Source organism: Cloeon dipterum, chromosome X, assembly GCF_949628265.1.
Source record: "Cloeon dipterum chromosome X, ieCloDipt1.1, whole genome shotgun sequence".
In the NCBI taxonomy this organism is placed as follows: Eukaryota; Metazoa; Arthropoda; class Insecta; order Ephemeroptera; family Baetidae; genus Cloeon; species Cloeon dipterum.
The window spans coordinates 5,175,932-5,459,852 of record NC_088790.1 but is presented as its reverse complement, the minus strand read 5'-3'; the positions used below and the strand labels follow the sequence as shown (position 1 = coordinate 5,459,852).

The following is a 283,921-nucleotide window of genomic DNA, read 5'->3' as shown; positions in this document are numbered from 1 at the left end:
GTGCTTATTTTTTCCAACACAATGCAGCCCAGTCAGCGAACGATCTGCGGGTGGGTGGTGCATATAATATTCAAGTAGATGCATTCGCGGGGAAACTTGTAAAAGAGCTGGCGGCTGGGGGTGGTATAGCATATAGTTATTATTTCTCTTCGATATACTGGTCTTTTTCCTGACTGCGCCTCTCCCTTACTCAATATTTCAATAATTAATTTCCACTAATAATATTGTTCTTTCATATTTCAAGTGCGCTTTCGCTGAAAAATCAAGAACGAATCAAATTTTGTCGAGATGGGAAATTAAAAAATAGAATATGCAAAACCGATTGTCGTTCAATTTATTCTGTTGCCAAGAACAAGCTCTTTGACGTACATATTTTCTTGGCTATGTTTGCAAAATAATTAAATCGATAGTTGAAATTTGATTTAAGCTGAAGATATCAATGAAACACAAAATTTCACGACTTCACACGCTTTCTGACACGTGCCACGCCTTCTGTTATTTAATTTTCTGGGGCACCAAGCTCCCATGTCAAAATTCCCTCCTTCTATGGTCGCTTTTCACAAAGAATCTAGTGCACGTGTTTCTCGATATGAAAAATTACAAATTTATAAAAAATCAATCATTTTATCACCGGTAAACTAGTGGAAATCGATCATTCAACGTTTTAAGCGGAAAGAAAACAAGCGGCTATACTTTATTTATGGCAGCTCGCAAAATAAATACAATTTTAAATGTTTAGAAACCGAATGTTCACCTCAAATTTGATTATTATACAGATCAAGATAAGACACTGACAATTAAATTGCTGATTAAAAATTTAAAGGATTTTTCATTCTGCTGTCTTCTTTAGGAAGCTTTTTTTTAAACAGACAATAGTCATTTTGACAAAATATTAAAGACGCTTTTAGTCTCCCATCTATAATATAGCCATAGCAGATACACAAGTTTTGAATTAGCAGTACACCACGCATCAAACATTTAATTTTCATCATCCGCGTCCATCAATGCGCCCATCTTTCACAAGAGACGATTCCGACGTCACAAATACAAGCACACAAACAGCTAGTATTGAAATGTACACACAGGTAGACAAAACAAAACTGACTGCGCGCCGAGGCCTGTGCAAAATTAATTAGACCGCACTCGAACGGGAGCTTGGCATGGGAGTTGAGGCCGAAGCGTCTGTGTATTCCCTCTGTGCTCTCGCTCTCGCTTCGTGTTTGTAGTACGTTTATGCTCTGCTGCTGGCAGTAATTCCTGTTATTTTGTTTGTTAAGTGAATTGAGAGGTAATGGACAACACACGCCGTGCACAGCACAAACAGTCATTACAGGCGCGTTAATATTCCGACACAGCATTCAACAGGGCAGTGCGAAACTTTGGTTGAGTGCACTCTCGGGATTACTGACAATACATGTATATTTTCGAAATTTGAATAACTAATAAAAAATTATGATTTACTTGAGTTTTTCATTGTTCAATGAGTGCTTTAGTTGTTTTAAATAGGAATTAATTTTTTATTTTGTATTATATACACTGGAATTTGATTTTTGACGGTGTCAATCGATTGCTAAGAGTCGAATTAGGCTAGGTAACCATTAATCACTTGGCCGATTATTCGACACGACGTGCCGAAAATTGAGGGAAACGTATAATATACCGCTACTCTGGCGAATTTTGTCACTGTGGCGCTGCTGTCTCGATCTTGATAGACTATAGGTGCTACGTCAAAGAGTGATTCCTTTCTCTGATTATAGTAGCCAGCTTTCTTGTTGCTGGGTTTAAAAATACACAATATTAACGATTTTGCCGTTTTTGCACGTCCTGTCGAATTGTCAACCGTGTGATTCAACTGCCCAGCATAATTAAACCCTGAGGAATTGATTAACACTATCGAAAAATAAATTACAGAGATTCTCGATGAAAAATATTTATTTTTTCACTAAATGAGCTCCAAGTGTTAACATTCTTTGTGTTAACAAATTTTCAAATTTAATTGAATGTTTTCTTTAATAATTAATTATAATTGACGTAAATCCATGTAGGAAAACTGAAATTTATCAATGAAAAATGCTAAGCCCTGCATTGATTTACTAAGGGTGGGGAAATTTTGATTTAGGAACAATTAAATATGAGGCTTCGGATCAGCAGCAATTTATCTCCAAAACAAAATAATTCCGACTGTTGTGGTTGCTGAGCAATAACCGAAAAGAGAAAACGAAATGACGAAATCCTGTCAACCTCGCTTACTTGCCCTCCCTGGGATGTAATTCTCCCTCACAATAATTTACAAGCTCAAAATGTCATCCTTTGTAATGAAAAGCAATTTCAAAGAGGAAAATTCTGCTTACTTCTAAAATACGATCAAACTTTCAAATTTAAGTGTCATATTTTACATTTCCCTAAAGTTCGGACGTACCTATTCGGAGCACTTGTTTAAGTCTCACCGCGGTGAAAAGGAAGGGTTGCCGTTGGCCCCATTATGGTCATCCTCAGTGCGGCCAGCCGAGTCTGCATACTAATAATGACGATTTGACGGTCCTGATTCGACCACCAACACACATCGTTTGAATGCTTCTAATGTTGAGCTGCTTTGCAAATAAAAGCAATTTGCTTTGCGCAGTCCTCTACCGGGCTGCGAATGTTTGACAGACAGTACGAGGCAATCAGCATTTTGAATGACCAAAATCACACGCCCTTTGTCAGCTTGAAAACATATTTTTCGGTTATGGAGCATGATTTGCACACCTGTCTGGATATTTCTAGATAAATGTCAGTTTTTTTCTAAAATCCAAGACAAATATAAATGAAAAAAAATTACAGCTCAAGACTCAGAAGGGAAAAAATCAACAAACCTTTCCAAGATGACCGCACAATGATGATTTTTATTCCATTTTTATAGAAATGAAAATAAATCTCATTGGTCAAAGAAAAATTGAAGCGAAGATTTCAACTCAGTGAAACTTGTGTAAGAATAATATAATTAAAATTATTTGTATATAATTGCGCTATTTTAAATATTCAACAGTGAAAATCTTGAGCTGGAGAACTCTAATAATGACCAAAATAAAAACAAACAATAATATAGTTAAAATATGTGAAGCCTTTTTTAATTCTGCACTATATAAATATGCTAATTAAATATTTGGGAGACTCGTGTATTGCACAGGAGGCGTCTTAAAACAACTGAAGAAAATGAGGATTATTTCTGGAAATGTATGCGTAAAAACACAAATAAATACGTAGTCGCCCTTTTATCAAGCCCTGTTATAGAGACGCGTGCGATCCACACTTGAAATACGCACCTGATCAAAAAAACAACTCTGAAACCTCAAAACCGCATCAAAACAAACGCATCTGCGCCGGAGACCAGTTTGACATATAAAAACCAACACGCATTTCATTTCAACTCTTATTTTCGATTCGACATCTGGTCCATTTAAATAATTAACAAGAGTCAAACAGTGAGATTCAGAGAGAAAAAGTCAGCGTGGCGAATGCGAGGATTTTATACTATCAACCCCTTCAGGGTCAGCACTCGACTCTAACAATGCGCAGACACTTGTAGTGAATTTGGCACACCGATTATCAGCCCTGCATATACACGCGTGACGATTCACCATCTGCCAGCTGGGTGTAACGCACCCCTTTCCATATTTTACATTGCTAATGAAACATATTTATCGGTTGCTCTGTGTCAAATCAAGTGGCTATTTTTTATGATGCGCCCTCGAGTGCTTTAATTGCGAGAGAGAAAATAAATCCGGCGTGACGCGGCTCTTTTACCGACGAGTTTGCAGCGCTGCATCATGATCTCTCGGCGGCTGCATGAATCACTCTAATGATGACGAAACTGATCCCTTTGCCTTTTGAAACCTGATCACGGCGAGGAAAATAATGACCTATTCTTTCTTTTGATATCTCATGTTGATTGTGCCAAATAATAATATGAACAATTCTGCAAACTCATTTTTTTATATCAGTAAAAATTTTACTTTTAAACCACAAACATGTTAAGCTTTCTCATTCAGAATTTTCCCAATTTGTTGTTTGAGTTACAGGAATAAGACTATGTGCGCACTTCGTTGTCAAGGGTATCAGAAATTTCGACGAATTTAGTCCAGTTGTTGCCCCTAAGTGGGTCGCCCACCTGAATATTTTTGTTTGAATTCCCGAAAATTTCCCGTTTTACAGCAGGGAATAAGTTTTTTTAAGTAGATTTTCGAGCAAATTTTATAGTTTGTTAGGCTGGAGGAAATTTGAAAAAATGGTGTCTAAAATATTCTAAATTTAATGTCCAACAACTTCACTTTGCAGTCCATTAAAATCGTGTTGAATTATTTTTCAAAAAACCTGGGTATATCGAAGAGAATCGAATTTTTAAATTTAAATTTGCCGAAATGTGCCTAACTGAATGAAGTATAACATAATATAATAATAAAATTAATAATTTTTCCTATTTTTCGATTTAAAGGACACCCAAATTTGATTAAAATTTCTTGAATTCAAATTTGATTAATGCATTCCACAAATCGAACTCACTTGCAAATTCGCCGATTTCACATAGTTTTCAACCAGATTTTTTGTCAATTTCCCCGCACCATTTACTAATTTTGAGTTTTCAATAGAATTTTAAATAACTCCAACCACGAGAAGTGCGTTTTTTCAGAAATTAGAATTTGGCCGTTCTTGGTGTTGATTGCCATGTATTTTATTATCCCACATAAATAAAATTGAATTTGAAATTTGCATGTAATCATCCACCAAACTATATGAGCCAAATTCAATTATTAAAGTTATGTGGCTAACATTCGCTTCTCTATGTTACTTTAAACACAAAATATTAAACACTTCGAGTTATTAAATTTAAAATATCCCGAATATACCTAAGAAAGGGTGTATCAAATAAGGGATTTGCATAAGCCGATTTGATTCGATGATGTATGCGACGAAAGTCGAGAATTTTTTATCATTCTAATGCAGTTTTAAAATTGATTATTTTCGCAAATTATAACAAATCGATCAGTTGATCAGGATTTTAGCTTAAAATCGAAGAGAAAACGTTAATTTTACAATTTTCCCACAATTTGCGATACATGCCACGCCTTCTTTTTAATTGTCAGTGAATAAAGCATCCCTATTTAAAATTAACCACGACTTATAGCTGGGTGTTTTTCTTTTTGTTTGTAAAAACTGCCAAATTGTCCTAAAAATTCATCTGTGTTTTTTCAACAGTTAATAACTCGTGGAAATGGATTATTCATCGTTTTAAGTGGAAAATAAATACGCGGTTCTCTACTGTTAGCACTTGTCTAGCAAAATAAAATAACTTGATATTTATAAACCGACGCATAATTCTTGTAAATTTTGGAGTTGGCTAATAATATATCTATATAAATGGCAATTTGACATTTTGAAACTAGGAAAATCTTGACGCATCTATAATTATAAATTCACGAGCAAGAACGCAATCAGGGAGCGAAGGCAGAAACAGAAAAGGCAAAAAGCTCATCCCAATTAAATTGTGTTGTTTGTGTTTTGGCGTACGTCGGAGTTAATTAATTCTCGTTGGCGCGGCGCTCGACAGCGGTGGCGGTGCGCGCAGCTAGCATTTATTTGAATGCTATAATTCCACTCCAGTTACATCGTCGTCGTGAATTTGATCTGGCGTGCTATAATTAAGTTTGCCTGCCTCGGCAAAAACAATTACAGCGCTCGGCGAGGGTGCGCGCGCGTTGCCTACCCAGCCAGGGGCGGGGCGGGCGGCGGGTGTCGTATTGGCTGGCCGCTGCACGTGCTCGGCCCGCCCCTCGGCCACCCGCACCAGGGGTGTCTTCCGGCCGCCGCCGCTCGTTTAATTCAATCACTTTTAATCTGCATCACCACCGCACCCCGACTCGGTCAGCAACCCTCCAGACCTGCCTGCCACGAGACAGCAACCCAATTGTCCAGCAGGTGCTCTTTCAAGGTAGGTTTTTAACTGCATTTATTTCTATATTTCTATTTGAATTTGTGTAGGTCATCTAAACTTTTCTTGTAAAATTTGTAATTTTTCGCTTAAAAAGTATTTTCGTTTGGCGGTTTTTAAAATTTTCAAATTGTTGATTTCTTTTAAATTTTATGCTGAATATTAATTCTCTCTACAGTGTTAAAATTGAATCTAAAATTTCAATTTTTCTGGTGAGGGATTTTATGGAATGAATGCCTTACCGGTTTAATAATTTTGTAAAGCTGTTCAATTTACTTTCTTTTAGCACCTCAAAAATATTCAAGTAATTACGATTAAAAAACAAGGCAATGACGAGATATTTTCGATACTAATCAAAGTTCGAAAAAAACCAGAATATTACCGGAAGAATTCGCACTGGAGGAAAAATTCGGTCATTCATCCGTGCTTGTTTTATGCATACTATAGTTTCGGCTGCAGTTGACACTAACAAAGGAATGTCATAATTTTTCTTCTATGAATGAACCCCGATTGCGATCTTCAATGACTGCATCGTATAAGCGTTTTTTAATGTTCGCTATTTTGCCCTTAATTTTTAAAGATTGGCGCCATTTTTATGTCAAAGTTGTAAAATTCTCAAAATAATACCTGTTTTTTTATATAATATGTAGAGGTTTTAAACGTTGATAGAGTTTTCATACACTGGCGCAAAATATGATTTATGTGAGGCAAACGATTACCCTGTAATTTTATCGTTATTTTTTTTATATTTTACTAGCTCTGTTTGCAATTTCTTTTCAAATTTGCTTCTATTATTTACTAATGACTGCAAGAATAAACAGAAAGATACACATATTATAAGGATCAAATTAAAACAAAAAAGTAGAAACAACTCTTAATTGAATTTTTATAAAATTCAATGTTTTTTCGCTTGTCAACTCATCACAAGTTTGTTTCAGCTTTTAAATATTTACTTAATTTATGTTGAATATAATTAAAATATTAATTAATATTTAATTAATTGTTAGTGGTCGCATTTTTAATTTATGTTCTTGGCAAAGAAGTAAGCATAAATTGAAAAATTGAATATTCGAAAGATTTTTACCGAAAATTTATTAGCTGAATTTATATCGTAGGTATATACTTTTTTCTAATAAAAAAATCAGAAATGCTGACAAATCGAATGACTGTATGATTATCTCTACACCAAAATAGTAATTCAATGCGTGGATTCACTATAAGCAAATCCTGAAAAAAATGATAAATATGACTCAATTGTTTGGTTTAAAAATGGTCAGGAAAGCTTTTATTCATGACTCTGGGTGAAGAAAAAGTCCCTGTTTTCACAGGCACACCTAAAAATTAAAAATTTTGTGCCTCTAACTTAGACAATCAATGGGTTAATATTACGTCACTTCCTCACTCTGCCAAAAAATTAAATGTTTGTGGTGCGATGTTACCTACAAAATTCAAATTTCAAACAAAAGTTTTAAATTAATTAATTATTGAATTATTTTATAGTAATTAATAAAGACAAAATGGCTTTTTCTTTTGCAATTCCATTCCTTAGTTTGTGAATGGGAGTAGCCATTAATCTATTTTATTATTTATTATTCGATTTATGTGATATGCATGCATTTTTTTCTAAATTAATACTCATTATTAAATGACAAGCATTCAACTAAACCAAAACATCAGCAGAGTGCATTGAAATAAAGTCCTTTGAATTGTTATTTTTTCCTCATTGGCATTTAAAAAAATCAGCTGAAAGATTTTGCTTACTGCAAAATTGAGTTTAGTATTCACTAAAAAAACACATAACTAACAGTAGAATTCCCCGAATACCAATAAATAAATGGAATCCGTTTCGCAGTGCGCGGGTAATCCGTTTCGGTGGCAATTTGTCAGCAAATCATCGAAACACACACAAAGACCCTTTTGGCGTCGCGAAAATCCAGCTGCTGAAAGGTTATTTATCCACGGAGCATAACTCATAACTATCCGGCTCATCCCCGGGGTGGGTTGAGCGGCCGCGCGAGGGGGGTGCATCTATTTTCGCTCAAGTGCAGAGATAAAAAGCGCGGAAGATGCCGACCGAGATAAATAAAAGCGGCCGAATAATCCGCTCGGTTTGTAATTGGAAACGTGTCGGTCGGCCTGAACAGTCCTTAAGCGCCTCTTTGAGCGCTGTAACCCTTAATGAAGTCGTCGCTAAAGAAGCAAGGGAGCCGCCGAGGAAACAACCCCTTCTCGCCGCAATTAATATGGATTGCCAACTAATCTGGCCGATAATTAGACACACCTCGCCAAAAACCTGTCTAATTGCGTTGCAGCCAGCGCACACGCGCTGGTTTCGAGGGGTGACCGAGGGTTTGAGTTGCCGATTGTTTTATTGTTTTATGGCCCATGTTGAACATATGGAGTCAAATAGAGGTTAAACCGAACACGCTATTTGGCTAAATGCTTAGTAAATACAATTCAAATCAAAATATCGTTTGAGTTCAAGATTTTCTTTTTTGCAAAATTCTTGCTTCATAAAAATTATTAGATCAATCTAAATCGATTTAATTGTAACTCACTCACGCTAAGACACTTAAAGGAAAATAATTAGTTTGATAGCAGGATATAGGGTTTGATGTTTTCAATATGTTTTTTTAAATTTAAACTGCGAACCCTTTCCTTGTCTGCAGCGTTTAGAAAATATTTCATTAATAACTTTTGGCATTCAATTACCGTAATTTCCACGCAAACAGAGGGGGAGGGAAACAATAGGCAATCCGGCAATAGCAAGTTTGCTTAACACATCGCCCTCCTTTTCGCGGTGTAAAATTGAGTTATCTTTCCTCTAGAGACCCTGTGCAGTTTGCAAAGCGCCGGGTCCTTCTTCCGATCCAATTAAAATTGACCTGCAACAATGTCACCCAAGCCCTCCAACGCAATGTCAGAATTTCATTCCAAGAAAATTACAAATAATACGGGATTTATGCATTGCTCTAAGCTAAAAAATGTTTCAGGAAAGCAATAAAATGGCCAAACATTTTCCCCGTCATTTTAGGATGGCTTTGAACACGGAAAACAATTTTATTTATTGATCTTTAAGGACTTGCTGACGTAAAAACCTTTTAATTGGCAAGCAAATACAAAAGCTGCACGAAATACCCAGCAGGTAAATCCTTTCCTCTTTTTGTTCTGTAGCAGATGAAAAACACAAAATGTATGTGTGCTTTTCCTGTAGTTTTTCAATACCGCGGTTTAACTACACTCTGTCACAGTGCAGAGGGACTTTCACAACACAGCCGTCCTTTGAAGTGTTCGGTCTAATGCCTATCGATTATTTACTTTTATTTATTATATCGGTCCGCGCAGAGCAGAGACTCGTTACACAATCCATCAGTGGAATGAATGGGGCCCACGCGCAAAAGTTTCACAGAAAAAGCTGCAAGAGTAAATAGAAATGCGGTAAATCCTGCAAAATAAAATAAATCCAGCTGCGGCAAAACTTTTGCGAATAATCCGTCGTTTTGCAGGCCGACGCTGGTAAATAATTTTGCTGCGCGTGCAACACATTATTTATTATTCAAAATGAGGGCGATATTTCCATCGAAACGCGTATATTTATCGCAAAACTGGCCCTCCAGACGAATTCAAAGCCTGTGTAATTGAATGATACAATTTCACATTATAGTCATCATCAGCAGCGATTCTTTCCGGCACAAGTGTGTGCATAATAAGAGTGTTTTCTCCGGCGTTTCTATAGCTACCGACTCAGCGCCCGAGAACAAACATACAAAACAAAATTGCTGTTTCTCGTCTTCATTCTGTCGCACGCAGAGTCAGCCCTCGACTGGCTTTATTATTATTCCTGCCGCTTCTGCCTTTTATTTCCATTGTTATTCGCCTTTTGCGAGCAGGTATTTTATTTAATAGTTTTTTCCTGCCTCCGGTCCCAAATGAAATGTGTTTCACGCGACTCACCCCGCCTCATACCAAATTCCATCCACTCGCTGATGATTTTTCCTTCCAGCACGTACACACGGCGCGCGCGTTATTAGATTTTGCCATTACAGTGCGCGACGCTGGAAATATACTTACTCCGCGCGCGCGGGCCGGGCCCGCCCATCTCTTGATGCGAAATCTCTTCTTTTCTTTACGCTGCCGTGATGTTTTCATTATCTGCGCTCGCTGAAAAGTCAATTGAATCAACGGTACCGCGCGCAAGAGAATTGGCGTTGAATAAATTGTGCAGGGGCGCAGACTTATTTAGAAGAAGAGGAAAGGCGAGAGGCGAGGAGGAAACTTTTAAATAGAAAACTTTTGTGTTCACGCGCTCACGTCTTTTTCTCTGAAAAGGTGTTTCTCTAAACTAACGGAATTTTTAATTTAATAATCAGATATTCAAACAGCAGTCTATTCCTTTGCATGATTACTGCGACGTAAATAATCATGATTTGAAATTAAATTTAGCTGAACCGTAAAATTAAGAAAAGCAACTGAAAAACTCATTAAAACGGTCAAATATTTCCATTTTCCGTGACAAGTTATTTTCTAATTTTCCAGGCAACCTCACTCCATTTCAATATTCCAGCGAGTTTTGCTCTCTTTCAGTGATCGCTTTCCATAGTGGGCGTTATTTAAAATTGCAAAATTAAATAAAATTAGTAGTATTTCCAATGGTATAACTCGTGGAAATCGTATTTTATGGTTTTAAGTGGAAATAAAGTAACCTTTTTTAATTAAGGTGCTTTACAAAATAAATAAAATACAGTTAACGTTAAAGAAACGATTATTCTCCTCAAAATCTAGTATCAAACAGATAAATTAGTACTAAAAGACAAAGATTCAAATAATTTACGATCGCAACAAATTTATTATTTTTTACACCCCTCACGATTGGTAACCAATCTAATATCAAAACTTCAACAAAAATACATTTAATCTATAAATCTTTCCAATGACAATTTAAGCAAGGGATTTTAATGATCGCAAACGAATGCAGGTATGGAAGTTGGCGTTCCGTGCGCAGCAATGACCCTCTCCTCGCACCATATGGCCGACGCGAACAGAGCAACCCCCGAGCACAAAATCAACATCGCACCTGCGGGCAAATCTAATCAGGTGGGTCATTAGTCGGCGAGCGTGATTAACAGGTCGCATGCATTGCACTGACTCGACGGTGAGTGCGTTGATTAATCTCGCTCGCGAAACTTTTCGAACATCTGTTTCAATGTGAAAGGTCAGACAATTTGGTCAAGCAAATCAATATACAGCAGACGAAATACTGTCACGGCTTGGAGGACCAAATTGGCATACAATCGATTAAATTTACACCAAACCTCTCCTAGTTCATTACGTGTTCATTTTTACAGGTTTTACAGGACAAAATATATTATTTTAAAACCTCAATTTCTCATCTTGTGCTGAGAGATGAGATATTGAGGTCTCAAAGTCTCCCAGAATTGTCCTATAAAACCCTCAAAATATAAATTTTATCAAAAAATTACCATATAATCTAATATAAGGTTTTATATTTCTATATTAGCCAATTTTACCACTTATCCGTGACATATATCGTACCAACACGCATATTTTTTTTAAATCTCCCAATCGATTAAAGTCGGGGACCAAAATTCTCTCTCCTCTGTTGGGACAGTGCGCGAACAAGTTCGACGAGCATAACGGTGGCGTGTCCCAGGTGAGTCAGGTGCTGCTCTACGGCGTGCCGATCGTCTCGCTGGTGATCGACAACCACGAGCGCCTCTGCCTCGCGCAGATCTCCAACACGCTGCTCAAGGAGTTCAGCTACAACGAAATCCACAACCGACGCGTCGCCCTCGGCATCACCTGCGTCCAGTGCACGCCGGTGCAGCTGGAGATCCTGAGGCGGGCCGGCGCCATGCCCATTTCGTCTAGGCGGTGCGGCATGATCACCAAAAGAGAGGCTGAGAGGCTCTGCAAGAGCTTCTTGGGAGACAACTCGCCGCCCAAGCTGCCCGACCACTTTGCGTTCGAGGTTTTCCACGAATGCGCCTGGGGCTGCAGAGGCAGCTTTGTTCCTTCCAGGTAACTAGATCATTCTTGTTTGAACATGTTTGGTTATGATGTTTTCTTTTTTTTCAAAAATTGCTGTACATTTTTTAAGGGGTTTTAAAATATTTTTTTTAAACAAATTCCAATCCGATTTAGAAGGGCCAGGCAGCTTTTGATAAAAAAAAATTGTGGCGTTTTTCACTCCCACTCAATTTACAATTAGTGTTCGATAAAAGGGGACATTTTCCAAAGGAATAGTTCCCCTTGTTTATGGTTCGTTAGATCAACATATCCGTAATTTGTACTTCAAATTTTTAAAAAATTCCAAACAATTTCTAGAAAGATACTCGGATTTCAATTAACTTTATTATTGCAATCTTCTCAGTAAGGTAATTAGCATTCTTTATAAAAATGTCGTTACATTTTCAAATTTTTCCAATAGAAAAATCCCTTGCAGAAATTGAACGGCTTGTAAGAGATATTTTAATCATTCTAATTAAATAAATATCAAGCTTTTATTGTGGATTTTTCAAACCTCTAGGTTTAAAATAAATACAAGGCAATCTAGTTAAAATTATTTGATTTTCACCTCCTCCGTCTGTTTTTAATTGATTAACAGATACAACTCATCCCGAGCTAAATGCATCAAATGCACGTACTGCAACCTGTTCTTTTCCCCGAACAAATTTATTTTCCACTCGCACCGACTGCCCGACTCCAAGTACGTCCAACCCGACGCTGCCAACTTCAACTCGTGGCGGCGCCACATGCGTCTGGCCGGCTGTCCTCCGGAGGACATTGTGCATGCGTGGGAGGACGTGAAGGCCATGTTCAACGGTGGCACCAGGAAGAGGATGCTGTCGTCCACTCCGTCCTCCGAGTCGGCTCCACCGGCTCCAAAGCAGCCGAAAAGCAGCGAATCTCGGTCGTCAAAAAAGAACAGCCATAATGCGCCACCGGCCGTCCACCCTATTGTCCCGACGAGACCTGCGGATATGACACCGTTTCAACCAAATGTGAGCACGAATACTTATTTTTTATTTAACTTTAAATCCAATTTTTGCACGACAAGGTGTTTGGAATTTTATAGCCTCTAAAATATTTCATTAAGGAATAAATTCAGGATGTTTGAACGGGGCGGGATTTAAAATAAAATACCATTGGATGATTTTGAAGACATTATAAACGGCTTTCAGACGGGTTTGAACCTATTTTCGAGTGATTTTCAGGCAAAAATAAAACATCACATTTTCAGGCGCTGTCAATTTTTGCGCCCTTTGTTTTTCAAAAGCTATTATGAATTCAGAATTGGATTCTTCCATCAAATTTCGATCAAATCCGATGAACTGATAAAATAGCCCCTTCAAAGAAATAATTAAAAACATACACATGGTCAAAAAACGTAGTTTTCATTCCAGTTTATTTTGATTGTTTCATTCTGAGGAGCATTGCACGTTTCAATTTTTATTATTTATTTTTAGCCACTGACTCCTGTTCCGCCGGCCCCGATGGCCCCGCGCGTGCCACCGACGGCCGTTTACCCCGAAAAACCGCCGGGCTACCCTTACGAACTGCACCGCAGCTTCGTGGACTACGTGTGGGGCCACCACCAGGCGCCGCACGCGCCCATCCAGCACCACAAGCCCTTCCAGTTCGCCCCCTACTCATTCCCTTGGCTGAAACGGCCCTCGCTGCTGGCCTTCGGCCCGGCGGCCGTGGCTGCGGCGGTGGCCGGGGAGACCTCCCTTCCGGAACACCCCCAGCCGCTCACTCCACCCGGTCCGACGGCCGGCTCAGCGGCCGCGGCGGCCGTGGCCGCCCTCTCGCACCACATCTACTCAAGCGCCTTCCGGCCGGTGGTGAAGACCAGCACCCCTCTGCCGGAAAAGGGCAACGACAGCGAGGAGGAGGAGGAGACAGTGGACATCGAGACCACTGAGGACCCTCTGCCGGCGCCGCTGTGGATCACCAGGCCCAAGTCTACGTCTCCCACGTCGGACAAAGCGGCCTCGCCTGATCTCCAGGACGAAAAGGTAAGATCCATGTTCACTTTTCGCGTTTTCATTAAATATACAAGAGTAGATCGCATTCGAACTTTAAAAAAGAGGAAATTAGTCGGGCTTAGAAGGATACTATAGCTTTTCAGGTTAGCTGATTTGAGTATTTTAAATTAATTGCGTTTAAGTTAGTCAATCTCTGAAAATTATTTCAAAATTGCAAACGCACGATTATATTGATGTTTCAGAGGTTTTCCTGAGTGTGAGTGGGACCCATTTTTTTAACACAAACGAAATGATCACCATTTTTTATATAAAAACTGAGCTGCAAAACAGTGTTCCCGTGTGAAACGCACCTTCATTTTACCAGTATTTTCCTTAACTGGAATCTAGGTATTTAAAAAATACAAACTTATATGTACAAAAAAACCAATAATTATCTCAATGCAAAAGTTTAATTCTTAGAACCTTGAGAACCTAAGCTCTTATTTTATTCAATCCAACAAATTGGAATGCCAGCTGACAACTCCGTCTCATTTCATGGCGCAGAGTTTATTTGCTCAGATCAAACGTTATTCCACTCAGCAACGGATGAGTAAACTAATGTGTCTCCTCTGATTGTGAACACGGGAGTCGAATTTAGAATAATCCGCAGCCAGGAGTAACCAGAGGGTTTAGCCTTCTGAAGCAAGGGATTGGCTTTGCGCCGCCACCGTCGTCTCATAATCCTAATTGAATTCGGAATTGTTATTTTTTAGTCGTCTGGTGTGCGGTCGGAACAAAGCTACGTAGACACATCTACACATGCAGAATAATTTGGCAAAAGTTGCCCGCGGCGAGATGAGCGCGCTGGCACGCCACTCTATAGGAGACAATTTTGAATTATTAACTCTTTTGTGCGCGCTCTCGCTGCTCTCGCCGCCACAGACAAAGAGGATTGCCTCGTTATTTAGCTCTAGGCCAATTTAATTAAAGGCGAATACTTAAAAATTAAACCATCCTCGCCGGTAGACAATCAGCTAATTTGCCGCTCACAAGGTAATTCTTAGGATTTTATGGCTTTCATGATGTGAATTTGACGGAAATCTTTCAATTTCACGGTTTTAGCGATTTATGGGACTTTAAGAAAATGACAACAAATATAAAAAATTTATCTTAAAATGTAGTTTTTGCTTAGTTTTGATTAAATTTGTTTTGAAAACTTAAATTTTATGAGACAAATCGATCGGTTAAATAATTCTAATCATTTTTAACCATAGCACTGGCTTCAAAATTCGTTTTTTTTTATTAATTCCTAAAAGAATTTTGAAACTAAAAGAAACTGAGCAAATAATTTAGTAAAAAGCACACAGTTTCTTCCGAGTTGAGTTTTTCCTTCCCCGTAAAACTTCAACAACCACTAACTTAATTATGCATGCGCGATTTGGCCCTCTTAAGGAGGTGATTAGTATTCCAACGAGCTGGAAAAGCGGAAAATAACGGCGCGCAGGATCACTCTCCGAGGAGTAATAATAGGCCGAAAACTTTCTTTTCCGGAGGAAAGTGCGCCAATTTCGCGGACCACGCAGCCACCAGAGGAGGCCTTCTGGCTTAATTAAATGCATTTAGAGTGATTATATTTAACGTGTAGGGTGTGTCCCTCTGTTGCTCACTGCATTTGTGATGGATGACGAAACCTGAAACCGAGCACACGACTTTTCAAACACACACAGACGCCGCTCGGCATGATCAGAGGGCGCGTAATGTTTCTCTTTCATAGTAAATTCTAGGCTATTGTGTCATCACAAAATTGGATTAAATTACAATTTAATTGAATTTAATATTTTTTATGAGTATGAGACAATTTCCGAGTTAATTGAAAAATGACCAAAGTTTTACCGAAATTTACTAGCTGCGGAAGTTCCGCAGTGTTTTAGGTCTCAGTCCTATGCTATCTAAGCTTAAAATGATTTCTTTTGATGTGAAGAAAACACAAACCAATCCATCCAACAATCGTAGAACGAGAGCGAGATTTTTTTATTTGCCATTTTACGTTTCTAAGGCATTTGGCAACACCGATTTTAGTTTTATGTACATCGAAATAAATTATTTTTAGAGCGGAATGCACAGTAGTAGGATTTACAATTAGTCTTAAATGAGTTAAATTATTAAGAATAGGGTGGCGCCATCGGTTTGCGGCTTCGAACACTAAAAGAGATTCTTTGAAATAAATTTTTTCATTCATTATTTGATATTTTTCTTTATAGCAACCTAAGTACTAAAAATCACTTCCCTGGTGATCTTAAAATTTTTGCAATTTTTAGTCCAGTGTCCATTTTGCTCTGGTTTCTTAATCAGCAAGTGAACTTTGGTCGTCCTGCTTTATGAGTTTATTAATTAAAAAGCTGTCGCGTTCCACCTAAAACTAAGCGTGTATGACCTTTGCCGACAGCACTCTAATAATCACCCTTTACTTATTTACTGTCGCCGGCCGCCGCTTTGATCGTCGCTCGGAGAAAAGGGCAGCGCTTAATTGCCTTTTGACGCACCACTGGTCAATAACTCTGCCAATATTACCTCGAGCCAAGTTGTATAGTTCAAGTTTAACACGACGTTTGTATTTCTAAATGAAAAAAATGAGTAATTATTTACTGGACATATATTTTTGTTGGTAAATAATGTAGCTATTTCCCTGATAGATTTCGTCCGACCTCGATATTCGCACCGAGTTCGTTCCAACTTGCGCAATAGGAAATGTAAATAAATTTGGATTCACTTTGCATGATTACTTTTGTAGCGGCGCTCGACTCGGATGGCCTAATATCAATTAACATGTTGTTTACACATAGAACGTGTCACCTTATTTGAAAAAGAGTCGGTGGGCGCCTCCAGCATTACGCAGCGTTTTATTTGTGCCGGCAGCAACATTCGGTGACAGGTGCAAACATGCCTTGGTAAATACAGAGAAAATCAATTTAATTAAATTTCACACACCCTGAAAATGCGTCTTCCTAAATTAAATTTCAGCAACGTTGCTTGTGAAATTAATTTTCAATGACAATAACGCCATTGCACAATGTTTACTTGAATTAAAGTTCTTAGAATTATACGTTGTTAAAAGTTGAAATACATTTGTGTCCTACAATTTTGATTAATGTTTTATGCTTTAGGTCAGTGGCAACTGCAAAGTAAATTACAGGCGAGGTACGAGGCCTCTGCATTTCGCATTGTGCACTGGCACATTTTTCGCTGCTTAAATGGCAGCTCGCTCGCGGGTGGTGTGCTGTGGCATTTGACATTTTGGCGAGCAGACCGACCGACCAGCAACTCCATAAACCGCATTATTAAAAGCCGAAAGGGAGACTGTGTTTCCGGGGGACTTGCCGTTAAACCTCGAAATGGGGAATAGGAATAGAAGAACAGGGAAAAAACTATTGTTTTTGCTCCTGATTAATATTTTTTCTATCGAAATGAAGGACTATTATTCTTCAGGGAATTGAGAAATTCTGATAATTTTTATTGAATTTATAAAATTATGAGCAACAAATACATTATCTTTGGTTAAAATAGTCGATCATTTTAATATGGTGTCTTACAAGCTCAAAATATTCTGTTTACTTATCAATTTCCACGAGTTCATAATCCGTTGAAAATTTCGAAACTTTTGTATCAAAAAACACGCCAACCAGACTTTTTTGTGAAATGCGACCACTGGAAGAGGGTGTGACTCGCGGGAATTTTGAAATAGGGGCGTGGTTCCCCGGAAAATTATAAAAGAAGGCGTAGCACGTGTATAGCAAACCGCGGGAAAATCATAAAATTTCTACAATTTTACCAAGATTAAGAGCTAAAAATCTTAATTAAACTATTCTATTTTAGAAAATAATAAAAAAATCACAGATAATCGGTTTTGCACATCAATTTGAAAAGATCTTCTAAATCAATTTTAAGATTCGCGTTTTGAACAAGCTCTTTCCCCGGACTTTGCATTAACTTGCGCGCCCTCGAAGACCACCCGCACCGTGCTGCTGTTTACCTCAGGAAATTAAGCGAGTAGTAGCAGGTTGTTAGCGAAAAGTGTGTCTACCCCGCAGCAGGAATATCTGTTTGCCATGAAATTGGCAGTTGTTTAAGCGCGTCGGCGGCGCACAGGAAGCGCTGAAAAATCCTGCACCCCTGCGCGCGCTCAGCCCGCCGTCATTCTCTCTCGCTAATGTCACTATTATTCGAATAATCCACGAGGGACGGGTGACAGCAGCGAGCAGTCAAAAGTAGCAGCGCCTTATGTTGTTAACTCTCCGCAGCAATCACTATAATTATATCTGCGTACACATACACACGGCTGCGAGGGTGAGCACTCGCCCCCACGCGACGCGCTATTAATATCATTATTTTAATCTCTACACACGTATCGAGCGATGTGATCAATATTCTTCAGATTTCTGATTTCAATTTCACGAAATGAGTACTGAATTTCGATTTCACCGCAAAAACTTATAAATGAAATAAAAACAACAATATTTAATCTGGTTATAACATCTCAAAGTTGAAAAAATAATTAATATTACATTAATAATTATAAAATTCTAAGAAATTTGTCTCTATTAGCACAGTAATATTTGTCAGAATAAAAAAATTGGGCAAGCTTACTCTCATTTTTCCTTAATTTATATAGCAAGACAGTAAATATTGACTGTATTTAAAATTATGTAACTCGCCACACAAACCTAAAATGCTCATTTTGCAGAAAATTATTCTATTCCTTTTTGTTAACCTAAAGCAATAAAGTGTGTGTTTTTAACGTAAAAGGTGACTTAAGGAAAAATTCTCATAAAACTCAGAATGTAATAATTTAAAATATGAAATTGTCAGCCGCAAATGTTACATAAACATAAAAATCCTCTATGGCAAATATTTTAGCGTTGTGTGTGAATGTGTCTTTTAGTGAACGTACGACTCGACTATATCTATTTGCCGACGTTTTAGCGACTAGATCGCTTTTACGTTGTGCCTTTTTCACTAAATTAATTGGGTGTTAAAAGGTTGACGGAGCAGTCCCTGAGCACAGGAATAAAAATCTAACAGGTTTTAAAATTAAGATGAGTCTTTCCCTCAGGCTTCAAGAGCAGTACTTAAAACAGAAAGGGTGGAAGTTCACGCCACATCGCCTCAGTGTCGTTAGCTGAAGACAAGCAAACTTTGAAACTGGTTGTTGCTAACGATCGAATGCACTCATTGCTGCTGAAGCACCCAACGGACGAAATTCTTTGCCACCCCGCCACCCGAATCATTTAATGCGACACAAACTCTTTTCTTGAAAAATGTTCTCTATATCTTTTATCCGAAAAGCACAAAAAATCTGTGCTTCTTCATGAAAGATCTATGGAACTGCTGCTCAATTAAAATTGATTTTGCTGCATTTTCCATCGAAAATGTCAATGCTTAAATAATTTAAAGAGAAAACTTTCATTTTTCTGTTTAATTTATCAAGATTTCAATACTCCCTCATTTTTCTATGCGGAAATAATTCATAAGACTCTCGCCAAAAGAAAAAAAATGGCAAACCAAAAGCATTTAAATTGATATATCAGAATTAATCCAAAGGATTAGTATATTTGCAAACGTTAATCATGCCATTTTGTAGAGAAAAAAATCCGCTGTAAATCATCATTTCAGTCCACTTGTCACGAGTAGTTAACATGAGGCAGGGTTGCTTTGAGCTTAAATATTCGTCATCGCGCGGGTTGGTCCAACACGAACAACAGCCAGCTAGCGATGAGAGAGGAGTGCGTTCTTTTATATTCCGGCTCTCTAGGGGATTCGCCTGTTTTTTTTCGCACGCCAAGACAAGACTGCGTCCCGTCCACCCCCTTCGGCTGCAAACAAACAAACAATGGGCACTCGTCTCAGTCGGGCGTGAATATATATGCAACCCGGCGTGCGTGCCGCGGCGCTGAAAGGTCACGCGCTGGCATTTGACGGGCCGCCGCGAATCCGCCGCCGCGCCGCACGAAAAGAATAATATACATTTAATGAGATACACACTTAACTTTTGTGTCGCCGCGAAAATGGTGCAGAGCAGTTTCAATATAATGACTTTGGTGCGGCTGATTACCAATCCGCTGGGGAGCTGATTGTCAGATTTTAAAGATGAAGCCGCGACACGCCATTAACATTTCATTTTCTCATTTATTATGGCTGCCCGGGGAGTTTTCGCCGAGGAAAAAAAATGAAAAATTGCGGCACTGATGCGCATTTTTAAATTACCATCAAAGAAGATTAAACCCGCGGCGCGGCAGCAGCGGAGGAAAAACTTCCGCACAAACGACGGGGGGACGCTAATAGGCCGGCGCTCTGCTGGTAAATAAGTTTGCACCGTCCGTGATTTCCACCGAGATTGCGCCGGAAAAGCGGACAAAATGTCAGAGTGACCGCAGAATTTGCCCAATGTGGTTTTAAAATCAATCCAGACACTGTGCATTAGAGGATAGTTTCATATTACTGCAATTATAATCACATAAATTTAAATAGAAATTCTTATTTAAAGAAGCCGACAGTTAATTTTGCATTGTTGACTATAGCAAGTAGTTCATCGAGTTAATTGTTTGTGAAATTAAGCTAAAGTTTATCTCTACCATGTGCAATAATGAAATCAGGACTGAGACAGTTTAACTTTAGGTTTTGTCAAATTAATCGAAAAATTAAATGATTATTTGCCTGATTTCAATCGCTCTAATCGAAATCTATCCTAATTTTAAAAATGTTTATCAAGTAATAATTGCATGAGACAATTTAAAAATATAAATTGCATGGGTGGCTTTGTGTTTTATCATATTAAAGAGGCAAATCATTTAGAATGACCGTTTGCTGTCTGATGTAATTTATCAGGGGTAAAGAGTAATCAGCAGCAGTGCAGTAATTGAATGCGGAAACCTCGAAAGTTCTTTTAAACATTCGAAATAATAGCACCGCGAGATAATGGAGCATGCGATGTTTTATTTCAAACACACAAGTGCCGACTGCCTTCCTCTCATTCTCTCGTCGAAATCTCACCGCTCCTCCGATATAATAAGTTTGGCAAAGCTTTGCTTAATCCTTTCTAAAACTCATAGCCGCAGCGCTCGCGTCTCTATTGTCTCCCCTTTGTGAAAGGACGAAATTCCGGCAAAGAACGGCGCTGCAGAGCAGATGATTCACAACTGACTCTTTACCATTAATTATAGCCGCAGGCAGGCAGAAACTGTGCCGGCGCAACACACAAAAAGTCATCAATAATTCGGCACGTTTGCATAATACGTGGAGAGAGCGCGCGGAATTGACTCTCGCTTGGTTTTATTCCCACCGGTGTTTTCGCTGCCGGCGAAAATTATTTAAAACAACCGACATTAATCTACAATTGAATTCAATCCGATTTAAGTTGCCGATCCTGTTACCGATGGCAAAGCTTCAATGTTGTTGGAAATTTATTAAATAAAAAAATTGGCTGATACAAATAAATTTAAACGAAAAATCTAAATAAAAACGTCGTGCCAACCCCTTCTTTATTTAAACTAACGGGTAACCTTGTCCATATTTAAAAATTTCCTCTTCTATATAGTGATAACCTTTCACAGAGAATCTGGTGGACGCGCTTTCCGACATAAATATAAGAAATTTTCAAAACATACTGCCTTATTTCTATCGGTCATCTCGTGGAAATCGATTGTTTTTGTTTTAAGTGGAATAGAAACACTGAAGGCATTTACTTGGCATATTAAGATAATGTTGAACGTTTCTAGAACCAGATTATAACTATTAAAATCGATTAGTATAAATATAATTTTGTGACGAGACACCAATTAAAATTCAAGCAAAAATCTGTTACTATATCCCTATGAATTCTTAGCGAGTCTAAAAAAATCTCAGCAGCTTCAATAAAGCAACGTATGCGAGATGAGAGTCCCGTGGGAGTCGTCGTTTGAGATTCGCCTTGCGGGATGCGAGAGGGTGGGAGGAGCACCCTTCACTTTTACGCAACGAGTGAAAAATAAAGTGGCGTGCATGCAGATAGATGGGGAGGGGGCTGGAACGCTCGCTGGTAATCTGATGAGTATTATCAAGAACAATAATCGCGAGCGTTGCCATTGAAACGCACACACGCGCGCCCGCTCTATCCATCTATAATTCAGGCGGGGCAAATTCATTAACAATTGCGCCTTGTGTCGAGCTAGACGCTCCAGGCGGGGAGATGCGTTTCATCGACTAGCTCCTGCACTTGGAATGTAATCACTAACATCTATTCAGAACAACCATATATATAATCCTTTTGCCCCTGCAAGCTGTTTTGCTGATTGTTTCTAAGCTATGGGGATTTTAATGCACTCTTAATTATCAAACATTTTTCTTACAATAAACAGTTGATTTGATTCCAATGCGACCAAAGAATCAAAATAAGGTAAATTTAGATTAGAAAATAGTAAAATTTAACGTTTTATAGGGTTCAAAAAGGGAGTTGGGGGGTTGGCACTTTTATACTACTTTGGCTGTCTAGAGGAGGTTGAGACTATAGTCAAGTGGTGTCCGGTTTTTGAAAATCCGACCATTAGAAGCTGAGATTTGGGCAAAACAACATTTTCAAATATCCGAAAAAGTATCATTTATGTAGTTTTTATTTTCTTTAGTAAAAATGAAGGAAAGAGTGATGTTAAAAATATATAACTTAATTTTTTACGTTCTACAAGATGACACAATATCAAACCAAAAGTAAAATTAAAAAAAAAACATTTCCAAATTAGAGTTTTATTCCGGAAATTTGATTTAGTGACCTAGACCTTTAACCTACTACTTTGAGGTCAACAGGAAAGTATAAACGAACGAAATTTCCGTAGATTTCGATGAGAAAATTAATGCGGGAGATTTAATTTCTTTGCCATTTCAAATTAAATGCTCCGCTTACACAATTACGTTTTGAAACTTTGGATATTATTTTAAATAATAATAGAATCCGATAAAAAGAATATATATTTATATGATGGTTAAATAATCCACTTAACCACTGCTTGCCTGCTGGTGGAAAAAATTGCAAAGAGCAGCGGTCGAGCATGGTAAACACACTTTCCGTAATATTGCTCTCTGCTCTTTTTTATTTATATGTTATTGCATGGCAAAAGCTGATGAATTTTTGATGAGTATCGCCAGGGAAAACGCGTTTTCGCCATAGTTTGAGAGCGGCGCCGTCGCGGACAGACGCCGCATATCATTTATCAAACGAGTGACAGCGCCGGTTGCTGACCTTTTCTCGGAAAGTGCTCTTGATTACAATATATATCACGGAATTGTGCCGTGCGTTTATGCGTTTTGCCTGACAGTGTGGCATTAAATATTATTTATTCACCAGCCAGCGACCCTTGTTGTGGTCATTTTTATTTATTTTCCACTTGATAGTTGCCACGCGTTGCCCCTGTTGGAAATAATTACCATTTGTCAAACGGAAAGGTATTTCAAGGACTCAATGTTGTTTCTTTTGATTGATAAATTGAATGCTTCGATAAAAACCATGGAAATTATGTAAATATTACTATTTTGCTAGAGTTAAAAAACGTTACTCTTTTGGAAGTGCTTAGTAAGTCGAAGCTAATTATGTGCGATTTTTATACATTTGCAAGAGTTCATGATTTTCCAATAGAAAAGTGCTCTGGGAAATTCACGTGCAGAAATGCAGCGGCTTTTAGTTGAGTTTTAATTTTTTCTGGGATAGTTTTTATAAAATCCAGCTTTATTTTGGTTATTTGAGATTTTTTGCGAGTTACATGACATGCCTTTAAAGACAAAAGTCAATTTTTATAATGGTTTTTCCAGAAAATTAAGGAAATAAACCATTTTCTTTAGAATATGTTCAAAAAATCAAATTTCATAGGCTTTCTGAGTTTGCCAAGCACTCATAGCCGCTGAATTATAAAGCCAAAATCGCATCTCTAACATAAATATTTGACATTTTAAATATATTTTGTTTACTTAAGACAATTTTTTATCAATTCAGCTTTAATTTTTTAAATTTTAAACAGCTGAGATAAAATTCGAGATTTTAACTTCCTTTATTCGAAATCCGCGAATAACATAAAATTTTCCAGGCCAATTTAATCTTCTGTAGAATATTATAGCAAAAAATATATATTCTAGCAATTTCAGATTAATTGGTGCGTTCTCTTTGTCAATAAACTAATCAATTAAAAATTCAGAGAGCAGAATTGAAAATATATAAAGGACGCACCCCAATGCCTCCATTCAATCGGGCCAATTAAAAAGCAAAAGTTTGAATGTGTGTGTTTTATTGCACGCTACGTATAAATCGGCTCATGAAACAGTACTGTAGGTGGAGCGAGCGTGCCGGATAAAAAAGTAAATGTTTGATGTTTAATTTAAAATTCAATTTGACGAACCTTAAATCTTTTTCATTATTCAATCCCATTGTGTCGCAAAAATATAAAACATCAGCAGCGAGCGCTGCGCGCATTTAACGATTTTTTACGAAATGACATTCAAATAACTCATCTCTCTGCGTTCGTTCGCTTTTTCGACACAATTGATGGTCCGTGCTTCGTTTCAAAAAGAGTGAGTAGTGCGGAGGGCGGAGATTTACAACGAAGCCGTATTTTTATGCACAGCAAAATTCATATTAAAAAGCGCTCCTATTTTATTCTCGGGAAAACAAACACAGAGGAAAATTTTGAACTTTGTAGAATTCCTCTGCTGTCTTTTCCTTTTCTCTCTCTGCAGTTAGTTTTTTCGTCCTGTTTTCAATTGGCGTTGCTGCTGCTGCCGGCGTGTTTTTTTTTATTAGGGCATTGTCGTGCGTTAAAAACAATTGTGCTCGTCCCTTTGCCGCTCTCGACTCGCTTTCTGCTTTCGCAAAGTTTTTTATATTCCAATTCTCTTTACATAATCACATACAATAACTCTGGAGCGCTCTGCTGCCGGGCGTGGCGTGTAATAACAATAAAAAAGGCAATTGTACACACATAGAAAGGTTATTTTTGAGGCTTAAAAATATATCTCGGGAAGAACTTTGCCAAATGCGTCCCGAGAGCTCTTTAGTGCTTCTTCGCACGTGCGACGCATTCAATAAAACACAGCACACGCGAGGAAAAGAGAGAAACGAGGCGTCCTTCTCTTGCTCATTCAATACGTGAGCTGCAGCAAATAAATAAGAGAGACAAACGAGAGAAGAACAAAACAGCAGCCTTATTTATCGTCTCTTCTGGCGCGCGCACGGAAAAGTTGCGAGGGAAACGGATTTAATGGCTCCGGATTGAGCAAAGCGAATTTTCTCGCGCCACTGCCTTTCAATTTGGTTTCAATGGCCGCCGCCCTTTTTTCCGCTGTGTTGCAGGCCAAAGCGGAGGAGCCGGGGGAGCAGGCCGCCGGTTCACCCCTCCAGCAGGCCAAGCCCTCGCCCAGTCCCACGCTGGAGCGGCCGTGGGCCCTGACGGCCCACGAGAAACGCCTCTACCGACCCCACGATATGGCCAGACACCTCAGCATGATCAGAGGTAAAAAAATAAAACACGGATTTAGAGCGTATGCAACGCTCGTGTCCGGCCAACCGCGCAGGTTGCATAAGAGCTTTGTAAAAATGCGGCAGGGCGTAGAATGAATAAAGCGCGCGGCACACACATTCAATTAGAGGCTCGTTAGGGCTGGGAAATTTAGACTTTTTCCTTCGAACCACGACCTAGGTCTAGACAAAATATTAGATCTGAGGGGAAACTGATTTAAGGGGGTATCTGTGGAAGAATATTTACGTCTTTTAATTTAAAAAATTATTGATCACTTTAATTTTTCATTATTCAGCTCCGGAGCAGAAATCGTTGTTGAGTTCAGGGCTAATCAGGGTAGCCTTACAGACCAATCGAACGCCATATTTTTCACCATCAACTAGCTTTTTTAATATTTTCCATATTTTCAGACTCAACGAATGTCACAAATTGTGCATTTGTGCCAATATTTTAGCCTCTAAATCTCTGATTCTAACAGTCAGAATTGCAAAAACTGCACACCGTTCGACTCGTCTCAACCTCCTCTAGATAGCCAAAGGGTTTTGAAGGCGATCAACCCTCATCCCCCTTCTACCCGATGAATTGCAGTAATGATAAAAATCGTGTCTCTTTACTGACCACAACTCTCTTAAATAAATAAAAATCTGCCACAAACTACCACCTACCGTTTGCAAGGGTGGAAAGATTAAAAGTAATATTGCCAATTTTCAGGATTTTAAGCTTGACATTAAAATTTTTAATTTGTTTTACATACTTTGTTCTTTAAGGAACGACACATTACTTCATGTCTTGAACTATGAACAAAAACGTAGGATTCACAGCCCTAACCATGACGAATGATTCACGCGAGGCAACTGGAATATAAATAACAAGAACGTTATCGATATCCCTGGTACATATGCAAAGCGAACCTGAATACTCGCAGACAGACTTCTTAGAAATCACCATCGTTATTACGATATAGAAGCAATACTACAAAATAAGACACAATAAAGTGGGCGTGCAAGTTGGTCAGTTCCAGCTTGAATGGCAAAGCGGCTTGGAGTCGAATCCTCGTCGGCTACAAAGATGTTCCGACGCACAACTTTTGCATAACCATGGTAACTGGAGGAAATGTAGTGAATTAAATTTACTTACACCTGCCATTCTGCTGAATCCAGCCATGATGCCTGATGCCACTTGGCATTTAATTGGCGGCATTACGAATTTTAAGCACACTATTCAAAGCGCGCGCACGGCCAAACCGCGATAATTATCGACAGCGGCAATAATTGGCTGCTCCTCTCGCTTCAAGGGACTCGAGCAGTCATTATAGGGCTTTGATACAATTATTAAGTGTAGCGGCGACCACAGCAAAGCCTTCTTTTCATGCCAGCCGCCGGCAGCGCGGTCCCTCGACGAAAATAATTAAGCCTCTGTGTGTGTGCTCCCTGCCTTTTCGGTTTTTATACCTTGCGAACTTTACGGAGGGACTTTTGAATAATCACGACCGTCTTTTTGCTGCAGAATTGGCCTCCTCGCCAGACCCAAACTCTGGATCTGCGATGCAAAGTCAGACTTTGCTAAGAGACGTGGAGAGAAGAGCTCGGCTTTCAGTCCAAGGAAGAATTAAAGGTTTGATCATTTATTCCTGACTATTGAACACTTTTAAATAAATGGGTAAACGGAAAAGCCATGAGGGTATAGACGCAAAAAATTATTTTTCCGGAGTACAATTTCCTGAGTTAAAATTTGTGTTTATTTATTGCCTATTCCTAATCCATGTGGTAACAAAATTTGCGATTTTAATAAATTTGCCAATTTTACCACCGGTTAAATGCCAGTCACAACTAAGCTAATTAAATTTAAAGTTTTTTCCCACGTGCTATTAAATTTTCCAGCATCCACCTCTTTTCCAGAATAATCATATACGTTTTAAACAATTTTCTCGCTGATTATTGATGATGAGTTCGCTTAAATTAATCATAGCTCATTTGTAGCGTTTCTAGAAAAAGCTTTTTCGCAAGCCATATATGGTTTTTATGCACTTGATTTTCCAAGTGTCCCTCAGCCAAAACCAAACAATTTCTTTTTTTCAAGCTGATTCTGATAGTGTTATTGTGTATTCGAAATTTGAAAATTGTCGCAAAGCTAGTGAGTTTTGAATTCATTTTTAAAAGTTGTGTGATTTTTCCTGTCTTCAATTACTGCCTGTCATTATGAAAAGCAAATTAATTCTAAAAATTACGTTACTTTTGTTCCAGAAGCTCAGAATGCCCTTCACCATTTGCAGCATAAAATTGGTCTTGATTGCACGAATTACCCACACGCATTTCAAGAAGCAAGCAACATCTCCCCCTAGACTCTTGTAAATCATCCTATAATTGTTTAATTGTTAAGCACCCTATAGAATATTCCATCCTGATATTAGGTAACTAAATTCTCGATCTATATAAATTCATAAAATTGATGTTCCACGTTGGTGTTAAATATGTACCAAGAACTGTTTATATACATCTAGTCGATGGCTAAACCAAAGCTGTAAATAATGCCTAGTCCTATGTTGTGATACGCTCTGTACTTTTAACCTGAATTTGAACAAGTAAGGCATCCAAAACTACTGATATTACTGTGTACTTCAATCAAATAAAATGGATTAAACAAGCTTCAGAATTTTAATATCGGTGCAATGGCATCGGGATGCTGGGTCTCTTTTTGCGCGATTTCGGCGAGAGGACCCACGGATTGTGTTCCTGCGGAGGCGTGGCGAACTTCTCATTGAACATATTGCACCGCTCCAGCCGCTCGGCGGCCCTAATCAGCTTGAGTTGCTCCGAGTGGAGCCAAGTGTCGTCGGAGCGCTTGTTGTAGCGTTCGCGGGCACACCGCAAACGGGCGCCGAATTTGTTGTCTTTGGACCTGAAATTTAATGAATTCAGAATAAATCAGATTTTCATTTATTGATGTGATTAATTGAGAGCGAATTCTGGAAAATTTTCTGGGAAAGTCACCAGCAAGCTACGCAACTCGCAAAAAAATTAAAAAGCTAAGATAAAGCTTCAAAGGAGAGTCGAATTTTAAATTCCAAAATAGAAAAAATTGCGGCTTTTTTACTCATGGAGATGAAATAGGGGCCAAAAGGGGTTGGAGAGTTGTGCATCCCCCAAAAACCATTTAGCTCACCAGGGGAAGTCAAGAAAAGTCGAACGGTATGCAGTTTTTGCGTTATTAACGTTTAAAAACCGAGATTTGGCGTTCGCAATATTAGCAACAACTGAAAAATTTGTGTTTTCCGATATTCAAAATTGAATTTCTTGATTTTTAAATAATGGAGCTGATTTTAAAATTAAAAAAACACCCGGATTTTTTAAAATGACCCCTGATGACCTTAGATCTTGACCGATGACCTCAAAATGGGCTTTACAAGAGAATTTCAATGCAAACCTAACCTTTTAAATCGCTCCAACTTTAAATGAATTATTGCATTCTCAAAATTTGCCAAAAATATCCCATAAAACCCGCAAAAATGTAAAATTTGACAAAATTGTATGGTTAATCTATGAGTTAAGACTGATCGATGATGTGAATTACATCAGATTATCAATACACCATAGCAAAACCGTCCTGCGACCCTTGATTTTCGCTTTATGCAACCTGCGTGACACTTGGTTTGTGCGGATTGCATACCAGCTCGCACAGCAAACCACAATGCTACAACTGACCTAGTGCTGACGTACAAGGCAGGCATGGGCGGATGCTCGGTGGGTCTCTTCTTAATTCCGAAGCTCTGTCTCGGGTCGCAGCGCTGCGGAGGCTCGGTCAGGTCCTTGACGCAGCCCCGGCGCCGCTGCAGCACTTGGGCCTTCATCCGCTGGGCCCTTTCGTAGTTGATGATGTGCCTGGCCTCGGACACGATCATCCTGTTGTCCCGCCTGGTCATCTCGCACAGGTACTCGCGGGATCGCATGCGGGCCCGCTGCATGGCTTGACGAATGAGCGGTTGTTCACGTTTCAAAACCGCCTTTTGTGCGATTGCAAACTAAATTAAACATTTTGACATTATTTGGAAATAAATTACACGCCTTTTCCCATTCTGGTATTTCCACTACTTTCTTCAGGGTTGGCAGGAAGAGTTTAAAGGTGGTGTTTGTATTGACCACCTCAAATTTTAAATTGGAGGCCGACTCGAGGAACTCCTTGATTTGGTACTTTGGCTTTGAAACAGAGCCCTTCGCATGGTCACCGTCCACTTCAAGTTCGGAAAATCGTTTTTCAAGACTACGAAGCTCGATTTTCGGGTCCTTTGATTCCTCTGTGATCCCAACTACATTTTTACAATAGTTTTAAAAAGGTATAAAATTATAGACGCTGTTACACCTTCAGCATTTTCGTCTTCCTCGAACAATTCATCTCCAATCGTGGTCTCAGCGTCCAAAAGCAATTGTTCTAGATCCAAATCCTCGCTGGCTCCTGGCTCCGAAATAGACGCTTCGTCCTTTGCACTCTCAAACAATGCATTTTCCTCCACCTCACAATCAGCACTGGCCTCATCGTCTGGGTCTGGAACCACTTCTTGCTCAACTGCATCGGCTGTAATTTCGGCTGGAACCTCCTCAGGAATGTCTTCTGTCACCAGATTCTCATCGTTTTCATTGTCAGAATTTTCCACATTTTCACGGCCAGAATTTTCAGACTGGTCGTCCATTTTCAAAAGCAGTGTCTAAAATTTTAGTGAACTGTGTAAGAATGAGAATTGTCGGTTTTTATTTTTTGATTGTTAAGTAATTAAAATTTCTTTATTGCTATATTGACTACAGCAAAAATAAACAATATAAAAATTATTTTATTGTTACAGAGATTTAATAATAATTACATATTCATTAAACCGAAAATCCTGGAATTTTTGTTATGAATATACATTTTTGTCAAGAAATTCCAAATTTTGAAATAATTTTGCTTTTTAACTTTAATTTTAAATAAAGACAATTTTCAGACAACCCAGTTTATAACCGTTTAAATTTTGCTTTTTGAACTTGGTTTCTTTTGCGTTATTTTGCTTAAATGCCCTCTGTGACGAACTATTGTCGGCATTTGGAAGTTTTAAAACGATTTTCAGCATTCAAAACAGACGGTAATCAATTCCGACAAGCAGTTTTTACAAAATGGAGAAAAAAATTTTAAGGAGCTTTTAATGTAATATTGCGGTGTAATTACCAGTAAATTTACAAAAATCTCATTTTAATTTTGTTTTTGGTAGTTTATTTTCTACACTGCAAAATAATAAATTGACGTGATTTATCATTTGACTGATTATTTGTAAAATGTTTAGTACAGTTCAATCTACACTAGCAATACATTGAAGTAGAATCCCGCCTTTATATATCTGCAAAGTGACACACTCTACCGCCGCACAACTCAATCTGCTCAAGGGGTGCAGCGAGGGGTGTCTACAGGCAAACGCCATCTGCGTGCTGCTTGCAGCATACGGTATCGATCGTTGATAACTTCAGTTGCAGCCACCAGCCGCCTGCACAGGGGAGGCTGTCAACCACTGTAGTATTCAAATTGAAACATAGATGGCTACTGCTTCGGAAAATCGCTTTTCCAAACCTCCAGTCACTCTAAATCTTTTCAAGCAATTTTTTAACTTTTAATGCTCTCTTCCAATGGTAAAAAAATTATTTCTTATCAAAGATGATATTTTCAAAAATTTTCTAAACCAGCCTATTTTGTCACTAACAAAAATCTATTAAAATTCAGATTTTACTGATTTTTTTTAAATTGAAATATTGTTCAAGAAAATGTCGGTTAGTTAGTAAATAGGACATTTTCCAACTCTCGGGATAACGTTATTTAATGTATTTTTTGTTCATTAAAAACTTTTATAAGTACAGAAAAAATACACTAAAAAATTTATGTTTTTCTCAGTGACAAAAATGAATTTTTAAATCAATTTGGAAAATGTAGCCATATTTGTCAGTGTTAAATCACTAAATTAATTAAACATCAAATTCTAAGAGTTTTCTTTAGAGTGAGAAATAAATATTATAAAAAATAAAAACCGCAGAAACATGTACCTGGAAATGCCTATTTGAAATGCAGACGAGGTGCTTCAATCTTGAAGGCGTTCAAACTCTCTTTACAGAGTCATATATTATATCATTACGAAAAATCGGTACTTGTCGGGAAGAAGAAACTCGAGTGCATGCGGCTGGAATCGAGACAGGGAGAGAAAAATGTAAGTTACGAGTCAACTTGTGCAGCACATGTACAAACAATGTTCCTACACGTGTATATTTTGCTTTATTGCCTCTCAACGCTGCGCATTCACTCCATCAAGTGCAAATGTAAATGATGAAATGCCGATTTTAAGTTTACCCAGGTTAGATAAAAAAAACGCTTGGCTATGTGCGTAACGACGGAATCCGTTGCTTTTCAACAAAAACGCCCATTCTTGTGCATAAATTAAACAGCAATCGAGAAAGAGAGAGAGGTTATGGAAAATAAAATTATTCTGTTTGTCATAACAGGATGCTAAATCACTGGCTTGCTGGCGTTTCCAAGAAACCTTTTAACGAGAGGCTCTTTATATAATATCGCAGGTTGCGTGTAAAATACAAAAAGATCCTCGCTCTTTACCTTAGCCTTTGTGTGTGATGTTTTTCTTTTGACAAAAGCAGTTTTTTAGTCACGACGCGACGAAGCGTTTTGAAGGAAAATAACACCCAAATGAATAAATCTTGGCCGGCCGTAGTGCGCGCGATTGCGTGGGACTCAATTATTATTATATTACGTGTTATACAGTGAGATTACTTCCTCTCGTTTTTCTATACGCACGGAACTTCACTTTCTGGAGCCATTCACGCTGGCCAGAGAATGGTTTCTTGGTAGTAATTTTTTTTATCATCTGGCCTATTTTGTCGACCGCAAAGGGGCTCAATAAAACGACGACCGTTGGCTTGCTTCATCGCTACTTAACGTTGCCATTGAAGAGAGGAAATCCGAACAAAACGCTTCCTAAATATTTCTTCTTCAGGGCTTGAATGGTTCATTTTATCGCTCATTTTATGAATGGAATCTTTTTGAGTAACTTTTAAACCCGAACAAAAATGGTATGGGATTTATTTCCTTTTGTGAATTCAGGATTTTTGTGGAAACAGTATTTTTAACTCCGCATTACAAAAGAAGGCACTCGAGAATGTTGAAAGAAAAAAAGAGGCTATGTCGTTAAAAAGTTGATACAAAATTAAAATAAATAATTTGCCGATTAGAAACTAACGTTGTTTTTGCATTTGCAAACCAAATTTCTTGTCTGGTGTGAGAAATATATGAAAGTGAATCATATTTCTTTTAATAGACTATTAAAATTTGGTTTCTAATTAAATCTCTGCCAGACGGGTAACGAAGCTCATTAATTAGAACTGCTGACATTATATAGTTGAACCAGAACAAAAAAATATAACCTTAGCAAACTTAAGTTTATAATAATCTGAGACCCTTCTTTTTCTTATTTTTGCCGTCAGTTAAATTTTATTTTGAAGAAAATATTCCTTAGAGACCCCAACTGTAATTTATCATATTTATTACGACCACAATGAATTGTGAAAATTGGCGATTTTTATAGTTTAGTTTTGAGTTTAGTTTTTAACTTTTATTTTGATTAAGTAAATAGTAAGATATATTATTAATTATATAATAAATAATATAGTAATAAATAATACAATAATAAATAAAATGATTTAAAAAAATGATTGTAATAATTAAAAAATAGTATTATGCTATAAGTAAAAACACATAAATTAAAGTTTAATGTTCACTCCCGGATACAATTCCAGGTCATAAATTTTCTCAAACTATGATTTAGCTCGATGAATTAAGCAAATAATCTGTGTTTTGATTGCACGCACATAACGATTGCTCATTTGAAAGGCACGGCTGCGGCGATGTCCACCTCTCTACTCTCGAGAACATCTATCCCACTCACCGCTCTCCCTTTCTCTCCTTTTTTCTATATCGCAAAGGACACTCGAGTCAATCAAAGCGGACTGAATGAAAAACACGTCGCGACCGATGGTGTTTTTCTTTCGGCGCGCCTCTTTCACTTCCACACAGTCGCGTCTCAATCAAAACAGCCGGGATGGCGGCATTTTGAAAATATTTAAGAGCGATTATAATATTATTTTTATTATTTCAGCAGCGCGTTGTGTGTTTATTCAAGACCCGCGCGAGAGTGTGAATTTCGTACTTAATCACGCTGATGGGTTGATCGCAATGAAAATATTTTCAGATACACAATGAAAATGCTTCGAGAGAGGTGAGTGTGAGAGACGGGCTCGAGTGCTGCTGCCACAAAAAGGCTGAATGTAATGTTTTCCAGGATGATGCCACATGAATAGTAATAATAAAGCAATATTTAAATCGTAAGAGGGACCGTCTACGTCAGACGGGCCTTGTAAACAAATTTTATTGGAAAGCAAAAGATTTTAAATACCGAAAGAAGAGTATTTTAAATTAATTATAAGGATAAAAATTGACATGAGGTCAAGCAAAATCAATGAAATATTTACTAATTTCAAGACGATGAGGATAAGCATCCCCTAGACCATTTAGCTGATAAGAGCCTAACGTTAATTAGTTTTTGCAATTCTGATGGTTAAAACCCGATATTTAGAGTTGACAATATTTTCAAAACACGGAAAATTGTGAAAAATTTATGTTTTTCGAGTTTTGAAGTGCGATTTTTTGAAAACTTTACAGAACACCATTTTGGGACTTTCACGCATGTCATGGAACAACTTTTATACATAGTTTCAAAATTCAGAGCTCATTTACAAAATTTTAATTGAACTAAAATTAACAGAAATTACTTTTGACCTCGATCTGGGACATTGTAATTTCTGGTGTAAATTTCGTAGAGTTTGCATTTCTGTACCTGAAGCCAGAGTTTAGTTGTTCCTGGGCTGAAAAAAACAGACGTCTCTTTTATTAATTTAGCCTCCATCTGCCTGATATATTCAGGTTTTTATCCTCTTTGTTTTTGTTGGCTGGCGCGCACAATATTTATGTATTGATATGACGCGAGCGAGCGGCCTCGTCACTTTACATTTTGTTAAACACATACACACACTCGCATTGCAGCTAATTTGCCAGCGATAATACATACACACACACACACACACACACACACACACACACACATCAACACTCACAAATGCGCTGGTTGTGTGCTGATGGAAAAGCGCACATCATCGTTGTCAGCGCATGTTGGGATTTATTTGCATACGAGTGTAGCAAAGATAAATATAAATAAGCTCACATCATGGGCAGCAAATATTAAAAAGCGCAAATGAAATAACAACTGTGGGCAAACGTGGGTTATTAATTATTGCCGCATTGTCCAGTCGTCAGTCAGCAAAAAGCAGCAGGCAGCGATTGCGATATATATAGACGTGAAATAACATTTTATGTGCGCCTCTGCACTGTTTGATTAAATTGCAGGAATGTATAGTCAAATATTTAGATTTTTAAATGAGTTAAATAAAGGTTTTGTGTTCTTTATAAATTGCATGAAATCTAAATATTCGTTGAAAACGAGAGTAATTATCTTAATTTAGCTAACCAACCCCAAAAAACACCCCCTTGTTCCTCTTCATACTCGAAATCCTCATCGGCACAGCTTACAACAGTGTTCTTCTCTGAAAAAATCTGTGCAATTTATTTCGGAGGAAATTTACTTAATTTAAAATCGCGTTCAAGATAAATAACTGACTGTTATCTGCCATGATCGTCATCATTCCCATCAACCACTTTTATCCTTTTCCAATCCTCAATCACATCAAGGGGCAAATAGGGAAAGTTGTGAAGTGTATACACGTCGTGAGCGATATAGAACAATGCGTTTGTAATAAAAGGTAATGTTGTGAGCAGCTTCCAAAAATTTAAAGAGCAAAATCCTTGAAAACCCTTGTTGCCAATGCAGGAATTCATCCCTTAGGAATCAGTTGAAGCCAAAATTTACTTATATGGCACGGCAAATTTTTAAGAAAAGTGGCTGAGATCTGTAATAACTGTCTCCCTACTTGAAATCTGATATTATTTCACAACAAAGAGTTTCCCTGAAAGGTTTCATACGCTGTTGGACAGATCTCGACGAGAGGAGTCAAAATCTGCCAAGAAATTTGGTCAAGGGCTGACATTTTTACTATTACAAATTGTAGCACAAATTGTTTATCAACCAACTGCTTATTTCATCCAAAAATTTAAATAATTTTCAAATGTCGCCCTGCATTAATCCCCTTTTAAAGCAAAAATATAACAAAATTTCTTAAATTTTAATAAGGTCTTTGATAGGAAAATAAAAAATAAATAAGACTATTAACTTCTTCGTTCTGAATTATATCGACTATTTTCCCACGTAATTAAATTCACGATTATATCATTTTGCATGCGTATCAATTAATGCGGGGGTTGGTTGACGCACGGGCGACATGAATTTGCGAGAACAATAACAATGTGATTCATCCCAAATCAAAAACTCGGATCTCATCCTGACTGTTTTGTGCACGAGCGTCAGCCTGTAAAAAATCCAAAATGACATGATTACTGCGGCTGGTTGTATTGTTTCCGCACCCCCAGTTGACCTCGTGGCGCGGCCGCAACAACACAGATTGAGATGCATTTTTCGGGCTGGCTGAAAATAACTTTCCAGATAGAGGCAGGGGCATCAGTCTATTTTATCTGATCTGTTCCCCCGCCGCTTGATTCGCAGCATCTGCCTCTGTCTCTGCTGCATGCGCTGGGAATTTTTGCGGTGCGTGCGCCGCAATTTGTGAAGCCGAGCGCCCCGATTTAATTATTTCCGTCAATCAGACCGACGCTGCTCTCGCAACACTGCACAGCAAGCGCAAATACTTATTATAATGAGAGCGAGGAAAAGGTAAAACGCGCGCGTTGCTGGGTTGCTGCGCCGATCATGCAGCCAAGGAAGGATATGGATTGGAGAGCACGCGACGCACGGCCGCTGCTCATTCAAATCCTTTTATGCATTCACAAGCAAATGATGTGCGTGACATCCACTTTCATGGTAACGATCTCCCCATGTTGCATAAAACTTCTCGTTCCCAGTTTTCATGCTCTGCGCCCTGACAAAATGGTACCAATTAGGGTTTCTTAGATTTTACAGAAAAAACTAAATATTTTTTAATAAATATGTTACTACAGCCTTTGTGCAGCAAAGGTGCATAGTTCTGGCATGCAGGTAAAAGGTCAATTGAATTAAAATTTCAAAGTGGAACTAAAAAATGTGAAAAAATATCAAATAAATTTTTTATTTTTGATATAATATTGCTATCTTGTAGAGCTCAAAAATTTAGATGAACGTCAAAATCTGGAATGGTCAGCCCTTTTAAACCATTTTTAACCCTAAAAAAGTAAAGTTTAACAATTTTTATTGCTTGCGCTTTACTGCACAACAGCATTTAACATTTATAGCACCCTGAAACTACTTCATTACCTTATGGGACATTTACGCACAAGTGGAGCGGTGTCAGTATTTATAAAATGCGACTCATGGAAACCGAGGTTTATAGCTGTCACACTGTTTTTTATTGTGCCTTAGAAAAAAACAAAATTTTCACCAAATATTAGCTTTTTACCATCATATTTAAAAAATCTGCGCATCTTTCGACTCGTAACGATCTTCCCAAGATAGCTGAAGCAGTCAAATGGTGCCAACCCCTTTGGACTTTGGAACCCCCATCAAAAATGGAACATTATTTATTTGCATTATACAACAGCACAGCAAAAGAAGCTCCTCCATTCCTCTCCGCGCATTTACAAATTTAGTCAAATTACAAAATTCGAATAATTAACAAATAAAAGGAACATAGGGTATACATTTCGCAATGTTTGTGTTGCAAGCAAAGAGCCACACAAACAAACAAACAAACAAACAAAGCTCGTCATTGTCATTATCATAAAATTTGTTAGCATAAAAACAAAAGTTTTCAATCGAGCTAAATGATTTACACGAATCAACCGTTACAAATGACTGGATCTTTAGAATATTTTGCAGTTTTTGTATCGAACAACCACCTCCACTGGATTCTCTGTGAAGAGGGCGTAACTCGCGGGTATTTTGAAATTGGGGCGTTGCTCTCAAGTACTTAAAAGAAAAAGGCGTTGGCACGTGTCGAAAAGCACGGTAAGATTTGACGTTTCATTTATTTCCAGCTTAAATCCATGGTTAAATTATCGACGTACAGAAATGTTCTCACAATATAATGCATGATTAAAATTCGTCAGAAATCAAAATGCTTAAAAAGTCATGAACGTCATATAGTGGATATAGCAAAAAAATGATCGGTTTGCAAATCCTAATTATCAGCCAGCTCCCCTCTATTTATTTCTATATAGCGGTGTGAGATCTAAATTCCTATCTTGGGAGTTGCTGAGCAAAAAATAAGCAAAAATCTGGCAAAGCCGCGGTGCTGCATCTCAAAGCACTAGCACATAACACAAAGCTGCCGCGCTTGGATTGAATTTCGATCTGGGCAGCCATACATAAAAGTAATATTTTGATGCCAGAAGTTAATCTATTTTATATAGATATAAAGCAGCACGGTGGGCTGCACAGGAGAGGTTTCTTTTTGTATGTGTACGCCGCAAAAGTAAATCATCATCATGTTTCAATCTGTGCTGCCTCCTTTTTCTTCTGATCCGCCGCGCGCACACACACAGCGAGCAGCGAGCTAGAGCCGCTTTGCCCGCCAGTTTTATTAATATTCTCCGACGGCTCCCCAGAGATGCAAAAGCCCCGCCAACTTTTCTCATTCTTGCCGCAGAATAAAGATAATAATATGTGGCAATCCGCTTATGTGCATGACGCGCGCGCGCCCGTATATTATACGCAATTAATAATTGGAAATTCATTTCTCTGCAGTTTGCGCCAGCCGCCAACTTGCGTAAAAGGAGATCAAGCAGCATCAACGAGCGATTATCTGCTTCTGCGGTGATTACACCAGAGAGTTTTCCCGCCGCGCAGCAGCATCACTGGGAAATTAATTATTAATATATTACATAAGAGCACACAGCAACCAGTCCCTAGCTGTGCAAACTCTCAATTTCGCTAATTGTTTTAACCCTTCCTTAATTTCTCTTTTGGTTTAGTTTAATAAAATAATTGTATCAGCTGGCAAAGATTAAAAACAAATATTTGAATGAATAATGAAACACACGATAGAATGCGAAAGACGTTATACCAAATAGAGCGTCCATCGGGACCAGGAAATTTTCGGTTTCCCGGGAAATTCGGATCCCGATGATAACAAGAAAGGGATGGTTATTTTTAGTTTCAAATTAAATTTGACACTTTAACTTCAAAAGTCAAAAGAAAACATTTTAAGTGAAGAACCCACTGTAGCAGCATTGAGTCTAAAATCGCAGCGGTAGTACCTTAAAAATAAATTTTTAAGAAAGCAATGCTATTGGCTTAACTTTAATCTCGGCTTTTGAGGTAGCAATTTGAAAGTGGCGGTAAATTGTATTGTTTATTTTAAATATGATCGTATATTACACCCATGTGCTTTGATTTCTATAGTGCTGAATTCTTCGAAACTGAAACTTAAGGTTTATGAGAACTGGTGTGGACCAGATTTTCCCGATAGACATATCAACATGCCTTATTTTGCTCAAATTTAGTGCAAAAATATTTTTAAAAAAAAAATGAAGACCAGTTAATTCTAACTTCTTTTTCCATCTGACAATGAGACAGAGAATTGATCGTAAAAAAATAAAATCTGATGGTAAACTTTTGAAGATTTTAACCCGTTCTATGGATGGGTCGATCCATTATATCAGATAAGGTAATCTTGGCACGTCTTGAGATGAAATCTTGTGTGTTGATGTTATTGTGGCAGAATCAAAACTCAGCAGAAAAAAACATTTGTTGTTATCCAGTTTCCTATTTCCTGGAATTAGTTCACAAACGATTACAAATTTGTGTGGAAATAAATATAAAATGATCAGATGAATAGAGGCTGCATTCTCACCTGTCGATTGCTAAACATCTTGAATTGGGGAAACACATCCGTTTTTTTATAGCGAGAATAAAATGTCCATTCATACTTGACCTGAATGGACTTTCCGTCAGCTCTGCAAATCTTATTAAATAGGCCTATTTCCTTGAAAGCAAACAGAGAGGCGTAGCAAAGAAATATTTTAAAGTGCTACTGCATGGAGGTGCGAATAATCCGGGCCCGAGCTCGGCGATTTTCGTAGATAGTAAAGATGTTATCTGCGCACTCGAGGAGGAATTGTGTTCCGTACCACGAGATGCACTCGAGGCAAAAATAACAATCGCATGAATGTATTGCAGTCTGTGTATAGTATTTTGATAATCCACGACAAGAGAGGCAGAGCATTGGCACATTGATGCAGACTGCAGCAGTAATAGGAACGCGAACATTTATTGGATGACCATTCAACCAACGCTCTTTTCATCAGTTCCACAATAAAGCTGTAATAATACACGTGGTGACATTAATGATTTCGCTCGCGCTGTTAGGGGGGCAGCAGTCGACATGTCAATATTTGCCTATACCCTTTTAGATCGACACCATTCCCGAATTTATTTGTCTGTTTGTGCTGGCTGTTCGCTCTATAGTTTGGCAGCAAAAATGCAGCTCGCCAAATCATTATCGCGCGTGTGAAAAGAGTTGCTGCACCTTTTATGCACTTAATGGACCCACTATGTCGGTGTTGACAAAATATTGAATGATCATCGGCCATTCACTGCTTCCAGTAGCACACAAGCAGATTGAGCCTGCTGATGCGCTTTTATTGTTCAGAATGCGTTAACAGGAAATTCGAGACGACGGCTCAGCCTGAAATAAAGGTCTGCTGGAAATTCGACCAGTGCACCAGGTTGAGGAAATTCGAAATAGATTCTATGGGGATCAGTCAAGATAATTCAAATCCCACAAATTCTAGTACACAATGGCGTTTATTTGTTATACAATTGACCAGTTGCATAAACCCTAAGTGTTCGAAGCCGCCAACATACAGCGCAACCAATATAGACTTTTTTAAAAATTTAGTTTTAAGTTACTTCAGCTGTGATTTCAGACTCAATCTAGCTACCGTGCATTTTTAATTAAATTTGCTTTCGTTTGACGTGCTGAAAACCAAAATCGGTTAAGCCAATTGCCATAGAATCACAAAAAACTATTTTTTGAAATAAAAAAATCTTTTCCAACGTTTCTACGGCGAATGGCTGAACCGATTTTGGATTTCAGCACGTCAAAAAAAGCATATTAATTGAAGAATGCACAGTAGCTAGATTGAGTCTGAAATCGCAGCAGATATGCATTAAAACCGCTTAAAACCCAATTTTTTAATAAAGTCTGTGGTTGCGCCATCTGTTGGCGGCTTCGAACACTAAAGGTTTATGCAACTGGTCAATTGTCAAAAATGTTACATGTTAAAATATCAGTGGTTAAAATTAATTAAAATAATAAGTTAATACATTCATGCATAAACGTTAAAAATAGTAAAAGAAATAACGATATTGGGCTTACCCCTAAAAACTGTCGGTTAGGCAAAACAAACAAGGGTCGTTCGCTTAATTCAACTCACAAGGGTTCGTACTGAAATTCATGCAGAGTCAATAAATAAATTGTATCACGACACACTCAGTCAGAGCAATTGTTCACAGATGGGTCACTTAAGTGGGGGCTTTGGCTCTCGCCCCCACTTGTGTGTGTGACTGTTCACCCCCACTTAAGACGCTGCTGGAAATCTCCAGATGTTTCTACCCCCATATCCCTCTCTGGCAGTTATATTCTCTCAAAATGTACTTAAATTGACAATATTAATTAACTGACTAATTGTGTACTCAATTCATTGATATTAAAATCTACAATAAACTCTGACAATAAAGGCAAACCCAATTTCACCCTTATTAGTAATGAACAGCAATAAATATGATTCAAATAAAACTCTACTTCGCGACGCACTTTACGGCCGCAGCCGTTTAGGCCGGTCTCTGTTCGCTCAGTCTAATAAAATAAGTTAAAATACATATGTAGTCCAGTTAACTTGTCGTGTTTCATATCATCCGACGGTTGCTCCCACACATGATTACTATTTAATTTGCTAAAGGGTTAACGAACGCCTTGGTGTGCGGTCGAGAGAGAAAAACTTATTTGCTGCTACCAAACACATCAAATAATGTCTAGCTACATTCAGGTTTAGCCAAGGGAGGACAGGGGGCCACCCTGTCCACCCTGTGGCGGCCTCTCCATAATTAAATAAGAGTAAACCGTGTCATTTTTAGACACGATTTTACTCAAAGCTTTTCTATTGTTGATATTTGATTGAATTTTGCACGTTTATAGTTTTTATTAAAAAGTTAAGAAATTTCTATACAATTTCTATAAAAAATTGTACCTTTAATAAAAAATGGAACTGATGCAGGAGTTAAAAAATTGAAACGAAAAATTTATTAAGTTTTTGAATTTTTATATTTACTAAACAAATTTTAAAAAAGCGGATGTGCAAATCTTCCCTCTTTTTCGAGTATGAATCGTTTTTTTATAAATTGCAACGCTATATTTAAAAAATGATATCTGACTGGTTTTTTAGTACTTATTTTTGCTTTGGGATACCAATTCAAATCATAATTGTTAACTGTATGAAGATGTGTAATAATTTACGAAAGTTATTTGCTACTATTTTGCCCCAATTGGAAATGAATCTAAATCTTTTTTAACCAAAACGAAGAGAGTCATGTCTGTTTTTGAAAAAACTTATTTACGGATGGGAAAACTATGACCACAAAATAGTAAAAAAAAACGCAATAAAAATATCCTAAGCGATACATCCAAGATTTTAGATGGTTTAAAGTCTGGTTTGAATGGCTTGAAATCGCATAATTTAGGCCCATTTGATTGTAACGCAAAAAAGTCGGTGGTCTAAATTTCACAGCCCCACTCATGCCTAATAACATCTTCCAATTTTCTTATTTTGGAATGCTTTGATTTTGTTCATGGTTATTTAAATCAAAAGTATGGGTTCATGACGATTGGAAGCTCAGAAAATAAAACAGTCTCAAATTTCACAGTAACTCTTTTTGTGCACAAATTTGCAAAACGAACGCTCCCCAGCGATACATCAAGAGAGATAAGTCACTTTTGATATTCGTATAACGTAATTGATTTCATTTGGACTAATTGCTGGTTTGATGCACTTTATTGTGGGTCGATTTGCACGCATATTGCCGCTTTTCCAGGCCATCTGCTGTGCTGGCAAGGAGCAGAGCTGCGCCCCGAGGCTGATTAGCAGCTAACTCTCTCTCTCTCTCTCTCTCTCTCTCTCTTGTTCTTTTTGAAGCAAAAACAACGTGACACTCTGTTATTTGCAGCTCACGCATATTTTTGATATGCCGTCGATGTCGCCGGCAAACCACCCTCCGCCCGCGCCGCTGCAAAGGCACTGGGGAGCAATTTTCCGATTTGCATCTATTTGGCAACCTGATCGCGGCCAATCAACGCGCGGCTACGCTTCTAAAGGGGTTTGCTCCAAACACGACTGCAGAGAGCGGCGCAGCCAAGTCCGATACACCGAGCGGGGAGAAAGCCTGGCGGACGTTGCATGATGCGAAAGCTAGGGGGATTTGCAGGCACGAACAAGGGGATATATACATGTGAACACGCTGCGGCTATATCCCAGATTATCTTTTGTGGCTGGCTATTGAGTGTGATGAAAGGAGAGAATGATTGTGCACAGAGCTGGTGCGATTAATGTGTGTTATAAGAAGTAATACACTAATACACGTAGTCAGTCAAGTGAGAGTTTTATTACAGTTGAACGGCTAAGAAAACTTTTCATAAACCTCTGTCCAAAACGAGTAACTTCATTATTTATAGATTTTATAGGCAAATAATGCGAATAATTGTTAGGGATGTGATTTAAGTAAGGGAGTGGAAAGTTTTTACTCGAATAAGGATTAAAAAAATCGTTAAAATGTTAATTTATGCGGGTTTACTGGAAAATTATTGGTGAATTTTGAGAATTGTAATGATTCAATTAGAGTTGGTGCAATTTAAAAGTCAAGATATGCGTTGAACTCCTTTCGTTAAGTCCATTTTGAGGTCATCGGCCAAGGAAAAAGGTCACCAAGGATCATTTTAGAAAATTGTGGGGTATTTTTCGGGTTTTGAATATCAGCGCCGCACACTTTAAAAAACCACAACCCCCCTCAAAAGTGGTCTCAGAGTACTTGTGAACTTGTGTAAAAATTTCAAGGTGGTGTTCCGCTTCGCTTTTGAGAATTTCAATTTTTAATCTCGATAAAAACTTAATTTTTCAGTATTTGCAAATTTTGTAATTGCCAAATCTTGGTTTCTAACCGTCAGAAATGGAAAAACTGAACGACTTGGCTTGTCTTTCCCTAGTGAGCTAAATGGCTTTTGGGGGGTTGCTAACCCCCTAATCCCTATTTTATTCCTATCCTATTTTTAAAAATGAATATTTTAAATCATCCCTCGATTTTTTTATCCTTTTATATCTAGAATTGGGAAATTTAACACTCCTGTTTTGAAAACAGGTTGAGGATAATAATGCCAGATGGATAACCAAATTCGGAAAGTAAAATTATGGCCAGGCTGATGGGCAATAAGCCATTTTAATCATGTCTAAAAGCCCCTAAATCCGTGCAACTGCCCACGTGAAAGAATTATTCCTAAATATTTATTCTAAAATAAAATTTACTTTTATCACTCATTACTTTAAAACACCATTTTCTACCTAGGGTCACAACCGCAAGCTGGCAATTTTATGTCCAATACGCAAATCCTGCCCCGCTGAGTCCACAGAAGTCTTTAAATTAAAATTCGGAGCTTTCGGCAGAAAAAGTCTCGGACGGTTGGTTTAGGTCCAGCCACATGGCTGCTTTGAACAGCTATATTATGTATGCACACACATACAATACGGCCGAAAAGGGCGATGGATGTCATATGAAAAAAGACAGAAAGAGCATGCAGAGAGAACTCGGCGGTGGAAAAAGGCTGATGAAAATGCTGGTGGTGCGGTGTCGAGCGGGAATTAAGCAGGTCTGACCCGCTCTCTTTTATTAGTGCAGAGAGCAGCTCTCTTTTTAATTCCGCTAACCAATATCACATGCTTCAGCACCCTTTGATGCTCGCCTACTTGATATTTTATTTTATCAGCAGCAAGAGTCCTTTGCTCTGCTCTTTTTTTACCCACACACACACACACACACACACACACGCGCGCCCGCGCAGCTTATTATTATGTACTATGCTGATGCATATTGGCTGGCGCACAGTGGGTTCTATCTTTTTGTGTGTGATGTTTAATCCTTGGCCACGCCGAGAACAAAAAAGGCTGCATTACTGCTCTCTGAAAGGGGTTTCCAAAAGGATTACGCCAGACTAATTCTAAACACACACACTCAGCACAACCCGAGATATCTGCGGTAATATTTGATTTGATTTTTTTGTCCGTCACCGCGACTGCCTCTTGCCTCTATTTACGCACGTACTATCTTAATGATGACATTAATCTAGGGCTGCAAATTCTCTTCATGATGTTTTCCTTTGGCAAAGTAGTCGATTTTAGGCTTCAAATGGCAATTTTCTCTAAATTGCACTATTTTTAAGGTGCTTAATTGTCTAGGGCTTTTTTCATTAGAAATAGAAACTTTAAATTTAAATGTTAACGTAGAAGAACAATAATTATGTTGAATTCAATCTGTTATCAGTACTCTGCATGACTTTGAATTTTTAATTGTTGGCTTCAAAATCAAAATCAGTGTAAGACTTTCGTTTCTTTCTTTCAATCATTAAAAACTGGAAAAGTCATTTCATACAGAGCCAAACATGTCATTTATATTTTCTTGGCCCATTGGTTTCAAATTGTACAATTATAAATAAAAATTTCGTAACATGCAACTGAAATAAAAATCACCTCTATAGAGATTTAATTTTAGCAAATTGAAATTTTTGAATTAAACATACGTTAACTTAAAAAAAATCTAAAGGCTATAATTACATAATGCATTTTACATTTTTAAACACTTTAACGTTATTTAAAACAAATACGTCATATTTAAATTTGAAGCAATGCATTGTTGCAAAATAATTAAATTTAAACTGAAATTATTATTTTATTTTTAAACAATCCTTTAGGTTTTTTTTAATTAATTATATTTTGAATAGCGTTTTAAAGAATTTATAATTTTTTTAACGTAACGGTAACGTTATCGTATATTCCAAAATATTCAACAATTACTCAGTTGTGCAGTTCTCTCTCCACTCTTAAGAATGTATTGATAAAGTTTTTATCTTATAGTTTTCTATTGCCAATCAAATCGATACACCTCGGTGTTGTACACGCGCGTCTTTGCCACACGTTATTGTGTCGTTGGCCATTTGAGCCAATAAATTCGATCTGCGTTTCTTATCTTGCGACATTATCGATGGATTTCGTTGCGGTGGTCCAATACATCATCGTATTTCTGCAGCTTGTTATTATTGTTATGCAGCACGTTGACATAAAATACCATTTCGCGTTACTTAATATTGTCCGCAGTGATGGAAATACGCCTTCCATTCTCTGTAAAATATTTTAAAAGCAGAGAGGGAAATATTTTCGACGCACAAATTACACACGCCCTGCGTCAGTTGTGACATTTCATTGAGATTATTGTGACAATTTTATTGGATAATTTGGAGTTGTGTCATATTTTCCAAATCTCTGGTTTTCCTCGCAAAAAGGTGTCGTGTTTCAGACCTAATATAGGTGAGAATTGCGCTTCTCACGTGACAATTTGGGGAACGTTTAGTTCCAAGAGGATTTCATTGAAAGCGACAATAGCAAATTATCCCTCGCGGTTTTACACATTCCACTTTCCGTCACTGTCATTCTAGGATACGCCGTGGACCGTACAGAATAATGCAGAAATAAGTTTAGATTAGATTAAAATAATGATTAACACGTCTACGGTGTACAACATCATGTGATCATCTTTGAAATAATAAATAATAATTCTGAACACATAAATTTAAAATTCGGCAAGAGCTAAGATTTCCCAGGTTGCGCTCTTTAAATTTTAGAGAAGATCGTTTCCAAATTTTGTATGCTAATCAAACGGCGAGCACTTGTCTCCTCTTTGAAAATCATGATTTATCTCGCCAGAAGGGAATTCACCTCATAATTTGCATATCATTAGATTGATCACGACGAGAGGGATTGAGATCAAACAAAAAAAACATTGACAGCCCGTTTATTTGGCAAAATCTGAATTTTAACTATTACTTGGCTCTGATCTAGCTATAAACGCAAAACGTTCTTCATGGTTGCCCTGTAAGGATCCACTTAACTCTTTACCACGAAAGGGTTTATGCACTCTCTTCGTCGCATAATGCACCGACGCCCGCGATGAAAGCGTGCCAAAAGGGTTCACTAATATATTTATTTTCCGCTCTGTCGCTTACGCGTACAAAGTGCAGCCAAATGCTGCTGCGACGGCGGATAATTACAGCGGGACACTTGCAGATTCTGTTTGATGTAAGAGGAGCCGCACCATTTTTGACTCACCCAGCCCCTGCATAATATTTGTGTAGCCGGCCGAGCAGATGTGACTAAATGCACGCACGTATTATATAATCAGCAGGAGTAAAACATGTGGTGCTGTCGCGTAACGGGCAATCATTGCTGTCAGATACGCCGAGGTTTGCTATTTGACAACACGTCTAATATTTCGCGCCCGCTCCTCTCGGGACTTTAGATTTTTTATTGCCAACTGACGGTGAAAGAGAAAACGCCTTGATATTTGCATAAAGAGAGTACTGCACTGTGCGTATCTTATTGCCAGTTTTAAAAAAATACACGTGAAAAAATTAAAACGCCGATATGAAATTATTCTAAACGATTTTGTTCATCAGAAAATTGCAATAAGGGATGTCTGTGCAAGAGCGATTATATAGGTTATTTTTAGATTTTTTTTGTGTGGTTCGCTATAATTTTCTTGCCATCAAATGAGCACAAATCATGAAGTTTTTAACCAGCAAATCTGTGGTAAATTATAAAATCAGAATTTCACCTGAAAATCTAATAAAAAAAATGCCAAAAACTACAATTTTCCTGCGTTTTTTTTTTTAATTTTCCCGGGAGCCAAACCCCCATTTCAAAGTTCCTGCTAGTTTCGCTCTCTTTCAGAGTGGTTCCTGACATTTTTTATATAATTAACTACAGAATTTTCAAAAAATTCAGTCATTTTTCCAACGGTTCAGTGGAAAAGAAGCACGCGACTACTTTACTGAGGATTTTTGGCAAAATAAATAAAATATTGAACAAAAGAAACCGACATTTTACTGATTATTCTCTTCAAATTCGATTATAAATCAGATTTTTGAGCTAAGGCTCTGAAATAATTACACTTTTATTTTTCTAATTGTTGTCATTTTATTCCAGTACATGCTATTATGGACGGATAAAATAAAATGATCAGAAAAAATGATATTATTATTCTGCAATGTAATGATGACGCATTTATTAAGCATTGAAAAGTAAGAAGTAAAACTATAGATGTAAGTAATAATTAATTAGGTTTCATTTTTCATCTTGCTATAGCTACAATTAGACTAATAAATCTCTTTTCGCAATTTTAAGATACATAATATATACTATACTCTACTCTATATTTTTGTGCTATCAAACTCACTGGGAATATATTCCTTGCGTCACAAAATAAGCAACCGTACTCCAATCATCTGAAGTGGGGCACTTTCAAGTTTATAATATTTTTATTTCCTCCTATTCATGATGATGATGATGCTCTCAGCTGTGTCTCATTGCACCGCGAGTCCCCAATAAAGCGCAACAGTTTCTTTGTGGCCGCGCTCGCTGCTTCTTGACGAGGAAATAAAAACGTCAAGGAGAGCGAAAAGGCTCCTTTTTCGCTGTGCCGCCGTATCATTTTTATATCATTGCATCAAGATCCATCCACTCAAGAATTGTCAGAGCCGTGATATTTTCCAAAAGGTATGATGAGAGGCACTTCTTCCACCATCCGTGACGTGTGTAACTCGACACCTTACTCAGCTGCACTTAAAAAATACGTCGGGCAGGAAGAGGAGAGTGATAAAAAGCACAAAACAGCAGCTATCCCCGCTTCCACGGGAAAAAATATTCTGTGCGCCTCCCCAAAAAGTAAAACGGCTCCACCCAGCAATCCAAACATTTGTCATCACACGCAGGAAAAATATGCATATGAAAATATGCTTCGATTATTCCAATTTCTGAAAGGGAAACTCTTAGGATTCAACGTTTCAGTTTTTTTTGCTCTTTTTTATCCCTGTCCTTTCGGACCAGGAAGGGCGCACACTGCACTAGCACGAATGCTGAAACCCGGGTCCCAATAACACCGCGAACGGATAACATGGGCGCACCAGGCCGCACAGGGACCCAGCCCACTCAAGGGCCACTCGCCTCCGCACCGAGGACTGCAATGAAACGCTAGACATTCGTCCCGTGAAGCCAAATCACGCATGCTGGAAAGGTGCAAACCAGCAAGTAGCGAGTCGGCGCCGCTGCGCCTCCCAGCCCGTTGAGCAATTTGAGCATTTCGAGTCACTAGTTGAGAAATTTGCAATCTTTCTGCTACCAAGATGACAGACCTCACGCGCTCCGGCTGCCAGCAACTTCGCTTCCCAAATCAAGCAGAGAACGTTCCCTATATCATTTTGGTGATCCTCATTGGTCCGCTCGTCTTGGTGGTTGCGAGAATTCTTTTAATTTTGAATTGTGTCGCGTGTGTTTCTTTTGATCGTCAAATAATGTGATGTATGAGTGTTGTGTATTATAACTACTGTCATTGTTTGACGGAATGTAGTAGGCATCACCACAATTAAATTGGTGGGATTATTTCAATTAAACTATTGCAGCAATTTATGGAAATTTTAAGATTTATGAACATAATGATTGAAATGGATTTAAAAATACAGTTATTTGGCTTAATATGCAGATGAAATTTTGTTAATTGACAATGTTTGATGAGACACAAATCGATTGGTGGGTCATTTTGGAAACTTCTGAGGAAAACTGAATTTTTCTCAAATGTTTTTGTGCTGGGGGTTTTAATGGTTGACCTTACAATTAGAACATGACATTCTGAAAGCTGATACAATTTTCTAACTTTTATTTGCGTATACCGGATACCGAATTTTCCTTTTTTTTATTAAAAAAATTACTGAAAATCTGAAAATAAAATGAATTATTTTTTAAAAAAATTTCCAACCGTTAAAATGAAGCTACATGCATGACTTGGTATAAGCAGATCAGAAAGTTTGAAAATTTACTCTGATTCATATACAAGCTTTATTTAATCTTCCCAGCTTAAAGTAAAAAATTTAGTGACCTCCCCAGGATATCATTACCTTTGAGTATAGCGACCTTGATTTTCTATTGAAACGCACTAATGTTTTCATTTGAACTGGCAGAAACTAGCATAATTTCTCCTCCTGCGTCTGGCTCCTCCTCGCTTTCCACATCAAACCCCTTCCTGTGCCTGACATCAAATCGAGAGGTATAGTTTTGCCTCCCCTGAGAAAAGAAAAACATTATCCCCTAGCACCCCCCCCCCCGCATCCTTCAAGCGCCCCTGCCCTTGCATTTCACACTTCGATGCTCAGAAAAGAAGCAATCAGTTTCATATTGCGTCGCTCATCTAGTTTTACCTTAACATCTAGCAAATGTATACAGGTATGGGATTGGCCGTTTTTGTGTTCAATACTTTGTGTGTCTGAACCATAGTAAAGTCCGTATTTGTTATCCCATGGCGCCTCCCCGCAGCGCATCACAAACAAGAATAAACAAGCCGCAAACAAATTGAAAAAATTGGACCTTCAGCTCGAATGTCAATACGATTCTAAAAATTCAACCATGCTGAAAATTTCCATCCTTGAATTGAATCCATCGCACAGCAGAGATCAGAGTTGCAGGGTGGTCAATATTCGTTGCTAGTTTATCTTTTCATTTGCACAATGAAAGAAATTTCCGCAACAATCGCTCATGCATTCAAAAAACCCTTCAAGTACATATAGTTCTGTGGCCGCACCAAGCAATAATAGGAGTTGTTGTATACTGTATGTAGTGGTATGCGCCTATCATCCACTACAGATACCTGTTCAAAGGAACCGCTTTACATTTTTTCTTATAAGAGTCCAACAATTTACGTGTCACCTTAGGTTTTTAGCGGTCCCTTTTTGTTGGGAACCAAGAATTGTCGGTGTGGTTTGAATTATTGTCATTTTGCATATTATTGCTTCACAGCAGAATGAGAATAGGGTTTTCGCCTGTCAGCCACACTAAGGAGAGTAAAATGCTACTCTCCTTAAGCCACACAGGTCGTTTCATTGTGCAGAACCCGATTCAAAGGATCGTCAACTTTTTGGAGTTAACGGAAAATCCATAATTAAAAAATGAATTAAATTAGTAGTTCTTTTTTGGTATTTGTGAGAGGTTTCCCATTGAGTTAAACGACGTTCCGTGTAAATTTGGTACATGAGCGATTTCACGATGACGGGAAGAAAAAGCATTGCGAAAGCGGCCAAAGAATTACAACGACGACGGCGGCAAAATCTTCGCGAGCGGGGGAGATAAAAGCCCCTTTTAAGCCTGAAATTATCTTGCGTCGGCTGCTGCTGCTGATGTGGAGGCAAGAGATATAGAGTGCGTGAGGATTTCACTTTGTGCCATTGCGAAGAGCGCGCGCGAGAGAGCAAACGAGTTTTCGCATCAGCCGCTTTTCTGGCGCAAGAAAATGACGACGAGGAAAATTTAGCGAAAATAATTTCCTGCAAGCAAAGTGGTTGAAAACGCTTCTGCCTTTTATCTAAATTGTCTTGTGTGATATTTTATTACAAAGACTACGGGAGGAAGAGAAAAAACCACCCCAGCAGCAGCGCCCTGCTCTCTGCTCTTTTGTGAGAGCTAAAAGTCACCCCCGGCTGCTGACTTTTTGCCCTCTCGCGTCTTTCGCCAAAGCCGCTAACGACGGCGTATTCACGAGTATTTTATAAAGTTTATTCCGCGCACAATTATCATTTCCCTCGCTTGCTCGCTCTCTCTTTTTGCGCCCTAACGATTTCATTGAGATTTAATTGAGTGTTATGCAAATGCTGTGCTAGTTAGTTCTGTCTGCTGTGCAAAGTGAGGGATGAGCGCACATCCCTGATTTGTGTTTTATTGTCAGAGGCAACTCTGTCGTGCATGATGCTTTTTATCAAATCGGTCTTGTGCTCCCGCAACTTAATTAGAGACTCATCAAATTTACGCTGCTGTATACTGCAGAGCATGATGCAATATTCAATTATTTGGATTTGAATAGCAACTGTATATTGAAAAACATTATTTTTGCTACCTGACTTCGAATATCCGCGGTTTGATTGCTCTTAAAATATTTATCTTTTCTATAAAACGTGTGCTCTCTTTTATGATGTAAACAGTCTAGAATATTACTCAAAGAATTTTGGACAAAGCAAGGAGCGTGGGAATAAGTTTATATTTTTCCTTCTCATACTTTCGTTTCAGAATACCTTTATAGCTCACTGTATATATAAAGGGAATATTTTCTATCTTTTAATTTGTTGTTTTATTTGTAAGGGATAATCCCCCGGTAGGGTGTGAGCGACCACCGCAGGTATGGTGTTTTTGTCACTTGGTTTACTATTTTCGACAGTTGCTCAGAAATCGCTTATTGGTCGTCTGATGATGTTTTCAACACTCGCTGGCCCAGTTTTTCTATACATGCTTGTTTATTCTTGCATGTAAGAACAAACAATTAATTAATTAAAAGAAAATATAGCAAGAAAAGGAATACAATACCATAACAAAATATTGAGAAAAAAACGATTAATTACAATGTATTATCTCGCCGTATAGTATACTGAGCCGCAATCACTGATCGCTATATGAATTTGCCACATATGCTTTTTGCACAGAGGGTAAACTCGGTCGCAGTGCAATTCTTAAGTTAAGGTGGCAGGTCGTTCCACGGTTGTGGTGGAGGCGGTCGTCGCGTCCGTGAATAACGTTCAACTCACCCTTTTATCCATCTTGTTTATGTTGTTATGTGTGTATAGTTGGGTGTCCCATGAGGCCAACATTTTGGAGTTTGTTTTGAGAATATCATACAATGCTTTGACGCTATAATTGCACCGCACACCTGTGAACTATGCCGAGAACGAGGGATTTATTTCTTTTGAAAATACTCCATTCAAAAAAATTCTTCGCATAGCTGCTGAGCTATATCAAATATTTTTATAAATATAAAAATGGCGTGAATTATTCAACCTTTTTCTGATTTTTAAATCTTATATTTATTTATTTATACTAAACACACCAAACGTTCGGCTTCATCCCTAAAATTTTATACAAAATGTCTGTGCTTGACTCTTAACGAGGACTGCTCAATAATATACAGTCAATTTGTGAGTGAGAGTACAAGGGAGAAGGGTGCTATAAAAGTAGCGACCAATTTAAAACTATATCGAGAGAGTGATAGGGGAGAAGAGCATTTATCTGGAGCTGCTGATGAAATAATTGTGTTGCTAACTGCCTCTGTTCTCTCTATTTGCTGCAAATGCACCATGACAAGCAATAATTTGCGCGATAACTTTTTCGTTGCGCGCGGGGCGTGTGCATATTGCTCCCTCTCTGTGTCTCCGCGAGGGCGGCTAGCTCCCCAGCACACATCATGCGTTTTATTGTTAATTACCTCCCTGCCACATGGTCTCTCTCTCTCTCTCTCTCTCTCTCTCTCTCTCTCTCTCTCTCTCTCTCTCTCTCTCTCTCTCTCTCTCTCTCTCTCTCTCTCTCTCTCTCTCTCTCTCTCTCTCTCTCTCTCTCTCTCGCCACCAGACACACCGCGTGCATTTATATCAGCATCATCGTTTTACAGCGGAATATGATTGAACCATATACCCTATAGGAACCTATCTGACCAGAGCAAGCTATTTTTCAAATTGAGCCTGTTTTTATATGCACGTTCGTACCTTGTCAGAGGCCGATTATCCGAAAAACAATATTAAATTTTTCTTTATTTAATATATCTTCCACAGTCCAAGAGTCCAAACAAGTGAAATAGCTCAATCCAATTAAAAGTTGACCACAAAGTAATTTTTTATTCCGATGATTCTAGACTTGAAAATGATTCATTAAATTAACCCTTGAAATGTTTATGATTATTACCTCAAAATTGAGACTGTAAATTTTCATTAATTTTCCCATTTATTTTTTTTTAATTTAAAAAAACAGACCTAGAAAATTCCGGAGAAGTGCCAAAAAGTGATTTTAAAAGTTCTTCTTTTGAATCGACAGCAAATTTTAGAGAAGCCCTCTTATACCGAAGATTTCCAACTACAGATTTTCAAGACAGAAGCTGAATTTCATTTTTTGTAATTGCTTAAAATTAAACTTCCCTGAAATTGAGTAAAATCAAGAAATTAAACTTATATATATTGAGGAGTGTTGAGACTTTACTTAAATAATCCATTGAGTAAAGTCTTGAGTTATAAATAAATTATGAAATATTTCTGAGTTTTTTCAATGAAAACCGACATGCTTGCGTGTAATGGGGTGGAAATTGAAAGAGCGGCGTGTATATCCAATCAAAACAAAAAATGATTTAAAGAGGCATGAGGAAGCTATATAGAAATAATAGTGCGGTAAGACAAACAGCGGAGATTTGAGCTGAATGTAGAACGCACTTAATCAGGAACTTGAAATAGTGAACAGAAAGTTGTATTTTGAGCGGCCTCTTGGCCTCGCCGAGCCTTCTCGCTAACTGAATTTCCAACTTATTGAGAGGAGAAACTTTTAAACACACGAGAAGAGGTTGCGAAATGAAAATGATTCATTAAATTAACCCTTGAAATGTTTATGGTTATTACCTCAAAAATGAGACAGTAAATTTTCATTAATTTTCCCATTTATTTTTTTAATTGAAAAAAACAGACCTAGAAAATTCCGGAGAAATGCCAAAAAGCGATTTTAAAAGTTCTTCTTTTGAATCGACAGCAAATTTTAGAGAAGCCCTTCATCTTATAGGGGTACCGAAGATTTCCAACTACAGATTTTCAAGACAGAAGACGCTGAATTTCATTTTTTGTAAATGCTTAAAATTGTGGTGTTTCACAAGATTTGTCATTCATCACTATCTATAGGACTGTGAAATTTAGGTGATCGACAATTTTTTCATATATAGCTTCTGATCGTTGCGGAACTATCAAATGAGCATCACGAACTATGTAATTTGAACCATTAAAACCGTCTAAAAATATTCTAAACAATTTTAAACCGACTAAATTGGCTAAAGATCAAGGAAAAGTGTGCATAAAAATTTTTGTTTCACGCTTTTCCTCGTGGTTTCCATTTCTGGCGGATTATATTTGGGTTACAAATTTTTCATCAGTCAAAACAGATTTTTTAAATGTGCAAAAGTTTTTGTGGATCTGTTGAAAACCAGACAGAACGGACTTTGTTTTGATCCATTTTCTGCCGAAGATTTTGTATTATTTTCACATTAGTCACACAAATTCTGTTTTATTTATTTGTCTTTTAGCATGGTTGAATTCATTCAAAAGAAGATCTTCTTATGCACCCCAAACAACGCACTCAAAAAATACAATAATAGAAAATAACAAACAAAATACTAGCTTCTTAAGTGCGGCAAATAAAAGGATTATTCTTGCACCAAATATAGAATTTGTGTTTGTATACAAACAGTTTGTGTATATATACAAACAGGCTTTTAAGGACACCAATACCCTTTTGGATGCCGACCCAGGTAAAGCATTTGTGTGCATAGCATTTGCCACAAAATCAAAAGGGGGTTTTGCTTGTACATCTTTAATCGCTGGAAAAGTAAAAATCTTGTTTATTTTGGTGGTATATTGCAAAAAAACATATAAAGGTTATTAAGTATGTTTTAAAAAGCAGGGCTCATCTCACTGTTAAAAGAGGTATAGAAATTGATCTTTGTGTTATTTATGACAATTTTTGAGTTTAGATAGAAAATACAAATAACTCGACTTTAGTTTCAAAATGTTTTTTGTGCATTTACTATTACAGTTCTATTTAAAAACGACAAATATATCTTGACATTTGATTCAAATGTATACTAAAGATTCTTCAATTTTTCATACGGCCCAGAAACCGTTTAACTTGCACGGGAAAACATTCTTAAAATAGACAACTTTTTCCAAAAATAAAAACATCAATATTTTACTGCCCTAACCAAAATAAATAAACTCTTGTTAATTTTTACTTCTGCAGCTAGTTGATTGTTTTCAAAAGCCATAGTATAATGCAGAATCCATTACAGGATTAGAGCTTGAAGCTATATTATCATTAAAAAAAATCACACATCGCATTTAATATGTTTTTGTATATATTTTATTAATGTTATAAAGTCACTGTTTGACAAAGAACAACTCAAAGCCGCCATTGGCACATATGGAGCCTGGTCCTGTCAGCATATGCGAGCAGAAAATATATTTCTTTTCATTTGGTAAGCACAGCACGGAAATTTTGAAAAGGTGTTTTGTGGAGTGCTTTGCATACACAAGCAGAGAGAATTTTGAATGGCGCTCTCTCTTCTCTCTCTCTCTCGTGACGAGTTGGCGGCGCGGTCGGGGCATTAAAACGCCGTTTACATATAAATAAGTTTTGATCTCGCCATGCTGCGCTTCGCTCGCTGTGTGTGTATTATGGAAGTTGGTGTTGTCGCTGCTTGTGCCGCGCGCTCTAGTTTTGGATCCGCCCAATGCCAGTTGCAAAGTTTTGAACAACAGTCTATACAACCCTTGGCCGCAATGTGATTGCTCTGCCGCTGTGAGAGAGCAGAGATCGCGCGCGGTTTTGTTCTCGCGCCGCGCCGTTTCGCACGGCGAACTGCATAAAAGCGGCATTTAACAGAAGAGAAAGACACATCGCGCGCGCACTGAATGTAATGGATTGACAATTCGAATGGCTGCCGACAATGGGCTGCTTTTATTATCAACCGGGGTTGTGCATTCATGGCGCAGAAAACGGACGTTTATGTGCGCGAAGCAAAAGGCTGCAACCCTTATTTTAAAACGTTTCTGACGTGTTGCAAATTGTTTCATGTTATGGTTAATAGTTGCCATGCAGATGGAAAATATACGCGAGCACAATGCAAAATTTATCTGCTCTCATTCATTCATTTTAATCAATCCCTTTATACAAATCCAAGGAAGTGCAATATAAACATTTTTGATGAAAGGGTTATGAATAAACTCTTGAATTATCTTCTTTATATAATTTAAGTTGAACAATAGAGGACACTTGAACAAAACTAACAATAAAATCGAAATCAGAACCAAATTCTTAACAACAATTTCAAATTTGAACTCAAACAGATTTAAAATATTAGAGAAACGTGTAAAATTGACAAAACAATCTGGATTAAATTAGAACAAAAATTAAGCCGCTTGATCCGGGTCCGTCGCTCGGCTCTCTTTTAAGAAATTAATGCGACCTTACTGGTCGAAAGTTCGGCAAAATCCGATTAAAATCAAAATTAAATTTCTGTTGCATTAATGCATTTTCTAACAAGCAGCGCCAATAATAATTTATCATTGACTATATTATACATACCGTATCCTCTATATAACACAAATATTTTTTATTAAACAAATAAATCTCCACTTAAATTAAAACTGGTGATTTTGCAGGAACATTTTATTTATATCAGATTTTAAACACTTCAGGGGATGATGGAGGATTTGATTTAAAAGCGTTTGGAATTTTAAACAAAATAAAAAGCTAAATTTACCGAATTTCAGAACTAGTAGCGAAGAAAATATTTAGTAATTTTATATGTCTAAAAGAGGGATGTGTTTAATAATTGGGGGTTGGTTTATGGTGGTCATGGTTTTTAAATGTGTATATATAGAGATGCCTATAATGAGCAACAAAACTCTAATGATATATGTACATGAAAAAAGGTTTAAACTTTCCTGAAATTGAGTAAAATCAAGAAATTAAACTTATTATTATATATAGAGGGGTGTTGCGGCTTTACTTAAATAATCCATTGAGTAAAATCTTGAGCTATAAATAAATTATGAAATATTTCTGAGTTTTTTCAATGAAAACCGACGTGCTTTTGCGTGTAATGGGGTGGAAATTGAAATAGCGGCGTGTATATCCAATCAAAACAAAAAAAAAATGATTTAAAGAGCAGGCATATGAGGCAGCTACTATTTCTCGGAATTTTCCCAACATTTTTCACACAGTATAAACAGCCAGAAATCTGTTTAGTGTTGGCTAATGCTTTGGGAAACACAAAAAGGTATGAAGGAATTTAAAATCCCCCTCTTGTTAAGAAAGGGCGGATTTTTACTAAAAAAAATATAAATTTTATAACAAAGGGACATGAGTTATGTGGGCTTATAGTGACAGTGAGTTGACAGATTATGTTTTCATATTTCGTCAAAATCCTTCCTTGTTTGGATTGAGTTAAGGTAAATATTTTTAACCGTCACTATGAAATTCAAAGAATTTTTTGTCTGTCCTGATCAAAATGTATATTTAAAAACCAAATTTCTCCTTAATCGGAATTTGGAGCATTACTAGACGATAATATGCCTCTCGGAATCTGCAGGCGTAATCATTGCAACGGTTTAGCGCAGCATCCCTGATGCCACCCCAGCGAAGACGGGTTGCAGAGCCGAGAGAAAAGTTTTTGTGAAAAAACTGGTGCAGCAGCCGGCGAAGCGGAGGGGACCCTAGTTTTCCATCAACAGCGTGGTTGGCTCTGCGAAAAGGGGCTGGGCATGTTGGATGCGCGGCACGCAAACCGTGGCTCTGGCGGCGCCGGCCAATCACGGCCCCGAAAGCGGTTTCGCTTGATTTACAAAGAGCGAGAAACTCCCTCCTCTCGAGAAAGTAAGTGAGCTCTGTATGTAGAGAAAAAACCGAGTAGCACATCAGCGGGCAAATATTTCTGTAAATGTTTTGCCTCTTCGGCCAGGGGGGTGCGGCGGTGGGGGGAGGGGTTGGCCGCTCGCTCAGCGCTCACAAGCCAGGGAGACGATTCAGGTCGCGCCGCGCTGCTCATTCAGTGTTTCGCTTCTCCGTCATGAGCAGCAACGACCAGACACCGCTTCGACTGGTAGCCCCGAACGCGGTGTTTCCCATCGCGGCGGCCGGTCGGACGTCACCACCAACCTCCGTGCCGCCGCCGAGCCTTCTTGAGCAGTACCAACGCATGCATATGTACCAACACTACGCGCTGGTCGCCGCCGAGAGGCTCAGGTCCGCCGCCAACGCGCATCCTGCCCTCATTTCCGCCGCTGCTGCACATCACACTTACCCTAACTTTCAGGTGCGTTTTTAATTTTTTTTTTATAATTTCTTTCCATTCTAAATAATTATACAGAGGCCCTATCTTTGTCTTATTTACTTTGAGTCCTGAACGGGGATCAATTACATTTAAAAATTGCAATCCGATCTTTTTTAATATGAATAATTAATATAAAATCTGCGCACTAATCAAATTAGGGCCTTCTCGAAAAGTTTGTCAGTGATTTTTCACTTGATTCCCCCTCTAGTCACGATCTATCCAATGATGTGCGTTTTATAGGAAAATTACCCTTTTGTTGAAAAAATCCCGATTTTTAATAAGTGCTTGCGCCGCTTAGAAAATGTTTTAAACAATGATAAGTATGATTTTTTTACAATTGGTCAGTACGCTATAACCACTTTAATTTTATAATAATTCTATTTTTATATCTTGTAAGGTTGTAATTGCAAAAACTTCATGGAATTATTTGCTATTTTTTTATGAAATTTACTGCCATAAAATTGGGCCTGATATTTCAAGATTTATTTAAAAATAAACCTAACCACTTATATTTATAATTTGACAATTTTTAATCCTCCTCGAGAAAATAAGAATTTAGTGAACCTTATTAATATTCTCTGCGTATATGTGCTCCTGCTCTTGTACTCGTTTTGTGAAATTGATTTGTATTGAATTTAAATTGTCCTCGGGTTTTTTCTTTATATAAAGAGTGGTTTATAATATGTGGAATATATGAAGCTTCCGCTAAAACATTTAAAATTGCTTCAAGTTATATATTTATTTAAGTAACAATGCTCAATATAAAGAAAAAAAGCAAGGCAAAAAACATAAAATTTTAAATTCAATTTAAATTAGTTCCACATAAAAGGAGCACAAATCAAAGCCGACTAAAAGTCTTAATTTAATTACTCTCGGGGTATAGGATTATAAAATTGTCTAAATCTATGTTTATATGATAAAGGTTTTGTTTGTCAAAAATCATAAATGATATAAATTTATATCTTTGTCTAAAATATTGTCTTAAAAACATAGAACATGAAGCTTGAGCAATAAAAAGATAAACAATTGTTAAATCGCTGAAAATGAAAAAGCCTTCGGTAATTTTTAAGAAGATAAAAAATTGTTTAAAAATGTAAACCAAAATACTCCTTATTTATTAGCACCTAAATTATATGGGCGTATATAGGAGCTGGAGGTCACAGAAAAATTGCAGAGAAAATATTGAAAAATTTAATCTTTATACGTTTATCGAAATTAAGTGTAAAAATAGGGACCTTTTCCTATTTAAATTTATATTTAATTTGATCCTATATTCACCCTAAATTTAGGTTCAGATAGCTGAATTATTTAAGAAGCCTGAAAACATTAAGTAAAATCGATAAAGTAAAAAAGAGCACCAATATACGCCTAAAGTAACTATTTTATACTTTGTTTTTCACAGTTTTTCATTAAAAATAAATAAAATATTTGCAACTGGATCTCTATATACTGTACGATTCAGACGATTTAGAAAGGAAAGAAAACTCCAAATTGAGTTTGATTTCTTTCTGAATTAAAATTCCTCTTCAACAATAGGACGAAATAAGAAAAATAAGCAAGGTTTTTCCATAACCTGAATAAACAAATTTTAATCACGTTATTAGTAAGTTAGCTGAAATATTTTCAATTACCACTATAATATGATATATTTTACTGTTAATAGTCGCATTAACAAAAATTATAATTCAATTTTCTATTTGCTTATTTTTCTTTGAAAGGTTATCTGACCGCGTAAAAGCAAACGGACAGTTATTACTTCTGAATTAACCGAGGAATTAACCGAGGACACTTAAATGTCTCATTTTTCTCAATAATCAGACGCAAAAGAGGCATCATTCCATAAACTCCAATGATAACGGTCAAAATTTTAATTTTACACCGCCAGAATGTTTGTGGCATTTCTTTTAAAAATTGTAACAATATCTCTTAATTATGTTAACAGACCGCAATGGCAGCCGCAGCCGTCGCCGGAATGCGTCAACACGATTTGCCCGGTCTGTATGGCTACAAATTCGACCCGCGAATTTACCGCGCGGCGGAGGAGCCAAAGCCGCAGCACAGCTACATCGGGCTGATCGCGATGGCCATCCTGAGCTCGCCCGAGAAGAAGCTCGTGCTGTCGGACATCTACAACTACATCCTGGAGCACTATCCGTACTTCCAGACGCGCGGCCCCGGCTGGCGAAACAGCATCAGACACAATCTCTCTCTGAACGACTGCTTCGTCAAATCAGGGCGCAGCGCCAACGGTAAGGGCCACTACTGGGCCATCCACCCGGCCAACGTGGAGGACTTCAAGAAGGGCGACTTCCGGCGCAGGAAAGCACAACGCAAAGTGCGCAAACACATGGGTCTGGCCGTGGAGGAGGAGGACTCGCCGAGTCCGCCGCCGTCCACGTCCCCTCCCAGCTGGGGCGGCATGATGGCCACCAACCTGCCCTTCGGACAGTTCCCCGGCCTGCTCGAGGGCGCCACCAGCTGCACCCCCGTCGCCCGCAAGCGCCAGTTCGACGTCGCCAGCCTCTTGGCGCCAGAGCCAGAAATCAGGCAAACGGAAGACGATGAGGAGGACATTGACGTGGGCCGCGAGGAGCCGACACAGTCGCTGTTCCGCCTTGCCTCTCCCCTGGCACGCCAACCCTTCATTTTTCCCGCCACCACGGGATTTCCCTATTACTTTGATCAACTGATGAGGAGCAGAGAAGAGCCCAAGGCCGAGCCGCCGGCCAGTCCGGACGACCAGAGTGATCCAGAATTGAAGTAAATGTCAAAATTATCCTATATTAATTAATTTAAGTGTAATTAATATTGATTGATCTCTGTAAAAAATTGTTTTCTGTATGGACCGCAGAATTCACGAGGTTGTGACAGCGGTAAATGATACTTCAACCCTTCTTTGCCGCTGCATTTCAAACCGAATTTATTGATACTAGTCATTGTTAATATAGGGCTGTGAGTTTTGGACGATCGACTATTTATAGTCAAAATCCATCTAAATTGACTAAAAACCAAAAAAAGGCTTACATTTTACCTTTACCCACTCGGAAATATTTCTCATGGTTTCGTTTTAGTCAAATAATTATTATATTTTGTTTGGTCTAAACGGTTTCCCGTAAGGCTAAACCGATTTAATTGCTGCAAAAGACAGGCTAAAAATAGTCGACCTTATTGGTGAAAAAACCGTCTAAGAATAACAGCCCTGGCCATTTTATGTTTTTTAATATTAATGAGTAAATAGGTGTATAATATGGTAAATAAAATTGTTATATAAAAATTTGTGCTTCTTTTCTTGAAAGTCCAACCTAATTCAATTATCAAATTTGATCTCTATAAATTAAAATAATTCGCAATCTTACCAATGCAACAAAAAGTTCATGTAAATTATAAATCATTTTACTGAAAAAGGAATTAGTCAACATTAATCATCTTTTAGAACTCCCAGGTGCTAAAATTTTTGCCAAAGCTTTAATAAATTAATTTAGCGTTTTGGAAAGTATTGTGCTTTGGGAGAGATGCCAGTTAATTAATGTTTTCTGTCGAATAATTATTAATTATGCGCTGATGAAAGATATCTCTGAGCAGGAAAAGAAAGAGGAATTAGGAGAGCAATATTTAATATCGGAAAATCTTAAAGCCTCCTATTTCTATAGGAGTCAAGTTGAGAGGAGAATAGAAATACGAGAAATACTAAAAGATAAACACCCTTTCCCCTTCCAAGTCAAATATATTTTATGTTTCACGGTGGCATTGGATTAGCACCCTGAAAACAAAGCTCGCACAATTTTTCTATTCAAATAATTTCGCACGGTCGAGTTTTCTGTAAAAAAAAACAACAAAGCAAAAAAGAAATAAAATTACTGGATGCTAAAATTAAATCGTAAAGGTGTCGATTCGCTAGAATTTTTTGCTCAGGGTAAATTTTTTAATTTTTCTCTAATATATACTGTCCGAAGAATTCTTCACTCAATTGGAAAGCAGATAAAATAAAATTTCCGCCCAAGTTATCCGTTCGCGGTTTCAGCATTCGTGCTAGTGCAGTGCGCGCCCTTCCCGGTCCTCGAACAGGGATAAAAAGAGCAAAAAGAAAATAAATGAAGCAAATCTGCTGACTAATTTCTGGTGTAAATTTCGCTGAGTTTGCTTGGCCAAAACCCGTGACATTTCATCAATTATAAAATAGTGTGTTTCCTTATTTAATACGTCTCAAAAGCAATTTTAGAAAAAAAGAAAGCTCTGCAATTTTTTCAAACCCAGATAAACGCAAAGATTATATATGGTGCTTTTTGCTGATCTGTTTTTCATTTGAAGCGCGCAATCGATTTAGATATTAAGCTCGTTTATTTACAGACTGTCATGAAGCGAACAAATCCGCTGTCAATTAGCATCGTGCATAATAATAAGCGTAGAGCAGCGAGTCCGTCAACAAATTAGCGGTTATGCAGGCGCATCGGCAAAACACGTCGCGTTGCCTGCCGACCGACCGATGGGATGAGCGTCGATGAATGAATAAATCAAATTCATGTTTGCAGCGCGGCGGCGGCGGCGGCCTCGTTGTTCGCCATCCAGCGTCAGCTCGACTCCAACAATCAGCCATGTTGGATTGTGCTCTGTGTGTGTGTGTGTGTGTTGTAAATATTTATGTATGCAGGCGCGCGGTGATACTGATTAGGTATATCATGGTTGTCATCAGCAAACAGAGCAGAGGCGTGCATCCAGCGCGCGGCACAGCCCGACCAACCAACCACCACCTCGGCTCTAAGGGTTGCCCGATCAATAAACACCCCTTTCTGCTCTTCTGTTTGCGTGCTGGTTGCTGCATGGTGACTCGATTTGCTACTCCAGGGGGTGCCGTGCTGCGTGGTGCTCATTGTCAGCAGTTTCGCACGAGAGAGCCACCACCGAATTCAAACCTCGGATAATCGGGCCAATTTTCTATGTGGTGCGGCTTTCGTTTTGCCTGGCGGTCAACACAATACCAATACGCTCCATGAAAGGAGGGATGACACATAGAGAACTTCCAAATGGAGCCTTTTATTTCTTGAATAAAATCTTTTCCTGATCACTCTTGCTATGCGTTTATGATTATTATTTTTTTTAAATCTTCAAATAATCAAAAGATTTACTTTTAGCCCAATTAAAAGTTAGTATTTCACAGGAAATCTTAAGATTTCCTACAAATTTCAAGATGAAATTTGTCGTTTCCTTAAGGAGAGGGTTACCAAACGCATGATAATTATTAAATATTGATAACGAAAATAAATATTCTCCCTACTATACGCTAAGAAAAATTAAAGCGAAACACTGTTATGTGCCCAAAATCACGTTCCTGAGGACCCTGATGAAAAAGGGTCCGCCACTTTTGAAATGCGCAAAAATGCACCATTGGTTTTTTGCGCGAAAAAAACAGCTGGGAAAAACAACCAGTTTTGGGTTTTCCTTATTTTTCCAAAAAGGTCATATTTTGCGCCAAAATGTCAGAAGTTTTGGAAAATTACGATGAGAGTGAAATTTTTGGCCTGTTGCTAAAACAAGTGAATTTTATATTCTGATTTCGTAAAAATGCCTTTTTTGGTCATCCATTTAGAGAATTTTTTAGATCCGCAATAAAAATGCATGTGATTTGGAAAAATGCGCAAAATTGCATAAAATAACCCGTAAATAAAGTTTTTGGCAATGCAGTGGGTTTTTCTGGAAAATGCGCGTTTTTGCGAACCATGATTTCAAAGGATCAAAAAGAAAATGTTTCGAGAGCTCTTAACTTGGGGGTGGATTACGGCATCGCAACCTTGAAAGAAAATGTACAGTGTGTCAAGGTCAATCTAAAAAAGAGTGCCGTAATCCACCCCTTTGACGTGTTATATCGGTGTGCAGGTATATATATATATATATTATGCATATATCGAACCAATACAGAGCCCTCAGGGGGCTACACAAAGGGGCTACACATGGCATTATTTAATAATATTGATCGCTCGAGAGCTACCCTGACGTCAGGGTTCAATTTCTTACCTGAACTGATGGTATATATTATCTGCCCTCAAAGGGGTGACTACCATATGTAGCATGTATTGTTCTGAATCTACAAAGTGCAATTTTGTTTTCTTAAAAATTCACCCAAACTAAAATAATAACTGTTTTTAACCTTCGACCCTATTGATCTCGAACAGTAAAATAGAGGTTTTATAACCCTGAAATTTATAGGCGTGTTAATGCATACACTTAGGGCAGCATTTTTTATTGCATGCTAAAGGTGCGTAAACTTATTCCATATTGGAAAGGTAAATGATTTTTTTAAGTGTGCAAAAGTAATACGATTTTCATTATCTGAACGAATAACAATTATATAATAATATAATTTATTTGAACCAAAACAAAGATAGGTCTAAAAATAGCAACAAAATTAATCAATATCAGATGTGGAAAACTGACTGAAAAACTGACCTAAATGTAGTTTTTGGCTGAAAAACTGGACGAAATTTGAAATCTTGAGATTTTTAACACTTTTTATGTAATTATGGCTGTTTATTCTCACAAATTTTCATGTTATCACAGGTCAGTTTACAAATGGGGGAAAAGCATGTGAGAAAGGGTGACACTTCTGGAAAACAAGTTGCTTTTAAGACTCTGTCCAGTCGGACAAAGCCAAAGTGAGTAAGTGAAGTAAATCATAAAAGACATCACACATTAAAATCTTGCTGTTACATACGCCTTACAGAGGGAAGGAAACTGTGCCGCAGAGCAGTCATTTTTATGCTCTTTTTATCCCTGTCCTCAGACCGGGAAGGGCGCGCACTGCACTAGCACGAATGCTGAAACCCGGGTCCCAATAACATACCGCGAACGGATAACATGGACGCACCAGGCCGCACAGGGACCCAGCCTACTGAAGGGCCACTTGCCTCCGCACCGAGGACTGCATTGAAACGCTAGACATTCATCCCGTGAAGCCAAATCACGCATGCTGGAAAGGTGCAAAGCAGCAAGTAGCGAGTCGGCGCCGGTGCGCCTCCCAGCCCGTTGAGCAATTTGAGCATTTCGAGTCACTAAACTAACCACTTTTTGCCATCTCTGACTTTGGGTAGGCAGTATTAGATCTCCGAACTGCCCAAATACCTCCCATTGCTTTGACACTCCTGAGAATGCCTTAACCATGCGAGCCAATGAGTGCGGGTGGCATATATTTTTGTTCCACTCTGTTTCATGCATTATGCTGACTTGGTAAATTTAATTTTTATTTAAAGATTTTTCTTAGAATTGCGTCAAAACAAGACACTTTCAGCAATTATTACATAACACACCGTCGCTAATTTCTAGCAAAGAAAACTAATTAACTTTGTGTTGATACAAGCAAAGGAGCTTATTTGTGTGTGTCTCTTTCATCCTTTGTGATGTCAAGGCAGCAGCTCCAGCTTTTGATGTGTAGTGTCTCCTTATTAATAATAGAGCCGCGCGCTTGGCCTGGCTGCAATCATGTTTAGAGCCGATAATTTAGGGCTTCATCAGCTCTCGTCTGCTGCCGCCGCCGCTGTTGCTGATGCTGCGCTCAAATCACAATCAGCAGCTTCTGTGCCGTCGTCTCAGCGTCTGATGTTTTTACCAACACACTGAAAACTGCTTGGGCAAAAGAGGCCTCACTCTGGTGAGAGTACAAACGCAAAGGACTCGTCATACATATATACAAGAAATAATTACACCAGCTAGATACCGTACATTGGGCAAACGGCTAGTAAATCCGCACAAGCGGTTCTCTCGCGTAAAAAGATTTTGCACAATAATCGGCCAGGCTTTCACATAAAAAAAAATAAAAAAAGGAAGTGTGTAGTTTTTTTCCCAAACGTTAGCTAATTTATGAGATTTATTTTTAAAAATTATACCGAAACTTGCAAGCAAAGCGCTCAGAGGAGAATAAATCTTTACCAGAAGGGAAAAAAGTAAATTTTAATTCCTTTCAAACAGGAAATGACTGGTTTGAACCATTGAAAATTATATAACGATTGATTTTGAAAGTTGAACTTTGTTAGAATTAATTTAAATTTCTTAAATATAGTGAATTAAATATTAAAACTATAGAAAAATCTTTAGCTAGGAAGCTGCGGGAAGATCAATTCTTGTAAAAGACGAATTTATTAAGAAACAATGATGAAATAAACCGAGATCTTACGTTGCTCAATATTTGTTACAACGCAAGATAAATGTTTTTTAACATTAAAATATTTCCTTTATGCAATACTCGTGTTTTGACAAGTATTGTATACATTTAGTGTGTAATTTGGGGGAGAGTTATTCTTTTGAGGCAGTTGTTCAAACAAATGCGCTGAAAAACAAAGTGACAAATCGTCCGATTGCAAGGTGGCTTTTTGGGTTGGTTAAAAGCAAATAACTTATCCTTCTTCACACTTCAAACCACCTGCTTTAACACCTGGAAATAATATATATAAGTGTGCCATTTCACAACACTCCCTTTCAAATAAAAAGGTTCAAAACCAATAATATCGTATTTTTCTCTCGCGCTCAAAATAAATGTTTGCGGAGGTTCTATATTTGGCGACAGACATGGGTGGCCAGCGCAGTATCTGATAATGCTTGCAATATGTGACCACAAAGGCTTTTCAATGGCGGTTAACAAAAATAAAATCATGAATTCCTGCTGAAAAGAAAACCTTTTTTCCGGCACTTACAATAAACAAAGTGATTACAAAGTCACTATTGAAAGTGGGGAGCTATAAAACTTTTAAGTCATGTTGAAGCCCCTCTTAATATACACCTGTGCGTGTGAAATGGATCACGATTGTTTGTCGTGGGTGTTTACTTTTGTCATTCAGTTAATAGCATCCTTCCTGCTTGGACTCAAGCACCTGAAAATTATCCACACAAATTACAATGTGAAGAAGACAAACAGTGATTTTGTTGATTATTCGGCTTCACACAGGCTAAAAGGAAAGGGAAATCATTTGGAGAGTTAAAAATAAATTTTAAAGTGAACCTGTTTGGAAAAATCCCTTTCTTTCTCCAGAAGGTAAATGGTAAGGAGCTAAAATGTAATCATTATCGCCCTGTAAATTAGACATTTAAAATTATTTGTTAGTTATGGCTTTGAAAAATTGCAAAATTCTTTATAAATGTAATTTTCCCCCGCGAACATACTTCTTCCGCCAGTCGAGACCCAAAGGGCCACATGTGTATGTGTATCCTAATGCACAGCCGTCTGGCAAATTATTCATGGCGGTGGAAATGCTTTGTACTTCAAACACACACGAAACACCCTGAACACACAACATGCACGTGCGGTGGAGGCGAAGTTTTGAGTAATTAAATGCTAACGAGAAGAGCGCGGCAGCTATTTAGCGCAATACACAGAGAGTGTGTGTGTATATGGGCGCTGTAGCCGTGCTGCTGATGCAAAATTTATATACCAACTCCATCATAAACGTCTCTCTCCGTCGCTACACAGCTCGGCTTCAAAGCCGCAACGGAGAGAGAAGAGCTTATTTGTTTAGATGCCGTGCTAATTTAAGCTCCGCGCATTATTTCGGTAAAACAAGCCTAAACTTTTGGCTCAACACTGTAATTACAAGAAACTGGATCTAACTCTCGCTGGCTGTTTTTGTTCATCAAGCTGGAAAAGAGCATGATGCATAAAGAGCAAGTTGCTGAAAAGCAAAACATCATACCAAGGCTGTTTGCATAATTAAAACTGCCGTACATTCTACAAGGAGGATTTCCCTGATGAAGAATTTCCTGAAACTTCGGAATTTAAATATTACAAAAAAAAACTTTCCTTGAGGTTATTCAAATGATAAAACTGCGCTTATAGGATTTTACGTTTTAGTTTTTGGTGACATTATTAAATTCGTGGAGGCTTTATGATGTGAATTAGGTCGAAAATTTTGGATCTAAAAATTTTAGCGATCTACAGAACTTTAAAAAAATGATTAAATATGTATTAATCAATTTAAAGATACAGTTTTTACCCAATTTGGATTAAATTTGGTAAATGTTGATTAAACAAATTATCGCCGGTGGTTCATTTTTGTCATTCCAAGAAAATCTTAATTTTGGTCCCGGGCTTTCCAAGTTTTACCTGTTAGTCTTAGATTAAAAAATATACATATTTGAAATTTGATGAAATTTCCTATATATTTTCATATATTGAACACCATCTGCGCAAGACTTTATTACAATATTTTTTCTTATAAAGGCAGCTTGCGATAATGGTAAATTAAAAGGTTTTTCGATACCTTCAAATAAATAATACAATCGCTTTTAAGGGAAAACATTTATAAGATCAGATATAAAGAAATGATAGCCATAAAAGTAATATCATGTCAACACAGTCCTATCTGTACAATCTGGGTATTAGTCCAATCAGATTTAAACAGCGAGTGAGTATTTGGATTTCAGGTCATTCACAAAAAATTCGGTCTGGAGTAATTCAATAGACGAATCAAGATTTCATTCATTTGTCTACACAAAGGTCTTTTTTAAAGAATCTATATATGTATGTAGACTTGGACCATTCTAATTTTTTACTAAAATACTTTATTTGTGAAGCAAATTTAGATTGTTGATAATCCAAAATTTAAGAAAATTAATTTTTTTTTTCCTGATTGATTTAGGGATTGCTTTAAGAAATCGATTTTAATTCTTGAAATTCAAGAAGACTAAAATACAGGAGAAAAACCATACAAAAAATTATAGTTTAAAAAATAAATGAGGTGCAAGGGAAAATTAAAACTAACAGGTAATTTTAATCATAAAATTAAATTATGCTTGCCTTGATAAGATTATTTAGTTAATATGTTTCATAAAAATACAGTTTTCTAGCAGCTCTCCAGAGAAGGCGAGATTTGCAGCAGAAATTTCAATTGCTACAACATGTAGTCAATAATAATAACTTCTCGGTGCGCCAACAGAGGTGGAAAAATAATTTTCCTTGCTATCGACTCCATTGTGGAGGCACAGAGTTGTGTGTGTGTATTTGCTCTGATTCGTTACACTCGATTCTTGCTTGGCGCGTATTTGAACGCCACACCAAAGCACAGGGATGAACACTGCTCCAAGTCAAGAGAGAGAGAGAACGGAAGCAATTAAATGTTTGTGCTTGACTACAGCAGGCAACCCTTATTGCAGTGCACTCACCCTCTTTCACCCCGCCGCCGCCAGGGTTTTGATCCAACTGCGCCGCACTGCTCTCCCGCGCGCCCCTAATTGCTCGCAGCCAGACTTTTGAAATGGGTACCGCGCGCTCCATCGTCGCCACTTTTGCACAACAGGGAAGTGTAACATGCGATTAGATTCCAAAGGACAAGTGATTGAGATGAGAGCAGATTTTGAAATTCGTGTGAAAATTTAATTCAAAAGTAGCACTTTTTTGCTTCTTATATTATAGTATTTCAAATTGAATATGTGAAAAAACTTACGAAATAAAAGATATATTACTAACACCGATTTTTCTTTGATATGGTTAACAACAACTCTTAATTTCAAAAGCAATTATAACAGAGGATTAGTGTCAAAGGAAAAATCTTGTTGTTATAGTTTGCGTTATTTTAGTTGGTTCTTTAATTGACAACGAGGATGAAGCCTGGTTTTAATTATATTCAACATGAAAACAACCTCGAGTGGTCGCACTTTTCAAATATTAGTTGGTAAAGTTTAGGCAATTTCTGAATTTTATCAAGTAGTAAACGCTCAACTGCTACCATGCAGTGTTCCTTTCCACTTAAAACGTTAAATCGATATCCACAAGTTGCAAACCATTGGAACTTAATTTTGAAATTTTTAATCGCGGAAAACATGTTTCCATTGGGCTCTTTGTAAACTGCGAACGGTATATAGAATTGGACAAAAATTTCAAGAATTTAAAAATGGGGGCGTGGTTGCTCGGAAAATTGAAAAATCATGGCAAGTGTCACAAATCACGGGGAAATCGTAAAATATAACGATTTAACTAAGAAATAGCAAGATTTTTGAAATGGGGTGTGATTCCCCGGAAAATTAGTAAAATAAGGCGTAAGGCACACGTGTCGTAAAGCGCATTTTTACTGAGATTTTCAGCTAAAATCCTGATTGAGTAGTCGATTTTGCAGGAAAATTAGCAAATAAATGACTGCGTCAATATGCGATAAATAGGCTTCCTGATTTATGCTTATTTAATGGTCTGATCATAACAGTGATCACAAACTCAATTCAAAGCATTTTTGTCACTTCCCCGTTGGATATTTCTTTGCGACACAAAAGCATTCTGCGCACGAATGGACCGTTCTCACTGAGTGCACACACAAATCGTCACATTTGTTGTGTTTTTGTAAATGCATGTAGAAACGCTTTTACAAAATCACAAACTCGCGTCCACTGCTCCCTAGCGTCAGCACGCAGCATCCCGGCGTGAATTTGAAATGCGTGTGCCCCCTTTTTGTTTGTGCACTTGAGCGAACCACGTGCTGAATGCGCCGCTGGACGCCAATTTGAATAACCAAAACACACGCAAATGGTTTTCTAAAGCTGCTTCATTTGAAACCGTTCAACACTGGATTTTTTTTATAATTGCAAACATATGAAAAAAAATTTGACTTTTTTTAGCTATAAATAGCTTTGTTTAATACTTTTGCTTATGATATTTATTTCTCTAAGGTTGTGAAAGTAATTGTTCTTCATCGCATGATATCAATTAATTGTGCTGATCTTTTAAATATGCAACGAAGAGAGAAATCATTGAAAAAGATGCACTTGAATTTTCCTTTCCAAAAAAGTTATGTCTATATAATCAGAGCAAAAAATTCTCATTCATTGCGCAGGCTGAGAGCGTAAAACAAAAACCAAATTATTAGCTCAAATTTAGAACATCCGCAATTGGACAACCTTTTCACTATTACGAAGGGGTCTTGCCGCGACAGCTGCTATTATTTTCCTCCATTTGGTAATAAATTATGCTCTTCACTTTGAGGCCATTCCTAATATAACAACAAGGAGGAAACAATAATAATAAGTGACCGGCAATGATGCCCAAACTGACTTCCCTGAGTTTAAGCGTTTTTTATTAGCTAGAAGAATCAAAAGCCCAAGTCCGCTCTGTGGAAATTAAAGTGCACGCCGGCGTGGAGATTGTTACAGAGCATGAGAAGGCATACTCGTATTATTTTTGTCTTCCATAAATGTGAATGAAGACTCTCGAGTAACCAAAAACACACAGCTTGCTCTACATTTCTAACACTTACAATTCAAAAACGAGTGTCGATTTTCAACGAGTGAGATTTGAGCTGTCCCTGCGCGCGAAATAGCCACCTCTCCCTCTCGAGAATAATAGAATAAAGCACTTAATTTCCTCGGTTCATTCGTCTCTTGACAAATCCCACGCGAACCACTCAATTCGTCAACGCGCGCCTTATTATGCGTTATTGAATGCGCGCCCCGCGTGAATGAACAGCAGCTCGTATTCACGCGGGGCAGCTTCCCACTTGAATAACGTTTTTTCGATACACACACGTTCAATCAAAACATTATTTCTCGACGCAAATCTGCAGATTTCAACGCACGTGCTGACAGGAGATAATCCGCAATTATTGACGGTGAAATGACAGCAGATGTTATTTCACATAAAACAGAACGGATTTTGTTGTATATATTTCCTTTTGCATAAACAAACTCACTGACGTAATCCTTTGTGTCAATTCAAGTGCAAAAATATTGATATAGTTTTATGTCTACAGTACTGCAGATACGAGAGTAGTGTCTAGGGCTGTGAAGATTAGACGGTTGACTTTTTTCTGAGCTTCTAAACGTCGAGGACCGCATAATATCGAATGAGCACGAATAACACAGCGTAGTATATGTAGGATATTGTTATCACGGTTTCATTTTAACCGATATATTTGATCTACAATTATTATATCTTTTGATAATATTTTAGTAAAATAATATTTTTTCATATTATACCTTTAGACCTGTTAAAAACCAGGCACCGTTTTTGTTAAAAGATATATTTCGACCTATATTTTGACTGCTTCAATACCCAGGTAGGTAAAATTTCAACAAAGAATGCTATAGATTTCTACATATTTTCAGTATTTAAAAAGTCTAAATTAAGGTTCCAGTTTGATTTTTTAACAAGCCTTAAAATTTTAGAAGTGTTTAGAAGAGAGGGAAAATCGCGATCTATTTGACCAATAAAAGCGCCAAACACACTCGCGACACCACAGATTCGCACCGAGGGGCTATGTCTTAAAAATTAGCGGAGAGTAGTCATCGCAACTTTATCCGGAGAATGCGCCTCTTCTTTCAAGAAACCGGCATCTGCAATGACCATTGAGGGATCTCAGCTTGGGACGATCCAGAGTCGACTCCACCGTGCCGAACTCCACCGTTGCCGAACCTGAAAAAAACAGTCCACGCTGACGTCGAAGTTCCTGGTTCCTGGTCATCCTCCTGATCAGTCGTGGCTCCTGATGGGTGACTGTGCAGTAGAGACCGCGGTGCCCTGAACTCGCCTATACGGAGACGACTCCAGCTAATCTAATTTGTCCAGGCGCTATTTACCGACTTGGCCACATCTTGTAGGAAGGTTGTGTGTACAATTCTTTACAAAGAATAAATAACCAGCCAGTAATTTGAACAGAAAAAAGATTTCGTGCTGCATGTGTCAACTCTGAATGCAGCATTATTCTCATGATTGAAAGGTGCCGGCGGCGCGACAAAATGCGCGTGTTTTCGGTTCAGCGAGCTGCGAATCGCATCTGCCACACAGCAGCTAGCCGCTATTAATGCGACTGATGTATTTGCTTGTACAACAACTTGAATGGCCACTGAATAATCTCGGGTAAATGATTTCGAATTTATTGTTCCGCAGATATAAAAAAGGAAACAAATTGATATAATATGAAGTGCGATAGGAATTGTTGTGACCGTTGAATATGTATGTTTGCGCTAATGATTGTGAAATTCTTCTTCCCTCTCAAGGAGCTGACAGGAAGCTGTTAGTGTTATAACGTGACAAATAAAGAAATAGCAGGTAGTAAATTCCTGGCAGACCCATTGAAGAGGCGAATATGTCACAACGCCCAAAAAATAGCAACAGCCCCCAAGTCACTAAACAAGTATATGAAAACACAAAGATTGATTTTGGGCATGATAAGGAATATATTATTATATAACTTATGCTTTTATCATTCGCAGGCATGAGAAAATGTAGGAGAGACGGAACCCAAAACCTAAGATAACAAAATACACATCCATTGTCGGATTTCGACTCACGGTCAGCTAAAAATGTCAATCATAAAAATTGATCATTTTTGATAAGAATAATATTTATGAAATCCGCACAACAACTCTCAGCGGGAAGGTTGTTTACTTACAATCCGAAGAATTGAATGACTATTAGTTTTGAATGGCTTATTTTGCTTATTCTCTGTATACGAATGGAACTTTTATGAAAGTTTTAATTCAATTTATTTATTCAAATTAAATTGGACAGATACAGACCAACAATCGAATTAAATTTTAATTGTTGATGAATTGATTGAATGATATTCTGCAACGTGCAATAGCTAAATTTCAGATTTTAGGCTTATTTTTCGAAAAATGAATGAACAATTTTTCACTTGATTTAATTATTTTCCTCTTCTCGTGATTTATTGAATGGTGTGCGAATTATAAGCTAAATTTCTCTCCAAGTGAAATAAATTTGATTTTCTATCCGATTTTCTTAGAACTTTAATCTGCAAACCTATATTTTTATTATTTTTCATGATCTTCCAGAACAAAATATCCACCTTAATCTGCAACAATACAATAGGATTTACTCTCCAACCGCATTTCAATTAAAGTTTATTAATAAAACAGACTACTGACAAAATGTACCTGCATATTGCTGAAAAATTATGAAGAATGTAACAACTGGAGTTCCACTTCATTTGGTGCGAAAATAAAATAAAGATCAGCCACGTGTACTTTGTAAATTGCGTTATTTTGAAACTTAAGCCGTCGTATATTTTCTGCGTCGTCTGCGCTTGACACTATTTTTACTCCTCTCCTCCGCGTTTGATCAACCCGCCAGACGCATCCATTCATCCTGCAAGCGGCGGTGTTGGATTATGTTATTCCAACGCACCTTATATCAAATACCCTGGACGCGCAGACAGCGTGGGCTTTTTGTTTGCAGTTGAGCGACACGCATCAGGCATTAAAAGGTGTTTGGTTTCTTTATATGCGAATAGAAGCAAGTATTTAATTGTTTTTAAGTTCTCAAATGCAAAATTAAACTTTAGTGTTTATTTGCAGACAGATAAATGGACTCACGAAAGCTATACACCAAAGAAAACTTCACAATAATCAATTGTGTCCGAGAATGTAAATAATATGGAAAATAATTTGCACCCAAATAAATATTCTAGGAAAATTGGGAAAGAGTTAAAAGCTAAAATGTTTAAAATCAAATGGTGAGCACTGTCTGCTTTTAAAATCACGATTATTATGTCACCAAAATATAATTTACCTCACAATTCGCACACTATTGGACAGATCACAATGAGAGGAATAAAAATAGAGCAAAAAACTGTTTCATACACATCACGAAATTTGTTAAAATCTTCGCTGACCTTATTGCAATTCATCGAATTGTTCAAAGGCTTCAAATAAAAAAGCCAATTTACAAGTTACGATCTAGGAAACTGAAGTAAGAAGTGGCTATAATATGAATCTACTTGAAATATATATCAAAAATTGAATATAAAGTGCGTGCCTGGCGCCATGTTCTTCCTTTTCTATCCGAATTCGTGCTCAAAGTTGCCGCATCATAATTTTTAAGTTGCTGGCTTACTTGTTTTAAAAAGCGGGGGGATGCTGCTGCTTATTATCGCATTATACGTGTCTCTAGTAATTTCTGAAAGCGCGCCTCGCTCGATCTCTCTCCTCGGGCGCGTTGAGTGCTCCTATTGCTGTAATGACCCTCACTTTATTAAACAACTGCTGCTCTCCGCTGCCAGCTTTAATTTAGAAAACAAAAATGACGCCCTCGGTCATTATCTCACACACTGCGCCTAATTAGTTTAATCAGCGCCTACAGAATAACCAAACTAATCGAACCAAAATCCAGCAGGTGATAAATGAACGAAGTTTACAGCGCAGCGTATTAATTTGATTTCTATTAATTTGAGTACAAGGTAAATATTGTTAATCACTATCCAATGTCTAATCTAATGTGTCTCATGTGTCTAATCCTCTAAGTCATTATTTTTCGTCACAAATAATGGCAACACTGATTTCAAACACCATTGAATCAAGCCCAGATTGAGAGAGAGAGAGAGAGAGAGAGAGAGAGAGAGAGAGAGAGAGAACCTATGTAACAATCATATAAACGTTATCCAAATTTAATGGTTAAAAAATGTTATTGAGACTTTAATGAAGAGGGTTTATGCAAAATTAAATTTATATTTGATATCCAGGTCCTCGGACATGTACAAAAAGAGCAAAATAAAAAAATACATAGGAATTAATACCAAAGGATCGGAAAAATTCATTACATTTCTGACAAAACCTCACCCCCTGAAGGTGGGGGTTATTTCCTCTAAAACTAAAAAAATCAGTCAAGGGTATTCAAATTGATACAAAATGTGGTTGAAAACTTTTGTGAAATCGGTTAATTTGTAATTTTGTATTTCATTATGTATGTACAAAATTTTTTAAAGTTAAATCTGGTTGTAGATAGTGGCCTTGACCTTTGACCTACGAAGCTAGTCAGCGTAGGTAAGTTTTTGGACCCGAGATTTGAATTATTTTAGTATATTTTCGATTTTTCTTCATCATTTCTTACAAAATTATTGCATAGCAAATTGATCCCATAATGATCAATTTTTTAATTTTAAACTGAAAATTCCAGGTTGGCCGAAGGTTCATTAAGGCAACACACCCATCAAAAGGACCCACATATAGTCTGCCCCTGTCTATGATACCGTAGCTGCGTGCCAGCTTCGGTGAGAAAACTGTTGGCTAAATTCAAGTGTAAATAGATTCCCTACATCGGTTCACAGTTAAGTTAAATTAATTCATTTGTTTATCCCTTCAATTAATTGAATAAAAAACTATCATTTTGAAGCTTTCCAATTCGCAATAGAATGTGGAGCCGTTATGTTATCTCTCTATAATGCGCGACTAATGTCGTTTTCCTTGCGGTTAATCTGCTAACAAGTTGATTCAGAGCGATCCCCCTTCTCTATTATGGGATATTGCTGTACAGCTGAATGCTCCCTTGCCAGAAAAACGCGTTGGCAGAACAAGCTGCTGCTGCTGTGTTCATCCTCGTCAAATAATCATTTACTCTCATGGACCAACTATATATAGTTGCAGGGTTGAAAAGCTATGCAAGCGAGAGAGATTTGGTTATGGGAGAGAATATCCTATCTCCATGGGGTGTTACCCCTACCCTGATAACAGAACTTTGAATAAGAAAATGACCAAAAATATCAAAATTGTTTGAGAAATAAAGTTTTTGCTCTATTTAGATTAAATTGTATTTCTGTAAATATCATTATAATTGAATGATTTATTTGGCACTGCGCTTGCGTCCCTTTTCTGATTGAATGGCGGATTGCGAAGAATGACGCATGCGCAGTGCCGAAAAATGGTTCAAACGTTGCACGCGCCAAAGCCACGCTTCTATCTGCTTTATATGTGTCGTGGAAATCTTTTTATCGGAAAAACTGGTTACCACACCTTTTTCGACCCTTAGGGGATGGATTGGAATATACAGAATCAACGTGCCAGAGGGTTGTGTTGAAAAAATTGAAACCTAAAAGGGGTTCCTTGTAAGAATATAGTGATTTGACTTTTAACTAAATCCGTTCAGGTATTTAAGATATTTTTTTTTTGTTAACAAATTATAAAATTTTATAATCCGAGTGCGCCTTTTCAAGACCGTTGTGAAAGAGAGTGCCTTACTTGCTTGAATGAATTCTCGGAAATCATGGGACAAAAAACGCTGAGAACCGCAAGATCAGAACGCAATATGTATAAGTTGCTAATAAATTTTGCAATACGTGCAGTGCGGAGAGAGCAGAGCGAGAGCACACAATAGAGGAGCTACATTTCATCGCAGGAGCTGCAGCAGCACTTTGGGATACAATGAACGCAGGCGGAATATAATTGAAACCCGCGGCGTGACTCGGCAGAAACAATGGCCGCAGAACCGGCAGCAGCTTGTTTTTGTTAATATTCTTAGATGGCGGGCGGCAAAGAGAGCCGCGGCCGGCCGGCGAGTGAGCGGCACGAATAAAAGTGTAAATAATAGTGTTTGGCTGTGGTGCTTTCGCTATTTGGCTACTCGCTTGAGAGAGCCCGCGTGAGGCCATTAGACGAACATTTTAATAGCCGCGCCTGCTCTCTCATTAGCCGTCGTGCCGCCTTATTATATATTGTGTGCTTGGGCCGACCTGCGCGCTGTGTACAAAAATTTATTCACCACTGTTTCTCAATGCATTACTGATACCGATCAAACAAATATAATAACGCCGGACCAACTGAACGACCGCTCAAGCCGCACGCACCGCACGTCCATATGTCTGCTCCGGCCGGCCTTATTTATTTGCTGCTTTTACTCACGAGTAAGGCTGGGAAATTTAGACAATCGGCTGTTTTTTCCTTAGCTTCCAATCGTCAAATTAACACGAATAAATGTATACCAATAATAAACAATCTAAGAATGCTGAAAGAGCAAAAAAATATGAAAATAATCTAAAGGATCCTTTAGAGCGCACGAAACGCGGAATGAAATTTTAGTTTAATGATCCAATAGAGTGATATACGATGAAAATGGATTTATATTTGAATTTTTCGTGGCGAAAAATATATGAATTGACGTACACCAAGAACGCCCCATATATAACCGCAAAAGTTAATTTAATCCAAAAATGTCACCCCCAAGGACAAGGGGTTGGGTCTAAACTCTGGAGCATGATTTATAAAAGTCATAATTAGTCATTTTCAATTAAATTTGGGTCAAATTCGCTCGAAATCTGATCAAAAATCGCCATGGTTCCAAAGATCTCGATTTAAAAAAAAACGGGGTTTTCAACTTTGACTTTCTCAAAAAGGAGCAAAAAACTATTACAATTTTTGCTATTCTGAAGCACATGAAAAAATGGTTTGAACGACTCACATATTTAAAAATCAACATGCAGACTAAAAATAGTCCTGATCAAAATTCACACCACGAGCTCTTTGTCCATTTTTACATTGATCCTGCAAAGAATTCCTTTCAAGATTGAAAACAAATATTTCATGTATTCATTTCACGCCCGAAAAAGACAGAGCTTAGATAAAATCCATCTTAAATTATGTATTGGGAATACCAAAAAAACGCCAAAAACCAACTAGCGATATTTTCGTATGCGATTAGTGGCCATCGTAAATTTTGTTGCCTTCTCTTTGTTATCTTAGAGAATACACTATATTGAATTCCTGTTTGTACACCGGTAAAGAGGGAAATCGACAATCTATTTGTTTGCATACCAGGTACAATGCATCACGCGTTTAGTATAGCCCGCAAGTACCAAGGTCACACCAGACAATGTGCGACTCCTTAACTTCATTCAGAAAATTTTAACAAAAGAACATGTGGGGGGCAAGAGAAACGCATCCCCGAAAATCCTTTTTGTTTGGAGGCAGTTTTGCGCACCCATTATGAAAGTGGTGTTCGCTGTTCCCTTTTGTTAAAAAAGGGAATCCGTTCATAAAACTTTATAACGCGTCGCACACCTTTGAAGTGCCAGGAAATTGTCTCTTCCAGGTAAACATAACTCACATCTTAGAACTAGGGCATGAGGAAAATGAGCTCGTATAAAGTGAAAATGATTTGTTTGAAAACAGCGTAGTGGAATTTTTCATAAAACTGGTTGAACATGATTTAAAACACGTTCCTACAGAATTAAATGATGTTTTATTTAGTTTCAGGAACAACTTTCTCCTTTCTCCTTTCTTGAATAGACTTTGAAGAGATCTAGTCTTTGGCACGCGTCTTTATTGCAGTGTGGAAAGATAAAAATGTCAGGCTTATTAGACATTCCACACTACTTGTCCTTCTAAATTTGATATATTGGTCCAGAATACTTAAAAAGTCAGTATAATAATAACCTATAGAGCATCCAAAATATTAGGTTAATCACAAATTAGCCGATTAATAAAATTTTTTAGAAGATTAAATTGGTTTTGGCAGTTTGAGACGGTTTAAAATTGGCTAATTGCCGAATTCTTATCAGAACTCCAACTTTTCGATACCACTGCGGCTTGGTTCTTTGATTCATCGAGCGTTAATGACGACTAAAAGGTGCTGGCCGATTAATAATAGGTTTCGGACGAGAGGAATGCGCACTTTATTGGGCCTGATGCGCGCGCCGAGAACGGCAGCAAAAGCGACACGCGGGATTCGTTGCTTTGCTTCAATTCCCATGGATGCATAAGGAGCATTACTCACTAATTGCTAGGTTAGCCGAAAAGCTTGCGAGCGCCTTCTCATTTGCCCGTTGACTCAGCAGAAAGCCTCGACGGCAACAATATGATCTCTCACTCGAAAAAAGCACAATCGATGCAGGCATGCTCCATCACGCATTTTGCTTTTCAGTAGCCAAGCCACTCGAACACGAGCACATACAAATTAATAATTAAGAAGCCGCGGCAAACGCACTTTGTTTGATAAAGACCGCGTCGATGGAGGCTAAATCAGTTTGTTGTCGGAACTCATCGTGTATAGAGTGATTTACAGAGATAGGGAAAAATAGTGATAAAATAAATAAATTTAAATATAAAAACAAATACAAATACACAGGAAATTAAAAAATATCGTCTATAAAATCAGTTTTGACAAAATTTCATGAGAGGGAGGCCAAAATTGACAATTAACCCGCGTGCAAGAAGTGTAAACTATTAATGAGCTGGAACTTTTTGTTCTTATACGCCTTACATTTTAAAATTAATTAAAGAAGTATCTGCATTGGTAGTTAAGAGTGAGAGGTTTGGATGGTTTGAAATATTTAGTGCGTGTGAGAATGCTTCGTAGGGCGTTTTTGTTTTTAGTATTGTAGCAAGGGGCTTAAATGGGGTGGGGGTTAGCACCCTCTAAACCCATCTGCTGGTCAGAGGAGGTCGAGGCGAGTATGCAACGGTGTGCAATTTTTGCAATTCTGACAGTTAGAACCTGAGATTTCGAGTTGCAAAAATAACAAAATTTGAAAATTTTCATATTTTGAGCTCTTGGGTTCTTTGCACCTCCAAATCTCGGTTTCTAACCATCAGAACTGCAAAAACTACCCACCGTTCGGCTTGCCTCAATCTCCACTAAGCAGCTAAAGTATTTATGGGTGCTTACCTCCACCCCCTTTCAACCCCATTTTTACAATTTTGATAAAAAAAATTGTTTCTTGCTTGAAAACTCAAAAATCAACTACAAATATCAATAATTACATAAATTTAATCTGTTTCATCTACCATCGCATACTATCTCAAAGTTTTTGTGTTGTATAAGGAGACTCAAGTGTGAAATTTTGTGTTAGAGCTTTGAGAAATCGATGATGACGGCCGCCTTTTCGCGTAGCTATAGCTGCAAATAAAGCACGTTTGGGACGTGTTTCTGTTTGGATGTTGCCAGTGTCGGTCGGGCATGAGCATTTCTACTTGATGGGAGGAGCTGGCAAAATGCTGCAAACATTTTTCATACTTTGTGATTACCAGAGGGAAATAACGCCGACGGCAAAAGGGATGAGGCGGAACGTTTGCAGCTCGCGCATCTGAGACGCCGTGGAAAATTGAGCGATTCAAGGCATAAAAAGATGAAAAGGGTTATACAAAGGGGCGTCATTTTGATAAACTGCATTTTTTTCTTTTAGCCATAAAGGTGATTTTCAAGCATGTGTCTGGATATTACTAAAAGATAATACAAAATTTATGATCTTTTTGTGCCTTCAGACAAAAGTATCACATTTTATTTATATTTTGCCGTGGAACCCGTGGAATCAAGCCGCCATTGCAACTCTTGCAAATTAAATCCTCGATCTTCCATTCGCTTTTCTTATGGAATCCGGTGAAAATTGATTATTTATCGTTTTAACTGGGAAATAAACACATGCCATGGCATTTGGCAAAAAAAATAAAATGTTGAACATTCAGAAACCGATATATCAACTGTCCTTATACATCACATTATTTTGTTCTGAGACACCATGTCAGTTAAAACAATCAAATATTTTCCCTGAAAATCATTTGATGTAGAGTGTTGTTTATATCGTCCTGGTCTCGCAAATATTGCCCAACCTATTTTGGTCCACGCGTTAAAATTGCGCAAAACGTAAAACTAAAATTTTCAGGATGAACAAAAAACTATCTTATCACTAGCATTTTTAAAGCACAGAATAACTGTGAGCATTTTGCAACTTAAAGTGCTCTTTAATTTTAAGGTCGACATAACGTAACACCTAAAAGAGAAACCCTTATTTGATGGAGGATGGAGCCCCACATAATGCATGCATGTTTGGTATAAAGGATTTTTTTCTTAAGGACACCGGCTATACATTTTAGGGGTTAAATATGGCAACATGCTAGAGAATAGAATTATCCACTTATTATGAAATCATGTTACATCGTTTCTTGACCTCTACTATTTTTATACGTGGAATGTTAGTCAATTTTTACGGTATGAGCAAACAGATTGGTTTGAAGCAATTATTAGAATATCCAGAATGTAATAATTCCAATGTTATGGTTTAAATTATTTCAAAGTTTCGAAAGTTGTATTTGTATGTGGCAACCATATTAATACTATAAAAGGACCGCTGTGCAGGTTGCATACTTTGCACGGCGGTCCCCATAATACCCTTTCATGCTTTAAAACTTAAACACAATTAGAAAAAATGACATAATACGCATAAAAATATTCCAAACATTTTTAATATATCAAACTGACATTTATTCGACTTTAAGCTAAATTCTTTCGATTTTATAATATTTCTGCCACAGTGGGCAGGATGCAAGTGAATTTGACGCAACCAGAAGGGTCTGACGAGAATCGTGTCTCTAATGGTGTGAGAATTTGTAGTCTAAGCATGCCCGTGATGTTTCTGCAACCAACTTTATTCAAAATGGGAGAGTTGTTACTTTTATACAGAGAAAGCGGCGAGGAGAGTGAGCGAGCGATAGAGAGGAAGAGCGTCAGCACAGCATCCTAACCAGAGGCAGGCTCCTTTCAGCCCCAGCAGCCAGCCAGCGGTTTGGTTGTGTGTACGTCTGTGGATACACGCCATGGCTGGATGGAAATGTGTGTACCATCATCAATGCCGACCAAGCACAACTTCTGCCAACACCGCAAACCAATCCAAAAGTTTTATCAACATTTCTCAAGGAGTGTGATTGAGTTTTTATTCTTGAGAAAGAAAACCGGTCATATTATGTTAAAATGATTTATTGAAATAAGTGTCTCACTAAAAAGTATTATTTACATTTTCCTGTGACCACTTAGACGTTCTAACAATCAAATGAACACGGACCATGAGTTTTTAAGCATTCTGAAGAAATCAGGATTATACATCAAAATGTCACAAAAACGCTAAAATTTATCCCTTTCCCGCTCATTGCGATACTTATCACGCCTCTTTTCTAATGTCCCTTAGAATCGCACCCCCATTTCGAAATTCCCGTGAGCTACACCCTCTTTTAGTGGCCGCTATTCGCTCAGAATTATGGTAAACGTGTTTTTCGACATAAAAATTGCAAAATTGTCAAAAAAATCAGTCGTTTATCCTACGGCTAACCCGTAGAAATGGATTATTTGTCCATTATTGAATGAGAAAAAAACTCAGATATATTACTGATGGCATAATTGACAAAAGTTTAAAATTTTGAGTGTTACAAAACCAATTATTTTCTGAATGTCCTCCTCAAAATTAATTTATTATTCATAGGTAACTGTTTGCTAAAAACACCAGATTAAAAAGATTTTCTCTGCTTAGCAAAATAACATTAGTTTTGCACATCCTAAACGTTGAAAACCGCATCAATTTGTGAAATAAATAGCTATATACTCTGGAATTTAAATTTGTTATTTACTTTCGTTTTGCAACCCAAAATTAACTGTATCTTTAACAATATGTACAAATGCAAATGTTTCGAAAAAATGCAATGCTTTAATATTCTACCGTGAAAATGCGGATCAACGCATAAAAGAAGCGGATTTAGTTTGTTCTACAATTGCAAAATATGCATATATATTTGTACGAAGACGAACACCCTCATTTTCAGTTGAATGCATGAAATCATTTCCGCTAAAAATGGCAGAGAAAAGCATATTGATCATTTCGCAGAGAAAAGAGCAGGGGAATTTCCACGCGAGCAGTTCCGAGCCGATCTTTTTCGCATCAAAATCCAACACGAAGCTGACGAGGCTGCGGCAGTCTCTCTCTCTCTCTCTCTCTCTCTCTCTCTCTCTCTCTCTCTCTCTCTCTCTCTCTCTCTCTCTCTCTCTCTCTCTCTCTCTCTCTCTCTCTCTCTCTCTCTCTCTCGCTGTGCTGCAGGCAAAACATCATAAAGATAGCGAGAAATAAAGCATGCAAATGAACCGCACAACACGGCGGAGCAGCAGCAGCAGCAGCGGAGAAAATCTCCCAGGCGGCGGGCGACACTGTCTCTCTCTCGCTTTCACCCCCGCGCGCGCCGCTCCTCCCCCCGCACCTTGCGGCAAAATTCGCTCTCGTTCGCCATCCAACTGCGGCAACCCCCAAGAGATTTTTCCTCCCGAGCAAACCGTGTACAAAATACCACTGCCGCGATTACTCAGCTCAAATATAAGGAAGAGAAATTATTTAAATCCCGCGCGCCGCGCTCGCACAAACGTGCTGTTTTGCATCCACGATTAAATATTTATTATTCAAATTGGGGCGTTTTATTTCGTCTAAATATTCATCAACAGACTCCACGGAGCGAGATAATGTGAGTTAACGTGTATCAGCGCCTGCCTGCTTTGTTACTCAAACGTTGTCACAGTTTGGTTATGCAGCACGCAGTGCATCCACGCTCCGTTTGCTGCCTATACCATAGCTTTGGCAGGCACTTTCACGTTAGCAATGAAAATAAAATTAAAATGGAACTTCTGAGGTGGATTATTATGGTTGAGGGCTCGTGGGATATTTTTCAAGTTGTCCCTTAGCAATTTCATCCCTTACCTAACCATCCACAGTTAAAAATAAATAATTAAAATATTTATTCCTCCATTTTGTAAGAAAGCTATTATTAATTAAAAAAAATCAATATTTATTATTATTTAAAAAAAACAATCCGTTAGCACGGATTATTGAGCTCATGCTTTGCGTGCACTTGAAATGTGAGAATCTCATTGATGTTTTGGGTCGAGTGCGGGCTGATGTGCGCCTCTAATCAACTCTTTTGCATTGTAATGACGAGTCCATTTGGATTTGGGATAATTACGAAAGCTTTTCGACTCACTACTTGCTGTATTGCATAATATCCCAGCACGTGTGAATCAAATTTAAGGGACAAAAATGTATTGCGTTTCAATAAAAGACAAAAAAAGCATTTTGATTTTACAAACTGTTACATTTTTAATGAAATCAAAATTAATTTGAAAAAATGAAACCCCTTTTTTAAAATTTGCTGGTTAATTTGAGGAAATATGGAAAAATAAAGAAAATTAATACATTATGCTGTCGTTCATTTAGACAAAATTGTAAGTTTTTCAGAACACCTTACTGTGAATGAAAATAAGACTCGCACTATTTTTACGCTTACCAGATTTCAATTTTGCGGATTTAGAGCTTTCGCAAATTTTCAGTGTAACAGATTGTCAATTTAAAGACATATTTAGGTGCCAAAGTTTCGACAGATGTGACAGGCGCGCAAAGACGTGATTTTTTTAGAAACGTCAGATGCAAATTTGCGTACTCAAACAGTCGAACAGTACGTGAGAGTGGCCATCAGGAGATGGGCTGACGCGTCATTTGCCTGTCAAATTACGCTCGAAACTTTTGCTACGCTCAGAAATAAAAACGGAATAAAGGATCTCGACCGCTGCCGAATAATGTCCCTTTGCTGAATTTTTTCCTCATAAAGCGTCTATACCAGTGGGTTAAATTTAAGAAAAATGAAATTCATTCAAGTGGATTGATTCAAATTCAGTTTGGTTTTTCAATTGTTTTATTGCTTGATTTTTATTTTTCTCGTCAACTATGTGCAAATTAGGAGGTAAATTTACTGTAGTAAATAAATCATGGATTTTAAACAGGATAGACAGTGTTTGCCGCTTGATTGTCTTGCAAACTGTAGAACTCATTTTCTCAAAAATTTAACTGGGAAAAATTGAGTCCAATCCCAATTTACAGAGAATAGTTAAGAAGTAGGAAAGTATAATTTTCCGTATTTTTGCTTTCTGAAACATTTTAATTTTAAAATTAGGAAAATAGCTTAGTCTTAAAATCCATCAGCACTGTTTAATTAAAACTCAATAATTGTTAATTTCAAAGAACAAGCATAATGAAAATTTAGTATTTTGCATTCTTTGCTTCTGGTCATTATCTGACAAGAGTTAGTTGGCAGACAAAACTCTTCCCTTGGAATTTACAAGCATTTATTAGTTATTAGGGTTGCTCTTTTAACGCACACGCCTGCTTTCATCTCGAGTCTGCCCGCTCTGATTGGATTACGCCGCTCAAAGTGCCAAAAATTGATTCCTGCTTCCTGTTGACGCCATCAAATATGTATTTTATATAATATATATCACACGCACTCGGCGCAGTACTCGCTCTCGGACGGATAGCTGTGTATGTACTCTCCATTTATTATTTCGCACCCTCTAAAAGCACGTTGGCTCTCTCTCTATGTTGGCGTGTCCAAATATGATCAAATATGAAGCGGCGGCACGAGCGAAATTCGATTTTAACTCGAGCAGCGCATCACAAATTGTGTCAAAACGTCCTTTTTGCAGTGCCTGCTGATGTGAAAATATATACCTACCAACATAGACATATACAAAGAGAAAAGCGCCTCTCTTTTGCCTGCGCCTGCCAACCAGGGCTGAAAAATGGCCGATATTCGCAGGAAATCCATGTCAATTTTTAAAATATAGAAAGCACAAATCATTAAAAAATACGGTTCTAGTTCTGCAAAATAGAAAAGATCTTGTAATTGCTTTCAAATTAAATTATTTTTAAAGAATTTCACGATTGGCCCATTATTTAGGAAAGTGTTTTAAATGTCGACTAAATTTCCGCCATCAAAGTCGGAATAAAAATTACAGCGAAAAGAGCCGCACACTCCGGCGTGTATTTTTATTTTGTGTTGCTGCTGCGCTTGTAATATTTTTTATTCCCTTTTGAGCGACGGCAGCGTCAGTCGGTTGGTTTTTTTTATGGGAAAGAGCTTTTTCAGGTACAAATTGCACATGAAAGACTTCACTGCTTCAATTACGCGTCAATTACAACTTTATCGAGTCCATTTGGTAACATTTTTGTCATCTCCCATGTAGGATTGGCGCCGTCGACAGCGCAATTATTGTGTCTCTCGTCGTCGTTGCTGTGTGCGAGTGTGCGCGCACGACGTCCCGTTCAAACCGCACACACATCAAATTAGCAGTCAATGCGCTCTGAAGAATATAGCCATATTTTATTTCTAAAAGCCGACTTTTGTGGCTAGAAAGTTGACGTATCGTAATTGTTGGAGGATATTAGGTTTGAGAAACTGTACCGTGAGAGTACTGGTGATCAATCCAATAATAATTATTTTAGGGCTGTGCGAAACTAATTTTCGATTGAATCGGTTCCTTGGCATTTTTACGCATTTTGAAAATCGATTTTATCTGCACAATCAGATAAAATCAACCAGGATTATAATTGAAATAATCTCAAGAAAAAGGTTAAATTTATCGACTTGCACTTATTGATACGTGTCACGCCTCTTTTTAAATATTTCCCGGACCCCCATTTCAAAATTCCCACTAGTGTTGAGTAAAAACGTCACATTTTACGATTTCTCTGCACTGTCCTTCACCTTTAATTTTCCAGGGAATCAAGCCCCCAGTTTCAAAATTCCCACGAGTTATGCACTCTTCTAGTGGCACCTGTACACAGAGAATCCGGTTGACGTGTTATTTAACATTGCAAAATTTTCAACAAATTCAGCCAATTTTCCAATGATCAACTCATGAAAATCGACTGTTATATATCGTTTCAAGTTGAATTTCAAGTGGAAAATAAACAAACGGCTATTTCACTGATGACTTGGCAAAATAAATTAAAATTTTAAGCACTATTAACACCCGATTAAGATTTTTGCTCCCCTAATATTTAAAACCACCCCACAATCCGCAACTTTCAACACTATTCAATAGAGCAGCTCGTCCTATAGTTTCAAAACCCAGCACGAATTTATATTTTGCCAATTTCTTACGCATAGCAACCTGCGTTAAACGTGGAAGGGCGTCTCATCTAGTTGAAGTTTGGCCATCAGAAGCTTCTAAATTACCAATTTAGACAGGGTCAGTATAGTTAACCAACTGAGTCCATCCCTCGAGAATAGGCGCAGTAAATAATATTAAGAAAGTGAAGAGATTAACGGGAACGTGTGCGCGCTTTCAAAGAAAGATCAGGGGAAACCAATACGCAGCTTCTCATAAAAGAGGTCTGCACGGGTTTTATTTCTTTGCAGAGAAAATATATAAATTATTAGGGCCGTGAATTTTCGAGATTTTTTGCTATAAAAAAATTGTCGGAAGATTGCTGTTTTTTTTGCTGCAATTCGATAGTGTTTGATAAAAGATGATAATTTACCAGAGGAAACGTTCCTGATATTTATGGTTCGCTAAGTAACTCCACACCTCCAATAAGAAAGAATGAATTCTAGATTTTTTTTAAATCCAATGGAAATGCGTATTTTTGGCTATTTCAATTTTGTGGAGTGCAAAACTGGCTGGTAAAATTTGAATAAATTTCCAAACGGTTTTTCCATGGTAATTGAAGATAAAAATATATTTTTAAGTTACAAAAAAGAGTTTTCATGGCTGTCCTGTGCAGGTCTTTCCTGGAACTGGCTCTTTGCTCAGTCTGCACATATAGCGTGCCGGCGGATCATGTTGTGCGCGCGGTAAATGAGATTATCAGCAGCGCGGAGAGGCAGGCGAGTGAGTTGTAGAGTTGCAAAGCCAACCAAAGAAGCAAAAGCGGCACGAACAAATGTTGTGCGCAAAGTTGTGCGGGTTGCTGCTGCTCGCCCGCCCGCCCGCTGTTTCCAAGATACATCCCGCCATACCGACCAGCAGAGGGAAATAATCGGGCATGGCGGGCCGCCGGGCGAGGGATGGCTGGCTGTTGGCTAATTGCATTTGTCAGCCAATTACTCGCAGGCTGATTCGATAAAAGTGTGACAGAGTGGCACGCTAATTAGGTTCACTCTCGAGATGTTTAAAAATATTATCACAGCTTTTCTGCAGAGTCAATTTTGCAATTTGCTTTGTGCAACAGAGAAATTTTCTTTTGACGCCGGAATAATATAATTATTAGGGCTTTTAGCAGGAGAGGATACATCGTCCATTTGTGGAATTTAGCAACAATTCATTCATCAGTACCGAGTATAACAGTTAAATTTTAGATTTCTTGAAAATGTAAATGGTTTGTCAGTGATTGTTCGCTTGATTCCAATTAATTCCTCTATCTCTTGTCGTGATCTTTCAAATGGTGCGCAAATCATGAAGTAAATTTCCCTTTTGGGGAAATTAAACCTGATTTTCAATAAGGAAACGGAGCTCACCACCTGATTATAGCATGCAAACCTTTTGGAGTCGACTTTCTCAGACATTTAAACGGCAACCTGGTGAAATGTAAGCCCGGTTCTATTTTTTAGGCAAAGAATTTATCACAGATCCACTTTTCTAAAAAGCACGAAGCAAACAGCATCGAGGTGGAAAAAAGGAGCAGATTGTGATTCGAGATACGCGCCAGCTTTTGCTGATGAAATGATCCAGGGCTCATCCCCGATTCCGGGCACGCCGCACCGAGTGGACTTTGAGCTAGAGTTTGGAAAACCTGCTGAATGATTGCTCCAGACTGGCCGTTAAAGTTGATTTCGCACGAGTTGTCTTTTCTACCCTTGGGGGAGGGTTGATCGGTACAATGGATACTCTTGATATAGAGAATAACAAATCGTGCTCTCAACCCAACCGCACCAAGCAACCCGAAAAATAACTGACGCAACTATTGGATTACATACAAAAAATCCCTTAAAAAAGGGGTGAATGGCAGACTTTATTTTCCAAATGAAAATCTAAATGGGCTAAACACAAAGGTTAAATGTATGAAACGACTAAATTTACACGAAGAAAAATCCTGTCCAGTCCGATTATACTGGTTTATTTTTGTTTACCACGTAAATACTACAATGCCCAAAACTACTCCTGGAAAAACAAGTAAAAGACAGGATCCCTATTTCCCATTTAAAATTTCTGAGTAAATCTATTTAAATTTAATGCCACGTAAAAGGTAAATTAATTAATATCACAAAGTTTTAGAAGAATATCAAAATAAGGTGTATATTTCCACTTTTGCTACAAAATTAAAATCCATCATATCTCCGTCTCTTCTTCCCAACATTCGAATACTTAGAAAAGAGTTTCATCTTTAACACATCTTTGTCAGTGGCTGCTTCCTGGCCAATTTCCTCAGGTAACTGGCTACTCTCAACCAGATATTCTTCCTGACTGGCAGACACAAGATCTTGAGAAAATATTTGCGAGTCAAACTCGTCAACGTCTTGAGATTCTTGAGTCATTCTTCTTGGAGTTTCACAAGTGTGTGACGGATTAGCGGCCAGCCAATCAGAAACCAAATCGATTTTAGCTGTCGACTCCACCACGCCGCCCAAGGCTTCAACCTTCTTTGTTTCCCAGTCTTGCTGCGAGTAAATTCCCCATTGCTCCAGAATTTTTGAATTTAGTGGATTCTCCACTCCCTCAAAAAGGTCCAGCTGCTTCAGCATGAACGGCAACTCGGGCCTAACTCCTGGCTCTTCCGTTCCTTGAGACGCATAAGGTTGGCTTACGTTGCAAGTCGTCACTAAAAATCAATAATATTCAGAAATTAGAAAAAAAGATTCAAATAGTACGATAAAAACGTTTAAAAAGAAAGAAATCGGGTAAAAATGGTAAATTCCATGCATATTTCTGGCATACAGCTGCAAAAATATAGAAAATTGTGTTCTACAAAATTCTTCATATTTTTTTTGTAAAAAATTGAAAAGGATTATCGTGAAATGTCTATGTATATAGATTTTACTAAATAAAATTAAACTCATCGAAAACTACAGGTTTGGCCGTAATTTTAAGCTAAAAAAAGGTAAAAAATGTAACAAAGCCTGATATATTCAACTGATCATTATTGGAAGAACTCTTTTATTGGTACAGGTCCAGGAAAATCCTGAATAAGTCTTAAATTTCAGGTAAATAATAATAATAAAACTAGTAAGGAAATACAAACCTTTTTGAGCAAGATCTGATGGATCGACGACAGCATGGCTCTTGGATTTGCTCGATGGGACTTTCCAGTCTAACTTCTCCACAGCATCGCTCCAGGAACTCATGACATTCTTTAAGTCAATATTTGGCTTTGCAGCATCATGAATGCCGTCCAGACTTTGAAAGAAAACATCTCCACACGCGTTCACCGAAAACACAGTTGGCTTCTTTGAGTCGGTGCAGCAAATCCCGATGCGACTCGACTGCAGTCTATTTTTCAAATTTGGCTTCAAGCAGCACCCGAGTTTGTTGGCTTCCAACAAGGTGTTATTTGCGCTGGGCAGAAGGAATGGCTGCACCCTGGAATAAAGTTAATTTTAATGAATTCTACATTTTTTTTACGAGCAAAACAAATTGAATGATGTGCCATACTTTAGCTAAACTTATGAACTTAAAAAAAATAATCCAATAGAACAGTTTTGAGAAAATCATGCTTGTAGCAGTTTTAAATTTTTTCTAACATCGTTTTTCTATGAGTCAAGCCATATTGTTATTGTTATTTTTGAGGGTTGCATAACTTACTGGTAAATAGGAGTCAATTTTCAAATTCTGGGAAAATAGGGACAATCTACCAAGGTTTTCTAGATACTTCATAAAAAAATTACCTGCTGATAGGTTCTTCTCCAATTGAATTCCACTCATTAGTGATGCCGACAATTTCCTTTTGACAACTCGAACAGAGCAGCAGCAACTCTCGATTTTCGGCATAGCAGCTCTGGCTAATGAAAACTGGAGGTGAAGAGAGGCAGTGACTCCAGCACTGCGCTGGCTGGTTTGGCTTTCTCAGATCCACGCTGAATAGGTTGTGCGTTGTGGCCACGTAAAGCATTTGAGCGTCAACGACACTACTGCAGCTCAGGGTAATTGCTTCGCATGGCATCAAATCGTTGAATAAGCTGACGTTGTTTCGAATGTCGAGAACCACTGTCGGTTTAGACTGAAAATGTTATTTTTTATTAAAAGTTATTACAATAGAATAAAAAAATGAGCAAAAATCAAGAAATTTGAGCTTGGAAAAAAGTGGAAAATTGACATTAGTGAAGCAAGTTTTTTTAATTTTGCAGTTAAATAGTTTTTCACGCTTTTCCTGTAAAGCTAAAATTCAAATGATATGATTTGCCACCCAAGGTGTTTGCTTGAGGAAAACTTTCTTCATATTCCCAACTGTTTAATTAATTTTTTAATTTTAATAAGTCTAAAAAACAATTGTTGAACAGGCAGTTTTTTCCGGACCCCAAATGGACACTTTTTTGTCAATTCTCCATAATATCTTCATATCCTTTATTTTAATTTCAGGAAAAGAGAACAATAGACCGAATAAACCTATTTTATGATTCTAAAACGATTTAAAAAAAATAAGCTTTCCGAAATCAATTTTTTTTCGTTTGATAATGATTTTAGACCCTCATGTCAAGCAAAAGATGATAAAATTAAATTGTAAGAGTCAAGTTTCTCTCAGATATATGATCAAGGTAAACTTCACAGTCATTAAAGAAGAAAATACCTCAGTGCGACGGTCAATCAAAACTGCTGAAGATTCGTCTGTGAAGAAAATTTCATCTTGCGAGTTGAGGCTGAAATGTGATTTGTTCCACTGCCACAGACGCATGATTTGGCCCCAGTTCTCAGCGTCATTAGTGTATATGGCCATTTCAGGAAGCTCCTGTTTCTTCGGAGTTTTGATGTTCATCACGCTCCTGCAATAGAAAGTTAATATCTTTCCTAAAATTCGTTTGGGTTTTACTCCGAATTCACATCATAGAGATTGAGGACCCTGCTGTTTGTGCAAGTCATGTATTCTGCACAATTCCACGGATTGAGCTCCACGCTGGTGAAGGTGTCGTTGCACAAGGCGGGGCTTTCGTGCACACTTTCTATCTTCAGGCTACTTTGGCGAGAACATTTGAAGAACTGGCAACACCTCTGCTGTCTGGTGACAATGAATGCTGAAATTTGAAGAAAAACTTTACCGAAAATTTGTTAAAAAAATCCTTTTTACCTTTACATGAAATACTCTCTAAATATGAGGAAAAAGCCTACTGAATTAAACAGTGTGTGGAATTTGTTACTGTTTTCTAATAAAAAAACAGCGATGGAAAACCAGATGGAAAATTGTGTATTGCATCTCACTCACCTTCATCTCCAAACTCTAAACTCTTGATCTGATAAATCTGACCTCCCAAGGACCGGAATTCACATTTCTGGTCTTTTTGAACGGAAAATCTAATTGGCAACGACTTCTTCCTCTTTAAAGGTGTGGCAGCTGTAACATAAAATTTAATCAACATATATTTAAACTAAAATTCACAAACCTAAACTACTGAGATCACTTGAGCCAGGTGAGAACAAGACATTTCTGCCTGCAATGGATGAGATCGACAAGGCACCTCCAGTTACATACCAATTGTACTCCTGAAATTGAGAATCATTAATTAAGAATTCTTATTGCTTAAATTAAAAACCCACGGCACAAAATGACGGATCAGGATCCAACTCCACAGCCTCGGCAAGGTAAACCATTTCCTTTGGCACCCGCACCATTTTTTCAGGACAGCTTTTTGTTTTTCTCAAAAGATCCAAAGTAGCTCTGGCTCCTATAAACAATATCAAAGTGGATTGAAACCAATTTAAATAAAATTAGGACCAAATAGCAGTAAAATTTAAGAATAATCAAAATTTCAAAAATAAATAAATAAATAAAATAAAAAATAAACGGTCTATCAATGATTTTTAGCTTCATTTCGATTTCTTTCATCGCGATCAATTCAGAAGATGAGCTGAATTTCCCTTCTGGAGAATTACATAATTATAATTTTCAAAATGCACAGTGTGCTTAGGGTGCAATCTTTGGAGCTGATTTTCTCAGAAATTTCCATGGAAGGTATAGGAAAACGTTAACTTTCAGAAAATTTGACTCCACTTTACCTGAAACCACTTACCCTTTTCATAGGCGTATTTGATGCTGACAAAAGGCTTGTACTGGTTCAGTCTATGGTATGCATATTTCTTCTTTTCAAGAAGGTCAAAAGTGGGGTCTCCGCCTCTCAACACTAACATTCAGATATTAATTACATAAACATTTTACCAAGTATGTATGTATGAATTACCTGTCAGCGGAGTGGCAGCAGTTGGAGCAAGAATTGGAACAGGAAAATCCGACTTGAATGGGAAAACTCCGAATCGGTTCATGTAATCCTCGACAGATGCTCCTTCCTCGAAAAAGTCCCCTTCAGGTTCAGTTGTGCTGCGATTGAGTTTGCCATAGGCGTGGTGAGGGTCTTCATCAAATGTTTTGGACGAAATGTATTCAGCCAAGTTGAAAATTGGTGCATTAGCGACTAATCTGTTCCGAGGTGGACCAGTTTCCTCTGACTCTTCAGAAACTTTAACTTTCTTGGTGGCCTGAGCATTGCTCGCCTGAGAATGATTTAAGTCATCTTCTGATGGTGGATTATAATCAGACTCGTATTCAGAGTTGTAGTGGCATGTTTCGACAAACTGCGAGGGCCAGAACATTGTCTTAATAATTCCTGTAATAACACAAACATAAATGAATGTAAGTCATCCTAAAACCACTTGAAATGAAGAATAGTACTTTTATGAACATTAAATGTCAAACGCCAAGCATGTCTTCCGGAATTGAATTCATTTTCTCAACAACAACAGCAGCAAGAAAAGCGAAAACAAGCAACCACTGCGTGTGCGAGGAGCGCGGTGCAAAAGTGGGCAGGGTTTGTTTACATTTATTCCAGTGTGACGTCAGGAGACTCGAGAGCTTCGAGAGCAAAGGCGCGAGGGGAAATTCTTTATTTTTTAGTACAAAGTCCAGAACAGGGCAAGACAATAAGGATTTTTTGGATTTTCCTTATTTGCAGAGTTCAGAGCTCTAATTCTTGACACCTCTTTTAATATTTCGACTATTTCAAATAATTTTTGGTTAAAATATTCACAAAACATTGATAGATTTTTCCGATTTTTCCCATACTTATATTTTATCAAATGAAATTAAGCTCGCTACACACCGAGTAAGCTGCATTTGATTTATCGTGACAAACTTGAGTGCTTCTATGCCTTCATTATATTTGTGTTCGAAACCAAAAAGGGGTAAAACTTTGAGCAGATAAATTTGAGTTGAGTGTGAGTGAAATGTTTTCCAACAGGAAATCACACTGAACTGCACAACATCCTACTACTTCCACTCGTTCCACTAGCGATGTGCGTCACATTGTTTTGAAAAACACAAAAAAACCAAGAGCATATATAGATGGAATGAAACCTGGTGGAGGAAGGTTGCAGAATGAAACGCAGCGCTCTAATTGCTATTTTTCTCTTAACAGCAATTTATTTTTACGTATGTATTTTAAAATTGTTATTTTCGTTATTTTAAAAATAGTAAATGAATAAATTTGTAAGGCTCTGGATGCTCGCAAAGACAACAGAAGGCTCAAAACAGCTATTTCGAAGCTTCATTTGTTGCTGAAAAAATTGCGAAGCAACGCGGGAATAGGAGAGTGTAAAGGGAATCTCGCTTCAGAAGGACCACCTCAAGGTGTTTACTCTAATTTTTTTAGTTAATAGACGGAGGAATGAAATTATAAAAACAGGGCAAAGCTGTGAAAATGTTTTGACAAATTCACCGAATCAACCAAGCTACAAGCAGTGTGTTGCCAAATGTCTTTTTCATACAAAACGTCCTGAAATCCCGAAAAATTATCTGCCTGTTTTCGATGCAGACTTCCGAAAGGAGCCAATAAATTGTAATTTACGGGTGAGAATGAACAATTTTTGATTTATAAATTTACTAATGGGAAATAAAGAAAAAACGACTTTCGAAGGAGTGCAAGAATAGAAGTAAGGACGAGAAATAAGTTAATTATTCAGTATTTCATCTTAAATTTAATCTGAATTCAATAGTTTTTGTTAATTTGGAGTCGATGGGACCATTTTGGATTCATCTTCCAGCAGGAAGCAGAAAAGTATGCAGTTAGAGTAAATAATTTCAAATAAAAACTGTGTTTTGCAGTATTCATGGTTTGCAGCAGAAAAATTCTGCAGATCAAAAGGTCTTGTTCTACCTGCGTTCGATTCCAAACTGAAAATGACTCAGCTGCTGCTGTATGTGAACTTACTTGGTATATACACAATTTGCAAAGTTTTCATTTCTGAAGTTTTATATATGTAAAAGTCGCTTCAAATCGAATCATGATCATGACGGCAAATTCCCCTTTCCGCGTTTGGGCAGGAGGGATGAGTGTCAACGACAGCAGCTACTTTTGGATTGACACTGGCGAGCAGATTGACCGAGATTATTTTTCTGGTCTGAATGCAGCAACTGGAAACAACCAGAAATGCATTTTTATTGAAATCATAGGGTATCTGAAGCCATATATTTGCATATAATTACGTTTCATTGGTGCAAATTACTCAGGGAAAACAGCGAGAATAGCACAAATTATACGTGGATGAAAGGAAACTGCGATTCAACCAACAGTTTCCTCTGTGAAGTTCCCAAGTTGTGCTTCTTTGAAAAATGCAAGACAAAATCTCAAATGAGGACACTCATGAGCAAGGAGAGGTTTATGGCGCAGTGCGTACCTAAATCCTGTCCGGTTTGCACAAAAGTTAGTTAGAAAATATTTATCTTTTAATCCAATTAATCGACAATTATCGACAAGAAATCATCCTTGGTGGATAAAAAAAGTTGGTTTATCTGTTCAAATACAATATAAGCTAAATTAGATGTGTTTTAGAGGCCATAACAGACAATATTGGAAGATTTTTTAATTTAAATGGAACACTCTATTTTGTCAGCGACATAATTGTATGAATTTCCATATTATTTCGCCGTTTTGGTCCAGAAATTATATAATTTTTTTTAATCAGATGGCCAACGATGCTGCTTTTTCATATTGCTGTAAAATTCAAATGGATTTGTGGTCTTTGAACTCACCAGCAGATGGGAAAGTTATTGCGGCAATGCTTCCTTTGCTAGGTTGAACATAAAGAAATGGCGATTCGGCCGTATGTAATTTTATTGAATAACCAGGATCTTATCCTAACCGGACATACATCCTTGTGAACGCAAGGGATGAGAAGTGCGATGAAAACTTCGTCTGGTGTGATACAAAAAAACGAATACTAGGAGCGGAATATGGTTGGATGGAGGACGAACCTGTTGATATATCGGGAAATGAGGTTTGCGTCAAATTTTCAATCTTGGACGGTCAACCTGTTGGGTTCTTGGATACACAATGTTCTGATAAGCAATACTTCATTTGTGAGGTAGTTTATGACGCTTATTAGACCGTCCATTTCTAAATTTTACTTTTGGTTTAGAGCCAGGAACCAACCGATATTGCCAAGTAATCTTTAAATTGGTTACTAGACCTAATTAAATACGAGTTTAATTTTTATATAGCACTTACAAGAAAATACAACGGATACCTCCAGTGTTTCAGATGAAAATCGAATGCAGAGAAAATAAGCGATGTGTTAAGGTATCAGTTTTACAGTCTAAAATTAATCCTTATTCAACACTTCTATTTTCCAAATTTTCAGCCTAGTAAAAAAATGATTCCTGACTGTAATAAATAATAAAGATTTTGGTTGTTTAACTCTATAGTAATCAATTCCATGTATCGCCTTCAGTAAAAGCTGGATTCGTTTTTCAAGATTTCAACAGAACTTATTTTTTTAGCAGCTTTCCGGTAGGCCCACAACAGGCTGAATAATTAAATTCGATATTTAAGAGTGATTTGCAACTTTTAGAAAATGTACTGGGATGCTTTTGAGCACTGCTGCTCCATGGGGATGCACATGGTTACAATTGACACAAGGGAGGAACTGTTGAATATTGAAAGCATTCATTACAGAAGTAAAACATTTTATCTTCAAAGAGTAAAAACACTAATTTAATGCACATTTGCAGATATAACTTTCAAGGAATTTATCAATCATAGGATTATGTTCATATCAACATTCTACACCACAAAAAATGGCAGTTTTTGGTGTTCGAATGACAAGCCTATTGACTTGAACTCAATACCTCTGTGTTTGAACGAGCCAGACAATGCCTTTCCTCCAGAAACTGTGATGAGCTTTTTCAGTTTGCGTTATGACACATGTATTGGAGATAGCAATGCATTGACACCATGGCACTACGTCTGTCAATCACCGTGAAAAGCTCTTCTGATATTAAGAGAATGGAGAGTTAAGACGAACTACAATAATACCATTTTATACTATTTAATCATTCATCATGGAGGATGGATTTGACTGAATAATTATTGCTAAATTAAGTCACTACAATAACTTCTTAATACTCTGATTCCAGTTGAAACTCGTTTTACATAGCATACTTACCGCATATTCAGCTATTCAGAAAATTAAGTTGGATATATATATTATATACTTCAACATTCTGAAACATTCTTTAACTGTAAACCTGAAATATTTTCTAAAAATTAGGAACGCTCTCAAATTTTCCAGGTAACCGTTAACATGTCTGAGAAAATTAGCTGAAAATACCAATCAAGTGGTGAACACAGCCCACCTTATTCAAAATCATGTTTTATTTCGCCAGGAATTAATAATTTACTTCATATGTAATAAATAAGTCTCAACCGCGTGATTTTTGGCGGCGTCTGATTGCTCAGCCCCGTCAAAACCCGCCAAATTGGTGTTTTAATTTTCAAGGCAATATAGAAAATATTTTATAAACAGGAAAAACTGGAATTTTTTAGAGCAGGAAAATTAAAATATTTTTTCATTTAATTATGGGACAATCGAGGAAAATGTGTGTTTTTTATCAGTTGGGACAGGAATGAAAAATCCTTCCCTGAATTTGCTCTATTAAAAAAACATCTAAAGCAGAATTTCTTTTACTTCTTTTACCTTGAAATTCATCAGGAAAACCATTCATAATCGGGGCCTACTTGATTTCCAAAGTTTAAAATTTTCCCCTTATAGCTGATCATTTCCAAAATTGTTACAAAGTAAAACGAACATTGTGTTTCTACTCGTTGATAAGATCAATAATGTATTATTCCAGTTAAGTTTCGGTTTATACATATTTCATGGAAGCTGCTTGCTCTCTTTAAGAGAAACTATATTTTTGGAAATGTTTAGTTAAGAATTATACTGCGTTAAAAAATTTGCTGAGCAAAATAATTCATAAGATAAAGTGTTTAAAAATTGCTTGATTATTTTCAAGCTATATTTTCATTTTAAACAAACTGGGGAAAACTCGCGCAGATAGCTGGGAGTTGCGTGTGTCAATATTTTTCTGACAGGAAATAATACTGGTCACTCGTTCCACTAGCAACGCATCCGTCACGCTTTTTAAAAATTCAATATAATTTTTTAATGAAACCTAGTGGAGAAGGAGTCAGGATGAAATGCAGAGCTCTACTTGTTATCTTCCTCTTAACAGCAAATAATTTTAGAGTAGATATCTATTAAAAACTGCTATAGAGTTTTCGTTTCAATGTAATGTTTTAGGCTCTGGATGCTCAAAAAGACAATAGAAAACTCAAAACAGCTATTTCGAAGCTTAAATTATTTTTAACAAAGCTGCGCAGCAACGCGGGAATAGGACAGTGCAAAAAGAATGCCGCTTCAGAAGGAGCAACTCAAGGTATTTATTTGAAATTTTTGGCCATCCTGTTTAAAATTTATGGAGAAATGAAATTTAAAACAGGGCAAAGCTGTGAAAATCTTTTGACGAATTCACCGAATCAACCAAGCTACAAGCAATGTGTTGCCAAATGTCTTTTTAATAGGCTACGACCTGAAATCCCGAAAAATGACCTGCCAGTTTTCGATGCAGACTTCCGAAAAGAGGCAATAAATTGTAATATACGGGTATTAAGAATGCAAAATGTTTGTTTTTAAATTAACTGATGCAAATTAAAGAAAAAACGACTTTCGATGGAGTGCAAGAATAGAAGTGAGGAGATATAAGTTAATTATAAATGTATCTAAACTTCGATCTTAATTCTAGTTCTAGTTGATTTGGAGTTAATGGGACCTTTTTGGATTCTTCTCCCAGGAAGCAGAAAAGTAAGCAGTTAAGAGTAAAGAACGTCAAATAAAAACTGTTTTGCAGAACTCATGGTTTGAAGCAGAAAAATTCTGCAGATCAAAAGGTCTCGTTCTGCTTGCGCTCGATTCAAAACTGAAAATAACTCAGCTGCTGCTGTTTGTCGACTCACTTGGTAAACCTACAAAAATTGCAGTTTTATTTCTGAAATTTGATGATATATTTAAAAGTCGCTTCAAATCGAATCATGATCATGACAGCAAATTCCCCTTTCCGCGTTTGGGCTGGAGGGATGAGTGTCAACGACAACAGCTACTTTTGGACTGACACTGGCGAGCAGATTGACCGAGATTATTTTTCTGGTCTGAACGCAGCAACTGGAAACAACCAGAAATGCATTTTTATTGAAATCAAAGGGTAACTGAAGCCATATATTTGCATATAATTACGTTTCATTGGTGCATATTACTCAGGGAAAATAGCGAGAATATCACAAATTATACGTGGAAACAAGGAGACTGCGATTCAACCAACAGGTTCATTTGTGAGGTTCCCAATTTGTGCTACTTTGAAAAATGCAAGACAAAATCTCAAATGAGGAGACTCATGAACAAGGAGAGGTTTATAACGCAGTGCATACCTAAATCATGTCCGGTATGCACAAAAGTGAGTCCAAAAATGTTTCCCTTTTAATTCATTTAACACAAATTAATTACAGCAATCATCTTTGGTGCTTAAAAAAAGTCGGTTAATTTATTCATTTATAAATGTGAGCTAAATTCAATGTGTTTTAGAGGCCATAGAAGATAATATAGGAAGATTTTTTAATTTAAATGGAATACTTTACTTTGCAAGCAATTTAATTGTATGGATGTTAATGACACGCAGTTTGGTCCTGAAAATATTTCTCATTATAATCCAGATGACCATGGACGCTGCTTTTTCTTATTGCTGCAAAATTCAAATGAATTTGTGGACTTGGAAATCACCAACGGATGGCTCACAAATGGTCCAAATTCTTCAATCGATAGGTTGGATTGCGGCATAGCAAAAGAAATGACAATATACGTAGCCGTAATTTTTTGGAATCAGGATACAACACTAACCGAACATCTGTTTTTGTGAACGCAAAGGATGAGAAATGTGATGAAAATTATGTTTGGTGTGATAAACAGAAGCGAGTACTTGGAGCAGAATATGGTTGGATTGAGGACGAACCTGTTGATATTTTCGGTAACGAAGTTTGCATTAAATTTTTGATCTTGAACGGTCGACCTGCTGGATTCTCGGACATACAATGCACCGCTAAACAATACTTTATTTGTGAGGTATAGTCTTGATTTCTTATTTTCTAAGCTTATTTTCTTTAATTTATTACAAATTTTGCTTTTTAGAGCCAGGAACCCACCAATATAGTCAAGTAAACTATGTATTTTAGAATTCGACCTAATTTGATACGTTTTTAACTCTTAGCACTTACCTAAAAGTGCAGAGGGATCCACCAGTGTTTGAGTTAAAAATTGAATGCAGAGAAAACAAGCGATGCGTAAAAGTAACAGTTATATTGAGTAAAAAACTAACATCCTCATTTAACAAACTTTCCCAATTTTTAGCCAAGTACCAAGATGATTCCTGACTGTGCGTAAAAATTTGATTGTTCAAGTGTAGTAATCAAGTCCCTGTATCCCCTTCAGTAAAAGCTGGATTCGTTTTTCAAGATTTCAACAGAACCTATTTTTATAGTAGCGTTCCGGTAGGCCAACACATGTCAAGAAAATCAATTTCGGGTTTTAAGATTGATTTCTAACTCTTAGAAAATGTACTGGGATGCTTTTGCGCACTGCTGCTCCATGGGAATGCACATGGCTACAATTGACACAAGGGAGGAACTGTTGAATATTGAAAGCATTCAATACAGAAGTAAAATAATATCTTCGATCAAGTAAAACCATTAATTTAAAACGCATGCACAATTGCAGATTTAACCTTCAAGGAATTTATCAATCGAAGGATTATGTTCATATCAACATTCTACACGACAAAAAATGGCAGTTTTTGGTGTTCGAATGACAAGCCTATTGACTTGAACTCAATACCTCTGTGTGTGAACGATCCAGACAATGCCTTTCCCCCAGAAACAGTGATTAGTTATTTCAATTTGCGTTCAGACACATGTTTGGGAGATAGCAATGCATTGACACCATGGCACTACGTCTGTCAATCACCTTGAAAAGCTCTTCTGATATTAAGAGAATGGAGAGTTAAGATGAACTACTACTTTTATGCAATTAAATCATTCATCAAGGAGGATGGATTTGACTGAATCATTGATATAATATAAATAAAGCCACTACAATATCTTAATACTCTGATTGCAGTTGGAACCCGTCGTACATAGCATACTTTTCGCCTATTCAGCCAATAAAAAATTAAAGGTACTTCGATTGTACTGGAATGTTCTGAAAAAATAATCTTTAATTTTAAACTTTAATTATTTTCAAAAGATTTTAGGGTAGAGCTAAAATTTCCTAGGTATAACAGTAAAATTCCTGAAAGTTGGCTGCAAATGCTAATCAAGTGGTGAGCACTGTCTGCGTTATTGAAAATCATGTTTTACGTATATTTACTCGTTGCGAAGAGCGTCAGTTTATCATTCCAGCTAGTTTCAGTTAAACATCTGAAGCTATATATACATATTTCATGGAAGCTGCTTGCTCTCTTAAGAGCAAGACAAAATTTATTCTTAAAAATGCATCAGGAATTACGACTTTGTTGAAAAATTGATAGGCAAAAGAACTCATAAGTTTTATTGTGTTTAAATATTGATTAATAATTTTCAAGTAATATTTTCATTTTAATCAAAGAGGGGAAACTCGCGCAGATATTAGCTGTGAGCGTGTGTCAGACAGGAAATCATACTGGATACTCGTTCCACCAGTAACGTGCGTCACGTTTTCAGTAAATGAAATTTTATTATATAAATCAAACCTTGAGTGGAGAAGGTTCCAGGATGAAATGCAGCGCTCTACTTGTTATTTTTCTCTTAACAGCAAATAATTTTAATGTAGATTATATATAAATATTGCTTTGGAATTGTCGTTTTAATAATGTTTCAGGCTCTGGATGCTAAAAGAGAGAAAAGAAAACTCAAAACATCCCTTTCAAAGCTTAAAATACTTTTGAAAAAACTGCGTAGCAACGTGAGCATAGGAGAGTGCAAAAGCAGGAATCTCGCTTCAGAAGGAGCAACTCTAGGTATTATTTTAAATTTGGAACTATCCTATTTAAAATAGAAGTTGAAATTTAAAACAGGGAACTACTTTGAATATGTTTTAAAAAAGCCACCGAACCAACTAAGCTACAAGCAGTGTATTGCCAAATGTCTTTTTAATAGGCTACGACCTGAAATCCCGAAAAATTATCTGCCTGTTTTCGATGCAGACTTCCGAAAAGAGCCAATAAATTGTAATTTACGGGTAAGAATGCACAATTTTTGTTTATAAATTTTCTAATGGGAAATAAAGAAAAAACGACTTTCGATGGAGTGCAAAAATAGAAGTGAGGACGAGAAATATGTTAATAATTAATGCATCTTAACTTCGATCTTAATCCTAATATAGTTTTTGTTGATTTGGAGTCGATGGGACCATTTTGGATTCTTCTCCCAGGAAGCAGAAAAGTATGCAGTTAGAGTAAATAATTTCAAATAAAAACTGTGTTTTGCAGTATACATGGTTTGCAGCAGAAAAATTCTGCAGATCAAAAGGTCTCGTTCTACCTGCGTTCGATTCCAAACTGAAAATAACTCAGCTGCTGCTGTTTGTCAACTCACTTGGTATATACACAATTTGCAAAGTTTTTATTTCTAAAGTTTTTTAAATATTTAAAAGTTGCTTCAAGTCGAATCATGAGCATGACAGCAAATTCCCCTTTCCGCGTTTGGGCAGGAGGGATGAGTGTCAACGACAACAGCTACTCTTGGACTGACACTGGCGAGCAGATTGAAAGTGACATTTTTTCAGCTGTGAATACAACTACTGGAAGCAACCAGAAATGCATTTTTGTTGAAATCAAAGGGTAGCTGAAGCCAAATGTTGCATATATACATATTACCCTCACTGGTGCATATTACTCAGGGAAAATAGCGAGAATAACACAAATTATACGTGGAAAAAAGGAGACTGTGATTCCACCAACAGGTTCATTTGTGAGGTTCCAAAATTGTGCTTTTTTGAAAAATGCAAGACTAAATCTCAAATGAGGTCACTCATGAGCAAGGAGAAGTTTATTGTGAAGTGCGTACCTAATCCCTGTCCGGTTTGCACAAAAGTGAGTTAAAAAAGTTTATCTTTTAATCCAATCATTAACATTTATTTTTACGAAAAGAAAGCATCTTTGGTGGATAAAAAAAGTTGAAATTGATTGGTTCCATTTACAATGAGCTTACTCAAAGTGTTTTAGAAGCCATGGAGGACAATATAAGAAGATTTTTTAATTTAAATGGATTGCTTTACTTTGCAAGTGATGAAACTGTATGGATGTTAAAGAGGCGCCGTTTTGGTCCTGAAAATATTTCTCATTATAATCCAGATGACCATGGACGCTGCCTTTTCTTATTGCTGCAAAATTCAAATGAATTTGTGGACTTGGAAATCACCAACGGATGGCTCACAAATGGTCCAAATTCTTCAATCAATAGGTTGGTTTGCGGCATAGCAAAAGAAATGACAATATACGTAGCCGTAATTTTTTTGGAATCAGGATACAACACTAACCGAACATCTGTTTTTGTGAACGCAAGGGATGAGAAATGCGATGAGAATTTCGTCTGGTGTGATAAACAAAAGCGAGCATTTGGTGCGGAATATGGTTGGATTGAGGACGAACCTACTGATATTTTCGGTAATGAGGTTTGCGTCAAATTTGTGATCTTGGACGGTCGACCTGCTGGATTCTCGGACGAACGATGCAATGTTAAGCAATACTTTATTTGTGAGGTTTAGTGTTTTCTTCTTATTTTCTAAGCTTTTTTAGCTCATTAAAACTTTTGCTTTTGGGTTAGAGCCAGGAACCAACCGACTTAGTGAAGTAAACTCTATTTTAAAATTTGACAAATTTTGATACGATTTTAACTTTTAACTCTTAGCACTTATCAAAAGGTGCAGAAGGATCCACCAGTGTTTCAGTTGAAAATCGAATGCAAAGAAAAAAGTCGATGTGTTAAGGTATCATTAATATTGACTAAAATTAACATCCTCATTCAACGCACTTCCCAATTTTCAGCCTAGAGAACAGATGATTCCTGACTGTACGTAAAACTTTTATTGCTCTCAGGTGTAATAATCAATTCTGTGTATCCCCTGCAGTAAAAGCTGGATCCGTTTATCAAGATTTCAACAAAACTTATTTTTTTAGTAGCTTTCCGGTAACTTGCAAGAAAATTAAATTATATATTTAAGAATGACTTCTAACTCTTAGAAAGCGTACTGGGATGCTTTTGAGCACTGCTGCTCCATGGGGATGCACATGGCTACAATTGACACAAGGGAGGAACTGGTGAATGTTGAGAGCATGCACTACAGAAGTAAAATGCTTATATATTTAAGTAAAATTGCTAATTTAAAATGCACACATTTGCAGATTTAACCTTTAAGGAATTTATCAATCAAAGAATAATGCTTATATCATCATTCTACACCACAAAAAATGGTAGTTTTTGGTGTTCGAATGACAGGCCTATTGACTTGAACTCAATACCTATGTGTTTGAACGAGCCAGACAATGCCTTTCCCCCAGAAACTGTGTTGTGTTATTTCAATTTGCGTTCAGACATATGTTTGGGAGATTTCAATACTTTGACACCTTGGCACTACGTCTGTCAATCACCGTGAAAAGCTCGTCTGACAATGAGAGAATGGAGAGTTAAGACGAATTTCAATTATATATTTCTGAGAAAATCGGCTTTCAATGTTTGAATGCTATTAAAAGGGGCGAGCACTGTTTCATCCTTGAAATTCGTTATTTATTTTTGGTATATTTTTGAAACAATGTATCTTACAAATGGCATTCATAAAGTTAAGCAAAAAATTTAGGGTTAAACTGCAAAGGTTCACCTTAAGCTTTAAATAAAAATCTTTTAGAGTTTGATTCGAAAATTAAATTAAATCAATCGTGTTAAATCAAACCACCTCAGTCCCTGCTCATGGGACTGCATGGAATGTCCATGATTTCAAAACAGAAAGTGGTTGTTTCCACGGATTCCACATTTGCGTGGCGCGTTTCGATTTCATGCCAATTCTTATGAAATTGCAGCGCTCTACTGTTCATTTTTCTTCTTGCGGAAAATAATTGATTTTTATTGCATCGACTGTATCATGCTATTTCAATTAACAGCAGTTTCTAATTATGTTTACATTTTGCTAGGTCTTAAACGCTAAAAAGATTGCAAAATTCTAAAACCAGCTTAAACTGTTTTTCATAAATTTTCGCGGAATAAATGGAAGCTATAAGAGACTGCGAATCCACCTCAGTTTCAGAATTTAAATAAAACTATCTGTTAAAATTAAAATATTCTGCAGTGAAATACCCATCAGATATTTAACCCCAGCATAAGCAAAGCGCTGTGAAATGTCTTTTCAACTTGTCACAAGTGGAAATCCCAAAAGGTCATCAAGGATACAGACAGATTCTCCTCCTCGTACGCGCACTGACCTCGGATTGTATTCAAATTCTTTCCGAATCGCGCAACAGTGGAATTCTTTCCCATCCGCAATTAAATTGGTTCCCAGTTTCCCAAATATTGCAAAATGTATATGACATAAAATGCTGCATAGTATTTATTGTATAGGCTGTAGTGTGGCGAGTATTTGGAGTAGTGGTAAATTTTGCCCCTATTTTATTCACGAGTTTCAGCAGGTTGTTTGCTAATACCATTAATACCTGATTTGCTTGATTTTCAAATATTAATATAAGCATGATATGCTGACTTGTTTTTGAGAAATAAACCGAACTGAATTGAATTATAGTTTGGTTGGTTCTTATATCAAACATTAACTAACGATTGTTATTTTCTTCTTATGGTGTGAAACAGATTGATTAAATAATGTATTTAATGTAGAGTGTGATGCCTTTAATAAACATTCACTCTCCATAGTGTAAAAGATGATTATAATAAAATTTAATCGCAACAAATTGAAAATTTTGATTTCATTCAGCAAGTTCAAACCTAATCACTATTGCAGTGATCTTGATCTAATATCCGTACAAATATTTTCTACCTTTGCGGCTAATTTTCCAGACACAAAAGTTAACTGGAATTAAGGGCAGATTCCAATATTGGTCCTGAGTGGAAAAAATGAAGAGTTTAACCAAAGATGCGTTCCTATCACCACAATAAGAGTCCGCATTTACGATCAGTGCCGTGGACTGGAGCTTTCTTTTGCACCTTGTCCGCCGGCTTTAAGAAGGAAATATAATTTTTTCGCAAATATTCTATTTAAATTTTCTCTTTGTGGGCTACCGTTTTACCATCACAGCAGGAAGCAAAGAGCAAGGAGAAAATACTGCATTTTAAATAAAAAACTCACACAAATCAGTTTTTAAGAATTATACTTTTGAATCTGTATTTAATGGAGTAAATTTGGCATAAATATTTTATTTTATCCACAACTACCAGCCCGTTGGCTCGCATTGTTAAGGCATTCTCAGGAGTGTGAAAGCAATGGGAGGTATATTTGAGTAGGTCGGAGATCTAATACTGGCTACCCAATGTCAGAGATGGCAAAAAGTGGTAAGTTTAGTGACTCGAAATGCTCAAATTGCTCAACGGGCTGGGAGGCGCACCGGCGCCGACTCGCTACTTGCTGGTTTGCACCTTTCCAGCATGCGTGATTTGGCTTCACGGGACGAATGTCTAGCGTTTCAATGCAGTCCTCGGTGCGGAGGCAAGTGGCCCTTGAGTGGGCTGGGTCCCTGGTGCGGCCTGATGTTATCCGTTCGCGGTGTTATTGGGACCCGGGTTTCAGCATTCGTGCTAGTGCAGTGCGCGCCCTTCACGGTCCTCGGACAGGGATAAAAAGAGCAAAAAAAAGTGTTGGATAATGAAAATGTTGTTACGAGAGCACAGTTAACTTTGTTTAAAAAGAAATAATTATATGAATTTGCAAATTTTATCACAAGAAAAAATACCACATTCTAACGTTCAGCGATCTTTTATCGGTTCTCCAGCTCTGTCAGAAAACTGACAGAATTTAAAATGAAGCTTATGTTTCTAGTTGTTGTTGAACAAATAGGCCGATATTGGTCCATCAAGATTTTATTGCCCTGCGTTACCATGGTGATCAGGACTGAATCATAGGTATTTCGTAGAAATGTTCAGAGGAAGTACAAGCTGTGACAGCAAATATAACACTTTTGCCTGGTGTGGAATTGTTTCAGTTTTGTTTGATGTGTTTCCCATAAAATGCTTCTTTTTAAAAATTGGATCACCAAAGGCTTGTTAATTATCGTCATTTGTGCATATTTATGTTGGGCAAGTAGAGTGCATTTGATCTGGAAATTATTTTTTAGTTTTAACGTTCTGTTTACAATTTTAAATGTTTTTTAAACTTCGTCAGTTCGCAGAGGCTCAAAAACGCAGCAAATTACTCAAGTCAGCTATAGCAAAATTGAAGAAATGTGCTGCTAAAATTAAAAAAAGTTCGTGTCAACCGTTTAAAAATTCAAAGCAACGACCGAATAATCTTGATAATGGAAGTAAGTTTTTAGCTTTTAATTTAGTTTTTTGTTGACAATAAATTTTAGTTGACAGTTACGGAAGTCTACTTATCAACCTCAGAACTCTTCAGAATTATAAAAAATGCCTCCTTGATTGCTCATTCTCCACACGTCCGAAAGCCAAATTGCCTAAGAAGTTTGAGCCCGTCTTCAAAGCAGATATTTATGAAAAATCCATCAATTGCAATCTTCAAGTATTAAATTCGAGATTTTTATTCCAATAACTTATATTTATTTTGCACAGCTCAAGAGATTATCTACTGAGTGTAACAATTCTCGTAAATAAATTTTAATTTGATTTTATTGTCTGTTTTACCAAACATTTTATAGTTCCAATACCTGACCTGGAAAGGATGGGCATAGTGCATGTTTTGTTTTCTGGATACTGCAAAAGGGTAAAACTGCTATTTGATGGAATATTCAGAAAAATAAACGGGTGAAATAGATTTCCTGGTACGCCGCCGACAAATTTTGCCGCTCGAAAGGGCTGGTTTTGGCCAGAATGGACTCGAAAGTAAAAGTCGATCAACTTCTTTTTTACATTGGCTCGTTAGGTAATTATCTACATATACACTCCAAAGAATATTTTACCAACAAAAGTTTTAATTAAAGTGAACGCAAATAAGCTGCCAAAAATGAGTGCGAGAAATCCTCTGAATATTTGGGTTGGAGCAACCAGCGCAAGTCAAAATAATTTCTTTTGGGTGGACACTGGCCAACCAATAGACGCCGATTTTTTGTCTGCTCCTTTTGAGCCCGACACTGATCAGTCAGCAAAGTGTCTCTACGCGAATATGTGAGGACATTAGATATTTTTTTACTGTTTAGGAAACGCATATTTTCCTATAGCACCTCAAATCAGAATGTAACTTGGCGAGAGTCTAGCTGCAGTTCAACCTTCTCTTTCTTATGTGAAGTGCCCCAATTGTGCTACTTCGAGAAATGCAAATCGAAGTTACAGATAAAGGCAACGGACAAAAATGCCAAGTTGGTGGGCAATTGCATTTCCCAGAAGTGTCCAACGTGTGAAGTATGAGCATGAACTTTTTGAACTTTTTAGGAAATTTTACCTTTAATCTGTATAGGATCTTACAATAATTTCCAAAACCGAGAAGATCAAAAGTATAATTATAAAATATAAATAAAACATTGTCAGCTATTTTATAAAGCAGATGATTCCACCGGTAGATTCTTCACATTTAATGAAAGAAAGTTCTTCATCAGCGTAGTAAAAGTAATAAATATTTTGAGAGTTGAATTTATTTTAATCATTTACATTTACAGAGGTCATTTGACGATGCAGTTGCATTTTGCTGCAGTCTTCAGATGAGTCTCCTCGCTTTTAAATCACGAGATGAAGGAGTTGAAATGATGAGTGTTTTAAAATCAATTGGTACATGTTATTTTTCTTCAATAGACTCCGTCGATTTTAATCGTGCTTTGATTTCAAAGGTTTTGATTTGAGTTTCAGATTCGAAATGTATCTTTACGCAAAAGATGAAGCATGCAATGAAAATTTTGTGTGGTGCGATAAGCAAAGAAGAACCATTGGGGCAGAGTATTTCTGGGATGATAACGAGCCAAATGATTGCACGGGAAATGAAGTATGCGTTACCCTGGCGATGGTTAAGGATGTTCCAGTCATCAGAGACGTGGCCTGTTTCTTCAAATACCTATTCATTTGCGAAGTATACACATTTTTCGATTTTTTTTTGCTAATTTAAATGATTTTTAGAGCCAGGAATCTAGCAATGAGACAAAGTAACTGAAATTTAGCTAATATTTTTATTCAGTATGAGTATTAATAAAAATAAATTAGTACTTTCATCAAAATGACGGCAAGACCAATGTATTTGGAAAACAAATTGGAGTGTAGGGAAAAGGGCCGCTGCGTCTTTGTACGAATTTAAATTGGTATTATTAGTGAGCGACTTTAACAAAAATTTAATTTTATATAGCCCTATAAAGAAACTGCACCAGATGGTACAAATTTAAAATTGATTTTATGATTTCCAATTTTGTCTGTTTTCAGCAAAGGCAGGAATTGTTTTCAAAGCACTTGGAAGAACATATTTTGTTAGTAAAGAAAGGGTATGATTTTGAAAGAAAGGCCTTCTGTGTGTGTAATCTAAATTTTACCAACATAGAGAGACTATTGGAATGCGTTTAATCATTGCTGTTCTATGGGAATGCATTTGGCCACTTTCGATTCGTGGGAGGAAATTTTGGCAATCATCACCAACTACCAAGACAGTAAATTTTTTGAAATATTTATTGCGCAGCAGAAACTCCCTGAACCTTCTTTAGAAATTACATTTCGCGAATTCCAGAACGCCAGGATGATGTTCATTTCAACCTTTTACGTCAACAGTAACAAAGAGACGGTTTGGTGTTCTTCAGATCAAAAAATGAACGCGAGCGCCTTACCTTATGGATATAATGAACCAAATAACGTGTATCCTCCAGAAAATGTTCTGGCGCTTTTCTCTGCAGCAACAAACAGCTACGGTTTGGGAGACGCAAACTCGTTTATGCCGTGGCAGTACATTTGTCAATCACCAAATAATTAAGATTTGAGAAAAAAATCAAAAAATCAATTTCTTCCTATTCTACGAAGATACACAAACTTAATTGATCGTCTTAAAATACAATAAAAATGCATTATTATAATTGTACTTCCACGTTGCTCTATTTTATTCACAAATTAATTCATATTTGAGCGGTATAAAATTTATGTTGCGGCCTCCTTGAATGCTGTAAAAAATTGTTTATATTTGTTTTATGTATTGTTGCCTGAAGTAATGCATATAAAGTCAAACAAATTAAAACAGGTTTTTTATTATGTAGGCTCCTGATTTCTAAAGGAAAAATAATTAAAAATACATCTCAATGGTGTGATCGCTTTGAAACCAATATGGGTTTGTCGCTAAGTGATGGAGTGGAATCCACTGTCACGTCATGGCTGTGGCGCAACCTCCCTGTTTTATGTGACACCCTACCTTTTTAAGAGTAGAGATTTCGTCTTGTCAGTGCATGGCTCAGCAATACCACGATTACACCTCATTCTCAGTGGACAGCAGCTTGTTCTTCAATTTTCTGAGGTGTTTATTCTTTCAAACGGCGCCCAGGACGAATTATCCCTTCTCTTTGCCTCTAATCTAGCAATATTTTAACTATTTTACTTATTGTTAGTAAAGAGCAAAATTTTTATTTTTAAATTTCGATTGAAGCATAGGCAAAAGAAATAAACCTAGTTTTCGTGAAGCACTTGGATTTTTTTAAAGCATTTCTTTGTTCTTTGAGATTTTTTTGAAATTTCTTCGAATGCAAATCATCTGGTGTCACAATTCGCATTGTTGAGTGCATGCTTTGTGTGCACTTGCAGTGCTTATAATCGGAGCGATGTTTAGGGGTCGAGTGAGTGCTGATATGCGCCTACATGATTCTCTTCCATTGCAATGATAAGCCCGCTCGAAAGTGGGAGGTTTCACAAAAAATTGTCAATTTAAAATTCTGCAATGTTCAAGGTTTTGAAAGTCAATTGTTTTGCTTTGAACATGCCTTGTAACAATAATGACGTCAAAAAAATTTTGATCCGCTTTCCGGATGAATAATCGACTTTGCCGTATGTTTTGATAACCCTCTCGTGTTTTTATAGTATAGTGACGAGTTGCCCTTTCACCTTGTGATAAGCTTCGCTCAGTCCTGAAATGGCTGCTGCACGGACAGTTGCGTTACTTTTGTCCCTCTTCCATCTAGGCACGTGTTTATCCTTCAACGTAACAACCTGCGATTCAGGTAACCAATAAAACATTTCTAAAGAGGAATTATTCGGTCAAACGTAGGTCAAAAAACTAATTTAAAAACGCACTGTTGCTTTTCAGTGGTTAAATATTGATGTCAGGACTAGATATTAAAAGAAGATGTTAATTAGTAATAATATAAAATGTCTAGAGAGAGTGGTTGAGTCGGTTTGCTGATGAGCGATTGGCCGAAATTGCAATACAAACTATTGTGCTAATTCAGATCAATTTTGTTTTACTAATTTTCTCTATTATTTTGATGAAACGTCACGGGTCGGAGGACAAAATTGGCATGACGTCAAACACTCTCAGGGAAATAATTTTTTCTAGTAGATCAGCTGCATCTTAAAAAGTTTTTGACAAAATACTACTAATTTTCACAAGCTTGACGGGGCATTTTTGGAAACCTTTAAAATCTCGGTATCTCACACCGTGGTGAATTGTTTGAGAAAAAATAGGTATGCAGTGTGTAGTTTTCTCTCGCACCATTGAAATGACACTAAATTTGATGCCCTAGGTCAATTGCGAAGTTTAAATTCTTAATTTTGGATTCTACTTTAAATTTTGGATATCACCTCAGGATTTTTAAGTTTTCGAATGTACTCAACAGTATCCCATGCCATTTGAGAACTTGTGCGATAATTTCAGAGTGGTATTGTCTTTTTTGTTTTCGAGAAATTCCTCTTCAAAACTCGAAAAATACGAATTTCTAACCTTTTCGTGTTTTTTATAGTTTGTCACCTCCAGATCTCGGGTTCAAACCATCAGAATTGAAAAAAATTACCCCCCCCCCCAACAGACTCATCTCAATCTCATTTGGCCAGCTAAAGGGTTTAGGAATAGTTACCCTCCACCCCTCTCAACCTCCTAATTGTAATCACAAAAATGATTTATAGTCGAATAAAACGCAATCCACTCGATTAACAAAGATTTATTTCTAGCGTAAGTTTCGTTGAGTTGTCTCGACCTTAAAAATTAAATATTAATGTGTGAAAACCCGAATATATTTACAGGATGTGTGAGAGCGCGCAGGGAGGCTGAGGCTGCTGGCGAAAAAGACATAGCGTCGCAACTGCGCTCAATAGTGGAGCACTACAAAAATGAGGACCCAGTCGGCCTCCCTGGTGCCCCGATCCCTGACCCAGTCGACGTGCCTGAGTTCAAGTTCAAGGTTCTTACCATCACCCTGGAATGCAAAAAGGTAGGTGCAAATAAATCGAACCCTAAATTTTTGCTGCAATAACTGATCTCGTTTTCAGGTCAAATGTTATGGATTATCTAAGTTCCGTTTTCAACGCATCAAACTTGACTTGACTGCCCTGCAAGCAGAAGTTGGCGTGAAAATTGCCGCGCTGGTGATGAACGGCGATTACACCACCAAAGGGTTCTTGGCCAACAACCAAGGCCCCTTTACAGTCACGGTGAAAGGGGCGCAAGTCGAGGGCATTGCGTCCCTTGAGGTCGACCGCCAGGGCCACCTTGAAGCGCAAAATATTGATTTGAACATGAAATTTGACTCCATCAACATGAATTTCGAAAATCTCCGAGGGCCAGTCTTTTACGCTCAGGTATGTTGCAAACGGAGTTGTAAAATTTAGACGGTTTCGGAAATAGATAAAAAAATCTCATTATATTTTATTTTCTGGAGGAAAATAATACATTTATAAAACTTAGAAAAATATTCCTAAAAACCGTCAGAATTTCACAGCTCTATTATGTACATTTTTTTAGCAATTTTATTAAACTTGCAGGGAATTCTCAACATGATCAGTAACATGGTTTTTGAATCCGTGAAACCTTACATCTTTTCTGCAATGAAGGAGAAAATCCTAGCTGCGATCAATCAAAATATCGGAAAGCTCCCGCAGACATTCCCCAATTCGGTGCCTCCCTTGGACATTGCCATCGCGGAAGTGCGTCGGGAAATCCGGCTTCGCGGCCTTGACCCCTACATCGTGCAAAACCAAAGCTTGGATTATGGTGGAGCCGCTCTCGCCGTCACCCACTTGCAGCTCACAGGTCTTGCGTCCTTCTACAGGGTTGGCGATGTGTCCATTGAAGTTGTGAACCACACTGCCAACGCCACCCTCCAGGTAACAAATTAATAGACAAAAATCCACATTGAGCACAATTTCCTTCTGATTTTTTCCTCGGCCGGGGAAAAAATGGCAAGAAATGTCAGGTATTTTCCAGACGATTACAATTTTGTCTGAAAATCAAGAAAAAATCATAGAATAGTGCAGGTCAAACACTCAGTGGGGAACAAATCTTCCCAATTGATCACATTTTGAATTTTTATTTCTTCTTGACAGGAAAAATACTTATTTTTAATATTGAAAATTGAACGGTGCCTTATATTTTGGGTGAGACCTTTCAGAAGTAAATTAAATTTCTTATTTAGCTTCTTTAAATTTTCGATTATAATAAATCTTGATCTGGATATAGCACATTTTGCATCTATAAAAGCAATTTCTCAACGTTAATTAATTTAAAATAAAACCATTGAGTAAAATCAAAGCAAACATCTGGAGCGTTTTATTCCTTTGAATTCGGTATTTGCATGTGCTTAGTGGTTGTAAAGGGGGGTTTAATGGCCGGAATAAGAACAAATCTTGATTTTGAATCAAATGAACTAATTTCACGTTTAAAACTTAAATAAAAAGGAAATTCAATGAGGGGTGAAAGGTAAATTGAATTTTAATTTTATTACGGATATTACGCGCACTTATTTACACTTTATTCCTAATTTTTGTATAATTTGCAGGTTGCAACTCAGCGCCTAAAGGGTGAATGCAACTGGCAGGCGAGTCTGGGGTGGCTTTCTCGCACTGGTCGAGCCGAGTTCTGGATCGACTATCTTCAAGTCAGGGCGAGACTGCTGCAGCCGCTAAACGTGCAGCGCCGCCCGCGGATAGAGCGCCTGCAAATGACGGTAGGCAACCTGCAGACCAGGGTCCAAGGCTCCGGCACGCTCGACTACTTGGCTGAATTCGTGCTGAACGTGTTGCCCAACGTAATCAGGTGCAGTAAATCAAATCGAAAGTTATAGACCTGGGCTATTTGAGTGAAAAAGTTTCGTATTTTTAATGGAGCAAATCCATTAAATGTATGTTCAATCACACATTTTGGGGCGAAATAAAACTGTAATTGTGGCATAATAAAACGAGATGTTTATCAAGTGGAAACGCGTTAATGGATTTTCTGCAACAGGTACCAGTTGGTGAGTCTGGCCGAAGAGCCCCTGCGGCAGAAGATCCAGGATTATCTAGACAAAGTGGACGTCGAGGATCTCATCTTGCAGCAAATCGCGGAGATGGAGAAGGAGCAGTTGGATCAAAACCAGACGGAGAGCGTGCCTCCGGAAAAAAGCGAAACCATTGACAAGATTGAGTATGACGACTAGCCATGAGAGCGTGTGTTTCGCGACAGACAGACACGATGCACTCGACGAGATCGACCGTCTTCACAGCTCATACACATAATAATTAATCCTGTCACACTTTTGTCTCTATTTATACAAGCGTTAATAATTACACAACTGCAGTAATCGGTCATGCGGATCAAACGCGGCACCATGTTCAGCGTGCGCAAGAGAGATTGCGGGCATATTATTAATTGCATTAATTGTTAAAGTCACAATTCAAAATTAAACTATTTAAAATAAAACGATTGATCTAATTATAATTGGTGGACTTTTATTTCCGAAACAAACTTTAAGAGAGACTAAAAAATGAGTCCCTGATTTTTATTGCTACTCCACCGATCGATTTGTCTCATCAAATATTGTCTATGTAGCAAATTTGATCTAGATTGAGTATAAAACATTAATATTCAATCAAATTGGAAATGTTTTTTTTTTCATATTTTCAAATCCCATAAATAACTTAAATTGCGAAATCGGAATACTTCAACCTAATTCGCATCATGAAGTCATACACGAATTTAACAATTTCGCTATAATTTATATCTTTGAATTATAAGAGTTTCCTTGTTAGCCACCGACACATAAGCATTCCCTTATATTTTAAATTAGTCCCCTCTATAATTTGGGTTTTTATTTTGTTCTTGAAGACATTGAAGACGCAAAAAAGTAAACTGATCCGCTCAATTTAGCTGGAAGGTAATCACTGAGATGAAGACGTTGAGAGTCCTGCGACAAGATTGATCTCTTGATTGCTTTAGCCGTTGCTGCGAGCAAAACAATCCTGCTGATCGATTTCTCGTCCAACTTCTCCCGCCTGAGAGTTAAAAAAGCAGCAGCAGCAGCGTCTGCAATGTTTCAAGCAGCGAATGACAAAGCGGCCGCCGGTGGATGCAAAAACAAAGCTCAAGTCGGTCAGCAGCCATTGCACTCGCGCCGCGAAGAATGCCTCCACTTCTCCCGAGGGCCATAAATTATTTGGCCAAAGTGGAGACTTTTCTTTCAGCGACGTCGTTTCGTCGATCTGATAGCGCGCGACTAACAAAGCTGCTGAAAAAGCTTTCAAACGATGAATTCCTGCCATTCGATGGAAGGTGCGGTGTTTCAAAGTGCGGCCGTGTCTCTGAAAATTATGGCACTTGTAAAACAATAAAAATGCGTGCTATGTGTGAATGAAGAGATCTGGCCGGGACAAAGAATGACCCTTGGGCACTTCCATTGTTCCTCTTTGGCCTGTCCTCGCGCGACCAGCCGCAAAGTCTGAATTTTAATGAATTCGTATCTCAGCAGCTAAGTTCATTAAAGTAATTTTAATAGTCCAACGAAACCACTTCCCCAAACAGGGCGCTGATTGGGTTTTGAGTAGTTAAATTTTATGTCGACTCTCTGCTCGAGCAGATAGATTTTAGAGCAGTGCGAGCGTAAAAGGCAAAAATTCTCGGCGCTGCGACGCTCTCATCAATCAAAAGTGTAAGCGTCGCCGCAGCGGAAAAAGTGCGAAAATTAAAAGGGGCTGGGGCACAAGACGAGGGCAATCAAAGACACTTTTTGTCCAGATCGGTGCGGATTTATTGGCTGGTACATTAAAGTGCGTGGGCTTTTATCGCGTGAGATGCTTTTAAGCTAAGCAAGCTTCGATCGGTAATGGCCCCCGATGATAAGCACGGCTAATGCGAAATAAATGGACACGCGAGATTGTAAATTACGCTGATCAGTCTGCTTTATTACACGAATATACGTGATTATATTATTATGCGTGTGTTTCTTTCTTTCTCGGTCTGTTTTAAATATTAGCATTATTTATTTTACGCTTTAAATTAGACATACACTGTAATTATTAATAATTATATACTGCGGAATTCACCATTTAACGGAAGAACTTTAGTGCACTAAGCTGCCAATACATGGCGCCACCGTATTTTTATGATTTTAAAAATGGCTGTAAAACCTAAAAACTTCCAGCGGATTATCTGTGAACAGCAACCACTAGATGAGAGCGAAACTCGCGAGAATTTTGAACCAGGGACGTTGTTCAACAGAAAGAATTAAAAGGAGGCGTGACACAAGTCGCAAATCAAATTTTTATGTAATTATCGATTTACTGGTTTTGCGGAATCAATAAACAGCCCTCTTTTAGTGCATTATTTAGGATTGAGTCCTAAATCGCAACAAAACTGCCTTAAAATCGTAAGTAACCGGTGGTGCCATCTTTTGGTGGCTTCGAAACTAACAGCTTTCGCACGCAAAAGGCGAATTTAAGGAGACAATTCTTGCAGAATCACGCTCTCTGTCGCGCACTTTTCGCACTCGCATTCAGAACTCAATCTCTTCCTTCCTCCGTCTGTCGAGTCAGTCTGTCTGCCACCTTCAGGTCAGGGTGTCACCTTGGAGCAGGTCACGCAGCAGCGCGTGCGGTAGTAGCGGTTGGTGCAGAGGCGCGCGCGTAAGACCAGCCCGCAGTCGCGCAGCGAGTCCCTGCAATTCTCTACCTCGTGGTCCTGCCGCGCCAGCAGCTGCGCGCGTGGCAACTCGCTCCCCACGACATTCTGCTCCAACGCTGCTGCAACGAAATCCAAATGGCACATTAGTAGCAGTTTCTATTATATATTTTTCCATATTTTTTAATTAAAGAATATAAAAGATCAATTAAAAAATTTAATATAAAAATTTTGAGCCAAAATCTTTGTACGCAACAAAATTTCTGACTTGGGTTATATTCCTGATATTTTCTTAATTAATACTAGGTGACCAGCAATCCAGTTGAGAGGTCCCTGAAATGCCATTTTTTTTGCGGATTTTACGGGCGCTAAAATATCAAATCCCGGGAATTTCGAGTATACATTTTATTTTTTTCTGGTTGGTTAAAGAATAAAAATTTGGACTCCTTTGAACTCGACGTCAATCCAAAGTTCAATCATCAATTAAAAGTGATTGAAATCATTTAAATAAATAACGCAAAAACGTCTTTAATTTAACAGTCTAAGATAAAGAAGAGCTTCTTCATATAGCACATTTAATTTTTTTTCAAAATTCCATTGTGATGAATCAAAACTAGATCGCACACAGTTATTTTAAAAAGCTTGTTGATTTTATTTGAGCTAGAAAATGAACCTTTTTTGTTGTTGAATCAGTCGACCCGCAAAATTTTGTATAAATGCTGACGTTATGAGCAAACGTGTGTCAATTTCCGCGAAATTTGAGCCTGTGCTTCAGCGAGAAATGTTGGCCAAGTGAGAGCGTCATTATTTTTCTGCCACACCAGAGATTCTTTGGCGCAGGAATTAATTTGCCGTGATGCGGTTAACCCATAAGAATAAGTATCAAAAATCGCAGCATGAAAACTAATAATAGATGGTTCAGTTCACGTTACACAAGATTTGAAAGATTTTTGTGTTCGTGTATCTTTGATGTTGGATATGCTATTTAGCTTTCTAACTAGGAAGCTTTTCAATTGGCACTTTTTGTAAAAAATAAAAAAGGTATAAAATGTTAAAAAAAGATAAAGGGGGGCAGCACTTGACTTTTTATGACTTTGATTCTATTACCTAGGCATTTAACAACCTGACGATTATTGATTTTTTTATTATCTTTATTTATAACAGCTGGATGATATTTTAAGAACACCAATGAGCACTATTGACTCTTTTCGATTCTCTATGTTATCTAGCAACATTTTATCACTATAATAAACCCAAGAATAGAAGCAGAACCAAGCGTAACTCGCATTTTTTTAAACTTGTGTGCTTTTTGCAGGGCTGTGAAATTTTAGCCAATCTTGGGACAGTTTTTAATTTATTTGAAAGTGTAACATAAAGTTTAATTTAAAAGAAAACTGAAATGAAGACTACTCACATTTGGAGCAGGAGGAGCAGGGCCGCCTGGCCACCGGCTTCTCGTCCTTGGCGCAGTCTTCTGCTGGTCTGTTCTTCTCGTCGAGACACCTGACCTGCCTGCTCTGCGGGCCGCATTCCTCCTCGCAGGCGCCCCACTCGCTGGAGAACCACTGGCCGCCGCACGGCCGCTCCTCGCAGGCCCTCTCAGCGAGGGGCCGCTCGTGGTCGGCGCAGTGGTGGTCGTCGACGGCCGCCTTGGCCCTCAGGCACAGCACCGGCCTCGTCTGCCGGCCCGGCCCGCACCGCGTCGAGCACGGACTCCACGGTCCTGAGAACCAGTGCGCCTCGCGGCACACCCTGGCGCACGGCCGCGACTCGGCGGGCCGTTGGCCGCCGTCGCAGCTCGCAGCCGAGCAGGCCACTCGCCGAGTCTGCACGCCAGAGCCGCACGCGCAGCCCTCGGTCCACGCGGTGGTCAGCCAGTGGCCCTGGGCACCTCCCTGGGGGCCATCCTGCGGCAGCTCGCCGACGCGGGCCGCACTGCACGAGCCCTGGTTGCACGGCTGGGTGCGGGCACCCCGTTGCCCCAGGCAGGCAGCGTCATTGACCTAACGATAGCGAAATATATGCGTTAAAACTTTAGAAAATATTTTAAAATTTTAACTAATGAGAGTTGAAAGGCTTAAAATAATATTTGTTTATCAAATGTCCTATAAAATACAAAATCCTCGATTTTCATAGACCCTAAATACCTTTAAAAATCCATTTTCTTCTGCTGCTTTTGCCAGAATATTCGTACTAGTTTTTACACTGAATTTCAAGAGCCAAAAATTAATTCTTATCGAAACTCCAATAAGCCAAAGGAGTTTTCAAAATCGTCGGATAAGAGTTTGGCAATTTTAAAACGTTTGTTTTTCTAATGAAATAGTTGGCTGAGTCTTCGTTGAAATAACTCTTTAAAAGGTAAAACTACGCTGCAGTGGGCATAGTAACAAATGAATGGATAAGAAATATTGCTAAAGCTCAATTCAATGGTCATGAGATTTATTCAAAAATTCACTTTGATTCTTGAACAGAGAGGTAGGTTTATTCATCTTCAAATCCTCAAATACCCCACGGCGATGAGGTTGAAAAATGCCATGAAAATAAATTTTTGACGCCTTTGTTTATTTTCCTAGAAGCTTTCGGTGCGTTATGCGAGTTTTAAAGAAACGACCGAACGTATATTATTACAGTACGTGGGATAAGTCGTCGCAGATAGAGGATGTATGCAAATTTTTGACGGAGAAATTCGCTGATGCAGATCAGATTACTGCCATTCAAGTGATAATTTTATTTCATGCGGATTCTATTTATAATATTTTATGACGCAGACATGCGAGTCTCCTCTCTTTGATGTTTGAGGCCTTTCAAAGCGCTAGACTCGTCTCCTTCTCACAAATCGAGAGCGAATTCGTATTTACCAATATCTCTTCCACACGCTGACGCTAATCCTACGTTTATTGCGTTAAAAATAATCTCTTATTGCCTCGCAAAAGGAGAAATCGCTTTATCTGGACGGGTAATGTAATAAATGTATGAAATCGCCTCATATTTCGTTCGGGTGTCGTTTAAATTATCATTTTTATTTTAGACACTTAGACGCCTGCCTGAACTAGAATATCGTTTAGGTGCGAACGAGCCAAGAGAATTCTATTTATTCAAAGCCATCTGGAAGCCGAGTATGTAAAAAAGTCACACGAATTCTAATTCCCTTTTAGCATTACTCATACCGGTGTTGATTTCTTGGTGGCAAATTTTTAGACACGCTTTTTTAACATCTGCTCAGCACATCTCGCGGACTATGAGCGGATAACATGGTGCCTGATTGGCTGCAGAGGAGCTTTGGCCAAATGTGGCCATCATTTCGCCTCCTCGCACCGAGGTCTTTAATCGAAACGCCAGACATTTGTCCCTATAGCCACTGGAAAGGTGCGCAAACCAGCAAGTGCGGCGTGTCTAAGCAGCCCGTTAAATTATTTGATCATTTTGAGACACTTAACTAACCACTTTTTACCATCTCTGACATTGGCTGGTCAGTAATAGATCCCCAAACTGCTCAAATGTCTCCCATTGCTTAGACACTCTTGAGAATTCATTAACAATGCGAGCCAACGGGCTAGTTGCAAATGAAAAAGAAGGGGAAAACAGGGAAAGCCTTACCTTCATGTTTGTCATGGTTGCTGAAATATGCTGCCTGCAGGCGACGGTTCTAGCCTGGGTTCCCGGGCCGCAGGTGGCCGAGCAAGGGCCCCAGGGTCCGTACTCCCACTCCGCAGGGCAGGGCCGCACGTTGCACCTCATGCTCCTGGCCGTTGGTTTCTCCAGGTGGTTGCACCTCTTCTCGGGCACGTGGCCGCCGCCCTCCCGCGTGCACACGGCTTTGGCCGCCTGCAGGCCGCCTCCGCACGACTTGGAGCACTCCGAGGCGGCCAGCATGTGCCAGGAAAACTTGGTGCGCGACCTGCGACGAGGGCGAAGGGCGGTCGAGTCGTCCTGCTGCACGGCCTCGCCGGTTGGCAGGCCGAACTGGTAGCGCACGCCAAGCGGACCGCCACCGTAGTTGAGGGCGAGGTCCACGGCCTCTGGCAGCGGGCCGCGGTATGAGAGGGATTCGCCCTTGTTGCTCTCTTCGGACTGGTGGTAGAACAATGTCCGGTCGAAGGGTATTTTCTGCCCAGTGGTCGAATTTAGCAGCACTGACGGATTTTTTCATGGAATTAAAAAGGAAATTCATTTGTTAATTTTATGAAATTTAAATTGTCGATTAGAAAAAGGATGACAGCCAGCGATTCCTCATTCAGGGTCAAATTAGGTTATTATGCAGCCATCGGTCCACAATTTGACACGAAATTTGAGCTGAAAATCGACGGAAACGTCAAAACCATTATGTACTTTTGTGGTTTAGTAACGCAGCAAAGAGTTCTTCAAGAACGTCAGCGACCAACCAGAGCAGAGAGCGGTTCCCTGATTGGACGTAACGCTGGCCTTAAGAGCGAAACAGCAGCGCCACAGCGACAGCCAGCGCATGTACAAAACTGGTCAGCCAGCATCTAGACTCGCCACTGGCAGTCCCTGTGGCACTTCCAGACCAAATACCGTCAGAGTAACATTTTTAACGTTCCTGCCGATTTTATACATGTCGTGTCGACCGATTGATTCGGCTGCACAACCAAATTCAACCCTTTTGAATTTATTAGCACTGTCCAAAATGAAATTTCAGTGCTACTTTAAAATTCCCTGCGAGTGTGCAATTCTTTTTTTCCTGCTTTTTTAATTTATTAATTTGTTTATTTTAAAATACAACCATAACAACAGAGATTACCCTTAACAAATTGATACAGGGAGAAAATAGGGTATTGTAAAAATAAATCATTTTCTCTGATTGGTGTTTTCTTCTTATATTTTAAATTTAAATGTTAAAAATTTGTATTACTTATATGACCAATATTTTTGTGAAATTTTAATTTGAAAGTAAAAACTTTTCCTCACCTAATTCACTTGCTGAAGGTGCCACCTGGACAGCGCTGATGTTGCACGCACCACGCGGCAGGGTGGTGATGGTGCTGATGGCTCCGACCTGCAGGCCGGCGTGGTTGGAGAAGAGACCAGAAATGATTTGGCAAGAGGTGTTGCGACCGCCGCACACGCCGCAAGCGTCCAGGCGCCGGTCGGAGCCGACCACCCCATCGCAGCCCACGTGCTGTGTACATAAATAATTAATTAGACTATATGTTCTAGAATTTGGCAAAAAAAAATATTTAAATAAATAATAACGATTTTTTTTAAAAACCTTATGATAGCTATCCTAGGAATTTAAAGGTGTTTATATACAAGCCTTTTCTGCACGTGATTGCCTTAGAACATTTTGCTATTGGACATTTTTGGAAAGATCATATGAACATATATAGCACATCAATTGATTTTTCTTGCTGCAGATTGAAAAATATGAAGTTTTTAATTTTTAAACCCATTTTCAGGAAATTACGGCAGTTTGAAGTTTTAAATTACAAAAGGCGTAGATCTAGCGAACCATAAATAACAGGAACTATTCATTCATATGGCAAATTGTCATCTTTTTCTAGCAATTGCTAAGCGAAAAAACACAATAAATTTCGATTAAAAGCCCTTCTTGTAAGAACGCGAGTAAAATAATAATTCATATACGTATTATTTCATCTGTAAAAATGAGTGAGGAAAAACCAGACGGTCAAAACTGCAAACCCTAAATTAGACCAGAGCAAACGCGAATTCGACGCGGGCACACACGCGCGCGCTGTCATTATCGCGCGGTGGATTAATTAAAGTTAGCGACAATGCACGCATAGTTGAGAGATAAAGAGGAAGCAAAGAGAGATAATCCGCGCGCAAACACCAATATAGCAATTATTTTTTCGGCAAAGAAATTTTTATCTGCCTGTGAGACGGGGATTAACCGCGAGTGCGAGGCTCCGCGCGCACAAGAGAATTATGTATTGAAAAGAAATAGCGCCGCGCGCGCACGCCCGCTTCTTAAAATTCAATCCGAGCCGCGCGTATACAGCGCTGGCGTGCTTTATGTTTTTTACATTCGCAAGATTGCACAATTCATCCACTTGATACAGATTGAATGGAATGTGCGAAATCATCACGAAATGAAACGTATGATCTGCTGCGGCGGCCAGAATTAAATTCGCAGGGCCTGCTGGTGTGGGCGCATTTGTGCAAAATTTTAGGTCATATGCTTATCTAGCTCATTTGATACACACACGCGGCGTTTTATGATTCAGAAGATGCGTTTTTATTTTCAACTCAAGCGGCGCGCAGAGAGTGTCTGCTGCTCGGCGTCGTAAAATATATGTTAACCCCCTGCAGCAGACAGCAGTTGAAACGCCAATTCGGCTAACTGCGCATTGACGAACATGAAGCAAGCGCAGCATAAAAAACCGTGTCCAGATTGATGTTATTTTTCCATTAGGCTCGTTCATGCGTCAAAACAGCCCGCAGTTAGTGCAAGAGCAGAGCTTAATTTGTAACGAACGACGAGCGACATCTCTGCTCAGACGACACCAAAAATGGAGCTGAATTTTATATCCTTCTTTAGCACGAACGCCGTAAGAAGGATTTATGTATTCTACCCTGGCAGTAAATCTCACTCTGAATGATACAATGTTTTGAATTTTTCATAGGAACAAATAAAATAATTGTTCCAATCTCGAGACGGCAACAAAGTGCTACAATTGTGGTATCAGGCAGCTTTTAAGGTATTTAATTTTAAACGATAGCAAAGTTTCGCCATAAATCATCAATTGGAATTGTATTCTCAAGATGCGATAAAGCAAAATGCTTTTATTGCAGTAGCATTTTGCAACTGGAATAATTAATCACCGCAACAACAAAAAACACCCGGACCTCCATCTCAGGTTAACTTCTTTTCAAAGGCTTTTAAGCGTAAGCTCGAGTGAAAGAATAAAAGCACGTTCCTCTGGAAGCCGTGCACAATATGGTCAACCGGTGTTTTTCTTTGAGAAAAAAAATAAAGCCATTTATTTGGCTCTTAAGCCTCTTTCCAGAAAGAGATTTCTTTCTTTTCAAAGCGGCCCGGGAACAATAATAAAAGGCCGCCGATATATTCGCGGATTAACGGCCGGCTGGTATTGAATTTCCTGCTTTAATTGACGCTGGGGAAAAGCGAGGCGAAGGTAGAGGCTAAGCAAACATAAACAACTGGTGCTAATCAGTCGACGGATTTTAGCACCGAGACGCGGCAGCTCCCCCCGCGCGCGTTTTCTGCTGTCTGAGAGCCGCAGTCGACATGGGTCAGGGGTCGAAACCGCGTACCATTTGGCACCTGCCGCGGCAGCCGGTGCTCCTCGACGGGCCCCAGAAGCCCCAATTCGATTTCCGTCTGCTGCATTCATCAGGCAGGCATAGTCATTCCGAGGAGGAAGTCGAAACGACCTGGGTGCACAATTGGCACGGTGACCGAGGAGCGGATTAATTATGGCTTTTCGGGCCACCCTGACACTTTCAATGAATGACTCGCTGCCTTGAATGGGACTGCGTTTGTTTTGCGTGATTCATTGAAAAAAAAAATAACAAAATAGGCGTCAGTTGGCCAGATTTAGAATTTCTCTCAGATTTTCCTCAAGGAAGTCTCGCGCGAAAGTGACGAGGTTTAGAGGAATTTCAATTAAATCACCAGACTCCTTTGATGCAAGATCCAACAGTGCTTACTTTGTCTTTACGGGAATTAGCATACTACACTCTGGCTGTGCAAATAACATGTAATGATTAAATAAAGAAAGTGCGTTTTTCGCGAATATATTTGCGAGGCATTTTTTAGCATAAATTTAAAGGCTGCGGGCTAAACACGTTTCTTTTAGCGAAAAAACATGTTTGTGCAATGAAAAGAAAGTGCATCGTCACTTAATGAGCGACTTTTAGGGATGTGCAAAACATATTGTCGATTATTTTTTCTGCCGCCATCAAATGAGCACAAATAATGAGTTACTGACGCTTGAATTTTTTTTACATTTTGAGCAAAATCAGGAAATTTATATTTTGATCAGGATTTTAGCTGAAAATCTCTCTCGCAAAATTTTACAATTTTTCTGCTCTATGCGACACGTGCCACACCTTAATTTTTAATTTTTCGAGGAACTCCGAGCCCGTTTCAAAATTTTCGCAAACTTTTCTCTCTTCAGCGATCGCTTTTCTCAGAAAAAGAAACTCCAGTGGCCGTTTTTTCGATTTAAAAGAAATGCAAATTTTTCAAAAATTAGCCAATGAATTTTAAAACAATTCACTCGTGATAAATAGATTTCATTTACTGTTTTTTTTTCAAGAAAATAAACATGTGGATAATTTGCTGTTGGCATTATATAAGTAAATAAATTATATAACATCTTGAGAAACCAATTTTTTCCTGGAATTCAATTTTTAAATTTTTAAAAAGACGCACCATTCAAAATAAATCGATTTTTTGCACATCTAGAAGTTTTAGAATATACAAGTTGATTTAAAATACTTTAAAATTAAAATATTCCTTTTCCGATAAGTAGAACTTTATGCACAGAAAATTTCACAACAGTTGTTAACTTCGTGGGAAGGAAATAAGCGCGAAAATTTGAATTTGACGGTATATCCCTGAATCGGAAATAAGAAAAGGGAAAAGTTAGCAAAATCAGCTCGGGAAAAAACTAAATTGCGCCAGTTAAATGGCAGGCAATTTGGCCAAAATTCACTCACCGCTAGGAGCAAGGAGGCGAGGAGGAGGGCCGGTGCGTTGTCGTGCATGCTGCGCGAGTGACTGAGGCCCCCGAGGGTTCATTCAGGTGATGCGCCGGCGCCCGTCGCTAGATGGCCACTCTTGGGCGTTGGCCGCCCACGCGATTCGGCCGCCCCGCCGGGCAAACGCGCGAATTATTCGCTCGGCGCTTTTATGGCCGAGATAAGTCAGCCGGCTAGCCCACGGGCCCGGCCCAATAAACCGACCGACCGATGTTATCTCGCAATCAAAATCGGAGCAATTTGTTCGCAGGTTCAAGAGGCGCGCGCGCATGTACTACAGCAGTGCGCCACTGGCCAAAATGTGTCCGAAAAGGGTGCGTCGTGACTGCTAGAGGTTTTAAATGCACAGGGTGGTCCCGAACTGCTTTCTCGGCTCAGAAATGTGAGGACCTGCAGCGATTCTGTGGCGATGAGAGCGAGAGCGTGATACTAAAATTATTTTGATAGTTTATTGCAAAAAGTATTGAAGATACCTCGTGATCTGTTGCAAAAATCTAAATTTTCATCGGAAAAATTAGAAATTTGCAAGTGAAGAAATTTTCCCTACAACCTGTTTTATAAATAAAATAAATCAATATCTATATCTACAAAAAATAAAACACACGCAGGTAATTTTACGAAAGTTATCTCAGAATTTTTGTGTTGGAAGAAGCAGATTTCCCCTCTTTTATTTAGCTTTTTATTTCAAAAGATGGCATTTTAAGGGGAGGGTAAGTTACAGGGTTGACAAGATTTCCTCACTTTCCTCTTTTCAATTGTTGCTCAGCAATGAATAAAGTCAGACGTTTTCAACGATTGCTGAATTCTCTGTGGTATGAATTTTGTTTTGAAGGTAAAGTATACTGCTGATCTGAGGTCTGGCATTTCATATTTAACTCTTAAAAAGCTCCATCCTGAGTAAATCCACGCAGAGCTGAGCCATTTCATGAATTTGATTTCATAAAATGACCTTGTGTGTGTTGTAATTTTTCTATTTTATTTTATTTGCGAGATAACTGCAAAATAAAAACACACAGGAACGACTTGTCTGGAAAAAGTATCATTTTTCGTTACTCTATGGGAGGCCCGCCCATGATTTATAATGGGCAAGAATTTAAGAAAACTATATTTTTCAGCATTTTATCTCAATCATAACTCGCAAAGGATTTTAACATCTATTTTCCATACCTTGGTTTGCAAATTTATTTTTTCCCTTTCATTCATTACAATTTAATAAGGCCCAGCTAAAATCCACCTAATTATATCTGCCACGCCTTGCTATCGGTTTTGTTTTTCTATCTGCATATTTTAACAGCGTCGCACTTTTTAATTGGACCGATTGATTTCCATTTTCAATTTACAACCCAGACACCTGCCAGCCTGTTTCGAGTTTCGAACCCCCGTCTGTGCAAATGCCGGCCAATTTTTCCTTTAAGCTGCGCCGCTCATTTCAGATCCCTTGGAGCACTGCTGGACCGCTCTTTTTTTAAAAGGATAACGAGCTGGCAAAGTAGACAAAGTAATTGCCAATTTCGCCTATTTGCTCTCGCGCGCCGCACGCATCTAACGATCATGATCTGCCGACTCGCTCTCGGCCTCATGTGCAAATGAGGTGTTATAATTCGCGCCTTGGGACTTAATTCGCTCTAGCAGCTTGTTTGGGTTCGATGCGGGCCTTATCAAAGGAGCTCGCTTCATTATGCAGCGCGCAGATCGAACGAGATTCATAATTCAAGAAGCTACCGGTTCGAATATAATCGGATTGAGAGAGAAATAACAAACAGGTGCGGAGCAAATTTTTTTATTCTGCGAGACAGCCAGAATAATTTGAAACCAACGTTAATGCATTCACCGCATTACTAGGGATGTGTAAAACCGTTCATCAAATTTTTTCTTTGGATGAGAGATACATTAAGCATGAAAATCTTAGAAATAAAACGTCAAATTTTACCATTTACCCGCTTTTTTTAATTACGTACCACGCTCATTTTTTATTTTCCGATAGTCACAACTAATTTAAAAATTCTCCCCAGTTTTAGGTAAAAGCGTCAAATTTCACAACTTTCCCACGCTTTGTAACACGTTCAACGCTCTTTTAATAATTTTCCTAGGATGCCACGCCCCCAATTTCAAAATTCCCACGAGTCACTCCCTCTTTCCAGTAGTCATTGTTCACAGAGATAACCTGGTGAACGTGTTTTACGATACAAAGCATTGCAGGTTTTTAAAAAATATCAGTCATTTTTCCTACGGATAACTCGTTGAAATCGATTATTTATCGTTTTAAGTGGAAAAGAATCGAAGCGACTATTTTACTGAAGGGACTTGGCATCACAAATAAATTATTGAGTTATCTTACGCCTCAAAATCGATTATTAAGACTTTATTTTAATTTCGTGTTAAAATCGTTTATTTTAGCACATCCCTAACGATTACACATGCATCCCGAATCGGACGAACAGAACGATTTAAATTTGCACGGTACTATTTATGGCCGGCAGAACGTTTATTTGGAAACAAGATTAGAAGATTACGCACGCCTCATTTGCTTGGTACTCAAAAGAGATGGATGTGTAAAATCTAAAATTGCCGCTCTCCTTTTTGGCTGCTCTTTCTCCAGCGCCGGGAACAACGACTGGCATTATTATTAAGTGTGGCAAGCCTGTAATTATGTCACTTGTAACATTTCCCCTGGACAACCGATGTTTTACAAAAGATAAATCTATTCGCTGCGCGCACCCTTTCCTACTTTGTTTCGATAATTGACTTGTAGAATGCGAACTTTTGCCAAGTGCTGCTGAAAAAACGGCTCGCCGCACGCACAATATTACAGAGGACGTCGGGAGCCAGACTAATTGCTATATTGGCAGTGAGAGCAAATATTATCCACCGGGACTTTGCAATTTTACCCTAATTTTCCTTCATTAAGAAATTAACAAGCCAATGATGAAACGGCCTGGCAACGACGGTTATTAGCATAATGTGACTTTATTACAGAATATACATGCCAGTATCAACCCATAATCAGGAGGCATTAGACACGTTCAATTGAATCGTGTTAAAAAGAGCCATGGAAGGAATTTTATCGGCTTTGTAAACATTAAACAACTCCCAGAACATTAGAACGGAATAAATATGATGTATTTTAAAGCTGATGGATGCGGAGATGGAGAACGAGTAGGATGCTTAATCTCGACAAGAGGATGTGAGGAAGGAATGCTCATATTTTTACAGATTTTCAGTCTACAGGCGAGTGTATTTCCGTGCAGCTACCTTCAAGATGTTTTTTTAGGCCTTTCTAATCAAGAATTACGTGAAAATATCTTGAGATCGACTAGAATGGGTTTCTGAACAACATTAAATATTTTGTTTATTTTGCCAACAAGGTGTTTGACGCTTATTTATTTAAATGACCTTTATTATAAACCCAAACGCACTCCAGTCCAGTCCGCTGAATGGGCGCCGTAAATTGAAATCGGCCTGTTTATTTTGGGCAGCAGTCTATTCCGCATGGGAAATTCCCACGGATTAGCTGGCTAAAGTGGATTGACATTAATTTGTTGACTACAATTGGCAGTTGATCAAATTGTTAGTTTGAATATTCATCTAAAAATAGAACAAAATTAAATTTCAGAATTTTCGAAATTTCTTTAAATATTAAACAGGTTTTGCCGATGATTTTATTTCGATTTTTACAATTCCTCTCTTGTCGTAATCTATCCAAAGATGTGCTAATGAAGGGGTAAAATTCCCTTCTGGCGAAATAAATCACGAGGATGGATCGTGCTCACCGCTTGATCAGCATGCAAACTTTAAAGCCGAGTTTCTCAGAAATTTATACTGCTATTGATCCACTTGAAGCTGCGATCGGCTGCGGTTTTCGGCATCCCAACAGGATGAGCCAGGGTGAATAGCCATGTTCTCGAACAACTCCACCACTATGCCAGACAAGGCAAGTGCAACTTGGAGAATTACGAGCAAGAGATTACAATTAATTCAAACTTACAATTGAATAGCCGCGTGTTTCTTTTCCCTTAAAACGATAAACAATCGATTCGCCCGAGTTAACCGTCGGAAAAACGAGTATTTTGGAAAATTTAAGCTTTTTATATTGAATAACATGTTTGTATTCCACATATATACTCTGTGAAAAATGACTATTGGAAAAGAGTGTGCAACTTGCGGGAATTTAAAAATGGGGGGCTGATTGCCAGGAAAATGTAAAAACGATGCGTGGAATGTGCTACAAAGCACGGGAAATCGTAAAATATGACATTTTTACTAAGATCTTCAGCTAAAGACCACCTGATTTTTACTATCGATTTTCTGTTTGCGTGAAAATGATAAAAAAAACTCTTGCTTTGCACTCATTTGATGGTCTGATCATAGCGACAAAATAAAAAATGATCGACAGTAGGTTTTGCACTTCCTTTATTACCAGTAAAAGTTAAAAGCTTGCGCAGAAACACATTGAAATCAAAAAAGCATTTTTAATCTCTCGGCTGGCAGTTTAGTAAAACCTCCGACGTGAGTGTGTCAATGGCAATTAGAAACAAAGGTTGAATAGCGTACAATAATATTTGTGCTTCATATTATTCACATTCAATTATACACGGACGCATCAAGCATAAAATATGAAAGAGGAGACGTGCCATGCTGCATCACAGCGCGCACGTATGTATTATAATAGACCGTCAGCCGTTCAATAAATATCCATTCTGCGGCGGCAACATCAATTCAAGCTTCATTTATAAAATAATTCCTAAATAAACAATCGACCGTCCGAAGGCCGCGTAATGAAATCGCATTTTTATTTGCTGGCAACTTTTTGATTTTTATTATTTGATATTTGCTCTGCGCGTCTGTGTGAGAAGATGGATTTCACTTCTCGCGGGCGCAATTAGCATGTTCCTCGCCCGGCGAGCAGGCGAGCACTCGGCGCGGCTCCACGAATAAAAAAGATTGGATTGATTTCTGCGTCCGACCATAAATCTGTTGATGCCCTGGTGGCCAGCCGGCTGCCCGAGTCACTGGCTCGCCTTTCAGCTATCATTCACTAGAGAAAAGTAACAGTCGGCAAACTTCATCGAGTTAATATCAAAGGGTGTCGATCGAAACATCGGCAGAGCACGGACTGCCTGATATGTAAAACTTGAAGTGGATATATGTATGCATATGAGAGGTGGGAAAAATCTAAAAATTTTCTAGGTGCCTTTTAAATTTATAAGAAAATCATTTTTAAAGTTTACGAGCACCATCTTCCTATAGAAATTATTTATTTATTTTTCGCCAGGAGGGAAATTTACCTCATAAAATAGCCGAAATCATTGATAGTGACCGTTAAATAATTTTGATAATATGGAAAAATCTTAAATTTCAATTTTATTTGATTTTGGTTTGATTATTTTACGTCAATGAGGTGAATTTGTAAGGTGTTAAAATATATAAATTGAATTCCAATAATGTAAGGTCCTGTAATGATTTTAAGTAAAAAAAATTCAAACGCAGAGAAGAGCTGCGTGCGCGATCAAAGTAACAACATCTCCGCTCGTCTCTAAGAGAGTGAGAACTGGTCCAGCAGCTTTCAAGATTTGGGCACAGTCCGCGCCTGCTGCCAAGAGAACTTCCAGAAGCGGCGGAGTGAATAAGTGATGCCATCTCGGGTGGCACACGTCACTCAATTGGCCATGGGAAAAACAAATATTTGCGCCGCGAGAGTTGCACGCGGCGTGCAGGAAAAAATTCCCATTCGATCGTGGGGCAATAAAAGGGGTAAACAAAAATAACAATACTCTTTTCCTCGAGACCAAGTAGACAGACAAACACGTGGGAAGCTGTGCATTCGTTGCGCATCCAAATCATCAATAATCATCGGGTATTTTCGTTTTTGAAAAATCGACTGTCCGCGGGGATAAATCAAAGGCCGTATCAGCGGCGGCTTAATGAGGCGTGCGTTCAATCATACGAACACGCCGCCGCCGCCGCCGCGAGTATTCAAATGAAATATCTCGACGTCCGAGCAGTTTAAATCATTTCACCGCGCGTTTCACGCCGACAAACTGACTGATTGACTGTGTGAGAGCAAAGGCTTGCGGCGCACAAACTGCTTTCAATATTTTCCCACAATATGCTGTCTTACAGGAATGATAAGGAAAAAGGAACGATATGACATGTAGAGTATTTTCACGCCTGAATTAATTCCAGAGTTACTACAAAACCGCAACATGTCTCTCATCAGAAAAATAGATTTAGATGCTTTGAACTTTTGATTCGTGTTAACGTTTTTATGCCTCACAGAGTTTACTAAAAAATTATTCAAAAATAGAAAAAAAATAAATTCGTAAGCAAATCTTGAAAATGAGCAAAATCAGCTATCGATTTTTTTTCTGTGAATAAACGATTAAACTATAAAATGAGTTTTTAAATTCTGCTGAGTTTGGAAATTTTCGGAAATTTGATTATTTAGCATTAGTTCTCTGCAAACTGATTAATTCAATGATTTAATCACAGCTCGATTGACAATCTAAAAACGTCAAATTTAACGATTTAACTGCCTTTTGCAACGCAACGCATTTTTTTAGTTTTACGGAAAATCACGCACTCTTTTTAACATTCCCGCGAAACACGCCTTTTCAAGTTGTCGCTGTTAACAGAGAATCAAGTGGACGTGTTGGATATCAAAATTGCAAAATTTTACTAAAAATTAGTTATTTTCTTAACGGTTAACTGAAGGAAATCGTTTGAAGAGGCAAAAAATAAAATATTTTACATTTAGAAACCAATTTCACCCAGTGATTTTCCTCAAAAATATTATTTAAGACTTTTTAGTGCTCACAATAAGACACCGATTAAAAGAAACGACTCGACTATTTTAAACAAACTTCGAATATTTTTGCACACCTCTAGAAAACCTAGAACAAACAAGTAATAAAATAAAATGGATTTGAAAGATACAAAATTAGACAAACGGGATGAGCAAACATCCAATCAGATAACAGTCATCAATCACCATTCAAAATTGGATTGGTCTTTTGCCAGAAGTACTGCTTCTTCCTGTTTAATGGAGAGCATTTGTACGGTGTCTGCACAAGTGCAAGGATGTCGCTATAGGCTTAATTGAAATGAAGGCGAGAAAAAACGGTCCGATGTGGCGTAGAATCAGTATAATTAAGACAAAATGAGTTGTCTTGCCGCTCGAGTGGGGCTGCTGATGGGAAACACAAATTAAGTCGCCGCCGAAGAAGAAATAAAACACACAGACACACACGCGCGCGCGCAGGCCCTTTTCGTGCATATATATGAAACGCGCTGCTCGTGCCATTCAAATTCACTGGCTTGTTTGCTCATTGTGCTCGGCCGGGCGTGCAGTACACAACGAATTACAATTAAGGTTTAGGGCTACAATTGAGATTTATTTGATCAACAATAATTCAATTATATCTCCCGAGGAGGATCTCGACTTGCGGCCAAAACAATTTATGACGCGCCGAAGAAAGGATGCACAGCAGAACACATTTATTAAAACCGGCTGAATAAATTTTATCGTGTAATGTAAATTCTTATCTTGGCCCTCGGCCGGCGTTGAAAGGCGAGCTAGCTGCGTTTCGTGTGCGTTTATTTATTTTTAAACTGCTCAATTTATGACCGCCGCGTTTTCTCTCTTCTTCAGGGAATGTCCGCCTGTGCAACATTGCATGTAATTGCCCGCGCGCGAGGCGCCACGTGATTCAGTCAAGAAATAATGCCGCCGTGTAATTTTCTCCTGCGCTTAAGTTTCATTATAATTAAGGTGTGGTAATTTTTGCATTTCTGTAAAATGATATAATAGACATTGGTAAATCTGCCTTGCAGCCTAATAATTAGATGCATAAATTTCATGCTGCGTTTTTAGTTGTCAAACCAGTAATTTAATTATCTGCATCGAAAGGAGAGGAATTTTCGCAAAATACTAAAAGAGAGGAACGCTTCTGCCAGATGCCAGGGATGTGTAAAATCAATCGATTTGGTTAAATAATTATTTTGAGATTAAAAGTTGGTAAATAATCAGTTTGCTAATGTTCAAAATGGTATTTATTTTGCCAATTGCCATTGGTAAAATAACCACGAGTTTCGTTTTTACTTAAAGGAGTAATTTTGGATTTAACCGTTGAAAAATGAAATTTAAAATTCAGCAGTTTTTTATTCTGAAAAAACACGTTCACAGGATTATCTGCGAACAGCGATCACTGGAAGAGAGCGTGGTTATTTTTAAATGGGGGGCGTGGTTCCCCGGAAATTAAAAATAAGGCGTGGCACGTGTCGGTAAGCGCGGGAAAATCGTAAAATTACTGCGAATCTAAGCTAAAAATCTGATTAAATTACCGATTTCTAGTTTTGCAAAAAATCAACATTCAAATTTCGTCAAAACTCGAGATTTGTGCTCATATAATGACCAGAACGTCATAGCAGCCATATAGAAGAAGAAAATAATCTATAGTCGTTTTTGCACATCCCTAGACATAAATGATTACGTCAGTGCTAAATTTGCATGTGGAAACTATTTGAAAAATGTGCGAATTCGTCCCAAATACCAAACATCCGATCACGCCGCTTCTGGTCGCACTTAATTCATAATTTATTGTCTCAGCACTCAGGCGGAATGAGTAGCATCAGGCGAAAATGCTAATGGAATTGGATCTGAGAAGTTCGACTGACAGATTCAAAAACAAACCGATGAGACGCGTCGCAGATAAAAATACACAAAAAGTGGAGAAAATGTGTGGTGCGTGTGAAATGCGGCGGGCGACTTTGACGCTTTTGGCGCTGAAAAAACAGGCTCTAAACATTTCACGACTAATTGACTAGAATTCTCATCTCTCTCTCTCTCGCTTTAAGAGTTCTCGGCTGCGTCACGGCGCAACAGCATCCGATCTGACAGCCTGAATTTTATATTGAGTGAGGCCACAACGGCGAACCTCCCAAGAAGAGGCGCGGGACGTGATGCAACCACATTAAATTAACTCCAAACTGCACTATCGCAAAGTGCATCGTTTTTTTCTGGGTTAGTCAGCTAAAGTGCGCTATCAGTAAAAGGAGATTCACGTCCTTTTCATTCGAAATTTTTTACTGGCTCTGATTGTGAGATATGAAATGTAATTTTTATGGCAGGGAAATTTAGACGATTGAATATTTTTTGCTCTTAAAATCAAATATAGCATGAATCATGCAATTCCAAGCCATTTGAGCCACATTTAAAATTGTTTCAAACCATCTGAAACTCTAAAATGGCTCATAAAACAGTTATTAAAAAATATAAACTGAAAAATTTGTGCTTTTTCGGGGTTTAAAAAATGTTTACATGGCCAAATCATAGCTCCTAGTGATCAGATTTTCTAAACCCACACCGCAAATTTTTTTATGTGCACCTCATAGCCCACCGGAATTTTATGCTCACCCTTAAACTACTTAAGTGCATCATGGGACGTGCAAACAACTCAAGCGGTATGCAGTTTTTGCAAATGCAACTCTTGGAACCCGAGATTTAGTTTTTACTATGCTGGTGGGCGAAAAAAACACGTTTTCCCTAACTCTTAGCTACTGCCATCTCAGATTTACAAAAACTGTACACCGTTCGACTAATCATGATCTCCTAGCTTGTATTGATATTATTTTCAGTAACAAAAATTCGATTCTATTGGAAATATTTAGACAGTTAGTTTATTTATACAAGATTGATCATGCAATAAAAATGTTAATCAAATTATGTTAATTTTATTATAAATTAAAGTAAGTTCTTAAATTTTATTCTCATTAAAAATCTTGTTCTGCGTTAAAGAATGTGCAAAATATTAAAAAAGATGGTCTAGCAGATTATCTAGCTGTCTCACAAGGTTAAAAAAATCCTGATTATTTTTAGCTCTAAAAATAAACTAAAAATACAAACAATGGACGCCTTTTTTGGTAAACAAACAAAAACCGTGAAATTCACATCCAAAGTAATTTTGTTGTTTAAATAAAAAACAGTCATGATGGAAGAAAAAAATTAAATACAGCATAAATTTCGTTAGGTGTGAAGAGAAATGTCTTAACCATCGTTGACCAATACATAACAAAAATAAATCAAGTATGTATTGTTTTTCATGCGAATTTATGCATTATAAAAGCAGCCTTATATATTTTTCTGTTATTTATTGCAAGCCAAGAACAACCATTATTATTGCTATATTTTGCAGGTTCTATCCAGCGAGGGTGTTTTTTGTATGCGAATCTACTCTGCCGCCTTTTCAATTTTTTATGGAGCGACCACATAAACCCCTCTGCTTTGTCCAATGAATAAATATAATAACACTAAAAAAGTTTGTTTTGCACCAAAATTTATATGGAGCTTATCATCCGATGTGCCAACTTTTGGAATACATAGAGCGAAAAATTTGCATACGGGCTATAAAAAGCGATAAAAAGTGTATCTTCTGTGGCGATAAAATGCGGCAAAAGAAAAGAAGCGAAAAAAAGCAGCTTGTCATACGAGAGAGAATATCAATAACACGTAAAGGGAGGCGAGGCTCCGAATAAAATCCCCCGCAGGGAAGATGATTAATTGGACGCACTATTAAAATGGAAATGACATGGTCGCTGACAAGGAAAAGCGTTTCCCACACCGTGTCGAGATAAAGGGCCGCGGTGTAAACAAGCAATATCAAACTACCACTTTTGCCCCCGAAAACTGACGCACACGGGCGTGTAATCTTTTTCGAGAGGGCCAGATTTATTTACTTGTTTGCTCCGTTCCCCGTGGCGTGTTTGACGAATTAATTGGCTCCACTCACCTTGCACTCGTTCGATACACACACCCACTGCTTGGCTGCGGCCGCCGGCCGCCCCAGCGGCCCCTGCGAAGGTCGGCAGGCGGTGCCATCCACCACACTTTGGTTTAGGGTTGCGTAGAAGCGTTGCCCATCGGCCCGGCAGTTCAGCTGACACTGGTTTGGAGCTGCGAAATTAACAATCATGGCCATTAAAGTAAGTTCTGTATTGAAAAATGTTATATATGATATTATGCTTAGCATAAAATATATTTTTTTAAATGGGGGAATGAGCTAACATTTTTCCAGCTTGCCGTTTCAAGTTCTGAGAAAATCGAATGAAAACGTTGCATGCTAAAATCAAGCGGCAAACACTGCCTCCTTATTGACAATCATGAATTATTTCTTTAAAAAGAAAATTTAGCTTATAATTCGCACACCGTTTGAGAGGCTTCGACAGCAAGCGAAAAATAATTGAAAAAGCCGTTTTGGCCAAGTTGAGAACTTTCAGAATACATGCAATTTGACCCTTTGAAAACCATCCGGGTGCTCAGTAACGTATCATGGTGTTTACTCAGCACCCAAATGGCTTTCAAAGGGTCAAATTGCACATATTCTGAAAGCTCTCGACTTAGCCTTTCCATCGGTGTGCAGAATCAAACCAATACAGATCCATCTGGCGTCGTTTATAAGCAATGCGAATTTATCAATAACGATCGCTCAAAGGCTCCCTTGACGCCAGGGTTCGATTTCTCACTTGTTCTAATGGTCTTGTCTGACCTCATCAGCGACCCTCGGCATGTTTACAGGGTAAAAATCAACCAATCAGGCAATTTTGATTTTATCTCACTAAATAACTGAACTCAAAAATATCCGTTTTTCAACAAAATGTTGAAAAATTGGAGATGATATCAAACCTCTGTTGAGAAAAGATCCAGATTTGATTTTTTCTTATTACAAATGGACAAATTTTCAGAGATAATTGATGCCCTGTAAAGTTCCGTTTTAAAAATGTCTGCGATAATGAGTCACGATTACAATAGCAATCTCTACCGACAGTTTTGTTCTTTTGTTTTTTCTCAGAAAAATATTAAGATTCTTATAACATCTGAAAGAAGTCACTGACACGTATAGCAGAGTAGCAAAATTGTTTTTTTAAGCGGATGTGAGCTGATTTAAAGCTTTTAAACACTTTTGCTCATCGAATAAAATTAAACTATAAAATCTGAATTCATTAATGCACCAAAGTAAACGAGGTTAATGTTCTGGTATAGTTACTTCAAAATAAAATTAATATTTTACTTCTATCTTATACTGATAGCAAGGCTTCTATCCACAATAAAATTTATGAGGTGTAATAAAAATAATTAAGCAATTAACGGGACGTCCGCAATGCCTACGAATAACTTTGAAAGCTCGAAGGATTTAACGTGTAGCAATAAAATATATTTTATACAACTTCCTCCGCTCTGATCCTGGTGAGTAACGACAAATGTAAAACAAATAAATAACCTCCGCGCATCGCAGAGTGTCAAAATCAGCCTACAGACATTGCTGCTTCTGTTCCAGTAGTTTCGCCAGGCTGACTAGGCGTCTAACTAAGCTGGACTATTGACACGGCTTCAAAGAGATAGAAATCAAGGCCATTAAAACTGACTTCAGACCAAATTTGTCGGCAGCTCCTACTGCTATAAACCTCCATGCAAGCGTTGTTCCTATTTAATATTATTAGCTATGGCGATCTGATTAATTGTATCGATGGATCTTTACAGGAATTTTGCATTTTAAGCTCTGAAAATTGGCTCGTTGAATTTATTGCTTGAGTAAATTAGAAAAAATTCAGCTATGCAATGTGCCATTATCAAATCAGGAACGAGTAACAGTTGAATTTCAGACTTTTCCAAATTCCTAGAATATATTATTGATTTGTCAGTAATTTTTTTGCTTGATTTCGATTACTCTAGTCACGATCTATCCAAAATGTGCGAATTTCTAGCTAAATTTCCCTAAATTGTGATTGTACAAAAGGGAGAAAATGCTCTCCACTTAATTTGCATGAAAACTTTGCAGTCAATTATCTCAGAAACCTGGAAAAGTTTGAAAAATTCCTAATGGCAGTGATAAACACAATATTTCACATTTTGTTTTCAGTATACAGATCCTTTATAGTGTAATTTCAGCCGAGTCAACTCTGTTTTCTCACTATAGCAGAGCATTGTTATGAAAAAGGTTGCTGCCATTAGCACATGAATCAAGTTTCTATAGAGGCTTTGTTGAGAGTGGCCAAGTTTCAATTCGTATTTATTTCTGCCAAACTATTATTCAAATGTGCGATGGCAGTCTGTCAGACTTGAACCGCGCGAGTAAATAAATAAAACACGTATAGCAGTCAACATCGTCTCGAAAAAGCAGTGTTCACGAATCAAGGTCACTCTCCTAATAATACAATCTGTCTCCCATTCAAATTTTGAAGCCAAATCGTGAGATGAATTTACAAGACGCTGCGGTCTCCTATGTTTATTGTTTTCTTACCGTCCAGAAACGGCTTCCAGTGGAAGTTGCGGCCGCTGAAAGGCTTCAGGTCAAAGGCGGCGCACTGGGCCTCCCTCAGGTCGCCGTTGGAGCAGAGCTGTGCGGCGGCATACAGAGAAAGAGAAATTAATTAATTGCAACGCCCCGGAACACGAGGGTGACGTCAGTGGGCGTCAATTAAGTTGAACGACGAGCACAAACCTGGGTGTTGCACACGTGGTAGCGCCGGTACAGACCCAGACAGCCGTGGTGCTTACTCCGTCGACGGCCCCTGTCAGAAATAACCAACACAGTGGGTAATCAAAAGGACGATTTGCGATAATTACGTTGTATTGTTTCGCGAATGAAACGCAAATAAAACGCACTACTCCACTAGCATGCAGCTTTTGCAGGCTGCTTTGTACTCACAGACAACAATTTAAAATTTAAAGCTAGAAATTTCATCTCGATATTAATTATAAATATGTATAATACGATGATCATACATTTTATTCGAAAAATGTTAACAATTCTTAAAGATGTGCAGAAATGATTAATAGGTTTGTATGTTTAGGCCTTCGAATTGAGCACGAATAATGAGTCAATAAGCATTTTTACGCTTACTAAAATCGAACTTTTCTGCAAAAGCAATAAATTGATGATTTAATTAGGATTTCAGCAGAAAATCTATATTTTCCCGCACTTTTTAGACACTTGGTCAGGCATTTTTTTAAATTTTCCAGAGAACCACAACCTATTTCCAAATTCACACGAGTTTCACCCTCTTCCAGTGAACTTCCAGTACATATAAAATAGGTTTTACTTGCTATTTTAATTAAAGATTGAAAAATTTACAAAAAAATAGCCATCTTTCCTACTATTGCGTGTGGGAATCAATTATTCATCGTTTTAGGGGGAAAATAAAACACGCGACTATTTCACTCTAAGCTTGTGAAAATAAATATAATTTTGAACGAAATCTTGACAATTCACCGATTGTTCGCCTGTTATTTAGGCAAAAATTCATTTTTTTCGCGCATCCCAAAAAATTATCTACAAAAAAAATAAAATAAAAAACACGGCTCATGGAAAAAATAACACATAAAAAATTGTTTGTTGGCTCCAAAGCAAACTCCCCAAAGCAAGTGACACAGAAGTAATGATTTTGTGCGGTGTGCGCATGCAATTAATTTTCCGCTCCCCTTTTATTTTCCCAGCGTCAGCAGTTGTTTGTGCTGCTAAATGATTTCGACGCGAGGGTGGCACGCAATTTCGCCATAATTTCTCATCCAATTTGCGGGGAGCGCATCATTTAGAAAGAAAAATTGCTACTTCCCCCATGGAAAACGGTCCGCAAAATCTCGCATGCAAATCGCGTGTTTGTTGGTGCGCGCAAACAAATAAATTTATCGCGCACCTCCGCCCGGCGTCAAATGAGGTAGAAACCATGGAAATGAGCTTGTCAAAAGACCGTTTGTCTTTTTACAATGTGCAAAAAAGGATGGCGCATTCCACCTTTCAACGCAAATAGCTTGTAAGCGACAAAATAAATTTTCTGCGAGCTAAAAAGTGAAACGCCTTTGCTGTTCTATCAAAGGATTGGCATGTAAATCAAAAAGCTCTTGCAGATTTCTAGTGTGAAGACACGCCTTTGAAGGGCAGGTGCCAATTTTTAATTAAATCTACGCCACTATGCTTTGTGCAAGGCTCTTTTACAAAAAAGCAATAATTTTTACAATACTTTTTTGCAAATTGAAAGAAAATATCTTAAATTTAACTGGGAAATTTAATAATGAAAAAATTAACAGCTTGAGAAAATACGCAGATAATTTAATTTAAATTAAATTAAGAAATAGCTGCTACTGGGATTAGGAAAAAATGAAATACCTGGCATTTTCAGCAATTCAAATTGATAAATTATGAGTCAGTGACCGTTGAAAACGTCTGACTATACTCATTGCTGAGCAACAATCGAAAAGAGGAAACGGGTGACGAAATCTTGTCAACCTCGCCACTCACCCATCCTGCGATTTAACTCTCCCTCACGAAAATTCCATGAATCTTACTGAAAGTTGCAACTGCTGCCCTATTCAGAAAGGATTTTGTTGGCAAAGTGCCCATTTGAGAAATCCTTAAATTAAAATGCACGAAATGGCTCAGCTCCCCGTGTATATTTAATCATTTGAAATCAATTCTCACAAAGAGGCAACCAGCTCATCTGCCCATTGTAGTCGGAGTGCTTTTCACAGTGAAAACATTTAAATATAATGAAACAGGAAGAGATTCTTTAGGGAAGGGTTAGACAGACGAGAGAGAGAGAGAGAGCGTGCATCAAAACAAAATCAATCCGGCGATTTTATCACCAACAAATGGGATCCAACTCTGCTGGTGGGATAAACTCTCGTCTAAAATTTTATTGATCGCACCAGTCTCATCAAACTGTCATTAGGATATAAAACGAAAAACCCACACACGAGAGCTGATAACGCGATGTGTCAGTTTTGAATGAAAGCCCTGTGTGAACCGTGGTGAGAATATAAATTATTGTGGAAAGTTTTGATCTCTCGCCGCTTGTCAAAACACTTCAAGCGCTCAAAAGAGATGCACTTCAGGTGCAGTTTAAGAGGTTTCAACTTTTTACGACACTTCGACTGTGTGTTTATCTTGCAACAGAATGGACCTAATTAAGATTAGTGGGAAAATTTCATTGAACTTTTAACCCATATCCAGGTTCAACAGTCGCACTGTCAGTTTTTATATAATGATCGGTATTCAAGATGGGCTACTCCCTGAATCGCGAAATCTCCGCGTTCCAATTACATCCCGAACGAATAACATGGGCCCACGGACCTCACGTCCCGTAAAATTAATTCACGCATGCTGGAAAGGTGCAAAGCAGCAAGTCGGAAAGCTTTCGCAATCCTCCCACATCCGAATGGACTCGTCAATGCAATTCAAGAGGGTCAAATTTAGGCGAATATCAGCACGCATTCGACCCCCAAACTTTCTCACATTGCAAGCACGGCTTCTAAGACAACAAAGAAATAAAAAAAAAAACCCGTGTCTCGTCTTTCAGAACACGATGATTTTTTGGTTTACGATTATGGCGAAAAAAAGTCAAATGAAAAAGGCATTTCAATCAATTATTAGCATACAAATCACCACAATCCTGAGGCTTAATAATAAAGATTATCACTCCACGCAATATTCTGCGCGCGTTCAAACCTACTTTAAATTCGTAAGTGCCGATGGCATCAGACTGACGCATTAATAAAAATAAAAAGCGAATTGAAATAGGCAAAAGTGCGTAGGAAAGGAGGAGATCAGCTACATTAGATTAGAGGAGCGTGCTTCAACCGGGAAAGAATTCCACTTGGCACACCTGCTAATTTGCCGAAAAGGAAATGAATATCGAGAGAGGAAGATACTCACGTCGTGGCTTGTTTGAGAGGACCTGGCAAGCACTGTCTAGTCTGCGACCTGACACCGCCCCCGCAGGATGAGGAGCACTCTGACCAGCCGGACCACGGGCCCCAGTGGCCTTTCGTCGTCCGCGAACGCCGGCTGGCCGCCAAGTGAGCTTTGACCATTTCATGAATCTGAAAATTTAACAGAACAATTTCAATTTAGATATTTGATTTTTATGCGCTTCCAATCGTCGCAAGACCATCAAATGAGCCTGTTCTAAATCGTTCAAATTGAGGAAGCACGTAATTTGTCCGAAATGGGTGATTCAGAATTTGTCAAAAGTATTCGGAAATTGCCGGTATGACTGGAGTTTTTCGGGTATGGGAATTTGTCCGAAAAATCAGGTTCTGCGTGCAAAACCACGAGAATACAAACTGGAAATGAATAAAAATCTCGTTTTTGTGCGAAAAGTTATTTAAAAGACCAAGCTGTGGAAACAAATCTGGATCTTGGACAATTAATGGTAAAATAGCCCCCGCATCGGATGCAAAACTTTGTCAATCGTGTTACTTTAGCGAACTATTTAAATAGTAACTGTGTTATCTCATCTTTAATCTCAACCTGTTAAGATTCGTCCTCTTGAATGAGGCAGTTCACTGACAATGAAGACTAAAAAATCAAGCAAAGTTAATTAGTCGGCGAGCTAGACATCTCGCGAACAAGGTCGACGACCCTTGGCGCTGATCTGGAAATAGCCTCCCAGTTCGATTCCTCCAGTGACATTTGCACGAGATCCCGACCTTTCTCGGTGTCTAGCGCTCTGCCGCCGCGGTTAAAAAGAGCAAGACTCGACATTTATAGAGCGAAATGCGAGCTGGATGGACTCGAACCGAAAGAATCAGCAGTGCAAATAACGCGAATTTAACGCCCAAGCGGACAACATTTGTGGGAACGTTCAGCTGACCGATCTGGACGTGGTATTTTTTTTCATGAGTCTCGCAAGCGTGATAAATTAGTACAAGGAAACGAGTGTGCGGCCGCGGCTACAAACGAATCTCTAGATACTATGGCACGATAGGTCTAAATGAGTCCATTTATAACTGAAAATTGTCAGTTGTCGTGCGGGTCATAGACACCATAATGGGCCTCGCGGGTAACTTTTGGAAACGCGCAATTGGAGCGGCAGATATGATGAATGCGAGGGATTAGTACAAACGACGCGTGTAAATGGAGGCAGAGAGATTTTGGTGATGCATCCCGCTGTCCCGAGGGCCAATCTGATTAATTCTGACACGGCACACACGCCTCTTCTGAAAATTTCGCACTCGCCATTAATCTGCACCCCCCGCGATCTGAATCTCATACCGATTACCAAAACTCACCGCGTGGAAAGCATTGTAATTTCAATTAGTTTTGACGTTTCTGACGTTTTGAGAAATCTACCGACTCATTAAACGCCACGCCGCGGCTCTGGTTGCTCGGGAATTAAAGCAGAGAGCAGCTCTCGCTCGTGACAAATTTCCCGAGCGCGCTCTCTCAGCATAAATATGAATGACACTAATAAATTTCGAGCACTCCGCTGATGACAGGAACGGATATTAATATCATTAAGTCGTCGCACAATGCGCAGCACGAAAACAATCAACCTGGAAGAGTAATCACTCGCTTATTATTCCAGCCCATAGACATTAAAATTATTAATAATCATTTCGCTGCGTTTAAAAAGATTGCTCGCATTGTTTCGAACGCGTTTATTTGCATGTCTACAGGCCGTTGACTCTCGCGTCGCGGCGGAAAAATCAGGCCAGAACATGTAATTGATTCAGGACCATATTCGTCTGATTACAGTAGAAATTGTTGTTTACTCAGCGCTCCGGGTTCTGCGGCTCCTTAGCGCAAACTGCTTTTGTAAATCTACTTTTAATGATAGTTTGCTCATGCTAATGCAAAAAAATTATAACTCCATCCAGTTACTGCTTGTTTTTCCCCCATGCCAACAGAACACTTCACACGCAAAATTATCGCGAGTTCGAGAGTTTCTTGACCGCTTACGCAGATCCAGAGACAATTTCCTTACTTGGAGGTGGAAATTTTGTATTTGCTTGTGCGGATAGGAAATAAAAACCCGAGGAAATTTTAGGCAAAGAAATAATTACTGGAAATGCGTAAAAATAATCAATTCATGCTTAAAATCGTCGGTTAGCTTAATTAAATTAAAAATAATCTGTTTTTAACCCTCGATTTTGAAGAGAATTATGGGTTTCAAGATTTTATTTATTTTGTTACACCATCAGTAAAATAGCTGCGCATTTTTTCCACTTGAAACGAACAATAATTGAACTACACGATAATTTTTTTTTAAATTTGAGATTTTTTACTATCAAAAACATAAATTCTCTGTTATCAACAACAATTACTAAAAGAGGTGTAAGCCGCGGGAGTTTTCAAATGGAATTTGATACCTTGAATATTTATAATAAGGCGTGGCTCGTGTCGGAGAGCGCAAAAATTGGTTAAATTTTACGTTTTTCCTAAAAATTTTAGCTAAAATCCAATTATTGCAGAATTAATTGAAGCACAAAATTCGTCAGAATGCTTAAAAACTCTTGATTTGTACTCATTTGATTGTTGGAACATCCTTACTGATAGAAGAGAGTCGAAGATATTTATTAAAAGAAATAATACGGTTCTCGTATGGACTGAAAATGTTGAAATTTATCACGTTGAAAAAATCTAAGTAATTGAACAAGGCATACAAGCCCATAACTTTCGTCAGGACATCTAAATTAGTCGCACTACAAGCCGAAATTACTGAATGAATTGGTTGTAGCAATCCCTCATATGTGTGTGTTTCTGTTTAGGCAGGCGGGCAGTGCGCGTGCATAAATCAAACCCTTCATGCCGCGCGGCACATATTTTACGCAGCAACAAACATTCTTCATTCTTGCATTACATAAAACGCCCTCAGCGAGAAATTTTCCTTCGTGCTGTGCAGTACTTGACATCATACTTCAGAGGCAAACACATACATTTGTTCAACTGCTTGGTCTCGAAAAACAACCAACGAGCGCGCCGTTCGGTGGGTGGGCATCAAATTAAAACGGCTGCTGCTCTTGGGACGGACGGCCAGAGAGAATAAGCGGCCAGCTCTCGTTGCCTTTTTTATCTAGCGCCACAAGAGTGCTCCATTCATGCCAGCAGGCGCTATATATTATTTGATAAACCAGCAATTTAATTGGATCATCTCTGCGTACCAGCATTCTGCACGCTTGCCCGTTTAATTATGCACGGCGAAGAGAATATAATCTCGCTTAAGCAATCCATCAAGCTTTGTTTTCGGTCCCAACCTGCTGGAAGACTCTATTTTTATAGTAGGCGCTAATGTGTTCCCATTATGCTTCAAAATTGTGGTGGACGCCGCCGCGGGCCTCAAGTATCTCGTTTTTGCCAGCCTCTAATAGGGCTGGAAAATTATGATGTTGTGGCTCGAATTTTAACAACGGACTACTACGTGGACTTTGACTGTAAACACTGCAGTTAACAGTTAAAAAGTTTTGTCTCACAAGTGCTGTTTTTCTCCTACCCAGCTGGCCGGACAGACAACTTATTACGCAAATAAATTGCTCCCTCCTTTATAAACGCAACAATGAACAACATTTTGCATTTTTAGCTCTGGATAAGGATGACAGAGACAGGATATCGACTATCGACTTGGATCTTACAAGTAGTTAGTTTGCTACATTTAGAAAATGGGATCATAATCCGCTGTCAAATCCATAATTACTCTGGCTTCAATTTAATTGTTCGTGGAATTTAGTAGAAATTCATCTCTTCAATTCGCGATAATCTCATCGGGACCAAGGAATAGGTTTCGCTTGATTTTGATTTCTCTCGTCGTAATAATCTATTCAATGGGTGTGCGAAATATTATTTAGCTAAACTGCCCTCCTGGCGAGATAAATCATGATTTTCAATGAGAAGACAAGTGTTCTGCTCCGCTTGATTAAAATGCAAACTTTGGCACCAATTTTCTCAGAAATTTAAATGGCATTCCTGAGGAAATTTTTAGGCAAAGATAGGAACGGCTAGTATCAGTCCTTATCGATTAAATGACGCAAAACAAAACGAATATCAGATGTAAAATAGCAGCTTCAATTATTTAGATTTGAAACAAAATTAAATGAACTGTAACTGATTGTGACGAGAGTCACAATAATTATGGTTGACAGCAATGCTGATTAATACTCTAGGTTTAATCTCTGGCACATTGTCAACACAGACTGATTCAAAAAGATAATTACAAGCAGCGCCAAACGACGACTTAAATCTTCTAAGACCTTCTTTCATTGTCACATTAGAATGAAAAAGCAGCCACGTGAGATAAAACTTATCTACCAGAGACGTGTAATTTGCAAATTGAAACGAAGCATGTGTTCATTATCTCGTCGCGTGGTGCCTAATATGGGGACTAAGATGATTACAAATTGAATTAAGAACCGTATAAATTCGGATTTAACCCCGCGGAACAAAGTTGTTTGAAACTACACGTCAGGGTCTTAGGAAACAGATTATTTTTTTATATGGCCGAGCAGAGTTTTCTCTGTGTACAAGCCTACTCATTGTTTCCTTGGCAGGAGTAAATCCCAAAACAAACGACGCACGCTCAAAAAGATATTCCTGAGAGGGAAAATCGCTAATCCAAATGTCATTACTCTTTTTTTTATCTCCTTTATGAGCGCGCTTTTATCATTTTCCTTTTTATTATGTTTCACCTCGAAGGAGCGCGGGCGCATTCTTCGCTTCACAAAAAATAAACACTTTTCCCTTCGTTTGGCCGTGCGGAGGCGCGACAACTTAATGGTAATGCCGAGTTTGAGTGACTTGTCACTTTTGTATCCGAACAGGACAGAGATGTTAGATGTTAGAGACGATTTCCATCTAATTCACCAACGAGGATATATCGCGGTGAACTTTGACACGACGTTTTCTGCGAGATGCATCAAGATAATTTCGGTTGTAGCAGGCAAGTTACGACTCTTTTGCCAATTGATAAGCAAAAATGTTTCCGCTGGCCGGGAAGTTTGTATTTCGTTTGAACAAATTTATCGCTTTCAATAACTACGGGGGGTCGTAAAAAAGTTTGGACAAAAGCGGAAGTTTTATACCTTTGCAGGATAGCAGTTTACGACAAAAGCTGAGCAGGGTGCAATAAAACGCATGTCACTCTGCCAATTCGCTCAGTATTTTCTCAAAATATTAGACGTGAGTTTCTATTACGTTCAAAAACTTAAATTTGTAAATAACCTCATGCCAAAAATTGAGAAAAGAGCAAAGAGAAATCAGAAAAATCGCAATCGTTCTAGGCCCCCTTTATTCCAGAAATTAGAATATTAACTTCAATTTAAATTCTCATTCCGCGAATTAATTGCGAATTGGAGTTGGTGGCTACAGAGCAGGAAAAAAGAAAACTCACCGAGGTAGGATATTTTGGCCGCTCGTCCGTGGCGGCCGCCGCGCAGCTAAGCACGCACCTGCAACAGAAATTGAGAGGTCATGTGTGAGGGCAGAGGCAGCCACCGGCGGCCAGTGGCGGCCAGGAGCACTCACAGCAGCAGCAACAGGCGCATTATTTCACTGCATGTCTGGCCTCGGCAGCGGCCTCCGCGCAACTGAACTGACTCACCGAATCGAGCCACTTTGAGGATCGCGTGCCGCAAAAGAGATCGAGCGCCGCCAGCGGCACCTCACGAGGGCGGCCGGCCGCTCTTCCCTGGCGGCCCAACGAACGGCGGCCGCATCTGGGTCGCTTTTCTTCACGCAGCCTCACACGCTGGTTGCTGCTGCTGCGCTTTGCCTTCTGCTCTTTGTGCTCCAGCCGAACAACAGACAGACTCTTTTGCATTTTGCTACTTCACTTCGCTCTGAGCTGTGCTTTTTGTCTATATTACGTGCAGGTCTCGGCATTATGCTGACTTTGAGCAAGTGGAATTGTGTGCTCTCTGCATTTCAATTAATGTTTTTATCGTGGCATCATGTTTTGTTTAGAACTATATTATAGACGTCTGCAACTATGAACTCCTACAAAAGCTAACAATAAGCAAGCTTTTAATGGGAATCGGTTAAAAATCAATTAATGGATTAAACATTGATATCTATTTAAAATCTAATTTCGGCGCCAAGTTTATATTCATTCGTAATGATATTCACTCAACTCGATCAATGTCAATTTTTTTGCTTTCCTTGAAAGTCCTTGAGTTTTGGCTTCAGGCTGAGAACATGGCAAAAATAGCTCATTAATAGTTTGAGCTAACCTAATTTTAGGGGAAATACTGTAAGAACATTTTAATCAGCATTTAAAAATAAAATTGTTTGTCAACTTTCAGAATATGAATAATTTTTTAAGAACAACCATAAAAAACTTGAACCTATTTTTTCAGCATTTATGCCTCCGTTTAGTATAATAGTAATGCAAACATACTTATTATTCTAAATCCCCAAATAATTAGAGTGATTAATATGTCATGCTTGCTTAGGAGATAAATGGTGGACGGACGCACCAAAAATAAGTACAGATTTGATTTTTTCATTGCGAAAAACTTCGACAGAAAAAACCTCATGTTGCGAGTAAGTTAAATTAAAGCCAAAATAAAGCCACTTCCAGAGGCAGGGGATGAGTTCCAACCCTCAACCATTGACACTGAAAAGTCTTAATTACTTCATGATTAATCATGCTAACATAAAATCTGCTCAAAATCAAAGTAAAATCAGGTAAATTTTTTAAGTTCAAAACATTTTGTCCTTTGATAAGTGCTGAATTGTATTTAACTTTGCAAATAATGTAATGTGACCTTGAACTTTGACTTCCAAGTGAGTCAACAACCACATATTGTTCAACATGATGTCATGAACTTGAATTTAGACACCAAAATAGTTATATCATCTCAACCAGAGCAAAATTTACGGCCGTTAGAAAAACTTGACTCTAAAAATAAAAATCCAAAAACTAAGCAAACTTTGAACCATACTTTAAAAATGGCATTTCAACCTAATATTTTAGGGTTCAACATAAATTTGACACCAGGGCAAGATTTCAAAAAAATTCGTTAAGATCTGAAGATACATGCCAAGGGGGGTCACTTTTATAGGGAACCGTTTGTAATTTATGTCATTTGTTCCATATTTATTTGATCAAGACTAAAATAATATAAATTGACCTTTAGTCCTCAAAACCATTCCAATTTCTGCATTAACTTACAACTAATTATTGTTTTTAAATAAGGCAAAAATTATTAAAAAAAAATAGCAAAATCAAATTATATGAATTGAAGAAATGGTTGGATGCATTTCCTTTATTTGATATTAGATTTCCGGAAAGTATAGACGGTTGATTATCAGTTTAAAATAAATATAGTAGCAACGAAAATACAAATAACTTCTGAATCATGTTTACTCTTAAATACGCCATAATTTCATAATTTATGTTTCAAGGAATCACCGCACTTGTTGTTCCTCTCATTACTTTGATTTACGATGGCTCTTTTTTACTTTTTATCTTCTCAAGATGCCAATGAATTTTTATAATTTTATGTGCTGTTCATAACGTGATCTCATACTTTGTGGAAATCGGACTATTATTCATCATTTTTCAATTCAGCAGTGATTTATTTTATTACTTTTCAGTAAAAATGTTGAAAATATGGCTTTATGGGGACATTGAAAGCAAATAGAATCATTTCTATTTAGACAAAATGACAGTAAATATATTAAATATTGAAACAATCTGCTTAGTGGTGCGACCAAATCAATGTGGCATTGAAAATCGAACTGTACTGGACAATGTAGAATAAAAGACGAAATTGACTTCGTTCATGCAGCTGCAGAAAATTGCTAATGCGCGAATCTATCATTCTCCCCCTAATGCCCCTTTTCGCTTTTTTTAGCATGACACAGCAATTTTTTTAGGCTTGTGTGATCGTTTGTTAGTTGAATTTATGGGTGGTTCTGCAGCAGGTGTGACTTGCCATTATTCTATAATGCCAATCTTTCTCTCCCGTGCATTTGGAAGTCGCTATACAAATTTCGTGTGATATACTGCCTTTCGCAATGGTCGGATGAACCGGTCACGCGCATTAAAATATTTTTCACTTTTCTACTCATTTTCGGTTAAAATTTTCGTTAATTTTTTTAATTGGCGATGGCTTTTGTGATAAGATTTTAGTTTAAATTGTTTGATTTGACGTGATTTCTAGGTTTGAAATAAACATTGTGGTCGTGGACACCCTGTTGGTATGGGTTGATTGTTTTTGTATAGTAAGAATTGAAAATTACCAATCCAAGATTTGCTGTGGGCTTTGTAGGGTTGGAAATTTTACGATATTTTGAGAAAGTAGACTAATTGGCTATTAGAATAAAATTGTTTATTGCTTTAGCGCCTCACTCAAGTTCTCAAGATGCATTTGCTGGACTCATTTCTCTTCGAGCATATATTATTATATGACCCAGCATTCGCCCCTTCACTCCAAAGAACTAAACGATATAATGCGTGTAGCTGGATTAATAAGTTCAGAGCGCCAGCCAGTCAGTTATTATTTAGATATTTATATCCGTTTTACGACTCAATTAAAAAGCTGAAAATCAAAATTAAAGAGCTAGCCGCTCTTCGGCGCCGATAAAATCGATAAATTAGCGTCTCGTTTGATAGCTGCGACGAGCGATCATTTATTTTCCCAACACCTATATGCAGAAAAAATCTAGCGATGGCAATTACTATAAGGGGCCCTAGCAAACCCGGCAGCGCCCCGCGGTCTGTGGCCGTTTTTACGAGGGCATATCTCGCGCTGCGCGCGACACTGCTATCGAGAGCCCGATGATTTATTCACCACAGGGCTGCTGCTGGGAAAAGTATTCTTTTATGACCTTTTAAGCCAGAGTGCTGCTAATTTATAGCTCGGTCCACTTTCCGTCTCGCCATCGTTCCGATTTTCTCGCCTTGGGCAACTTTTTCTCTGTTTTTTCCGTCAACAGCACGTCTTCAATAACACATAAGTCTGGCATAATATTGATTTGGCACGATTAATCCGACAAAAAGGCGGCTCATTGCTTATTCAATTCACTCGCCAAACGATCTCAGAGCGCTTTTTCAAGCAAGTTCTCTGGATGATTGATGAACAGAGCTGTGAATCTGAATTTTTAAGTAAAGAGTCTGCTTTTCAAGTTTATTATGCTGCAAACTTCTTAAAATGTGGTGACGAGAAGTTTCAAAACGTTTACCCCGGAATCGTGAGCCAAAAATTTGAAGCCATTTCGGAAATTTTTGGATCAAAAGCCATCGTCACTAATTAGGCATGTTAATTATTTAATTAAATTATCTCCAAATATGCCACCTCAGATTTTTTGATGAATAAATAGGGTTAAATTTAGCCCTGCGCGTGCTGAATCAAATTGGGGCTCATATAGGTCGCGAGATATTTGAAGCTGAATGTATGGTTGATTTTTCGATTTTTGCAAATATTGTGACCTCCAAATCTCGGATTCTAAGAGTTGGAATTGAAAAAACCGCATACCCTTTAACTCATCTTGACCTCTCCTGATGCAATGAAGAATTAAGTTGATGTTTACCCCCTCCCCAATTGTTTCTATTAGAATTTGATCAATATCAAACGGCTTTACTATTATATTACGGGGGAAAACACACGGACATCAGGTGGGGGTAAGCAATCCTAAACCCTTTAGTGCACCAGGGAAGGTCAAGACGAGTCAAACGATGTTCGGTTTTTGCAATTCTGACTGCTAGAAGCCGAGATTTGGCGTTATAACGTCTTTCCCAATTCTTTTTGTTTGGCGACGAACAACATAAATTCGGCACGTTCTTCTCTTCTCGGAGACAAAAGTAATTGAAAGAGAGTCCATTGAATCGACATTGGGCGACCGAAGACCGAACGTGTTAACCATATCACGATCATAAAAGCAAAAGATCATGTCGGATACACACATAAAACGTTCTCGTGTCGTGGAATTTACGAGCGGTGAGCGCAATGCGCCGACTGGCAAGCGGTGAGACCGGCCCGGCCGCCGCACATCATCTGTAATACAGTCTCACGTCGCATGCAGCCAGCAATAGCACAACAAATTGTCATTTGACTTCCGCGACACCGATAAATAAACTAATAGCATTTTATTTGGTCGCCACTGCGCGTTGCTGTTGCTGCTGCTTCTACGGTGGAGACAGAAGGGAAATCAGGATGAGAAAGAATAATGCAAATTGTGTCTGGCGAGAGCGTGTCTGCTCATCTGCTGGCGCGCGGCGTTCGCGAAAGCAATTAAACTAATTAATCAATCATCCCGAGTTGCTTCAAAAGCGGTCCGATCGCTTGGCGAGTGAATTGAATTAGCAATGAGATGCTTTTCCAAGCGCTTTTTTGTCGAAGTATTCGTGCCAAAACATTATGTTTTGCTAGAGTTTTGTGTCGGCGGGCTGTGTAATTTTTAGACAGTCAACAATTTTTTTCTGACGAGCTTTCAATGGTAAGAAGGCATTCTAGTTGGGATATTCCAGCCCAAAATATTAATTTAGACCTTGTTTTAATCAAAATGAAATAAGTACCGACAAACAGTAAATATTTGCCAAATTTCTAGAAAAAAAAAACTAATTTGTGATTTTTTACTCGGTTTCAATTCTCTTGTCGCGATCTATCTATGGTGTACGAATAATATTATGAGATGAATTTCCCTAGCTTCTGGCGAAATAAATCATAATTTTGTCTTGTATCGGTAAAATTGCGCGTCGCTCAAAAAACACCAAAATTTTCACTGTGTAGAACTGATTGTTGCTCTATTCTTGCAACAGGGAAATTCGTGTTTGGTTGTTGAGAAATGCGCAACATTATTTCCGCTACCAAGAAGATTATTTCATGAAAGGAGAAACAGCTAGGTGCTTGCCGCTTCAATGCAAACTTTTGAGCCGGCCGGTTTTCTCAAAAAAATTGAAAAGGCAACCTGGTCAGACAAATTAAGCTTTTTACTAATTTATAAATAGTATTTCAAGTTAAGGTACAAAGAATTTTCCCGAATTTATAGACATCACCTTAATTTTTATAAATTTCGCACTTCCTTAAATTCGCTCATCTGATCTTGCATTTCGTTGTGTTGGTACGAGTGATTTGTTTGGTATCCGCCAGAGGCCAGGGTTGAGCCGCGAGCACCGAGACGGAGCAAGACTGGACTTGTACACAATTGCAGTGGACTTACTTTTTCCTGGATTTGGGTAGATAATATCTAGTTTTCGGCGTTTGGTTGCCGCCAACGCCAAGCTAACCTTCAAAATGCCGCGGAACAGAAAAAGTGGGCTTGCGGTGGGCAACTCCATCGAGGAAGAGGTCAAAATGGCAGTGGGAATGACCATCCGCCAATTCATGACCGACCACACTCGCATGGAGCACGCTTTTCCTTCGTCCCTGACCAGAGAGCAGCGTGCCTATGTCCACCAGTTTGTTAGTTTCTTGATTAGAAGTTTAGCAGAATGATCATTTCTTTCGATTGTCACGCAGGCTATTGAGAACAACTTGCAGTCGAAGAGCAGAGGCAAGGGTCCAAATCGGTTCCTCACCATTTACAAAAGGGATGGATCAACCATCATTGGGGATGATGCCACCCTCCCTTTGGGCGTCAGCTCACTGGAAGACATTGGCCGGCTGCTGTCTCGTAATCCAGTTACTCCCAAAGAGCGTCAGGAGGTTGCCCCTTACGTCGATAGAGATGCAGAGAGTGAGTTACAAATTCATCTGTTTTACACACATACATACATACACACACGAGATTTGCAATTTTTCTTGTAATTTTTAAAGCACTTTGGTTTTTATGTATGTGGTCATATCTTTTGGTATGTATTGCGTTTTTCCAGAATACCGAAGTAAAATCGGGAGAAACAGGACCTCTCGGCGGTCGAAAAAATGGGAAAATCAAAGCTATTATCTAGCTAGACAGCTAGAGCAATATAATTATAGTGCCTTAACACGCCTCTTTAGACAGCCTACAACATAACTCTTAAATTTTTACACTTCAACTGATCTTTAAATTAATTTTTTTATGTCTTAAAATCGACATTGTGAGTTGGATGGAAGCCAGGGTGTAATTTCTTACCAGTTCTGATGGTCTTGTTTGACCGCCAGGAGGTCATCTCTCGTGTGAACATGCATAAAATGACTAACTTTGATCATTCTACAGGACGAATGGAGGCCATGGTTCGCACAGCCGTCAGCGAGGCCAAAAAGGATGCAGCATGTCGAATTTTGGGTCGTTTGTCAAGTGGCGTGGCTCAGGTGCCACCCCAAGCCAATGGAAATCCTGAAATCACGCTGCAAAGAGCTGGCCTCCCAATTGCTGCCTATCGAGAGGAAATCCTGAATGCGATCGGCGCCAATCAAGTGACAATCATCTGCGGCGAGACCGGCAGTGGCAAGACGACTCAGGTGCCTCAGTTCCTTCTGGAACAGGCAACAACAGCTGGAAAGGCTTGTCGGCTGATCTGCGGTCAACCGAGGAGAATTGCTGCAGTCAGTGTGTCAGAGAGGGTTGCTTCTGAAAGGGGAGAGGAATTGGGATCAACTGTCGGTTATCAAGTTAGACTGGAGAGCAGGTAAAATCTATTAATTGGTCTTACAATATTTAAATTCTACTGGTTGAGGGAGTAGCCATTGTAAAATTAGAAGATTTGAATTATCCACTTAAATTTTGCTTTTGAATTAATTGAAAATTATTTCGATTTTTTTTTGCAAGAGAACCTTTTATTTGTTTGGCTGAAAATCGTCAAAATTCAAGTTAAAAAATAAATTAATCTTGATCGAATCGTCTTGACATGGAGAGGTTGCATACAAATTTTCATCATGATTAGATTTAACTTGCCACTTTTTAAAATGAAACTACCCATCAGACTACCGCATCGTAATTCATCATAATTGCCAAGTCTCATGTTTTGAAGCTAAAAAATTGCATGTTAGAGCGTAACAAACAGAGGGTTCCCGCATGCAAGGATTTTCTCTAATCGTAGAGTAAATATTTCATAAAGACACAACATCCATTTTTCTACATTTTCAGAACCTCTCTTAAATCGCTGTTGACTTACTGCACATATGGAGTGCTATTGCGCTCCTTGATGGCTGGAGACACGGCTCTGGCCTCTGTGAGCCATGTCATTGTGGATGAAGTGCATGAAAGGGACCGACATTGCGACTTCCTACTGCTTGTCTTAAGAGACATGCTAGCCAGGTGCAGGGGACTGCGTCTGGTGCTCATGTCGGCGACTGCCGACCTCAACACACTCACAAATTACTTTAGGGGAGCTGTAATTATCAATGGTAATGATTTGTGTGTGCCAGCGTGGTGAATGTTTGCAATTTGTTGCTTTTACAGTGCCAGGAAAACTCTACGAGGTTGAGGAATTTTTCTTAGAAGATGTTCTCAGGATGTAAGTATATTGTTTGGTCTAGAGTTAATTTTTTCCTTGGTAAGAATTATTTAAAAAATATGAGGAGGATTATCGGTAAATGATTGGTTTCTAATTAACTTTGATTAGTGCCTATAGTTAAATAACCCTGTATTTCTTTTCAACTTAATTCATAATCAAATTCCTTGAGATAACCGTTGGGAAAAAGACTGATTTTTTTGGGAACATTTTGCAAATTTAATCGCAACAAAATGTCCACCGGATTCCCTGCACAAAGCGATCAATGGAAGAAGGGTGTAACTCGCGTGAATTTCGATAGGGGGTTATAGTTCCCCAAAAATTAGAAAAAAGAAGGCGTAGTATGTGACGCACAGCGTGGGAAAATCGTAAAATATGACGTTTATCTGAGATTTAGACATAAAATTCTGATTACGTATTTATTTTTAATGAACTTGTTTTGTTTTTAAATTAAAATGACGGTTTTTGCAGAAGTAATTGACTTCCAGAATTCTTAAAATACATGATTTGTGCCCATTTGATTCCCTGAACAAATATTCACAGAAAAATTGCCTGTAATCTGTGTTGCGCATCTAAAGCAAAACAAATTTAAACTAATTTTTTGCCAACTTAAAATCATAAATTTTAATTTAATTTATTTATATAATCTCTCTGAACAAGTTATGAAAGAATTCCAATAAAAAATCGTGTAAATAATCTTTTAAATTTAAACTAATCAGGAAATAATGCTTTCAACTTTTCTTTTTGTTCTAAAATTAAATGCCTCAATCATCTGAAATTTTAGCACTGGATATGAGATTCCTGGCAGTAAGAAACCTGCCAAAAACCAAGAAGCAGTGGATTCTCAAACCATCGAGAAACTTGACGAAGCGATGGAAGCAGCCTGGGACCAAGGCAGCGATGAGAACTTCTCGAGGCTTCTTGGTCTGCTGGAGGGTCGTTCGGTCGATCACCGCCACACCTATACTCAAGCGACCGCTCTGATGATTGCCGCAGCCAAAAACAGGCCTGATGTGGTGACACAGCTCTTGTCCAAAGGCGCAGATCCTTCTGCCGTGGCCAACAATGAGTTCACTGCACTCGAGTGGGCTGTCGAGTGCGGCTACGAAAACATTGCCCAAATGCTCAGAGAGTATATTGAGTCTGGTTCTCCCCAAGTAATCAGCCAAGACCAAGAAAGGCTTGACACATATCAAAAGGAGGCAGCAGCTGCCGACGACAGCATAGATCACAACCTGGTCGCCACCTTGGTGGCCCATTTGTCTTCAAAGGGAGACCCTGGAGCCATCCTGATATTCATGCCTGGCTACGAGGACATCGTGGGCTGTTCTGAAAAAATCCACGAAGCCATGACCAGCGTTGGAGTCCATTACAAAGTGTTCATGCTTCACTCAAACATAAATGTGTGTAATTTAAATTTTACCAGCAATGTAGGGCTGAATTAATTTTATTTTCAGACATCTGAACAAAAGCAGGTCTTCCGTGTAATCCCTGAGAGAAAGATCATTCTCTCGACCAATATTGCTGAAACGAGTGTTACTATTGAGGACGTTGTGTATGTGATTGACAGTGGAAAAGTGAAGGAGAAGTCCCTTGATGCTGGAACTGGCATATGCCAATTGAAATGCATGTGGATTTCAGAGGTGAATGAGTTTGGCAAATTCTCTACCCGAGCTCTTGATATACCTTAAATGTGTTCTTTTAAATTGTTATTACTTAAAGAATTTTTGCTGCGCGTCATAAATTTTCAGGAAAAATCATCTTGCTATGTTTTTGTTCTGACTATTTGAGTAGTTTCATATACATTTCTCAGGGGGAAACTAAGATTTTAATAAAAATGTTGTACTTTGTCCTAAAACCATAACTCTAAAACCGTCAAATTCGCACAAAAAAACATTTTTTCATTAAAGAGTCTCAACTTAACAGGCCTTCTAATTAAAATTATCATTTCCAGGCGTGTGCCAAGCAACGTCAGGGTCGGGCTGGCCGACTGCAACCTGGCCAGTGCTACAGGCTGTACTCAAGACAGCGCTTCCAGTGGTTCACAAAGCACGCTACTCCAGAAATTTTGCGCTTGCCTCTTCATGAGCTTTGTCTGGCTGCAAAGTTGCTGGCTCCCTTCAACACTTCAATCGCAGACTTCCTTGCCAAAGCGCCAGAACCTCCTCCACCTTTGGCAACGCGGAATGCAGTGAACTTGCTTAAACTGACTGACGCCCTCACACCTTGTGAAGATCTCACTGAGTTGGGACAACATCTAGTCAATCTCGCTGTTGAGCCCAGACTTGGGAAATGCCTGCTCTTTGCCATTCTCCTGAGGTGCTTGGATCCAGTGCTCACAATCGTCTGTACCTTAGCGCACAAGTAAGATTGTTTGTTTTTTACGTGTTTAACTGTGTCGAACAAAAAATAATTAAACTGAAACTCTTTTAATTCTGTGGATTGAATGTTTTAAATTATTCTTGATAGAATGCATTAAAGATTTAACTTAACCGTCAAATTCTAATATTTGTAGGGAGCCGTTTGTGTTACCACAAGCCCCATACCTGAGGAAATCCTCTAGCGAATCAAAGCGGAGGTTGGCTGCTGGTACCTTCAGTGATCACATGACTTTACTCAGAGCGTTCCAGGTGAGAGTAAATATACATAAACAACTAATCATTATTTATCTAATTCCCCTTTTTACAGTTGTGGCAGGAGTCTCGCACAAAGAACAGGGATCGCAAATTTTGCGAGCAGAATTTCGTGTCTCACGCAGTGCTTGAGATGGTCACTGGTCTACGCTCTCAACTTCTTGGCCAGTTGCGCGCTTCCGGCTTTGTCAGAACCAGGGGAGGATGTGACTTGCACGAGCTTAACCAGTTCTCAGACAACTGGGCTGTCATCAAGGCTGCACTGACGGCTGGGCTGTATCCTAATTTAGCCAGGGTGGACCGTGATCACCAGCAGCTACGAACCAGGACGGAAGCGAAGGTATGCTTTGATGAATTTTGCTAGAGTTAAAATTGGAAATAAATGCAAATTCATTGATTTATTCCACTTACACCATATTATACACCAAAATATACATAAAAAAGAGTGAAAAGGCACTTAAAAAATCGATCAGGTCGCTAAAACGTCAGCAATCAAGAGAGAGCCGAGCCAAACAAGGCCTATGATCCTTGCACACACAAAAAATCTTTTTATTAATTGCGAAATCTGTGTCTTTATAAAATGAATTTGAAGGAATTGTCTTTATGTGACGATTTTAACAATATTTGGGACTTGAAAAAATTGCTCAAAATTTTTATTATCGATTTAAAAATTCAGTTTTAGCTGTGCTTAGACAAAATTTAGCTTTAAACAGTAATTGATGATAAAAATTGATTAGTGGTTCATTTTTAGCATTCCAAGAAAAACTTGAATTTTCCCTTAGCTCTGTAAGTAATTAATCGCTGTTTGTAACTAAACAAACTCTGAAAGCTGATCAAATTTCTTATTTTTGCATTAGGGCCAGCATTTTTTACCTTATTGTACTTAAAAAATATCTAAAGATTTGATTTTTAAACTTCAATACATTTATCAAGTTAACTGCATGGAGGGAAGACCAATAGTAGTGATACAATTTCTCCGTTTATATTTATTGAATGAGCGTTTGAGATTTAAGTGAAATGTGCCTCCACTTAAATTATAAAAGTTGCGGCTGGAAAATAATTAATTAGTGCTCTTTTAATATAAACAGGTGAGATTCCATCCGAGCACTGTGCTTCGTGATGGTGGTGACTACAAAAACACGCTGACTGAACTGCCCTCTGACTGGATACTATATGAAGAAATGGGAAGGATGGGGCGCATGTGCCACATTAGAACTTGCACTGTGGTCAGTCCGGTGACAGTGTTCCTCATGGCTGGACCTTCAAGGATGGCCTACGATCCGCAGTTTGATGGCGAGGCTGACGGTTAGAAAATTTTTATTCACTTTATATCTGCTAAATTCTGTAAAAAAATCCATTTGCCATGAAAAGGAGGGAAAAAGTTATAATTCCCTCTGGTTGCCGTTTATATTTGAGAAAATCGGCTTATAAAGCGGCAAGTACTCTATCTCTACTGTAAAATCACGATTTATTTCTTAATTTATGGAATTCTTCTCCAAATTCACATTAAATACCATTAGTTATATCACGATTAGAGGAATTTAAATCAAGCGAAGAAACTAATGACAAAAAACTCATTTTCTACAAATGTGGCAATCCGGCAATACTAATTTTATTAATCCAAATTGAACCTCAACTTAATTATTATTACCACCTCTAGAGGCTAGATGCCAGTTGGCAGCCGAGTTGGAGAGTGACAGCGAGAACGAGGACGAGCCCTGTCGCACCTTGCTGCGTCTTGACGAGTGGGCGTCCTTCCGTCTGGAAGCCAGCAACGCCAGAGCTTTGGTGCAGCTGAGACAGAAACTGCACTCTCTGTTCCTAAGAAGACTCAAGGGTCCAGCAGCACAAAAGGTTGCCAGCCAAGGAGATGACCAAGTGATCCGCACCGTGGTCAGCGTTCTCACTAACGAAGAGAAGTCCCTGAAACTTCCTCAGCCTCTAGGAATCGGACAGAAGCCGAGAACTTTCGACTTTTCTAGTAAAATATCTGGAATTTGCATTAATATTTATTTGATCATTTGAATCTTAGGACCCTACGAGCGCTCCACCGACTCAAGCTCTGCCACATCCTCCCCCTGCATGTCTCCAAATTCTGACTCGTCACACACATCAGACTCGGCCATTCGCTACCTTGTAATCAAGAATGGCTCACTGCAGTTGCTTCATGACGCTGTTGCTTCTGGTCATTGGACATTCACTCCCAACACCCTCCGCTCCATTGCCAAGGCTCAGCGAGAGGGCAAAACTGTGGTAGTCATCTTCAGCGTTCAGGGTAGTGGCGGTTTCCAGGGTTACGCCAGGCTTGGAAGACCTGAAATGGCCACCTGTTCACTACAGTGGCTCAAAGTTGGTGATGTGCCGTTCCAGGTAATTTATCTGTTTATTTTTTGTTAATGGTAACTAATTAATGGGAATTTTTATTTTTTGCAAATTGGTTTTAAGATTTTGCCTTTCAATAATGTTTTAGGCTGCTCGGCATTTGTTGAATCCATGGCACAACAACCAAAGGGTGCAGCACAGCAGGGATGGGCAGGCGCTGGAGCCCAGAGTTGGAGAAGCTCTATGCCAGCTGTGGGACAGACTGCCACCCCATCCAGCAACTCTTCCTATGCCACATTTTGTGGTGAGTTACCCATTTTAAGTTACGTTAATCCGCGACTTTAAAATATTTTCTTTAATTAGTCCGAATCCATGCCCCAATCATTTGGAGGTAGAGCTATCAGAGGCAACTACGACCCATACAGACCAAGAAATAAGTACTACTAATTGTGAAGACATTCCTCTGTGTATAATCTTGCTAATAAAGGTTCACCATCATTTTCTTTTCAAAAATCTCAACTTTAATTAAGGTTTCAATTTCTCTTCACTTTGTACAATAATTACCTACCCTTTAAATCTATTCACATTGATGCATACATATAATTGCGGAAGTATTTTTTTTTAAATTTAACAAAAAAAGTGATGCAGAAGAAACATTTTGAAAAGCGCGCAATTTAATATTTTGACTTATAGACTGCTCTGACGCCCTATCTTAATCACAGAATTCGAAAGAAACGTAACGATATTTAGAGAGAGAATCAAAATAAAACATAGTGCGCGACAGACGATGCATTTCAAAGCAGTCTTTGTTCCGAATCGGATGGCAAAAGTCAGGCAGATTACTGGGTGGGGGAGAAGGTAGTTGGGTGTAGAATGCGAGAGTCCATCTCCCTGATCAGTGGTACCGTGTAGGCAACGCATTCGTCCCAGCCTGGCATGCGCCACGCTGCTTCTCTCGTTTCCTTGCGCACTTGCAAGTCAGGGTAGCACCAAATGTGGTGCACATTGTATAGACGTCCGACCTGAAAGTTCGTGGTTATTAATTAGAGTGGCCAACATACAGGATTATTATGGGAAACCCGTTTTTTAATTATAAAAAATTTTTGTGGTGGATTTTTCGCGCGAGTTACGCTCCTTCAAGTTATCACAGTTCTAAGAGAATCTGATAAACGTACGTGTTTTTAATATATAAAATTGGAAAACAAAAAATTCTGCAAAGCAGTTAAAAAAAATATGTATTCCATTTGTGCAATAACACCAGCAAACAAACCTGAGAGAAGAACGCTGCGTAGGCTTCGTCATTGTTGCGCCTGTAGTTGATGGCCCTTGCCCAGTTGTTGCCCCATTCGATCATGGTGCCAGGCTTTAGTGTATAAGACCGGATTTCGTACAGGTTGTTCCCAGAGCGAGGAAGAATTTGAGGCCAGTAGCTAAACGCGAGCAGGAATTGCAAATTTCTTGATCGCAGCATCTTTCCCCGAACCTTCTCTAAAGCCATGAAATCCTGTTTCAAATTGAGTTTTGTCAGTTTTTTTTTCAAGTTTTAATTATGCCTCACACGTTTAAACTAACACTGCATTTCTAGGATTTTCATCCGGTCAAAAATGACCCATCAATTAATTCTCCCGCCAAGGGGGATCTCAAGTATTTCGTGATTGCCCAGCAGTTCGTAACTGAAAAAATCATGCTAGATTGAAAAATGTTGACAGCTGGTCCAAGTTAGCAAAAAAGTGAACGAGTTTGAGCCAAAACAAAAAATGCATGTTAGAGCCGAACGAATTTAGGGGTTCCTTGTGAGATCAGGCGAGATTTGTGTTCATACCTTATCGTTTGACAAAGTTTTTCTGGCATTATCAATGCTGGCAAATCCACCACTATATTTCCACAGATGCAGACACTGATCTTGATCTCCGACGGACACCTTCCAACTGCCGACTAACTCACACTGTAAATCCTTGCTGTGCACGTGTTTTACACTTTGCTCACTGGAAATTAAATAAGTTTGACTTTTATAACATCACTAATTTTGGGTCAAATTCAGAACACTAGCCTTAAAAGCATAAAATTTTTGATACCGCTCCTAGTGTTAATTTCAATAATTTAACTGCGGGTGAAGTTAGAATAGCTTCATGTTTCGGAGTTTTAATGGTTAATGGACATCAATGAAAAAATAGTCATTATATATTATCAGATTGCGCCGCATACATAAACGATCAATCAATTTAAATTATAAACATCAATCTTCTTGTGTGGGGTTTACTCTAGCGCATAAACAGCCTTCTATCTTGCATATGTCATGAACAATAAAACAGTTTTGTAAATATAAAATCCTTCTCTGTAAATATACTGATTGCAATATAATTATTATCATTGCAGTTTCGCTAGAGGCCAATAATTTTGATAAGGGGAAGACTGATTTTTAGTATATTATGAAGGTATGTTTTTAGTAAAAAACACCAGCTTACTAATTTGTCAAGTATTCCTCGTTGTGTTGAGGTTTGACATCGTGTGTGAGCAACTCATAGATGACCTCCTTATCCGACAGCATCCTCGAGTGCGATTCTTTGGTGGGTTCGATTTTGCGGACAAGCAACTTGCTAAGCCAAGACTCGCTGTCCATATGAACAGCACTGGTGCTCACAGCCCTGGATGACAAGGTTCAAAATAATTAATATTAACGCACTCCCCTGCTAAGAATATTGTTACACTTGCCTAGTGGCCAGCGGCCGCGCAAAACGGCTAATTCGTGCAAGTGATGCAGCCATCCCTGTCTTTGCAAATCTAGACAAAAATGAAGACGAACGACCTCTCCGTGACCAGAAGAAACAGATGGTGCTGCCCTCCCACCATTGTTGGAAACCAATCTCCAAAATCTAAAAGCAATAAAATAAGTTTAAATTAATTATTTAGTTTGTTTAATTATGAAAAAAAATGACAATCCCAAAATATGTTCTAAATTCTAATAATAGGTTTCATTAGTGTTGATTTTGTGATGAAAATTGACAACGAAGTATTATCTGTTATGTTGGCACCCACTTTTTGCCATCGGCCTTTTACTTGTACCACTCCCCCTTGTTGTTAGCATTCTCCGCTTTAGCTTTAACGCGATCCTGATCGGCGATTCAGGTCTACTTTAGCGTTTCAGCATCTTTGATAGTGTTCATAATACAATTCGAGTTTTTGTGAGGTGGAAATAGCCTCATTAAAATTATAATATAACTTATTAGACGTATTTATTTGAAAATCTATATTACTACACGCGGAATGTCACTAAATGTTTGACGGAGATGATGTCCCCAGCAGAGGAAGGTAATTTAGCCTCTTAAAAAGTCACAATTGTTGCATTTATGATGTTTTTCCAGGCGCAGTATCCGAAGCGGAATTAGACGTCGAAGGAGAAGCCAATATTAACGCTGCACCTGGAGAAAACGGGCTAAATGAACCAGAAGCCGCGCCAAATGGTGTAGACCGTGTAGACGAGGAAGGGGACAATGAAGAAGAAGAAGAAAATGATGCAGAGCCTTCAACCAGTGATGTTGATGCAGTAGGAATTGAGCAAATTGAAAATTGTGTGGACGATGTAGAGCCCGAAACAACGAATGAAAACAACAGAGACAGCAGTTTTGAAAACGGGGGGGTGTCTGAGGAAAAGGGCGATGAAGCTGACAATGAGCAGGATGAAATTTTGGAAACAACCAGTGAGCGGGGCGCTGCTGATGAAGAACGGGACGGAACACCTACGCTTGACGAGAATCTACCCATAGGGCTGGAGGGATTGGAGACAGAGCCTATATCTGAAGAGGAAGAGCGAGAAGCAGAGGAGGGAGAAATAATAGGCGAAGAAAAGGTGGAAATCGCTTGGAAAAAACCGAGTGGAAGACGGAATTATCGGGATAAAAAAGCTAAAGAAGAGGAAGAGGAAAAGGTCGAAGAGACCCCAAAACTTCGGCCAATTGAAGAAAAAAGAAGAGAAGCTCGCAAGAAAGAAAAGAAAAAACAACAGCTGGTAAGATAGCTATTAAATCCTGAGGAAAAGTCTGCTGGCATGGAGAGCTTATAAATTTTGCATTTTAAAAAAATATATCTAGAGTAAAAGTCCCTAATTTCATGGATAATCCGTTATAAAAATTAATTCGGATTTAACCCAGGAAAAATTTCTAAACTAGCTTAATTTAATGAAAATGTAATTATTGGATAAAAATCAAAGCTGTACGAACACTAACAGCCAGTACATTGCTGCACGCGATTTTCTCAACACACTTTTTTCGGTAAAAAGTTTTAGAAAAAATCACAATTTTTGCACAAATATGCAATTTGCCCATCAATTGATTCTTCTCTTATAGCGGATTGCAAACATTCTTAGTTAATTGAAATGCGACCACTTTTCAAGAAATTGTGGCAGTTTGAAATATGTAATAATTTTGAGGGCGTGGATCTGGACATCTGGTAAACCAACAATATCGGAAATTTGGCAAATTATCATCTTTTCTCAAACAAATTGAGGTTTTAGTAAAAACCTCAATTAATTTCGAATTAAAAGGGAGTCAGCCCTTGTTTTTATTTCCACAATGTTAAAATATTATCGAATAAAATACTTTTACTTTCATTAGGAAAAAATTCCCACCTGCTTCGATTTGTTTGTTGCGGGGAAAGTACATATATTAAACAATAAATTAATGTTCAGTTACGAGTTTTTAAAACCTTACGATTTAAAAAGCGTATATAATCAAAATAGCTGGAAAAGTGGAAAATCTCATAATACGATATCTTTGTATGATTTTTTAAACAAAATGTGCAACTCAAAACTGTACATTTGTCACGATTCTTATTAAGAAAAGGATAAATATTTTGAAAATTAGTCAAACACAAGAATTGTCCACCAAAAACGTCTAAATCAGCATTTTTACTAAATTCGCACCATAAAACTACAATTTATTTTAAAGAACATCTAAAATACTCATCCCAAGTATTTTTTTCATTCAGATTGCTGATAAACATAACTATTTTTCAGGCCACAAAACGCCGGAAAGATCTTGAAAGATATGATGTACGAAGGATAGTCAACGAACGAAAAGATCGGCGGCCAAGCACAGACCGTTTCGGCCGAGTTATCAGAAGAGAGAGGCGGAGTGAGGAGAGAAGCAGCCCTGAAAGCAAAAGACGCAGACGCAGCAGTGACAGACGCCACTCTTCCGAGAGACGGCGGGAGTCGCCGGAAAAAAGACATTCTGTCGAAAGGAGAAAGCACTCTCCAGACCGCAGAAAAGGCTCGCCTGCGCGGCGGAAGAGCACTCCCGACCGCAGGAAGAGCAGTCCAGAGCGCAGGAAGGTCACTCCTGACCGCAGGAAGGGTAGTCCAGAGCGCAGGAAGGGCAGTCCAGAGCGCAGGAAGGGTAGTCCAGAGCGTAGGAAAGGTTCGGCAGATAGGAGAAAGAGTCCTGAACGCAGGAAAAGTTCTCCAGAGAGAAGAAAGAATACTCCTGAGAGGAGGAGACATTCGTCTGAAAGGCGGAGGCATGCTTCGGAGTCGAGGCAACTCAGCCCTGAGAGACGGCGCTCCTTGGAGAGGAGAAATCACAGCCCAGTGAGACGACGCAGCAGGGAAAAAAGGCACAGTCCCGAGGTGTGGCCGGAGGTTCGGCGAACAAGCCCTGACCCTCGGCGCAGCGTCCACGAAAGGTTAGGTTTCCGAGTGCAGGATGCGGAACAGGTGGAGAGGCGGCGGCGCAAACGCAAGAAGGAGAAGCGGAGGAAGGAGGTGATCGCAAGGGGAAACAACATATTGATATCTGTCAACTTCAAGAAGCAAAGGGAGCCGCCCCAAGAGAGGCCGCGGACCCCTACGCCGCCTCCGCCACCCCCGCCGCCAGCCCCGGCCGTCAAGGAGAAGAAGAAGAAGGAGAGGAGGAAGAAAATCGCAAAGATGGCATCCAAGAAGCGACCGATTGCAGTCATTAACTTAGAGGCGGAGCCAGCGCCTGAAGTCGTGATACCGGAAGGGCCGAAAACCCCTCCTGAACCGCAAATCAAATTCAGCATCATGACCAAGACGAGCCTGAAACCCCTGGTCAATCCTTTGCACGAGGAAGAGGAGGACGACGAAGAAGTCGTACAGGCTGAGCCTGCCCCAGAAGTCGTCCCCGAAGCCGCTGACCCCGCCCCCACCCAACCTGAAGAGTCCACTGACGTGTACAACCCCTTCGAGCCGACCAACTCACCTGCGGAAGACTCCAAAGAGCCGGAGCCCGAAGAGGCTCCTCTCCAAGAAGAGAAACAGGATGAAGAAGCACCAGCCGAGACGCCGGCGCAACCTGAAGTGCAAGAAACACCCACCCCTGAACCTGTGGAGGAAGCTCCCAAGGTCACCACGGCTGCGAGTCCCCCTAAGATTCGTCCCCCGCCTCCTGTGGTCGCCGTTCCGCCTCTGGCGGCCTCGCTCGTTCTACAGCCGCAGCTTAACCTGGTGCCCCTGTTGCTTCAAGCGGCGCCCACGCTCTTGGCGCAGCTCCGACTGCCGAACAGCGTGCAAACGCAGCTGCCAGACACCACGACGGACGTTGTGGACATGGAACTCGAGAGTCCCTACTCCCCTGCAGCGTCCGAGGGCGATGATCTCTTTGAACCGCCGGCAGCCAGGGAAGGGAAAAGATCAAAACGGGCTCCGGCTGCTGAAAGCAAAGCGCCTGGAGATAAGTTTGATGCTTTGAGAGGCGCTTGGAAGGCCAAAACTGGAGCACCTACTAAAACAAAAAGTACTGAAGCTCTTGAAATATATTTGCGTGCAGGCTCGTGATTGTGGAATTCGTTTCAGGTAAAAAAGAAATTACCATAAAAATGGATGAAGATCAACTACGCATTCTCGATGATGTGCCAAGCTCTGCAGTTGAATTACAAGTCAAAGAAAAGGTTTGTATTCAAAATATAATATCATCTAGGGCTGTGAATTTTAGTCTAAAATATTCGTTGCAAATAGTCGACTGTTTTATTTTATTTTTAGAAATTTAGTAGATTTTACATGGTTATTAGTTAATCGTTAACTTGAACTTAAGGATGTAAACCTCCTTTTTTAGTCTTCAGATTCCACCATTTTTCCAGGTATTTCAACATCCTGGGAAATTTATTCTTTAGAAATGCTTTAAAGTATTATTTTTAATGAAGCTTGTCTTCAATTCACAAATGGAGAGTTTTTATCTTACAGAGTTCTATCAAAGAATGAAAGAGCTTCCCAGCTACTTGTGCAATCTGTACGCTATCTGTAAAGTTCGAGGTTTTTATCTAGTAAGAATGTTGACTGACTAAATTCGATATAGTTACAGCATTTCAATTTTCTCTGTGAAAGAATTTTCTTACTGATTTATTTTATTTGTTTTTCTTGCAAAGACAACACTTATACAGTAAATAAAACTGAAAAACTATAAATGAAATTATGCATTAAATTGCAACTTAATCAAATTAAAATTTAAGTTAAAGTATTTTCCCACAAATTATTTTTGGCTCAAAAATTTGAAATTAATTTAAATAATTTGCTTTAGTAAGCTATTTTGCCCAAAGAGCCACTAAGCAATACCCGAATAGAAAAAAAATAATGAAATGAAGAGAATTACTAGCGCCAAAAATTGGTGATTACGTTAAAAAGCAGTGTTGAAAAAACCGGGTGGTAAGATAATGCAACTCTTGGATTTAGAAATTATGAATTCTTACAATTTTAGTTTGTTTGGCTCAAAATTGCGAGTTGATACCATGATGAATAATAGAAGCGCAGGAAAAACTGTCGATCATATAAAATCACAGCCCTGGCCATTTATCTGCATTTTATTAATATATATTCCAAAATTTAGTACTTAAAAAAGCTCAACCACCAAGAACGAGTCGTGGATGAAGTTAAGTTGGCGCTGAAACCGCACTACGCTCGTAAAAAAGTCAACAAAGATCAATACAAGGAAATCCTACGCCGGGCTGTGCCAAAGGTGAGATTTTGAATATCACCTGGAGGAACGAGTACTAATGACTTTTAAATCTTCCAGATATGTCACTCTAGGAGAAGGGAAATTAATCCACATAAGGTACGCAGACTTGTGAGTGCTTACATAAAGAAAATATGCGGCAGCAAAAGCAAGACCACTGCATCGTAGTTTGGTGGGCGAAGCCTATTGTTGTGACACCTCAGAAATGACTGAATGGGAAAGTTTAACTTATGATCCAGCAATCGTGTTTGCAATTGAATTAACACTAATATTTATAAGATTCATCTTTAAAAACCTTAGTATAACTATATGGAAATTCTTTTTGTGTTATTATTTAAATTACATACAACAAAATAATTGTGATGCATTTAGAACTTTTATTTAGAATAAAATTGACATAATTAGACTTGCTTTCTTTTATTGAAATTGACAACACATTTAAAATTCATGCTATTTACAAGTAATGAAGAAAGTTTCAGTCACAAGCACACTATTGGAAAGGAGTAAAATTTTATCCCCTTTAATATGAGAGTTAAGACGGACGAGAGTATAAATTCGCCCTAATTGCAAATCTAGTCTACATGTGATGCAGCAGAGAGCTCGTCATTGACCAAGACTTTGTCCTCAGCAGCGTGCTGCGCGAGTTGTTCCAAATAATACTTAATCTTCATTTTGACGTCGTCAGCAGGGTTGATCAAGTCTTCCAGCATCTTCTCATACAAGTTTGCGAGTTGCCAGAAGCGTTTTGGTTTAGAGGTCGGCTTCCAAACTGACTTGACGTCATGAAGGGTCATGTATTTGCCGAAGATGACCACGTGGGCAGTCGCAGCGGTGGCGTAGAGGTCCAGATCAAAGTGCCAGGGTTGCTGATTGCGCATGGCAACGCACTTGTTCTCTCCTTTCAGTGAGGCAGTGAACTGGACGTCCGGGGGCAAGTGCGAAAGGTCGATGCAACGCCCAAAGTCGATCAGCTGAAGATGGAACTTGAAATTCGATCCATGCCTGTACAGTTCAGAGTTAAGAAAGGAACGAAATTATCAAACTCAACTTTACCTGATGGGAACAACCAGGAAGTTGTCAGGTTTGATGTCAGTGTGGATTATTTGAGCGTCAATCAAAGCATCGGTGATGAGCAGGATTTGATACAACAAGTACGATTTGGTGGCTTCGGACATGTTCTGTTTGGCGTTGACAGCACTGAGCAGGGTGACTTCAGATTTGAACGGCATTTCCAGGATTGTTCCATTTGAGTAAATCACAGCCGATGAAATCTCACAGAAGTGTTCAATCTGCAAAAAAATTAGGAAAAATTTAAAATTCTCGACTTTAAAAATTAAATGTTTACCAAATGAGACGGAACACGCCTCCTCAAACTTCTGCTGATGTGAAGCTCCCATCCTGTGACGTCTTTGGTGATGAGTTTCACGACTAATGGCTCCTCAGCTTTGTAGACTTTTCCATAGGCGCCCTCTCCAAGAACCTTCTTGAGTTTCAAACTTCTCTTTCCGTAACGATAGGCTTGGTTGGCCCGAGCAACAGGCATGGAGCCATCGTAATACAGGATTCCTTCAATGCAGGGAACCAAGCGTTGCTGCAGTTGTGTACTCCAAGGGTCCTCGATGATATTTCCCATACTGTGAAAAATCGCTTTTATTAGTTTAGTTGATTGAAAGATTATAACAATTAAAAAAGTGATTGAATATTTCTAAATTGACTATAAAATGCAGTTTTTGCTTGATTTAGATTACACTTGGTTCATAATCAATGTTTGATGGGCCAAATTAATCGGTAGCTCATTTATAGCATTGAGAAAAATACTGGAATTTTCCTGGGCTTTGTAAGTTTTTTAAGGTTAACCGTAGAACATAAAACTATACATATTCTAGAAGCTGATAAAAATTGTAGATTTTTTGGTGGCATTTTGCTTAAAAAATTATACATCTAAAAAGGGAATTTAATTTTTTTAGAGACAAATTGGTTGAGTGACCTAGAAATTGGCTCAGGCAGTTTGTAAATACTATCTCAAACAATTATTGATCCATTTGCAATTTTCCTAGCCAGAGCTAAAATTTCAAGAGCCTTTCTGAAAAAATAAAAGTCGCCCATACACAGTAAATACCACCACTATTTAAATGAAACCAAGTTAATTATAAAAAAATTGTTTCTTTTACAAGCAGGTCATGATAAATGCAAAAATACAAACCTGTCCTTATCCTTGCTTGCGGATATTTCCTCAGGTTCCTCTTCTAGCAGTTCCAATTTCACCGGCGCTACCAGATGTTCAGTTTCAGCAGCGACCGACTGTCCAGGAGTTTTCAAGTACAAGCTGAAGGCCTTGCTGCTGGCTGTCGAGACGCCACTGCTGCTGCTACTGCCGCTTCTGCTGCCTCTCGACTCGCCCGTCATCTCTAATATGGGACTCAGTATGGTGTGTCTGGTGTCCTGGGGCTGCATCAAGAGGGACTGCGGCTGGTGCATGAAAGGGGTTGACGACAGTGAAGGGGGAGGCTTCTTCATCAGGTTGACAGTGACGTCGTCGAGGTAGCTAACAGGCCCATTGCAGAGTGGGCCGATGACAAAGCAGGTATCCTCGTCTTCGATGCCAAAACTTTTCTTCGGTGCTCTGCTTTCCTTCTCAGTGGGAGGGAGAAAGGCTGCCTCAGGCACCCTGTTTTCGTCGTTTTCAATGCCATTTTCGGTCCGGTGCTCAGGAGGAGGCACGTGAGGAAGCTCTGGCAAGCGGGGATAGGGCTGAGGCACAAATTCTTCCTCTTCGTCACTTTCTTCTTCAGGCGCTTGCTCTGTGGCCTCTGTGACGTGCATATCACCAACCATTATATCAAGCCTGGGCTGAAGAACTGGAAAATATATTAAAATTAAGGTATGACAAAAAGGGAGGAAAATTGAGTTTCAATCTGTTGTTTTTTCTGGAATATATTGCAATCTGTAGAGACGAATTAAATAGTAAGTCCCTCAATAATTTACAACTTGTAATTAGTCTCCAACAAAAATTCCAGGAAAAACCCTTCCAACTTAAACGATGAGTCCTGTGTTGACCAAGTGAAGCCAGCAAATTAATTTAAAAGCAATATTATAAAAATAACGATATAATTGTAATTTATAACTATATTTTTGGCCATGGTTGAATTTAATTCATTTTTTGTCTCTTAGAATGCTAATACAGAACCATTATTCATGTGACAATCTTCAGCCTGATCTGCCCCAATGCGCGCCTGCAGAATCAAGGCGCGGCCGCTACCCAAGGCATACAGTTTCATTATTTATAAAATATGAAATTGGCTTTTAACCTTTAAGCTCAAGATTTTTTAGTAAACAATTCTAACAGGAAATTTGTAATTATTTTTATAGATGATACTTTCAAATATATTCAATTGCAAAACGAGGCATTTCATTATTAAAGAAAATTAAGCTTAATATTTAGTGTTTTTAACCCAAAATTTCTACCACTTTGCAAAATAAAAATAAATTGCCTAAAAAAATGGAACATTGTTGCTGCTTAAGTCCGCAGGAATAAAACCGGATATAGAAAAAAACAAGATAATGAATATGAATAATTATTTAACTTTGGCAGTTGAAAGAAAATTTTACCTGGTCTTCGGTCAGGACCTCCAAAGTATTTAACACCTTCTGAAATATTTTGAACTTAAGTCTTATGTTTTTTAAAATCTTTCTAATTGACTCACCATTATCAGCAAATACTTTTAATGGAGCTGCTTTAGAATTTTCTCCTGCAACTGAAAATCATTTGGAAATTGAACCAATTCAAAACAACTTAAATCTCTACTACCATTTTCTTGATTATCAGTAAATATTGGAAATGGAGCCGACACTGGAGCTTGAATTATTGGAGGATCTGAAAATACTTTGAAGATTGGGGCACTCTGAGTGTCTTGGTAGATGTCAAAATTCACTAGAATAAAATTTATTAGACCCAAATAATCAAGAGTAGCTAAGACTACGTTTTGGTGGAGTAGCGGGAGGTGTTTCCCTTCTTGAAATCCACAAATCTTCAACAGCAGCAAGTGCTTCTCTTGTGTGGACGGTCATGGACTGGCCGAAAAGAACTGATTGGTTATTGCTCCTGGCAACCCAATCTCTGGCTCTTAGTTCTTCAAGACTAAATTCTGTGTTGTCCACATACACCCTGTGCCTGTCATACATGCAAACCTAAATTTAATATTTGAGTTAATTATATACTTAAATTAAGATGTGCAATTGTACTTGGTTAGGATTCTCAGGCTCAAATAGTGCAACTGGGACTTCCAATTTTTCTCTCAACTTGTTAAGATATTTTTTAGCTCTTAATTCTTCACAGCTAAATTCTTCGCCATCATGGATAGCCTTGAACACAAGCATTTCAACCCTCTGAACTTTCACAGGCGGTTCTTCAATCTTATGCTGAGCAGACATCTTGCGTTTTCTCCACGCCTCAGCTCTCAGCTCTTCGAAACTGAATTCTGTTCCTCCGCAGTACACCTTGGCCTTGCAGTACATGGGTTTGATCTTGTCATTGACTGGCTCAAAGTATGCCAGAGGCCATTCAGGCTCCTTTTGATGCTTCACCTCCTGAAGCACCCGTTTTACTGGCAACTTGTTTTTTGGTGTCGCCATCACACTGGGAATTGGGTCTTCAAGAACCTGTTTAAATTGTGTTTTAGTTCATTTTTATCGCAGATAAATTGAAAGAACAAAAACTAGATGTTTAAAAAGAAAATACCTAAATGGGTAAGATTTTATCCATCGATAAATATTAAAAATGTTAATACTACTTACGTAATTAAAAATATATGCGGAATGTTCATTTTTCCATGATTTCTAGGGGCTTATAATTTATAAAGGTATTTTCAGAAAATACTTAATACTTAAGATGATTTTCCGTGTACAAAGTCCAAGTAAAAAGTTTATAGTATTTAAATTTAGAAGGATCTTGAAAAAATGTTAACCTTGTTCAAATTTCAAGCTATTTTTAGTTGTTTTCTTTTAAAATGTGCCAATTGATCACATTTTTAGTTTAAATTGTTAAGCGTTTTTTTTTAAATAAAGCGCCTTTTCTTTTTTAGGCGAAACAAACGATAAAATATTAAAATCTCATGTTATCCAGATTTTTTTTAGAAAATTGACAATCATAAAAAATTTGAGGAAGTGATTAATTATATTTAAAACGTTTTTTTCTTGTGAAGTCAGACAAAAACATACCTCAAAAGGTGTGCTCAGCATAGGTTTAGCATCCCTTCCGCTGGCTGCGTCAGTCCACTTAGAAGGTGCGGCCTCATTTTCTGCCCTCGCCTTCTCGTCGGGCAGTTCTCTCAGCAATTGACGTCTCGGTTTGACATTTTCGGTCCCGCTGAACACAAGGAAGGGAGCTACAGCTTCTTCACTGACAGACTTTACAACTTGTCTGCTGGGAACCAATGGCAGAGCCTGCGCTCTTTCAGCCGCCACTCGTCCGTCTGAGCGAGCTTCAAGAGTACCAAACACGGCACGTTGAGGGCCATCTGGCTCCGGATAGTTGTCTGGTTCAGTTTTTGCCGCTCTGAAGCAGAGTCTGTTGATGGCCTTCTCGATGCTCTCTTTGGGGACAGCATTGGCTTCGATTGCTCTTTGCAAGATTCTGTTGGCGCTTCTCAGGTCACCGGTGGCCTCCAGATCCTCCGCCCAACGAATGTAAAAAGTGGCCGAAGTAACGCCAATCCCATGGCCCAGAACGGTCTCGTACAGCTCCATTTTATTCTGCTGAACACTCAGCTGCGAATACAATACATCAGATTTGGCTATTTAAATCCTGTTTAAAATTATGAATTCTTACATATTTAAGCCATAAATCGACGAGTCTGTCATCATTCAGGTAAGATTCCACGCCACTGAAGTTTTTCAAGCATTGCTTGAGTATTTCCCTGAACTGTTTGCCACGACCAGTTGATGTTTGCTCCATCCAAGAGATATACTCAAACCAAGGCTGCATTGGGTCGTCGCCTTCGTAAGAACGCAGGTTCATTTCGAACTGCCTTTTGTGGAAAATTTGAAAATTACGAAAATTAACTTATCTACATAAAACCCCATTAGAAATTCTTTATAACTTACTGCATTTGAGCAATATGCTTGCGTTGCTTGCATTCTGAAAGTGCTTCGCAAAGTTGTTCTGTGTTCCGACCTTGACGCAGGGGTTGGATGTTCTCCTTGCTTTTGTCGATTTCGTCCATTTTATGAATGGGACGTCACCTTTCGCGTGTAGTACGACGAGGACGAAGCTCCAACAAGTCTAATTATCCATCGGAGGTCGAATTTCACAGATCGCACAGCTCTTGTTAGGGATCTTTAAAGTCCCAGGAAATGACCGTTGCTGAGATTCAATTCGCGCTATGGCGCTTCGCCTCCTCTCGCTCTTGGCTGTCTAAGTTGGAGGAAGAGGAAGAGCTGTTTTCCCGCTGAGCGGGCTGGCCAACAAAACTTTTTTACTTGTACTGATTCTTCAGGTTTATCCAGAAATAAAGTACTAAATAATATTATTTTTATAGTATTAAAATATTTTTTTAACAAAACATTTTAAAAATCACTAAAATTCATTTGAGAAGCCTCTGGTGAAGATTAAAATGTTTATTGTAAAGTTGAACAGCTTGCAAAGTATAAAAAGCGCGCCAGAAAAAATGTGGATAATGTGGAAACTGACAATGAGAACATGAAAGAATAAAAAATAAAGAATATAGCAGGAGCAGGAACGTCTTTTCATGCTCGCCGTCTGTAGCGTTTTATTTATTTAATTGATTTAAAGAGGAATGATACTGCAAAAGCCTGGAAAACCTTGTTTTTGCCAATGCATAACCTCGCCCCTTTTAGGATTCAGTTAAAGCCTTAATTGACCTAAGAAGCGCAGTAATTTTTTTGAGAAAATTGGCAAATTTTGAATTTTTACTGTAGGAAGATCTTTTTTATTATTGCTAATTGTTGAACAAATTGTTTATCGATTAAATTGTTTAGGGCAACCATCAACCATCAACAATTCAAATAATTTTCAATTGTTGCCCTGTGTATCATTCCACTTTAATCATATTTCAAACAAGTTTTAGGTTTATAAAAAATGTTAACGAGCATACGAAAATTTATTGTTCGCTTTATTTTACAACGGAATTTTAGAATTTTTCATTTTCATCAATCTTTGGGAAGGGGTGATGAATGATCTCTCAGAAATTTGAATGATTCTTCTTTAATAACAGAAAACTTGGAACAAACAGAATTCAAATCGAAATCAGAACAACAATATTCAATTCATTGAATTATTTGAGCTCGGACACTCGGACAGACTAACATTCATAGAGAAACGAATAATTATTAAATTGTTAGTGCAGAGCGGTGCAGAGCGTACAGAGTTGAGAGTTGATAAAAAATAAAGCCATAAGGTGGCGCTGGTGGCATCTCAAAAAAGGGGGCGTGTTCGCGCAAGCTCTCGTGTCTCGTGCGCAAACAAAATTAAAATATTCATCGGCTTTAGACTCGAAATCGTTTTCAGCTGCGTGCAGTCTGCTGAAAGTCGCGTTGATTCGAAAGGACAACTGAATTGCCGGCGATGCAATAATGGAAGCCTCACACCCCGAGGTGCTGGCCGCTCTCGCAGCGGCCACCAGCCAAGACATAAATCTGCTGCGGCCGGCAGAGATGCGCCTCAAGGGATGGGAGACATCGCCCGGCTTCTATGCGGCCCTCTTGTCCGCCTTCGCCGACCTTGGACAGCCCGTCAACGTGCGCTGGATGGCCGTTTTGTGCATGAAGAACGGAGTCGACCGATTCTGGCGCCGCAACGCACCCAATGCAATTAGCGAAGGCGAAAAGGCATCTGTTCGACAGGCGTTGGTCGCTTGTTGTCTCCGTGAACCCGCACCGCAGGTGTGATTTGAATTATTGGTTAAAATTTGTAAGACCTAAGATAAGAAAAATATTGTTTAAATTCAAATGCGAACCGTCTTTTAAAGCTAATATAACCGATGCAATAGTTAGAATTTTATTCCAATGTATTTACGTTGTTCAAAGAAAACCCTGGGTTTGTTCCGTTATGACAAGCTTAAATTAGAAGATAGTAATTTATTACCAATAAAAATTTTCAATCTGCTTAGTCGAGTAACGAAGCAAAACTTTATTACATAATTAATTGCGTCGTAATGGGAAATTTTATTTTATAGGAAATTTGTGTTCAATCATCATGACTGTAATTTATAAGCAGACTCTCCTTAAGAAGAAGAATCGAATAATGTGTTTAAAATTTTGTAAATTCAAAGCGAACCCAGCATTTTCACGAAAATTTTAGCTATTAAATCTCACTTTGAAAAAAATATTTGTGAAATTTTTTGCATTACGCATTTGTTTAATTTACTGACGAGTGTTGTTTAAAATTCCTGTTCTAGATTCTGACACAACTAGCAGTTTTATCTTCCAAAATCGCCCGACACGATTGGCCAAGGGAATGGCCAGAGTTGCTGAACCAGCTTTTAGAAGGAGTGCAGCAGCCAGGAACGAGACAGCAAGCCTTGTTAGTTCTGCATCACGTGGTAAAGACGTTAAGCTCAAAGAGGCTGGCCGGCGACCGCAGGCTCTTCCAGGAGCTGTCTTCCTCCCTCTTTCCCCACATTCTGCTTGTTTTTGAGCAGAACATGGCAGCGCAGGCTGTCACAGAAGGAACACTGGCGCTCAAGATTTTGCGACAGATCACAGTGCACGGGTTCAAGGCCCCTTATGAAGAGGCTGCAGTGAGATCTTTCCTCGATTCAGCGATTCCTAGAACAAGAGTTCTCATTGAAATGCGGCAAAATGCCTCTGACCAAGCGGCAATCCAAAAACTGGCTTCGTTAATGCTTAAGGTGTTTACTGATTTTTCAAAGCTAATCCGTCTTTATTAAAATAATCATATGGCTTGATTTTGAGGAGAATAATCAGTACATGAACAGATTATAAATTTTAATATTTTTAATTATTTTTTGAGTGCCATCCATTTCTTTTTCTCCTAAAACGATGAATAATCTACTTCATTATTAAAAACTTGGAAATCGATCTTTTTAAATTTTGCATTTTTCTACAACGAAATGCACGTCTAGCAGTTTCTTCAAGAACAGCGCGTAACCCGTGGTAAAATTTTAAAAGGGACATGCTTCTGTTTTTTTTTTTAAACGATCGTTTTGAAAAGCGCTGGAAACGTGAAAGTCGTAAAATTTAACGATTTGACTGTGCATCTGGGGAAATTTTGGAATAAAGGCAAATCTCTTCAGAGAATTAGAAAGGAAGGGTCTCAAAGCGTGGGAAAATCATAAATTTAGATGTTACAGAGAACTCGTATGTGGTATGAGGGAAATTCCAAAAAGCTTATTACTCGATTTATCCTCAAATTTCATTTAAAGCTGTTCATCCTGATTAAAATCTCGGAGAGCTGAGTCATTTGATAATTTAATTTTCATAAATTTACTTGCTCATGCAATTTTATCCTTTTTCATCCTGTTACTTTACTAAATTATTTAAAAATTTCAGCTATTATCAGACATTCTGGAGAACCATCCGTTCTCCTTCGGGCCTTTGGTTGCCAGCACCCTGCAACTGATCGACAACCTTATCCTGAACGATACGGGTTGCAGCCTTCTTTTCGAAAGGGCCGCAGTTCAGCTTTTGAACCTCTTGAAGGGCATCCTATTGTGCTCGGAGTTCAAAAGCGACGCTTTCCCTGCTGGTCAGCAGGCGCAGCAGGCCAAAAGTCAGTTTTTCACGCCGCAGTTGCTGCAGGCGCTGTGTCAGCGACTTGTCGCTCGATTCCTACCTCTTAGCCAGGATGAACTTAAGCAGTGGGCCGAGGACGCGGAAGCCTTTGCTGCTGACGAGGGAGGCGAGTGCTGGAGATACGCACTCAGACCGTGCGTCGAGAGCTGCTTTGTTGCTCTCTTCAAGGAATATAATAGTCACATGGTTCCGCCTCTCATCCAAATGATGCAGTCCAACTTGAGTCCGACAACTCCAATTCTTCTTAAAGAGGCTATTTACACGGCTGTTGGACTTGTGTCTTATGAACTGTACGATGAGGTCGATTTTGACTCGTGGTTCAAAGGACCGCTCAGAGAGGAGCTCACCTGCACTCAGGTAATATTTAATAATTTTGTTCCAAGTTCTGTTCTTTTCTACATATTCTTCGGGTAAAATAGTTGGTTGTAGACAGTTTGAAGAATCGATCACTCAAAATTGAGGCCTTTTTATAAAATTTTTATTCGTTTTGTAATGCCTGCAATCTTGATTTTTAACTTTAATTTCCCATTGAATATTATTTATTATGAAAGATTGAAAAAATCCATAACTTCCCTCGCAAACGGGTAAAATTGGAATATCAACCACAGTTCAACAAATTTTTTTTTTTTTTTTCGAGAAAATGAAAAATATTTGTATTGAAGAAGCCTATGCCCAGGAACGGCGGTTCTTTTTTTAAAAAAAATCAGAAATTAATAATTAATTACTAATTCTAACTGTAATTAACTGCCAGTGCCAGATAATGTTAAGTAAATTGATTTTAATTCAAGAGTTTTTTTAATACATTTATACAAATCATACGAATTCAAGTTTTATCCCTTGCGCCTTTGCTTTGAAAAGGATCTTGTTTGAATTAATTTATGTTTACAGGCCGACTACCGCATAATCCGCCGTCGAATTGCGTGGCTGTTGGGCCAATGGTCTTCCGTGAAGCTGTCCCCCGACCTGCGTCCCCTATTATATTCCTCACAAATGACCCTGCTATCAGCAGACGAGGACATGGCTGTCAGATTGGCCGCAGCTCAATCTCTGCGAAACTCGTTGGACGACTTTGACTTCAGTCCAGAGCAAATCGAGCCCATTCTCGGCGATTGCTTCAATTTACTGCTCACCCTGCTGCGCGACGCCCGCGAGTGCGATTCCAAAATGCGCGTGCTGTCCGTCGCCTCGTTCGTGGTGGAGAGAGTGGGCCAGGCGGTTCGTCCACATGCCGCCGCCCTCGTGCAGTGTCTTCCCCAGCTGTGGGCCGAGAACCACCCCATGCTGCGAGCCGCGGTGGCGGGTGCCCTCATCCCCCTCGTGTCCGCGCTGGGACCCGACCACAACCAACTCTCCAACTTCCTGCTGCCCGTGGTGGAAACGGCCACCAACATGAACGAGGAAGCCCACGTGTACCTGTTAGAAGATGGCCTCGATCTCTGGCTCTGCATCATGGAAAACGTCGCCCAAATGAGTCCGCAGTTGTTGATGCTGTGGCCCAGGTTGGCGACGCTCATGGAAATGACCACCGAGCACTTGCAGATATGTCTACAGCTCACCAAAGCCTACCTCCTTTTGGCGCCTACTCAGTTCCTTGAGACGCACGGAAGAAATTTGGTTCATGTACTTAATGATATCATGGTTGACATCAAACCTGAAGGACAATTGCAGGTTTGGAACTCTATACCTTTCAGTATTTGCGAATTTTTGACCTTTTGCATGGAAAAATTTGCTTTGTATCGGCTTTATCTGCACACCATTAGAACTGTACGAGATTTTGAGCACATCAGGGCGTATCCTGAGCGCCCTGATTACTTCTAAAGGGTAAAATTGCACATGATAAGAAATATTTTGACTTGGCCGTTCCAATGGTATGCAGATCTTGCAGATCAAACCAACAGAGAGCTTGAGAGCTACCCTGACGCCAGGGTTGAATTTCTTACCTGAACTGATGGTCTTTTCTGACCTCAGGTGTGCCCCCAACAATGTGTCTCAGGTCTCCTTCAACAAATCGTGCAATTTTGATTTTCTCAATATTCACCTGAACAAAAAATATCCTTAAATCAACTTTGGACCTTTTTGAAAACAAAAATTTTAAAAATTATTCGCCAACCTGAAAATTTTATACATGTTATAAACACTTGGGACAACATTTTGTCCAATTCTCAGAACAAATTAAAAAAATATATATTTTATGAGATTTTAATAAATTAAACAAAGTCTGAAACTAACCAAATTTTTAAATAATACGTGGTTTAAATTTACAAGTTGTAGGCTATCTAATTGGGCATCTTTTGGCTCTAAGGTAAATGTTTAACATCTTTAGAGCTCAAGATATTCTTATTTTTGTGAATTCAGAAATGCACGATTCTCCAGTTTTAATAATTAATTAAAGGTCTTAAAATTTTTCCGGCAAACATGGATACTTTGACCCCTTAATATCACTCTAATATCATACCATGCAATCAAGATGCGGTGCTCTAATAAAACTGAAAAAATTTACAATCTCATAGAAACGCCCTTGTATCGCAAGAATGACTGTCTTCAAATGAGATAGGTCTTGGGAATTAATTAAAATTTCACATTAATATCACTTTCAAGCTCAAAATCAGGTTTGTGAGTAATTTCTTAAGTTAATAATAACGACAGAAAGACATGTAATCTTTTAAAATTGGAGGAATTGAAAATTTTAAATTGCAGAACTTATTTTGTTTAGAAATTGACCATTCTAAATTCTCGGCGTGTCTCTTTATGAATCGATTCGAGGTATGCGCGATTCACTCAATCTACATTCAATGCTGGAGTGAAATAAAATTTACTCACAAAACAACCGTGTATTTTATCTCCTCCATTTGATATTCCAATGGTGTGTGAAGCGTGCGTGATTTTGCAATGCTTTAAATTCACAGATCCTGCGTCTCGTCGAGTTGATCCAGCGCGCAGAGCCAGCGGCCATGAGCCTTTTGCAACCCCTTGTGTGTCGCGTCGTCTGCAGCGTCTTGCAGGGGGACGCATTGCCCATGCTGATGGCCCTGCAGTTCTCGGTCCTGGCCCGACTGTTGCTGGACGCGCAGAACGTAATCGCGGAATCCATCAACTCGATCGTCCAAATTTCTGGCGAGACGCCCGACGCCGTTTTGCAGAGAGTCCTCGAAGTGTGGCTCTTCAACATGAACCTCTTCACGCAACCTGAGCGGCGCAAATTGCTGGCCTTGGCGTTGGTGACGCTTTTGGCCGCTGACGACCGCAGATTCTGCGGTATCCTCTTGGCTGTGGCCGAGGTATGTGTTAAAGACGATCTGTATTGATTTTTTTATTAATTACTTTTATATGAAAGTTGGAGAAATGCTAAATTTTACCAAAGTTTGTGTTAATTCCTGAAAAAAATAACTTAAATAATTTGGTACACAGGTGATGAGACGAATTGATTGATACTTAATTTTTTAATTTTAACAAAATCTTAATTTTTTATATGAATATTGAATTAAATTTCGTTCATTTTTTAAAATACATTTTGCAGTATTTAAGCAAAGGAAGAATTAATTTTTACTTGTTTAAATATTTGGACCAAAAAACGTCAAATATATATTTAAAAAACTTAATGAAAAAGTAAAGCAAATCTAAAGCTTTAAGTGTATGTGTGTACTATTAATGAATAAAAAATAGCACTCAAAAGAGGCACCTGAATTTACCTCATGATGAAAATCTCCTAGAGTGTAAAAAATTCCCTTTTATCAATTAAAAAAAATCGGGAGCTTGACAGTTTCGAGTAATGGACGGTGGATTTAAATAGCAATTGTGCTCCTCCCGCAGGTCCTTAACGACTTGCACGGACCTCAGGGTGACACGCTGCTGCTCGGATCGATTGCTCTTGAGGAAGACAGCTGTGAGGAAGACTCGACAGAGTTCGAGCGACGCCGCAAGCGCCTCAGCCTGACGGACCCTGTGTACTTGAGAGTGCTGGCTACTGCTCTCCAAGAGCAACTAGATCGACTGAAACGGCAAGTTGGGCAGCAGACCTGGGTGCAGCTGGTCTCGTCAGTTGACGTCGAGACGCTGCAGCAGGTTCGAAACTTTGTTACCCTTGACTGAATGATTTTGGAGAATGATACACTACTGATGAATCTTATAATATCGTGATATTATGCCAATAAAATTTTAAAACTGAATTGCAAGGACTTATTAATGAGAAGAGACGCAACATAAAATTCATATTGGAAATACTTTATTTTTGTTCAATATTTGTTCACACTGTTTGCAGATGGTTTTAGTCTTTAAAATAAAATATTTAATCGGTCCGTTTAACAATATGACATCATGGTTGACATTGACTTGCTAATTTTCTGAGGTGGGTCCTCAACAGTTACATTGTGGCAGCTGATTTGTTCTAGTTCTCGTGACGTGTGCAATTTACACAATTTATACTCATTAAATTATTACATTTAAAATATCTCACAACAATTAACAATACTACAGCAGAGTACGATAAAAATAAGAATCCACTCAGAGGAGATTGTTCAAAATGCAGCTTTGACGCGTTACCAAAAATCAAACTTTATAATTTTAAAGCTCTCCCTCCCGTAATTAATTTTAATAATATCCACCAGTGGTTACAGAACATATAGATAATATGCTTTTAAGTGATGATTAATTTGTTTAATTCTGGCTATGGTAATGGCACTGAACTCCTCAATAATGTCTTTTTTCATATGTATTTACACTTTCGATTGCTTCAGTCAATTGTCTATGTGCACTGATGGCACTTTGGAAAAATGCGCGCGATTTTCCACAGCTCCAATTAGGAAGGCACGCCGATCACTTCAGCACAGACGTGATTCCTGAAATCAGAAAAGGGAAAGGTCAAATGAGCAATCCACAAAAAAATGCAGCGTGCGTTGCTAATTTTAGACCCAGCTTTCTCCTGGCAAATCAAATATTGAGCGGTAAAACCATCAAATGATCCATTTCCTCTTCCTGCAGTGCATTTCCTTCAAATGGAATTAAAGAAAGGACAAAATTGGATGGAGAAAATAATCATTTATATGTATGCTTACAATTAGAATGATAACATTAAATTTTGCAAGTGCGAATAACTACGAAAATTTTTATTAGATGGAGTATTGAATAAAATAACAATGGTTTTTGACAAACTTATGTGCAAATTGTTGCTCTTCGTCAATAATTTAATTCAAACAAGCAGTTGTTGCTACAACAATTTATTCCAACAATTGGATTTAATTACAAAATGGGAAAAAAAGGTTCACCATATTGTTTTTTAGATACATAGGCTTAAATTGCCTATCGGTATCGCGTACTAGAAAAATAGTTAAAGAACATATCACGCTCTAGTCTGTTTAAAATTTAACATAGTATATTTTGCAACAACCCAAATATTTCCTCGCATCACATGCACACTAAATGTGAACCATGTCCAAAAACAGGATGAGCACCGTTGCGCAGCTAAATTTTATAATGGCACAAGCACAGGGCAATTTATTCTGTTTTATAATAAAGAGCGTGAGTGCTGAAAGTCGCAGAATTTGAGACAAGCCTTGTGTGGGCCGTTTTCTTTGAACTCCCTGGTGTAATTATCATTATTATGCTTCAGGAGGAATTCCATGAGGAAGTCGCAAAATAATATGATCTAACATTTGTAAAAGCTTTCCACTGTGGTAAAAGCGTGTAATCTTCGACATAATGCGTTCGACGCAGACAATGAGGCAACAAATATCTTGGTAAATGTCCAATCAATTCTTTGTGTTAACACACATTTGACGCGCCGTGCATATTTTTCCTTCACTTGAACAACTTTCCATATGTAATACGCACGTTAAAAGAACAAACAAAAATGCAACCGAGGTCGTGATTTGAAAATGCGCCAATACCGCGCAAACTGAATTACACGCCAATTTAAATGTACGTGCGGATAACTTTAAATATTATACGATCAATAAATTGTCAATTAGTCATGCCAATTCTGACCCGCAAACCATGCACATCGAGTGTCATGCCTTTTAATTTTCAGGCTTCAACAATTTGAATGCTGCTCGAGTTTCGCAATAACGTGAACTTCAATAACGTTTTAAATTGTTCAAACACGAGTGCAGTTAGGAAACTTCTTATTGTTAGTGAAGGGCTACTATCTTTTCTACTATTTTATTACACATTGGCGAATAGAGCGCAGAGTGCTTTGCCAATCTTAATAAAATCGATCAGAACCTATTTAACCCATTCAATCAAATGCATATTTATTGGATTGCAATAGAATGCGCGCAAGAGTTGAAAGAAATTCCACCAGAACATAATTAAAGCAAGAGTTTCGCCAGAACAGTAAAACGATTACTTCAGACCTGATCCCATTGTAAAAAGCTATAAAATATTTCCATATGTTTTATGCGTGCAGACAAAATATTCCAAACATAGTAGTTGAGACATTTTTGCATTACTACACTAATAAGAAATACTCAAACTGCGGAGAAATTAACTCTTTAAATTCCTACGAAATATTGGAAATTAACACAAAAACGAAATTTTCAGATAGATTTACGTGACCAAACTCTAGAGCACTAAAGGGCTGTAAACAATTTTCCCTTTTTTCTTTTTTACGAGACACTCAAATGAGCACAAAACATGCAATTTAAAGCCATTTGAGCCAAACTTAAAATCATTTAAAACGTTTTAAATCAGCTAAAAAAGTCGTTGAATTACCTAATTTTTTTAGTTCTATTACTGAAATCGGGTCTCTTATGCTCAAGAGTTGAGATTTTCCCAATTTCCAACCCAAAAAAATGATTTTGGTCTGTTTAATTTAGTGAGATTTATTTTTGTTGCAAATATTTCGACCGTTAAATTCCATTTTGGTAATTCGGTGCAGTCCACTATTCCTCAGAAAAAAGGCCCAAATTCAGAGCCTTATAGAGCACTAAAATATATATTATCCTAGCGTGAAATAGACAAGGAACCGAGAGTAAGAAAAACTGCACGATTTTCCCAGTTTCTATTGTTCGCTGCATTTCGCGGGTTTATTCAGCGAGCAAAGTCAACAACTCGTTTATTCTTCAAGTGTGAAAATCACGAATCGAGATTCCATTGCGCGAGCGAGAGCTGTTGTATTTGTGTGAGGTTCCGTGGAGCTATTTAACAAATAATCTGGGATTCACCGTTAAATCCGCGCACAGCAATAATCGGCAGCGCTCTCATCATGTGACTCGCAGCAGCAGCAGCAGCATCAGCAGTAGCGCGAGAGATGACGACGCCGACGAAAACAGTTCCTTTTCGCTGCCGTCTCGCACTTAGCGGCTTCTTCGCATTCAACGTGCATTAATTAGTTAATGATTAAAGATGCGCATTTCAAGAGGAAAATTATTCTCGCTTCCTGGTGTAACTGATTTGTCTCAGCGAGACTGACGCCGAGTGCCTTGATTTGTATTCGCACCTCGGGGAAAGTCATTTACGTGCACATTCTAATTGGCGTAGAGATGCAAATTTCTTTCGCAACGTAAAATATTTCAAATACAATGGCCGTGCCGGTGTGAAATTCGACAGCTTGAAATTGCGACTAAAAAACCAGGCCACACAATCTTGATCCACTCTTTGGTCTGGTTGAAGAGACATCCCCAGGGAAAATTTTTTGATCCGGCGGAGTTTAAGATTTTTGGAACTCCAAAGATTAAAATTCTTTATGGGATTCAACATGAGAAATGTTTCAAAAATATAATTTTCAAGCCAGTTTTTATTCGAAAGAGATAATATTTGACCTGACAAGACAAATCAATTGATTAAAAATTGAGCTGAAACTATATTTTTAAATTTTAGCAAAAAACAATCTCCAAAATTTGCTATTCTCATCGAATTAAAAATTTCGTGGTTCACATCAAGAAGTGGCTACATTTGATAATTCATATTCCCAAAAACTAAAACGTCGAAACTTAGGAGTTTCCTTGTGAGAGTACATATCTCCCCCACAATCAGGGCTTAACAGCGATAAAAAATGAAGCTCATTTGCTAAACAAAAGCCGGCGCCAGCGGAGAGTAATAACAATGTGTAGTGAAAGGGTCCTACACACATGAAATTATCATTATTGGATCGCCTCCTAATTGTCTATCGGCAGCAGGTCGGCAGAAAAAGAAACCATCGATCAGCGAATATAATGCCCGGAAAAGGGATTCACGGATCACGCACCAGACCCGCGGTAAAAGTTTGTTTATATTATTCGTATAGGGCCTTGCATCAACTTACTTTTGTCATCAATCACGCATGAAACACTCGCTAATGGTGTCGTAAATAATATTCTTTTAAATATGCAACAAAAGCTTCCAGCAGAGAAAGCTAATGAAGAAAACCGTACAATTTTGTAGCTTGAAAATGAAATTTATTTTTCTAGAATGATCTGATCGGTTAAAATTCTGAAAAAGAATTTATTCCTTTACCTCGGCTAATAAGTTTGCATTTTAATCAAGCTACGAGCATTGTCTCTATATTTAAAATCCCCCGAGGGGAAATTTAGCTTATTCGCACACCATTGGATAGATTGTGACGAGAGGAATCGAAACTAATTGATTTTTCTAGAAGTTTGGCTAATTCTGAAATTTAACTGTTACTTGGTCCTGATTTGATCATTGCACGCACTGTTGAGATTAATCCTCAAACTGATTGCTATATACTTGGTAAAAAATTCAAATTAACTTCAATATTGTTGTCTTCTTCAACCACACGAGTTAAAGGACACAATTGATCCTCAGCAATTTCATTTTGGAAAATAATAGTAATTAACAGCGCGTGAAAATCGTAATGAGAAAACGTCCAAAAGAGCAGCCAGTAGCAACTTTTCTTTCCACAGGAAATCAATTGTCGGATGAAATTTTCTCACAGAGGGTCCCCCCAAGAATGGCAGCAGTTTTAGTGTGAGAAAAGCAAGCGCACACGCGAGAAGGAGCGACGGACGGCGGCAGCAGTGTGTAGTACGTCATTGTTCAGTTCGGTCAACGTACCCTGAATGAGGCGCTAACTGCGAAAATATCGCAATTAATAAACAAAAGCGAAAGGAGAATAATGAGCAGGCTGCGTCTGAGATGAAATCAAGTGTGAGGCGCGAATCGTGCTTTCAACAATCGCGAGTTAAGCACAAACCGCAAATTATGCCTCGGCCGGAGTGTAAATTTCTATTCATATTATATTTTTGAATGCGAACAAACAGTCGCTAAAAAGCTTGGTGGTTTGGACTAATGGTTTGCTGAGGAGGAGAAATTGAAAATAAAAAATTCACGGCAGAGATGTCGATTTACTTTTCTAAAAAGATTCGATAATTTTTATAGGTTTTTTATCTCTATATAATTTGTTATTAGTATTCGATTTTGAGGAGAATAATCGGTTTCTAAAGGTTCAACATTATATTTATTTAGCCAATGACACGAAGTTAAATATCCGCACGTTTCTTTGCCCCTTCAATATAATTATATTCTACGAGTTAACCGATGGAAATATAACGGATTTATTTGAAAAATTTGCTTGATTTGCTATCGAAAATCACGTTCAATGGATTCTCCGTGAGCAGCGACCACTGGAAAAGGGCGTAGCTAACGGGAATTATTTAATGGGGGCATATATGGTTCCCCGAAAATTTTAAAAAAAGGCGTGACACGTGTCGCATAGCGCGAAAAAAAGACGTTTTTCAGAGAAATTCAGAAAATTCCTTATTGGATTATAGTTTTATTAATTTTTAAGTAGATAAAATCGCTTTCTAAATGCGCCAGAACGCTTTAAAACTCAAATAATGGTCCGAACATCATACTAGCAATCCCAGAAAAAATAATCAATGTTCGGTTATTGGATATTGCACATCCCTAGCCATTGGTGACAAAAATCAGTGCAGGAAAATCAAACCTGAGTACCTGACTTAATTTTTTAAATGATTGGAATTGGCACAAATTTGCCCAACCAGAGACTATGATCTATGATGTACCTCGAAGCTAAAATAAGTGATCAAGACTAACAATAGACCACATTGTGCAAAAACGTGTGCAAAAGAATTCTTCAAAGAGGCCATTCTCACACTCCAGGTGTCTTGATTTACAACGGCACAAGGTTGAGCACCAAGATAACGCCGACATAATAAATATCACATACATTCAAAAAGCGGAAGTGGGCATGCTTAAGCTGTAAGAGAGAAGTACCGCGACTCCCACACACGGAAAAAAATGCCGTGCGGATTTGAATTGCACCTTTTATGACAAGCGCCATATATAACCACCATTGAGTCTGCGTGTTAGCTGCTCCGCAGGTGAATATATCAAAGTTACGGCGGTGCAACTTTCGATCGGGACTGGTTATACAAAACAGCAGCGCCAACAGAGCTCCTTTTTTCGTCGAGCGAAAAAGAGCGGCGGCGGCGGCGAGAGGAGGGGAGATTACAACCTGTCGAGGAATGTCAGGATGAGATTTAACAACAGGTAGGCACAACCGGGTAATTTCTCGAATCCGACTCAATCGAATCCCGCAATGCTCTCGCAACGCCCCGGCAGTAAAATTATTATTTACTACCACTTGCTTTTGAAGGGCGCATCCTCTATGATATCTCCATAGTTTTGAAAGAGACGCTCTCTGAACTGGTGAAATAGTGAATGGAAGGTTTGAGAGCAGGAGACACGTGTGCATGTTGTCAAATATAGAGAGGAGCGTGCATTGTGACGCTTTTGTTAAAGGGTACTTTAAAATGTAGTTATGAATAGGAGATTCCCATTCATTCACTCAGTTTGTAAAGTGGATCAAATATTGACAAATTTTGAAAATAATTTGAATGGGGTCTAAAAATTGGGAAATTAAATTTCTGAGGAAATCGTCTCCAATATTTGCATGCTGATCAAGCGGGGAGCAATGTCTACTTATTGAAAATCATGATTTATTTTGCCAGAAGGAACAGAAGCAAAAATCAAGCAAAAAATCTTAAAAAAAACGTATTGTTTTTCGATAAATTTTACTAATTCTGAGATTAAACTGTCCTGATTTGATTATTAATCAACTGCCAACAGTAGTCAACAATTTAAATTGTTGTTTTGTTCTTTTAAATCCGTTTTTCTGGCGTTGTTATGCAGGTGAATGCAATTTTCAGAGTGATTTATGGCCCTTGTTATTACCTCAAATTATAAAATAGCAATGTTCCGCTGTTTCTGTTTCCCATTTTAACCAGCACGTTTCTGGCAATTTGATTATCACGTCCGATTTTGCATTGGCACGATCGAGAAGCCGCAAAATGCTACAAAACAGCCGAATCTGCTAACGGTACGCCGAGGCGATTATATTGTTAAGTCGATAGACTGCCTGGCATGGCGGCCGCCGCGTGAATGAAGCAGCGCAGCAGTAAGTAAAAGGGAAGAGAAGATTTATGGTGCTTGCAAATGGCTTTCAGAATGAAAATAAAATATTTTTCAATCGTGTCTCGAAGCCTCGGAAGTGGCCGTGTGTTTCTAGTAATAATTGTTTCCAGTTAATTGCAGAGAGGAGAATCGTTGGCATTGAACTTGATGATGTGATGCTACAAAAAACATAAAATTTAATTATGCTTCGCTATTCTGTGAGGAAAAATTGGAAGGGTTTTTTAGCTCGCAGAATCCCCTCCTCCCAGCTGTAAATTGACGCCAAAAAGTGCAATTAGTGCATTGAGGCGTAACGGCTGGCCACGGTACCATAAGACTGTGATGCGTACATGCCTTTTGTTCTTCTTTTTTCATTTATACAGTTTTTACTCAGAATTTTAACGTGAATTCGCTCCTTCATGGGTGGTTTGTTGAGCAAGACTTGCCGCAAGAGGAGCAGTACGCATTTTTTGTCGAGTCATTGCACAAAAATGTGGACCTCACGTCAAAACACGCTATCAGCATTGCCGAAACCCCTTTTATCGCGCACTACTGTCTATTTTGCGCCATCGGAAGATACGTGCGTGAACACAATGTGTACGAAAAGTATGTTATGCTAATGTACGGTATCAAAAATTGTGTGCGCCGGAGGTCAAGCCAGGCAGGCAGCAAAACGCGGATATTATTTCGAGGAGGCGCTGCCGCCGCCGCCGCCGCTGTGTTGCTGCAGAGAATAATATAATGGCCGGCCCATCCGTCGCTGCATGGAATAAGAAAAGGTGGAATGCCAGCCAACGAGCCAGCCCAGCCAGCCGACTATCCCGCTTGGAAATATTTTCTTCTTTGTATTTGCCCCACAGGTGTATTTTTTCTCTTGGTCGCTCCTTTTGAGCGCACGCTACACTCTCAGGTAGTCCGTCGCTCGCTGCGCTCTTTTCACGCAGCATTTTCGTGGACCCACGCGGAGCCGTCAAAGAAAGAAAAAATTTTCAATGGGCAGCCCCTACAAACGACGCATTATTTTGTTACGTTTTTCTGGGAAAAGACGGAAAGTGAGTGGTGCTATTACATAAAACACCTATACGGGAAGTGGGCGTATATTTCACAGGTCGCGTCAATCCTCTAAAGCCTAAAAGCCCTTATCGGCGGTTTGTTGACTCTGCCTGCATCGTTAATATGCGCCTCCTCGTTATCTCATTGTTTCCACGCTTTGGTTTTAGCCTTTTAAACCCGGCGGAAGGCGTGAATGGCGTGATTTATTCCTTTGATGAATTCATCAAGTTGGTATCGATCGTTTGTTTTTGTTACCTTCGAGAGAATAACCTCAAAGGGGCCATTTAAATGTCGCTGCGTTTAAAAGGCTTACGACTCCCTTCTCTTTTGAATTAGCGCGTCTAGCCGATGTGATTGAGAAATACAAGAATTTTTAAATGAGTTACAGCAGGTGTATTTGCACCTCTTGACCCCAATATGCGTTAACATTTTGACACCAATTTCAATGCAAGAGTCGGTTTTACCTGCGGGTGCTTCAGACCTTTGTATAAGGAAAATAGTGCTTTTCCCTTCAAGAAGTAAGGCTTATTGATTTCTTTTGGTTACGTTTATCAGGCCTAAAAATCAAGAATGATTTTGGTAAGGTCCAGTTATTCCCGCGTGCGTGCTCGTTTGTCGTTTCCCTGAAAGGACTCGCTGCCTCGATCACCTGCGCACACATTCAAGAATTTCGCCGTTGACCGGCAGAGAGCATGACACTTGGCTGGAAAGATCTGTGAGTGCGAGAGTGCTAGTGTGTACCATACATATTTATGTTACCGTTAATAAGTCAAGGCCCCCATGTATGCTAAGCGCAAAAGCAGCCAAGCTGCCATTTAAGTGGTGTCGACCAGCATGGCAAATGCTCAATAGATGATCACCAACAAGTTTTTCATCTGACTGCTGGCTGCTGGGGAAAAAAGTGGGACGTTTCCTGGGATCAAATGTCGCTGTAAATGCTATTTCCGTGCTTCTAAATCATTTTGGTCACTTTTCATGTCCGTACAGAGTGTAATTATTTAATACCCACGAATTTTTAAGCGCGTTTCGCTGTTGTGCTTCTAATTTATGCGATCTTATCTTTCCGGTTGACTTAATTAGACCTTGAGGAAGAATTAACTGCTGGGAAAATTAACTCAGGAGCACCCAAAGCGCGTCTGCAATTAACAAAGATTCAAAACTAATTTGCAAAATCCCAACTGGAACTCTGAAACATTTTTCAACTAACAAATAAATTAATTACCAAGACGCACCAGGGGAGACGTGAACGCAATGCAACAAAGCCATTATGAAGATTTTATACGCGTTTCAACTCTCTCATCCCTGCTTTTATATGTGGACCACCTATCGAATCAAAAGAATTCATTAGATCAAAGCGCCCCCTATAAATGACGATGCTGGGAAGCGCCTAACAATCGATTTTAATTTAGGGCAGAATACTACATCATTGCCCCACCCGCAGGCGCTGCAGCAACCCTCCTTTTATGCCTCCTACCAACCACGGCCGTGAAATTCGATTTATTTCGCTCCGCAGGCCTCGACTTCACCTGAACGGACCTCCACAAAGTAAAGGGGAAGAAGATAAATCGACGGAGGTCTATTTGAGAATTTCATCGCGCATGAAGTAACCGCTCTAAGCTCGTCTAGAACGTCGCATTAGTAAATCCTCTTATCAGGCAAGAATTTGATCGATCATTGCGTCTTCTTAGTATGACATTAATCAGCCTATTCAGTGCTGATATTCAACTTGATAGCAATGCATCATTGACATTTTCTCAAATGGATTGTTTACTTGGTCAATAAAAATTAAGTATCATGGATTTGCAAAACTGACTATCGATTTTATTTCAGTGACCATGATGATGCTTGAACACGATTCATTGAGTTTTTAAGCAATTCTGACACTTTTTAAAAATCAATTATTTTCTATTAATTCTGAAAAACCAGTATATTTATCGATAATTTAATTAGGATTTTAATTGGAAATTTCAAAAAAGGTAAAATTTTACGACTGTGTATCAGCGACGGACATGTTTTTCGATCTATATAACTATGAAAACAATTCAGTAATTTCTCCAAATTTAACTCAACTCGTGGAAATCGATTGAAATGGAAAATAAACAAGCGACTCAAATAAATACAAAGACTGATTGTACAAATTATTCTAATTAAAATAAATTATTTTCGCACTTCCATACAAATTAGATGAGTTGTTATGAAGCCATGAGGTGTGAAATTTTGATCTTATTTTACAGGGAGCTAGAAAAAAAATTAGGACGATTTTCTCAATGATTATTAAAAATTGGTCTAGTTTACTCGATTTTGCAAGAGAAGTATTGCTCTTTCTTCGCATCTAATTTGCATACCAAATAATTTTAATTAGAGTGAAACTAAAATATTACGAGCTGTCCAGTCGAACAACCTGTTGGAGCCGCTAAACTTCGGCAACAGGCAATTGAGCACGCCGCTTGCGAAATGAACATTGTGATTATTTCTATAATCCAGCCAGCAAAAGTTGCCAGGCCGGCGCGGCGCGGCGAGGAACGCCGCCAATTATGCAGAGTAGAGTAATAGGAATAGGTCGTCCAAAAACCGAAATGGAATGCAACGCGCAGTGAGCCAAATTAGCCGAAAGCCTAAAAGAGAATAGCACGACGCACAAGTCGGTTTCATTTGCATTCCAGTCAAGCACGCAGTAAATAATAGAATGGATGCTCGATCGAGCAAAAACAGGAAATGCTCGCGCGGAATAAAATGTGTCTAATTGTGTGCTGGTAGAATGGCCAACTTGTTGCTCGACGAGAAATGCACTCGCACACAGTTTGTTGTTTGGGTTTACGTCGTGCCGCGCGCGCGAGTTTCTTTTTCACAAAAAAGTGCGATCGACAAAGGGAAACCTGACCTACATCATGCTACCCAACATCCCTGAGCGTGGCTTACTTTCCGACTTTGATTGGCATTGCAATGAGACAACAATGCGCCAGAAGAGTTTTTAATTAAATGTGCACTCGCGATGATGGCTTTTGCCACCTGCTCATTCATCGATAAATATGAATGGGAGCGAGAATAGTGCATCCAATTAATTTAAGTCACGTGCAGTTCCTTGCATCCAGCCAAACTCATGTGACTTATTCTCAGCGTGTGGCATAAAGGTGGAAAATTGACATAAAAACTGACCAAAAGGTTTATTTTTCGGAATTAATCGCCATTTAGAATCCCGAAAATATTTTACAATTCGCCATAATAAAAACCTTTCCTTAAAAAGGTAAGCTCAAAAACTTAATAAGCAAAAAATATATTAAAAACAGATTCAAATTATTTTAAAATGACATTTTTTGTTTTAATTTTGGACTGGGTTTCATTTTCTTTAAAATTGATTTAAAGTTGAGAAATAGCGTTCTCCGGTGTAAACAGTTTTTCTCAGAACTTTCCAGTTCAATCCTGTTTACTGTTGCAGATTTTAAAAGTATGGGTAAATCACTCTCTCGGAACTCGTAATAATGAGGCTATAAAAATATGCCTATTTAGACAACCAAAACATCTATATTCGCATTTTTGATGTTTTAAAATTTTCAATTATCTCAAAAACGGTCTGTTTTATTTTGTTTTTAAGTTCGAGGCTTATCAATAATATTGCCCTTAGTGTACCCTCGGAGCATGCTGGGGGTCACCCCTGAGGTAAGAAAAGATTATCAGAACAGGTAAGAATTCGAACTCTGGCGTCAGGAAAGCCCTCGAGCTATCGTTAGCATTAATTCCCATGTGCTGTCATTTTAACGATGCCTGACGGGCCTTTTATTTGTTTGATCAGCAAGATCTGCAGACCATTGGAACGGTAAAGTCGACACGGCTTCCAGAATATGTGCGATTCGACCCTTTGGAAGTTGTCAGAGTGCTCAGGGAACGCATTGATGTGCCCAAAATCTCATTCCAGAGCGACCTGGCGTCTACCAAAAGGGTCAAAATGTAAATATTTTGAAAGCTCCTGATTCATTTCTATTTTTTTCGAGAAAAGTCGAACGAACAATTGATCGAACCTTGTGACATCTGCATTATAAAGAGGACGAAAGGATTGTTAATATATGCTAATAGATATATTCAGCCTGTTTGAATAAAAAATAGGAGACGCCCCGCAGGAATCAGATGTCGAAAATTCTTTTTGGCCTAGTTTTTTCTGAAAGATTTCTATTTTGCTTTGAGATATATATCGACATCTTTTATCCATTCGCGTGAAAGGTGAGCGAATAAAATAGCTGCATTCTTGATCTCTGGCGTGAAAAGGCTTTTAACGCGCACTGCTTTTGCATACAAATGCAAAAACGGCTGTCCTTGCTCGCCACCTTTTCCGAGAGGCAGACCGTGTGCAAAAACTGGCTTTCTGCGACTGGTCAGCGAGATTCGTTCGGAGAATTGCGTCATCTATATATAATTCCCCATCACTCCGACACCGCAGTAAAAAAAACACAATATTAAACGCGAACATCCACTCCAGGTGAAACAAAAACGGTGCGCAAAACAACACATCCGAAGTAAACGCCAGGAGCAAATTCGCCAGGCCCCGTTGTTTCTCTCACGCGAGAGCAAGATATTTCGCCAATGGGCCACGTACGTGATGACGCCAGCAGTCAGATTGAGATTTTCTTCTTCGCGCACGTACAGTACACATAATATTACAGCACCGCGCGAGTGAAAGGTGTCGTTGCTCGATAGATCAGATGTAATATAGTTCACCGCGACTTTCGATTATGTACGCGACTTGAAAACGAATCGCACAATTCATTAGATTCGAGTGTGTCGGCGCCCACCGTGCGTTTATCATTATGCGGATTTGGCAAGAAGCGCGTGTTTTCCTCGCGTTTTATTGCCGCAAGTTCTCTAGAAATCCACATAGTGCTGGCGTGTGTGTTCTTTATATTGAAAATGGTAATATTCGTGGGAAAGCATCGAGAGGGACGCGCGGGTATCCATGTCAGCTGTAGCTAACCTTTTAACTTTTCTCATCCACCCGAGAGCAAGGGACACATCACACTGGCGTAATCCCGCTGCCGCAACAAGCCGAATTTTCAGATATCTAGCTCATTGTTATAAAAAGGAGCGCACGCATGAATGCTCCGACCACCGTTTTTTGTCGGCCGCGGCTCATTCTCCTAGCTGTTAAATATACATAATTATGTACACGGTCCATGTATCAAGATGTCTCTGCTCATCGCAATGATAAATCTGCTGTTTCCCATTATTCTACATTCCTGCAACGGATTAGGAATAACGTGGCTGACGTGGGAGACGCTTTTAATAATAGATTAAAGGCGTGAAAAACCGAAGAAAGCCATCTCGCGTTTTTGTATTATGTCACAATGTCAATGTCAACTGCCTCCATCGGCTAATAGAAAGCTTTTGTGCCGACTGAAAAGCTAGAGTAGAATAGCCATTAACTAATGCCCTGATTCATGGGCAAAAAACGACTGCGTGTCAGTTTGCAGAAAGTGCTATGCTTTTCACCTTGAAATTGCAAAAACTTGAGTGTCAATCATGGCAAATGAATTGGAAAATCCGGGCGTTTAAATCACCGCAACCGCTGACAGCGGAGAATCTCATGCCAACTGCGTTATACATTCCATTCTTATATTATTTTACGCATTCACTGTACCTCGCTACACTAGATTTCGCAAGAGAGATCATTCCCGAATGGATTTTTCATTTAAGTAAATTTCTGAGAGTTAGATTTCCGTTTTTCCAGTTTTATTTTTCATTTATTTATAAATACGCAAATCTTACTGCCAGTAAAATTATGCCAGTCAGGTGAAATTCGGCGTAGCTGACCAGTCAGCCGCCGCCCATACTCCTGCGGCTGAGACTTAATAAGGAATTATTGATTGAGGAAATGAAACCCTAAAAAGACAAAATTTCGAGCATTTTTTGGGTCAAAATTAAATACTTGATTGTGAAATATGCGACACGCGTGAAATTTAATCTAGGCAATTATTGAGACTCCAGGCAAAAATCGACACAGAAAAAATACAGCAAAGATTTAGCACGAATCGCAATCATGATTAAAACTTCATTTAAATGGGATAAATCGTGATATTCCAATTAAAATCAACCTTACACTATCACTTCATCCAAGCTCATAATCAGATTTAGCAAAAAGATTTTAGCATAAAGTAAAAATTGTAATTTAAATCGTTCTTAAAAGGATTCCAAGGAACAGAGAGAAATATTCAGGTCAAAATGCCCTGTCTTGTCCTGTTTCTGATAAAACTTTTCTAGCCTGGCCGGAAATGCAGGAAAAGCTGGAATTCTGGTTTACTCTCTTCCGCAAAGGAAATTTTCAATGGCAAGAAGCCGCGAGGTAGTGAAATTTTGTCTCACCTTCTATCGGCGTCCAACACTGGCCCTCATCGGTCTGGACTCGTAGCCGTTGCCGTTCATCACGGCATGATTATTTCCGTTAACCATGGGGTGGTTGCCGTTGACCATGGGGTGGCCGTTTCCGTTGACGTGCGCCTGCAGCTCCTCACCGGACATATCCAAATCGTGCATCATTTGCATAATTTCGCGCTCCTTCTTGGAATCTTCCTTGCCGGGCGAGTCGGCTCCGTTTTCGAACTTGAGGCTGGCCAGCGAACCGTAGGAGCGGGAACGGTGCTCCTGCCTGATCGAGTACGAGAAGGCCCTTTCGTTGAGGTGGCCCTTCTTGCGGTAAATGCCGGTGTTGAAGGGCGACTCGTCCTCCTGCTCCTGACGCGACATCTTCTTCGACTTGGACCGCTTTTTCACGTTGGCCGGCGTGTTGCGCATCAGGGTGGCCGTCTCCATGGGCACGTAGGGGTTGGGCATCGGTGGCATCATCTGCGTCAGGTATGTCTCGTGCGGAAAGTGGCCCGGTTGGTACGACGCCACCGGACTCAGCGGCCTGGCCACGCTCGGCATGTAGATGGGCTCCTCCTGGTAGTGCTTCACGGGTCTGCGGGCAGTCATCAGCGCCGAGGGTGGTGGCGGAGGGATGAACGGCGGGGGTACCGGGCGCAGCTGCTTGGGCCGGTGCGAGAACGTGCCCACGAGGCGCGGCGGCGCCACGTGCCTCCCGGGCTGCATCATCAGCATCGGCGGCCCGTACGGGCTCATGGGCGGCGGATGGCCGTTGATGGGCCGCATCAGGGTGCCGCTGACCGAGTGGGGGCCCCGCACGGGCCGCATCAGCGTGTGGGCGCCGCCGTTGATCAGCTCGGGGTCGCGTTGCATCTTCTTCTTGCTCTTGCCCTTCTTTCCGGGGGCGTCCTCGGTTGCCGGGGGTGGTGGAGGCGGCGGGGGCGGCGTCTTGGTCGGCTGCATCATCTGCCTGGGCCGGGTGGAGCGCGTCGAGCGCAGGGTGCTGGCGCTGAAGTCGCCGTTGGGCTCGGCGCCGGCCCACACCTTGTGGTTCTCGTCGCCGTTGTAGATGCTGATGTCGTCAATGCCCGGCGTGTTCTCCTCGTTGCGCATCAGGGTGCCACCACCGCCGTTGGAGCCGTTGGTCCGCCAGCCCTCGACCTTCTCGATGCTGGAGGCGGCCTCGCCGAGCACGGAGCCCGCCTTGGAGGGCGGCTGGAGGGTGCCGTAACGACTGCCGTTACCACCACCGCCGCCGCCGCCGCCTCCACTGCCGCCTCCGTTGTCGATCTGCTTGGCGTAGGAGGCGTCGGCGTACGCGTGGAAGCAGCACTTGACCAGCGCGTTGGCCGCCATCTCTCGCTTGCAGATGAACGCATGACACTCGAGCACCTTGATGCCGGTGGTGCGGCGCAGGATGGCCGCGAACAGCGGAGGGTGCTGCAGGTTGGGGTGGCGCGCGAACGGCGAGTCGAGCGGCAGGAATCGCGGCGGCGCCGCCATGTTCGGGCTGCTGTTGGGCACCATCACGTACCTGACGGCGGCGCAGTAGTGCAGCGAGTCGATGGGGAAGAAGCGCGTCACCTTCTTGTGGTTCTCGTCCACGTTCTCCAGCAGCAGGCCGTTGCTCCACACGCTGAGCCACGAGTCGATGCCGCGGGCGCCCGACGCACCCTGCTCAGGGTACAGCTCGCGCAGCGGCTCCTGGATGCCCTGCAGCCCATCCTTGGTGATGTGCGGCACCGACGAGCCCAGGTACAGCACCCGGCACCGACAGATCGGCGTCGCACTCGAGTCGGCGCGCGGCGATGCCATGCTTCCACACCGTTCAGACCTTTTTCTCGCGACCTCGTGTGCTTGTCTCGCGCGTCCAGTTGGACCCTGATCACATGTTCACCCGCACTGCTCACTAAAATAATCCTGCTTCGCCGCGCGTGTCCAACCACTCACTCGAGGGGTGCAGCTGGCAAATAGTGTCAGGCGGCGGCGCGCGGATCCCCTCTGCTCGCGAGTCACTCGTCTTCTGAAGGCGACTGCCAGCCAGCAGCCAGCGCAGCTAACCTTCTAGCAGGTGGGCGTCAGCGCAGGCGCGCACTCAAGACACTACCTGCCCGCATGTACGTCTTGTGCTGCGTTGCCTACCTGTTGGCCGCCCCAAGAAGTAGCCTCCGTGCTCAGTCGCATCACCGTAACTTCACGCACGGCTCACCTCTGATCGCAATTAATATGGGTTCCAATCTGCTGTGTACGAAACTTAATCAAAATTGGGGTTTTTAATTGATATAAAATTTTTATTAATTTTTCATTGCCTTCTGGAACGCAAAAATCATTAAATAAAGGATTTTTAAGGTTAAAAGAACAAAAACTAATGCGTCATTGGTCCATAAATGCAAAAAATTACTAGTTGCAGAAAAACGCAGTTTAATTGGAGGAAAATGAAGTTTAAATTAACAAAATCAATGTTATCGTTCTTTTTCCGGCATTTCAAATTATTACAAAAATATTATTTTAGAAAATCAGTTTCAATATCTAGGGCAGTTAAAAATAATGTTGCTTGCTTTGGACAAATATTCGGTCAAATTGAGCAAAACTGAATTTTTAAATCAATTTTCAACTAGTTTCTTAAAAATCAGAGGGAAATTTTCCATCTCAAACTTTGGAATTTTTCTTATTTTTTCTGCTTTGTCTTAATTTGTCCAGACATCATTCTCCCGCGCGAATTAGTTTCATTGGAACAATTATTACATCTTGAAAAAATATCAATTGCAGCGAAGCTTTTAGGTTTCACAAACAGTAAAGCGGCATGTCTACCAAGGTAATTGAAACCCAATTTGCAGGTGATCAGCTGCGCAAAGAGGATGTATGCGGTTACTCCACTGTAAGGCTTCCTTTCATACAATAAATCGCTTGGGGCACACCACATATCTGATGATTGGCGCTGATTTGACCCAAATTCCATTCCCAAAATGGATGATATTATTTCAAACCAAGTTTTTCTTTCAATTATTAAGAGAAACATTTATTGATTTGGCAGTTAATAACCTTCTTGAATTATTCACAGAATTTAACTTTACCACTTTCACAAAATAACGCGTCCTTTCGAAATACACTGCAGTTTCAGCCATATAAATCAAAGTCATCTCTCTGCAACACCAAATTGGAATGTCACAAAATGATAAAAATATTGAAGATCTAAATAAAATTATTACCATTCCGTTGTATTCCATGACGTGTTTACGAATTGCTGATGTATCAACCCAGGTCACAAAATCTTCCAAGTTCCTGAAAATCAGCAAATAATTGTCATCTTTAAAAAAAAAATGAATCATAAACGTCTTAATTATTTAATTGAAATTTTAGCCTTTTATTTATAATTTTCATTTCAAGGAAAGGTAAAAAGAATGTGTTGCTAATAATTGTTTGCGAAGCTTAAGTTTAATAACCGTTCATATTTGAAAAAAAACGTTTAAAACAATTCTAAAAGATTTTCAGAAATTATGACACTGTAATCAATTTATCTTGTCAAGGGAAGTCTGTGTTTAAAAAAGCATCATGATTGGACAAAAATGGGATTTTATAATGAATTTTAAGTTTTTCCTTAACTTGGATACAAAATTTTGGACTGGTGGTCCATGTAAACATCACAGGAGAGTACAAGTTTAAGGCAGAAACGAGACAATAAATAAAAATATAGCTTTGCAGAACTAAAATTTAACTACATATAATAAAAACAAAGCATCCAAATAATAGTACATTTTTTCATTTTAGTTTTTTTTTTGCTTAATTTATTCTTCAGATCTGCAATGTAAAATATTAATGAAATTCATTCTCACTTAGAGACTAAGAAGGCAGGGTCTTTGACGACCTCAGTTCCGACCCTGACATGGCCCTGCTGCACCAGCTTGGTGGCCAATTTGAGGTTCTCCGCCATCTTCGACTTGACCATCACGACAGGCAGGCGTCTTTTGCAGAAAGACGACGCTGTGACCTTGTTGCAATGTTCAAGACTGTCTCTTGTGTGAATCAAACCAAGCATGTGCAGCTTTTCCAGGACCTGGCTGCTACTTTCAATCCGGAACGGATCATTCTGCTCCAGCTCTTGGATTTTCCGCACCAGCTCTCGCGTTTCTCGTGACAGCTTTTTGTATCTGAAAATAATTACACATTCATTGTAATTTTTAGGGGGAAATAAATATCAAAACTTACGTTGCGTACTCGTCCCTCTTTTGAATATGGAAGCGTTTCATAATTTTCGCCTCGTGCACATTGTTCGTTTCTTCCCAACTGATGAAATCAACTTTTTTGAGCAGCTTTTGCTCGTGAAATTTAAGTTTTCGGACCATTTTGACTATGAATTATCCAGCAAAAAATCCTACAGAGTTGCAAAGCAAACCCAGCAAACCTCACGTGTTAACTACGTTGAGGTTTATTTATTTACTGAGTTAATTCAAAATTTCGCCGCTAGATGGCTGAGGGATACTGCTCATGGCAAACATTTAACATCCACATAGCAGGCCTATTGCGTGGATTTACTCAATCAGTATCGATGCGGTATATCGTATATAATTATTAGCTTTTTCGAGAGAAATTTAATTATTGATATAATTTTATAGGATGAAATTATTATTAGCTATTTATTAATTAAATTTCACTTATAGCCATCCAACCTTATCGAGTAAATCCGCGCAGAGCTGATCCATTCTCGATAATTTTTATATCTCATATTTCTGTGACGTGTGTTCATCTAGGGAAAATAACAGAAATTAAATTATTTAATTGACTCCCGGTACTCCAGCTCGGTCCATCGAATGAGCACTGAATGCTACTAAAATTTCTTATATGTATGTTTACGTAAAAATCGGAATCAAAGTTAAGGGCATTGTAATAAATAATTTAATTTTTAATTTAGGCTCGTTGGGGGTCATATTTCAATAAATACCATAAAAGTGTCCCCCTGATAACGCTGACAAGGAGAAAATTGATGTGTCGCTTACGACCATATTTTAAAACTAATCTTGCTGTGGTCTAGCACACTCGTTCAAAGGGAGTGAGAAAGAGGGATGATTTTTCAAAATGAATTTAACCGATTTAAAATTTAAAAAAAACGCCCAATTGTGTTTAACCTTGCGAAAAGTACATTTTTCTCCATTTTTATGGGGTGGAATAGCGGTTGAAAAGGTTGACACCCTTAAATTACTAGGGAAGGTCATGACGAGTCGAACGGTGTGCAGTTTTTGTAAATCTGATGATCAGAAGTCGAGACTTGGTGACAAACCTGTTATAAGATCGGAGGTCGCAGTAATATATTAACTAAATTTCGGGTTGAGTCACCAATGCACAAACTGCGCACTGCTTGACTCGTCTTCACGTCCCATGATGTATTACTGAGGGGGTTTCAAGGTGACAAATATTCAATTATAGTGCGCAGTAGTGAGTTGCAAACCAGGTGCAAAATCTCCAAAATCTAAAAAAAAATCAAAATCGCATTCTTTATTAGGGTCTCTATAGAACCCATACAATGAGATTTGGGCGTGACAACCATTTTGTTAATAATTGAGAAATCACAATTTCGCTCGTTTTTATTAAATTAAAATACATAAAATGAAAATGCCATTCCAGATTATGGCGATTCTGCTTTGGGAGATTTTAACTCTAATGCTATAAATGAGGAGAATTTTGTATCAGCTAGTTATAAACATAATTAAGGATATTATTTTTATTTTTCATCCATTTATTTAATTAAAAAGTTGTCTGGACTTTTGAAATACTTTTAGTGTATGCAAAATGCCTTGCACTTCTGTTCAACGGGTAGTCTACCTTCCCTAGTCGGCTGCGGTTCTTACAATTAGAGCAACGTTTCCTTGCTTTTAATAGAATAATTATCCCACTGGAGGAGCCTTAAGACCCGATACAGTCTGTATTAGTCAAGAAGTTGGCATTGAAAGACAAATTTATTTTTTCTGGTTCATTCCCGTGCTTGCTGGATATGATTTATGCAAAACATTAAAAAGGTCAAGAAAGAAAAGAAATTGTTGGAATTGGAAAATTTCCATTTGCTTGAACAGCCCAGGATATACAATTTAAAAATCTGCGCAATTACATAATTAATTGAGGATTGTAATTCCAAGCCAATTGAAATACCCACCAGCTGCCTCTAGCACATCTGCACGCGAACTGACAGAAGAATATTTTCTAAAGAGGCGAACGTGACTCGTTTACACCCCATACCGATTGACTCGGTTTTTGTCTCCTATGCAGCATATTTTAGTAAGAATTTCTCTTTGTCGTAGTGAGTGGCCGTCCTGTTTAAAAACTACTAAATAAAATGCAATTTTTGGGCTTGGTTTTGTAATATTTATCATTTTGGGTTGAGTTGCATGTGAATTCTCCGGTTTTTCTAGGAATTTTCAGATTCGAATCGTCAATCAGAGGTATGAAAAGCTAAATTGATTAGCCAGCTGGATATGTTTGAGAAGATTGTGAAGCAACAAATAATATGTCGTATATTTCACATTTGGAAAAAAACCCTAGTCACCTAGCCATAATAGCAAATTTAATTTCGCCTGAAATCTGTTGAATCAGCATGTATGCGGCTCGTGATCAGCATTATCATTTTTTGTTTCATCTCCTTGCGTGGAATGATGTGCTGTTGCAACTTGTTGCACGGCGCGAGTAGAAATTGAATATTCCCACTCCATATGCGTGTATCGTGTGTCTGCGATATTATAAATTTCTCTAATGCTCGCATAGCATAGCTTATAGGCGACACAGTTGCCGTTGTTTGAACTTTGACATGTGTCGAAATTAATGAGCGCAAATTACGTTGATCGATTCGTTATTAATTTGGCGGCGGCGCATGTATAATATCGGAGCCATTCATCAGCATCGCCAGGTGGATGGATGGACGCGCGAGTGACACTTTTCCATAAATCAAACCGTCTGCGCGCTGCCTTAATTAATAGACCAAGGTAAGAAAGAGCAAGAGTGGTCTCTGTTTCACTCTTATGACTTCATGTCGTAAAAATATACCTACCTGCTCCGCTTGTGCCCGATCCAAAGCCGAGCTGCTTGTTGTGTGCGAGCAAATAGTAAGCCGCGCGCGGTGATTTATAATTTGTCGTCTACTGCTTTTTATGCAAATTGAGTAATAAGTACCTTGGCGGCAATTTTGCTTTCTTCATGGGTGGAACTGGTCGTTTCTCACTGCAAAGGGCAACTTGTGTGGGATTTATTGGTCTAAATTTTATTACACACTCCGATCAAAGGATTTATCACTGAATAACTTATTTGTCTGCGGTTTACAAGGTCCAAAAAAGTTTTAAAATTGCATAATTCGTGCTCATTTGAGAATTGGACGCTCAGAAAATAATCGTAATTTAATTATAATTTTTTTATCAATTATCAAAATTTAGGAACATAAACCCTTTGGTGCTGCTCGCGGTTATAAAGAGTGATTTATTTCCTTTATTTTTACCCTCATCATGGATAAATAAAAATTATTTTAATAGAAATTACAGGGAAGAGGTAATTTTTCGTAATTATCGTGTAGAAAATTTTAAATACTCAGACACAGGTGTCGGAATTTTTTATAGATATTTTCATTTTAATTAAATGGTCCATTTTAGAGACTATGATTAAGGGCGACAATAATTAAGACGCTGAAAGAGAGTATCGAGGTTAGAATTTCATTTAAAGAATATTTTATTTTCTTTAATGCACCTGGATTTCATAACACCAGCCTAGGGAATAAAAATTAATCGTGTGTTCTACATAAATACATAGGTAAAATAAGATTAAAAACCAATTAAAACTTACAGGGTTGCCATTTAAATTTTTGAGAAAATCGGCTCAAAAGATTTTCATGCTAATCAAGCGGCGAGCACTTATTTAAAATCACGATTTATTTCACAATTTTCCTCAACATTTTTCTCAAATTTCACACACTTTTGGATAGATCACGACGAGAGGGAAAGAACTCAAGCGAAAAAATGATTTAATTTTTTCGAGAAATACGGCAAAATCTGAAATTTGACTGTTCCTCGTTCTTGATTTCCCTATTGCACATTGTAGAGCTAAACTGTTGCTGAATTTCACAAACAAAAGACTCACTGAACTAATTTCTTGCTATATAGTGAACAGTGTAAAACTTTCATATTTTTTGTTGACATGTAAAGCTTAATTTACTGTAACATTTCAGTTACTCATTAAAAATAGGGAACGATTTGTTACAAATTTAATCGAAGACCACCTTGAAGCACCTTGAAGCAACACTTATGCAAAACGCGAAATATTAAAAATAATAAAAGAGTGTCGTTGTAGTAGATTAAAAAATTAAAATTAAAGCTAGTTACAATTTTTGTTCGCGATTTTTTGAAAACTTGTCATGAAAGAATGGGTTTATAGGCTTTTCATTTTATTTTTTACCTCAATTACAGTTCTTGAAAATGGTGGTTCATTCCAGAATATCCGAAAAAAACTTAGACAGTCTTTTTTTCAATTGGTTTTACTTTTGCCAAACAACATCCACAGAGGCAAGAACTACCTGGAATATTTGGTAAGTAATTTTAAAGGAGAGAAATCCTACCACCTACATGATGAAATTACTTCAGAGGAAAATTATTTCGTGTATATATGCCTCGTCAAAGACATATTTTTTTTGTAAAATCCAGCTTGAATGCTTTTAATTTGAAAATAAAACCTATGAAGCTGGCAAGGAATGAAGTTAAGATGAAGTATCAGGAGCAGAGCAATAAAATTGCACTATATCTATATTGATTTTTACGAGCACACAAGGAAAAAATAGAAGCAGCAGCGAGAGTTCAGAGGGCCGAATTCGGTGGAAGCACCGCACAATTATCTTTACAGCGCACCATAAAAGTTAAAAAAATCTCTGCTCCGAGTTCAGAGAAAGTGAAAATTTTTTGATTGCCGGTGAAATAACGAAAAAAAAATCGAGTTGGCGCTCATCACGAGGAAAAAGCTGCACATTGTTTTTCCACGGGTCAAGCATGCACGGCTCCATCTTTGATTGCGAGTGAGCGAGCGAGCGGCCGCAGCTCACAACAATTTTGCGCTGCAGGTGATGTGCATTAATGAAAATCTGTGTAGCCTAGATTGTGCGAGAGGCGCACCTGCGAGAGAAGGCTGCTGAGCGCGGAGAGAGAGAGAGGAGGGGCCGCAGAAAATGTGCCACACTCGCGGCGGCGCGGCGGATTCTCTCGCGGCACACTCAGTCTGCCTCTCTGCACCGGCCCAAAAAGTTGTTTCTCCTCAGTGGCTGCTGTCCAGCTCGCTCTCTGCCCGATCCAGTGATTGATTATACAGTCCGACGACGACAGTGTTTGTGCCGGTTTTTTTTCTTTGCCACGGGATAGCAAGCAGCCACCGCAGGACCATTTTCTGCTTTCTCGAATGTAAGTACTTTGCACCAACACAAACAAACAATTCCGCATTTTTGCGTGTTTTGGTTAGGCGGTTTCCTTTCGCTTTTTGCTTCGCGGATTTGCTGTTTTGCGACAATGTGGTGCACGCCCAGGAATGCACTGGTCAGATTGAATAGGTTGATTATTTCTATCTCAGTGAACGGCTCCAGGTTGCACCTTTCATTTATAATGGAATTTGTATTTTCTCCTGAACTATTTTAAATAAAAAATAGGGCCGTGATTGGTTTAATTCTTAAGTGGAACTGTACCAAAAATTTGGAAAAATGTGTGCCTTTAAAATTATCTAAAAATTAGGAGAGCGCTAAAATTTTCTCATGTTGCCTTTTAATTTTTTTAGAAAACCGGCTCAAATGTTTGTGCATGCTAATCAAGCTGCGAGCACTGTCTCCTCATTGAAAATCATAATTAATTTCGCCTGAAGGGACATTTATCTTTTAATTCGCACACAATTGGATAGATCGCGACGTTAGATATCAAAGTCAAGCGAAAAATAATTTACAAAATGTATTACTTTTTAGAAATTCGGCAAATCAGCAATTTGTTGCACATAATAGAGATTTTTAATTAATTAAATTAGAGAGCCAACAATTTGAAATATTGTTATTTGTCAACCTATAACAAATCAATTTAATTATTTCCATTGTGTCGTAGAGGCATTTTGAAGGTGAAGATTGTTCGCCATTTATAATTAAAACAAATTGTTTGGAAAGATTTTGCTGAGTAAAAGCTGCTCGTCGAGATTAAGTTATTAGTGATCGACGACAATTATGTGAACAAGCGTTTTAAAACTTCAAAGTGCCGGCTAAAGATTATCGTCAGCAGGGGACTTTTAAAACGTTTGCATTTGTTTTTTTTCTTTCATTAAAATATCGACTTGTTGATTCTAATATCTATTTTATTGGTATTGTTGTTTATTTTATATTAATTAAACCGATGAATTTTATTGAAAAAACTCGACTTTGCGCCTCATGTTTTATTTAAATGAATAAGTTACGTTTTTTCGAGTTATGTCTGAAGTTTAGAACTAGTAAATTAGCATTTATAGAGCAAGTATAATTAAATGTTCAATTAAAATAGTATCCTACTTAGATCATCCTATTTTTAATTCCATTATCCGCTTACTTTTATTATACACTTTAACTCATTAAGAGTGTTCTAAGGAATGTAATTTTTTCTGTTTTCCGAGGCACATGATACTTCTTGATATAATTAAAATGAATGTTTTCAACGAATGCGAAGAATTCATAAGATTAATAAAAAGTCACTGGACCAAACGCACGCGACCTCGTTTAGTCAACTCACTAAAATAAAAAATAAACATTTCACGCCTCTGAATCTTTGCGTCAGCCAAGAGTGAAATGGATTATCAAACACGAAATATTTCCTGAAGCAATTAAATCGGATTGCGTTGCACAATAAATCGCTAATATTTGCCATAAAGCGTTCAAAAATGAGCGGCATTGCGAAAGCGTGCAATTTTTCCAATCCACCAGACATGCATTGAGCGAGTGAAAGAGAAAGAAATTTCCTACTTGTAAATTCCTGGTCTATTTATATTGCCTTGAGTGTGATTTCAAAGCTCGAGGCGAGTTCAGTGCACTTCTATATTCCACGACGCGGCGATATTTACATAAATCTGTCAGGGCATGTGTGTGTGTGTGTTTGTGCGAACGAAAGGAGAAAGCAAATTGTTAATAGCATAATCAGCCGCGTGCGTGCAAATTCGCATTCATCTCGTGGAAACTGTGTTTCCTGAGATAATATGCAAAGTGCCAAAACTGAATTTATATTTTTCGTGGCACTTGAAGATAAAATATGACACACTTCTCCTTCCACGTTTTCGGTGACTCTTTGGCTCTTTTTTTCTCGATTCTCACGTGCAATTAAATGCTTACTCTCGACTTTTGGTCCTTCGTTCGTGTTGTCGGCTTAAGAAAGTTTCTTTTTCGCTCCCGGTGAACGCGGCGGCTCGAGCGCCCAACAAAGGATGAACCACATTCTTGCCTGATTAGCAATTTAGTAATTAGTGAAGCTCTGGTTGATAATCCTGCGTAGAAATGAAATTAGAATTTTACAATTTATCCGCCAGCTCTCTACATCTAACGCTTTCATGGCCAATAAAATGATGTGGCTCTCGATCTAGCATAAAAAATTCTTGGAAACAACTCTACAAAATTATCAAAGAAATCCAATTGGCTGCAGAGAAATTTCTTTATTTAAAAATATTGCTGCTAACATAAATAATTTATCTGCATTAAATATTTACTTGTGAACTTTTAGCTGCTGAGGTTCAAATACAGAGACGAAATGTTACGGGTCGGTTTGCATTATGAGGTTAAGCAAATTCAAGAAATTAGTCTTTACTAGTACATTTTACGTCATAAACATTGTATCTCCTCTCCCCATGGTGTATTTAAAAAAAGGTTTGCTTTGGATTCCTCCTGCCAAGCCCAATCGAACTAAAACCAAATTTGCTGTTCTAGGTCAAGATTAAAGGTCACTGCTGATTTTATTTCTAATTAAAATTTCGAAAATGAGCTCAGGATTTTATAATTATGCAAATTTACGCAAAAGTTGTCCCATGACTTCTGTGAAAATGTTTTTTTTTTATTTCCGAGAAATTATTACTCTTCAAAACCCGAACTTTTCGACTCTTTTTATGTTTAGCGTGTTTTGCGAATATTACAACCTCCAATTCTCTGATTCTACCATCGGAATTTTGCAAAAAAACTGCGCAATGACTACCCCTTTATTTTAAGTTCTGATGAGAAAAGTTGACTTAGACTGATGTCGTGCAAAAACTAGTTAAAAGTACTTTCGCAACAAAAAGGAAATTGCGATATTCGTATGCGCATTATTTTCCTGCCATTGAGGAAGGAGCGAGGACCAAATTGCCGGCTGTCCTCCTCAAACGGCGCAATTTGCCGCGCAATGGCAATTTTTGAACCGATTCTCGAGAACAATAACGTTCGCGTGACATTCGCGGTCGGGGAACTAAAACTTTTGCCTGTTTTCCCTTCAAAATGCGTGTGCGATTGTTCATTGTTTTTCCTGCTCTAGGGTTATGTCACATTCTCTAATTGGATTAGCCGGCTCTTGCGTTTGACGGCGCCGTGACATGCAAATAATGCGTTTTGCTGTCGCCGCGCCGACGTGAAATTAGCAGCAGGAAGTTTGTGCAACTTCAAGGAATCGTCTGCAGTTTGGTTTTTACAGCTGCTGGCACTCACAAAGCAAATAGCCATTGCCAAGTGACGTGCGGCCGTTTTGCTTGTGCTGCATGGGAAAGGCCAATGAGAGGAGAGACGATGCGTCCGCTCTCAATGTTTGCTTTCTGACGAGCAGCCCTGAAGGACAAGGTGTTTTGCCTCCTTGGGTTTACAACAAACGGATCTATCGTCGTTGTGCTTATTATTCTTTCTCTGAATTGTCAGAGCGATATGCTAATTTCACTTAAGCCAAAAGAATAAATATTTAAATGAGCAGAGCTTAACTTTGTGCATTTGGAAATTTCAAAATAAATATGAAGTTGAATCCTTTGAGGGAAAATAATCATTCTTATAAAAATGAAATAATCGAGGAGTTTTTGAGTATTCTGAAGCATTTTGAAAATAAGTTATAAAATGCTGATTATTTCTGTATTATTTTCTTTGAATCTTAAATTAAATCAGGATTTCAGCGGAAACTTTCATTATCAGTACAAAATGAAAAATTACGATTTTTCTGCGCTTCGCGACACGTAAAATGCTTTATTAAATTTTCTTTTGGTTTTTCTCTATCGTTTTAAGAGGGGAAAAGCTTGCGGAATTTTTACTGGTGGCACTTTTGGCAAAATCAATAAATTTATATCGTTTAGAAAATGATTATTTACGGATGTTCTCCTCAAAATCGATTGATAAAAAAATATTCTTATTTTAACTACAAACGGCACCAATTAAAATAATTAAGTATTTTCATCGTAAAATTGGCAAAACATGCCTCAGGTGCTGGATGACCTCATGACACTACTTTTAGATTAATATTTCTGCTAGCAGTCATAATATTAAAACACATTATTTGTTTAAAACATGAAAGATGCACTTGAGATTTGTCATACTTTCATCAACCTTTCATCTTCTCAATTGTGTGACACTTGTCTTGCCCGTACTGACCTTATTTTTGGCGGCCGAACAAGACGAAAAACAAAAGTGTGCAAACAGCAGAGCAAGAGGAGCTTCTTGCTTTCATTTGGTACTTTTGAGACACGCCGCATCTAGAGATTCTGTTTCAAGCCTGCTTTGTTGTTTCACACACAGTGGGCACATTTTTTTAGTTGTAATAATATACATCTTTCTCTCCGCTGCATCAACATTGATGTCACCCATACAGCGCGCAAAAGGCAGAGTTTCTCACTGTACCCACGGAAAACAAACACCGGCGGCGGATTGTACCCATGCACACGCACGCAGGGAAAGAGTTTTTGTGCAGTGTCATGATTGTTTGAACCTGCTTAACAGCAGAGTCACGACAAGCAAGGCCCCTGCCTGCCTGCAGAAAAGAAATCGGCGCTGCTTTTCGGTCCAGTGTCGCGTACGTCTCTCTGATTCACGGTGCGCGGCGCGGCGGTGAAAGAGACGCGCGGCGAGACAATTAAAAAGGATGCGCGCGCGGCAATAGGTTAGTAGGCATTGCATAGTGATTGGCAGGAAAACAAGTCCAAGTAGCGTGCCGGTGATAGTGCTGTTATTTCAGCCCATTCACTTGGCTCGAGAGAAGCAATCACACACACACACATACACACGATCCCCATTTGGGCATATCCAGCCAGACGAGAAAAAAACAAAAGAGCAAACCTGCAAACCTGCATGCCGCAGACACAATTGGCGTTCGCAGCAGGGGCCAGAGGAAAGCTCCAATTATTACTGTCGCGAAAAGCCCTTTTTGTTTTCGCGTTTGATAAGAAAGTGGAAAGTTGTTTCGCTTTTAATGATACACTGTACACAGTAAAAGGCACGGTTTTGGGGAAAAAATATGCGCAAGATGTTCAGGGATGTGCAAAACCGATAATTAATTTTTTTCAGACCATTTAGTGAGCACAAAACATGAGTTTTTAGGCTATCTGACGCTTTTATAAATTTATTATTAGAGGTCTCACAATCAGCCGTGAGATTTAAGGCAGCGGCTGGCGGGACCAGCTTAGCCGAACATTTTTCTCGGCGGCGGCTCGCCATTTTCACTGGTGGCTGGCGCGGCTGACAATATTTTAAACGTGAAGTTGGATTGCTTAACAGCCCGAAGGGCCGGAAGGCAGTATTTCTCCTGCACTTTTTAATTTTTCGACCCTTATTCACCGGCGGCTTAAGTGGTTGTGCAGCTTAGCCTGATTCACGGCGGCTGGCGGCTGCCCACGTGACGTAAAAATTGCCGGCTGGCGCGGTGCAGCGCGGCTGGCCGAGACCTCTATTTATTTTATTCATTCAAAACTATTTTAATCAGTATTTTACCACCTGAAAATCACAGTGAAAACGTCAAATTGAACAATTTTCCCGCTCTTTGTTACACTTGCAACACCTTTTTTTAATTTTCCGGGAAACCACGCACCCCGACCACGCCAAAATTTCCCTGATTCATCAGTAAAAAAGTAAAAATATCAGTGTTACCGCTCTTTATTAAACGTGTCACGCCTTCTGTTTAATTTTCTGGGGAACCACACTCCTATTTCATAATTTCTGCGAGTTGCGCCATATTACAGTGGTCCCTATTCAAAGAAAACCTGGTTGAGGTGTCATTTTTTCCAATTATTCGTGGTTAGCTCGTGGCTTTTTTAGTCATGGCGGCACTTAAAAATTTTTTTTTTAAAAATTGAAACTAAATATTATCTGTAAAATTAACCAAGAGCTACAATTGAAAAATTGGGAGCTAGTTAAATTTTGAGATCATGAGCGGATCTCAAACCAATTTTCTTGTTGTATTAATAGGTCTAGTTAATATGGTCTTGACAGAGAAAAAGGTTCGTTTCAATTGAACGCTAAATTGACCTCACTTGTAAATATACTCAATCAAGTCAGTGAGTGACTCATGTGATTTGAACTGCAGCGCAGTTTACCAAACTTGTTTAAATGGTGCGTCCTCTATAAGTGGAGGCTAACCAAATGCCACGGTTACGTTTTATTTATCCTGTGCTGCTACTTTTTTGCCTCTCGTTATTGTCTGTTTGCTTCGTTGTGTCATCCTGAATAGTCTTTACGACTTCCCCCCCCCCCAAAAAAACAAAATTAAACGCACCATTCAAAAAAGACAACACACACGCAATGCATGCCTTGCAGGTTGACATCAATATTCAAAGCGCCTCTTTTTATGATCCAAAACGACTATTTTACTGTTTATTGCCGCTGAACACAATGTGGGAATATTCTTGATAAGGTTTTTGCCAAAGTAAAATATCTCTATTCACCTGAAACAATGATCGTCAAATAATGAAACAAGCGCATCGTAGCTCAGCTCAAAAAGTTAACGAGTCACTGGTTGTTGAAGCGTCTTCCTGATTTTCCGTCTCATTGGAGCCTAGGAGGAAAGAATATTCAGTTTTTCAAGCGCAAAATAGAGCACAAGCAGCAGATTTCATCATGATGAGGTGTTTCCTGAAAATTGCTAACGACAAATTTCGTAATTTATTAGAGCAATAAATTAATCCACCGATCACGCTTTTTAAAAGCAGCAGCAATTAAATTCTGACCTTTCCTCGCGCAGGAAGATTATAAAAATTTATTTGACACCAACGCGAGTACAGACACAAAAATTACAACCATAAATTTAATCATCGCTCGCGAAAGCATTGAGAAAAATAACAGCCGTGATTTAAAAAAAGGAAGATTGCAACAAAGGCGCGGATGAGTTCATCATCTTTCCGCCGATCCTTAATTTCGGCTCGGATATGTAATTACATCTATCATTCTCGTGCTCTCGAAAGGCAGCCGAAATTAAACTCACAAAAACTGTTAAATAATATCTTGGAGGCTGAGCCGAGAGCCGCGAGTTTTATAATCCTGAAAATAAAAATAAAAAAACCTCGATGCTGCACCCAAACAAACAGCTATAAGCTACGAAAGCGTCGGGCGGCTTTTATAATTAGCGTTTTTCGAGGAACGATCATGTTCCGAGATAAAAACTCAATAAAATTAGAGTCGCCGCTCGGCATCGGCATCGCGCAGCATCCATACGCTCACACACGGTGGTCATTAGTGGAAAGTCGAGAAAAAAAGTGAAGGAGAATATTATAAAATCCAGCAAAAGTTGTGCAGTCATTATGTACAGACGCTGGATGTTTTGATTGCCTTTTAAAATCGTATAATGAACCGAGCGAAAAGAAAATTTCGTTCGTCCTCGCCACCTGCTCTCGTGAGCTTATGCCTATTTTATTACATGCGCCGCTGCTGCGTGATTGTAATTTAATAATCATTTCCACTGATGCTGTATCTTTCTCTCCCCGCAGCAATATAATTTTTCGGTTTTTCCCTCTCTGAAATTGAAAGTGCTCGGCGCTCTGTGTGCGGCATATTCAAGCTCATTAAATAAAAACACTGTAAATAAATAAGTAAGTAAGCCATTTTCATGAGAGCATTCCGCAGATAAATAAATAACATCCTGGTCGAGTTTCACTTTTGCATCTCTCAGTCGATTGATTTGCTGTCATTTCAACGCAAATCGAGCGAATACACACCACGGGATTATTTGATTTTATCAGGTCTTGTGGCTGGCGGATCGTTGTCGTCTTGATTTGATTAATCAGCTGCACTTTCGCTGACGCTGATTGGATTTGCTCGGCGAAATCGTGTTACACAACGAAACTGCCAATGACCGCATGAAAATCAGCGGGCGTTCAGCGCAGATGTGCAGGCATTTCGTTCCAAACTGCTCGCGTGTGTGCCATCAAAACATTTCAAAAGCTATTGTGAGTGAAAAGTGACAACATTTTTCACTCATGCACAATCAAAATGAAAGTTATATCATCACATCATAAACTGTTACGAATCGAGTCGTGCGCTTTATTAAATATACCTGCAAGGTTTTAAATCAATCACGATTATTTAGAGACGTGCAAAAATTATCGATTTTTATTTTTTGGTTCAAAAATTTGCTCATTAAATAATTGACTTGGAAGAGAATGTTCGGTTTATAAACAAATAAATAAATAATAATAATAAATTTTATTGATTTTGCCAAGTGATTTAAGTGAAATAGCCACTTACAAAATTTATTTGGCAATTTTTCATCGAAAAACAAGTTCACTGGATTCTCATGAAGTGAACAGCGACCACTGAAAGAGGGTGCAACTCGCGTGATTGTTAAATTGGGGCGTGGTTTCCCGGAAAATTAAAAAAGAAGGCGTGGTAAATTCGTAAATTGGACGTTTTTTTATTAGAATTTGCGGGAATTTTGAAATGGGGGCTTTTTTCCTAGGAAGATCAATAAAAAAGCGTAGTACGTGGCACAGTAAAATTTGATTTGTTTAATAGGATTATCGACTAAAATTCTGATTAAATAATCGATTTACTTTCCTTGCAGATAGGATCAGAATATATGAAGAAAATTAAAGAAATATAATCAGTTTTATCGATTTTCCTGGATCAATGATTAATTTTTTATGGATCATAAAAATAAACTACACAAAGCAATTATCTCATTTTCCGTCCAGCCAATTTCAAAACAGCGAAAACCATTAGCAGATGAATATTGCGGAATTTGGTTAATGTGATTCTGAATTTGTATGGAATCGTGCCACACACCGACAAAAATAGCTATTAACACATACAAACTTGACATCGTGTCACACCGGGGAATAATTACAGCCAACAACAGGAAGACATGAGTTATGGAAATAACTTGGGCTTTTGCATAACATAATTTCCAGCGTGGCCTCCGTGAAAAGCTCTCGCTGATAATATTAAAAACCTCCTAACTCGAAAACTTTTCACGTGTGTCTGTCTCTCTTGATATGAAGTGGAATGATTAATTCCCTGGGTGTAATGCTGTCTAATTGCTATGGCTGGCTGTCTCAACAACATAATTGCGGCGCACAATTTTCGCACGCAACAACAGCAATTCGCTTTTTGTACCTTTTCTTCTATGCAGAGGGTCGCGGAATGGACAATGAGGATCTTTTCCCATGACAGTCATCATCAGAAATACCGCGGGAAGTGAGCCAAAAGCAGAAAAAATACCAAGAGCCACTGCCAAGGTTATCACTGTCGCACTCGAGTGTAATTTAAAAATTATCGCCTCGAGGACGAAATTTCAAATTCAAATGCAGTAGTTGGCTGCCGAGTGCAATAATTTTTCACTAATCACGGGCGTGGCATCCGCTTGCAAAATAAATTCAACTACACAAATGCGACGCATTTCCAAAGGCCAAGGTAAAGGAGCCTCATAAAATATATTATATCGACGACGCGTTCGTTTTTTGGGCTAAATTCCGTGAAGGTTGCTCTGCTTCACCGATTCCCACGGATTGTCCACCTTAATACAGCACCTTTGTTCTCTCACTAAATGGCTAAATGGTTATGCTTGGCTTCCGCTTTGATCACGGGTATTTGCGCCTGCCCTTGCAAGCTGCACTCAATGGGAGGTCTTCAAACCATATCGTCCCCAATTAGCAACGCGAGAAGAACAAAATGCTATTAGGTGATGCGCCAAACAGCGCAAATCTGATTTGCTGAACTGTCACTTTTTGTTTGCCCACTATATAGGCCATTTTTTCGAAGGCAATCGATTATTCCTCGCGCCGTCTGCTTGCACACAGAGCGGAAACGTGATTATTATAAACCAAATATTGGATGAAAAATTATCAGTACAGATGTGCAAAGCTGATTGTTCTTTCTGAGTATCCTCTACATCATGGTGTGTGCCATCAATTGAGTTCAAATCATCATATTGACGCGTTTGGAAATCAATAATTTTAGTATTATTGCTGCAAACCAGTAACTGGATATTTTGTCATGATATTAGCAGAAAATCTTGGCGAAAACAACAAATATGACGATTTTCCGCGCTTTGCGATACGTGACACGCCTTCTTTTTTCATTTTCCGGGGCACCAGGCCCCAACATTTCAAAATTCCCAGGAGTTACGCCTTTTTCCAGTGGTCGCTGTTCACAGATAATCTGGTAAACGCGTTTTTCAATGTTTACATTTCTAAAAATTTAGTTTTTCCTATAAAACGATAAAGGGAAAAAACAGCAACTTCATTTAAGGCACTTGGCGGACCGAAAATATGAATATGTTGAACGTTTAGAATCATAATATTAACCAACTATTCTCTCAAATTAGCAAAAATCGACTAATTTTGCAAATCCTTATATCAGTACCGTGCATTGTTCTTTTTTGCCACAGTCGGAAGGACAAATGCAATAACTCATAGAGAAGTCAATACGATAATAATTCCTGCGTGATAGTATGAGCTTCCTCTGCGCTGCGCCAAGAGGAAGCTGGGAATAGAATTTCAATCAGCAGCTCACCCTCAACACTCGATTGACTGAGCACACCTTTGATCGGACTCCTGATTTTCTAGGAAATGCAGCCTATCAGTTATATCATGCGCGACCTTTCTGCCCGCACGTGATACCTTGTGGCACACCTTGCAATACTAATCAATTGTTTTTTATGTATGCACTCTATGCGCATTGAAGGTTGTGTGGATTTCCGATAAATTGTTTTTCTAGTCGAGTAGTAATTTCAAACGTATATCGATCCATAAATAATGCAAAAAGTATATATATAGGCAGCCTCATTCAAGATATTTTTGTACAATTTATTCATTTATTGCGAAATTATTTTTTAAAAAAGAAGTATATTTTATTTGAGCTAGATTCTTCAAAAAAGTTCGAAGTTTTTTTTCATTTTTTGCTCACCTCTAGCTGCCAAGTTTACCAACAAATCCATTGAGAAACCTCCGAAATCCCCATTTTTTCAGATTTAAAAAGCAATCTAAGCAGGGTGCTGCACTCCTTCACACTCCTTTTTGCACCCTAACAACGTGATTAATTACATTTTTTTTGTTTGCGCCACACTGCGCAACGGATTAAAGTGTTTATTACCCGGAGACTACTTCAGTACATCTTGAAACGTGAAGGCGAGCCAAATAATATGTAATTCTTGTAAAACATAAAATTTCGTTAGCACACTGATTACGATAGACAGCCTCCGAAATAAGCGGGATAGGTCCAGAGACAATTCCAGAACAAGCATGAAATTTCAGGGAAAATACGAAATTAACACTATCATTCTAGTTAGCATTTAATTTGAAAAAAAAAACTAAAAAAACTGATTTAATAACATTTTTAAATATTGTTCGCAGATGATCTAGTCGCGGAGACAGAGTCCTGACAATGGGACCCCCAAACAAAACCGTACCCTCTGGGGCCGAGGAGGCCCTGCTGTTGGGTCGGCGAGGCGTGTCCGGCATCGTAAACGCCACGCGTCTCGCCAACATTGTGCGGACGCTGCGTTCCTCCGCCTCCGGGGCGCACCGTCCCACTTACTGGCTGTGGTGCTCCGAGCTCGGCCTGCAGGTGCGCGGCCCCAAATACGACGAGGGCTTCGAGTCGGATGACTCGGCCTCCACCAAGTCCGGGGGCGAGGTGGAGGAGCGCGCCGGGGACACCAGCTCGGGCGTGTCCGACCTGGACGACCAAGTCAACTCGCTGGACAGCGGGCCGACGCGCGTGCCGCAAGAGCAGTTCGCCCTCCGGGACATCGTGTTCTGCCACTCGGACCCGGCGTTCCCGCGGGTGCTTGTGTGGGTGGTGAACGGCCCCCGGAGGCCCACGCCCGCGTGTCTCGAGGCGCTGGTCTTCGAGTGCAAGAGCGAGGCCAGCGTCCGGCGTCTCAGCGCCTGCTACCAGGAGACCAGCAAGAGGATGAAGATGCAGATGCTGAGCGCGAAACGCATGTCCCACAACCAACCCGTCGCCCCGGAGCGACTGGACATCATCCTGCCGGACAGGTGGAGGGACAAGTACGTGAGGCAGAGGGAGCCGCCGTCCCTGCTCTCCGTCCACGTGCCCGAGGACGAGTGGGACGAGCCTCCCAGACGACCCGAGCGTCGGAGGTTCGTCCGCCGGAAGCCGGGCGAGGACATCCTGAGGGGCACCTTCGTCCGAGTCAACGTGGTCGACCCGAAGCCGTCGCCGGTGCTGCTCAAGCCGCAGTTCACGTGGATGTACGGCGTGCCGGCCACTGCAGAACTAGTCCTCAGCCAGTCGGCGCCGGTCAGTCGCTCCAGACGCAGTTGCCGCAGCGTTAGTCCCTCCTTGTCCAGGCGGACACAGCCACCCCCGCAACCTCCCAAACCGCTCAGGTATGTCAATGTGCTTTGAACCTCCTCCTAACGGCTGTGAATTTTACACGATCGTTTTTTTAGCTTCCAATCGTCACAAGACGATAAAACAAGAACGAATCATACTATCTAAAGATTGAAATCATACTTATAGAATCGTTTTAAACTCTGGTGTACAACACAGGATGCTTAAATCAAATTTAAGTTTTAATATCCCTCGGATTACAGAAGATAATTATATAATGTTACCATTTGTGAAATATTTGATTTTTCTTTTGTATGCGTCTAGAAACAATCATAAAAATATGATCAGTCATTTTCAACTGTAAAATTCTATATAATAAAAGGAACAAAGAGAAATTTAACCTGCTAATTGCTTTTGCAAAAGCCGGCGCCTTGCATCGATAATTGGCGTTAATTGCCGCGCAGAGAGCCGCGAGATTGCATCAGCAATATCTTTACGAGCCATTATTAAAATTTTCTATCGTTAGAACACGCCGCCTTGCGCCAGATTCGCAGAGCCGATTCGAAAATCGAGACTTATTAAAATCTCTCTGCATCTGAATCGCGCGTAATTACGCTGGAGCGTGCATATATGCTAATCGCCACTTTTCCCCTTCGGAAACCAGTTTCGCCGAGAACGATCGCAATCTTAAATGTATATGTAACACGCTCCACCACGTTGACAAGTTATCTTAAATTCTTAAATTAAATATCCACGCGGATTAACCGAAAAGAGGCGAAAAATAATTCGCTTTCGCTGCTTGACGTGCGAAATCTGAATATCTTCCTGAACGCGCGGCTTTATTTTTACGACTCTCCTTTCACCCAGCATCGTCCCAAGGCGAAATCCACAACATTAATCTTGAAGTAATCATCTTAAGATATTTGAAGCGCACGAGAAGAGAAGAAAAAATAAAAACGAAAAATACTTTAAAGTGTGTGTGTGCGTGTTTTATGTTGCAGGTATGCGCCTGAACCTGCCCCGAGTCATGGCTTGGTTCAGGGTCTCACCCAGAAACTGAAGGAGCTGGCGCCGATCGCCGGCACCCTGAAGCGCTGCTCAAGGAACAGGGGGGAGCCACACCAGTTCAGCACCCTCAAGCCAGTTATTAAAAAGACTAGCAAGAAGTACGAAGGTGATCTGCTGGCCGAACCCAAAAAGGTCACCTTCAGTGCATACGCGACAGTGCAGGTAGTCGATTAAAGCAGTGCTTACTTGCTGTATAGAGGTGTACATGTAAAAGTGGATTAATCGACTTGTTCCTTTCCTTTATTGTGTGTGCGGTTTCACTCTTTCAAACCGGGTGTGCAAAGGTCGAAATCTTTTTCTAGCGCTGCTGACCTCAATACATATGGTGTTGACCTTTTACTTTTCAATTATTTCCGAGCTGCTGATTCTTCATGTTGAGAACATTTTAAGGTCTGTTTGAAATTTCTACATTTTTAAATGATTAAAAATGGGGATGAGCAAAAACAGGTGATTATTTTTTTCAGTTACTCGCGAGCTCTAAATAATTTGTTTTGGGTAAAAAATTTATTTGTCAAATCGTTTACCATTTTATTTGATTTGCCAAGTTATCCGCTGCTTCTTCTCTAAACAAAAATAATCGCATGGAAGACAATGGAGTATTTTGATATCAAAAACGTCCTGTCACAAAGCGTGAAAATAAAAAAATTGACGTTTTTTCTTAGATTTTCATCTAAAATCCAGAGTAAATTCTCAATTTAAAGATTTTGCAGAAATAATTCATTTAGAAACTGCGACGTAATGATTAAAATTCTTATTTGAATGGTCAGAATATCATGGCGATCAATGAAAACCCATTTTTTGTTTTGCTCGTCCCTAATGATCTAAATTTAAGCGTAGCCACGAAAGAAATTATTTAACAACGCATATTTAAAAAAATTATCAATATTTGAACAAACACCTTAGAAATTTACTTCTGATGACAGCTGGAAATTTTTTAATTAAAAAATGTTTTCAACTCCAGGATTTAAAAATTATATAAAAGTTGAAAGCTTGTATATTTGGTTTGCATTTCGCACATTGCATCACCATTTATTTACGACCAAATGGAAGTTTCACGATGTGTAGTTGATTATATTTGCACGCCTTGTTTCTGTTACTGAAACGCTACCAAATCTTCCCAATGCAATCTTTATTGCTGCTTTTTGTGATTTTTACATTTGAATGTTTTCTTCGTTGCTCCAAATATACATTTAGGGAAATTATAATGAATGTAATCAACAAAGCAATGAGCATTGATATAGCGTTACATATGTACTTTGATTGTAAATGTAGTAATAAGTCAAACTTAACGATTAATAAATAACCGTCAGTCTTTTCCAACCACGAATGCGGAGCTTGTTTCAATTTGTACATTCGTCCATTCCATACACGACGCGAGGGAATGCCATTGTGGCCGCAGCAAGCGAGAGGCCAACAAACACATAATATATATAAATGTCACAGATTTGAGTAGGCCAGCGTGCAGCGCAGCTTTTATTGTGTATCTCTCGTCAAAAAAGAAGCAGGCAGGCGCAATAACCTATTTCGTCGAGGATTTCTACCCGCGTTCAATTATTATGGAAATACACGACGACGTATCGAGTTATTTCCAGAGTATAGGTTGCTAGTTTTCACTTCACAAAGTATTCAATTAAGTCCGCAGGTGTGTGCTGTGAGCACCTTTCCATATTCAAACGCATTTTTCCTCTTCTCGCTTGACGGCTGCAGCTGAGGTTGAAGAGTTAAAGTTGATCTTAACTACAACTGCGTTGTTACCTTTAGCAAGTGTTTAATTGAATTTAGAAGGGTTTACAGTGATAAACACATTTCTAGAAAAATTAAACGGTTTTTGTCAATGATTTTCCACTTGATTTCGATTGCTCCCGTCGGTGTGCGAATTTTGAGCAAAAATTGTGAAGTAAATCATATACAGTTCATTAGCATGCAAACTTTGAAGCCAATTTAAACGACGACCTGGCAAAATTTTAGCTCCTTCCCAATTATTAGAACATTTTTGAGTCAAAGTTAGAAATGATTTTGTGCATAACATATAAACGTCGCGATACCAGAACAAAGAAAGGACAGTTTCGTAACAGCGTGTTTTTCGAGAGGCCATTAACATTAGAAAGGGAAAGAAGAGATTTTTAATATTATGTATTGAGAGGAAAGGAGCCTGAGATTGACTTAATTAGAGCCACGCGGTATTTGTTTAGAAACGGAGGTTAACTTTCCAGTCGCGTCGTCGTTCTTCTTTTAAGTCGATAATACCTTTTTTAAATAGTCGTCCATTACATTCATACCATATCTTTGTTTATGCCCTATCGAGTGTGAGAAACGTTTTCATGATGTGCTGTGAGAGAAATTGTCATTGTTTCGAGCGTAGAGGATGCGCACGGCGGCGGCTGATTGTTCCGTGATTTCACATTCGCCCTTTATCACTTTTCACCATGTGCATTTCCCTGCGAGTAAAACGCCGCACAAAGTCGCGAAAGTTCGTCTGCCCAATTGTGCATTCACACGTTCAAAAGGCACACATCGTAAAAAGGCGCATAAATTTCGTTTCGGCTCGTGCTGCATTCATTAAGGCGCGAATTCCAGCATTTCGCAACAGCAGCTGCACTCTCGCGATTCGTAATAATTTATCGACGCAAAAATTCGAATCGTGCTGCAATTAGGCGATCAGAAACGAGATTATTATGCAACCCAGGTATCTGGAATGACGAAGTGGAGCGGAAAGAAGGTTACAAGGCTGAGGAATCTTCATCGCTCGTAATTAGTTTACAACCATGTGCTATTATTACGTCCTCGGACTGCAAATTGCAAGTGCACCGCGCGCGCGGGCGCAGATAAAACGAACACACACACACATCCGAGGTGCATTTTTCTTATACGCAAAGCCGCATTCCGACACCGCAGCATGGAAGAAAATATAATAAAGCAGCATCATGCAAGCAATAAACGCGTCGGTCTGACAGGATATTGAGATGCTCTCGTCTGTGCAGCGTCCATTTTTTTCATTTCCACACCATCCGTAATTATTTAATGAATTAAAGTGGATCGATACAGGATAAGAATTACAATTTATTTATTATTAATGACTTCAATTAGTTGGTGATCCAATTTTTTGGCGCTGTTTCAGTTCCACGAACTATAGTGAGGGGGTTTGGGGCATCGGAGCCGGGGGATGAAACCCCGTGATTCAATGAAGAACAATGCAAATTAAGTTTTCCGCCAGGTTTTGGTTGATTTGGAGCCATGGGTGATTTTAACAGAAAAAATGGAAGGTTTTTCGTCCCGTGCGCGCCCCGTGGACTACAATCGAGGGCCAAGGGGGCGGTTGGGGGTTGTATAACCTATCCAACAAAGAATTTTACGGGACACATTTTGGAATTTGTTAGAGAACCGAATTATGAAATTCTAAAGATCAAAGAGCGTGATTTTGGACATTTCTGAACTCTGTTTTCAGAGCCTGGGCTCAGCCCTTATGCAGCACAGATCCACTTTAAGAACAAAAGCCAGTTTTTCCAGTGCGTTATCACCCTGACCTAATCGTTTATAATACGACTGGTTTTTCAGATTTCCGCGCAGCACTTATTGAAACATGCTTAATGCATTTGATCGCATTAATTCATCGATCGACCGGTCGTTCGAGTACAATCAAGGTTGTAGCACTATTTTTAACCTTTTGCTTTGATCGCAGTTAAAGCAATTGTCTAAAAGGCCGTAATGAAATGCAAGGAACAAGCGAAGGTGGGCACAATCTTGGCACTCAGTCGCTGGCGGAATGCAGAATGAGATTCGATTTATTATGTGTGTCTCTCCTTTGGCCTGGCCTTGTGTGGCACGAATTTATTTTGGCAACTCCATATTTGGGCAACCACCTTGCCAACTTGTACAATTGTTGGAGCCATACATCGGCAATAATAATTCGACTTGGAAAATAGAATTCAGATTCTGAAATCAATGACTTTTGGTGAAGATTTATGTGGAAAATTTTACTCCTTTTGCAGGAGAAAAAATATTTGATGTATTTTTTATTTCAAAGGGTTAAAAAATTACTCATATTGATATCCCAATAAACGGGAAAAGTTCTTTATAAAGATAAAATATAAATTGTCATTTTGCCAATTAAAAAATTTGCATAAGAAAATTTCCGTTTCCTGCGTATGTATAGAGACGAATATATTTTTTTATTTTTTATCTCATCATAAACAAACAAAATCACCGACGAAATTAATTAAGTACCGCAATAACTATTTATATTTTAGCTAATAAAACTGGTACATAAGCAATATTTTTACCAATTATTCCGCAAAATTCCACGATGTGTTTTTGCTTCAAGCTGTAAAACGATTTTTAAAGGTCACCCAGTCACTCTCTTTACGTTTTCGCCTTGTAATTATCGCAATTGCCTATGGATTAATTATACATTATTTGCATCATTTGGGAAAGGATGAGTATATTTTCGCCGATAGAAACTTTCAGGCCCGTCGCCACTTTTCTCTCAAACCCTTTATGTCCGAATTGGCCCAAATGTAAATTATACTCTTGCCATTTTTTTCTCTTCTGGAGAGCTGGTTTTGCAGTTGTTTCAAGGTCAGGCCACGGGCACAAATATCTCTCGGTGAATCGCACAACATGTCTCGAAAGTGAGAGCACCGCGCGCGTCTCGTCTCTGCAGATCTGCAGGAGCAGAATCTCGGTTTTGAAATGGCAATGCGATTGCGAATGGAGCGTCTGCTTCTTTTGAAATAGCACTCGCTCAGAAAAGGTCGGTCACACCTGTTTTTGTTTGCGAATCGGCGAAAAGGAGCAAGACACACACACACACATGCGGCAGTTGCTGTGCAGCGGCTAATTCATTCTTAGAGGTTACGCGCGGAGATGTGAAAGTTGCAGCAGGAGAACAGCAGAATGGAGCAAAAAGGACAAACGCTGAGCTGCCGAGGATAAAAGTCGTGATTTGCCGGCGGCGGTCATCTCCAGACTCATCTCTAAAAAGCAAAGACTCACCTGCAGCAGCAGCATCCTTTCACTATTCGGCTGCATTATTCTGCAGCCGAAGAGCGGCGAAGAGAGACCTCAAAAATCTCTCAAAGCCATTCCAATTTAATGTAAACATCCTGTGCTACAAAAACTTATTAAGAGGCAAAAAATCCAGAAAATTTTAAATCTGCTTTTGATTTTAGACGGTGTTTTAACTTTTTTTTAATCAATTTCACAATTAGAAATGGCTTTCTCAGAAGTAAGTGGGGCTTTCTCAAGTTCATTTTTAAAAACCCTTGAACTATAATACGAGTAATTTTCATGTCCAGAAATTGATTAAAAATCAATTTGTTCCCCTACGAGCTTTTAACCTTAGCAAAAACTCCTGCAGCATCATCCTTTCACTATTCTGCAGCCGAAGAGAGGCCTCAAAATTCTCCCAAAGCAAATCCATTCAAAGCAGAGAACAAATTAAAATACATTCATACACGCGTGCAGCTTGGAGAGAAAAATGTGTGCCGCTGACGGCTCGACAGATTTGCATGAAATCGAATCACTCTCGGGACGAAAGGCATTTCACTTGCTCTTTGCGCCTTGAAAAGCACACGACGTCTCATCTTTCCGATCCTCACGATTCTCTCTCTATTCAGCTAGGTTAATATGTGTGATTATCAGCGTGAATTTTCACATGTTTGATTGCAATGTCAGCGGACGTGATTGGAAAAAGGAGCCAGGCGACTTTCGTGTGCATGCGGGAAATTATATTCCGTGACTTTTAATGATGCCGTTTAGCTTTCTCATTTGCAAATTTGAGAGAAATTGATGAAAATGAATAACAAAGAAACGCGGGAGCCGTCATTACGCAGGCAGGCAGTTTCAGGCAGACAGGTGGAAAGTGGAATTTATTAATCATAATTTTTCTTCTGTGCCTCTCCTACTCATCACGACCTTCTCTTTAAACATCACAACGACCAAAACGTGGAACACTTTTCATTCAAAATAATTAAATGCACCAAGTGTGCCCTGGTAAAATACATTTATATTTTCAACATAAAAATCTAAATAATTCAGGAGCTCTGAAGTTTTATGTTAGTTGAAGGAATAACAAATAAAGAAAATTTATTTATAAAATTGTGTCTAAAATTTTCAAAAGAGATTTAATTATATCCTTGGTAGACTAATATATTTTCTTACTTTTTTGTTGTTGTTGCAACGACTTTGTCCTAGTTGACCGGCAAATCTCTGTTGGGAAACCCCAGACACTCTCACAGATAAAAACCCGGGATTTTTCAGTTATAACCTTTCTTAAACCATTTGGTGAAAACCGTTAAACTCCGTCTCGTCAAATGAAACAACTTTGCTGTCGACCTCTAAGTATTAAGTAAGAGGTCAAGGTCCGTAAAATCAAATTTCCGAAATGTAACTCAGATTTAAAAATGAATAATAAAATTTGGTTTTCCATCTATTAAGAATTTTCAAAACAGATATTCATCTCAAATTAACATAGCATTGAAATAGACTGCAAAACTGGCCATGTCAAATAATTCAGCCAATTATTATTTATTCTTATTTTCCTCTGAGGAAAGCTGTGATTTATTAAATAAAAAAATAATCAATAATATTTCAAATCATCAATTTCACCATAAATAACAGATAAAATATATTTTCACCAGACATATGGCCTACTTTATCCGAAATAAATGTTGTCAATCGCAGACACGAATCGATAAAATGTCACCTTTGGGCCATGTGTGTGAGCAGCGCGGACCGCCCAAAATAAAATTATGTCACTCAAGGTCAAATTTTAGGGCACACGCATGTGTATCTCATTCAGTATTCCGACGGCGAATCAGATTGCTACCAGAATTAAATCACGAAGATAAAATCGCGAATGACGTGCAGCGACTGAGACGCATACAATGCGACACGCCTGCCAATCCGCGCGACACTTGAGAACATTGTGCTATATTAGCTTTATATCTCGTGTATCATTAATATGTGGGGCTGCAATAATATCTATCAACAATACAGTCATATAGCGTACCCGCAGCCTGCATCTGTGCGAAACCGACATCGAACACGATCTCGATTGCGCGTTCAAGGGGATGCCCTCCAAATACGCAACTGTGTGCTGATTAATTATCCACGTTTACTCATACAGAACCACGTGTGCACAGAGAGCATTTGAGATGGATGAGTGTGCAAATGTGCGACATTCAAGACTGCGTGCGCCTTGAAATGATCCAATCTCCTACGATACCGCGGTGGCGCTTGTCGTATTTCTTTCTTTGTGTGCTGTTCAATGGTGAGATATTATTGTTTGCGGTTTTTCTGCAGCGCGTTGGCATTACTATTAGGCTCGACAGTTAATTGCTTTTTTATACAATGCTAAATTAAATTAGGTTTGACAGTTGAAAATAAATACTGTTCAGTGGTTTTTTTTAGCAATATAAAGGCTCTTTTTTCTACAACTTGTTTTTTAAACGCAAAGAAAAATACGAAAACCATGCATTACTTAAAAATTATTGTATTAAGAAATTGCACCCCAAAAATCACACCTAATTGTACTTTACTGTGCTTCTAAAAATTTATTAAGTAAAAAAGCTACGCGTGTTTTTTTTTATTTTGCTATTGGTTTTATTTTGTTTAAATTTAAAAACATTTAATTGAAGTTATACAGAGCTTTCGAGACAACGATTTTTTTCTGTTGAACATTGAAAGTATCTAATTAGAAATTTTAAATCATGAACAAAAAATACCAGTACTAAACAAGCAATTTTTGTTTTTAGAAATATAATAAAAAAAATCGTCTTGGTGGCAGTAACATGGCGCATAGCTCATTAATACACTCAAGATACGTGGTTTGAAACTGCTTGGTGTTTAATTTATTGTATAATTTTTTACTCGCTGAAAGTGTCGTTAATCATTTTGGCTTTTCTTCAACTGGACACCCTTTGAAAGGAATCATCAGTGCCTCCCACTTCCTCTTCATTTCTTATGAGACGCGGCACTTGGGCCGTCTGGCTTTGCACCCAGTTTGGCTGACGCCCAATCATTTGCATGTCTTCTTGTCATATCCTCTTTGGCCACACGAAATAAAAGATACGCACATCTATGCAAATGATGTGCTACTGCAAAAAAAACTATTGTCTTGATTCGTGAGAGAATTGTGTATTTGAATACATTTTATCTCACTTTCAGTGTTGCAATACACATTCTCTTTACAAATATTGGACAGATCTTATATAAATGGGCCACACTTTACAATAATTTTTCAACTATTTAATTTAAACTGACAAATTCCAACGCATAGCATTTCAAGGCATTTTATTTCTACTGTTTGAGGCTCTGCAGACATGAAAGTGTGTTAGATATGCAATAAATTTATTCTTGGAATTTATTTCCCATCAATCACATGCACATCAGGCCTAGAGCTGTTTATTAAACGACTTGTTAGCAACAGTTAAAGATGTCCCTAATTGATGATAAGAGCATTCCCGACCGCACAATAAACACCTTTCTCCACAGACAATGGTGGCATATAATAAGTTTTCTATGGTTTTAACACAATGAATCTTCCAAATAAAGTTATAAATGATTTCCTGCTCACAGTTATTATAAGTGAATCATCATCGGTGGTTGTCAAGACAGAAAATTTTACAATGGAGCGTGGGATACGTGCAATTTCACCAATTTGTCATGTAGTATTTAAGCACCGTTCTCTGCTGTCTCAGTTTGGCAATATCTCAGTCAGTGCCCTCCGAAGCGGTCCATGCCTAAGTCTCCCACCTGTCGAGTGGCACAATTATGGGCAAGGTCTTAATACCTTATTTGACTTTGTAAAAAAGTACGCTCGACGTCAGCCGGCATTAATTAACGAAAGCGCAGGGACAACTTTCGCTGGTCCAATTTGAATGCACCGCCAAGTGCGAAAACCAGACCATTTATTAATCATAAATAACAGCAGTGCGTTGGATGCGAGCGGATTGCGCGTGTAACTTTCTTAAAATTCTTTAATCTCGTCTGACCAGGTTCAAAGACCCTGAGAGAGCGAAAAGCTTTTGTTAATGATAATGATTTAAAGCGTTGACGGCGCGATTTTTCGCATCATCAATTTTATGATTTGTTATTTTTCTTTCGCGTCTGTTGCTGCTAGGAAACAGTTTCTTTATATTTAGGAAGGCATCTGAAAGATTTATTAGCTGGGTCAGCATTTCCTGGTGCACCGCGGCAAGTGACATTTAGGAATGGAAAGACCAAGCAGTCAGATTTGTGGTAAAAAAATATAAAAAAACGTGATTTGTGGATTTGAATAAAGTTCTCTTGCAAGGTTCCCGGTTTAATTTTTTATGTAGTTTCTTGTGAACGATCTTTTTATTTTTATGAAAATTTAAAATAATAGTTAATAAAACTTCTAAAGTAATCGAAAGGGTGCCACCCGTATAGAACCCTTTTTCACCCCCTGGAAAACAGAAATTCTTCGCAGGAAACGTCTAACCTGACAGATAAAGCCTATGATCAATCAAGAATGTCCCAAATTTATTTTAAACTATCATCACGGACTCACAAAACTAGAATAGAGGTGCAAAGACTAAACCAAAAGTTAGGTTCTGGTTTTTATTTCAAGATTTTTTGAATTTAGTGCGTTCATTGGTTGAGGTTTTTTGAAGGAAGGCGTTATATTGGAAGAATTTTGGTTTTCATACCGTCCTATAGATTCAGTGTTTAGCTTAAGACTGATGAAAATTATATCGCACCACCCTTTGATTAAATAATGGAGCTCATTTTCTAAGCCTTAAGATCTCCCTCAAAACATAGCAATTTTGTGAAATATTTGCATTGAAAAATGAAAATTTTCTTAAATTTCCTATTTTTATCACTGGGCAGTTTTACACTTAATCAAATTTCCGGAAAACCACTGAAGTCTATTTTTAAATTCGCATTAACTGTTAAAATCTTCGCAGAATTGGTATGAAAACAACTTATTTGGCTTTATGGCATTCCAGACGGAGTTAAGTTAATTTGCAAATCCACACCAGCTGGCATTTTTGCAAGAGGTCCACGTCCTTTTCAAATTGCAAACGTACGTGATGTTGCCTAACTCAGTCTGAAGCACTTTAAATTTAATGAATAAAAACCGAGTTTAGCTAATCTCGCAGCACGCACATCAGCGACAAATTCTTTAATTTGCATTCAGCGAGCGTGTGTGCGTCCGGCGGCGCACAATGCTAACCTGTTGTAGTACACGCGGACTTGCCGCGAGCTAACATTTTTACAGACGCGACATAATAGAGTGGAAGCGCATGATATGATTTCACTTCAGGAAGCAGCGTGCATTTTCATTTTTTTACTCGACGTGTGTACACCTGCAGTGCCTGTCTTCCTCTATTTGAACTGGTTTGGCTTAATTGCATACATTCGCGCCGCGTGCGCTCGCGACTACTTTCATTCACCGGATTCATCGACCCTAACTGAAAAAATTATGCTGGCCGCCCAACCAAATGCTGACGAGCTTTCCAACCATTATCCGCGGGGAAAGAAAGGCTCAAGTGTGGTTTTGACGAACATTAGTCTTTTCTTATTGAGTGCCTATTCCTTTAATAATTATCGAACTTTTCGTTCTTCAAACAGAAAAAAACATGGGATAAATTTAATAAAAATAATTTTATGAAAGGCGAAATAAATTGAAAATATTGTAAAAGAAAAGTAATATTAATATTACACGCTATTGTACTGTACAGCAGCTGTTTCTGCAGGCATTGGATCAGCAGCAATTTTCCTCCAAAACAAAATCCATGCAGAGAAAATCCGTAATCATTGAAACCGTCTACCGGCACTTATCTCTGACAATAAGTACAAATACAAACGAAAAGAGAGAACGAGTAACTTAGACTTCCTGTGATAAAAATACACCCTTTTACAACAAATTAACTGTCAGCTATTTTTAAAGAGGGAAAAGACAATGGAATTTCTTGGAACAGAAAATTCGTTTACCTTCTTCAATGTTGCCAACTGCCACCCAATTAAGAGGATTTTAATGGAGAAAAGTGCCGATCGAGATATTTATTTTCTCCCATTGAGAAATAAAAGCTATATTATTTATCTTGAAAAAGGAAAAATGCTGTGGTAATTCAATTAATAACGATTTCGCAAAGGCTGGGTAGGTTGAGTACGTTTGATATTATTTTTGCTAACAATTCTTAGGCCTTCTCCATTCCCAGTTTTTTGCCTCAGGGATAGTAGCCATTGTAAAATCGATTTCTTCTCGAGCGCATAACCAAATTATTTAATTCCCCTATTACAACACGGGAGGTGTGCAAGGATTTGCCGAATTGGGAATATTATTAGTGTATTAATTTAACTCTGATTTAAATCAAAACTTATTCAGCGTACGTATTTCTTGAAATCAATTGCAAAAATAAATTCAATTTTTCAGCACTTTCTCTCTTACAAAAATGAGCATATTTTTCATGGAAGGGTTTTCAAACCCTTCCAAGAGAAAATTAAACCGTAGAGGGTAAGTATCAGGAAAGCATATATTAATTTTATATAATATCTTTAAGCACATTAGTGTTCATGGTTCAAATTTGGTAATTAAGTTTGGAACAATCGAATCCGTTTTGGTTGTTTGAAGACAATGAATGTATAGGTTTGGTTTTATTTGCAGAGCTAAGATCAACATGAAAAACGACAGAATACAAATAATACAAAAGTAAGTTAAAATTAGGTATTTTTAACCAATTAAGATTAAAGTTTACTTATGTAATTAATAAAATAGTTTAGTTTTTAATTGCATTAATAAGAGATAAAAATTAAATTTGTCAATTTACTTGTTGAAACAAACATAAAAAAGAAATAAATTTACTTGAATTCACATATAAAAATATGGAAGTCAATCTTCTCTTGCAGTGTAAAAATTAAATTATGATCCATTATAAGAAATTTGAAAGATATGTTGAATAAGAAATACATTGCAATTTATTAAGTTTATTGGGTTTATCGCTTGTTGTAACCAAAATTAAATCTCTTAAATTCAAACCAACCGAGCAACCGAAATTCTCATCTGATTGTCCTGTCACTATTTTCGCGAGAAAGCGACGGTAAAAGTGACGGCTAATCTTTTACTTTTTACTATCATCTTCTCTCCGCAATATACAGCGAACTTTAGCGCCTCGCGCATCTACATAATGAAAACAGTCTACTTTCGACTGACAACCCTTTGGCCACCACGATCGCTTGTATTCTGAGTGCGAAAGATCGAAACGCACGGCTGCTGGCATCTGCTTATGCGCAGCCCACTTCATTAATATGAAAGTAAATTTTGCTCTGCTTCTCTCTCTTTTTCTCTCGCTGATCGCGCCTCCGATCGTGCCGCCGAAACGAAAACATCACAATAAAAGAACCAATCGCCGGCGCGACTTTCTCCTAAATCACAACAAACGCAACCCAATCGACTCTCGGACAATGCAGCCGCGCGGCCGATCTGACACCAATTCTTTGTGCCCCGCCGTTTATCTGGGTAATTGGCAGACCCCGAAACAGAGATTACCAGCAGCCATCGAGAGGATGTGTGCGAATAAAGAAAGAAATATTCGGATCCGCTCCATTCAGCAGAGCAACACTTTAATTTCACATTACTGCTGGACGCGCTCGATTTCGTACAATTTGCGCTTAACGACTTCCAATATATAATCCCGTTAAAACATATATACGCGCGCGCACGCGTTTATCTCACATACTTAAAATTAAGCCGTTCAGGAATAAGTTGTTACGGTTATTGCTTCATTCTCGGACGATTCATTGCGCGGCTCATTTTGTAATTTGAAAGAATTACACATGTTGGGAGTTGACACAATTTTAACGCAATTACTTGAGAGAAAATCTCTTACCAAAATGAGAACAATTTTTTTGTTCTGCGCTTCCAATCATTGTATAGGAACACCAAGTATGCACGATTCATGCAATTCTAAGGAATTTAAACGATATAAAATCACCTAAACGGCTAAAATATATTTGACATTAACCAAATTTTTGGATCTCACGCCATTCTAGGTGAGAGAAAAATAGTTTTTGGTTTGTTTTTAGTCAGAAATTCTGTTTCTAGCTTTATATATTCGAAATTTTTGAAGGTATATTGGATATTAAACCCTGCTGAATCTATTTCCAGTAGAGGACTCACAGGGCTCTGAGTATCTTGATGAAAACTAGGTCCTATTTGACTGTTAACTTGAATTGCGAGATTTTGAATTTTTGAGTTTTCTTCAAATCATATCAAATCGGTACTAGAATAAAAACTCGGTCACCGTTGAACTTGTCTCGTTAAGTGAAGCAACTTTTTAGTTGACCTCAAAGTGGAAGCTCAAAATTGAGTTTTAAAATAGAACTCGAATTTGAAAATGAATATTTTGAAATTTATTGCTTTTGATATTGACATCTTGTAGAGCGTACAAATTTAGAATCTGGAATAGCGTTTCATGTGATTTTTTTATTAAAAAATAAAAATACATAATTGGTGCTTGCTTGGTTTTTAAAAATGTTAAGACGCCCTCATGGTCAGATTTAAAAAAAATGCACGCCGCTAGACAAGTCTCAACTCTAGATAGGCGAAATAGACTAAGAGTTCCAAACCTCCTTTTTTACCCTAAAAACCGTAATTTTATACAATTTTTTTGTTGTTTGCACCTCATTGCACAATGGATTTTAATTTTAATCCCCGTGAAACTACATCAGTAAGATATTGAACAAGAAGACGAGATAAGCGATACGAAGTTTTTGGAAATGTGACTCCTGACGATCAGATTTAAAAGAATTGCACACCACTCGACTTCAGATAGCTGAATAAGTAAAGAAAATGCGTTTAAATTAAAAAAAATCGAAATCCAAAGTCCTCGTAAAATCGCATATGTCGGTAAATTTAGATTTTTTTTATTTATTGAGGACATTTATTAATTTAGAAAGTGCTTACCATATATAAGAAAAACCGTGCAAAATCACAACCTAAGAGTGGTATGCGAGCGAAATTAACGAGATGTGTGCGTTGGCAGCAGTAGGAGTATTCCGTCGTGTTTGATTCCGCGTGGTTTGGGTTTTGGTTGCTTCACTTTTGTGAGCACGCCAGCGCGATGAACGGTGCCGCGCTGATCATTTTTACAGTAAACCGCAATCGACTTTTCTCCAATCGTGGAATTGATTATCTCTTCTGAAATCAAATATTTTGCACACACTCCTTTCGGAAAGCCTAAATTGCGGGCGAGCGATGCCACAACTTCCTCGTCTTGATCAAGTTGCCATTAAATTGATGTTAACAAAGTTAATATTTTCTTGATAAGCGGAGGTGTAAAAGTGGTTAAACAAGAATTGTAGATTTTTATACAAGAGTGTTTACGCGTGGAGTATAAGTCAGCGACCCGTAAAATGTTTGTTATTTCACGCGTTACTCACAATCCGCTCAAATAGAAAGATACATCTTTCTCTTTCACTAATAATTGATTGGCAAATTATGATTTTGAAACCGTGAATAATTGTTTCATTTGAAAAAGCAATTTGTAAACTACAAATGAACGGAGCACTAATTATTGTGGCTTAAAAGCACTTCATGTAAAAATTTATTTACTAAAACGTGCGCGGATTACGGTTGGTTGCAGACTGACTGTGAATAGAAAGCACCGCTTATGGTAATGGATAATAACTTTTCGACCAAAACTAATCCATTGTGCGAAGTCAGAACACTAATTTATGTACTGTAAGTGTTAAGTAAAAAAAAAGAAATAAATGGAAACGCTTTTTATCAAGATAAATTGCTCAGCACAATTCAATTTTCGCATTCCTGTTTAACGGTTCAAGGAAAACGTCGGTTAATTTTGCCATTTTATTTATTAAACGTACAATGATATAAGGAATACCTGTTTTAATAAAAACCAGTCTTAAAGTAAGGCTGGGAATTTTAGACGATCGGCAATTTTTACTAAGCAATTTTAAGCCATTTGAACCACACATAAAATCGTCTATAACCTCTAAACACGTCTTAAAGTGTCTAAAAATCATTTGCAAGCAGTCTAAACCGGCTTGAAGTCGAAGAAAAACAAGTACATAATTATATTTTGCGTCAAATCTTTCTCTCAATTTGATTTTTTTTTAATTTTTTTACCCGAAAAATATTTTTGATTGAATTTTTAGTCAAATGGTTTTTATTTCAGTTTGTGATTCAGTTTAAATTCAATCACTTACATATTTACGGCATGGAAATAATTATGCCATTTCAATGGCATATACGATAAAGGAAAATAAAACTAAAAAATACGACTATAATAATTACTAATTACGATTTAAACAGGCGTTCAATTAATTTTAAAACAGAAAATATCACTCACTCTCTCATTTTGCAGTCTGCAAGAAAATTAAAAATAATTATTCCTTGCATTCTCTGTTCAATACTCACCAAGAAAAATAAATTTTCATCGTAATTTCGACTAAACTATGTATTAGATATTTTGATAGCGAACCATTTGTATTTTTTTAAATTGGTATATAAAAACCCCGTATAAAATTACCTATTTTGCACTAAAAACCAGTCTTAAAACAGTCAACAAATTTAAAGAAAAATCTGAAATTGATACCATTTTAATTCAATATATCCAATTTCCAAATATTGGAAATATGATGGTTATGGGGGGACTTGCATGTACTCAAACAATAAAGAGAAGTTTCCTTATTGCAGTGTATTATTTCTCTCAGCACTCAAATTCCAGAGTGCTATTGAATTATACGATTTACTGACTTGCAATATCCCATGAGCAATTTATTGTCGCTTCTCGGAAGCAAACTATATTACAAGCATGAGCGCCTGCATGTATTTATTTTCACGCCGCACTCTAATTATCCAGCATGCTCGCACTGCACGCTCCTTAAAAAAAAACTCTGGCCAAACTAAAACCAGTCGTTTAAGAACTGATCCAATTTCAATGAATGCGCTTGATTTGCGTAACACTCGGATTACGAAGTAGGAAAATTTGAAACTGGTGCGCTTGCTGGACATTCCACTCGAGAGTGCAATGCTCCGTTTGCTTTTGCGTCACGCGAGATGGCCCAATAAAGAGAGAAAAGTGCATATATTTCTCTTTCGTTCAGCGCAGAGGTTAATTACTTGTCATTACTACATGCGTGCACCTTTATTTACCAGCGGAGAAACCTGCGACCCGTTTCGAAACTGATGGCACTTCATTCATTATTTCGCGAGTGGGCGAAGTGCTTTGTTTGTGCAGACAGATGCGGGCTCACTCGCCGTTTGGAAAAGGTGCACCTGCTATCAAAAAATTAGGGACAATGGTCTCCTTTGCTCTAGATGGCATAAGTGGAGGTTTAGGTATTTCTTCATATGTCAAATAGGCGGGAAGAAAGTTTTCTCTCCGATATATGGAGACTACCCAGAATTTAAAAAATTTTTATTTCCCAAGTTTCCAAGGATTCGTTGTTGCGTATGGTCAGTAGGAATTTAATTTATGGCACTTGGCGCAGAGGAATGAAAAACACCTGTTACTTGATACAGACACACGTAAGACTGACTGATCAAACGTGAACATTATATGCCGGCGCTCACGAGATCAAAAAACTAATAAATTTTTCCTTAAATTAGTCAATTATTTTAGTCAATGTCTTGAAAATTTGTAAAATACTTGATTTCTAAACGTTCAGCAAATTAATTTATTTCGCCAAAACTGCCATCAGTGACCTCTTGGTTTATTTTCCAATTATTATATATTATATTCTTGTTTATTCTTGACATGGTCAATACAATAAATACATTGAATAGAAAATTTAAAAGCAAGAAACGGCGATCAGTACTAGCAAAAGAAAAGCTAAAACGATTTTTTCAAAGTAATATCACGCCGCACCGAGCCGCTTACATTGGAGAATCGATTTCAACGAGTTAAAACGTGTTGAAAAGATGAATAAAAAGTTTGAAAATTTTGGAATTTTTCAACTTTGAAGTTCATGTGTACCACGTGAATTACGACCACTGGAAGAGGTCGCAACTCGCTAGAATCTTTAAATGGGGATGGGGTTCCCTGGAAATTAAAAAAGGGGTGTCACGTTCTAAAGAGTGTTTGAAAATCGTAAGAATTTTGAAAGGGGGGTGTGAGCCCCAGGACCTCAAAAACGGCCTGGCACGTTTTCAATTTGTAACTCGTAAAATTACAAGTTTTTACCGAGATCCTCAGCTGAAATCGTGATTAATTTATTGATTTATATTGTTTTGCAGGTAATCAAAGAAAACCAAATTTAAAAATGCGTCCAATACGCTTAAAAACTTATCAATACTTATCACTACTTTGATGATCTGAACGGCAGGATAGGGGTGATTAAATTTGGTGAAACCGGTGAAACAAAGACTTTAGTCTTTCAGTCTGTGTCTTATTATTTTATTCGATAGTAAATAATTAAAAACCAATATTTATCCAGGGTGTGTATAGTCAACAAAGCAACAGTTTCACAGCAATAATTTTAGAAACTGAATATTGCATAGTTGTAATTGTAATAATATTAAAATGAAAAGTTTTCATGGTTCATCCATGCATACTTCATTTAAACTGAAGCAAAAATATGGCAGCGGTGGGATTCGAACCCACGCCCTTTCGGACTGGTGCCTAAAACCAGCGCCTTAGACCGCTCGGCCACGCTACCTTGATAAACGCCCCATAGGCGTCGAGTCCATTTTATACTCAACCGTTGAACACAAATTTGGCTCAACCAGGGAAGACTACCCTTAATTTTGAAGGCATTCCCGCAACGACCAAAAATTAAAATCGTCACGACTTGAATTAAACGCGACCATTTAAGGAGAGCAACAAACATCATCATCTGCAAATCAGAGAGTGGCCCCGGGCACGCCCCCCTTTGACAGATCAGCAATCATGAAATTGTAAACGCACTTCTTTGGTCTCTGCGCGAGCTGAAATGTAAACAACAGAAGGAAGTGTGTAATTTTTGCCAAATTGGATAGGCATTAGTGATCTAACTTTAAACTTGTTTGCAGTTTTGGATTTGCGAAAGATGGCCTTGTATGACAACAAGCACTGGCTGCTCTCGCACATCCGGCATTCGTTTATTTTTTCGGACGAGTCCGGCTTCAGTGAGATGGTTATGATGGACGAGGATCTGCGGGTGCCTTCAATGAAGGCTTACCCTGACCTCGATCAGGATGAAGAGGACGAAGACGGAGACGCTCCTAGATCCCTTGATGTGAATTGCGGTAAAGCTTTCATTTTAAGTTGCTTTCTTAAATAACTTTGTTCCTGCAGAGCTAGATTTTGGCGCTCACAGGAGAAGAGTGAACACTGCGCAAAAGCTGGAAAAAATGGATCTGGAGAGGAAAAGGATAGCTAAAATGACTAGTATAAAATGGGAGGACCCTATGCCCAGTGTTGCAGGTATTAATTTTTTAGTAATAGATATAATTATGTTTTGTGTTAAAAGCGATTGAAACAGTTTCCTTTGTTATTATGTAATGCAATTTGTTTTAAAACTCTAATTCAAGTTAAAATCCGATGCTTTTTTTAAGCATAGATACGATATTAGACAAGACAAATCGGTGGTTACTTTTTGAGCCCATGTTTTTCCATTTAAACGTTAATATATGGTTAATATACTTTTTTAAAGCTGAAATAAGAACTTTTTATTTTAAGTATTTTATTTTTTTAAATATTTTATACATGAAGAATAATTTTTAAATTAATTCAATTTTTAATCTGCTACTGCCTGTGATTTTTGCAGAAGTGCCAAGCAATGCCTTCGAGAGGAAAGTAGTGGATAATGCCAAAAAAGAGAAAGTAAAGCGGACTTCAACTCTTTCTGCGCAACTGAAAGACTGCCCTGTTCTTCTTAAAAACCCTTTCTTTGATTATTCCAAGTTTGATGGAAATGTGAGTTAATTTTAACCATCCCAGTACGACAGAGACTTGAATTTTACATCATTTTCAGGCTCAAGTTGGTGTTCCTGTCAAGCGTTACATAATATTCCTTACCATGCTTCCGGAGCGAGAAAGAAACTACCCTTTGCATGTTACCATTGTCAATACTGCGAAAGTTAAGGAGCTTGTTGGATTGGTCTTATGGAAGTGTTCAGAAGAAAGAAATGCTCAACTGTACGTTATTTTTAGGTTCGAATCCGTGATTTTTGATTCAATGTGTTTCAACCAACAGTGAAGACGAGTCGGCGTATGCGTTGCATATAGCTGAGGACGACGGAGAAGTAGACTGGGACTTCCCGTGCTTGGACGAAAAAGAGGTCGTCTCTAAGTTTGGCTTTAATTACTTAGCATTAGTTCAAAAGACTGAAGTGCATAAGTCCAGAGCTCAGACAATGAGCATGCCTTTGTCCAGTTTAGGCTGGTCTGCCCTTGCTGAACGGTGAGTGTGCCAAAATGAAACTTCAAATTTTGTTTTAATGGTCATTTATGTCAAAATTCGCAGTGACGAGAAGGAAATTGAGGGAGCGGAGGAAAGTGCATTGCAGCAACAAGGTAACATTGCCATTCAAATTTATAATGAATACCCCCGTCGTTTCCGGTCTAACATCAGTTGAAATTATTTATCTTGCTATTTTTTTGCTTCAGTGGTCTCGAAAAGTTTTGAAAAATTTATAAAGTTATTAAATATCAATTTTGAATCAAACGTCATGAAATTATGGGCACAACAGGTTATTTCCAAAGCACCCTGAAGGCGTCTAAGGGGTTGAATTGCACATGTTGTGAAAACTTTCAAAATGGCCATTCCAAGGGTGTGCAGATCTTGTAAAACGAACCAATACAGAGCCTACAGGTGTCAGTTAAATGGCTTCAAATGGGAATTTATTTATATCGATCGCTTGAGGTTTGCCCTGACGCCATAGTTTAATTTTAACCTGTTCCGGTGGTCTTGTCTGACCTCAGGACTGACACCAATCACGTATCGAGGGTATAAATCAATCAATTGTGTTATTTTGGTTTTATTACTGTTCAGTGTTCACCCTAGCCAAAAAAATACCTGTTTTTTAATCTGTGACCCTCTGTATCTTAAAAATTACACAAGTTTCACCGTCATGAAAATATCTAGAGGTAATTTTACATACACTTGGGGCATTGCATTTCATCCCATACTTAGAAAAATTAAATTAGTCTTTGAGATATTAAAAAATTAAAAACAAATGAACCATTATATTTGCAGAAAATATCAATTTTCTCGTGTAAACACCCTGACTTTCTTTCAAATCCAGAAGTTTTCCTTAATAATTGTTTTTTTTTACTTTAAAAAGCCATGAAAGAAGCAGAGATGCGAATGAAAGGACACATGACCGCCATGGAAGCACCTCTGTATCAGTCTTTCCAAGTCTACATCATGAATAGAGTTCGTGTAAGAAGTGCGGTGCATTTAGGTAAGCATATAAAAGAATTTCAACAGTGCCTTTAATTTAAAATGTTATCTGTTAGGAATATCTGGAGAGAAAATAGAAATAGATCCTGTAGTTCAGCATAAAGCCACTTCACAATTGTGGGGGAAAAGGAAAGCTGCAACCTATGATATCACGAGAATTGCTGCTTGTGAACTTGTCAATCAAAGATCCAGCAAATCCCATTTTCGTTTAGTCCACCAGTCATTAAGTAAGTTTCTCCACACTCTTATTAGACAAAATCTAATTCTATTCAAACTTAAGCCGAAGATCCAACCACCACTTTCAAGACCCTAGAATTCGAAGCGGAAAATTTTGTTGCGCAAGAAATCGTGCAAAAGATAAATCATATTTTGGAGCTGCGAGCTACGCCCGTGTGGAAAGAATATTTGGTTACCAAGGAACGCAAGTCAACAAGAAGGAGAAGTTTTAGCTTTTCGTTGAAATAGCAATAAGCACCCGTTTTCTGTGATCCAATAATTACTTAATTTGTTTAACGGAGTCAAATCTTTGAGCTTTTATTTAAACCAAGACTCGTTCGTGGCTTTGCCGTCAATCACCAGAATGGGCGACTTGTAGCAGCACCTGTTGATCTTGAGAGTGCAGTAGTTTTTCAGAATGTTAATCGCGTGCTTCACTTTGAGGAAGTTGTGGGCTTCGCTCAGCCAACCTGCCACAGCCTTGGTTGGAGCTCCTCTCAGACGCTCCATGAACTTGACAGCGTTGACAAAGTCGTTGTTCTTAACGCATGCACTAGAATAATAATATTTTAATTGTGAAAGTGATTTCATTATTGAAGAAGACACCTCTGGATATTATTTGTTGAAAGTCGTCTTCTTATATAATATCATGCCTGTCAACTACAGCCTTATTTAATGATTAAATTACGGTACGATTTATATTGATTAAAAATTTAATTTAAATTCTGTTATGAATAATTTTTGTCAATAAAGTAGGGCTGCAGATGAGTTGGAACTACAAGGTATGAAATGAAAAAACGTCTTTCAATGAGGAACTGCTGTTGACTTCTATAATCGCATCCTCAAGCGCTTCCTTAAATAATTCCATTTATGACATGTCCTAAACTAGTTGGGTATTCAAACTCGATAAATGACATATTTGGTGTCGCACCATTTGATATCAGTTTTCACACGGTTGCATTTTCCTCTACATTATTTTCCACCACTGCTCTTTAAACCAATTTTTCGCGAGAGAAATAAATTTTTCTAATTTTTCCTAGCAAAAATACAAACTTAGCTGCTATGTTGGTGACATAGTTCTGCCACATTGGTTAGAGTTATGAATTTAAAAATGATGTTCCTGCCCTAAATCTTGCCAGAATTTTATTACTGATAAATTAAAACTAAAAATTGCTAAAAATTTCCCCTGAATTAAATAATCACGCGAAAATCGCCTTTGTAAAATGTGGAATTTTTGCGAGATTGATTGAATGGACTGAATATTTAAGTTTTCAACCTAGGTTTGCTACAACTCCACCAAATTCTTTCGAAATATGAAAACCCATGCCTAATTTCGGACATGTCATTTTCATATATATATAATACCTAGCGCGGTAAAGGAGATCGGCGTTGTCTAGGTCTTCAGGGACAAAGTCTGAGGTTAGGTCGCGAGTGCACAATTTGTTGCCAACGATCAGGGCCGATCGTATGTAAGACGCAACATAGGCAGTGCCTGGGTGAGGTCCTTCTTCCTTCAACATTGCCAGTTTGTGGGACACCTTCTCCACCTGTTCGAACCTGGTGCGAAGTCCGATTTCGGTTAGCACTCCACGTTTGATGGCGAGACTTGGAATAGAGCGGAGAACCGCTTCGCCCAAGGCATCGCTTCCGTCATGAAAGACTCTTCTTGTGCATTCAGCCAGCTCTGATATCTGGCATGTCTGCTCGTTCCAATTTGGAGCTGTGTTCTTGTCAATTTTCAATGCTGCCTCTACTGCCATGCACTGTTCTCTTAATTCCATGAGTCCTTTATTTTCCTTGACGAATCTATCCTGATCTAAACACAAGCAAATTATTCTCTAATCAAGGAAAATAATTTCTTAAAAAATACTTTCAAAATCATTTTGCTTTGTGGTGAGGACATTTGTAACCAGATTAACCATGTCTTCTGACTGACTCCTCAGATCTCTGAACTTGCTGACCATGTTTCTCACCATGGCTCTGTTCTGGATGTCAATTTGATCATTCAGCTGCTTTTCTAGCTCCATGTTGAGTTCCTTGGAGATGTCATTGAGTCTGTTTCTTGCCAATTCTGTCTCTTGCCTGACTTGTTCGTGAAATTCCTTCTGGCACTGAGCTCTAATGACGCGCTCTCTTTGGCCAAACAGTTTTTCCGCTTCTGCTTTCAAGGCCTCATCAGCCTCCACAGCCTGACGCAACTGATCCTCCTCAAATTGCTAACAAAAACGCTTTTAAAATTTCAAAATAAGCAAATTTAAAATTCACTTTTGCTGCAATCAGCTCCTCCCGAAGTCGTTTGGCTTCTATTGCTGCTTTAACCACAAATATCAATTGGTCCCAGTCTGCTGTCTTTCCAAACTCTGAATTTATCCGCATTTCTTTCTAATTTTGTTTAAATAAATGTTTAAAAATTTTGAAAATTAAAATAATAGTCGAACCTTTAGCTTTTCGTAGGCCTCAATCGCTTCTCTTTTGTCCGCAACAGCTCTCAGTTTCAGTATTTCACTGTCTGGAACACACCTTTGAGTTGGATGAATAGCAGACGCCAGCAAAACTCCTCCAGAAATGAAAATCAAACTTGGTGTCTTCTGCGAACTTGTGAATAGCTTTCCCTTGCATGCAAGCCATGGTGTTTTCATCTGCGAATTAATTTCAGTTAGACTAAATCCAAAATCGTGGTAATTGCAAACCCTGAATGAAGGAAAGGTCATCAGTCGTAACATCCTGAACGAAAAATCCCTGTCACAAGAGTGAAAATAATAAATTTGAATTTAACAGAGCAACAATTAGCAAGATTTATCTCTAAAAGTTGTCCATATAATTGTATACTGGCAACAATCCAGCTCTACAATGTTCAATAATCAAATTAGGACTGAGTACCAGTTAAATTCAAGACGTTGCCAAATTTCTCCTAAAAACTGATTTTGAATAAAGAATTTCACAATTATTTAAGTCAGACTAAGTGGTTTAAATTTCTCCTAGGTAAAATATGAAAGATAAAGAAGCATGACTTAGTCTTGAGCAGGGACAATTTAATTATATTTCGCATTGAATAAAATATTGATTCATTTTTCATATATTATTCATAATGAGACACTGTTTTATCACAGAGAGCGGTTCAAAATCCAGCATTTTCTTGCCCTTCAACGTTTTTTCACTTCCCACTTTCACCATCACTGTCGTAAGCAAGAACAACTGCATCCGCTTGTGTGGTATTCATAGAGTCTGTTGAGTCCTTAAAACACCTAGGGAAGTAAAACTTTTGTGCTCGTAGTTCTGGCGGAGTTCCAACCTCCTCCTCATCGTCCTCCCAATGCAGCTGCTGGATTTCTTCAATTTCTGTGTGAATTTGAGGTGTGATCGGCGGCTGAGATAGCACAGGTTGCTGAGGTGTAGTTGGTGCAGCGGGAGTGGGTCGCTTTTGAGTACTTTGACCTGGAATACAAATTGAAAATCTTGTTTGACAAATAATCATTTGTTTACTTGGATCAATGGAGGTTGAAGGCCTTTTTCGTAGCACACTATCGTTGACACTCCTTTGACTGGTCATGCTTTGTGATTGGGAAAATGCGGTAGTGTCGTTGCTTGACATGGTTGCCAGAACAATCTCAGCGTCAAATGCGGGTTGATTATTCACGCAAAATATAATAGGTCTGAAAGAACAAATTATTTGTATTTTATTTATTTCTAAAAGTAACCCTTGCCTTTGTTCCGCTTTAACATGCATTAATTGTCTCAAACGTGTACTTTCATAAAATTAGGAGAAAATGAGCAATCTAGCATCGGATTTAACATGCTGAACATTAGGGATGTTTTTTAAATAATGGAAATGTTCATCATATTTTAACTAGTTTAAATTAAAGGTTATTATTTATTGAAATTAAAATAATCAAACTGTAGAAAAATATTTTGACAACAGCTTCGCAGCGGAAAATTAAAATAATTTGAAAAAAAATACATTTTTTGTGACTTACTTACTTTTTTGTTCCAACAAAAATATTAAGTTTTTATTAGACTATTTAATTATAAATCATTATTACACTAATAAAACGTTAAATTTAAAGTAATAATGCTGAAAATAAAACAATTTTTGAAAAAGTGGGTTTTTAATAAAAAATTATCCATTTTAAAATAAACATTTTGGACTGTCAGTCCATCTTAAAATCAGAAAAAGAGCACGTTTGAAGTGAAAATTTCATGTTGGAGGGGCACAAAACCTGGAGCAATTTATGAAGTCAAAGTTTAATACCTTCCTGGGGTGTTGTCAAAGTGTCCTGATACTGGAAGGCTACACGCCTCTGCAAAACTTAATAGCGCCCTCAGTTCTTTCAGATTGAACGTGATTGTCGCGTCAACTCCAATTTGCAAGGAATCAAATTCAGTCGACTCCAAGGCAAACTCTGTCCGGACAGTGTTCCTCATGAACTCTGCAAAATAATTTAAGTCCCGATAAGGATATTCTGGATTTTGATTCAAACCTCCTGTTTCTGTGAAATTTCTCAAGATCATCTTCGAGGCAGCAACCGAAATTGTGATTTCGTCCTGGTTATTCCTGAAGTTCTGCAAAGCGTCAATCAGCAACTTGCTTTGCGTGATCAACTTATTTCTGGCTGTCGACTTGTTGTAATTCGCCTAATTAAAATAAAATTAGAATTTCAAACTCTCAATTTTAAATGGATTCGCAACCTGCAGCGTTTCAGTCTGAATGACGGGCACGTGATGCGTTTTGCAAATGCTGTGCCGACATACGAGTTGAAAAACGAGCATTCTACCATTGTTGGAAAAAAACAGTTTGCACATTTCGACATTAATGTTCTGCGTTCGAAACACTGACAAGCAGGACTGAAACAAAATGAGACATATGTACAACATGGAATTTAAGCGATTAAATTGTGAAATTTGTAATGACCTTCATGGCAACTTTGCAAATTTCTGGTTGAGCCTGGCTCTGACTCGAAGAGGCTTGATTACTGCTGCTGGAGTAGTGGAGGAAAAAGCTTCGATGAAAGTCGAATGTAGCAAACGCTGATCTCTGCGCGTCTACGGTCCGGAAATAAATTCCGTCTGCATGGGGTTGGATGTAGAGCTCATCACCGATTCGAGACAAGGTTTGGATGGCCTTGCCCAAAACTGCAAGTAGTGGACATTAGTAAGAGCAAAAACACAAGGCATAATGAGATTTAAATTATTACCCTTGACATTGGCGCTGGGAATGTGGCACTTCATCACAGCTCCTTTTTAGACGAAAAATTCTCAAGGGAAAAAGTTGCTGATGACTGCAATATGGCAGCCAGAGGATTCTTTTCACAAGGCCCTTTATCTTACTTAGAGTTTCAAATTCTATTTTAGAACCTAAAAATCAAACATTTCTTGGCAGAAGAGTGATAGTAAACACTTCTTTTCTTCTGGCATCTGCCGCCGATCGTTCGTTTGTTATTGTTTTCACACGCGCTGCCGCGGCTCAGTGGGAAGGAGGTGTGGCTACCATATGACACTTCTTATTTATGTTGTTGTCATTAGTATCAAGCCCCAAACCCGAAACCCGGCCCAGCAGAGGCGTCTTCTATAAAAAGAGAAGTATCTCCTGTATCCTCTTTGTCAGATTCTGCTGGTTGACGTAGCGGCAGGAGCACAAGACTGTCATACAGATTTTATTGTTTGGCTACAAATTTAGTCAAAACCTTTGAGACATAAAATTGAACCGGCCGGGCGAAGGAGACGGAGAGAAGGATGGCAATCCGCAAACCTGAAATCAAGTTCACAAAGGTCAATATTCACCGTTTTATAATTTTTTTTGATACATAATTGAATATTGTTCAAAAGTTTATTAAAAAAATCTAAAGGACCGAGACGTTAAAGCTCAATAAATAATCTGTCACTTAAGCCGCAAAGGTGCTCTGTCACAAATAAATTGATAATTAAAAATTATTGATGTTTACTTAAAAGGCTCAAAAGCATTTTACAGAGTTTGAAATTAAATGGAACGAAAATTTTCCTATTTCTTGGTTTTCGAGTTAGATATGGACGCTCAAATTTCGACTTTTGGGATTGGTCTCTTTAATTAAGATTGATCAAACTTTGTTCAATATGATATACGTGCAAAGACCGTGGAACGCACACGATTATTTTTTATATATCGTGACTTGAGGAGCTGAAATCGTTGACAAACCGTTAAATTTTTCAAGAAATTCAATAAAATCTAAAATTTGACTCATTCTTAGTCCTGATTTGATTATTGCACATTGCAGAGGTTAAGGAACGTAGAGGTTAACTGTTGCTAAATTGCACAAAAAAAGACTCAATGAACCACTTAACTAAAACCCAACAATTCAAAATAATGTTCTAAATCTTTGGCCTGTGTAATTTTAATTTATGAATTAAAACAATTTTAAAAAAATTCCTGAGATATGTAGGTATCATAATTTTTTTTTTGCATTGCACAGTCAGGAGTTAAAAATTAATAACAATTGTGCAGAGATGCGATTAAATTGTTTTTTTTATCTCGGCGCATTTTTTTAAATTTTAACTCGTAACTCGCGAATTTTTAATCATAAAAATCACAAAACTTATTGCAAAGGTCAGTCAAGACCAAGACAAACTGGAGTAGTATGTGGTTTTAAAAATAACAACAACAAAAAATGTTTATTCCTAACTGAACTCAGTCCGTCGATAGAAAAAGAAATATAAATACAGACAAGCCTGAGCTGAGCCTGACTGTTGCTATGCAAAATTCTAGCTCTTCATCAACAACCAGTTTGTTGATTCGATTAGTGGGAAGACGTTCAGGACTATTAATCCCGCAACTGGCGAGGTGCTCGCTAGCGTCTCAGAAGCCGGGCAGGTACAAAATTAAATATATTAAACCTGTTGACATATTAACATGGCAATAAATTAAACAAGGCCGACGTTGACGCTGCTGTCAATGCTGCTAAAAATGCTGTCAAGTACAACGCAACATGGAGGACCATGCAACCCAAAGAGAGGGCTAACTTGATGTTCAAGGTCTGTTTTAATTAATTATTATTATTGAGAAATTAAGTTAAATGTTGTATTTGACTTAGGAACACCCATTTTTAGAGTTTGAGAGTAAATCTGCAATTATTTTAGCTTGCTTCTTTAATTGAGCGAGATCTGCAGTACATCGCAAGCTTGGAGACTGTTGACAATGGGCAGCCGTACTCTGGGATTGTCAACGACATGCAGTTTGTCATTGATGTTTTCCGCTACTACGCTGGATGGTGTGACAAGATTCGGGGAAGCACCATTCCAATTGGTAACATATTTTCTTTTAATTTGATTTACTGCGTACAAGGGATTATTCCACTCCAACATTCATTTTTCTCCTCTAACACTATGTTTACATCAAATGACATGGACCAGAAATCCAGAATTGTCTATTTAGCATATTTTATCTTAGGAAAATCTTAAAAATTGATTTAAACATCAAATTTTGGTTCAATTGTGATGATTTTTCGTATGGTATTTTTCCTAGAGGAAGATTATTTAAAACTTTCAGTAATTTTTCATACTCTGCCTTTTAATATACATTTTAATATAATTTTTTGTAAAAAGTTGAACTGTTAAGAAAGCCATTACAAACTTATTGGGCAGCTACAAACGATTAACTTCTCTCATAGGGGAAAAATCGTTTCAAAAATTACAAATCGATGAATTCGTCTCATCAAGGAGAGTATGCATACCAAATTTCATGATGATTTTTTACAAAAATAATATTTTTATTTTAAATTTAAAATGAAAATCCCCACAAGTCCAGCTTTGTAATTTGGCAATATTTATTGGTAATTTTCTTTTTATTTTACAAAAGTCAACACGTTACCCTCCTTTTAAATCAAAAATCATAATTGCAAATTGAAGGGGGTGATGATGGAGGGTATGCGTATACCCGTCGAGAGCCAGTTGGGGTCGTTGGCTGCATTATTCCTTGGAACTTCCCCATGCTGATGCTATCTTGGAAGTTGGGACCTGCTTTGGCTGCAGGCTGCACCATCGTTCTCAAGCCGTCTGAACTCACTCCGCTCACTGCCCTGTACTTTGGGTCCCTTGTGCTTGAGGTGTGCCCTTCTAGAAATAAATAATAGCAATGATAGAATAATTATATACGTATTGGCAGGCTGGATTTCCACCTGGAGTGGTGAATGTTGTTCCTGGCTACGGTCCTACTGCTGGAGAACCAATTGCCTACCACCCTGATGTGAACAAAATCGCCTTTACTGGCTCCACTCAGGTTTGACTGACTGCGCACTATTTAATTTTTCTTAAAACCAAGGGTTGGCTTGAGATTTTGCTAAAGCTAAACAGGAAACTTATATTTCTTTTATAAAGTTTCACTTAAAAATTTAATCGCCGCAAACTTTGAAATTCCTAAGCAGGTCATTTCATGTCTAGAAATAAAAGGTTTCCCCTCTGAGCTTTGCATTTTTTAAAGTAATTTTTCACGTAGAATTTTTAGAAAAACGTACAAAAATATCAAATCTTCAGGAAGTTTCCTTATTTAAAAAAAAAATGCTGTGGAAAAATAGGAAGGATATGTGTGCAACCCCTTCTAAAAAATCGGTAAATTTGTAAACATAATAGGTTGGCAAGCTGATTGCCAGAGCGGCAGCTGAGTCGAATTTGAAGCGAGTCTCCTTGGAGTTGGGAGGAAAAAGCTGTCTGGTTGTCCACGATACTCCAGATTGTAAGAAAAACGGTTAAAATATCAAACTATTTTGTACCTAACAAATGTTTTTGGTTTTTTCGCAAATCAACTTATTTATTTTGCATTTTATAAACTAGATCTAAAGTTTTTTTGGCTAATCAGAAATGAATTCTAACGATTTTTTAACGGATAAACGATTAATATGAATTTTTTGCCTACTTTGAATTATTTAGCACAAAATATGAACTTTTGAAGTGTCAAATTAAAAATAAACCAAAAAATCCGCTCATTTTTTCCTCGTTTTTGCTTTAAAAATACTAGTGCAATTTTTGCATCGTAAAATTGGTTCTGAGTGTTTCTTTTACTTCATTTCAGTGGCGAAAGCAGCTGAGATCGCCCAATTTGCTTCATTCTTCAACCAGGGCCAGAACTGCACGGCTGGCTCCAAGATCTTCGTCCACGAAAGCATTTACGATGATTTCCTGGCCAAGGCCAAAGAACTGACTGCTGCTCGCAAGACCGGCGACCCGTTTGACGAAGCCACCATGCATGGACCACAGATCGACCAAAAGCAGCTGACAAAGGTGCTGGACCTGATTCAGTCGGGCATTGATGAGGGAGCCAAACTGGAGGCCGGAGGCAAGGCTGACTTGAAGGAGGGATTCTTCGTGTATCCCACTCTCTTTTCTAATGTCAACCAGGACATGAAGATCGCTCAGGAAGAGGCAAGTCATTTCTAATTTTTATTAACCTTTTTCCTATAATTTCGATTTGGTTCTGGATTTTTTGTGGCCCTCTACACTGATAGAAAAATTGGTTGGTAAAATGTTTTGGTTGAAATAGTATTATGACTTTAGTTGAAATTTTAATTTTCTCAGTTTTGAGGCTTACAGAAAGCTTTTTTCAGAAATAACTAAAAAATGATGATAACAATTTTTAATATATATTTAACATTTATCTTTTTGCGTTGGTAAAAAATAAAACCAGGCTTCATCCTCGTTGTCTCTTTGCATTTTTGGAAAGAATACTTAAAAGGATAAAGTTCTTAAATTTATGGCAAATAGAAATTGTCCATAATTTGATATAAAACAAATACGATATGTGTACAATATAAAGAGTTTAAAATTACTGAAGTAAACCATATATACTCATCAGAAACTTGGTATTTTTCCTGGTAAAGTAGATTTTCTCGTTTTAGGAATAGTAATTTTTAAGTAACTAGACTTTAATAGGGATGTTAAATCTCTAATCCTCAAAATGACACAGATCTTTGGGCCCGTCCAAATGGTCTTCAAGTTCAGCAACCTTGACGAGGTCATTGATCAAGTGAACGACACCAAGTATGGTCTGGCCTCTGGCATCATCACCAGCCAGATGGACAAGGCGCTGGCTTACGTCAACCGAGTCCACGCTGGATCTGTCTGGTAAATTTCGAATAAATACTGCCATTATATTTTACTGATTTCTTACATCAAAAGGATCAATTGCTACGACAATGTAATGCCGCAAGTGCCTTTTGGAGGCTTCAAACAGTCTGGATATGGAAGAGAGCTGTAAGTAGAGCAATGAAGTTGTTGAGACTCAAATTTACTCAATTTTATTTTAGGGGAGAGGAATCGCTGAAGGAGTATCTGGAGGTGAAAAGCGTCATCTGCAGACCCGTGCCCACTTAAATCACTAACGCAAGTACAACAGAATAATTTTTTTTAAGAGTTTAACCAGTCAACGATCAAGCTTGTCAGACAAGGTCAGTTTTCTTTTTAATGATGTGTCTAATCATCAATAAAATTGTATTTTTAATTATGGAAAAGGAAAAGTTCAATTATGTTTATACTTATTAAATTTTATTCAAATAGGTACAATGTTAATGCACTACTCGATACTATACATGATTAATTGGCAACATTTATAATGCCTTCCTGCACAAAAAGAGTACATCAAATGTCTTAATAATATATTTACATATTTTACTTGGCATCCATAAATGTTTTCTTTATTTTCCTCAAACACACTATATTTTCTGCAGTTATTTCATTGATGTGGCATACTCTCTTTGGCTCATTTGGATTCATTATGTTTTAGTAGGGGCTAAATTTAAATTACATTTTCTCAGTGTCCACGCAAAAGGTTTATTAACAAGGGGAGCGCACCTCTTAATCCAAAAATTTAGGTTTTTCGCTATAAATCGATGGTTCTTGACAATTTGCCAAAGGAATGGCTCCGGTTACTTATGGTTTGTAATATCAGGAAAATTTTTAACAAATTCCAAACTGCCATTATTTCTTGAAAAGTGATTGGATTTCAATAAACTTATATTTTTTTTAATTTGCTCAGCAAGATGAATCAAATAATCCGTTATTTTGTAAAAGTTTGTGATTTTTCAAAATTTTCCATAAAAAAGGATTCTAAGAAAATCGCGAGTTGAAATGTTATATTAATATTTTCTGATATAATTTTCATAAAATCAAGCCTCTTTATTTTGTCTATTTCATAAACTGAGAATATTGCTGTGCCAAATTTTCATTTAACTTCAAACTCTGTTGGATGGAAGTGAGAAAAAAAAATCAATTTTTCGTATTAATAGGTGGGCTCTCCTTGCAAGGCATAAATAATAAAGCGCCGTGATATTTCAAATATAGATTCTCCGCCCAACGATACTAAATTTTGATTGAAAATTTACGTATTAATTGAGCAAGAATGCAACAACTGGACTTGTCTTTTCAAGACTCTAGATGTAGTCGGACACAAAAGTGCGCTGCAAGTCTGGATGTGACATTTTGCCGTGTCGGCACAGCTCTCCGCTGTCCAGATACGAGAAGTTTCTGGTCAGCGCCGAGTGCAAGCTGTCCATGGACAGCACGGTGCCGAGCGGCTGCTTGTCTGCTGGCACTTGTTGCCTGTTGCTGTAAGACCTCTTCACAGGCACAGGGCTTCGGTGGCTGAAGGAAGACTTGCGGTTGAAACTCTCTCGCTTGTTCAAAACTGGCGAATTCATTTCTGCGAAGTGCAGACGGTACAGACTGAGGATGCTCTCGCTCTTCACGGGCAGTTCAAAGACCACCTCGAGGTCGTTGGACGAGTCGACCGCGGTCTCGATTTGGTCCAGGTCATTCATTGAAAAGGACGAGGGCAGCTTTTTCACGTGACTCCGCCTGCGGGCGACTTTTCTGTGCGCCTTCCTGCAAAACCAGATTTTTGATGTTAAACGAACGTCTGTATAATATTATGTTTCAATCTGAAGTTGTTTAATTCTCACACTGTAGGGCAATGTCTTATTAATTGCGGTACGATTGAAATTAATCCCAACGTGTGATCAACACCGTCGAATCCAGTTTCAAATAACCGCATTCTGACTTGTTGGAAGGATCAAATTTAACGTGTTTGCGGTGTCCCAAATTACGTTAACTATGTAGGTGGGTATTTTTTTCCAAAACTTTTAACGGTATGCCGTTTTAGATAAGATATAAGAAATGGAAACCGGAATTTCTGATTTTTTCGGAGAAAAGACTAGACAGGAAATATTTTAAAGTCATTGAATTTTTTCAAAAAACAATTATTCAAAGTACTTATCCAGATAAAATTTTCTAAACTTACATTTTCCTTGTTTATGTAAAATCCCGACACTAAAAACTCTTGCAGAAGGGATTTAATTTTTGGTAGTACATTTTTCATACTCTTTTAATGTAGTACAGACTGTTTAAGACGGTTTCTGAGCCGATATAGTCAATTTTTAGATTTCTGTTAAGGCCAGAGAACAAAATCTGTTTAGTTACAATGATTAAAAATCATCAAATCGAAAATTTCAACCTTACGAAAGCCTTTTAAGTAAATTTAATAATTCCACCAAACACTTAAACGTATTCCTATGTAAATATCTCACCTCTTTTTGTTATTCCCATTGTAAATGCTGATCCTCTTACTATTCTCCTCGTCTGAAAGCTGCTTAACTTTGACATCCTCATCAGAACTCGAGTCTAACGCCCTCAACTGGCTGCTGTGGTAGTATCGTTGCCTGACTCGATGCTTTCGCGGCTCCAGGTTGACTTTTTTCACCTCGATTTCATCCTCGGAACTCTCCGACGGCGGCGCCTGCTGCTGTTGCTGCGGCTGCTGCTGGTTGTGCTGCTTTTTCTGCGTGGGGCCTTTGTGGAAAATGAAGTCGTTGTTAGCTGCAGTGGTGACGCTGCAGCACCGGGACGCCGCGTCCCCCAGACTGGACATGGTGCCGATTTCGTCGCTCAGGCTGGCGTAGATCGGCTCGATGAAGTCGGCGTCGCTCTCCGAGTCGCACGCCGTCGACGTGGCTTTGTGGGCTTTGCGGTTGTTGCTCTGCACCTTAATAACGTTGTTGGGCATCACCGTCGGGCCGGGCTGGACCCACGTGTTGGACGCCACGGCCGGTTTCGGGCCGGCAACCAGGCTATTTAGGTTGTCTGCACTCGCGTGTGACAAGTAGCCGCGGATTTCGCGCGCCGCCAGACCCATGCAAGTTGCACGGCTGTACCTTGTGACACCTGAAATAAATTTAGTAAATTAATTAACATCTAAAAGTGTTGAACATATAATTTTTATGTTGAATATAATTAAAACCAGGCTTCATCCTCGTTGTCAAATTAAAGAGAAATTCGTCTTCTTATTTAACAAAGGGGTGGCTTAGAATTTGTTACATTTGGTCTTTGGAGCTTGCCTCAAGTGCCTCATGAATAGGTGGGTGTTTTTTAAAAATTGTATGGAATTTATATGATTTTAGATGTGACATTATTGTATTGTTTGTTATTTGATTGTAATTGTAACTCATGATTAGGACGTACTTGGTGACGTCGAAACTGGTCGAGAAATAAAGAAGACGAATTTCTCTTTAATTTGACAACGAGGATGAAGCCTGGTTTTAATTATATTCAACATGAAAACAACCTCGAGTGGTCGCACTTTTCAAATATATAATTTTTAACTCAAATATTATGTTGTTATTAGGTGTAATGAGGTGTGCAATGTAATGCACCAGAACTGCGACCAATATCATTTTAAGTTTCGGAGATTTTAATTTTTGAAAACTAGCTGACCCTCAAAAAGCGAATATTGACTGTTACTCAATTTTTTGTTATTATTCTCGGAGATCTAAAATGGCAAAATTTGTTCCAACAAACAAAAAGTCAGCCATAACTCCGGTTCTAGACATGCTAGAGATGTGGTTTGAACCGAAATGTCAATTTCAACGTCCTCTATAACTTTGCAATTCAAAAATACCCGTATCGAAATTTTTTAAATATATTATAATTATTCAAAGAAGCGAACCACTTCGATTTTTCTCTTTTTATGCTTGCTACAATCTACGTATGTGAGACAAGTTCTGTGAAAAATTCACGATTCCTTCTTTGTTTTTAATTTTCGATATTAGCGGTGGAACTTCTAGTTGGTGTCAAGTGCTCCTCGGAGTGGCCGCGGTTTTCGAAATCTCCGAAACTGAAAATAATATTGGTCGCAATTCTGGTGCATTGCAGCACCTCATATCACCCTTCAAATTCATGCAAGTTTCAAAATTATATCACAACGCAAATTTGCACGGGTCAATTCACGGTGGAATTGGAACCCGGCACTATTCTTCGATGAAAAAAAAACAGCAATAAAAGTACAAAGACGATAAAAATAATTAATTACGTGTTGGGAAAACGAGTTCAGCTTAATAATTTAGCGGCTATGATTGTGAAAGCAAAAATTCGGAAAGCTGAATACATTATTTGCAATTATTTTTGTATATTTAAGAGCTGATTGAAACATAAAATTAATTAATTGGCTGGAATGTGTTGAGAGAAATCTGAGACGTCAATGGAGCGATGCGAGAACAACAACGAAGAAGTAAATTGTGTGGTCAAAAGCAATAGAAAAAGCAAACAAACAGTAAGCCTCGACGGTCGCTGAAAAAACCAGAGTGCGCAAATCCTCTTCAGAGCTTTGCTTGGGACACGTACACATTCCGCTTATTTACTTTGAGTGCACTGAGCCGAGCAGTCAGTTTTATTTCTCTGCTGGCCGAGCACAACAACCACACAAAGAAATTTTGAGGTTCTAAATTATTTACGTGCGTGTTGTTTCCAGTTCTTACGTTTCCATGCAAATTTGCCCCGAAAAAAAGGGGCATTCACTCGACTCGGCAGTTAGTTATAGCGTTTTGCGACTGGTTCTTGCACTCTCAAGAACCTGCTCTCGCGCCGTGGAAAGCGCTGCCGTTCGTAAAATTTCTCGCATTTCCAAGTTATAAAATTTATATTCATGTTCAAATAAGGAGACAAAAAATGAAGGTAACATTTGCCCGAGAGGGAAAGTTGCGAGCGTGTAATTAATAAGAAATTACCTCTGCCGTGCTGGTAATTATTCAAAATCGGTCCTGATCCACCAGGGAAAAGCGATCCGTTGCTAAGGGAAAGCCTCTTGTCCACGGGATCGGGCGAAAGGTAGCGTCCTGGGCCGGGCTTCAGGTCGCTCATGAGGCCCGGGTATAACGGTGGTGGCACCTTCAGCTGGGTGCCCGGCCTCTGGTAAATTTTCCTCACCCAAGGGCCGAAATTGGCGTCGCTCAAAATCAGCACCAACGGTAAGAGGCAGTCTTGGGCGAGTCCTGCCCAAAGGGCCAAACTGTCCAACGGCCACGGTGGCAGCAGCGTCGGCTCCCAACTACCAACGATCGTCATAGCCTGTGGGCAAATGAAATGCAAATGTTAGCAAGTGAAATTTACATTTTTGTAAAAACAATTAAAAAGTCATATTTTTTCTGAAGGTTTTGCCAGTTTTTTCGTACTGGTTTTGCGGTCACATTTTTTTGCTGATTGCGCTCATCTCTGTGTTATAAAAAATTTACTGTCGTCACGCGAGCCCATTTGTATTCAAGTTATGACTTTAAAGAAGATGAAGTACTCAATTTGGGTCAGATTTTGCATGTCTATTACATTGCGGAAGTTTCGCCGGTAAGAATAATTTTGTGGGTTTTGCGGTGTCGTAAAAATAAGAGACATGCGCTCCATGCTTCAGATCACAGTGGAATTACAAAAAATCAAAATGCAATTTTCCCTTTTTTTATATTTACTGACAGGTTTTGTGGTGTTCGTGCATACTTCAATTACGCTCAAATTGCTCATTTAAAGACACCAATAGAGTATATTGATTTCGTATTACTGAAAGTAGTTTGATACTTTTAGGGCTGTGAAATTTATACGATCGACTAATTTTTCTGATTTTTCAATCGCTCCGGGACTGTAAAATGAGCACGAATCATGCAATTTTAAGCAATTTGAACCATACTTAAAATCGTCTGTAGCCATTTAAAGCACCTAAACCATCTAAAAACAGTCTAAAACCATCTAAATCAGCTAAAAGTTCATGGATTTGGTTCTTGTTAGGAAATATTTCTCACGGTTTTAGTTAAATGGATTTTATTTGCCAAAACACTTATAGCGGTGTATTGCGACCTTTAGGCCACGCTTATTTTTGTTGAAAATCTCAAGAAAATTTATATTTATTGGGGTGTACATCCAGCAAAGACTACTGTTGCTTATTTCGATCACTTAAAAAATATAATCATGGATAAAACTCATGTCTATAGTTCATTTGGTGGTGATGCAAGTAGCATTTAAAAAGCCCAAAAGGTGTAAATTTCAACAGAAAAGCATTAAATCCACATTCAATAGAAAAATCGCAGTGTTTTTTTTTAATTTTCGGGCATAAGAGAAAATTAAATAACATCAAAATTGAGGTTTTAAAAATTTTTATTTCTTGTTTTTTATAATTTTTTTAAATGTCAGCTATCCTGATAATTGGATAGAAACGCAAGATTATAGGAGTTAACTGGGTTAAAATGATGTCCTGGAAATCGGCTAAGAAACCGTTAAAAACTGACTAATTTATCCCCGAAAAACATTCCAAAAGAGTCGAAAAAGCATATAAAATTCGCAGTTGCACAGTTATTTTCAACGAATTAGCAATCTTTAAAACTTAAATTTAAGGCGATTTGAGGCGAAATGAAAACCCCCCTCTATGCTATAACGGAAACTTTGTTGATTCTGCTAGGTTTCCTTTCATTTCTGTTTTCGATTAAATTTTGACTGTTCAGCTCGGCAACATCAGGAACGAATGAGTACAAATCCATTCAGGCTGACCTTTTGATCCAACGGTTTTGAGAATTTGTGTATACCTATTCAAATTTACAATAGCTTTCCGTTCAACCAGCTGAAATCGGATATATTCCAAGGTAAACAAATCATGTTGTGGAATTTGTGAGGATTTTATGCAATGACCCGGATGCTGCGAATCCCTTCGAAATTCGGCTGCTTCTAGCTTACACGGTTTTTATTTGTTTCTGCGCGTGAAATTAACTGTGAGCTTCTATTTCTCCGTGGTCGGCCGAGCGGCTCATTCCTCGATTTCTTCGGCAGTGCGGCGATCGCGATCGGGTGTCAGTCAACAGCAATTAATAGTATATAGTGGCGGAATGCAGCAGCCACAATACGAGATTATAGCAAGCGCGGTGCGCCCACTAAAAATGCCACGGTGATGAGCAAGGGCTTTGTCGCGGGAGAGGCGCCTTTGTTGCTCTCGCGCGCTCACAATGCGAGCGAGCGAGGCCTTGGATGCTTGCTTTTGATAAACCCACACTGCCGGCGCAATCAGGAATTTGTTTTGATTCCCAGCATCCACTCGAGTTGCCTGTGAACGGCCCAAGATTCATTTTTTTGCTCAGGTGAATTTGAATTATAGTCACGCCTGACAAAAAAGTGTATTATCAAGATATTTTTTGCTTTTCTTTCAAGAAAGGAGTTTTTACACAAAGCAGTTGAAGTTTTTACTCCACTTTTATCCGACCTTCAACTTGGAAGGTGAATTGAGTCTAAAATTACTTTCAGAGTTGCATTAAATAAGTCTGCATGTAGCATAAAATCAAACTGTATTGATCCATTTAAAGGAGCAATTCTAAGAGTAAAGGAGATATGCACGAATACCACAAAAGCTGACCATATACGTACTATTACGGGGAAATTGCATTTTGATTTATTGTAATTCCACTGTGATTGAGATCTCTTATTTTTACGACACTGCAAATCCCGCAAAATTATTCTTAAAACCGATTATCGATCATTAGACACAATTCAGTCATTTGTACAATGATTTTAGCTCGTGAAAATCGATTTTTATTGTGGCGGCTTTTTTACGATGGCATTTGCGAAAATAAATAAAACATTGAACGTTATTTTTATCAATGTTTATACTTGTAATATAATCAATTATTTTTAGCCGAATGTTTTATTTTTGCATTTTATGCATAGAAAAATACTTTAAAAGTTTCAAGCATTGAAGAAATTGCCCTAAAAGTCCTCCATTACACATCACGCTGTGTTGGCCAGTTTTCGGAACATTTCGCACCCATCAGTGTGCCCCGTATTGCTTTTTGGCGTTGGCTGGCGGGTCCATAAATCAGCCGCGAGAAGTTGAGTCACTATGGCTCTGTGTTCCGCTGGCTCTCCAGTTTCCACAGTGTTTACTTTTCTTTGTTGGAGTTGACCTGCTGCGCGCGGTTCATGACAAGAGGTTTCAACCCGCGGCCTACACACGCACACGCTCACGTAAATCACGATTCGCAGTCCGTAGTTCATTCCTCTGATATATACAACTTAATTGGCGTGCATTACCTCACAAACCGGGAACAAAAGTGAATGGTTTGCAATTTAGCAGCGGACAGAGTGCGTTGCCTTTGATTTTGCTGCGTGGGAGATAATAATAACAATTTCGCGTCGCAATATACTCGCGTTTTAGACCTTATGTCTTGGAATAGATTGGTTATGCAAAAGCGATTTCTGTTGCGAAACTATATTGTTGCGGCCAGTACAATAACTAATCATAATCACACTCGGATTTATGTGAGAAATTTATTTAGTTCTTTCCGGCAGGTTTTTTCCACGAGCCATTTCTAGTGAAAAAATAAAAACAGCTAAAAGCATCTAGCCTTTTTCCAAGAAATTTAATTTTTGGAATTATAGGCCGTATTTTTACAAAAGAAAAGTGCAATTTGAAAGCATGAGAAGCCATGAGAAATTTTTACAAAGGTTATGAAATTCATTTCAGAAATTTTAGTTACGTTTTTAGAAATGGAAAGTACAATCCTAAGCTTAAAATTACTTTAAGTCGTAAATTAAAATAAGTTTAAGTTTAAATTCAAAATTAAAAACAGAATATGACATAAAAACGTTACTGAGACAAAATTAACAAGTGGAAAAATGATTGTTCCCTTGTGAATGGTGTAAATTGGGAGAAAACAACATTTAAAATGAAATGCTCCTCAAAAAATTTCCAAAAAGGTCGATTTTATTTAGAGAAACACTGGGAGTCGCCATACCAAAATCGTGTTTATTCCTTGCATTTACGGCCTTCACACGAAATAACGAACCATTACGTTTGTTAGTTATTTTTATAAACGGTATTTTAATTTTGCGAATTATGATACATACTAAAAGTCTCATAAATGAAAGTAGGCGATAAGATTCGGTATCAAGGTAATTGCTTTTACAGTTTCTAGCATTATTTCTTAAGGAGACGAGAATTCTGTGATGCAGAACCGTTTGAGAATGAGCTGTTTTCAAACAATCCAATCTTCTAGCGAACAGCAAAAAGTTGTGGGTGTTGAAATGTGAGACAAAGCCGCTTATTCATTGGTCGTGCGCATTGGTCAACTCAAGCAATAATACGGCAAAACAGTTACGCTTTTTGTATGCACACCGTCCAAGAACTTCCTGCAACACGACCTTTAATTTTGTGGTCCACTGACACTCACACACAACTGAAAAACGCTGGAAAATCCTTGTTGTCAATAAAGCATTAAATAATCCTTAAGCCAAAATTTAGCTAGGTTGCACAGTAAATTTGTGAGAAAAGTAAGCATGCTTTGAAACGGGAAACTGTCTCCATACTTGAAATCTTATTTTATTTACCAACTTAGAGTTCCCACAAAGTTTCATGCACCGTTGGTTAGAACTCGACGAAAGGAATCGAAATCAGGCTGTAAATTTTGCAGAAAATTAGGAAATTTTGAATTTTTATTGCAAATAAGGTCCTTTTTGTACTATTGCACATATTGTACAACAAATTGCTATTAAAACAACAATTTAATCGAATTCTCATTATAGCCGACCATTCTAATATCTTTCATCAATCCGCTCTAAGATATGATAAAAAGCCCCGTTATATAAATGAATTTTAATAGTTTTGTCAAAGCGCAGCTGATCAATTGCTGCTACTAAAAATATTCAGCAGGTGCCTAACCTAAAAAACTCTAATTTCGAATCTTGATTTTCTGCCCCGCGAGCGAAAACTCTTCTATTCGGTATACGTTTAATCTATAATTAGTGATCTTCTGATCTTCTTCAAAACATCCGTATATGCAAAATATTTTTACAGCACATGAACCATTAAGCACGCAGTTTCTCTTTTTTTTCTTCCAAATTTTCTAACAAGAGCAGAAGAGGTGAAAACATTTCGGGAGAGATTTGCCTGGCCTGCTATTAGAATATTGCACTGGTGGTAAAGTTGCAATGAAATTAGGTCATTCCCATGAATAAAAATAACAACAAGAGGCAGTGAGTCGGCCAACCTCCTCCGCTGCTTCGTGGGATCGTTGTCGATGCAGACACAAGAAGTGCAACGCACACACACACTCACGAGTCAGCAGCAGGTTTTGCCGCGCGAGTAGCGGTTTCTGAGCCTACAGCCAATTCTCGCCAGCACATATTATTTAAATGAGCAGCCTAATGAAACAACCTGGACGACCACCTTTCATCCGACGAGAACAACCTGCCGCGACGAGCATCTGCCTTTGATAGAAGCAGAGCGCGCGCTTGTTTTAATAAGTTGCCAACGCGCACGTGAAATTCGGCTCGGTGAAGCGGACTGACTGAGAGAGACGGATTTTCGCAATCGTGCTGCCCAGGATTTATATAAATTACTCAGCATTCCAGTTTGGCAGCTGTATATGTTTTTAATCTTCTGAGACGCACACGCAAATTCTTTAAAATGGACCGTACACGTTTGCTACAGCCAAATTCTTAAAACATATTGCCTAATGATTGGAAAGGTTAGATAATGTTTAGGATAGCTGACAAGAGGCTATTTCTTATGCCGGATAAAACTGGAACGAGTTTGACGCAGCATGGGAGTGTGTTTTATAACTGGAACTGTTTTCCAATCTGACCAGTAATGATGTCACTCTTAATTAAACAGTCCAGTCGTCAAACCTGCGCGCGGGTGATTAATTTAAAGTGGAACTGGAATTTCGTTTTTGACGGTGCCAATCAGTTCCGAAGTCTATCCAGCTGAATTACTCGGTCGAAAATTCGACACGACGTCACGAAAATCAGTGGTTTTGGCTATTTTTGGTCGGAATCTAGCAAAAAGCGCCACAAGAACTCTGGCAACCAATTAGTGATCAGTCAGATCGAGACAGCAGCGCCATACCGACAATAATTCTTGCTCCTGGCTGTCACCGAGGCGCTGCCGTCTCGAACTGGTAATCGGGTTCCTTGCCTGCTGTGAGCTTTGTAACCAGTGCACTTCGTTAAAAAGCCAATCAGAACTCTGATAATTGGCTGCTGACGTTCGCGTGGCACTTTCAGACCTCAAGAAATCGTTTGGCACTAACAAAAATAAAATTTTAGTGCTTGCTCGAAAAATTAATGGTTTTAAATACATGTTTAGATAAAATTATAAGGGACACGACTAACACAGACCTTGATAAATTGTGATAATCGTCAGACAAAGGAAAATTAACCTATTAAAGGGTCTTGATAAGAACACGGCATGGAATGCATTGTTTTCAGGTGAGCACGTTTTGCATTCCTTTTTGATTCAAAACAAATCAATCGCTTTTTTATCTCGTCACGCAAATCTCTCCTTCAATCCCAGAGATTGTGAGAGTTAACACTGATGGATGGGCACCGCAAACACATAAAGTTTTATGTTGGCCACGGCATAGAAAAGCAATTTTGGATGAGGTTAAAAAGGTGTTACAGCGGAAGTACAGGCTCATTTGCGAGCGAAAGAAAAGAGAATCATTCCAACCACATTTACATGAGGTTTACAGCGGTTTCACCGCGTGGATAACTGTTTGCGCCGTGGTGATTCACTAGCTGGCGTGAAATTTGGCTAAAAGTGCGGCGATTGTTCGCCGCAAGAAGCGCGATAATGGGCGGACGCCGGCCTCTGATTGTGAGAATTAGCATGCTCGCGAGCGTATACATATACGGACTCATAATGGGTCAAAGAAAAGCTGCGCTTCTTCGTCTACATACGGCTGGCGCGGTGCAGGTCATAAACTGGAGCGAGTCACATGTACGTTGCGCGTTCTTATCACGAGCAGAGAAAGCTAGTCGTGTGCTGTGCATTCGCATTCACAACCGCGCTGATACATTTGCTTGATTAATGCGATCCGCGACGCGTATATATGCGAGCCGCGCGGGCTAAGCAAGCAAAGAGGTAGTTTCACCGAACGGCGCTGACCGTGAAAGCCTTTCAAATAAATAAGTGAGAGATTCATTAAAGATTGTGACCGGTAGCTCTCATGCTGTTGCTTCTATTCACACTTTTTATATGAACGAAAGCGAAAAGAAAGAGCAGAGTGCTCACCCGAGATTTTGCTCTGATTGTGATAGTTAATAAACATCTGCGGAATGACGGCGGAACGGTAAAAGTGCTGGTAGAGCACATATTTTTTCACTTTTTAATGAATCGAGTCGTGTTCACACGTTCTGAGAATCACTTCATATGCTGTCAGTAGAAATAAATTTAACTATTCTTTCTGTGATCCGACCATCAAATGAGCACGAATCGAGATCTTCTAATTGTAAGCATTTGGCGCACATTTAGAGAATCAATTTAATTACAATTATTTCTGCAATCGATCATTTAAACATTGTAGGATTTCAGCTGAAAATATCAGTCAGAACGTTAAATTTTACGATTTTCCAACTCCGAAAATTTCCCGAAAACCATATTAATCTTTCTGACGGTTAATTCGCGGATATCGAATATTATTTATCGTTTCAAGTGGAGAAGAAACACGCAGTTATTTCATATACTGATTGAACTTGTCAATATAAATAAAATGTGTAACGTTTAGAGACCAGTTTATTATTTAAGCACGATGAAGCATGAATGATTGGTCTAATTGAAATCCAGCTTGTCATGTAAGACGAAAAACTAGTTTGAATCAATTTGCATTTCTCGGTGTCCGAGAATATCAGATTAGCTGTGAGATGTGCGGCTTTGAATATCGAATGGTAGCATGATGGATGCTTTCCTGCATGCTGCGGTTTACTATTAATACGGATAATTGAAGAGCTAGGTTAATACTTTGTTGCGTTGTAGTCGTAACACTTTATATAGACATGCAAGTCTAGAAAATGGCCTTAAAATAGCGTGTTAGAAAAAGAGTAGATCGTTTACGTGAATTAAACATCCGCTCTTGTGTTGGGAATGCATGAGATGCGAAAGAGTTAACACCCCTGTGTTAGTTTTATGATTAGCCTGTCAAGTTGAAATGTGTGTTTGCCGCAGAGAAGAATAAAGGGCGTTCTTTTTTAGCAACGGCGCGACGACACCGCACTCGCCAAATGTGGGAAAAGCACGCAAGTGCATTTTGTGTTGCATAAACGCGAGATATAATTATCGTAATAATCTAGCGGAGACGTGACTCGCCTCTGGCATTAGACTGGGAATAAAGGTCAGCGTGCATAGATTACGCGACGTGTGTGTGTGTGTGTCTAGAATTAGTGCCCTGCATGGTTACGGTTTGCGATTTCCTCACGAGTTGAAAAAATAACAGAGTTTTTATTTTGCTTTGTTTTTTAGTATTGAAAATCAGTCCATTGGCTTCTGTCGTAAAAACCGACCACTGGAAGAGGATGTAACTCATGGGAATTTCGGTATGAGAAAAGAAAATAATGCAGGGGATGGGGCAATTTTCGAACTAAGCAGGACATTCAGAAAATTTACCGCTCTTTCTGATATTTTCAGCCGAAATCCTGATTGAATTAATGATTTTGTGGTTTTTCAAAAATTATTAAGCGAATCGATTTCAAAAAGGCATCGAAATGGCTAAAAACTCAAGATTTAAGCTTGAATTGATCGTCTGATATCACAGCAATCACAGAAAAAAATGATCAATAACGCGCATCATCCATAATTATGATTAAATGGAAATTTACGAAATTTACAACCAAGCCAGTTATATTTGATAATTAATTAGTGATATTTTTAATTTCTAGACCTAGTCTGTCATATTGGCAAGGAAAATTGGCTCCATGAGGCATATTTTTCATTAAATTTTAATTTAAAAATGCAGATGTTTTAATCTCAAGATCTGAAAAATCACACCGTGCAGGCCTCTAGTATCTAGAGATGTACAATTATTGCTCAGTACTCACCAAGAGCGGCAGGTGATGCACGAGATAGCAGAGCGCAAGGACGGACAGCACCGTTGACCAACGCAGTCTCTCCGGGAGCGAGGTGGTGCGGTTGGGCCACGCGTGGCACGGCGGCGTCAGCAGCAACGAGCTGCCGTACATCTTGCTCAGCATGCTGCCCTCGGTGTCGCTGTTGAAGCGGTGCAGCGTCTCGCCAGTATTGGGGCCGCCGAAGGGCTGACGCGCGTCCGAACGGCCCGACTGCGTGGAGGCGGTGCCCGTGTCGGACTGGGCCAGGACGCGCAGGTCCGAGGTGGAGCGCTGCAGGCGGCTGTGGCGGCGGATTTCGACGACCAAGGCGCCGACGACTGTGGCCACCGCCAGGACGCCGTGAAGCGACGCCGAAAACAGGGCGAAACGCGGCTCCAGCTGGTGCGGCAGGAAGGCGCACGCGTCTCCGCGGAAGTTGGTGAACGCCGGCCGCGCGAACATGGCCGCCAGGCCGACGAAGCCCGCGATGACCGCCAGGACGCACACGTGGTAACGCACGTGGTCCCTGCGAGGGTGGCGGCGGTACCTGCTGGGCCAGCGGACGCTCAGGGCGCGGTCCAGCACCAGCGACGCCAGGGTGGCGGCGTGCAGAGCGTGCAGCGCCGTCACAGCCCACACGGCCGTGGAGCAGGCGACGCCGCTGGCGGCCCGCGGCGCCCCCAGCAGCTGCAGCAGCGCCACGTACAGAATCAACAATTGCCTGACGCAGCCCTGGCCCAGCAGCGCGGCCAGGAAGACGTCGACGGCGCGCCACAGGGGCCGGTGCGCGTGCAGGATCAGCACGGCCCAGCTAAGACCCACCAGCACCAGCGGCGACCCCGCCGCCAGACCGGCCCAGCTGGCATTTTCCGGGGTCATGCTCAGTGGACGACCCCGACGATCAACGAGTTGCCCATTCCTTTCGGCTCAGACTGAAACAAAAGGGCAGAGAAGATGAGCACAGTGTATCAAGACAAAACACATACTAGCGAAGACAATTTCAATGATTGAAAGTTGAAGCGCAATATTTTTGTGGATGACAATAAAAATTGTGTATTTAGAATGAATAAAGTAAACGAATAATTAAGTTTCGTGCCATCTTGAGCAATGGAAATTGAGTTTGAGTTTCCATTTATGGAAAATTGTAAATCTCCTCCCTTTTTCAAAGGATCATCCGGTGCACAAATACGATGTTAAAATTAAAAAGGGAGTGAAATACGAGGAATTTAAGTACAGAATTGATTTTATCGTGACGAGAGACCTACGAAACAATTCTGCAATTTTAGTTAAACTGAAAAATGCCCCCCCTGGGAGAAAGGGGGTAGGTCTCAGCCTCCAACAATGACAATGAAAAGTCAAAATTAATTATTTTTTCAATCAAATTTTAATTAAACCCCTAATAGAAACATACACGAAAAATGCCCTATCTAATAAATTCTGGATTCTTTGGGAAGCAAAAACCCACGTTTTTTCAACTTTGATATATATATTTTTTTCAAATGAATAGAATGAGCATGTCATTAATTTTTTTAAATGTTGTTGTCACGTGTATGGGCCAATTTTGACCATCCTCTTCTCTACCAAACTGTAATTTAAAACCAAAATGTCTAAAACTGTCCAAATTTTGCTCTAGTTTTACTATCTTTTGATTGAAAAATTCCAATTTACACTTTGAAAAGCATTTCAATTTTAAATATTATCCTGTCATGCATTTGTTTTATTGTGTCAAGAATGAATTTCAAATAGAATATGATCAATTAAATTCAAGATCACAGATCTGGCAAAGATTGCATAAATTTGCACCTTTGCACCAAGGAGGAACATTTTTTATCCCTTCAGAAAATGACTGGCGATTTATTCTGTTGGAAATTGGGTCTGTGGTGTGTGTATTTGCACCTGCTAGATTGGACTGTAATTTAGCGTGGCATTCTGTTACTACACACAAAAGAGCGAAATTTAAAATTCTAACGCACTGGACCATTTCCGCAAAAGGCAGAGGAAAATTCAATTTTGCGCTCCTTGCGAGCACTGGTGTATGCAGAAGCTAGTCTGGTGCACCTTGAGCACCAAGCAGCGTGTATAATACAATTCATTTTGTGCGGCCGAGTCACACGTCCGTCTCGCGTTTTATGCGCAATAATGTGCCATCTGCATAGTAAGAGCGGCGCAAAAATGCAAGTTATCACTTTCACCAGGCCAATTATTCAAATCGAAAAGAAAAGAACACATTTTGTGACTTGCGTCTCGATTAATAACCTTTATTAGAGAGAGCACAACGGCATTTTGATGGATTGAAATGGGAGATGGGATCCTCCAGCCTGCCAGCAGCGATGCAAGAGTGTTTCAAAGAGTGAGTCGCGCACCGTGTGAAACTGAACACTTCCTACAGGCTATCGGTTTACGAGAAAACAGTTTCGCGTGCTCTCGACAGTTTTCAAATGCATGTAAAAGTAATTAAGCGTTATTGTACTCTGCTGTACAACACTTCAATCAAACTCATCCGCAGACGCCGCCGCGTGAAAACAAAAGAAAGCTGCGTTGGTCGCTCGGCCAAACGAGAAATGACACAACGCCGCGATAAACTAATTACCACGAGATTCCTTAAAAGGAGGAGCTGCCGGTACCAATCATATTTGGAATGCTGATATATGTCCTCTCAAGCCGTTCTTGTCGAAGGTGGGGGCGTCTTTTACAATATGGCATACGGTACTGCATGCCAAATAGGATTTGTTGTTTGCGCGAGAGGAAAGAAAGCTATAATATGCGTGCGGTGAAATTAACGCCCGCAATCGCTGACCCTTTGGCCACAATTGCGATATAATAAAGTACATTATGGTATATGCAACGGCGATTGCTTTTAATATTGTCTACCACATTCTCTTTCAAAACGAACAGATGACAATAATTTCCAGGGCATTTGACAAAAAAGGTAGACAGACTCCATTGTGATCAACTTGGTAATATATATTCTCCTCTGAGCTTTTGACTTGTAATTTTTAGTCATTTCAGATGTAAAACACGTAAAAACCAAAATCTGGAAGAATTTAACCTTACAATTCTAGAAAAAATGGCCCCTTCAAGGCTTACAGAGGACGTGTAACACGATATCTTTCTTTTATAATTTAGTGAAAAAAACAGTGTTGTGAACTGAGGAGCATGTGTATATGTTAATAGAAGAAACACAGTTAATAAATGTCATGGCCTGAGTCAGTCGGGTTCCCTCTATATAGGAACACTCATATTTCTCATTCCACTTGCATGCTTCCATAAATGCTGAAACCGGATCCCATTACTATTTGTGCCTGCTTTTTGTTTCCTTTCCCAGGAATGGCAACTGTAAATGTAATGAAAAAGTGCAATCCACCGGAAAAAGAAAGGATATAAAGAATTTAAAAGTGAAATTGGCACAAGGTGGCTTATTCGCTTCCTGCGCGCGGAAAGTAGAATGAAGTGCGTTAGTGCAATTAAAACAATTGTCAACAGTCGAAGAAGGTCACCAGATCACTTTTCTCGCTGCGTTCACGCTCCTCGGATGGGGCATGGTAGATAAACTCGAAAGCAATCAGACTTGAAAGGAAAACAAACAAAATGGATCTAATTGTGATTCACACTCGATCGGCTGAAAAATCGGCTTCCTTGAAACACACAGCGAGAGGTGGAATTTGTTTCAAAGTGATCGCCGCGCGCGCGCGTGTGCAGCAAAACAAAAAGTAAAAACACGCGATACAAATCGCGATAATGACGCTTTCAATGTGCTGCTTTGCTTGGGTCATGAATTGGCCTTGGCTCTTTTGCGGCGGCGGTGCAGGCGGGCTTCGGAGCCGACGCCAAAATTCGCAATCCATCACTATCGCATTCCGGCCAACACATGCACGTGATGGCCAAATTCAAATTGCTTTCGTGACGAAGTGCTTTTCCGAGTTTGAGCTTTTCACTTGGTAATTCGACAGCCTTGAGTGTTTGATTTGATTGCAAACAGAACTTTTCAATTACGCCGCCATAGTCTGGAGTCAATCTGCAGGCGGATTTATTTCATTTTGTTCAAATTGTGTGTTGAGAAGTGTCAAGAGAGGTCGATTCACTTTAAAATGTTGCCCAGAACATGTTTTTATTCCGACAGGTGGCCCGTTTTGGCGGTGACAAGTCGTAAAATCAAAAGATTGATGTTCAAGACAAGGTTTTACTTCCTCTTCACTTTTGATCAACTTTATTGAGTTTTAATAATTTATTTATCCATGAAATTGGGAAATGTCTAAGCTCTATTTAGCAATAATAGACCTGTTATTGCGGATGTTGACCGTTAGATATGGCTCATTTAATTCTAAGAAATGTCTCAAGGACAAAATATAAATCTTGTGAGATTACTTTTGAATTGCTAGCTGCAAACAGGTGTTTCGAGTAATTACATTTCACCTGTTGCCATTACGGCTTGTTATGAGTTTTTCTTCAGTCTTTGCTTTACACAATATTTAGATGATTTTCATGCTTAAATAAACAATTTATTATATTAGTTAATATCCTTAGCTTCAAATAATCTGTTTAATAACCTATTTTGAGGAGACTAATCAGCAAAAGGTCACTTTCTAAGCAACCAACATTTTTATTGTCTGCCAAGTGCATATTTGTTTTTATTTCACTTAAATCGATTAATGATCGATTTCCACGTGCTACACGTTGAACAAAATATTGATTTATTTGAAAATTTTGTAATTTTCTTGCACCGAAAAACATGTTCAGCGGATTATCTCTGAACAACGACTACTGGAATAGGGCGTTACTCGCGGTAATTTTTATTGAGGGTGTGGTTCCCTTGAAAATAACAAAGGAGGTGTATAGTACGTGTTGTAAGGCGCAAGGTAATCGTAAAATTTTTCTTAATCTTTTCTGAGATTTTCAGAAAAAATCCTATTTACTTGGTATACAAATTTAATGAAGCGATGTAAAGATAGAAAAATCAGCGAAAACACTGTTGTTATAAAACTAAATTGAATAAAAAATTAGTTAACGGTGGATTTTGTTTCTTAATGGTAAATTTGGAATGTTAACTGAAATATAAAAATTCCGCACACAATAGAGCCTAAAACGATGCTCATAGTCTGAACAGAAATCATCTCAGCGCATCAAATGCACACAAAAGATGAAATGCATTGATAATTTTGTCCGTACGCTAACTGTTCATACGCCAGTGATTGGCGACCATAATTTGCGTGATATATGCGATGCACACGACGATGGCCTGCGTAATTACTCCCGAGAGCCCATCTGTAAAGCTAATTTTTGCCAAGGCTCGTAATTAAGCGGCGATCGGGCGCGGAGTTGGTTGGTTATCTATCTTAACGAGGCCCGTTGGTCGGTGCTTACGATACACCGCGCGATTGCCTCATCCGTATCCCGGCAGCTCGGCTTTTTCCCTTGTGCACACTGCAATAACGGAGCACATCCGCGCCGCCGTATTATAATATAATAACTAAATAGCGGCTGAGACATAATTTGATATTTGCCTACAAGCGTGAAGAATTGTTTCGTTTTCTTCATGCGCCGTGCGCGGTGCGAATCGCCTGGCAAAAAATATAGGAGCTGATGCATGGCTGCTTTGCGTTTATTGCCATGTGAAAGTTGGTGCTTTCTTTAATTATCAATCGACAATTGCCTTTGCCTACAAAACGCAGCAGCTGCGCGGCATGCGAATTTTAATTCACGCAGCTGAATATTTTTTGGCACACACTCGTGAGCGGGCAGTAAAATTTGCCGAGCGTAATTACTTGCGTGCAAACATAATTTTAAAAAGCAAAGTTCATAAACTTTAGGGATTTTTGATATTAAAAGGTGAGTGGCGTGTGAAATGTTGTATATCTTTCGATTTGTAGGTATAAAACACGCGCGTGTTGCAATACAGAGATGTGGATTTATTGGCAATATAGCGCGAATGTGTATATTTTTATACAGTTTCTTTATCGCTCCGTTCCGAGTAGAAAGTGTCCGAATAGGTTCATTGTTCGGGTTGACATAATTCACATGTGGGTTTGCGTCACAATTTGGGCAAATCGGCACTATTCAATTACACGGAAATTTAAAGTACAGTGTAGTTGAGCTCTCGTTCTGCCATCAAAAGATGTCTTAGATGATGGAGCGAATTTCTCTTTATAAGTGCGCTGCCGGTTTTTTAGAGCAGTTTTGTGCGCGCAGCCGACCATTTTTATCAAACCGCATTTCAATGAATATCTCAATTGTATCAACAGTGAAAACTCCGAAGATTGTTTACTCTTTCACTTTCGAGCATCACGCAATTGAGAAATTTACGTCTACGAAAAATTTGTTCATTTCATGGTGAGTTTGGCATTCAGTCCGATTTAATGCACTTAACGACGAAAATAAACTTTCTCATAAACACTCAATTTCAGACAATAGTAAACAAAAATTAATATATTTCGCAATTCATAATAAAATCGTGAGACTGCTTATGCGAACAAGCAGTTTTGGCAAGTTGGAAAGTAAAACATATTTCACATAAAAAAAACTTTCAAGTGTCCCCCGAGTTGAATGTGAATTATGAGTTACCTTCCTGTCACTCTTCTCAACAACACAAAACGAGAGAAAACACGTCGTTGCAAAATAACGCTATAAACGAAAAGTTTTATTGCCTCATTCGACTCCTTCTCGCGAGTGACCCTTTCACACGCTTAATATTCACTTATTGTTGTTTGCATTCGTATATGAATACTTTGCCATCATGTCGGCCGTACACGTGGATACACATTTTGATATAGCACACGCATCACACACAACTCCGTGCTGAAGTAAATTAAAAGAAGAAACGCTGGAGTGACCGACTTTCCGCTCATGCGGCCATGGGATTTATTTTTTGATTCCCACAAACGCTGGCTAATGTGGGAATGCATGCTCGAGCACAATTGGCCAGACAAACGCCACAATTTTGCTTCGTGCGTGTCGGGTCGGCGGACAAGGCGGATTATTACAAAAAAGTCAAGTAAATTATTCTTTTGTCACAACGGGTTATATAAGATGAATATTTTAAAAACTATTGCACGACGGAGCGAGAAAATCGTTGCCAAACCTTATTATGCACTTAAATTCCTCTTCCTAAGCCCACGCAACGATCGCATAATTAATTAGTGCGGTTGGGAAAGAAGTCTTAATTTGGAGCAATTAATATACGTGAGCCGCAAATTGACAGTTGAACTAATTCCATTGCATCATTAGGAGCATATTGTGCAAATTATTAACATATATTTTATAAAATTCAGCCCAATTAAAATTTTTCTAGCCGCTGAACGACCACAAACGCCTTCACCCTTCACAGATTCGCGCAAGGCCAAGAAAAATTACCCTCACGATAATAATTATTAGCTAATTCTGGTTCTAACAAATGTGCAAGTGTGGTGAGGAAATTTTCGTCCAGTGTCTCATCAACCACAATTAAGTCTGTACTTCCTGCGCGCGGCGGCCAGTTGAAATTCCACGCTTCTCGCATGCAAATGGATTTCACGCATTCTTTTTCGCTCACAAAGTCAGCGTTCTATGAAACGAAAATTGAGCAACCTGGGCTGTAAAAAAATCAAGCACCGCCCGACTTAACCTTGGCAAGGACAAATCAACTGCGAATATGCACGTCCGAACATCCTCTCTCTCGAGCGCTTTTTTTCTTAATTGTTTTCTCGGCAAAGCCATGGTAAATTGCACGACGAGTCAATTACTAAGATGGATGCCATAAACTTGGAATTAAAGTTGAATGATGCAGGGCAACAATTAAATTTAATTTGAACTGTTTACTACAGTTAGCAGTTGATTTAAAATCCTCGAAAATTCAAGTAAAGCTTTATGTAAGAGAATTTAAAAATGAGGAAAAAGCTAAAGACTTCCTAGGTTGCCGTTTATATTTTTGAGAAAATTGGCTCAAAAGTATTTATGTTAATCAATTGTCTCCTTGCTGTAAAATCACGATTTATTTCACAATTTCAAGAATTTTTCATCATCATTTGCACATCATTGAATAGATCGTGACGAGAGGAATCGAAAAAATTATTGACAAACCATTTAATTTGTTGATAAATTTGGTATATAATATGATACTGTATTTACCTGCTCCTCGGTCCTGATTTTATTATTATTGCACACTGTAGAGATAAACTGTTGCTAAACTACTTGCTATAGTCTGTAATGCAAAATATTATTAATTGATGGCCTTTGAATGGTTTGTCAATGATTTTTTGCTTGATTTTTATTCCTCTAATGCGAGTTATGAGTCAAATTTTCCTCCTGGAGAAATTTATCATTATTTTCAATAAGGAGACGGTGATTAGCATGCAAAATTAAAATCCGGTTTTTTCATATAAGGAAACTTTTAGCTCTTCCCCAATTTTCAAGTAAAGGCTATAATTTTTATTATTTGCATCACATATATATCCACTTTAATTCTCTAGATTAGGTTGTTCACCTAATATCTTGTTTGAGGAGGTAGAAAAAATGAATTTTATTTCACCATAACAAAAAGCACTCCCGACCGATGGTATCTATCCGTCTCCCATCTAAATGAGCCGCTTTTGCTTTTTCCATATGAGTGAGGAAAGTTTTCGGAACACAATCCATCCATCATATCGACGTTACAAAACTGTAAAAGTGCTCCATTATGCATTATGCTGGAAGACAAAGGAAAAAGGAATTGGTGTTTGTTTGGCGTTGGGTTAAGTCGTGCCGGCGGTTCGATTCACGCCGAGGTCACAGATTAATATTTCGTGAACTCCACAATTCAAAGGCTGCGCGAGGAAAGATCTTGACATGCGTGCGTGGCGTCAAAGCACATTCTAAAAGCGCACCCACCCATCTCATAATCATAATTCCTGTTGTTGTCGTCGTTGGATCACAGTGCCCGTCATTACCACTCGTTGTTTGTGTTGTAGTGAAGTAAAAAAAAATTAAATCCGAGCAGCTTTCTCTGCAAGAATCCGACACGCCGCTCAGCTGCACTCGTGGTTGCATTGTCTTTTGTGTGCACTTGCTCGGAATCACAATGCATGCACCGCGCGCGAGCGTAATATTATTTGTGTTTTATAACAGCTGTTGTGCGTTGTTGTGTGCTTCGTTTGGCTTGCTGATGGGAGAAAGCATCTTAAACGTTATTCAGGTGGCACATCAAGATCTATTCCGCGCAGCTATTGTGTCGAAAAGATGGGTCCGTTTGATTTTCGCATGCTGACGACAGATTCCTGAGAGCAAAAACTCAAAAGGCTCATGGGGTTTCTGCGTAAAATAACTGTTTGAGACTAAATAAAACGCTTTACATTTTTTTTCTGGTTTTATTCACCTACAATGTCCTGTTTTAAGCCCGTGCGTTGGCTCGCATTGTTAAGGTATTCCTCGAAATGCCAAAGCAATGGAAGATATTTGAGCATTACTGGCTGCCAAGAGAGAGATGGTTAACTTAAAGTGACAACAATTAAAAATTATTTGAATTGTCGGATGCAATAAGCAATTGGTCGATAAACAATTTGTTCTGCAATTTGCAATAATCAAAAAGGACTTTGCTACAGTGAAAATTTAAATTTTTCAAATTTTCTCCAAAATTTAAAGCACTTGACCACGTTTTTTTGGCAGATTTCGATTCCTATCGTCGAGATCTGTCCAACAGGGAAACTCTTTGTTGTGAAATAAAGTAATATTTCAAGTTAAGGAGACAATCCTTACAATTTGAAAAGTATGCTTACTTTTCAGCCACTTTTCTCACAAATTTACATTGCTACAATTTAGGTCAATTTTGGCTTCAACTGGATCTTAAGGAATGAATTCATGCATTGGCCACTAAGATTTTCCAGGCTTTTGCAGTCTCAAAATCCTCTTTAAGTGACTCAAAATGCATGCTAAAAAAGCTCAACAGAGGCTGAGAGGTAACTTCCCACTTTCTGGTATTGGCACCTTTCCAGCGGTTTTAGGACAAATGTCTGGCGTTTCAATCAAAGACCTCGGTGCGGGGAGGCAAAAAATGGGTCACATTGGGCCCGAGCTCTTCTGCGACTACTCAGGCCACATGTTATCCGCTCGGCGTTGTTATCGGGACCCCATATGTACTCATTGTCCACGGGAAGTGCTGGCTGAACAGAGGTTAAAAAAGCAATTGCAACCGTCAGAAAGGTGCATGGAGTTTTCTTTTCATAAAAACTAGTCAAATTAATTTATAGGGTTTTAAAGCCGTCGAATTTTTATAATAGATTATCTTTAATAGCCACTCGTCACTAATTCAAAGCCTGCCCAATGGCAATTTTATTATAAGCCATTATTGAAAAGTCATGATTTACGAAATGCTCGATGAAACCGCTCACTCGTACTTGGGACTGGACGCAATATTGCAAGTTAATTAATAATAGCACGTCGAAAAAGCATTTGGAACGAGATAAATAAGAGGCCAATTTAGACAGAATTAAATGTCAGCCCAATCAGCAATTATATGCGCACAGCATTTCAATTGCCTGGATGCTTTCAAAAGCCAAGGTTGCAACTCTGTGGTTCCCGCTGTGCTCGGGTGTATATGCAAAACGGGGGAAAGATCACGAATTGCACAAAACTGAGAAGATCGTGGCCAAGCAATTACTCCACATGGGGTACCCATCTCCGACTCTCCGCTTAATTGAAAATTGATCATTATGAGTGGTAGTCTCGGCCCCGCACCGCAAGCATGCATTTGCGTTTTGCAATCGTTTATGGCCTTGCGCCGTATATGGAGATGCATTTTAGGGAAAGGAACTAAATAGAGCTATATGTGTGTGCGACGGCTTCTGTTTTCGGCTATGGTGAAGAAACTTTTGCAGCCTTTCGAATTCCGATCAGTTGATCGAGTCCGTGCCAAAACGAATGGGGCGAAAGTCGCGATGAATTGATTTGGGAACGATTTGATATAGACTTGTTCAAAGCGGCGCGATTTCCTATTTCGCTTGGCAAAGCTCGCATTTGCTGTTTGTTTACAACGAATCGTATATTCCTAGCATGTTTGAGCAAGACTTAATTATTGCGTATGTAGTTTTCTATTATTTATAGTTCAGTGCGGTTGTAGTAAATCCATTGTCTTTAAAAAATCTAACAGCAATAAATGCAAAATGAAAGTGTGGAATTAACTTCCTTGAATTTGATTTTTTGCTTTCGATTACGTCTCAAGGGTGATTTCAACGAGCGATTTTCAAGTCTGATTAGCACAAATGTGCAAAAATTACTTTCGATTATTTTTTTCGGCTGGTTTGGTGTTCAGGCCATCAAATAAGCACGAATTTGGTGTTTTATGATTTTTAAAAGACTTATTCTGTGAAACCAGTAAATCAAAAATAAATTCAAGACTTTAGCTGAAAATCCCAGAAAAAAACTCAAATTTTTTTCCTGTGCTTTGCGAAACGCGCCACGCCTTCTTTTTTATTTATCCGTGATAGTATGCTCTCATTTCTAAATTCCCGAGAGTTCCAGTGGCCACTGTTCACAGAGAATCCGGTGGACGTATTTTTTATATAAAAAATTGAAAACCAGGAGTCAATTTTTCTAACAGTTGACTATCGTTGCAAGCGGATGAAAAACAAGATGCTTTGAAAATGAAATAAAATGTTGAAAGTGTAGAAACCAATAATTCGCATCTCCATAAATCAATTAGTTTTTGCCAATTAAAATAATCGACTTAAGCCAACATTGATTATTTTCGCACATCGCTAGGAAGGGGAATGAAACACCACTGATTTGCTCTCTCTCTGGCAGTTTCTCTTCCCGAACCCCATTCCATTAGCTATAATTTGGCTTTGAGAGACAATCAGCCGCAGAAAACAAACAAAGTGATGAACAAACGCGGCAGCCGCTCATCAGATAAAGAGATATATCGGCGGTCGTGATGCAGCCTCTCTTTCACTCAGCCGACGCATTGCAACACTCGCGATCTAAATTTATTACGTGTGGAATCACGCTTATGCAACGACAACCCGCCGCGAAGTTGCATGTACATGCGGTGTAGGATGTGCCTCGAGTTCGTGCTCACATGCTCCGATGGCGAATTTCGACCGTTTCTTTTACAAATTCTAATTGAAACCTTAGCCGGTGGTTCCCGCGCATCCAATTTTGAGCAGCGGTTGTAAAAATGAAATCATCGCGATTGGTCGAATTCATAAATAATGTTTGTACTATATTATACAGCTCTCTGCTGGTATTGCTAATTGCACGCGCGGCAGATGCTTTTTAATTGCGCGGCCAGTGCTCTTTGCTTACTGTAAATCGTCGATGAGCGGCTTTCTTGTTGGGAAAATTATAAATGTGAATATTTTTCGTGCCTTCTCCATTTGTGAAACCTGCTGGCTAATTTGCTTTATTTTGTCAATGATCGTGCGGAAAAGGCGTTTCGTTGGTTTCTATTTCCAATTGAGCAAACTTTTTGCTTTGCTCCACATTTACACGCGTTTCCTTTTCGATTGTGCGTCCCAAATGAACCTTTTTCAGGTCAATTATTTTGCACCAACACCCTATAATTGTCGGTGATTGTGGCGTTAAAACGTGAGTTCAACAAAACAGGCTCTCGGAAGTGAATGGACGAGCGAATTAATTGAGATTATGGTTATTTTCACGAGTGAGTTTTAATGATAGATTATTTCAGTCTAATTAGGTACGACGGCGATAAGTCTGTGACTCAACCGAGTACATTGAAGTCAAGCATGAATGGAATCAATCACGATCTTTTATTTATTACGCCAGTCTATCGGAATAAATCACAATAAGCATTGCGGAAAATGAGGCCATCGCTTGTTCGAATTTATTTATTGCTCTTCTCTCTTACATCCTTAATTTTTAATTTTTGTAGCTAAATGAATTAAATTAAATTTACGTAATGGCACAGTTCAGCAGAGATTTCTGACTAAATTCATACTAAAAAAAAATTAATCATCCCTCACGAGAATTCACAAGCTCAAAATTCCATGTTAATTAATAACAGTTTTAAGAGATTTCCCTGGAAAACTCCTCCGAGTTAGTGAAGTGGTTCTGTTCGGGATTTTTATTTCTTTTTTCCACAAAATCATAAAAAAAATGTACAGCAACATTTCGTCTACAAATGATTTTTTTATAATTATATATATCACCATGCAGCGGTAGAAAACAAACTGTAATATCGACACTCAAGCTGTCCTCATTAATTTGCCTCCTGCGAAACACATTAATTTATTGCCAACGCGCTAAAAGTAATTGTTGGGGACAGGAGGTATTGAATCGAGTGTTTCTGCACAGCTGTTACTCCTTCAGCTGAACACGTCATTGGCAAATAAAACAAAAGGCATGAGTCGAAAATATAATTATGTCAAGTATACACCCGTCGAATGCAATTAATTTTTCGTTATTACCCGCTCTGCGTCAGGCGCGTCTCACATTATTTTCCCACTCGCGAGGTGCATACGAGGTCCATCCTTTTGCTCAAGGATCAATTGCGTTCTCTCATCTTATTCTATCGAAAATTTATACTGTTTCTACACTCGTCACAATTATGAAAACAGCAGGGTGCGTATAAAATAAACAGTTAATTGATATTGCGCTTTACGAGCCGCTGTAAACTTTATGGGTGGTAAAATGGCAATTAGAGAGCTCTTTTTAAAAGTTTCCCAGCCGAGGAGAAGCAAAATTTGCGAAACAGCGTCAGGGATCAGCGGAATTTATTAATTAGAAGGGACAAGTTGGTGCTCAGGTCAAATTGTCATATAGCAGTTGTTTGGCAACATTCTACGGTACCCGTCGCTTTGAAAATTTGCGAAACTTTGAACTTGACTTCTTTATGCCGCCAGAAGTCATGTAGAACATCAACATAATTCCTTGAAACGACCTTCGCTGTTAAAATATTTAGAAAAACTCGTGCGTAGAAAAAAATTAAGATACTCCTTTTTTGTACATTGTGTTTCTATTGCTACAGAGCAAGAGGATTTCATAACTGCAAAACCCCGGGAGATCCTTGTTATTAATGCATAAACTAATCCCTAAAAAGATTCGCAGTTCAAGCCAAAATCATGGCCTTAATTTTTGAGAAAAATAGCTGCATTATGCTTGTCAAATCGTTAAGGGCTTTCTCCCTATTGGAAAACGAGAGGAGTCGACATCTGCCTAGAAAATATTTTTATGAAATTTAAATTTGTAAGAAAATAGGAAAAATTTGAACTGTAGCAAGGTTCATATTTTGATAATTTCAGAGCGTAGAGAATATTTTTTAAATTGTTGGCCCAGTGTCATTCTTCTTTAAATGAGTTAAAATGTTTAAATAAATTCGAATTATTGGCACAGTAATCGTTTGATTAAATTTTTAGTATGAATTAGTAGTGTCAACAATGTGCAATAATCAAATCGATCAGGACCAAGCATGACAATAAAATTTCAGAAGTTGCCAAATTTCTCGAAATGTTGATGATTTTTACTTGATATCATGCCTCTCGTCTCGTTATTTCCAACGGTGTAAAAATTAAGAGGTTAATTTCCCTTCTGGTGAAATAAATCATATTTTTCAATGAAAAGACAAGTGCTTGCCGCTTGATTAAAATGCAAACTTATGCGCCAGTTTTATTGCTGTAATTAAAACGGCAAATGGGGAAAATTTACCTCTTTCCTGATTTTCAGAGAAAGTTAATAAAAAATTTAAGTATCCATATCCATTTAAGAAATCCGCATAATCAAGATTCCAGGAACCAGGAAGCCAGACCTTAACCCTTTCGACTTTGAAACAAAGCTCACTTTTTATATCAAATCCATGCAATAAATTAAATTGAGCTTGTCAAAATATTAAAAGCACACAGCACACTCTCGTTTTTGAACGCCGTCTTCCTTGAAAGCAGGGAATAGCGTTTGTCGCAGCTGCGAAGGCGCAGTCAAGGGTCGCTTCTTCCGCCAAAAGTGTCATTAGCGCCGCGAGTCGCGAACGACCCCGCCCTTGCCTTGCCGCGCGCTCTCAGGTTTTTCAAAGCGCAAAAGGAATGCTGCCAACTGATTTCTCGGTGTGCTCGGAGCGTAACTTTTTTATTTAAACTACACGCCACTTTGACACGCACGCTTCTCTCAATTTCGCCGGCGCGCAGTTCGTTCGCCTCGCCAGTACAAAGCCCCTCGGCGGCCTGGCCGGGCAATTCAATAAAACAAAACTGCATCATCGGCTCGGTCCACGCTGGCTGAAGGCTGAATGGGATCGAGCGGTTTTCGGCTTCTGCAGCATCCGAAGAAAGACATAATCGCCGCCGCCGCCGCTTCTTCTTACAAAATGGGTCAATAAAAGGCCTTTCTTTTGTGAGCCGGCGGTGGCAATGAAGCAAAGTCGTCGCTTCTTCCTTCATGCTCGGCTGCCGCGTTTTGTGCGGCGCGCGCCATGCGAAAAATCTCTGTTTGATTGAAAGGCGCGCGCGCGCTATCGGGCAATGATCATGATCATTTTTGCAAATGACATGGTTTCCTTCTTTGTTTGACTCTTAGTAGGCTAACTGCCGATTTGTAACACTCGCGTGCGGATGAATAAAAATCGGGAGCGTTGACGAAACTCAAAGAGTGCATGAAACGATTATCAGACGCTGTCACTTCAGTACAAAGAATCGAAATGAGATAATAGGAACTTTTTATCTTCGAGGATAGCAAATCGTTTACTCGTTGAAAGATTTTACTGGTTTTATGTTGTTTAACCCACCAAAATTTGACGCTTTCATGTTAAAGCCATCAAGTGAGCACAAAAATGAATTTTTAATCATTTTGAAATTTGTTTTCTTTCTGCTATGCCAATTAATCGGTAATTTAATTAGGATTTTAGCTGAACATCTCAGTAAAGGATCAAATTTTATTCTTTCCCCGCTTTGCGACTAGTACAACGCCTTCTTCTTAATTGTCCAACGAGCCAATTTCATAGCATTCAAAAGCCTTTCCTTGAGTCACTATAGTGGAAATCGATTATTAATTGTTTTAAGAGGAAAAACAAGCGCCTTTATCACTTAAGACACTTGCCAAAATAAATAAAATCTTGATGGTTTAGAAAATTGATTATTTCACGGTTACTATTCTCAAAATTGTTTATTGATTTAACAGATTATTTTGAGCTAAGCATAATCAATTTTTTAAAGAAAAAAAAATCGATATTTTTGCACAATGTGACATCAGTTGGGAATTCCACAGGCCCACGCATCAAGTAAGTCTTACTTGCCCATTTTTTGAAATCATTGCCTGGTTTGGAGGGGGGGGGGCTACAAACAAAATCCGACCACGAAAATCCACCCGTTTTTTGGATATTACTATTTATGCCAAAGCATTTTTTCGAACGCGTGCTGCCCTTAATGAGCATAAAATATATACAAACGGCTCGCGTGTAAATGCCTTTTGTAGGCCCCTGAGCTTCCGTCTCTTACTCTTGACGTAAAGACTTGTTAAAATTAGAATTTATTTTCATTTGCGAGCGGTAGAACCTGTTTTAGCGCGGTAAAATTCGCGAGCATCCTCCTTCGCTCATTGCAATAATATGACAAGCCGTAATTTTGCTAAGTAGAACAACAGCATCATCCTCTAATGGCAAGAAGTAGGTCTCGCTCGTGTCAACTCCATTCATCATCTCTATACTCATTCCCTAATCAACCCAAAATTGGACAAAATAAAAATTACGACCTTTTTTAATCCCTCCACTTTGGAGGGGTGCCAACCCTTATTGAAAAAATAATAATAAAGTAAACAATGCATCAGAGTAGACACCTACCTTGGGTGATGAATTCCCCTCCAGAAGATCCTGTCGTAGGTCCACAGTTTAAACTCAAAATCCACAGCACTTGATTGGGAAAATCGTGGCACATTGGTTCCGGCGAGCGCAGGTGTAGCGAGCGACTCGGCCTCCCAGCACTATCTGCGGCGGCAAATCGGCGCGCATTCCAGCAACCCGCTCTCAGTCCCTTCCATGTTCCTTTCTTTCTTACGTGCGCTCGCAGCTATAAAGGTAAGTAGGCATCGGAGCGCGCGGCCACCTCTGCCACCTCCAGCCGGCCTCTGATGAAGACGCAGCCACCTATTTCCGACAACACCTTGCGCATAACAATCGCTCCGGACTCGGGATCGTGGAAATAAAACTTTTCGAACACGGGCACGCTCCAAACGTGGTTGACGCTTATTGTTTGTATCCTGTTTCGGGCCCGCCATATGCAGATGCGTAGTGAAATACCTTTCGCAGGTATGTGTTTAA

The 283,921-nt window shown here is 38.7% G+C and overlaps 21 protein-coding genes, 6 long non-coding RNA genes and 1 other non-coding gene across 34 annotated transcripts; 17 read left to right on the top strand and 11 right to left on the bottom strand.

Moving 5' to 3' along the window:
- The first annotated feature begins 5,881 nt into the window (after positions 1–5,881).
- Positions 5,882–28,127, top strand: fuss (fussel). 5 transcript variants are annotated; one of them, XM_065495312.1, is made up of 8 exons: positions 5,882–5,968; positions 10,944–11,062; positions 11,640–12,007; positions 12,594–12,990; positions 13,456–14,007; positions 25,319–25,478; positions 26,991–27,098; positions 27,728–28,127. In XM_065495312.1, exons 2-8 carry the CDS (start codon positions 10,946–10,948, stop codon positions 27,823–27,825), a joined length of 1,800 nt encoding a protein of 599 aa, XP_065351384.1. In that variant the 5' UTR covers positions 5,882–5,968; positions 10,944–10,945; the 3' UTR covers positions 27,826–28,127. The 5 variants fall into 5 exon arrangements, with proteins under 5 accessions (XP_065351384.1, XP_065351382.1, XP_065351381.1 ...); XM_065495310.1 differs by having other exon boundaries at positions 11,598–12,007; positions 27,731–28,127; XM_065495309.1 differs by having other exon boundaries at positions 11,598–12,007.
- On the bottom strand, positions 28,120–30,214 carry LOC135946872 (uncharacterized). Its single transcript, XM_065495315.1, has 4 exons — positions 29,841–30,214; positions 29,546–29,787; positions 29,186–29,484; positions 28,120–28,382 (listed from the first exon to the last, which is right to left on the bottom strand). The coding sequence occupies exons 1-4, from the start codon at positions 30,166–30,168 to the stop codon at positions 28,139–28,141; spliced, it is 1,113 nt and encodes a 370-aa protein (XP_065351387.1). The 5' UTR covers positions 30,169–30,214; the 3' UTR covers positions 28,120–28,138.
- Positions 30,215–58,643: 28,429 nt separating this feature from the next.
- fd102C (forkhead domain 102C) lies at positions 58,644–62,182 on the top strand. The gene is made up of 2 exons (XM_065493518.1): positions 58,644–58,896; positions 60,857–62,182. Exons 1-2 carry the CDS (start codon positions 58,651–58,653, stop codon positions 61,676–61,678), a joined length of 1,068 nt encoding a protein of 355 aa, XP_065349590.1. The 5' UTR covers positions 58,644–58,650; the 3' UTR covers positions 61,679–62,182.
- A 28,272-nt stretch (positions 62,183–90,454) lies between these two features.
- Positions 90,455–95,181, bottom strand: LOC135946612 (uncharacterized). Its single transcript, XM_065494903.1, has 11 exons — positions 95,052–95,181; positions 94,564–94,986; positions 94,396–94,506; positions 93,923–94,050; positions 93,769–93,868; positions 93,591–93,719; positions 93,201–93,402; positions 92,961–93,153; positions 92,062–92,393; positions 91,419–91,756; positions 90,455–90,998 (listed from the first exon to the last, which is right to left on the bottom strand). Exons 2-11 carry the CDS (start codon positions 94,970–94,972, stop codon positions 90,499–90,501), a joined length of 2,442 nt encoding a protein of 813 aa, XP_065350975.1. The 5' UTR covers positions 94,973–94,986; positions 95,052–95,181; the 3' UTR covers positions 90,455–90,498.
- Positions 95,182–96,088: 907 nt separating this feature from the next.
- LOC135945246 (uncharacterized) lies at positions 96,089–96,588 on the top strand. The gene is made up of 4 exons (XR_010575417.1): positions 96,089–96,224; positions 96,274–96,307; positions 96,371–96,432; positions 96,480–96,588. It is a non-coding gene; the product is annotated as an uncharacterized LOC135945246 (long non-coding RNA).
- A 1,302-nt stretch (positions 96,589–97,890) lies between these two features.
- Positions 97,891–98,683, top strand: LOC135947175 (uncharacterized). Its single transcript, XR_010575598.1, has 5 exons — positions 97,891–97,953; positions 98,015–98,039; positions 98,105–98,163; positions 98,225–98,330; positions 98,385–98,683. It is a non-coding gene; the product is annotated as an uncharacterized LOC135947175 (long non-coding RNA).
- A 1,128-nt stretch (positions 98,684–99,811) lies between these two features.
- LOC135944966 (uncharacterized) lies at positions 99,812–100,312 on the top strand. The gene is made up of 3 exons (XR_010575384.1): positions 99,812–99,901; positions 99,956–100,091; positions 100,155–100,312. It is a non-coding gene; the product is annotated as an uncharacterized LOC135944966 (long non-coding RNA).
- Positions 100,313–100,333: 21 nt separating this feature from the next.
- LOC135944965 (uncharacterized) lies at positions 100,334–100,671 on the top strand. Its single transcript, XR_010575383.1, has 3 exons — positions 100,334–100,403; positions 100,458–100,516; positions 100,563–100,671. It is a non-coding gene; the product is annotated as an uncharacterized LOC135944965 (long non-coding RNA).
- Positions 100,672–101,214: 543 nt separating this feature from the next.
- Positions 101,215–101,596, top strand: LOC135947471 (uncharacterized). Its single transcript, XR_010575629.1, has 3 exons — positions 101,215–101,239; positions 101,291–101,361; positions 101,419–101,596. It is a non-coding gene; the product is annotated as an uncharacterized LOC135947471 (long non-coding RNA).
- A 301-nt stretch (positions 101,597–101,897) lies between these two features.
- LOC135947157 (uncharacterized) lies at positions 101,898–102,803 on the top strand. The gene is made up of 5 exons (XR_010575597.1): positions 101,898–102,048; positions 102,110–102,134; positions 102,191–102,249; positions 102,311–102,416; positions 102,476–102,803. It is a non-coding gene; the product is annotated as an uncharacterized LOC135947157 (long non-coding RNA).
- Positions 102,804–103,603: 800 nt separating this feature from the next.
- Positions 103,604–106,434, top strand: LOC135945256 (uncharacterized). Its single transcript, XM_065492816.1, has 12 exons — positions 103,604–103,751; positions 103,809–103,972; positions 104,223–104,331; positions 104,387–104,573; positions 104,642–104,825; positions 104,909–105,028; positions 105,087–105,195; positions 105,258–105,493; positions 105,559–105,584; positions 105,643–105,721; positions 105,975–106,080; positions 106,137–106,434. The coding sequence occupies exons 1-12, from the start codon at positions 103,604–103,606 to the stop codon at positions 106,385–106,387; spliced, it is 1,719 nt and encodes a 572-aa protein (XP_065348888.1). The 3' UTR covers positions 106,388–106,434.
- A 1,838-nt stretch (positions 106,435–108,272) lies between these two features.
- LOC135945255 (uncharacterized) lies at positions 108,273–111,985 on the top strand. The gene is made up of 16 exons (XM_065492815.1): positions 108,273–108,285; positions 109,299–109,465; positions 109,516–109,549; positions 109,602–109,666; positions 109,717–109,825; positions 109,884–110,067; positions 110,121–110,301; positions 110,428–110,505; positions 110,556–110,664; positions 110,724–110,959; positions 111,007–111,032; positions 111,091–111,169; positions 111,230–111,254; positions 111,304–111,362; positions 111,419–111,524; positions 111,579–111,985. The coding sequence occupies exons 1-16, from the start codon at positions 108,273–108,275 to the stop codon at positions 111,839–111,841; spliced, it is 1,734 nt and encodes a 577-aa protein (XP_065348887.1). The 3' UTR covers positions 111,842–111,985.
- A 923-nt stretch (positions 111,986–112,908) lies between these two features.
- On the top strand, positions 112,909–116,758 carry LOC135946781 (uncharacterized). The gene is made up of 6 exons (XM_065495146.1): positions 112,909–113,069; positions 114,088–114,275; positions 114,334–114,642; positions 114,826–115,167; positions 115,839–116,095; positions 116,285–116,758. The coding sequence occupies exons 1-6, from the start codon at positions 112,982–112,984 to the stop codon at positions 116,475–116,477; spliced, it is 1,377 nt and encodes a 458-aa protein (XP_065351218.1). The 5' UTR covers positions 112,909–112,981; the 3' UTR covers positions 116,478–116,758.
- A 1,432-nt stretch (positions 116,759–118,190) lies between these two features.
- LOC135946780 (thrombospondin type-1 domain-containing protein 4-like) lies at positions 118,191–155,502 on the bottom strand. Of its 3 annotated transcripts, none has more exons than XM_065495145.1 (10): positions 155,402–155,502; positions 149,792–149,849; positions 144,343–144,509; positions 141,133–141,202; positions 140,932–141,028; positions 138,424–138,587; positions 123,860–124,070; positions 122,531–123,066; positions 120,348–120,936; positions 118,191–119,055 (listed from the first exon to the last, which is right to left on the bottom strand). In XM_065495145.1, exons 3-10 carry the CDS (start codon positions 144,498–144,500, stop codon positions 118,868–118,870), a joined length of 2,013 nt encoding a protein of 670 aa, XP_065351217.1. In that variant the 5' UTR covers positions 144,501–144,509; positions 149,792–149,849; positions 155,402–155,502; the 3' UTR covers positions 118,191–118,867. The 3 variants fall into 3 exon arrangements, with proteins under 3 accessions (XP_065351217.1, XP_065351215.1, XP_065351216.1); XM_065495143.1 differs by lacking the exon at positions 155,402–155,502 and adding an exon at positions 149,926–150,072; XM_065495144.1 differs by lacking the exon at positions 155,402–155,502 and adding an exon at positions 149,926–150,072 and having other exon boundaries at positions 118,191–119,052.
- Positions 155,503–155,534: 32 nt separating this feature from the next.
- Positions 155,535–163,761, top strand: LOC135946777 (3'-5' RNA helicase YTHDC2-like). Its single transcript, XM_065495139.1, has 15 exons — positions 155,535–155,807; positions 155,865–156,081; positions 156,541–156,952; positions 157,411–157,670; positions 157,726–157,780; positions 158,562–159,180; positions 159,235–159,420; positions 159,732–160,141; positions 160,293–160,407; positions 160,466–160,750; positions 161,499–161,715; positions 162,071–162,391; positions 162,443–162,780; positions 162,881–163,036; positions 163,096–163,761. Exons 1-15 carry the CDS (start codon positions 155,640–155,642, stop codon positions 163,177–163,179), a joined length of 3,843 nt encoding a protein of 1,280 aa, XP_065351211.1. The 5' UTR covers positions 155,535–155,639; the 3' UTR covers positions 163,180–163,761.
- On the bottom strand, positions 163,231–165,605 carry Nipsnap (nipsnap). The gene is made up of 5 exons (XM_065495148.1): positions 165,445–165,605; positions 165,198–165,377; positions 164,555–164,717; positions 164,003–164,236; positions 163,231–163,754 (listed from the first exon to the last, which is right to left on the bottom strand). Exons 1-5 carry the CDS (start codon positions 165,495–165,497, stop codon positions 163,572–163,574), a joined length of 813 nt encoding a protein of 270 aa, XP_065351220.1. The 5' UTR covers positions 165,498–165,605; the 3' UTR covers positions 163,231–163,571.
- A 196-nt stretch (positions 165,606–165,801) lies between these two features.
- On the top strand, positions 165,802–171,102 carry LOC135946779 (PHD and RING finger domain-containing protein 1-like). Its single transcript, XM_065495141.1, has 6 exons — positions 165,802–166,041; positions 166,095–166,738; positions 167,744–169,484; positions 169,544–169,638; positions 170,571–170,699; positions 170,757–171,102. Exons 1-6 carry the CDS (start codon positions 166,020–166,022, stop codon positions 170,862–170,864), a joined length of 2,739 nt encoding a protein of 912 aa, XP_065351213.1. The 5' UTR covers positions 165,802–166,019; the 3' UTR covers positions 170,865–171,102.
- LOC135946778 (uncharacterized) lies at positions 171,051–177,079 on the bottom strand. Its single transcript, XM_065495140.1, has 12 exons — positions 176,799–177,079; positions 176,524–176,722; positions 175,914–176,462; positions 174,939–175,355; positions 174,677–174,884; positions 174,505–174,627; positions 174,401–174,451; positions 174,306–174,344; positions 172,900–173,554; positions 172,042–172,330; positions 171,750–171,985; positions 171,051–171,698 (listed from the first exon to the last, which is right to left on the bottom strand). The coding sequence occupies exons 1-12, from the start codon at positions 176,915–176,917 to the stop codon at positions 171,269–171,271; spliced, it is 3,315 nt and encodes a 1,104-aa protein (XP_065351212.1). The 5' UTR covers positions 176,918–177,079; the 3' UTR covers positions 171,051–171,268.
- Positions 177,080–178,174: 1,095 nt separating this feature from the next.
- On the top strand, positions 178,175–184,633 carry Impbeta11 (importin beta11). Its single transcript, XM_065496374.1, has 6 exons — positions 178,175–178,595; positions 179,111–179,563; positions 180,225–180,824; positions 181,356–182,135; positions 183,374–183,745; positions 184,278–184,633. Exons 1-6 carry the CDS (start codon positions 178,287–178,289, stop codon positions 184,554–184,556), a joined length of 2,793 nt encoding a protein of 930 aa, XP_065352446.1. The 5' UTR covers positions 178,175–178,286; the 3' UTR covers positions 184,557–184,633.
- Positions 184,634–184,672: 39 nt separating this feature from the next.
- On the bottom strand, positions 184,673–201,257 carry LOC135947480 (uncharacterized). Its single transcript, XM_065496375.1, has 2 exons — positions 199,218–201,257; positions 184,673–185,302 (listed from the first exon to the last, which is right to left on the bottom strand). Exon 1 carries the CDS (start codon positions 201,030–201,032, stop codon positions 199,221–199,223), a length of 1,812 nt encoding a protein of 603 aa, XP_065352447.1. The 5' UTR covers positions 201,033–201,257; the 3' UTR covers positions 184,673–185,302; positions 199,218–199,220.
- Positions 201,258–202,202: 945 nt separating this feature from the next.
- On the bottom strand, positions 202,203–203,635 carry LOC135947481 (U3 small nucleolar ribonucleoprotein protein IMP3). The gene is made up of 4 exons (XM_065496376.1): positions 203,424–203,635; positions 203,051–203,365; positions 202,427–202,499; positions 202,203–202,361 (listed from the first exon to the last, which is right to left on the bottom strand). Exons 1-4 carry the CDS (start codon positions 203,558–203,560, stop codon positions 202,335–202,337), a joined length of 552 nt encoding a protein of 183 aa, XP_065352448.1. The 5' UTR covers positions 203,561–203,635; the 3' UTR covers positions 202,203–202,334.
- Positions 203,636–208,413: 4,778 nt separating this feature from the next.
- On the top strand, positions 208,414–223,333 carry LOC135946130 (uncharacterized). Its single transcript, XM_065494193.1, has 3 exons — positions 208,414–208,630; positions 219,993–220,994; positions 221,940–223,333. The coding sequence occupies exons 2-3, from the start codon at positions 220,024–220,026 to the stop codon at positions 222,178–222,180; spliced, it is 1,212 nt and encodes a 403-aa protein (XP_065350265.1). The 5' UTR covers positions 208,414–208,630; positions 219,993–220,023; the 3' UTR covers positions 222,181–223,333.
- A 16,239-nt stretch (positions 223,334–239,572) lies between these two features.
- On the bottom strand, positions 239,573–239,652 carry TRNAL-UAG (transfer RNA leucine (anticodon UAG)). The gene has a single exon. It is a non-coding gene; the product is annotated as a tRNA-Leu (tRNA).
- Positions 239,653–239,798: 146 nt separating this feature from the next.
- Sin1 (SAPK-interacting protein 1) lies at positions 239,799–242,902 on the top strand. Its single transcript, XM_065492119.1, has 10 exons — positions 239,799–239,944; positions 240,005–240,220; positions 240,270–240,398; positions 240,742–240,890; positions 240,949–241,112; positions 241,171–241,377; positions 241,441–241,490; positions 242,261–242,380; positions 242,436–242,606; positions 242,660–242,902. Exons 2-10 carry the CDS (start codon positions 240,022–240,024, stop codon positions 242,842–242,844), a joined length of 1,374 nt encoding a protein of 457 aa, XP_065348191.1. The 5' UTR covers positions 239,799–239,944; positions 240,005–240,021; the 3' UTR covers positions 242,845–242,902.
- LOC135944897 (uncharacterized) lies at positions 242,884–245,420 on the bottom strand. Its single transcript, XM_065492118.1, has 6 exons — positions 245,286–245,420; positions 245,034–245,234; positions 244,861–244,977; positions 244,466–244,811; positions 243,961–244,411; positions 242,884–243,148 (listed from the first exon to the last, which is right to left on the bottom strand). Exons 1-6 carry the CDS (start codon positions 245,316–245,318, stop codon positions 242,914–242,916), a joined length of 1,383 nt encoding a protein of 460 aa, XP_065348190.1. The 5' UTR covers positions 245,319–245,420; the 3' UTR covers positions 242,884–242,913.
- A 186-nt stretch (positions 245,421–245,606) lies between these two features.
- Rad9 (cell cycle checkpoint control protein Rad9) lies at positions 245,607–248,039 on the bottom strand. Its single transcript, XM_065492120.1, has 7 exons — positions 247,788–248,039; positions 247,505–247,725; positions 247,282–247,437; positions 247,074–247,227; positions 246,845–247,022; positions 246,079–246,248; positions 245,607–246,030 (listed from the first exon to the last, which is right to left on the bottom strand). Exons 1-7 carry the CDS (start codon positions 247,819–247,821, stop codon positions 245,750–245,752), a joined length of 1,194 nt encoding a protein of 397 aa, XP_065348192.1. The 5' UTR covers positions 247,822–248,039; the 3' UTR covers positions 245,607–245,749.
- Positions 248,040–248,140: 101 nt separating this feature from the next.
- LOC135944896 (retinal dehydrogenase 2-like) lies at positions 248,141–253,231 on the top strand. Its single transcript, XM_065492117.1, has 11 exons — positions 248,141–248,361; positions 249,332–249,436; positions 249,496–249,597; positions 249,703–249,868; positions 250,471–250,667; positions 250,727–250,840; positions 251,191–251,293; positions 251,630–251,979; positions 252,521–252,678; positions 252,733–252,807; positions 252,861–253,231. Exons 1-11 carry the CDS (start codon positions 248,326–248,328, stop codon positions 252,925–252,927), a joined length of 1,473 nt encoding a protein of 490 aa, XP_065348189.1. The 5' UTR covers positions 248,141–248,325; the 3' UTR covers positions 252,928–253,231.
- Positions 253,077–283,659, bottom strand: LOC135944895 (uncharacterized). Its single transcript, XM_065492116.1, has 5 exons — positions 283,445–283,659; positions 266,713–267,653; positions 257,607–257,946; positions 255,135–255,768; positions 253,077–254,433 (listed from the first exon to the last, which is right to left on the bottom strand). Exons 2-5 carry the CDS (start codon positions 267,598–267,600, stop codon positions 253,983–253,985), a joined length of 2,313 nt encoding a protein of 770 aa, XP_065348188.1. The 5' UTR covers positions 267,601–267,653; positions 283,445–283,659; the 3' UTR covers positions 253,077–253,982.
- Between the last annotated feature and the right edge of the window lie 262 nt (positions 283,660–283,921).

Coding starts and splice junctions, on each gene's coding strand:
- fuss (XM_065495309.1), top strand. CDS start 10,946: ATGGAAGTTGGCGTTCCGTGCGCAGCAATGACCCTCTCCTCGCACCAT. Junction 12,991..13,455: donor TGACACCGTTTCAACCAAAT/GTGAGCACGAAT, acceptor ATTTATTTTTAG/CCACTGACTCCTGTTCCGCC. Junction 14,008..25,318: donor CTGATCTCCAGGACGAAAAG/GTAAGATCCATG, acceptor GCTGTGTTGCAG/GCCAAAGCGGAGGAGCCGGG.
- LOC135946872 (XM_065495315.1), bottom strand. CDS start 30,168: ATGGACGACCAGTCTGAAAATTCTGGCCGTGAAAATGTGGAAAATTCT. Junction 29,788..29,840: donor GGAAGACGAAAATGCTGAAG/GTGTAACAGCGT, acceptor GTAAAAATGTAG/TTGGGATCACAGAGGAATCA. Junction 29,485..29,545: donor AAATACCAGAATGGGAAAAG/GCGTGTAATTTA, acceptor ATCGCACAAAAG/GCGGTTTTGAAACGTGAACA.
- fd102C (XM_065493518.1), top strand. CDS start 58,651: ATGAGCAGCAACGACCAGACACCGCTTCGACTGGTAGCCCCGAACGCG. Junction 58,897..60,856: donor ACACTTACCCTAACTTTCAG/GTGCGTTTTTAA, acceptor TTATGTTAACAG/ACCGCAATGGCAGCCGCAGC.
- LOC135946612 (XM_065494903.1), bottom strand. CDS start 94,972: ATGTTCTGGCCCTCGCAGTTTGTCGAAACATGCCACTACAACTCTGAA. Junction 93,869..93,922: donor CTGATCCGTCATTTTGTGCC/GTGGGTTTTTAA, acceptor TCTCAATTTCAG/GAGTACAATTGGTATGTAAC. Junction 92,394..92,960: donor TGATTGACCGTCGCACTGAG/GTATTTTCTTCT, acceptor TAACATTTTCAG/TCTAAACCGACAGTGGTTCT.
- LOC135945256 (XM_065492816.1), top strand. CDS start 103,604: ATGTTTCAGGCTCTGGATGCTAAAAGAGAGAAAAGAAAACTCAAAACA. Junction 105,585..105,642: donor GAACCAACCGACTTAGTGAA/GTAAACTCTATT, acceptor TTTAACTCTTAG/CACTTATCAAAAGGTGCAGA. Junction 106,081..106,136: donor TGAGAGCATGCACTACAGAA/GTAAAATGCTTA, acceptor ACACATTTGCAG/ATTTAACCTTTAAGGAATTT.
- LOC135945255 (XM_065492815.1), top strand. Junction 109,466..109,515: donor CCATCAATTGCAATCTTCAA/GTATTAAATTCG, acceptor TATTTTGCACAG/CTCAAGAGATTATCTACTGA. Junction 110,068..110,120: donor AAGTGTCTCTACGCGAATAT/GTGAGGACATTA, acceptor ATTTTCCTATAG/CACCTCAAATCAGAATGTAA.
- LOC135946781 (XM_065495146.1), top strand. CDS start 112,982: ATGGCTGCTGCACGGACAGTTGCGTTACTTTTGTCCCTCTTCCATCTA. Junction 114,643..114,825: donor GGCCAGTCTTTTACGCTCAG/GTATGTTGCAAA, acceptor TTAAACTTGCAG/GGAATTCTCAACATGATCAG. Junction 116,096..116,284: donor GTGTTGCCCAACGTAATCAG/GTGCAGTAAATC, acceptor TTTCTGCAACAG/GTACCAGTTGGTGAGTCTGG.
- LOC135946780 (XM_065495143.1), bottom strand. CDS start 149,945: ATGCGCCTGTTGCTGCTGCT. Junction 141,203..144,342: donor CCTCTCAAACAAGCCACGAC/GTGAGTATCTTC, acceptor TATTTCTGACAG/GGGCCGTCGACGGAGTAAGC. Junction 124,071..138,423: donor GTGTATCGAACGAGTGCAAG/GTGAGTGGAGCC, acceptor TTATGTACACAG/CACGTGGGCTGCGATGGGGT.
- LOC135946777 (XM_065495139.1), top strand. CDS start 155,640: ATGCCGCGGAACAGAAAAAGTGGGCTTGCGGTGGGCAACTCCATCGAG. Junction 155,808..155,864: donor GTGCCTATGTCCACCAGTTT/GTTAGTTTCTTG, acceptor ATTGTCACGCAG/GCTATTGAGAACAACTTGCA. Junction 162,392..162,442: donor GAGAACTTTCGACTTTTCTA/GTAAAATATCTG, acceptor TTTGAATCTTAG/GACCCTACGAGCGCTCCACC.
- Nipsnap (XM_065495148.1), bottom strand. CDS start 165,497: ATGGCTGCATCACTTGCACGAATTAGCCGTTTTGCGCGGCCGCTGGCC. Junction 165,378..165,444: donor GCGCGGCCGCTGGCCACTAG/GCAAGTGTAACA, acceptor CTTGTCATCCAG/GGCTGTGAGCACCAGTGCTG. Junction 163,755..164,002: donor ACGCAGCGTTCTTCTCTCAG/GTTTGTTTGCTG, acceptor ACGAACTTTCAG/GTCGGACGTCTATACAATGT.
- LOC135946779 (XM_065495141.1), top strand. CDS start 166,020: ATGATGTCCCCAGCAGAGGAAG. Junction 166,042..166,094: donor GATGTCCCCAGCAGAGGAAG/GTAATTTAGCCT, acceptor ATGTTTTTCCAG/GCGCAGTATCCGAAGCGGAA. Junction 166,739..167,743: donor AAAAGAAAAAACAACAGCTG/GTAAGATAGCTA, acceptor ACTATTTTTCAG/GCCACAAAACGCCGGAAAGA.
- LOC135946778 (XM_065495140.1), bottom strand. CDS start 176,917: ATGGACGAAATCGACAAAAGCAAGGAGAACATCCAACCCCTGCGTCAA. Junction 175,356..175,913: donor TGCTGAGCACACCTTTTGAG/GTATGTTTTTGT, acceptor CAATTTAAACAG/GTTCTTGAAGACCCAATTCC. Junction 173,555..174,305: donor AGGTCCTGACCGAAGACCAG/GTAAAATTTTCT, acceptor TATATTTTCCAG/TTCTTCAGCCCAGGCTTGAT.
- Impbeta11 (XM_065496374.1), top strand. CDS start 178,287: ATGGAAGCCTCACACCCCGAGGTGCTGGCCGCTCTCGCAGCGGCCACC. Junction 178,596..179,110: donor TCCGTGAACCCGCACCGCAG/GTGTGATTTGAA, acceptor TTCCTGTTCTAG/ATTCTGACACAACTAGCAGT. Junction 183,746..184,277: donor TCCTCTTGGCTGTGGCCGAG/GTATGTGTTAAA, acceptor CTCCTCCCGCAG/GTCCTTAACGACTTGCACGG.
- LOC135947480 (XM_065496375.1), bottom strand. CDS start 201,032: ATGGCATCGCCGCGCGCCGACTCGAGTGCGACGCCGATCTGTCGGTGC.
- LOC135947481 (XM_065496376.1), bottom strand. CDS start 203,560: ATGGTCCGAAAACTTAAATTTCACGAGCAAAAGCTGCTCAAAAAAGTT. Junction 203,366..203,423: donor AAGAGGGACGAGTACGCAAC/GTAAGTTTTGAT, acceptor AATTATTTTCAG/ATACAAAAAGCTGTCACGAG. Junction 202,500..203,050: donor CCTGCCTTCTTAGTCTCTAA/GTGAGAATGAAT, acceptor GCTGATTTTCAG/GAACTTGGAAGATTTTGTGA.
- LOC135946130 (XM_065494193.1), top strand. CDS start 220,024: ATGGGACCCCCAAACAAAACCGTACCCTCTGGGGCCGAGGAGGCCCTG. Junction 220,995..221,939: donor CAACCTCCCAAACCGCTCAG/GTATGTCAATGT, acceptor TTTATGTTGCAG/GTATGCGCCTGAACCTGCCC.
- Sin1 (XM_065492119.1), top strand. CDS start 240,022: ATGGCCTTGTATGACAACAAGCACTGGCTGCTCTCGCACATCCGGCAT. Junction 240,221..240,269: donor ATCCCTTGATGTGAATTGCG/GTAAAGCTTTCA, acceptor TTGTTCCTGCAG/AGCTAGATTTTGGCGCTCAC. Junction 242,381..242,435: donor AAGAAGTGCGGTGCATTTAG/GTAAGCATATAA, acceptor GTTATCTGTTAG/GAATATCTGGAGAGAAAATA.
- LOC135944897 (XM_065492118.1), bottom strand. CDS start 245,318: ATGTTACGACTGATGACCTTTCCTTCATTCAGG. Junction 244,978..245,033: donor AGGCCTACGAAAAGCTAAAG/GTTCGACTATTA, acceptor AAACAAAATTAG/AAAGAAATGCGGATAAATTC. Junction 244,812..244,860: donor AGGAGCTGATTGCAGCAAAA/GTGAATTTTAAA, acceptor CGTTTTTGTTAG/CAATTTGAGGAGGATCAGTT.
- Rad9 (XM_065492120.1), bottom strand. CDS start 247,821: ATGAAGTGCCACATTCCCAGCGCCAATGTCAAGG. Junction 247,023..247,073: donor AAATTTCACAGAAACAGGAG/GTTTGAATCAAA, acceptor ATTATTTTGCAG/AGTTCATGAGGAACACTGTC. Junction 246,031..246,078: donor TTCAACCTCCATTGATCCAA/GTAAACAAATGA, acceptor TTTGTATTCCAG/GTCAAAGTACTCAAAAGCGA.
- LOC135944896 (XM_065492117.1), top strand. CDS start 248,326: ATGGCAATCCGCAAACCTGAAATCAAGTTCACAAAG. Junction 249,437..249,495: donor GCGTCTCAGAAGCCGGGCAG/GTACAAAATTAA, acceptor AAATTAAACAAG/GCCGACGTTGACGCTGCTGT. Junction 252,679..252,732: donor GTCCACGCTGGATCTGTCTG/GTAAATTTCGAA, acceptor TTACATCAAAAG/GATCAATTGCTACGACAATG.
- LOC135944895 (XM_065492116.1), bottom strand. CDS start 267,600: ATGACCCCGGAAAATGCCAGCTGGGCCGGTCTGGCGGCGGGGTCGCCG. Junction 255,769..257,606: donor TAATTACCAGCACGGCAGAG/GTAATTTCTTAT, acceptor AATTTATTTCAG/GTGTCACAAGGTACAGCCGT. Junction 254,434..255,134: donor AATGGGAATAACAAAAAGAG/GTGAGATATTTA, acceptor CTGGTTTTGCAG/GAAGGCGCACAGAAAAGTCG.